Consider the following 288358-nt stretch of genomic DNA (forward strand, 5'->3'; position numbering starts at 1 on the left):
ATAAAGCCCAGAATTTCCCCGTTGCATTTATCATGAATCCACAGCCCTACCTCTTTGGTGACTTTTACATTTTCTTTAAAGATGGTATGACTTTTAAAGGGTTAAATACCAGTTTATTTCAAAATTAAAGAATTCATGTTAAGAATTACTAGCGAAATCTGATGACTATTCTAATAATTGAAAAATGACTATTTTTACTGAAATTGGAGCGGAATATGTATCTAGCATTGTATCATGGGCTGGTCCAATGTTGAAGAGTCTTATACAATGAAAAAAAAATAATTTTTTTTAATTTAATACTTTTTTCTTCTTGTTTTAATACTACAAAGAAATTATACTTTCCCTTGGTGAAATTCATTTATTTCATTTATAGCTAATTTATATAAATTATATTCATCTATAGCTAATTTATATAAAATGAGATATTTCAACTTCTAAGTGCTTCTTTTATTAAAATACTTATGAAAGAATCACCAATGTTTTAAATGCCTGGTCAGTAAAAAATCACTTCACTGAGCTCCTGTAAAATTCATACCACATTACATTATTTGGAAGTTAATCACATATTTAATTTTGCACATGTCCGATGGGGGGGAAAAAACGCCATTGGGATATGAGGCATTGTATTTCAGTACTTGTTTCCAAGCAATCCCCATTTCTTATCTTAAAACTTCGTAAGTAGAATGTGAAATTATTTGTGAGGTAAGAGCACGAGGCAGAAAGGACCTAAAACCAGAAGCTTCCTTCCAGGACAAAAACTCCTTACAGAAAGAGGCTTAGAAGGGCAATTCTAAGAGTATTTACCATTATTAAGTCCCTTCTTTAAGTTCTTCTCTGAGTTCCTCCCTGATCCCTCCCCTTCCTCTCTCATGGCAGGAAGATGAGCGGAGGAGGCTGCATGAGCAGTTAAGCTCTGCTTTCTGGATGGGGTTTGTGGCAGACCACAGAGTCCCCCACAAATTTGCTTCCTTCCATATAATAACCCTTTCATTAAAAAGTCCCTAGAGCCCACCATGTGACAGGAACTTGAAATACAAGTGACAAGCTCACTGAGGCTTGAGCTCTGTTGAGATAAACCATGATGAGGAAAAGGCTCAGGGGCTGGAGGAGGTGTTGGAAATGATCAGCAGTGGGGGAGAATGAAAGCAGCTAAGAACTCTAGAAGCCAGGGAGAACAACACAACTTTTGTTCTAAAACATAGAACTTCAGTGTCAGGTACTTGATTGAAAAAATATGGTAATCTAATTGAGGATCATTTACAGTAAATATTTCACTTGAGGTTGATATAAATTTATACTTATAAAAAAAGTAATGCCATGACTGAAATGGAAGGTAACTTACAGCATTTAAAACATGCCTACCCACCATTCCAATATTCTTGCTATTGCAAGTTGCTACAGAAGGGATACACAGATGGGTGCAGATACAGTTCCTGATTTGAGGAGCTATGTTTCTGGAGGGAGAGACACTTGTAAAAATGTTACAGTGGAACATGATCTGTACTCTGGTAGAGTTATAATCACTGTGGTGTAAGAATCAGATGAAGGGAGCAATAAACTGGCTAGGTAGTAAGGAGATATTTACAAGTTTAGTGATATTCAGAGTGTGTCTGAACATAAATATTTAGCCATCAGTGGAGAGAACTCAAGTTATTGCATCAGAAAAGGGAGAAAAGTCTGGAGTGGAGCAAAGGTAATGTCGATGAAAACAAAGACAGTATCTGGGACAGGATAAAAATTGTAATTAATATGCCCAGAGAGCTATTCCCATCATAAAGTATCAACATGATACTTAATGTTTAATCAGCATTAAAAATGAAGATTTTGAAGATAAATAAATAAGAATTCCTGGGACTCCTGGGTGACTCAGTTGGTTAAGCATCTGCCTTCAGCTCAGGTCATGATCTCAGGGTCCTGGGATGGAGCCCCTGTGTCGGGCTCCCTGTTCAGCGGGGAGTCTGCTTCTCCCTCTGCCTCCTCCCCCTGCTCATGCTCTGTCTCTGTCTCTCTGAAATAAATAAATAAAATCTTAAAAAAAATGAGAATTCTTAGAGATAAAATTATATTTTAGAGGGAATAAGTCAATATAAGCTATAAAAATAAAGTTAAAGAACCTCAGAGAGATATTAAAAAGACACCAAGATTAGAAAAACAGCAAAGTAAATGTAAGAAAGTTAGGGGATTTAGAGTTTCGATTTAAAAAGAAAGGTAATCCTTACTCACCCCCAACACATACCCAAAACAAAAAATGACAAGGTGGAGAGAGGGGAGAGGAGAGAAAGACTGAGAGTTAAAGAATGGGAAGGAGGAAGGGAAGGAAATAATTTAGGGAAATTTATCCAAACTGAACAATATTCGTTTTCATATAAATGAGTCTGCCAAGCGAGTAAAACGATGAAATCAAACATAAACAAACAAAACCTGCCCACATCCTGTCACCTTGTGAAAATTTAATTGATAGCAAAGAATAGATCCCCAAGATTTTAGGGTTAAAAACAAAAACAAAAAAAGGTCGGAAACCAGGAATCAGGAGTGAAGTGGCATCAGGAACTTATTCTCAGAAGCAAAAGTCAGTGCTGGAGAACAAGAGATGTGCCTTTAAGAATCTGGAAGAATCCGATGGATGTAGAAAGTTGAACAAGATTCCCTGAAGGAAACCAACAATACGGAAAAGAAATTCAAAGATACATTAAATGAAAAGAAAATGAAACATTAAGATCTGCACATAAAGATTGAAAGTAATCACTGTGTCCCAAGAAGACTTCATACAGTAGATCAAGGCCAAGATTGGGGAGAATGAGTTTCTGAATTTCAAAGATCAAGAAAAAAATCATGAAATTATCCAGGAAGAAAACACAAGTTAATGCCTACAAGAAGAAACGTTTGGGTCAACGCCAACATTCCACTGCATCAAAGACAGAACTCAGTGAAACACATTCTATAAAATTCTTTGGAATCAAAAATGTGACTCCTAAGTTTTATACCTCCTGCATGCTGTCCTTCCAGTATAAAGACAACTGTACCAGATCAGAGGGAAATAACATCATAAAGAATATCTGATAAGACTCATTTTACAATGAAATCAAGCTAATTAGAGATGAATACAAAGAAGAAATTCAGAAATTTAGAAGCCCTAGCAAGGACCCTAGACTCTGGCTCAGTTTAAATAGAGGTCAAATTCAGTACCAGTCAACTTGTATTGTGAAATTAGCAGTACAAATAGAAACTAAGTATCAAGAGGTGGAGAGAGACAATGTTGGAGGAAATGTGGACGTGAGGATTCATCTCTAATAGCAGAGAGATAAATAATAGCAAGTGAAGTTAAAACAGTTTGAAATTTTTATAAACTTTAACTTAAGTTCAATGTAAAGTCATTTAAATTTAATATATGTTGTAAGAAAGAAATTTTTTTAAAAAGTTTTTTTTTTTTTTTTGTCAAAGAGAGAGAAAGAGAGCACAAGCGGGGGAGGGACAGGCAGAGGGAGAAGCAGACTCTCTGCTGAGCAAGGAGCCCAATGCGGGGCTCCATCCCAGGACCCTGGGATCATGAACTGCGCCCAAGGCAGACGTTTAACCAACTGAGCCACCCAGGCATCCCTAAAAAAGAAAATTTAAGTATGGGTCAAAATTTATTTCAACTCATTCAAATCCGTCTTTCAATAAGTTCAATTGAATTGAACATAATCCTTTTTATAAAAAGAAAAAGAAAATCTATGTTGTCAAATTTTTGTTATCCTACATTTTTCTACATTTTTCCTAATCTAAAAAATTCTTATTTATTTTGACCTTCTTCCCTCCCTCTTTGCCTCCCTTCTTCCTTCTTTCCTAACTTCTATATATATGGAGAAATGACTACAGCAATATTCAACAAATTGTGATGATACTTATATCTGAGAGTGTGTTTGGGTGTTTTTAAATTAAAATGTGTTGTTTTTCAAATAGGTAATAGATTCAGTTTAAAATTCAAAACAGTATGCTAAGATATACAAGTTCCTATTCATGTCACCATTCCTCACCAGCCCCTATAGGTAAATATATATCTCACTGAATGGTAGTACCTTAGTTTATTTATCCAGCTATCTATAAATGGACGCTTGGGTTGTTTCCAATAATTTCCAATTTACAAGAAAGATATAATAATTTGTACATGTAATATTTTGTAACTTTATAGATATTTCTGGATGGTTAATTACGAGATGTGGGGTTTCTAGGTAAAAGTGGAAATTCATCTGTAAATTTGGATAGCTATGGTCACATTGCCTACTGCAGGGTTATTTCTTCGTACTGGTAAAATCATGAGAGTCCTTATTTCCCCACAGCCTTGACAACAGCGTATGGACAAGCTTTTGTATATATATCATTATGAACTGGCTATCTCAATGTAGTTTTTTTTTTAAATGACAATATTTTCTTTACCTATTCAACATATATACATTCTTTATTATGTTATGTTAATCACCATACATTACATCATTAGTTTTTGATGTAGTGTTCCATGATTCATTGTTTGCATATAACACCCAGTGCTCCAGGCGGTACGTGCCCTCTTTAATACCCATCACCATAATTTGCATCTTTCTTCTGAGTGAGTTTGAGCATCTCTTCTTATGTTTAGGGATTTTTGTAGTTCTTGTTTTGTGAACTCTCTAGTCTTTCTTGACTAGTTTTCAATTGGATTTGGAAATTTTTTTTTTTTTACTTTTTATTGGTGCTTTTCTGATGACTAGTTTTTATGTAAGAATATATCAGTTTTATAAAACGATGCTTATTCTAAAAAACAGAAAGACTCATGGATAAAGAATTTGGCCTGATAAAGTGTAGGGAAACCTCCTCTGAGAAAGGAGAGAAAAAGTGAGTATGCTCAGGATAGGAATATATATATATCTATATATATTTTAAAGATTTTATTTATTTATTTGACACACAGAGAGAGAGAGAAAGAGCACAAGCAGGGGGAGTGGCAGGCAGAGGGAGAGGGAGAAGCAGGCTCCCCGAGGAGCAGGGAGCCCCATGTGGGGCTCGATCCCAGGACCCTGGTTTCATGACCTGAGCCGAAGGCAGTTGTTTAAACAACTGAGCCACCCAGGTGCCCAGGAATATATATTTTTAAGTGAATAAGAAGAAATTCAGGTGAGTGGTGTCTTTTTTTTTTTTTCAGGAAAAGAGTCAATGGCATTTGATGAAAGTAGGAGACTTGGGGTTGGTTCAAGCTTGGAAGAACTCCAAGGAAAGCAGTAAAGGAGATCAATTTAGAGAAGAAAATAATCAATTCACCACCCTGTGGTCCTGAATCAAGTTTGAAATCATCCATATTTAATGATACCAGTAGGTAATTTAAGTATTTGTTGTTGTTGTTGTCTTAAATAATAATAGTTTCAAGCAGAGAAGCCGCAGGACTGAAAGTGGGAACAGAGATGGGAGAAATCAGACATGCACACTTAATTGTCAGACAGGGGTGTTTGTGGGCCAAGGTGGTGCATAAGTATTTTAAGTCAGGATACAGAAAGAAAAGAATCAGGGTGGGAAGAAGGATTAGAGTTATCCATGGAGTAACTAGAAATCCCAGACTACACCAAGTTCATTGTTTTTGGTTTTTTGGGTTTTTTGTGTGAAAATTAATACTAAAACATGTCTTGCACTTACAATAATTTCAGCGGCTACATAAAATCACCAAACATAAATCTCAGATGATATTCTCAGAGAGATATCTTATATGTAAAACCCCACTGAATTATGTTAGATAATGAATAACCTACAAAGTGTATCGTCTTGCAGTGCTACATAAAATTAATCTCTCCCTTTCACATTGTGTAAATGTAGGCTTGGTATTATTTCTGAAATTCACATGTTCTCTGAATAATTACAGGGCATTGAGTTGAAATATATTAAAGAAAATCTGTAGAAACTCAGTGGGTTTTAGTAATTTGGCTAAACTTATCATTGAGTTGACTGATTTTGACCTTTTCTAACATCCTGCATTTAAATTGTGAACAAATATTTTGCTACCTCTTGAAAGAACAAATAGAATTTATTTCCTACTGATTCTCATCAAAAAGAAATTTGACTTCCATGATTTAATGTTACTTTAAACAAAAAGAGAACTGCCAAATCATGTTTTATTTACAAAAATAATTTGTTTCATTTAAGAAGTCATTTTACAAAACTAAAACGGACTATGATCCCAGATGAGAAACATTAGACCATCTTAAGGGAAACCCACATACTTGCACACACACACTGAAAAATCCAGACCTAAGTTTACTGCATTTATATCACTGATATATAGTTGCTCACATAATTAACATGACTCTAGCTGTTGAAAAAAATGCTTCTTGTATGTTGAACCAAGTGTGATCCTTAATGGTGTACTCATGTCCTTCAATAGGGATGCAGAGTTACTTAGAATTACCGGATATTCAGATATTATTGGGATCAAAGTCAAGGTGCAGCTTCTAGGAAAAAGATCTCATGCATTATTGAAAACTTGTCACCTAATAAGCATGCATCCCTATGGGAAAAGAATAGTGTGTGGGAGAAGGAAAGCATGCTTTTAAAAGATGATGTCAAAATAATAATTGCTAAAATGTTCTACAGGGTGCTCAACTTTAAATAGCTAACAGCTCTTTGCTATTCTTTATGATCCCAAGATGTGACAAATGACGGAAAATTTATTGGCCAAGGCAATTTATTTTTTAAAATTTTAAAAAGATTTATTTTATTTATTTGAGAGAGAGAGTGAGGTGGGGGAGGGGCAGAGGGAGAGGGAGAGAATCCCAAGCGGACTCCCCATTGAGCATGGAGCCTGACATGGGGCTCAATCCCACGATCCTGAGATTATGACCAGAGCCGAAATGAAGAGTCAGATGCACAACTGACTGAGGCACCCATGTGCCCCTTGGCCAAGGCAATTTAAAGTAACTCAAAACAGATAATAGATGGCCATTAAGTTTACTTTTTTATTTCCATTAATCATGAAAAAAACCCACTTTTATGGTATTAAACCTTCTGCATATTCTTTGTTTACCAACCCTGTCTTTAGGTTAAGTTGTCAATGCAATGAAAGCAAGTAATTAAATATAAATGGGAACTCCTTTATAAAGGGATTTACTACATGTGAATTTCTTATAAATATAATAATTCATTTCTCCCCTTTCTGTTTTATGACTTATAACACATAACAAAAGCCATGTAATGGCTTTTGTAATTTATGAGGGATAATATAGTCAGAGTTAATGACAAAATCTGAATTATTGATTACCAGTAAAAATTCTCAATACACAGTTACCTAAGTATACTGCAAGGAAATCCCTGTTTTGAGTCTGTGTCCACCAGTGGGGTGAGGGGCACAGGTTCTGTGGGTGTCCTGATACTATCCTACTTTCCATTCCATGTATTAACAAGGGGCAGATTGTTTCCCTTCCTAGTGTCGCATCTTGTCCCCACTTCTCAGAGAGTGCCTGAAAAAAGATTGCACAAGCATAAAAATTCAAGACAATACTTTCATTCTTCAATAGTTCATCAGCCTCTACAGATCTGGTTTGCTTCCTATATATGAGGGATATTAATGATCCCAGTAAGTTCTCCTTTCCAGGAAAATTAAATATGTATACCAGAGGTCCCACTTTTACTACACTGAGAAGGTGCATATGAATCAAGAGAGCACTGGTTTCTCTAGAGGGGGAAATGCCTGTGCGATTTTGCATAGAAAGTCCATTTCCAGTTACCTGGTATCCTAAGTCTGGGGACAGCTGAGTCAAAAGAACCAAGCTCCCTTGGACTCACTTACCAGAGAGAGTGAATGAGTCATACTCACCATAAATGTGGTTTGCATTTTACGGTGCCCTGTTAACTTGTTTCAAATACTGATTGATGGGTTCTCTGACAAACATACTGAAATGTGATCCAAACGGTAAGAACTTGTTCTGATTACCAAATTGAGAGACAAGGGAACAGTGACATTTGTGACTTATTGTTGTGTTTTATTTCCTGGCACTCACATTAGTGATGAGGTGATCTTTGTTTATATGTATTATGAGAACAATCCTTCCCCATGGATGTTTAAGAGTGTGTTTATTTTGTATAATAACTTCAATGTTGTGAGTTCAACTAAGCTTACTATGTTGTACAGTGCCGTTGAGAGCGTGTTATACGTGGTTTTGTTTTTGTTTTTGTTTTAATCATGGATAGAGAAAAGACATAAAATAAATTCAGATTATTTTCTCCACTAATTTTTCCAAACATATGATCAACCTTGATACTCAGAGCCAGAAGAACAAAAGGTTATGAACATAGACTACAGTGCCAGTAAGAGCTGGTTCAAATCCTGGCTCTGTCATTTACTAGATGTGTTACAACAGGCTGGCTACCAAGATTTTCTGAGCCTCAGCTCCTTGTCTATAAAGTGGAGATACTAAGAGTCTGTGCTGCATAGAATCTGTCTTGATAAACAAATGCAGGTAAAACAATTAATAAAATACGAGGCATGTATTATGCCTCGTTAAACAATAACTATTACAGTAATTATTACTTTTTTATTTAGAAGTAATGACCCAGAACACACACCCTTTCATTGGGTTAGTAGTGAACAACAACAAAAAAAGTGTTTGCCAAGAAAATGTAAAGAGAAACATAAAGAAGCTTACAAAAGAATGATTACAGAAAATAGAACCTTAGCAATATGAATCTTCACCTGAGATAGGAAATGAAAAAGCTCAATTCTGAATGTGTCTCTTTGAAGAACCTTCAGATTGTTCCAGTTGTAAAATTTGTATAGGAAAATGAAAGCACAGCGATCCTTCTCGTTTGAACAAGTGTTCTTTTCCTCTGAAGCTGTACATTTGAAAGTCTTCATATCAAGAAACATGTTACAATTAAGCAGGAGCAATTACCACCCATTTAATTTGACCTAATATACTGCAATGAGAACATTTTAAAACAAATCTCTGGTGTAAATTAAAAATTAAGATCAGTCCTAGTTAGTTAAAAGAAATAATAAGCTTTGTATTCAGTGTTTTAGGGGGAACAGAGCAAACATAGATGTGAAAATTTCACTGTACATGTATTAGAGTTTTGAGTAAAAGCTTATATTTCTAAATTATCATTTCAAAGACATTCAGCTAATCACTACACACAGTTTTATAATTGCACGGGACTATTACAGTGTATCTCTCTTTTCTGCAAATATTTATTTGTCACTGTAAAAAATTAATGGCTTGGGAGCTGAATTTTAAGAATAGTAAATGTATCTTTTATTTCCAATGAATCCTGGTACCAGAAATAAAATAAACTTTAAAAGAAACGTAACATTGTCTCTTTTTGTCCAATAAATGTACAATGATATCCAGAGCTTTAACCCTAAAATGGACCAGACTTTATTAAATTGGAACTTTTTGTTTAATTTTTCTAACTAGGTCTTGGAATTACTAATGGCAGTGCCAAACTTTAGAAACCTAATCTTTTATATCTCATGATAGATTCTCTAGGAATGCAACCCATAGTCATGGACACGGGTCTGTAATTCACATATTATTTTCTTTTTTAAAATAAAATTCATATACATATAATTCCATGTTCTAATGCAATGGGTCTCACCTTCTGATTAATAGATATTCTCACAGAGTAATGGTCCTTCTGACCCCCTACTCTAGCTCTTCCTTCACAACTTCTCATTTAAAAAAGAAAAAAATAAATTTTCCAACTTGCTTCTTAAACTAACAGAAATTACCATGGCTCTATTTTCTAATCATTTGTTTGTATCTTCTCAAAAGAGAGACTCAAGTGGAAAATACACATTAAAAACACACAACATCCCCATTTGGAAGATGTCATTTGCCCCTGAAACCTCAGAGGGAAACTTTGCTTGTAGCCTATTTAAAATTCAAAACTTTTGCTGTTTGCCTTTTAAAGCAGCTCATAAATAAAAAATAGACTCATGTAACACTATTTTGCCACATACAAAAACTGTAAATTTTAATATTACCTTGTAAATGGCAATTGATCTCATTTCAGTTGGAGAAAACAAGGCATTAAAAATTTGAGTGACTAACAAGAAGTGAAAGCAAGATTTGTTTCTTCATGGTACTCATAATGGATGATTCTAGACCCCCTTTTCTCGTTAATAAGTAAGGAGATAGTATGTAAACGCAATCTAAATTAGAAACTAGTGTTTCATTTTAAAATTCACTTATTTTCATATGTTAACAAGGTACTATCCAATAATGTAAGAATTAGTTGCTAATTTCACGTGTCTAATAAAAGAATTAGAAAGACGAACCCAAGATAAATTGAGTTGAATGGAAAGCAATTGATGATACATAGTTAAGACACTTAAAATCAGTCAGGAGAGTGAAGATTTAGAAAACCAAGCCAACCTAAACGTAGTGTGTGACTAATGTAATAACCTCATGCAGAATTCACCAAAAAGAATGTTCATTACTTTTTGAAAAATACCATTTTTCTTAAATTTTTTATGATCCTAAATCATTATTAGACTATGGCTCTTTTAAAAAGAAAATTGAGACTTGTGACAGGGCACCTGGGTGGTTCAGTCAGTTAAGCGCCCGACTCTTGATTCTGGCCCAGGTCATGATCTTAGGGTCGTGGAATCGAGCCCCACATTGGCCTGCGTGCTCAGCAGGGAGTCTGCTTGAGATTCTCTCTCTCCCTCTCCCTCTGCCCCCCTTCCCTGTGCGTGAGCACACTTTCAAATAATAAAAAAAAATAAATCTTTAAAAAAAATTGAGATCTGTGAAATTGTTCTACAAACGTTCATTGCATTAAGCCTATATTTTAATATGTGCTTATATAATTCATATAGGAACATGTAACACAATATATTATGTATAAGAAAAGATAATGATCGGATTTTATTATGATTATTGATGTCAATTTCTGGTAAAGGCAGTCTAAGAATTTTTTTTTTGAGTTTTGATTTAAATTCCAGGTAGTTAACATACAGTGTAATATTAGTTTCAGGTGTACAGTACAGTGATTCACTTCCGTACATCACCTAGTGCTCATCACAACAAGTGTACTCCTTAATCCCCATCGCTTATTTCACCCATCCCCCACCCACCTCCCTTCTGGTAACCAGCAGTTTGCTCTCTATAGTTAAGAGTCTGTTTCTTGGTTTGTCTCTCTTTCTTCTCTCTTTTTTTCCTTTGCTCATTTGTTTTGTTTCTTAAATTCCACATGTGGCATTTGTCTTTCTCTGACTGACTTATTTCCCTTAGCATAATACTGTCTAGCTCCACCATGTCATTGCAAATGGAAAGATTTCATTCTTTTTTATGGCTGAGTTGTATTCCATTGTGTATATATTCCATAACTTCTTTATCCATTCATCAGTCAATGGACACTTGGGCTTTTTCTATAATTCAGCTATTGTAGTCTAAGCATTTGAGAAATTCAAAGTCAATGCACTTTGGTTGTGATAAATAGAATTGTTGAATCAATATATTGTACACCTAAACTAGTAAACACTGTATATTAACTATACTGGAATTAAAATAAAATAAAATGGATTAAAAAAAGTAAATGCACTTGGGTGAAAGTCAAGGATGAACTTTAACATGGAAAGTATGCATGGGCAATATTATATTTCTCATATCACTGTTGCATTCCATAAAAATAGCTAGATCAGGTTTCAAATGTAAATATTTCACACAAATATGTTTGCATAATTCTATTTTATCCTATGAATATTAATATATATGGCATTTGTTTAAAGATGTTTATTTAAATTCAACTGCAACAAACATAATTCTTGGTCAAAAGTATCAAGAAATGAATTTCACATATTATACAGAGAAAAATAGTCCGTGCTACAAAATTATAAACACCATATGAATATAACAAGATAAGCTTGCTTGAAAATTTTAAATTAGATTAAATGAGCTTGAAAGATATGGACTAAATGCTAACATATGGAATGTAAGATTTCCAAATGTTAATTTAGTTAACTTTCTTGTAGTAACTACGCACACACATACTACTTTTATGTCTATTTCTAGAAATAAAATAGTAAACTATAAGATAAATATGAGTAGAACAAGGAGGACATCTTGAGGTCATTCTAGAATTGTACATTTTATTCTTAGGTCCCACACACAATTTATGATTTAAAAAATGGTCCTTTAAACTAAGTTAATATGTTCAGTATAAAATGTGTTTTTTCTTCAAATAAAAGGGTAAAGTTTCTCAAAAGCATTTAAATTCACTTAAAAGCATCCTCTCTCTCTCTCTCCCTTTCTGTTGCTGTCTGTCTCTCTCACACACACACATGCAAAAACTACAAAGAAGATATTTTTTGCTGAGTGATAGGTAAAAATTTAAAATATGCATAAATCTGTACAAACGTTTTAGCAAAACTGTCTTAAATATGTTTCTACAGTAGTAAAATAAAAGCTGCTCAAAAATTGGTCCAATGTACTTCATTAATCCACTGTGTATCTATTTTGTCCTCCTACTTCTAGAAAAATAGAAATAACACTTAATACAATGTTTTGAGTCCTGTGTATGTTATGTCTTTTCCTATGCACTTTGAGTTAAACCTGGACTCGGAGGACCATTGGCAGAATGTTCTGGCTCTTCAGGGCCACTTGTGACTTTAATACCTTCATCTTCTTTGTTTCCTTCATTGTCCTTATCCAGGGCACCAGGTGAACCAACACAATTAACATCCTGGTTTGCTTTGTCCAATTCATTGTCAAATTCTATTTTATCTTCTTGATGGTTGCTTTTCTTTATTTGTCCATTCTGGGCAGGATAGGTGCTAGCGATGACATCATATAGGAATTGGTATTGTTCCTAGTAAAAGAAAGAAGCAAGAAAGTTTATGTAATTATTATAAAGAAAGTTTACGTAATTATTTTTATGTCAGATGGAAATCAGCAAGAGCTAACATGTACTTGGAAGTCTTGGGTAAAAGAATACTACTCTTTTTTTTTTTTATAAAAAGAACATTTTAAATGGCTTAGTCCCCTTACAGTTCTAAAAGTCTGACTGCAGGGTATTCCTCCAAGTTTATCTCGGAGCAACACCAAACATGTTCATTTCCCTCACAGGCCACGTGGTGTCTCATTTCCATGCCTTGGCCCATGATGCCACTTTCTGGGCTTATCCTCTTGGTTGAATGCCTATGCATCATTCATCTAAGTATCAGAGCAGAAGTCACTTGTTTCAGGAAAGCCTATGCAGATCCCATAGTTAAATTCAGTGCCCTCATTCATGCTCTTCGTATAATCTCTCTGTCATTTCAATCATTATATTGTTTAATAAATATCTGCCTTTTCCTCATACTAAACAGTGAGTCTCTTAATGGCAAGAGCACATAATAGGCACTCAGCACATTTTTTTTTAAAATCAATTATATGCAAGCTCAATGTCCTGCATAATTAAAAGCTTCATAGATCTGAGTGAGTAAGTTTATATGGTGACTAGTTATGAATTTCCAGACTACCCTCTACCGTTGCAGAAGATCCATGTTGGATTGATTACAAAAATGCCACACTTACTATCCTCTGTGTATCCACACTTGTTGGCAAGGTGACTGCTGACCCTTTCAACAAGAGGTGGAGTCAATTTCCCCACTCCTTGAAGCTGAGCTGGCCTTGTGACTTGTTTAGATAAGAAAATGCAGAGGAAGAGAGATTGTGCCAGTTTCCAAGCCTGGGCCTTAAGAGGTCTCACATACTGCTGCCCCACTTCTCAGAATTCTGTTGCCTTTATGTGAATATGCCTGGACTAGTCTTCCAGAGAAGGAGAGACCTGCATTCTACTCACCCTCTGTTGCCAGAGCTAAAGGCCAGCAACTGCCAATCTATTGGTAGTAGGGATCATTTTGGACAAGCCAAACCCCAAGAGGCACATCAGCAGTGGCAAACCAATGAGCGAGCCTGGTCCAGATTGGCTGAAGCTGACATGATTGGCAGAACTATTTCGTTGCTCCAATAGACTATTGAACTATAACAAATGCTTTTTTTTTTTTTTCTGCCACTGATTTTGGGGTGGTTTTTACAGGAGTAAAGATGGGGGAAATTAGGGAATTCATGATCATTTGAAGATACGTTCTTCATGAACCACAATAAATTGCTGGTAAGCTCTAGTTAGTTCTCTTATTTATATTAATAATAATCGAGGGGCGCCTGGGTGGCTCAGTCATTAGGCATCTGCCTTCAGCTCAGGTCATGATCTCAGGGTCCTGGGATTGAGCCCCACGTGGGGCTCCCTGCTCAGCAGGGAGTCTGCTTCTCCCTCTCCCACTGACTGCCACTCCCCCCTGCTTGTGCTCTTTCTCAGATAAATAAAATCTTTTAAAAAAATAAAATACCTTAATAATAATTTAATGTGAATTATCATGTAAAAAAGGAAGTTAGGAAAGGAAAATAGAAAGGTGAATAGAAGAAAAGGAAAGTAGAGGATTGGAGAAGAGGGAGAAGGAAGGAAAAAGAGAAAAGAAACCATCAAAATAAAAATGCAAAACACAGCAAAAGCAGCTGTGAGGTCTACGTACAAACGTGGGAACCATTCCTGGTCTAGCTCTGCGGAGAGATTTTACTACTTGAAAAACATCTATCACTTCTTCTGTTTCTGCACTTTCCAAGAGATTTAACAAAGCACAAAAGAGTCCTGTTTGCTGAGATCCATCTCTGTAAAAGGAAGAAAAGTTTTAAAAAGAAAATAATTCTACATTTTATGGAGAAAGTGATATTAGAGTAAAAACTGAGAGAGATGAAATGTATTCTTCATTTCATGTTTATTGTAATTATCTTATTCCAATCTCTAAAAACAAAACATTTCTGCTAAATGCATTTTTTGGACAAACATTTTCAGTTTGAGAATATATAATCTTATAGTTAAAAAAAATACTATCTCAGGCTTTAGACATATTTTTTTCTTCTGTTTAGTCCCTTATAGATTATAATGCATTTTTGTTTACATCCGAAGTTGTAAGGAAGTTGTTAGGACAAATATTGTAGGACATGGAGATTTAGGGAAGATAAAGACATGCCCAGAAATCAGTAAAACCAGAAATATTGTAGAAATTTTGTATGTTACTAGACCGCATGCTTTCTCTCCTTCTTTCTTCTGCCTCTCTAATGCTTTTTTACAAATGTCCACATTTTTGCATCAGTAGAAAAATGATACCTGGTAGAATTATTCATTAAAAAGAGGACAACTCAATGATTTACTTAACTGTAAAAGCATGTCACATTATAATAAAGATTCAATTTACAGAATATGTTATTAGCAGGATTTTATTTATTGTACATAACTAAGGGACATATAATAGGTATTCAGCCATATCTTAAGAAACACATATAGTTTTAAAACTTAACCTTGCCTTCTTTAGCTTTCTTTCTGCATAAATTTCACCTTTGAAAACTCTAATAAAGACTGGAAAGTCGTGCATCTTTAAGGACTTCATACTAGTGTATGCAATTCTAATAATAATAAGAAAGCTTTCTTGAAAATTCTAAAAGCATCTCACTAAATTTACATTTCTCATTTCCTTTATATTTTTATTTTGCATTTACTTTAGTAAAATATAAAAAATATTTTATATTATGCATCCTTCTTTCAATATCTCTTATTTAAGGTAGATATGTAGGCATTTCTCACAGATGAAAGTCAAGGGTCTACATAACAAATTAATAAAGTCAAAAATTATTATATATATTAAAGTCTTTTCCATTAATATATAACTTAAGATATGTTTACCAAAGGCAAAGCATTCCTTCCTCTGGATTCTCTTAACACCTAACAGGGTGTATCAATGCATATAAGCATAAATAAAATGTGATATCCATCCACCTGTCTGTTCATGCATCCTGCCATTCATTCATTAATGCATCCAGGACATACGACATTCTAGATTCAATGTTAGGCACTGGGAGTCAAAGATGATGTGACACTGGTATTAAGAAACTTATAGACTAAAACTATTGCACTATAATATAATCATTGCTATCATATTTCTATAATAGTTATAGAAATTGCTCTATATGTGGGAGCAAACCTGAGAGAGTGACTGATTCCACAAGAGGCTTTCGCTGTGGTGGTGCATTTTATATATCAGGATAAATAGAATTAGAATTAGAATTAGTAAGAATTAAAAATTAAGGGATGCCTGGGTGGCTCAGTCGTTAAGCATCTGCCTTCGGCTCAGGTCATGAGCCCAGGGTCCTGGGATCGAGTCCCACATCGGGCTCCTTGCTCAGTGAGGAGCCTGCTTCTCCCTCTCCCTCTACTGCTCCCCCTGCTTGTGCTCTCTCTCTTTCTCTCTGACAAATAAATAAATAAAAATCTTAAAAAAATAAAAAAAGAATTAAAAATTAAAATAGAATTTAACAGGAAGTATAAACCATGAAGTCAAGCATTATGATGATTTTTAGAGAATATTTTATCAAATCCCACCCACCTGCAGTGAATGAGAAGAGGCGCATTCTTGTGATGCTTATTCCCTTCAGTGGAATTCTTGGGAAGTTTTTCTTTAAGAGTCTGAATCATAGAGATTAATTCTTTGGGTTCTGCAGGAAGCTCACCCACATTCCAGTTATTATATTGGTACTGATACACAGTCCGAGAATCTTTCCTCTAAAACCAGAAAAGAAGGGAACATTAATTCAAGTAAGGTTCAGTCCATTTAATAGTTTGATAGTCACACTTTCTTCACAATTACTTTCATTTAACTCCTCTTAAAGTTTTATTCTGAAAATATTAATAGATTTTGCTTTACTTTTATAGAGTAATTTATATTAGTTTTTCTACCAGATCAGTTACCAGAACAAAAATACATACTCCTGAAATTATTTACATACCTTGGAATGTCTCAGTTCAAATACACGGAGGGTATAAGCTGAAGATTGTTGGGTGTCTTTCATATCAACTTGTACATCTCCATATGTTTGTTTTTCTTCTTCCCAGTACTGAGCACAGGCTTCCTAGATAAGAAAGAACATGATTCAACAACTTCCACACAAGTGTTCTATTTGTTTTTTAACATATTCAGGACCCTCTTACTGTCTCTATCTTTCTCTTTTCTCTCTCTTACCCACCATTCTATTAAACTGAAATTACTAATTGTGTTCTAAAACGGAAAGCCACCCATAAAACTCCAAAATCTATCTTAAGTATGGTGGACATCCATTCCACAATACCTGGTGTTTCCTTGTGCAAATCAAGGGAACTGAGAAATAACCAAAGTGGCCAGGATACCACAGGAATGGCTCTGTCACCTCTAGTGTAGGTCTTTGAGATTTGTTTCTTCTTTCCATAACCTTATTATCATCACCTCTTCAAAATTTATAGATTGAGCTGATATTGATCATGACCCCTGTAATAACAAGTTTCACTGTCTCTCCAGTGGTCCTTGAGGAAGGAGACTTCATCTTTTGGAGTTTTGTCTCTGTATCTTGATGACCAAAACCATGAGCAGCTCTATGTAAGTTGACTGCATATCTAAGTAAAGGGTCAGATTGAAGAGCAGGTGGATCACAAAAGTGTGTTCTCTCTCTGCACCAACTACAGTTACAATTGCTGACAATGATAGGCATTCGTGCCTAAACTAACATTTCAGTTCCTGGCTTTCACAATTTAGATGAAAGAAAAGATTGCTAGGAATTCCATGCTGAAAATCTGAACATGTTATTTCATTTTTAAAAAAGAAAAAGAAACATAAAACAAAACATGTCCTATGTCCAGGGGTAGGGGACCAAAAAAATGACAGAAAGAGAAGGCATATAGTTGCATGCTTATGAGAATATTCATTAGATAAGCTTTAACATATGCCAGATAATGTGTTAGGTGCTAAAACTAAGTAAAATCTAATACTAGTGAGATTTTGATAACTCAAGGTGTTAAGGAAAAGATCAAATACACGTCACAGGCATTAAGCAGATCAAATTAGATCTTAGGTTCACCTCCAACTATAGAATTTTATAATAATAAATATTACATGAACGTAAAGAAGGCAGGATTTAGATAAATTTTTCAAGAGTTCCATCTAACTAGAAGAAAAGGATCAAAATGGAAATAGAGGACACATTTATATATGAGGAATGCCAGTAAATTAAATCTCAGTGATGAAAATGCAAACGGTGTGTCAAGATTCAGTCAAGAAACCTACTTGTCCAGATTAGAAATTATGATATATGAGGGTCTGGTTATTGAGGGTCTTAAATATCATACTGAGGAGTTTGGTCTATTGCTTGTTGTTTGTAGCAAGCAGTGACCCTGGGATTGCTGTGCATGAGATGATCTGCAGACGGTGTGTAGGACTGGAGAAGGGTAGTGTGAGAGACTGTCAGAACCTGGACATGAGATGCCAAAGGCCAACACTTGGATGGAAGATGGTAAGAATGAACAAAGGCAACTTTGTGACAGAAGCGTCAAAAATCCTAGGGTAGAGTAATCAAGCAAGTAATCCAAGAATGGAGAATGATATTTTATGACAGAAAGACAAAAAAAAATTATTCATTTTTGTTGTTGTTGTTCTTGTTAAGACCTTGGTATATTTTCTTCTCTCTCTCTTTTTTTTTAATTATGTTAAAAGTACAAACCTGGTCTCTATTCTTCAGCTGTGTCAACATAACAATAACTTTGACTTTTCTTTGGAATATCATCTGCCAAAAGTCACCAATGGTCTCTTTTAGTGGTCCCTGAGCAGCAATCATCACTTCAGGTTTCCAGTAACTCTTTAAAAAGAGAGAGAGAGAGAGAGATTCTGTTACTCTCGCTCACTGATGAAAGAACAATGGATTCTTAAAATAACCATTTGGAAATACTGTCACTTAATTTGATATCAATGCTGCTACATAAAAATATTAAGATCCTTAGACCCAAAACAATGTGATATCTATATGTAGAACACTTATTTAATGATAATACTTAGGTAATAGTGTGAAATCAAGTTTAGAACATACTATCTTAACAAAACTAACAAGTTTTTCTTTCCAAAACTAAGAAAAAGTACATGTGGTTGTAAAAAGAAAATACGTAAGCATTTCAGATTATTTTCATCATGTTTCTACTTTAATTGATGTCTACACAGTCTTATGATAACTCAGAAGTAAACTAATATTCTAAGAGTATGTTTTAGAAAAATTTGGAAAATAAATCCAACTTAGTGTATACGCAAAAAGTATTTACTGAATGACTATAGTTCCTTGTTAGAATTCTCCGTTTACTGAAAAAAAAAAAAGTTATGTGACACAGACTCATTTAATCATTCAGATAATCTGAATGAAATTTTTTAGCTATGCAAATATGCAAATTCTTATTTGCCTACAATTTGGGTATCTGAGTAAGTACAAATGTTTTCAAATACTTGTATTTGCTCAAATTGTATTATTTTTCAAATTCATATGAAGAGTCCTACTGGTCATAAATTGTAACTAATAAACATTGTCTCATTTTGTATCAACACATTAGACTTTAATATCTTTGAGTCTTTCAATAAGTTAAAATATAGTATTAAAAATTGAAATTTTGGGTCAATCTATCTATCTATCTATATATATAGTTATGGCCAAGAGCATCATTTCTTTATAAAATCATTTAATGAATGGCCATAAAAATACAGGTTTTTTTTTTTATAATGTCTTCTAAAACACATTTTTTGAAGGGTTAGATCCTGGGCTTTGGAAATGTGAGTACCTACCATTATAAAAGATGCATTGATGTATCTACTTGTTTCCTCTGAGTCACTGTCATCATCAGAAGATTCATCTGAATCATGCTCACTCTCTTTGCTCATCTCCAGTTCATGTTTAAGTGACACTCTGTTAAAGTCATCTATGTAAAACAAATTAGTAGTAAGTCTTTCTTTAAAAAATCAAATCTCCATTTGATTGTCATGTAGAAATTAGAGAAGTGACAGATTGCATTACGTAAATTTACTGATGTACATGAAATGAGACACTACATAAAATTCAGTTCATATTGATCAAAAAATTATAAAAAAGAAATCTAAGAGAAAGAAGCTTTCAAAAAAGTACCAAGAAAAAAATGGTATATAACACCATAGATATACAAATAGATATAATATTCCAAATAATCATTCAATCTTTGACACATATACTTTAGTTTTCCATGGAAAAGCATGATTCTGCTAGAGATGTTTAAAAATACATATGTAAGTGTGAAAAAGTACATAGCTTTGGTAAAAACCTAATTTCTTAATTATATCCTGTTAACATCAACTTAACAATCTTAATTAAATAGGTATCTCAGGTGATTATTATTCAATCAAGAAAATTATTTAGTCCATAATTTCTCACGGTTTCTCAGTTTCTTTAATCTATAATATCCTGATCAAATGATCTGTGATCTGATTAGTTACATCATCCTCAATTCCAGATTTTGAACTAATACTTATAAGGACTTCAGAAATTAACTAGGTCAACCATACATCAATATGATTTATTTGGTTGTCTAGCTAATAGTGTGAAATCAAGTTTAGAACATACAATCTTAACAAAACTAAAAAGTTTTGCAAATGCATAACAACAAATGAATAAAATGAAAGTTGTACCAGACATGTTCCTACAAAATTCTTAAATAACAGTATTCAAGTATTAAAACTACATATGTTGATCTGTTAAGTTTGATGATTAACAGTTTATAGGGTATTTTTTACCTACTGTCAATCTCTCAGATAGGAGGAAGGAATAAAGAGAAAACAGAAAGAAAAAAAGGAAGTAATCGTTGTTATTGGCAATTACCCTGAAGCAAATAAATGAAATAAACTAAAGATGAGAGAAAACTAGTAAAGTGGACCTGGCCTTTTTTCTCCCAGCTTCAGAGGTTATGTGTTTCTGACAGTCATTTCTGACATAATTGGTAGAAAAAAAAGACTGAATACAGTCTATCCTCCAAAGCCCACTGTGAATGTTTGGGGTGCAAAGTATTTGCTATAATTAAATTTAAATAGCCCATTAGCTATTCTCTACCTGTCAACCCAATGTTGAAAACTTGCTTCAAAATCATTTGTGTGTGTGCATCCAAAAAAAAGAGTTTAATTTTATCTGATGCCAAAGAATAACATAAAATGAGCTACATACATGGAATGATGTAAGAATTCCTGTTTTTATTTTTATTTTGTTCTTGATTTCCAGCGTGCTGTGTCCTCCAGCTCCTATACGAGGGAAGTCTCTGAGGGTGAAAAAATAAAATGGAACACTGCTTTTAAAATGCAAGTTGTGATTTTGTTTATTATTGTGGCAAAAGATGTTCCCTAAAGAAAAGTATTACATCAAGTTTTGTGAAATGTGCATACTTTGCCTATAGTTCTTAATTTTTAAGTTTGCCTCGGAATTTTTCCTTTTAATTTTTCAGGCATTTAATATTTTTGACATGGCGAGTTTGAACTCAGGATATACAATTAGATAACAAAATAGGTTTCCTACTTAAAAGTGGCTGGAGAGCAAAATAGCATGGTTTGTTCTTGTATAAGTTGAAGCACTGTATCCATGTTGATGATTATCCATATTGCAACAGGCAGTGGTACATTACTTGAAATGATCAGTAATAAACTCTCCAAATACAGCATTCACAGAAGACTTCACTCGTGCTTTGAACAATTGATACCTCATTTGCTTACACCTTCCCTACTGCTTTCCCTCCCATTCACAGTCGCTGATCAGTCAGCAAGACCTATCATTTCTTCTGGGGAAGCTCTCAAACACTTTTGCATTTCTCTCTTTCTACTTAGTACAGTCCACTTTGATTTCTCACTTGAAAACATCAACAGTTTCTTAACTGTCCTGTTTATCTTCTATCTCACTTGCTCTAATCCTCTTAAAAACACGAAACAGAGTCCCACTGAGGCTCCTCAGCAGTTTGCCATCATTGGGAAGAAGCATCCCACTGTACAAAAAATCTTCAGGGATGCACTCTTGATTGTCTGTCCAGCCTCACCCTTTGATGGTCCCCTTCCACTTCAGCCATCCAACTTCCTCAACTCTGGCAAGGAGCCGAGTTGTCCTTTAACTCTTGTGAGTTTTATGCTTGGACTACCCTTTTCCCTTGTCACTCTGCTAATTTCTACTTGCTTTTTAACTATCAGTTTAAATGTCATTTATTCTGGAAGATCTCTCTGCCTGCAACCCTTTCTTCCCATTGGTCCTTAAATAAATATTTGTCAAGTGGATGAATAATCTAAACCGAAAGAGCTCATCATATACAGTTCGGTAGGATTTTATACACACGCAAATATATGTGCATGGGATGTATGTGTGTATATATATGTATATATTTTAATATGGTGCACTCTTTCAAACTAAATATGGCACCCCGTTTCAAACCCCATGCATTGCTGTGTAACTGAATGAATGGAAACCTCATCATCGAATACTAGGCCACTTGAACTCACCTTAATGAACAGCATGGAGGCTGATGCCTTGGAAAACATCACACTTTTTGCTTGTCAGAATGGTCACCCAGTGTCCCCTGCCCTCTAGCCAATACCCAGTATTACAGATAAAGCTAATGGATTACTCTCATTTAAGACAGGAAGGGTTTTTCACACTTCAGTCCTTGCTACAAGTCTCAGCCTCCCAGTGCATCCATATTGGCTAGAGCTCTATTACTAAATAATTATCTAAATAGTTATCATCAAATACAACTCAGTCTCTTACATCTCACCTATCAATGTCTTCCTCTCTGCTCTCTGGTACTCAGGGTCTGACATCAGTAAACTGCCATCCACCTTAATGCTTTTCTCCCAACAATTCCTTCATTTTTTTGGGAAGGGGGAGGGGGTGGTACACCAGGTGAAACCTGAGGGTCTCTTGAGAACATCACCAAAAACTCAGCAGTAGTTCTTTTTTTAAAAAACTGAATTCCCCACTCATACCCCATATACATCACAGCTTGAAGGAAAGATATGTACTGTCTTCACTACCTGTTTCTGCTTGTAAACTGGTTCTACTCATTTCTCCTTCAAAAAGCCCAGTTACTTTTATTTTCCTGACACCATGTCATATTTCTTTGACCTTTGTTAGAGGCTTCAGGTACTGATTACTGGATCACTCCACCCCGTTTAATTTTAGACTTGCCTAATTTTTCTCCCCAGGTCTGTCATAATTCTTGGTTACTTCAACATTGACAAGGATGATCTATGCAACACTCTAGTCTCTTCTTAACTTCCTTACCTCCTGTGCCCTTTCCCTCTACTCTTCCGCCATCCACTTTCTCCATTCTACCTTTGTAAGTTTCATTTCAAACATTCGTTTAAAAATTACAATTTCAACCATCTCATTATTGAAAATTACCTCTTTTCTTCCTCGTTCTTTATTCTAGTATCTTCAGTCTAGCCATGTGCAATTCTATCAAAACCTTCCACATACCATCCCTACTACTTTCCTTACATGCCGCATGTTCTTCTGTGGCCAATTTGCTCTTTATCATCCACCACTATATCATACATTTGCAAACACCCTCAATTCCTTTTTCTCCAACTTTCAAATAGTCACTTTAAGAAATCCTAGATGAGTTTAACCCAACCATCTGTATACACAGCCCCTATTTTCAATGTTTCTATATAAAACAATAAAACCAACTGACTCTCTTTAAATTCATGACCATAGATTTCAAAGGATCCAACAACAATTTCCAGCAATCTACTATCTTTGCCTAGGGAGATTGCTTTGCTACTTTGGTATAACGGTTTCATCTACTTTCCCCTTCCTCAAGCATAAGTACTTCTTTGCCCTACTCCCTCATGTCCTCCTAAACTCTTTAACTGATGATCTTGCTTCATACCGTCTTTAGAAAGAAAAGGCAATTGACAAGAACTGCCTCAACTTCTTATCACCAAATCCACCAAGTAACCTACATCTTCCCTCTCATTTCTCATTTTCTGTCTTCCTTTATGCTTAAATGGAATAATTTCACTGTTTCTATCAGTTCTAGTCACTACCTGTGACCTGGGTTACTCTCTCTCACCATGTCCACCTGCAAATCACTTTGGCTCCTGTGCCCAAAACTGTACTCGACACCAAGCAAACACCTAATCCTATTTGTTCAGTGACAGAATTTACTCTTTCTTTTAGTGACTTTTACATACAAATGTTTAAATTACATTTATAAGTGTTTTCAAACAGCATATATGTATATGCGGTTTAGCAGGATTGGTGTACTGAAATGTCATTGATTTGTCAGCTAAAAGAGCAAGAAAACAGCAACTAAACATCCTCCTACTCAAGACTACTCTGGTAGCCTGATGGCTCTTCCACTATAATCTTCTGGGGGATTGTGTTACCTGGTAATTACTGTATGCTCCACCCCCCTTCCATCCTCACTTTGAACCAAAACATTAAACAATTCTGCATTTGATTAAAAACATGTTCCTGGTTTTGTGAAACTCTCCAATTTGACCAGTTTGGTAGTTTACAGAAAGTTTCAGTAAACTGGAAAATTGTAAGAGAAAAGTTACAAAACTTTTTTTTTTTTTTTGGACAACTGAGCAATTTGGAGATAGCTTTGAGAATTCTCTGAATGAGTGAACTACATCCTGGGCTGACTTTCAGAGTAATAGCCCAATGAATAGGTTAGGACACATGTATTTATCCTTTAGTTTCTGTCTACCAGCTCCAGCTAGTTAAACTTCCTAAGTAGTCATAAACTCCTCTAATTATTTCCTTTACAAACCAAAACCAGATGTAGTTTTAAAAGGTGAGATGCTACATTGCCTTTGGCAGACCAATTTTGTGGGTATATACTATTATTTTGACACTTTATTTTATACCAGCTTAATGAGAAATGGTTAAAAGTGTGGGCTGTAGACACAATTCTAGTCTCTAGACACATGAAACAAGTCTCCTACATAACAGCTTTGCACTTTCAGGCATTTCTCTTAAATTCTCTGTGTCTTAGTTTCCTCATCTGTGCTCCATGGTTATGGTAAGGCCCAAATTCAAGAACCATGTCAAACATATAGCGCCACACTATAAAATAGCCGTCAATGAAAGTTATCCATAATTATCATTATCACTATTGTTATCACTATTATTACCTGGAATTCAGCCTCTAGTGGAGATGGCTCGCTGGGTGGATCTCTTTTCTTCATGTTAAATAGATATGAGTGTAATTCAGACAAACTCACTTCTGTTTCCCCAAATTGATTGTATTCCACCAAGGCCTGATGGATCAAGATATACTGTGCCTACAGTTCCAAAGAAAAATATGGATAATTAACTGATAACTTACAGTCCTATAAATCACATTTAAATAAATTATGCATCTCCATAATTTTGCTCATATTGGGACAATGTATGCAAAAGAAAACTGATACCTATAACATTTGAGTATTATGGAATTTGGCTCTCACAGTTCTCTGGAATGTGAGAAAATTCCATATCAGATTTCTTTTCCAGGAAAAAATAGCTTGCTAAATAGATTAAATATCTACTATATAGTGCATAACTTCTATTTTATTTTTAAAAATTAGAAAAGCATTGCCTGTTACTTCCTTCAGTGACTATTATTGATCCACCAAGTCATCGCTTCTTGGCCTTTTGGCTAAGATCAAGTGTGATCCACCAAGTCAAATGACTAATACATAAAACTATAATAAATTTCACACTGTATCTAAGAGGAAAAGAATGCAAGTTGATATTCCATAGAACACATTTTTTAAATTTTATTTTATTATGTTATGTTAATCACCATACATTACATCATTAGTTTTTGATGTAGGGTTCCATGATCCATTGTTTGCATATAACACCCAGTGCTCCATTCAAATACGTGCCCTCTTTAATACCCATCACCAGGCTAACCGCCCCCACTCCTCTCCCCTCTAGAACCCTTAGTTTGATTCTCATAGTCCATAGTCTTTCATGGCCATAGAACACATTTTTAAAAAGAGTTTTCTAGAATTTTAAAACAGAGGAATTTTTCAAAAAAACCACACTATGCCAAATCTACATTTAACAACTCCTAACTTTTTATCATATTTGAATCCACTATTTTTAAATAAATGACACATTTCTGATAAAGTTCAAGCCTCTTTAACCACTAACTCCAGTTCCCTGACTTTGACTGTATCCTTTTACCCCATTTACTTTTTCCACAGGAAATAATTTTTCTTTTTCTTTTTCTTGGTTGGCAATCTGTTTTTATACTTCTGCACTAATATTTATGTATCTATAAACATAGTACATTTTTGTATGCTTCTTTAAAATTCTATAAATTGTATCTTATATGTTTCATTCAGTGATTATTCACTCATGGTATTCATCTGAGCATCTGTAGATAGATACAGACCAAGAGTATTCCTTTCAACTGCATAGCATGCATTGCAGGGCTTCCAAATGTCTACATTTTGTTTGCCCTTTCTCCCATAGATATGAATAAAGTATTTCTTTCTTTCTTTCTTTCTTTCTTTCTTTCTTTCTTTCTTTCTTTCTTTCTTTCTTTCTTTCTTTCTTTCTTTCTTTTTTCTTTCTTTCTTCTATCTTTCTTTTTGCACATGTTTCTAGTTGTGCATCATTTGCAAGTGCTTCTCTTGAGTATAAACATACACATAGAATTGCTGGGTCAAGTGCAGAATATTTCAATAATAACCATCACTTACAATTACCGGCTACATACATGTGCCAGGGACTTGCCTACATACTTTCCTTGGATTACCTTTTCATCAAAACTCTGTAGGGTAAATATGTCATTATCTCCATTTTACAGATCACTTAACTGAGGCACAGAAACATTAAAAACTTGTGAAAGGATGCACAGCATTAAGAATTAAAGGCAAGATATGAACTTTGGAAGTCTAGTTCTAAAATCCAGGCTCTTAATCACTATACTATCCTGCCTCCCTGTTTTTAATTTTATGAAATTCTGCCAAATTTGTTTTCAGTGTTTTTATTTATTTATTTTTCCTCTGACACCTGTAAATGGTATTTTATTATTTATTTATGTGTTTGTTTGTTTATATACTTTAGAATCACCCTTCTTCTACAGTACTTTTAGCCACTAATGCAAAATGCTTCTAACTATGATTGGTGCTTATCAATTGATTTAGTTTTCAGGAAATTAAAAGAAAACTATTTTCACCCACTGTTTAAAGTGTGACATCATTAGTCTTTGATGTAGTGTTCCATGGGATTCATTGTTTGCGTATAACACCCAGTGCTCCATTTAATACGTGCCCTCTTTAATACCCATCACCAGGATTTCTTTTAAGGTCACTATTCCCCCACAAAAAGATTTCAGTCTAAAAGCAAAAGGGAGAAGAGGGATTGAAGGTTAGCACATATCTCCATACCTCCACTTGAACCATCAGGCATCTCTGTCGCCTTAGCTTGACAACATAACCATAAACATCTACTTTGTTTTCTGCTTCCAGGCCTTCTAGCATGGCATCAATTCCAATATAAGTGCCTGTGCGTCCAACACCAGCACTGACAAAACAAACAAACAAACAAAGTGAAGGCATGATCGTGGCAGGGAAATGAGTGGAAAAGCTGACAGGATGAAGCAGAGGAAGGAATAGAAGTTTCTCCTCACAGACTGTTTCCCAAAACAGCAATTGCCAAAGGGAAGGATGTCCCTAACAACCTCAAGGCAAGGATTGGAATAGCCCTGGCGCCTGCTGTGGGGCTTCATTTACCTGCAGTGCACCACAATGGGGCCGCTGAAGAAGTTGCTGAAAGCATTCACTCTCCTCCGAAGCTTGAGAAGCAGGTGAGGGTCTTCAGGCACCCCATGGTCTGGCCAGCTGGTGAACTGAATGTGAGTCACCTCTCTTCCGGTGGCTTTCTCTTTTTTCTAGGCAAGAGATAATATTTTCTTTGAGATTTTTTTTTTACAAAGCAAACTACCTGACAAATAAGTGGAAGGGGGGACCAGTACCAAAAACTCCTCATGCAAGTTTTTCAGCCATGATAACATTTTCCTTTCCAATGAATAACCAGTAGTTGAGATGTCATGCAAGGTTGGCATGCACTGACCAGTAAGCAATAACTTACCAGTGAGGTAAGTAAGGTATGGTAAGATAGCTGAGGCTGCTAGGAACTTTCATGCTGCCATGCCAAAAACAAACAACAAATACACACACCAAAAAAATGGGGGTGTTGGTGGGTGGAAAAAGATATAAAGCAAAGGCCATTCTCACAGCTGTTTGAAATACTTCTGCTTGGTAGGCCAGGACATTTTCTTCATGTGAAGAAAGTCTGATAAATTATTCGGTTAATGCTCTATTTCTTAGGCCGTCTTATATTAGAAATGTCAGGGAGGGAGACAACTGGGGAAAGTCAGCCCCAGACTACAGCTCACATTTGTCCCAATTTCAAGGTAACTACTACAAAATGAGTAATTCATACTTCTCTGAGCTGGTATGAAGAAGAAACCCCTACATTTACATAGCAGAAGAAACAACAAAACTTGGTTGGTTGTAATTTTCTGACAGGAAATAATTATATTAAATAAGAATAATAATGAGACCAATCAATATAACCAGATCTACATATGATCCATATATATAGACTGGGGGTCTCATGCTTAAGTCCATCATGTATTTTAGCATCAACTATTGATTGGGACCAATTGTCCCACAGCCCTCTGTGGGCACAGTAGTTAGTAATGCCACGGAAGCCTTAGAAGTCCTTGGAAGAAACACACAATTTTTGGGAGGTATTTTTTGCATCTTTAACCCGTTTTAAGATATATTCACGTACCATAAAATTCATTCTTTTAAATGATGAAATGTTTTATTATATTCCCAGAGTTTTAAATCCTCACCACTATCTAATTACAGGACATTTTCATTACCCCCCAAAAGAAACCCTTACTGATTAGCAGTCATCGGTCCTCCTGCTTCACTTCCCTCAGTTCCAAGCAATCCTAATCAATGTTCTGTCTCCATAAATTTGCCTATTCTGGACTTTTCATAAAAATGGAATACTAGGGGTTACCTGGGTGGCTCAGCCAGTTAAGTGTCTGACTCTTGACCTCAGCTCAGGTCTTGATCTCAGGGTTGTGAGTTCAAGTCCCATATAGGGCTCCATGTCTAGCATGGAGCCTACTTAAAAAAAAATAAATTTTTAAAAAAGTAAATAATAACAAAAAATGGAATCCTATAACATGTGTGAGGACCTCCACTTTAACTATTATCTAAGGCCGCACTGACAGTTTTCTTTTCCAAACTAAACATTTCATCTTTACTACATAATTAGAATTTTGTATTTCTTACAGTACTCTCTAATTGTGCCATTTGTTTTTTGTTTTTGGTTTTGGCAAAAAAGTTATGTTTATTAAAGCATCGGGCAGGACTTGTGGGCAGAAAGAGTGCTCTAATTGTGCAGTTTGTATAAGTATTCTTTCCATAATAGTAACAGGCCCATGGAGAAAAGGGCCAGTTTATCATTCATTCAATAATTCAATCATTTATTCAACACAGTTAGTGACCTCTTTTCTTTATATGTCAAGTCACAGCATTATATATATATATATATATATATATATATATTTTTTTTTTTAAAGAGGGAGACTGGGGTGTGGGGAAGAGGAAGTGAGAATCTTAAGCATGGAGCCCAATGTGGGGCATGATCCCATGACCCTGAGATCATGACCTGAGCCAAAATCAAGAGTTGAACACTTAATCGACTAAGCCACTCAGGTGCCCCTACAGATACTTTTGATATGACTTGGACAGATACTACTTTCACCAGTGATTTAACTTGACCCTGTTGGCTTGTGTTATTGTTCTAAGGTAACCCTTTCTCATGTAGGTTGTTAAAAATATTTTTTCTTAGATATAGTATAATTTCTTACATTTAATTTCATTCCATAATTGTATTTTTAGAAAACTCATATAAAAATAAAAATTAGGTAATAAAACAAACTCACATTTGTGATGTTCAACTTCTGAATGATATAATCTGGACATCTTTTGTGCTCAGTGATCTTTACAATGACATCTCCGAAAGCCCGTGTACCTTCTTCCATTGATGGCCAGTATTCTGCACACTTGTTCTGTATTTCAAAAAATATTAATAATTTTGGTTTTTCATTAAAACAAATTTGTTTTTGGAGATTCTTTAAAAAACAAAACAAGCAAAAATTATTTATCTGAAATTCTCAAAACATTTGTGTATTCTCCTTTAAGCATAAATACACCCTAAGCTGTGATGCTTGAAATGTATTCCATTTCCCATTAACGTGTCCTGAAAGATTTCTTCATACTACCTAGCAGAAGCATGATCTTCCCAGGCTCAGCTGCATATTAAAAGGGGATGTGCTCAGTTGTCAGCAGAAATGATGTGGTTGCATGTGGTTAATTTCAGGCTGGAGGATAGGGAGGCTTTCACGCTTCCTAAAGTCCTATTACATGAATTACCACCTATCTGCCCAAGGACAGCTTTGTTTTAAGTATTCACAAGTACTTGTGAAATCAGCACACTGAAATATGCTAGACTTATAACAATACTGCAAAGAAATGGGAATCAAATGTAAGTCCAGCAATTAAGCAGAAACACTTAAACTTTATTCATATATATATTTAGGTATGTACATATTTTGTTTTTCTACATGTATGAAAAGTTTAAGTGTTATATTGATTAAAATAGAAAACTGTCTGTTTTTGTCATCAAGTACATATAAGTGGGTTTTTTTTTTTGAAATGCGATTCAACACTCTCTTTTCCTAACCTGTCTTCACACTATGACTCTTACCCTGTTTCCTTCTTCACATCGAGTGACCATGACAATGACTGTGGCTTTCTGTTCCCAGATCATCCTCCAGAAATCATCAACAGTTTCATCTCTGGGACCTAGGAGGTAAATAAATGCCAACTGATAAATATCTTCTTAAAAGTGCTATGAAACAATTTTCAAAAAGAATGTTAGACTATCAGATAAATTACCTTGTGCAGCAATGTATTTCCTGGGTTCTTTGAAGCCCTGTTCAAAACACACACAAAGGTATATCATTTATTGAACACTCAATTATTCATTTACATGCAAAATTGTGAGTTAAAGGAAGTTGATTTAGATCCACCACTTCTTGGTTGCAGATTTCTCTGAACATTTTCAAATTTTAAGGGGGATTTTATTAACACGTGGTCACCCACTGAACTGTGCCAAACATATGAGCATTTACAAACAATATCCATGGCTTTCATGTGTCTTTGCTATATACCCAAAACAATTTTAGAAACTAGATTTCATCCTCATCTGGGATGGTGCAGCAATTTACAAAAGTTATCCAGACATTCTTATATTTTATGTCCTGCCAACCTTACAACACCATCTGTGATAATTTAAACTGCCGTACAAGCCATAGAGTTGCTTTTGGGATTTTTCCTCAATTTCTTTCAATAAATCATTCTGAGATGATCTGCACACTTCTACCATTTAACTAGTGCTGGGATAGACTGTGGATTCCCTAGACTCCTTCTCTGCCATTGTAGATAAAAGATACAATAACTTTCATTTCATTACCTACAATGTCTGCTTTTTCCACTCCTATTATCAAAGCAAAGAAGGAGTACAGAGGCAGATAAGATATTGTGCTAATTTCTTCCAAATTATCCCATATTCCTTAAATTTACCTCAGCAATCAGAGAAGCCCTTCAGAGAGATAACTTTTGCCCATTCGATGAAATATAGTTACATGGGCTACAAAAATTCAGGATTAATATCAGTAACTTCTTGAAACTTCTATCTCATGACGTAGTATTATTCATATATTAACTTATTTGACAATTATTTATTGAGGGACTATAATATGTCAAGTGACTATCCAAAAGCTGAAGACATGCTTTTCAGGGGCTCCCAGCTCTGGTGGAGAAAAATAAGTATTAACTCAATACCGTAATTACCATAGATATTTGAATAGAAATTACAAGTTTTTTTCAGAGACTACCTAAATCCTTATAAAATCTGTTCTCAATTTTCTTTGAAAAACAATGTGGAAGAAACACTATGTACTAAAATAAAGTTTATCAGTGCTAATTGTGAAAGCTTACAGAAGTTACCTGCAGAATCAGTTAAAATAGAGGTTAAAATTATGACGCATATACTCGTAATTATCTTTATTTAGACCATGACCTCACATTTGTAAGTGCAGCTTGTCATTATAAACAAGCCTTTTGATGATCATATTAAAAAGGAATAAAGTAAGAAATTGTATTGTGAATATCATGAGCACATGTCAATGGAAGAGATATTTGTTGTTTGGGATAGAACTTGCAGAGACAAAAGTAAGCAAGGATACAAAAAGTGTCAGGTATCAAACAAAGTGGATGGGAGGCAGGACATTTGTACCGGTTAGAGTGCCATCTTTAGGGACAGAATGCTTGAGAAGATAAATCCCAGCTCTGCTTCTACTTGCAAAAAATGGTGAAGATGCATGTTTCATAAACGATCCAAGTAAAAAATATTTTTAAATTCTGCTATAATTTTATGTAATCCATGTGTATAGGATTGAATAGCATTCCTCAAAAACTCATATGCAGTCAGAATGTCAGAATGTGATTTCATTTGTAAATAGGATCTTTGTGGAAGATGAGGCTCTACGGACTGAAGACGGGCCCTCATTCTAACGACTGGTGTCTTTATGAGAGAAGGGGGACATAGTGATGTAGAATCACACAGGAGAGAAGGTCAGATTAGGGTGATACACCTGCAAGCCAGTGAAGGCCAAGGATTGCCAGGAGCCACCAGAAGCTAGAAGAGGCAAGGGAGGGTTTCCCTCAGACCCTACAGAGAGAGCATGGCTCTGTTGACACCTTGATATCAAACTTCTTGTCTCCAGAATTTTGAGAGAATACATTTATGTTGTTCTAGGCCACCCAGTTTTTGGTGCTTTGTTATGTCAGTCCTAGGAAACTAATACATCATGTGAATAAATAAATAAATATGATTTGACCATTTTACTTATTTCACTGAAAGTTTATATATTCACGTAGATCGAAACAAACCTCAATTTCAACTTTTTTCTCTAAGAAAAGTTTGTGAATTACCCTATAAACCAGCATAGACAGTAGCATGATATACACTTTGTCAACTATTTGACTGTCAAGACAATTTTTTGTTCATTACTCTTTCGGTAGTCTGTGGAAATAAGCCTTCTTCATACAATGCTGGTGGAATGTAAATTGGTACAACCCTAGTGGAGGACCATTTGGAAATGTCTTTTAAAATTGCAAATGCATGTTCTCTTTAACTTAGAAACTCTTCTTTTAGGAATTTATCCTAGATATACTAAAACCCAGTGTGAAATAATGAGTCAAGATTATTCATTGAACCATTGTTTGTAAAATCAGAAGATTAGAAACCACATTTAATGTCCATTAATATAGGAACCGATTAACTAAATCACAATTCAGCTACAACATGAATGACTTATAAGATATAAAAAAAGATGTAGAAATGCTCTATGTCCAGGCTCAGCAAGCTACAACCTTGTCTGATTTTGTAAAAAAAAAAAAAAAGGAACATATTCACATTGCGTATTGTCTCTGGAAGTGTGGCCACTAAACTTCAGAGCTAAGTAGGTGTGACAGAAGTGCTATGTCCTGGAAAACCCAAAATATTTGTGCAAGTCCCTTACAGAAAAAATTTTGCTAATCCTTGTTCTTGTAGTGATATTTTACATATATATATTTCACATATGTGTATAAAGCATGGCACAGAAAAATGTGAATATTATGTTAAAATTTTTAGGTAAAGAAGAGGATAAAGAATGTTGGCATATTCTTGTTTCTAAAGAAACTGGCTGGATCAATAAGAAACAACATAGAGGTTACTTCTTCTGGTGAATAGGGAAATGGGGCAAATGGTGGATTGGTGGAAGGAAGATTTTTTTCAGTCTCTGTTTTTATACCACTTAATAAAAGTGGTATAAAAATAAGTTATACAACTTAACTTTTTAAAAAAAAGTGTGGTGTTTTATTTATTTAACAATTATATAATAAATAACATTTTAAAATATTTTGGATACATTAACCATATGCAGCATTTGGTTTTGGGTAAATACAATGAACAAATGATCTGGGTCAATGAAGAACATCTCTGTTGAAATGCAATGTTATATAATTGGAGCACAATAGTTTGGAGTCAGGCAGACATGGGTTTGAATCTCAACTCAGCATTTTACTAATTGAACAAGGGCAAGGATAATTAATTCGCCAGAGCCTCCCAGTCCTCACTTCTCACCTCTACAGTGAGCATGGTACACATGGCCAGGGAAAATGTAGGGGTTCTTAAAAGAAATACATACATATATCATTTTGTCTAATATCCAGCACATAGTAGGCACCAGAGTATTTTAATTATTAGTATCTTTTTTTGGTAGAGAAAAATTCTATAAAATGCCTAGTACCAATAACAAATAATAACATTTCTTGCCGATATTAATGATTTTTTTGTTTATCTCGGTGACCTTAGGGGTTTACTTCAAACTATTTCTTTTTTTATTAATTTTATTTTATTACGTTATGTTAGTAACCACACATTACATCATTAGTTTCGGATGTAGTGTTCCATGATCCATTGTTTGCCTATAACACCCAGTGATCCATGCAGAATGTGCCCTCTTTAATACCCATCACCGGGCTAACCCATCCCCCCAACCCCCTCCCCTCTAGAACCCTCAGTTTGTTTCTCAGGGTCCATAGCCTCTCATGGTTTGCTTCCCCCTCCAATGTCCCCCCCTTCATTTTTCCCTTCCTACTATCTTCTTTTTTATTCTAATAATATTTCTAAAATTTTGCCATGACAAAGAAGGACTGAATGGAATGCATAGGTGCAAGAAAAATGAAAATGATCAATGGCAAAACAAAAAAGATATAAAATAATCTGGCAGTTACGCATTTTTACTCACATCAATATAGCTGGCATTTATATAATTTGACCCTGCATCTCCATTTATATCAGAGAGTTCAACACGGTTATAATCATCTGTTCAAAGAAAAGAAATATACATAAGTGAAATAATGAATAATCAAGTAGCCTAAATATAATATATAGAAATCCAATTCTCAATGAGTACTTACAAGGAAGGATGTCAACGTAACGGTTTTTATTCTGGTTAAAGGGTTTTCGAGCATCCTTGATAGAAAACTTGCTGAACACCCGTGGAATGCTCTGAAAGACATGAAGATCCTTTGGGTCACAGTGGATTCAAGAAAAATAGTTTTCCCCTTGCCACTTATCATTTTGAATAAAGGAGACATCCTATAACATATTTCCTTATGCTGATAAGCATGCTGTTTCTGGTAATTTAAATTAACACTGTTAGAAATTATGCAAAAAACGCTTAAAAAATGAATGATGGGCTACTTTGAGAATAAAACCCATGAGTGAGAGCAAGTTCAGAATTGATTACCACTTTAAAATTCATTTAAAAATACATACTTGGATATTTACTTAGACAACAAGTACAAAACTGGCCAAATAACGTTTTGTGACACAACTTCATAACTGATAATGATACAACGAAGAATTATCTTGAAATATTTACTAGTTCCATGACTATAAGTCTCTCTTCTGTTCTGTAAATAGGTTAATAATGTCTGCTTTAACTATGTTGCAATATTAAGTGGGATAAACTTCAAAGGCAAGTAGTTATGTAATACATTTAAAATGGAATGATCTTGGGCGTGTGGGTGGCTCGATGGTTAAGCGTCTGCCTTCGGCTCAGGTCATGATCCCGGGGTCCTGGCATCGAGTCCCGCATCGGGCTCCCCGCTCCTTGGGAGCCTGCTTCTCCCTCTGCTTCTCTCTCTCTCTCTCTCTCCCTCTCTCTCTCTCCTCCTCTGTCTCTCATGAATAAATAAACAAAAATCTTTAAAATGGAATGATCTTGATAACTGAGTAAATTTCTCATCATATATCAAGAGGAGCACATACCTGAAATTCAGCCAGAAAAAGTCTTCCTTCATCAGCAATCTTCCTCTTATAAGTTTCCAACAAAATATCTGCATGGATTGGCTCCACACTCATCAGTTGTTTTTCATCATCTTTAAACATATTAAGGATTCATGACCAGGGTTATGTCTATCTTTCAAGTGTTCACACAAATTTCATTAAATTTGTAGCTTAGATTAACCCTTCGCTTCCTTCCTCCTCACACATATTCTACCTGGAAAATCTCACTCACCTACAAAGATTCACTTATAAAGCCATGACTTCTAAATATTGTGCTCCAGCCCTCTTCTGGGCTTTATACTGACCTTTCAGACTATCTCCCAGATTTCCCATACAGTTATCCCACATGTACCTCAAAGTCAAAACATTAAAAGTAAAAATTATGTTTCCTAGACTCTAGTATTTCAAATCTCAGTAAACAGGATCACCATTCACAAACTAATTTAAGACTGAAACTTCCACATGATCCAAGATTTCCCTCTCCGTCTCCATATCCAAGTAGGTCACTGGGTGCTTTCAATCCTTTCTGCCACTGGTCAGGGTCAGGCAGTCCTCCTCATCCATGTAACTACATCCTCCAAACTCCTCTCCTTGTCCTAGTTTTTGCTTATGCTGATTTATTTTAAACTGCCCCAAAGTTAGTCTTCTGAAATACAAATGTGAGCATGTAACTCTACTTGTTAAAAAATTATAACACTATTATTAGTGTTCCATTGCCTAAATTTAAAGTTTGAATACTTAATGCAATATAAAAATTACTATGTTTATGTGTCTATATTATAGCTCTTGTATTTTCCTTTTTCCTTTTTTAAGTTATTATGAAATTCTGTAAACATACAAATAAGAGAATATGATTAATACCCTGATACTCAGGACTCAGCTTCATTCGATATTCCCTTTACACTAAGCTATGAACAAGTTGTGCTTATCTGTTATGCTTCCAGGGTATGAAACACATTATATGCTATGTTTTTTTAATAACTTAGTAAGGAGTAAAAACACATATTAACCATAAAGAGCTACAGTTGTATATGGCTCCTGAAAAATAACAGTTTCAGAAGAATAAGAGAATGTAAACTGTCATACATGTAAAAACTAATTTTCTTCTATTCATGTTAATGTTCTCTATCAGGTGAAGAAAAAAAGATGTCTATTAGGGTTGCACATTTTTCTTATTGTCTGTGGAAATTTTCTAACCAAATACTCTTATCAAATTAGCCATGTGCAGTTGCTTCTTTGGGTTGTTGGGAATCTCTGATATTCATTCATTCTAAACCTAGGGCCATCTTTGAGGTTTTATGGAGTCTGGGTAAGTTCTAATGCACGCGAATGGACAATTAGTATCAATTTTGAGATAAAAGTCTTCTTTGACACTTCCTAGTCTGCCTTGACACCTTGAAATTGATTCCCGTTCTCTGCTCAGGAGCTTGTTACTCTTGTGCTCTTCATTCTTCCCTCAGTCTATCAAAACTAATTTTCAGAACATTTTACCTCATTCATGCATGTATTCATTGACATGTTTTGAATTCCATATACTCAGATAGGTACTGGGGATAGAGCAGGGAAATGAGAAAGAAAAATCTCCCTATCTTCATATCCCTATCTTACATTCTAGTTAAGGGAGGAGAGTTAACAAATAAAATATACAATACAATATCAAGCAGTGATAGATTTTGCAATGGAAAATCAAATTGAGGAACTCTAAAGAACCAACCCTAATGCTTTTGCTTACTGATTTGGTACCTGCTCTTACAGAGGGAAACCCTTTGGAGACAAATTAAAATAAGACAGAAGAGTTCTTAAATTTTTGCTGTCTTAAATATGAGAAAACAAATCATTTTCTTTACTGTAAACATAGTTTCAATCTTTATCTCCATCCCCTCTTACTGGATCAAAAATCACATTTAAAAATTTAAAGAAATAATGTAAAAATTGAAAAAGAAGAGAAAAAATAGAATTCCTTTTTCTCTCCTAAGTCAACTTGCAATTTTGTGTCATGCCCATAAATGAGCCTTTAGTGGAAAAGCGGCCATCCCACCCTTGCAGAGACTTGAGCACACTTACTACCTCCTCCTCTATGAGACTTTCCATCTGTTCATCCATCCACCACCCCCTCATCTAATGTCTCCTCACAATCTTAGAAGACCCAGATGCCTGCCTTTCCCACTCATAGTCTTCTATCTTTCCATAGAACCATACACATTCAATCGCCACGGCATTTACCAAATTGCTGTCATATTTGTTGATATTTCTGTCATCCTCTACTAAATTTTAGACCCTTTGAGAGCAGAGTCTGTTGCTTGGTCACTGCCATATTTTCATTGCTGGCACAACATTTGGCATAGAAAATTCATCGTACTTACTGATCTAATAACTAGAATTTATATATACATATATATATAGAGAGAGAGAGAATGAATTTAAGTTTCATCATTGTATCAACAGAGGAGATCCAAATTATATTTTTTAAAAATGTTGAATTCTTATTTAAAATGAATGGATTCAAATGTGAAGGGGATATTCACCAGTAAAAAATATGTATACTTACCCCTTTCAACAAGTATAACCTCTTCTTCCATATTGCTGTGAAAATAAAAAATGTAAGTTTTTTTTTTATTTTTTAAGAAACAGACTAAAGTTGGGATTCAATTTATATTTACTGAATGTATGAAGGAAGGAGGGAGTGGAAGCAGGAAGAATAAAGAGGAAAGGAGAGGAGGAAGAGAGAAGAGGGAAAAGGAAGGGAGGAAGGGGAGGGAAGGGGAAGGGGAGGGGAGGAGGAAGGGGAGGGGAGGGGAGGGAAAGGGAAGGGGAGGGGAGGGGAGGGGAGGGGAGAGGGAGGGAGTATGGCAGGGGAGGGGGAGGGAGAAAAGAATGAAGGAGAGGAGATGGAGGAGAGAGAGAGGAATAAAGGAAAAGTAAGGGAGGAAGAAACCAACCAGGAGCTGTCTTCTAAACTCAGTTAAGACTAAATTTTTTATTTTAAAATTCTTGTTTTTCATAAAATGTAGTTGTTCCTGGCCAAGGGAATATATACAATTCCTTAGATAGTTCTCTCTTTTCTTTTGCCTTTACCATTTCTAGATCCCTCAGACCTACTTTGTACTAAAAGAATAAATATCTATTCTTTTCATTGACTATTATTTTTAAAAATCCATAACATTATTAGTAAATGTAGAAAATATTTGTATTTACTATAAACCAAGAAGTCCACACTAAGTTTTTGATCAAAATTCACTGATGAACTGAACTTCTTGTTACTTCTCATTCTTCACTTAACTGGTTCTAAACTTTCCCCATAGATGGATGCTTTCATCATTATTACTATTATTTTTCATTTTGAAATCAACTCTTACCTGGACCTCTTGTTGCGCAGGTCATAGATTTTATAGAGAACATAGAGCAGGCATAAGAATGTCACAATGATCAGAAATACCAGAAATACAATCAGTGCTCTAGAATTATCTAGAAAGAAAAATAACACATGAAGAAAGCTTATTATGTCAAATATTTTGCTGGGTTTTGAATATCACCTTTAAAGTACTTTCATTTTAATATGTTCATTTCTTTTAAGACATTCACAAAATAAAACTTTTAGAATGAGACCCAATGCAATAATTCTTGATTTTGTGTATTTTGCCTATATTATTCAAAACAAATAAAAACACCTAATATTTTAAGGGAACAATTAGAATATAAAAGAGAAACTCTCTTTTCTTCCACAAAATACTGTTCCTTTATGCAACACTACCATTTAGGCTTAATTCTCTTTCTTTCAGTCATTCCATTTGGAAGGGATAAAAGAGGTAATCTAGTTACTACAAATCTCAGAGAAAAACTCATATAGTTTAACTTTGGTGCAGAAGCAGATAGCCTCCTAAAGGGATCAGAAAGACTTCTGTCCCACAGCAATAAAATTTCCCACCTACTCACTAAGGTATAAAATCAATTAACCAAGGGACAAAAATTGTTTTATTCTACCATTAAGATTACTTATCCTGATGTAAATTTTCACCAAAGTTTAACATGAAATCATGCCCTTCCCAGGAGAAAAGGCAGAGAAAAGAGAATGCTAGAGGAGAACATAGGCAGTAAGCTCTTTGACCTTAGCCATAGCAACTTCTTACTAGACACATCGCCAGAGGCAAGAGTAACAAAAGCAAAATGAATTATTGGGACTTCATCAAAATAAAAAGCTTCTACACAGCGAAGGAAGCAATTAACAAAAATAAAAGGCAGCCTATGGAATGGGAGAAGATATTTGCAAATGACATATCTGATAAAGGGTTAGTATCCAAAATCTATAAAGAACTTCTCAAACTCAACACTCCCTTCCCTCAAAAAAACAATCCAGTGAAGAAATGGGCAGAAGACATAAACAGACATTTTTCCAAAGAAGGCATCCAGATGGCTAACAGACACATGAAAAGATGCTCAGCAACATTCATCATCACGGAAATGCAAGTCAAAACCACAATGAGATAATACCTCACACCTGTCCGAGTAACTATAATATTAACAACACAGGAAACAATAGATATTGGTGAGGATGAGGAGAAAGAGGAACCCTCATACTCTGTCAGTGGGAATGCAAACTGGTGGAGCCACTCTGGAGAACAATATGGAGGTTCCTCAAAAACCTAAGAATAGAACTACCCTACCACCCAGCAATTGCACTACTAGGTATTTACCCAAAGGATACAAAAATACAGATTTGAAGGGGTGCATACAGGCTAATGTTTATAGCAGCATTATCAACAATACCTAAATATGGAAAGAGTCCATGTGTCATCAACTGATGAATGGATAAAGAAGATGTGGTGTGTATATATATATATATATATATATATATATATATGCAATGGAATATTACTCAGCCATCAAAAAGAATGAAATCTTGCAATTTACAACGATGTGGATGGAGCAAGAGTGCTTAGTGAAACAAGTCAGTCAGAGGAAGAAAAATACCATATGATTTCACTCATATGCGGAATTTAAGAAACAAAACAGATGAACATAGGGGAAGGGATGGAAAAATAAGGTAAAAACAGAGAGAGAGGCAAACCGTAAGAGACTCTTAACTATAGAGAACAAACTGAGGGTTGCTGGAGGGGAGGTGAGTGGTGGCATGGGCTAAATGGGTGATGGGTATTAAGGAGGGCACTTGTGATGAGCACTGGATGTTATATGTAAGTGATGAATTAGTAAATTCTACTCCTGAAACCAGTACTATGCTCTATGTTAAACTAACTCGAATTTAAATAAAAACTTGGACAAATTTTTTAAAAGTAAGTAAAAAATAGATGTTATCAAAGTAAATAATAAAGTAAAATTTTATTTAAATAAATGTGGAAAATAATAATAATAATACAAGGAATCTCCTCAGTCAACAGCTCCTCTAAGAATCACAGAACTTCTAATCAACTTTTCCTATTGTCTCACTATGGCTTTGATCAGACTGCTTATAAGAACCAAACTCTCAAGGAAACCCTAACAAGAAAGGGGGATTCCAAAACAATAAACTGATTTACAATTTCCAAAATGTGACTAACAGGAGCTCCAAAAGGACTACAGGGGGAAAAAAAAAGAGCACAGAAAATTTCTCAGAGATGTAAGTCTCCAGGTCACAAAAGCCAAGAGTATGCAGGAAAAGAAATGAAAAAGATCAATGCAAGATCAAGAATAAAGAGGAAACCCTAAAAGTTCCCAAGAGAAGAAAAATATGAGAATATAGAAAAAGAATGAGAAACAGGATGACATTAGAAAGTAATGCTGGATGCAGGAGAACAAAACAGAAATACTTTTTCAATTCTAGATTTTTTAACTTAGAATTCTATGCCAGGTCAAAATATTGATCAAGTGCCAGAGTAGAATCTAGCATTGCATTTTTTATGAACAAGAATTAGAATATTTTCTTCTTACACTACAGAATATACACCAGCAATTTTTTTTTTAAATGAGATTCAGATGTAGCAATTCTAAAAGAGGAAACTAATGAAGGAAAATGTTACCACAGCAGCTGAGTTGTACACCTAAGGAGTCCAAATCAGTACAGGAAGAAAGGGTACCCAGGAGTTCAACTGGGAATGTTGTCAAAATCCAGATGAAGAAATCTTATGCCAGGGAAGCTCAGGAGTACTTTTCTGGTAGGTGTATTCTTGGCAAGTCCCAACCCAAGACCTCCCGTGAAGAAGATGTCACTATTAAAAAGTCATTATAACTATACGTTGGCTAATTGAATTTAAATTTTTCTTTAAAAAAATGTCATATTATTTATCTCTAATGAAAATGCCATTGAGAGCAAAAAGTGAATCAAACTTTTTCTGTATTCTGGAAAAAGGACCATGGGATAACTCTCTAGCTCCATGGACATGGAAATCTGAGAAAAGTGAAATATTAGCTGTGTTACTAGGCAACATTGCTAATGGTGAAAATGATCCCTGATTGTCAAACCGCATCTGGACAGGGAGGTTTATGTACCAACTACATGGTCCTGGCGGAAGCCCTCTACCTACAGGTTTCCCTGAGTGGAAGGCGCATCTCAGTTCTGGCCCCATCCTTGTTGGCACGTCTGGAAGTCATGCCCCTGGAACTATTCTAAGAGATACTGGTTCCTTTCTTAACCTGGGGTTTCTAAGCCAGGGCAGCTCCCATCCCCACACACGCGATCTGATTCTCTCGTGTCTCCCTTGCCTCTGGGAGGGTCGCAGAATGGTTCTCGGACCGCCAGGCACACTGCCAGCCTCCGTCGCTGGCGCCCTGTGTTTCCCGTTCTGTGTCTCTCTGAGTGAAGCGGTCTCACGTCTGGCCTCTTAATTTGTGAGTGTGAAATGTCCAGTTGCATCTATGACCCCCAAGAGTAGGTGCTGCAGCTATAAGCTATCTGCACACTCGGGAAAAAAAAATAATTCAATGAAGCTGTTTTTATTGTAAAGAATTATAAAAGAAAAGTACTTATATGGAAATAAAATCAAAGCGATCTGGCTGAATTTGGTGGGAATTTCATACTGGGAGCTTTTAGTTTAAACCTCTGAGCAGAAAGAACTAAAACTTTACATGGGCCTTAGGAAAGCAGCTTGGAACATGAGCTTTTATATCTTTCCTCTTTTCAAAGACTTCGGAAAATAAGGCATTAGTCATTGTGCAGATGCATATGTGAGGAAGAGAGTAAGACTGAGACACTGCAATGGTAGCAGAAAATGCCTACGGTTGATAACACAACACACAGAGATTTAAATAATTTAATTTAATTTACAAGCCAACAAGCAGAGAAACTTAAAACAAGGAACTAAGTCTTCTTCCTCCATAGGATCAGATCAGTGGGCAAGGTTAATAACTCTAGAAAGAGTAGCAGCTAATATTCTTGACATATATGGAGGGAACTATAAGGAGAACCGAAAATAGAAATGGTGAAAAGTGGTCGTCTTGGGGAGCAGGACAGAGAGTGGGGTGTGCTGACAGGTACCTGTTATTTTCATTATTATGATGACATTAAATTTAAGTGATTTTTTTTCTCTCTGCAACTTTATTTTGATTAAAATATGTAAAATATTAATGATAAAAAATTAAATAGCCATATTGTTATTAAGCATTATCTTAGCTTTAGTTAGATAAATCAGGACAAACCTGTAGCTAATGCCTGCTTCTACCAAGCTTACCTTGGACTGACAGAATAAGATAGAATAAGTAACAATCTCTAAAACAGTACACAAAACAAACATGTTTTGTAAACAAACATGAAAAAGTGCCATAAACCTAATTATAATTTAAGTCTCTACAGATAAATCCTCTTATGAATTATTTTATGACATCAACAATCCTTTAATAATTGAATCTCCTAATTGAGTTTTAAAATACTGTATTTTACAGGGAACAAACTGATGGTTGTCTATGGAAGAGGGGTGAGTGGATGGGAAAATGGGTGAAGGGGAGTGGGAGGCACAAGCTTTCAGTGATGAAATGAATAAATCACTGGAGTAAAAGGCACAGCATAAGGAATATAGTCCATGATATTGTGATAGTGTTGCATGGTGACAGATGGGAGCTACACTTGCGGTGAACATAGCATAAAGTATAGAGTTGTTAAATCACTGTGTTCTACACCTGAAACTAATGTAACATTGTGTGTCAACTATACTCAAATAAAAAATTAAAAATAAAATAAAATATTGTATTTTATTTACCTATACATGTTTTTACAGGCAACTTAAAATATTATGTTTATGGAAAATATATGAACATTTAAAAAAATTAAATGGGAGTATAAATGAGAATAAATCTTTGTAAGTGTTAATATATATTTTGATATAAATAAAATATAATAAGTACCCATGTAATGACTTACAAGATGTTGATTGAGAAACCCTTTCTGCAGCTCCATTAAAGTACCCATTGTTATAGTAGACCTGAATTTCAGTAGTAAAAGAGAAAATAGTTTTCTAATGTAAATTTGTTTATCATAATGTAACACACACATTACTTCTCATAAAATGCTGTTTATTTTAATTTAAAATACACAGGTTAACTTTAAAGATTGAAACCAAGGTTAGGTCAATATTTTGTTATCAAATATTTTTTAAAGAAAATATTTAACAGTGAAAAAGACAAAGAAATCTCAGCCTATTTGCTATAATAATAATAATAATAATAATAATAATGGTTATAATCAGCAAGAATAAGTGAAACTGAAGGAATAACACCCAATACATCAAAATATTCAAATCTTAAAGTTAAAATTCCTTATCTAATATCCTTACATTTTATTTAAAAGGGAAACTCTATCATATACTGTTTATAAGAGTTATAAATAAAATGCACATACAATTTATAAAAATGAATAGAAATAATATAAAAATCACAATATTTATAATAAAGTGGTACTTAGTTCACAAGGGTTAAAATGATAAAGATTGATACCCCCAGGGTACAGATACAGGGTGAAATCTACAGTGTTGACCTAAGTAGCATAACTACCTGTGTCTCATAATATTGAATACAAATAAAACCAACACAATTTAGTGATACAAGGGAAGCTGAAAGGAGCGAGAAAGCAATAAGAGGCTTTGGCAAAAAACAAATTTAAGGAAAAATAAATCTGAATAGTATTATTAAAAGATAAACATGGCAAATTTAAAAAATATATATTGAAGTTTTTATCCTTTGGTAAAATTTAGCAAATATAGTACTCACAGAATATTTATAAACATTCATTATACATTGAGCTATAAAAAATACTTTATAAATTCCAAAAACTAGGAATTGTAAAGACTAATTATCTTTTCTTTTCTTTTTTTTTTTTTTTAGTGGTGGGGTGAAATTTAAATTTTATAAATGAATATTCTTTTTTTTTACAAGTTTTTCTTTTTTTTCTTATTATGTTATGTTAATCACCATACATTACATCATTAGTTTTTGATGTAGTGTTCCATGATTCATTGTTTGCATATAACACCCAGTGCTCCATGCAGCACGTGCCCTCTTTAATACCTATCACCAGGCTAACCCATACCCCTGCTAACCCATCCCCCTCTAGAACCCTCAGTTTGTTTCTCAAAGTCCATAGTCTCTCATGGTTCATCTCCCCCTCCGATTTCCCCCCCTTCATTCTTCTTTTAAAAGCTAATAATTAATAACAGGGTGCCTGGGTGGCTCAGTCGGTTGAGCGACTGCCTTTGGCTCAGGTCATGATCCTGGAGTCCCAGGATCGAGTCCCGCATCGGGCTCCCTGCTCAGCGGGGAGTCTGCTTCTCCCTCTGACCCTCTTCCCTCTCGTGCTCTCTATCTCTCATTCTCTCTCTCTCTCAAATAAATAAATAAAATCTTAAAAAAAATAAAAGCTAATAATTAATAACAATAAAAATCCAAGCACCAGAAATGTAAAAACACTCTCTTTAAAAACAGATAAATTAAAAACTCTTTCCAATTGCAATTATAAATTCTTTGGGAATTATCAATAATAAGAACATTCTACTCTAAAAATCTACTCATTAAATTTTATGTCAGTCATTCAAAAATTAGTAATAAATAACACAGACATGGGATACAGTCAAAATTTTACCAAAGGACAGTTCATAGCTTTAATTCTTTTTGTTGTTGTTGTTTTTAGATAATAAAAAAAGAAAGAAATGGACAAAAAGCACTTTCAAGCCCAAATTACCAGAACATAAAATAAATCTACAAAACAGAAAAGTAATAAATTAACAATGATAAAAACAATTTTATTAATCTATTAACCAGAGATTACAATGATGACTAAAGCTAAAATGATTGGTCCCTCGTGATGGCATAAATGTTGTAGAGGAAACAGAAAAAAACATGAAAATGAATTATGATGGTACATGCAATGAAGAAAATAAGAGACAATCTTTTGGAGGGTGGGGAAAAGAATGGATAACTAAATAATTATATACTAATAAACATTTTAAGAATTTTTGTGATAATTTTTTTTTTCTCTAAGTTACCAAATTACCCTTCCCGTAACAGTATGTGAAGTGACTGCTCTTAAGTCTCACAATACTGGGCATGCCCTTCTTTTTCTTTGATGTTTAGTAGGTGAAATATGGTATTGACATCTCTTTTTGTTTTAATGGGGTTTATTTACTGTTGAAGATAAACATAGTTTTTGTTGTTGCTGTTATTGCTCTTGTGGTAACATACTTTTTACCTCCTTTGCCCAGTTTTATTTGGGGAAGGTTTTGGATATTAATGATATTAAACTCTTTGTCATATGAGTTGCAAATTTTATTTCTAGTTTGCAGTTTGCTTTTTATTTTTATTTATAACACTTTAAGTGATACAGAATTTTTCCTTTGATTTTTTTATTCAGCCAAATTTATCAGTTTTATTTCTGATTTGACGGAGATTTAAACAGTCAATAGTTGACTGTTCAATATAATGTCGGCAACTGGCTTCATATCCTTTATCACTTAAATGTTTATATATATAATAATTCTTAAAATACATGTAAATTCCTTTTGACCCAATACACTTATTTCCAGGAATTTATTTAAACAGAAATTATTGGAGACACATTCAAAGATTTTGCTATTTACCTGTGTGTTTATTTATTGATTGTTGTTTATAACAGAGATGAAAACAAGCACAGTTAATAGAATATGATAAAGCCATATGATAGAATCTTATGCAACCATTAAAAATTGCAAAGTAGCAGAATATTTAACATGGAAAAATGTTCATGATATAGTGATATATGAAAAACTGTGTGTTCAAAATGTTGATAACATATATGCTGAATATATATAAATCTGCATTACATGTTATGGAAGTTGTGAGGTAATGGAAAATATATATAGGTCTTTGCCCGTGGTTCCTATCACAGAACTCCTGAAACCCTTATAATTTCCCTGCTGATAGGAGTGTTTTTCATTCTAACGAGGTGACTGGGTGGGCTCCTGGATGGTTCCTAGATAAGGGCCAGTCATTGGAAAGATAAAGCCATGAGTAGAAGCTTGGAATTTTCAGTCCTGCCTCCCATTCTCTTAAGAAGAGAAGAGGGGCTGAAAATGAAGTTAATCATTGATCACATCTACATGATGAAGCCTCCTTAAAATCTCCAAAGAACAAGGTTTGGGGAGCTATCAGGTTGCTGAACACATCCACATCAGGAGGGTGATGCACCCCAACTTCATGGGGACAGAAGCTGCTGTACTTGGGGCCTTCTCAGACATCACCCTATTATCTCCTCATCTGACTGTTCATCTGTATCCTTTATCACTTCTTTTAATAAACTGGTAAATGTGAATAAGTATTTCCCTGAGTTCTGTGAGCCACACAAACACTCATACCCGAGGAGAGCCTGATTTGTAGCCAAATTGAACAGAAGTTGAGGATAACCTAGGGACCAACTACTTGCAGTTGGCATCTGAAGTGGGGTGGGGAGAGTCTTGTGAGACTAAGCCCATAACCAGTGGAATCTGCCACTGTCTCGAGGTAGATAGTGTCAGATTTGACTTAAATTGTAGGACACCCAACAGGTGCCACGAAGACTTGCTTGATGCGGGGGAAAACCTCCACAGATTTGGTGACCAGAAATGTGGTGTTGCCGGAGACTTACAGAGAAGAACACACAAGAGAAGACTGAACTGAGGTTTTTCCCTACAACCAGGACAAAGACAGTCTTTTCATTTTAGAAGTACATTCCCAAAATATGATCAGTACATAGTAAGCTTATAGATGAGTTTTTTAATTCTCCGTGTTCACTGGTATTTCCTAATATTTATTTCTACTACTTTCTAACCTCAGTGTACCTGTAAAATATTTTGTAATTAAGAAAGTCAATGTAATAAAGATAAAAAGTCAAGGTAAATAAAAAAAATTTGACAAAGTAATAATCGACTACATAAAATGTTGTGCATTTTGACACAGAAGCAATAATTCTGCTATAAATAAATCATATTGAAGGTCAAATATTCCAACAAAGTATTTGCTTGAAACCACTGTTTTTAGAACTAGGGATGCAGTTTGGAGTCAAACATTTAAGACTTTAAATGTGATTTCATTAGACACAGTTTCTCAAGCTCACATGAACACTGGTCTTGGTATGATTTAAGTATGATGTAACAATCATTATAATGCATATCAGTACTATAATGATTATAGAAATTATAATCTTACCTCAAGTTCATATTTTGTTAAATATTGAAGATCTTCTAAAAAGAATTCACAAACTTTTTTTGAATCATTTTTAACATAACTACCTCCAATTTTGACTTCCAGATGGTAGCAGCCATCCCCGCGGCCATTAAAGTTGGTAGGAGGCTGACAAGTCACAATTATACTATTATCTGACTTCAGTAAAGCATGTAATTTCTTGACTTCACTTGGAGCTATCAAAATGAAGAAAGATTTGTTACTTTAATCACTTTGTAAATGCATATTTAAATCACTTGGCAATACATGTGGACAATATAAATTATTTTATGTGTTAATTTGGGAGTTATAGATGACGAGATTATAATAGTACATCCATCAAAACCTTGTAACAAAACATCTAAAAATAAACCACCTAGTCATTCAATGAACATTAGCTTATATGTTGTACTTGAAGTCATGAGAGTTTATGCCATCCCCTAAGGGGAGTATATAGAATTAGAGAATAGAAGGAAAGAGAGGGAGGTGAAGGGGAGGGGAAGAAAGGGCAGGGAGAAAAAAAGAAGATGATATGGGGACCCTGAAGGCCTATATACAGTCCAGCACCTCCATTTTTTTTTAGATTTTATCTTTAAGTAATCTCTACATTCAACATGGGGCTCAAACAATCCCCAAATCAAGAGTTGTACACAGTACCGACTGAGCCAGCCAGATGTCCCCAGCTTCTCTGTTCTTGAGATGCTTCCATCATCATAGTAACCACCTACCTGGCTGCATTCTTCAGGAGCAGGATCAAATTATCTTCGTTTTCCGTGACTTCACAGAAATTTAGAAAAATAACATAAAGTTCAAGGATCTGGACTTTTAAAACCAGAACCTAAATGACCTTAAATTTCACTAAGAAGCATTCTGCGTCCAACCCTGAATGAGACAATTTTTCTTCATGAGCCTGGTGCCAGTTAGGGTCTCTGGAGCTACAGATACTGCCTTACACAGGGGCATTTCTTCCTCCCTGACTTAATGGAATTAACACTCACCTCAGAGACAGATCTATCTTTAGATCTTGGAAACTATGGAGACATCATACAGGTGGCAAGAGGCAAATGCCTTTGAAAGGAAACCTCAAATGGAAAATGTACCATAAAATAAAATAGTAGGTAGTTCAGTGTAACAAAGAGAAGAAAATGCCAATAAAATGTTATGTTTTATAGGATGTTTTGTCAGGTAAGCTGAGGTTAGCAAGTGAACGCTTTGCTTTCAAAGTGAGACATTATTAGGTGTCTGCTTACAGTTAATATTTCTAGATAATATAGAAAACAACAGATAATGTATTTCTATCTAAGTTGATTAGGTACCTAAATTGCCTGAAACCTTAAAAACTGTACCAGTTAATACGCCTTCTGCTTCATTCTTACAATTCTATGATGATATATGTAGTATACAGAGAACCCAGGATAGCGTTTTTAAATTACTGTGTTTTAAATCATTATAAACCCTAGATGTTAACAAATGTGCCACATCAGTGTGTTTCCCAAATGAAACACAAAGACAGATAACAAAGTTCATACTTTGCTCCTTGCCTTTCACAGAAAGAAGCAACAAAGCTTATAACTAACCTTTTGCTTTTGTTTCACAATCACATGTCACAGGATTTCCATCACGTTGCACTCTTCCAAAGGTGTAGGCATTTAATGAGACATGGTATTTAGTATAAGGTGTCAAATTTTGCAGTTCATATCGAGTGCTCTCTTTACTCAGATTATTGCATTTTACATCTTGGGGGAAAACATTTATTAAGTCATTAAAAGTCAGGATTACCACATATTTAATTTGGTCTTTACATTAAATCATTTTGAGCCAACTCCAAACTGAGAGATTGAGAAATACATACATCCTTGGTGCTCAGAAATACTGTGTATACAATTATCAGCAAATGTATTGAACAAATTCATTTATTATAAATAAACTCAAATATTCAAAAATATAATTTCATATAATTGATTTGGGACATAAAATATTTAACAAGTTCAAGTACATTTGTGAAGGTGGTCTTTTTCCTTTCTGAGAAAACACAGTTCACAGTGAATCTTATGAAAGTCTTGAGTTGTATTGTTTTAGAAAGAGCATTTTTTAGTGAGCCTTTTTCTAATATGTAACCTTTAAATTTTGAACATTGGTATTAGCTAGTGTTACGGATTTTAAGCAGAGAATCTGTTCGATGACTAATAACTACATCCACTCTGCCATCTTAATTTAAGCACTAAGTAATTCACGAGGGTTGCCACAGTGAGGGAAAACTGCACACTGGCCGAAGAACCCGAGCTGCATGGACAGAGGAGTGTGACCAAGTCAGTGTAAGGGATTAAAAGAAAGCATTACAAATGAAAGAAGGAGCATTCTGAAGGTAGGGGCACGCCTGACTAGGACAGCAGATTCTGGCCAGGGAAGCATATGGGAGGTAAGACCTTGTTTAAATATGTTTTGACATTCAAGCAGAAGAGTTAGCATTTGTTAAATTGAAAATTCACGAGTCACTATGTTTGAGTAGCCAAGTGACATCAATCAAGGCGTATTAAAGGACAATCAAGATGTAATTAAAGGAAGATTAAAGTTGGCAGCATGATGCTGGGTAGCAGTTACAGTGATAATAGTAATAATAATAATGATGATAAAAATAATGAATAGGTCATTCTATGTGCCAAGCACAATTTTACATGGTGTACATGAATTAATTAGCCATCACCACAACCCCATAGGTTGGCTCTCTTAATTTCATCCAATTTTACAGATGAGAAAACTGAACCATAGAAACATTAAGCAATCAGTCCATGATCTCATGAGAAAGGATGAACAGAGCCAGGATGGGACCCAGGCATTGAGGTTCCAGAGTCTATGCTCTTGCTTTCACCACTGTGCATACTGTCTGGTATGGAAGAAGGGACAAGGGTTTGAAGTGGGGCCAAGTTGTTTTTGATCTTGGATACTTCACTTCTCTGGTCCAGCTTGATGTGCTTATGGACTTGCAGAAACAGTATAAGAAAAAATCTAACATGCTAATTTCTTGTCTCAGTTCCTTATCCATAATATCGAGATTATATATGTAATATATGGTGATTAACATAACAATAAAAAATTTTAAAAAATATCGAGATTATAGTAATATCTCAACCTTACCATGGAATGCTAAATAATGAGTAAGATAAAGTGTCTCTTCTACCCTGATTAAATGTCTATTTTCTCAGAAATCCCCAAAGCTAGAGTTAATTGATTTATACCTGCTAGCTTAGTTCTACTCCGTGCCCAGTGAGAATTCTCTTTGAGGGCAGGAAAGGTGTGAGCTCGAGAGAGGGGCATAACTCTCCCCCACCCCTCATTCAAGGCTTCTGCTCACTCCTTGTATGGTATCTGACTGCCAGAACAATACCAGTTAAAATCCAAGCATCAAGATGCTATTCTCAGGGTCACTCTGGCTTCCATTCAGTGACCTAATTTTGTATGTTTGCATATGTAACCTGACAACCATTCTGTTTCAAAATGATTGATTTATGTAGTTCTGTGAAGCTTTTATCTTAGCTAATTTGACAAAAGTCAAATTGTTAATTTAATTTTGAAGAATGCTTGTTCAAAAGATACTGCTGTTTGGGGATTAAAGTTTTCAGTGCTTAGAAAGGTGGCTCAGAATGTTCATTTCCAATTGCAAAGGGTTTCAAGATTTGGTTGAAATGCCAAAATACTTTATGTGAATATCTCTGCCTCCTCCACGTGTTTGAACACTTTTTCTCAGGACTCTGACAGCAGAAGTACAAACCGTATGGAACACATTTGTCTTTTCTTAGAGCAACAGAGACATACCTAACTTTCAAGTCATGAATGTTGACTGGAAAGGGTTAGAAAGACACTGGTTTCCTCACTTGTCACTTCTTTGTTTAAAAAAAAATACCTCAGAAAATCCATTAACAACTTCCCAGACTACTCTAAAGTACCTAGTTGAACACTATGGTAAATAGTATAAATGTGTTGATCCCCAAAGAATTTTGTGCTGGAAGGAAAAAAAAAAAAAAAAACAGCTTTCTTCTTAAAAAAAAAAAAAGGTAATACACAAAATTTCCAGCAACATCATTGTGGTCTTGAAGGGGGCACACTGGTTTCAGTAACTTTTGGAAAATAGTACTCGGGGGCACCTGGTTCTCAGGGTCCTGAGACTGAGCCCAGCGTTGGGCTCCTCATTGAGCGTGGCGTCTGCTTGAGATTCTCCCTCTCTCTTTTCCCCTCCACGCCTGTTCTCTCTCTCTCTCTATTTTTCTCTCTGTCTCTCAAAAAAACAGTACTTCGGATGCAACAAAGCATAGACATCTCTTCCACATTATTGGGGGAATTTCTTGTCACTTGGCATCCTTAAGTTAATATAAAATACTGCAGTTTCTCAAAGTAGCTCATGCTAAAAACATGAACAACACAGTAGCCAAAAGAGTATAGTTCAAGCTGTTGAATTTGAACATTTATCAGAAGTTCTGTGATCCTCAGTTGCATCATATGAACTATGGATACATTTATGCACCTCTTTTTTCAGAGTTATTATTGAAATGTTTAACAAATCTTAAAATATTATAAAAAGACCAACAAACAGGAAACTAAGTAAATGTAGGAAACTACATTTTCCTTCTCCTTCAGTACTTAGCTTTCAGAGACACTGAAATGGTTAGATTATGAAATAATGAAATCAAATGTAATACCCAATTAAAAAGTAATATAAACTGCAATAGTACTTCGTAGACTTTATTCCTGAGGATTTTTAATAGTAACATTACTTGAAATAATGAGAGAAGTTAAAGGAATCATTTTAACAATGTTAAAATCCTACCAACTCCCTGATAAAATGGAAGAGGATCTCATGGCATATGTTTGAGATGAATAGAAGAGCAGAACAGCCTTCTGATTAGGGCAGTTGATTTGGGGGGAAAGGGGGGAAAATATGAAAGGTAAAATAGAAGGACACATATAACCTGATATCGGCAAACTCACTCCTCTTCTCTCCAATCCTGCTCAAGTGTTACATTTAGATAACCACAAATTTGGGTAGCACTAAATAAAAAGGAACTATACTAGTTGTAAACAAAATAAAACTAAAACAAAACAAAACTTGTCAGACTGCTAATAATTACAACTTCCTTAACCTGATTATTAAAATAGACATTTTTAAAGGCTGTACAGAGTACAAAGGAGCAATAAACACTGCTCATAAATTTTCACCATATACTCTTCCATACAAAATACTTTGTAGTAGAGAGTATAGAAAAGGAAGAATACAGCAAGGAATAGTGAGTAGAAGATTCAGAGAAGAGAAAAGAAAGCCAAACAATGTGTTCATACAGAATCCAAACCAAGGAAGTTTATACAAGAGGTGTCTGATGAAGCAGCAAGTATCTAATTGTCTTGCTGTTTTCTCTGTAATTTCCATTTTTCCTTTCCCTTAGACCTAACTTTTGAAATTACCATAACATCAAATACATGGCATATATTTTTCTCCACAGCCTTTGAATCCTCTTACGCTAATTTGAAAATGCATGTGTATTTAACTTTGCTTTAGTAGTTTCATTATTAAGAGTCAAACAACCAGCAGGAACAACGTTATCAAAATATAAAATAACATGCTGAAAATAAGTGATTTCAGAATTTTAAATTTATGTCTGTTTCTTTCCCATCAAACAAAGAGATGGAATTCTGTGTGATATTCAGCTCAGTCCTACTTTAAGCTACAAGTAAAAGATTGGCAAGTGGGCTCTCTCACATGCTGAGTCAGCTTGGAGAGGATCCAGTAATGCTTACAGTTTTCTACAAGCATTTTGGATACTTTAAGCTATCCAGAAGATGTTTTTTTTCTCTTAAACAGCCTCTCATTTGGAGGGCTCATGGCTGAACTGGTCATAGCACATTTTTTGAACATTTATTTCTGCAAAGTCTAACTAGAACTATGCTCCAAGATTCCATCTGCCATCAAACTGGCTTCCATGGCTAAGTGGGTACATGTTCACTTTTATTCACACAATATTTTGTGTATATCACCTGGAGCAAGCTTTGGAAGGTATTTGTTTCTTTGTGGGCCTGAATAATGAGTTTGAACCATACAACTCACATAATATTTGGAAAATAATAATGAGTATTATCTTCCAGAGATTTTCTTTCTCCAGGACTTGGAGTGTAAAGATTAGAATTAAGACAGATCAAGAAAGACAAGCAAATATTGGGGCTGTTCTAGTTTTTAGTCATATCAGAGGCTGGAGAGCCCAAAGTGAGTAGAAGCTATTCTAAAATCAAGGCATATAGGGTGCCCATCACAGTCACTCTGTGGCTCACTAGCTCAATCCACATTTCCAGTGCTTTCCACTCTTGGGATTTATCTTTCCTGAAATGGAATTAAATCTTATACAAATTACCTGCATCTTTCTTATAGCAAAGAGAATAATTATGAAAAAAATCTTGAGGCGGTTTCCAGGTGAGCACTATGTCATTTGCACTTTTATTACTGCACATAAAATTCTGAGGTGAGCCTGGACCTGTTAAAAGAATAAGAATATAAAATATGAGAAATAAGAAATGGAATAAAAACATTCTTCATATTATAATTATGATTATTAATAACCATATTTTAACTATGAATTAATCATGAAATTAAAAGAAAGACATCTGGTCTTACTCAATTTTCTTTAGAGATCACCTAACAGAGGAAATGTCACTCTAACGTGGCACCGTGGACCTGAGAGAGTCTGCTGACCTGAAGACCTCTGAGAATACCCTCTTCATCTCATATATATTATTGTTCAGCTATCCTGGGATTTCTAGCTTTCACTGTGCTGAAAATCTGTCATTGGTAGTACTGCTAAACTTAACTGTCATTATTTGGAAGCTTCCAGTAACTAGTCATCATAACTTGAGATGAAGAATATAATAAATGCCTAGATCAAATTTTTCAGGTATAATTTACATTAAGACACACTAATTTGAGGTAAAGTGTATGACTTTTGACAAATATATGCATCTACATAACCACCACCACAGTCAAGACCTAGACTATCTCTATCATCCCCACAAAGTTCTTCTGTGCCACGTCCCAGTCAACTCAGCTCCCTTGACCAATCCCAGACAGCCTCTGAACTGCTTTCTTTTACTATAGGTTAAATTCATTTATTCACCCATTTCACATAGATAAAATCAAATAGTAAGTACTTTTTTTTTATGTCTAGCATATGGCGCTCAATATAATGTTCTAGAGGTTCATTCATGTTGTTGCATGGGTCAGTAGTTGGTTCTTTTATTTCATGAGTAGTATTCCATTGTAAGGATATACCACATTTTATCTATTCATTCAACTGTTGTTGGGACATAAGAGTTGTTTCCAGACTTTTGGCTACTATGACTCAATCTGCTATGAATCGTTGTGTAGAAGTCTTTGTGTGACATGTTCTTTCTCTTTGGCAAATAACCTGGAGTAAAATTTCTAAGTTATTACCTTACATTCTCCACCAATAGTATTGTCAGTCTTTTTTAACGTTAGCCATTTTAGCGGGTGTGTAATGTCATCATCCTCTCATAGTTGTTTTAATTTACATTTCCCAGATGACTCATGATATTGGGCATCTTTACGCATGCTTATTGGCCATTTGCATATTTTCTTTTGTGAAGCATATGTTCAAAATGTTTGAGTATTTTTAATTTGGTCAGTTGGTGTCTTATTTTGTATTTGGAAGAGTTCTCTATATATTCTGGAGAAACTTCTTTTTTTGAAAAATTAATTGTGGATATTTTCCTATAATGTATGGATTGATTGCTTTTTATTTCCTTAATGGCTTTATTTGAAGAGCAGAACATTCAATTTTGATGAAGTTTAATTCATAAAGTTTTTCTTTATGATTCTTCCTTTTTGTGTCCTAAGAAATCATTTGCCTGCACCAAAGTAGCAAAGGTGTTTTTTTTTTCCTAATGTCTTTGTCTAGACATTTTATAGTTTTAACTTTAGTGTTTAGGTCTGCAATCCACTTTGAGTTAATTTTTGTGTTTGTTGAGAGGTAAAGACTGATGTTCATTTTTTCTTCTATAGGGATACCTGGATCGTTTGTTGAAAAAAACTACCCTTTCCCATATTTTTTATAAATAAAGTATATTTTTATTTATAAAAAATTTCCTAGGATTTCTATTTTGTTACATTGATTTATAAAGATTGCAATAATTTTAGTACTTAATATTCAAAAAATATCACATTTTTTTAGGTGTGCTGGGGACATAATTTTAATGTAGTTTTATTTTTCTTCTTGTGATTTTGTTTTGGAGAGTAATCAGGAGTCATACTGAGGCAGTTCCCTTAATCCTTAGCTAACCCTTCCAAATAACATTTAGAATCATTCTAGTATGGTCTATCAAAAGTTCTGTGATATTATCCTTAATAAACAAGTTCAGTAATGTGGCTGACTACAAGATCAACACAGAAAGTAAATAGTATGTCTATATACTAGCAATAAACAATCTGAAAATTAAATTAAGAAAATATTACCATATAAGCAAGAATAAATATAAAACTAGAAGTAAATTTAACAAAAGAGGTTCAAAACTTATGTACTGGAAACTACAAAAAAAAGTTTAATACATTAAAGAAGACTTAAATTAATGGGAAGACACCGCACATTCATGGACTGGAAGACTAACATTTTTGAGATGGCATTACTCCCTAAATTGATTTATACAGGTTTAATGCAACCCCTATCAGAATTCTGACTGGCTTATTTATAGAAATTGACAAGTTGATCCTAAACTTCACGTGTAATTTCATGGAAACTTGAATAACCAAAACAATTTTGAAGAACAAAGTTGAAGGAATCACAATTTCTGATTTCAAAATTTATATAAAGCAACAGTAATTAACAGTGATACTAGCATAAGGATAGATATGTAGATCAATGGAATAAAGCTTAGAGTCCAGAAATAAGCCCATCGTTACGGTTAACTTTTGACAAGGGTGGCAAGAATATTCAATGGGGAAAAGATAGTCTTTTCAGCAAATGGTCCTAGGACAAGTGGATAGCCATATCAAAAGTATGAAACTGAACTCTAACCTCACATCATATACAAATATTAACTCAAAGTGGATTAATAGTGTTACATTTAGGAGATAAAACTATAAAACTATTAGAAGAAAACATAGGAATAAATCTGCATGACTTTGGATTTGGCAATGAGTTTTATTTTATTTTTTTTAAGATTTTATTTATTTGACAGAGACACAGCAAGAGAGGGAATACAAGCAGGGGGAGTGGGAGAGTGAGAAGCCGGCTTGCGGCTGAGCAGGGAGCCCAATGCGGGGCTTGATCCCAGGACCCCAGGATCATGACCTGAGCCAATGACTCAGCCAATGACGCTCAATGACTGAGCCACCCAGGTACCCCTGGCAATGAGTTTTAAGGGTGACACCAAACCATAAGCAAAAGAGTAAAAATTGATAACTTGGACTTCATCAAAATTAAAATCTTATAAGTTTCAAAAGTTATCAACAAAGTGAAATGACAACCCACAGAATGGAAAAAGATATTTGCAAATCATACGTCTGACAAGGGACTTGTGTCTAGAACATATAAAGAACTCTTATAACTTAATAAAAATTTTTTTAAATTAGCAAAGGATTTGAATAGATAAAAGATATACAAATGGCCAATAAACACCTGAAGCCATGCTCAAAATCATTAGTCATTAATCCAAATCACAATGAGATACCACTTTATATCCACTGGGATGACTATAATAAAAAAGAGAGACAATAATGAGTGTTGGCGAAGATGTGGATAAATTAGAACCCTCACGCATTGTTCATGGAATGTAAAGTGATACGACCACTTTGGAAAACAGATTGGCAGTTCTTCAAAATTCAGAACATAAGGTTGTCATATGATCCCGAAATCCAACCCTAGGCGTGAACACAAGAGTAATGAAACACAGGTCTATACAAAACTTGTAAATGAATGTTCATAGCAGCATTATTCTAATAACCAAAAAATAGAAACAACCTAATCAACTGATGAATGAACAAACAAAATAAGGCATATTCATATAGTGGATTATCAGGCAATAAAAGAACTGAAGTATTGATACATTTTACAACATGGAAGCACCCTGAAAACATTATGCTAAGTGAAAGAAACCAGTCACAAGAGACAACATATTATACGATTCCATTTATATGAAATATCTGGACTAGGCAAATCCATTGGAGAGGAAGTAGATTGGTAGTTGTGTAGGTGTGGAAAGTAGGAGGGAAATGGGGACCGAATGCTAACAGATATGGGGTTTCTTTTCGGTGTGATAAAAATATTCTAAAGTTCTAAAGTTGATTCTGGAGGTGATTGCACAACTCTTAATATAGACTTAATATATTTTTAAAACACTGAATTATATACTTTAAATGGGTGAATCACAAAGTTGGTGAATTAACAACTGACACATCACAATCTCCAAACCCAAAGTTCATATTAGGGCTCATTCTTGGTGTCATATATTCTGTGGGTTTGAGCAAATGTATCATATGACATGTACCCATTATTACGGTATCATGCAGAGTATGGTATCATGCAGCCACTGATCTTTTTACTGCTTCCATAGTTTTGCTTTTTTCAGAATATCATATAGTTGGAACCATACAATAGGTAGTCTTTCCAGATTGGCTTCTTTCACTTAGTAATATGCATTTAAAGTTCTTTCGTGTCTTCCCGTGGCTTGACAACTCATTTCTCTCTAGTGCTGAATAATATTCCATTGTTTGGTTCTACTATAGTTTACCCATTCACCTACCAAAGGACATCTTGGTTGCCTCCGAGTTTTGGCAATTATGAATAAAGCTGCTATAAACATCCCTGAACAAGTTTTTGTGTGGACATAACTTTTCAACTCCTTTGAGTAAATTCCAAGGAGTGTGGATTGTATGGAAATAGTATGTTTTGTTTTGCAGAAACCACCAAGATGTCTTCCAGAGTGGCTGTACCACTTTGCATTCTTACCAGTAATGAATGATTTCATTTTGGATGGCAACATCATTCCACATGTTGCAAATATTTGATGTTGTGAGTGTTTCAGCTTCTGGACATTCTAATAGACATGTAGTGTATCTCATTCTTGTTTTTGTTTGAATTTCCCTGATGGCATAGGAAGTAGAGCATCTTTTCATATTCTTATTTGCCATTTGTATATCTTTTTTGGTGATTATATATTTTTAATACACTGAAGGATCCACTTTGCTAACACTTAATTTACTATTTAGTATCTGTGTTCACAGGAGAGATTGACCTATAGTTGCCTCAGTTTTACTCAAGTTGCAAATCCACTGAACATTAACCCTAAGCCTATCCTAAACCCTAAGAATAACCAAAATGAGTTGATAGATTTCCATGTCTTCTATCCTGTTGAGTAGTTTGGATAAGATAGAAACTATCCATTCTTTGAACATGTGGCAAATTTGTCTTCATATTTTCTTAAGGACAGGTGGGGGAAGCAGATGGTGAGTGTGAAATGAGTAGAGAGACATTGGACTATAAGTTTAATTCCAATTTTCTAATGCCTCCCAGGTAAATTTTCATAATTCATAATTTCTAAAAAATTATTCATCTTATCTAACTTTTCATATTGGATGCAAAGTTGTTTTATAATTTGTTAAAAGTCTACTTTTAGAATTTTTTAAATCAATGGGGGGTTTCATTTTTTGCTAGAGGTCTATTTTATTATTCTTTTAAACAAAAACAAGCCTTTAAGTTTGTGAATAAATTCTTAGTATAATTTTCTTCCTTCTTTCAATAACTTGGTACTCTAAACTTAGTGATGTTCTCCCTTCTACCATTTTTGCATTTATTGTTTTGGTTCTTACAAGCACTCTCCATTGATTGTCACTCAGCATACAGCAAAATGATAAAATTTCTCCTAAAATATCACTTGGTCTTCCTTCAGACTATGAAATTCCTCCACAATGTGTCTTTGCTCAAATCTGAGTATCTGTGTTTCAAAAGGTAAACTGAGGCCATTTGCATTGATGGCGACTTTTGATGTATTGTGTGACATATTTCTGCTATGTCACCTATTGCTTTCTACTAGTATTTCTTCTCTCCCTTTCTCTTTCCCTCCCTGCCACTTCCTCCTCTTCCATCTTCTCCTTCTCTCTCCCTCTCTCGTTCTCTCTCTCTCTCTCATTCTCTTTCTCTCTCAATCTCTCTCTCTCTTTTCCTCCTCTTCTTCCTCCTCTTTCTTCTCCCTCTGCTTCTTCTTCCACCTTTTCTCCACTACCTTTTCCTCCTCTCCTGTCTTTCTTCGGTGGGTACTCATAAATTGTCATACACATAATCACCATATTTTTTTCCTAGCAGATTCTACATTTCATTGGAATCTCCATACTTCCACCGAATAAGAGTGGAATTCTAGCACTGTTCCCTTCCTTCTTCCCTCCAGCTCCCAAATGCTATTATTTTCCAGAACGGTATTTTCCAACTGTTCTTAGCTATTATAGTCTTTTTATTATTTATATTGCTGGCATTTTAGTCACGCTAACTATTATCTTGCCACCAATATTTAGATTTGCTGCTGTGTTTTAATAGCCTTGTGCTCACTTCTATGAAAGGCACGGTTTGATAGAGGGGCAGGGGGTGCAGTAGCCCACCAAGAAAGGAATGGTGCTCAGGAGAAAACGGGAAATGCGTGAACAAACCGGATCATCCATCTTGGTTTTGTTTGCACCATACGCTCACAAGGGCCTACAATTTGCAGTTGAAAAAAACAAAAACAAAAACAAAAACAAAACAAACACACAAAAACTTGACAAAGGTTTGGATCTTCAGTCATTCATTTTGAAATTCTACTTTACAAACTGATACATATCTAATTTCTGAAACCCTTTCTCCAAATCTACAGCATCATTTTCTGTGATTCTCAAAGAATTGTAAGAACATAAGAAGAAATTTTACATACACATATAAGTAATATACTCACTTCCAATATCTGTTTGAACAGTTTTATTTATGTGCAAAAACATATGGCCACCATAGAATGCTTGTAAACTACAGGAATAACTTTGGTTAGGTGAAAAGTGTTCACAATTAACTTCTTTCTTATTATCTTCAGTACAATTACCTGAAAGACATAAGTATCATATATCAGTATATGAATACACTATATCACATTTAACTTTCTCTTTAGATTTCATATCTATAATCATTTAATATCTAATAGTAAATAATAAGTAAGTGATACTACAAAAAACTACTATCATTGCCATACTCCATTTTAAAGAAAATATTAAAAAGTCTAACTGAATTTAAGAGTGTCTCTAATATAACTGATGGAAGGAGTTCTCTGTTCAGAAACTGAGATTGAACCTGAGTTAGCTTTTGCCTAACAAATATTTTAGATACATCATCGTTTTACCATCAGTTCATCATCAGTTTGTTCTTGCTTTCCTCATACTATTTATATCACAGCCATGAATCTTCTTTATAACATGATGATTACAACCGGTGTCACATTGCATCCTTTGTGTGTGTGTGTGTGTGTGTGTGTGTGTGTGTTTTGCCAAATATGGCTTAGCAGATGGCTTTATACCAAAGAAGGAACTTCCACCTTAATAAATTCAAATAAAAAGAAGTAAAAATTCATTAAGTCATTAATTATTAAAAAGAACCGGTATCTCAATTATTGCCCCCCATATGAACCCAAACTCAAGTGCCTAGCACTTACTGCACTTTTCCCACTTTCATGTAAGTGTTCTTGAGGTTGTCTATGAATTTTGTTGATGGAGGGCTGACCACATAAACTCTTGAGTAATATGATCTTATGTTTGCTTTTATTCTAACAGTATGTGTATCATAATTTTTCTATAACAACCTTCTCTGATAATCCCTTCAACGATATCTTGTGTATAACAATTGCCAAGAAAATTCTTGTAAATTAATTGACTGTTACTGTTTCAAAGATTATTTTTTAAGGAAAGTATTTGTCTATTTTATCAATTTGAGTGGTATAAAGAATACAATGTTTTGACTCCAAATATACCATGGACCAAAAGAGGGGAAGGGGAGGGGAAGGGAGACAGTGGTAGGGAGAGGAGAGGGGGAGAAAGAAGGAAAGAAATAAAGAAGGGAAGGGATAGAAGGGAGGGAAGAAAGGAAGGAAAGAGGGATTAGTTACATCTAGAACAATTTTCTATCATAAAAATACTTTAATCAAAGCTATATTCTTACCACATTGAAATATGTATCTAATTTTATTTTTATCACAAGTAAAGTTTTTTTCTTCTACTTTTAAACAAATAGAAGTATTTGCTTTATCAGCCTCTGTACAATCTTTCAAATTAAAGCCTTCAGGACCTGTCAAAAAGAAGATATAAAAATAGATGATTAATGTTTCATAATGTGTGCCATATGCTCGATTAAAGTGACCGACATTATATTCATGATATAGTCTTTGGAAAGCATTTAGAGTGCTTTTGGCAAAGTCCAATAATTCAGGGTTTTGCATGTCTCAATTATTTAGCTTATTCTTTTTAACTTCACACATTTTGGCAGCATTTTATTTAGAATTTATCCTACCTTTAAAAAATGGGACCCAAGCAAATGTCTAGGTGAAGTTGCATTTTTTGCACATTTTAACACACTCACTTCATTCTTTTTCTTATATCTTCAATTTTTTTATTTACTCTTGATGTTTTTTATTAAATGATTATTACACAAAATATAGGAGGTTCTGTCTTGGAGAATGTGTTTTTTACATTGTCATTTTCTGTTCCTAATTGATAATTTATTTCAGTAATTTTTCAAAAAAATCAATCTTTAACCTATGTATTTTTAAGTTTTTATTTTATTTTATTTTATTTTATTTTATTTTATTTTATTTTATTTAGCAATTCAAAAATTCCCTACAATAACAAGTGCACTCCTTAATCCGCATCACCTTTTTAATCCCCTTCCCCTCTGGTCACCATCAGTTTGTTCTCTATAGTTAAGAGTCTGTTTCTTGGGGCACCTGGGTGGCTCAGTTGTTAAGCGTCTGCCTTCAACTCAGGTCATGATTCCAGGGTCTTGGGATGGAGCCCCGCTCCCTGCTCAGCGGGAAGCCTGCTTCTCCCTCTCCCATTCCCCCTGCTTGTGTTCCCTCTCTTGCTGTGTCTCTCTCTGTCAAATAAATAAATAAAATCCTAAAAAAAAAAGAGTCTGTTTCTTGCTTTCTGTCTCTCTCTCTCCTATTTTTTCCCTTTGTTTGTTTTGTTTCTTAAATTCCATACATGAGTGAAGTCATATAGTATTTGTCTTTAACTATTTCATTTAGCATTATATTCTCTAGCTACATCTATGTTGTTGCAAATGAGAAATCCAATAAAGGGTTCGTATCCAAAATATATAAAGAACTTATACAAATCAACACCCAAAAAACAAATAGTCGGGCAGAAGGCATGAACAGACATTTCTCCAAAGAAGACATGCGGATGGCCAACAGACACATGGAAAGACGCTCATCATCACTGACCATCAGGGAAATGCGAATCAAAACTACATGAGCTATCACATCACACCTGTCAGAATGGCTAAAATCAACAACACAAGAAACAACAGATGTTGGTGAGGATGTGGAGGAAAAAGTCCCCTTGTGCACTGTTGGTGGGGATACAAACTGGTGCAGCCACTGTGGAAAACAGTATGGTGGTTCCTCAAGAAGTTAAAAATAGAACTACCCTATGATCCAGCAATCTCACTGCTAGATATTCACCCAAAGAATACAAGAATATTAATTCAAAAGGATACATGCACCCCTATGTTTAAAGCAGCATTATTTACAATAACCAAGATATGAAAGCAAACTTTAACCTATTGAGATGTTAACAAATCAATGTTCTTGAATTATTATGTGATGTGAGATAGTCAAAATATTTACAGTTCCTGAATCTCTTTGCCAAAATGCATTTTATAAAGATATGCTTTAGTGGAGTGGGCTTGATACCCTGGTCCCTTCTTCCCAGCAGGAGCTTAGCTGGCAAAACCGGCTTGATCACCTTAAAATGATCATAATCTCTTTTTTTATGTGAAAGTATTTTTGTTCCTTCCACAACCATCAAATCCTTGACTTTGTGTTTTCCCCCAATATACTCCAGACACAACTGTATTTAGAAGGATAAATATGTGCACATATATATTTAATGACTTGAATTAAATGGGGGGAAAGAAAGCTTGTGGATAATCGCTCATCCACAGAGGGATAAATAAAACTTAATCTACACAACACACTGTGTAGATGGAGTGTAGGGAGGGGAAAAGAATTAAGACGGTTTATAAGAGTTCCTAAACTCACTGGGTTAGGAGAGCAGAAAGTTCACCCACTTGAGTCCTGCCGACTTCCTTTCCCTCATCCCTGCTCACTTACCTGACAGATTCCTGCAACCCCTAGCACGCAAGACACATAGAATTGTACTGTTTTATAAATATACAAATAGAAACCAATTTATATTTACCTGGTGGCACCTCCAAGTTTAAAATTTTATTTGGAGTATGACATGAATTATGACTTATAGTAACATTAGTATTTGCACATTCTGGTAGGCCGTGGATCTCATTCTTTAGACATGTGTCATTTTCACAATTCACATAAACACTAACATTTAGTTTTGCCTTAAATGACTTAGTTTCATTATCATACTGATATTTCACAGGGAAATGTGCATACTTCTCATCTGAAAGAAAATAAAAGTGAGGATTATCTTTTTAAAAATTTCAGAACAAATAAACCTACATCAAATGCAAGCACCTTAATATAGATTTTCAAAAATATCAAATATTTAACAAAGTATCCCCAGAAACATGAAAAAGAGAGGAAACACATCAGGTGTGTCCATAATTATTTTTCAAAATTCTCTTTATATCCCTGCCTATCAAGGACATCAGCTTTTAAGTTTATACTTGGGTGATTAACAGATTAATGTCTGTCTTCCTGACTGAACTGTATATTCATTCTATGACAGCAAAGTCCAGTTTACTTTGAGCATCAACATAAATCCAAGTTTTTGAGTAAAACCTGTCATTAGTAGGGGCTCAATTGTTTGAATTACTTGTTGAATTGATGCACAAATGAATGAAGCATCTGACAAGTTTCTTCTCCTTGCTTTATCATTTCCTTTTCTTTCTAAAATGCAGTTCTTGATTACCTGTTTCTCCAAATATGTGGAACATTAATTCAGGGACCACAGGCCTCATTACTCCTTTACCTAGGTAAAATTATCAATAATAAACCCTCCTAAGGACCTCCCCTTAGTGACATCTCACATTCTCTCCTTTATTTAAACAAATTCCGTTGACTGGTAAAAATATGTTTTCCACAAATGCTAATTTATTCACTCATTTTTAATCCAATGAACAATTATTAAGCCCTTATTATCTTTAAGACATTGTCCCAAGCCCTAGGAATACAAATGATCAGTTCTGAGAAACGTAGAGTCCTAACATGGAGACAAACATAGACATGAGTTGCAGAAGACATGCAAACACCTAAAACAAGATTATGCACAAAATAATATGGGAGTAGGGTGGGGAGAAATTTATTCAGATTGCAGGCATAGGAGATGGGGTGACTCCAGAGGAGGCGGGTGACTCAGTTTGTGTTTTAAAATATGAGCAGGACATAGGAAAAGAGATGGTGGGAGGGGGTGCGCTGGATGAAGGTGAGGTGGAATTCTAAGCGTAGAGGAAGAAGAGCAGGAGAGAACACAGAGACATTATGTAACCACTATGTGTTTAGAAAACTGTAAGTAATTTCATATTGGTTAAGTGAAGAGTGTACGGAGGCAATAATATAGGAGAAATATGATCATAAAATACCATATTAATTAAGCAAACATATGAAGGCTGATCTTTACATTAAATGTATGGGGAGCTACCGAAGGCAGAGACTTCAGCGATGAGATTCACAAACAATATGGAGGGTGAAGCCCCCGCCACGGAAGACTTCATTGAGAAGAGAGTAGGAAAATGGGAAAAGGGTTGCACAAACTGCTCTCAAGCACCTGCTTTGAGCCAAAACCCTGACAAGACAGAAAGACAGAGAGGCAGAGACAAAAACAGATTCTTTTTCTTCACAAGCCTTGAAGGTGTTCTCCACATTTCACATGTATCATTACACTGAATCCTCACCCTCTGCAACCCCAAAGCAAACTTGCTATTTTCCATTTCATGCACACCCAAACGGAAGTTCAGTGGCTTCACCAAAGTTGTTCAGCTAGTAATTACTAATCCTGATGCTCAAAACTAGGTCTGAATATGACATCAAATCTTCTTGCTCCTGAAGGACACTGGCTCTTAAGATTTGGAACTAATCATTACTGGGAAATGAGAGCCAGTGAGTATAGCTTGCTAGTGGGTCTTGAAGCTTAGAACGAAGAAGGAAATAATTCAAACAATATTCTAAAGTGATATATGCTCCCTCTAGATAAACAAACTTACCACATGATTGCTTAGGTGTAGTAGGAACTATAATAGAAAAAAAAAAGAGTGCAAATTATTAAAATTTCATTTACAATATCTCTGCTATAGTCATTTTGGGAAAAGGTGGTTTTACAATGCTTCAACTTCATAAATTGTGAAGTCTATGAGTTAGGTTTAACAGACAATGCAGGGTTCACAGTGCCTAGTACAATGTTTTAATCTCAAAACTTCAAATGTTATAAACTAATGAGCTAGTTCTATAAAACATTTTCATGAATTTACCCAAAAAACATGATTGTGATAATAATAATATTGGCATTTTTGAGCACCCATTTGATTATGGTGTGGTGACATGGCTAACTCTACACGCAGCCAAAAACATTTAAAAGGTCCTCATCCCCTTGATTAATCTCAAAATAGATTATATAATTATAACCTCGAGAGGGTTCAGTATATATACACCTTTGTTTAAAAACATCAGAAAACAGGCAAAAGCTGCTTCATTCCCTAGTTTAATTTTTGTTAAGTTCTTTGCACATATACTGGATCCAGAGTAATTAATGGCTCTTTCAATGAATTGAAACATATCTTGGGTGAAGCATTAACTGAAGAATGAGTGGAAATGTGCTCTGTGAAAGCGAAGAGATCTCTGCTAATCTGGTCTTTGAGTTGGAAGAATTGGGGAAAGAAGAGTGGGCTTGCAGGCTCTGCCATGGCCGACCCGCTGCCTGACACTGCCAATTGCTCTGTTCATTCCCTAGAGGCCCCTTGCTTTTGCTTCCATGCTCCATGTTGCATGACTGGGGCTCTACAATAAATCCTCTGCTATTCACCACTTGGAATGGAGAATCCCATTGATAGACTAGTTCCTTTTTTATATGAATACCTAAAACCACTCTTAGAGAAAGAAGTCCTAGTATATTTGATTATTTTTCTATGCATTTGCATAAAGTGCAAAATTAGGAGAGCAGGGGGGTGCTATAATGACATGATAGGTTATGACAGTAACATTGTGCCCTGATCTCACCAATTGTTGCCTTGCTAAAATAAGGGTTTTAAGACTAACTGCTATTCCACAGCCCCCATGACTAGAATACTCAGTTGAACTTCTCAAAAAAAGGAGCCCCATGTAGAGCAAATGGAAGACCCTTCTATGAGCACATCCCAGGTACATGGTATGACTTCATGGCTAAAGGTAAGATTGTCACCTATTGCTGTGGGAGCAGTTTTATGGGTAATGTTTGTTGCAGGTGAAGCGGACGTAAGAGTCACATCTGCAAGGAAATGAACAGAGAATAAAAGTTAATGAGTTTGTCATAATAAAGGGCAAAGGAAAAACTCTTCAGCAAAGATACTTTCCCAACCCAATCTTTACTACAGGAGACCTCATTGGAATTAACACTTGCTCATTTTCAAAATAAAAAAGTGAATCAAAGCTTTATCTACAAATGGCCCTTGAAGATAAGCAATAGTTCAAATAATTAGAGCATGACATTAAATAAGTTGAGAGAAACTATTCATTCCTTGGTGTAATTCTTACCTGATGGTCAAACTACTCTTTTCTCCTTCAATTATGGCTTCCTTATTTTAATTACTAATAAAGATACCACTTACTCTTTTTTAGTATTCACTGCCTATCAGCCTTTTTTACACACTCAGTTCTCACATCAATCCTATAAAATGAATATTATAATATCCAGTTTTACAGAAGGGAAAACTGACACACACAAATTATTAGTGGCTTGTGCTAAAGTCAGCCAGAAAGTTAAGGAGGCTGGATTTGATCCGGCTATATGACACTAAAGTCTATTATCTCTCTTCTTTGCCACCAACATTCATACTATGAATAACAAAATAAAGTATGCCCAGAAAAAAAAGCTTACCGGCAAGTTTATTTTGTCTAATTTAGTATCAAGATAATGAAACTTTGTAAAACAGGACACCTGCAAATAATATTTGGTATGAAGTAAAAGAGCTGCATTAAAGTTTCAAGTCTCCATCTCGTTATCCATAACCTACGACACCTAGAGCATCCTGGTAGTTTCAAGTCTCCATCTCGTTATCCATAACCTACGACACCTAGAGCATCCTGGTCAAACCTGAGGCGTTATCATTGGCGGTGGTGTTGGAGATGAGAGAGGGTAAGGCAGCAGAGCTGCTGTGTGCAGGGCTGAGGGTGGCTACTGGTGTGAAAGCTGTGTCTACGCGGAAGATGCTGGGTATAATCCACTCTCCTGGGAAGCCTGCAATCAGAAAGGCCATCATCACTGTCATCCATTTCTGCCACCCAAGGGCAATGGCCAGACAGTCAACATAAACAGATTATTGAAGCTAAGGCCAAGCAACAATCAGGCACTTTGTTCTATGTGTTCTGCAAAACTGAATTAAAAACAGCAAGCTTTGTGGAAGAGGTAAGTTTATCGTCAGACAACTCAAAACCTATGCAGTTCTCTCTTCGGAGCACAAATTTAAAAGTCTTTGGAACTTGAGGAGCCAGCTTGCACAACTCAGGGAAGCCAAACTCCCCAGCTGAGGCATGCCTTGGGTGGTAGTGAGAATGCACCATGGCGATAGAGTGGGGGACTGGCTTGCTGGTGCTGACACCACAGAGACGGGAGTGGAACTCTGGGTGTAAAAGGCTGTGTTAAGGTTGGCAGAAGAGGAAGCCAGGCCTGCTATGTGTGAAAGCCTCGCATGGGGTGCACCTCTCTGGGGAGGGGCGGATTTCTGGGTGCAGGTGCTTAGGTCTACTTTTCTTAAATCAAAGCTGAGTGGGCTTCTCTGCCTGTGCAGTTGCTGAGCTCAGGGCGCTTCCTTTCCAGCTGAAGGTTACAATTCGACTTCCATTGTGTAGACTGCCCTTGCCAGGAAAAAGCACATCTAAGCCAATTGGTATAGAATCAGCTGTCGTTGCTGAAGAAACGGCACAATGTATTTGGTTAGGACCGTTCACTCTCAAGCTTCAAAGCACCTCATGCATGTGACATCTTCTTGCAGATATCACACCAGAATTACAGCACAAGCAATCAATATGTATGCATTGGATGCCTATTACATGACTAGCACTCTGGTAGTTGTCATGGCAAAAACAAAAAGAAATACTAACGAGGCTCTATTTAAGCTTGGTTGGTTATTTCCCTGTCATGATCCCTGGGGTCCTCAGTTCAATGATAGGAGATTAGCCTTGCATTTGCAGTAAGATTCTCAGTATTTGAGCAGAGTAAAACATGTATGCACATGCTGAAAATGGTTTCAAGGCCATCGTGCAGGCATCCTCCAATTACAAACCCAGAACAGTCCATAACTTCACATCCACATCCATTAGAATTGAAAAAGCATCTTCCAAAAATTTGAGTTTGGGTTCTCAGCTTGGTCTACACAACCCATCCTCCCATTTCACTAACCCATAGAGCAGAATGAGTGATATAAACATCAGTTCTTCAGTTCTGGATCCCCATAGAAGGGCTCCAACAGAACAAGGAGAAGAGCAGGAAGGTTTTTTTTTTTTCTTTAAAAAAAAAAGTTTAGGGGCTCCTGGATGGCTCAGTCGTTGAGCGTCTGCTTCGGCTCAGGTCATGGTCCCAGGGTCCTGGGATCGAGCCCCGCATCGGGCTCCCTGCTCCGCGGGAAGCCTGCTTCTCCCTCTCCCACTCCCCCTGCTTGTGTTCCCTCTCTTGCTGTGTCTCTCTCTCTGTCAAATAAATAAATAAAATCTTAAAAAATAAAAAATAAATAAATATATAAATAAAAAATTTTGACACAGAACTGGTCCTCTGCCACGTTTTAAAAATCAACGGGTTTGTCTTTTGCCTCCTTCCATATTCTTCCCTACTTCTCTTTCACGAGCTTGTTCTCTTCACCCCACTCCATGCCCCGGAGTCCCTTGTCCTGCTCTTCTGCGGCCCCCATGATCCCTCCCCGAGTCCCCTCCCTTCCTCCTTCATGTGAAAACTATGACTCCCTTGTGTAGGTAATCTCAGTGCCGGTTTACGGTTTAGGAGTGGCTTTTACCATTTTACTTAAGTTAATTAATCCTAATCAATTTTTCATTAGTGGAATTAGCCACTTGGAGAGGAAGGATTTCTTCATGAGGGCAAATAGGGTGGTTTCTGTGTCTATCAGCCCCTGCAGATCAGTCCCCTTTAGGTCTTTTACGGCTCCTTCTCATCCACAACTTCTGGATCTGTGCATTTACTAAAAGCTCCAAATCTTTTTACTGCGGTTCTCCTGGCAGCTAGGGTGGGTGGAACGAGGCAGGGAGGCGAGGGCAGCTCTTTTTCCAGTTGTTTCAATCTTGTGCATTGCCTGGAATGACTTTTGTGCCTCTGTTTGATAGGGTTGACTTCCATCTTTGATTCATACTTAAAGCAAGGCCACTTTAGTGCCAACTCTGTAGCCCCCCCCCCCCATTGCCATCTTTAACCTTCAGACACTCAGGCCACTCCATTTTTATATGTGTCCATGTGGATTTTTGTTTTTCAGGATAAGAAAGGGGGGGGCACCATGAAGTGACTTAGACGCTGATTTTGGAAAGACAACGAAGGGGATATTTTGCATTGCTTTTACGTGCAGAGATGCTAAGCCAAAAGAATCCTAATGTTTGGGGAATATGAAGTATCTATTTCTTTTTTTCCATTTTTTAAAAAAACAATTAAATTGTGGTTACAATTTCTTGGTGCGCTTCATTGATGATGGAAGTCATCCACTCTTCATGATTTTGTGTATTGGTCGGGGATCTTTAAGCAACAATTCATACATACTATTCTTTATTACCAGCAAAAAGTTCTCACTCTGCAATGATACTTGCCCCAAATACAAAAAAAAAAACCATGTAGATTACCCTAAATAACTGTTTCCTCTGGAACAGGTCTTTCCTTTATTCTTGTAAGTCTCATTCTTTATTATTTCATCTCTATCACAAGGACCTTAGTTATGTGGCCTCACAAACGAACGATAACTATGAAAGTATGAAATTCCAAATTAACCAACTAGCAAGTGCTGCATGTTTAACAAGTGGTTGGATTCCCTCACACTAGTCTTAAACACAGGCAGTTGTCATGCTCTCTTCATATTTGCACAAGTCTAACAGCCCCGCAAACCTGCAGTGTCATTCCCACCCGGAGCAGGGGTGCGTGGGGGAAGGGCAGCAGTGCTGCTGGGTGTCTGCGGGTCAGATCCGTCAGAGGGCGCCTGCGAGTCTGCGTGCGTGGGGTGGAGAGGCGGCTGTGTAACACCTAAGGTAAGAAAGTGAAATCATTTCAGTGTTTCCCCACCATAGATGAAAAATACAAATACTAAGAGGTTATAAGTATATTTGTTTACCAAACCGTGAAATGACTCAGTCTATTAAAATGTGTGTCTGCCTCTATTCAAATTTGCCTGGCAGGAAGGTGGCACCTGTGTTCTTCATTTTCGGATTCCCAGAGGCTCCCTCTGGGCCGTGAAGTCACAGATGACTTAGGTTTCCAGGCGGTTTTTTTTTAACCTCCAAGTCACTATGAGCTTTGTGAAGTCTCCTTCAACTTTACAAACTGAAAGTTGGGATATTTCTTTGTAGGCAGAATCAGTAAAGAATCCCTCAATATACAATACGCAAATCATAAAAAAAAGAAAAATGGACAAGACATGTAACAGACATCTAATATATACAGTGGCCAAAAAGTATATGCAAACATGCTCATCACTATGAAATTTTTTTTCAATGTACAAATGAAATACTTTAACTATCGTACTGTCAGAGTTTTAAAAGTTTAATATCTAGTACTAGAAAAGATGCGGGGAAAGAGCGGCACACAGACGTACACACATTCTCTCACAGAATCCCATGTCTAGAGTCTGGAGGGTGTATCACGGATAAAACAGTATCTTTAAGAATCAGAAATAGTATTTTCATTGTGTATGTGTGTAAATACTTTTATATATATAAATATAATACATAAATTTTAGTATATATAAGTCTAAGTATATACTTTGTATATACTATATTGATGTTTTGCAACATGCATAAAATATTTTCGTAAAAATAATATTACATAATTAAGTTTAATGATTTTTGAACAATTTTGAAAATGTTTGAAAATATTACAGTATTAGAAAAATGGATTAAGTATTTTTTCCCTACATATATTAGCAAGCCTGAAAATTTTATTGTATTCCACAATATAAATCAATTACAAACAAAAATTAAATAACACATACAGATTTTATCCCAGTAGATAACTGAAATATCACCTGATAGCAAGATTATTTTCTAGGGGGAAAAATGTGTTCTTTTATTTGAAAGTGTAAGAAACTTTCCAAGCTAATTTCACCATCAGTATTCTTGTGCCAGAGCAAGTTAGTATTTTAATATTATTCACCCTTATTCCCAATCTATTTCATTTTAAATATTTCTTCGTACATTTTATGTCATATGGAATTTTGTATGCGTGTATTTGTGTACAAGAAGTGAAATGTGGAACCTTGGAAATGGAAAGCTCTGTGTGACATTTACTCAGTAAAAAAGTTTAGCCTGAAATGTTCTACCTAGCCATCAACGTCCTCATCTTCACATTCCTCTTGTTAAAATTTTGGGCAATGAATTCAAATGCTTACAGTGTTTAGATAGGTCTTAGCCACTACTCTGCTAGTGTAGCGGGAAAAAATGGAGGAAAGATTGAATGTACAGTCCTGTAATCAACATAAGGAGGCATTTATCATTTATTTAATTGCTTATTAAAGCCAATAAACTTCATCAGTATGGTACTCAAAGCATTATAATGTACTCCTCCCTGAATTTTTGAGGTAGTGTTATACATGTTTTCCAAACTAAGATTAATGGTCCTGTTAAGCAAATAGCTTAGTCTCTAATCAGAGTATGTCTACAAACCTGTTTGCCTCAGAAAATGGCAATATAGCACATTATTTCAGAAAATGTATGAACAACCTTCATGAGGGTTGATTTATATACCAAATACACTGGCAGACCTAACAATAAATAGGGAACGAGCAAATCACAGACTTATTGGGATTCTGAAGAGCCTCAGTGGTCTTCCCTGGCAAAAATGCTTACCACATCACTCATATTTTGGTATGAACATGGCCACATTACCTTAAATTCCACCATTAGGATCCACAACCTTGATTAAATTTTTTAAATAATGCAGCAAAGCGGGATTATAATCCTCAGTGTAGTTTTTTAAAAAATAAATCCAAATAGCAAAGCGGGATTATAATCCTCAGTGTAGTTTTTTTAAAAAATAAATTGTATATCTCCAGTAATTTTCTGATATTGAGAATCTGGAGTTGAACAAAGAAAGATTCTGCTTTGAAATTACAGCCAGGGAGAATCCTCCTTCCCCACAACATTACTTGTGGGGGCTTCCCACCCCCATCCCTCTCCATCGTCTCCTTAACAGCGAGCATTCATTACTTTGGTCAGTCAATATTTCATGAACACCTAGATGTCCTACACTTAACACACCTGAATAAAATCACATACATAGAAATTGCACACATAATTTAAAGAAAAACTGTTTTGATAATTTTAGATTTCAAAAAGAATGACAAGTTCTCCTAAACTCATTTCAGTTAACATCTCTGTGCCAACCTGTCAAAGTAAGAGTATTAGAATTATCCAAAGGGCTCCGGGTTCTTTCAGTTGAAGTATTGTCTGGATTAAGAGGAGGTGTGGTCTCTGAGGAGTTATTTTCTCTTTCAGAGATGCTTGGGAGTGAGAATGCAGTGGTGCGGGCAGGTAAAGGGTCGCCTGGAGTCAGAGCACTGGGGTTTTCTGTTGAGTTCAGTCCTATTGTATTCATGGGAGGTGGAAGAAGAAAAACAAAATAAATACGTGAATCATATCCTGCAACATATACTCATCTGCATTTACTAACTCCCCAGTCCACTATGGCATGTATATAAATATACCGATATACATATATGTATATATACACGCACAACATAGACATGATATGTGTGTGCATATATATGTATGTGTACACAGAGTGTGTGTATATTAGTAAATACATATACATATATACACGCATATATGTAAATATAGATGCATACAGAGGTATAGATATGTAGACTTAGATATAAAACAAGCTACGGAACAGAGGCTAAAGATACAAATGGGGAAATGAAATTGAAAGCAACTATTCCCTGCCCTCTTCCCTCTAGATTGCTGGATTCCCAACTGTCCAAAGCAATTGGGTTCAGAAGGACTCCGGGAAACAAACTGAGGGTTGCGCAAAGGGAGGTGGTTGGGGGGATGGGGTAACTGGGTGATGGGCACTAAGGAGGGCACGTGATGTGATGAGCACTGGGTATTATATGCAACTAATGAATCATTGGACACTATATCAAAAACTAATGATGTACTATATGTTGGATAATTAAATTTAAATTAAAAAATAAAAGGATAGAGCACACACATAAAGAAAATTGATTAACAGAAATTGTAAAAAAAAAAAAAATGTAAAGGACTTACCAATGAGGAATAGAGAAAGATAAACTCCAAAAGAGATTATTAGGAGGACTAGTGTTCCAGGAGAAAAAAGATGAAAGATAAAATTCTAGGTGCAAAGTGATTATTTTTCCATAAATCAGAGTCAAACAAAGCAAAGATTGGGTAAAAGACAGGGAAACAAAAGTCTCAAACGGATGTACAAATGGCCCAAGTCTACAAAAATGTTTTCAACTTTTTGATAATATAAGAAATACAATTTGAGATGCTGAAATAACACTTTCCATAGTTCCAATTCACCTCAGAAGAAAAAACAATATGACAAGGCTGTGTTGAAATAGGTACAGGCACAGCTGATTTGAGTATTCAATTGGTAAAAGCTTCCTGCAGGGCACACTAGCACCATGTATTAAAGGCCTTTAAATGTTTGGTGTTCTCTTACTCAGCATGTGTATTTCTTTATTAAAGAATTGGCGGGGGGGGGGCGGGTAGGCAGTTGTGGAGAATACACCAAAAATTGTTTAAAAAAAAATACATTGTGATTTCTGGATATGAGGTTATAGTGATATGGCTTTTTTTCTAAATCATCTATGTTTAGCATGTATTCACTTCTATGAATAGCCAAATTTGTGTTTTTCAATAATTAACAAAAAATTGAATTATATCACACAAGTATTTTAACCATTCAGTTCAACAAGAGTGGGTAAGAGAAAATGGCACGAATATGGGAAGAGGAAGAAGGGGAGAAACTGGAAAAGAGTAGAAGTGGTAAGAATTAAGAACCGAAATTAAAAGATTACTGAATAGGGAATTAAGAAAATAGAAGTAGAAAGGACACACAGAAGTCCTTACTTCATTCATTTAATGTCAAAGGCAAAGTGAAATCAGTGTTTACTAAATACAGATAAAAACCATCTAAACCCTATTGAACTTCCCCAAGGCCATGCACATAAAATAATGTGGAACTCTGCTGTGGTTCAGAAATCTAAAGTGATAGTACAGTTGTTACAGTCGTTGTTTTCCAAGGAAAATTTTCAAACTCTAGAATTTTATAACCTAATAACTCACAAATCAACGTATTTAGTAACAAACTTTCACCCATAATACAGGCCAACATATCTAGCTAAGTAATAGGCAAGTAGCTCCTTCCTGGCTTCAGTGTAAAATCATAAGTCTAACTCGATTTATTCTCTCACCTGCTCTTTGTTGAATAAAAGGAAGGGAGGGGGAAGAGGAAAAGACAGCTGGTGGAAAAAGAAGGAGAGGGAACAGGGAAGGGAGAGAGGGAGGAGTTAAAATTCGGTGCACTTTCATCATTACAGACTTGAGCAATTACTCGTTTGTTGTTTTTAGGTTCAACTGTCTTTGGTTTCGGCAGGATTCCAATGATCCGTTCTGCTTTGAAAGAAATGTGGCAACGTTTTCCCTTTATCACCCATTCCCTCTTTTCTTTTAGACTTGAATTTCAAAGAGACTAAAGGGAATATCATTCTAAATACCTTGCATAATAGTGCTATGCTTTGTTGAAGAGTAGCATTCATAAAGATTATATCTCCTTAAGCAAATTCACTCCAAGGTCTATACAAAAAAGGGTGTTCAGAAAACTACCTTCCTACCTAGAAGCCTTAATATTCTTGCACACGTCTTAAGCTCAAGGCACATTCCCTAATTCAGTGAATAAGAATTTAATTCAGGATTAGAAAACACACTCCAATGGCCAATTCTACATTGTCCTTCATCTTCACTTTGGAGATGCTACTGGTTTCCATTGATCATCTTCTTGTTGGCAATATTTGCAAGAGGACATTTGCATTTGCATTTGGGGTCACTATTTTGACTTACCTGATGTCATCATTTGGAGGCTTGTTATAACAGTCAGTGCAGAGACAGTGGAAACTCTCACGATAAAATGATGAGTCATCTACCATTTTAAACATTCACTCCCCATTCTACCCCATTCCCACTCCCCTCCTGCAACAATAACCAGTTTATATGATTGAAATGAACTTAATCATTTGTAAAAGGTGGAAATGCTAACATGCATGAGAGTAGCTGGCATAAACCAATCACATCTACTATACATTAATGACTTTCATGTATCTATAAAAATTCTCTGCCATACTAGACAATGATAAAATCCTAATACTGCATCTTTTAAAAAATAAGAGAGTATACTTCTTATGCAGATACAGGAAATTTTGTTAGTTTCCACTTAGTTCTTTGTTTCCAGAGTTTGAAATGAATTTTCACTTAATTAAAAAAAATAATTCCTTTAATTACCGAATTCTCAGAATATTTTGAATGAACTTAACTAGAACTGTGCATTACAGTTATTAAATCATAATTATCTTAGTGGCTTTACTTACTCTTTTAATGCATACTATCAACCATATGATGAATCAAGAAATCAGTAATATATTTTAAATAGCAGTAACATGTAAGTGATATAACTTATTTTCTCTCTTATTTTGCATGTAGTATGTATTAATTTATTTTTAACATTTTCATTGTTTAACTTTAATTTATCTCAGGATTAGAATACTCATTAAGACTATTAATTTAATTGTAACAATAGAATTTGGAAATGATTATTATAAAATATCTTACTAATCTCAAAGTTTTTCTTTTTTATATATATCCATATATGTATAACATATATATAATATGTTTAGAATTCTAATTTCTCAGATAATTCCTTAACCAATTTTTGAACCATAAAATTTTGTGATCTAACCTGAATTGTTTGTAATGTTAAAATTTAAAAAGAGATTGGAGTCCTGCCATGCAACTTATTGTCAAGTTTAAGAAAAGCTGTAATTTATACACAATAATACATATACAATTACATTCAAGTAGTTATCAAACTTTATATCTTATAAGCAGGAATATTAAGAACAAGAAAACATCAAGAACCATTCATAATTATAACATTTGTCATTATAAAATGATTTTACTAGATAATAATAGAAAATTCTCTCAACATTAAATATATAAACTTTGCAACAACAACAAAAAATAAGTAAAATGCAAATATTAATTCTTACCAAGAGTGGAAGAAGAGGATTCTCCTGAAAAAAGGAAAAAAAAATCTCTTAGAAAATTTCAAATTTCATACATACTTATGTAAATATAAGTTATATATAAAATCATCTCTATATTAGTTAACATTCACAAGGTGGCAATTTTCAGTACCTTTTTCCCCACTGAAACTGCATTCCTTCTCTTAATGTCATGTTTACAAAGCCCAAGTGTGTCAAAATTATGTTATTAGTTTTTGAAATCTCAGGTAAAATAAGAAAAATAATGCAATAAAGGAAAGCTATTAGAATTAATTTTAGGCTTGCAAAAGACCTTGGAAATTTTCCCCCAAATGCATTCATTTATTTAGATAATGATTATTTATTGAATGCCTATTATGTGCTAGACATCATGCCACATTCTAGGGATATAATATAACCAAGATATAGAAATTTCCTGCCCCCAATAAGCTGGGTTCAGTGTGAGATACAGAAAAAAAAAAAGAAAAAAGTCATATGGTGTGATGACAAATGAGACAGAATGTGCTGTAGAATCACATAGGGAGATCACCTAATTTAGCTTTCTGGGGTTGGTGGCCAGCTGGGGGAGGATGCGATAGAGAGGGTTTCTTGGATACATTTAAACTGTGACCTAAAGGATTATGGACAGTTAGCTTAGTGCTAGAGGAATAAGCTGGGATTTGTCTTACAGGTTTTAAATAGTTATAGAAATGGAGAAGCATTTCAATTTTGTATTGACCTTGTTGTAAATGGAAAATAGATTATCAGAAGGCAAAACTGGGGACAAAACATCAGGAGATTAAAAGAAAAGTATATGAGAAAGATGATGTTCTACATGAGGAAAATGGTACCAAAAAAAAAAAAAAGACATGAAAAAATTCTGTGAAACACTTTGAAAGTAGTCATCAAGACTTTGTAAATCTTTGCAAGTAAAGAAAGGCAGAGAATGAGTAAAAAGGAAAACATTCAGGTTGAGAGTTTAACATACTAGGCAATTGCAGTTAGGTAGATTGTGGAAGCTTCCACCAAGCTAAAGAAAGAAAAGCCAAAGAGACGGGAAAATTTGATATGCTTGAGACTTCTATGTAAAAATACTTGGTAATATTTGGAGGTAGAGGTTGGTAGCTCAAGATATACATCTGGGCTAAGGCTATGGATCAGCATATAGATGAATATTGTAACTACGAAGGTGAAGGAGATTTCCCAGGTATAAAAAAAGAGGAGCATCCAGGATAGAATTCTGAAGTTGAATAAATATTAAAGGACAGGGCCAGCAAAGGTGATCTAATTTTCTATGTAGAAGGGCAATTGAAGTCAACAAGAGTCACCAGTAGAGGGTGTTTCAAGAAGGAAATTAATGAGGGGCACCTGGGTGGCTCAGTCGGTTAAGCCTCTGCCTTCAGCTCAGGTCATGATCCCAGAGTTCTGGGATCAAGTCCTGCGTCGGGCCTCTGCTCAACAGGGAGTCTGCTTCTCACTCTGCCTCCACCCTTCCCCCCTGCTCATGCTCTCTCTCTCTCTCTCTCTCGCAAATAAATAAATAAAATCTTAAAAATAAAAGAAGGAAATTAATGAAATCAAATAAAATGACAACTAACATGGATCGACTAGATTTATCAACGAGGGCTCTTGGGAATGTTGGAAAGGTTGGTTTTATTGCCGTGATGGGAACTGGATTCAGTCTGCAGTGAAGTGAGACATGTTTTCATTCCCCCTCTTTGTAAATGACTATTAAAAAGATCATAAAGTTCTTTCCCAAATGATAGCTGATGTGAAAAGGAATCAAGCATCAGATAAAAGAACAGATTGGCTAGTATTTAAGGCACTTTCCTGCCTGGAGATATTATTTTCCAATCTGAAAAAATTTCCTTCCCTCAGAAGCGCCATCAGATGGGTATGACCCAATATTCTTCAATGACATTCCCCGGCTTATTCCTTGATAAAAAAGTATTTGTGTATTAATATATTTTATATATATATAGATCCTATATATATGTTACGTATTATGTATATCATATGTAAATGTGTAATTATTAAAATATATATTATTAAAATGTATATTGTAGCAAATATTTTCTTACTTTCTCATTATAGTTCTCTACTTTTTCTTCATCATTCAAACTTAAGTATTGTTTCTAATTTACATGATTTGGATTTTTGTTCCTCCTCTTTTTAGTCAGCTTTTATTTTTCTAGCTCATATAAAATAATATTTTTATTATTTATTTTATTTTTATTTTCCTGTTGGTAGTCTTCCCTCTTCTCATTTATTTTTATTTCCTTCTAAATTAAGTTCTTAGAATTATGTTGATTTGCAAAAGAAGTAATAAGAAAAATAAAGAAGTATTACTGTAGGAGTGACTAATAGCTCTTGTGTTTTACGAGAAAGAAAAAATACTCCTCATGGTAAATGTGGCTCATTTAGCATATTGCCAGATTCAAAACATTTGAGTTAGTTTGAGTGTATAAACATGTTTCATATGATACATCTCTTCTCTTTAAGAAGTACGTAAGTTTTTAAATATCTAAAACTATTTTGATATGCCCCTTCTCAATATAAACACCTAATTCCTTGGAACTTCGAACAAGTTAATTTGATTCATTTAAATCAAAAAAGTATTTGTTGTTTTGCTGGCATGATATTAGGTGTTAGGTTTGAACATATAAAAGGCATGGTCCTTTGCTCTGGGAAAAAATTACCATCTGTGAGATATCTATATCCATATCGATAGAAATCTCCAAGAGTCTGCAAAGATATTTAGGTCATAGGTGAACCTGATTATGACTAATAATTAAAATTCCTTCCACTGGAGATCAGCAAGAATCACATAACAAGACGAGGGGGAAGAAAAGCAGCCGTAGATATGTAGCTAAGAGCCTTGCATATCATAAGTGGTCGATAAGTAATTGTTGAATGGTTTTGAGCACGAGTAAATGCAAGGGAGAAATCAAAGAGATCTGATGACAACACCTTTGGAGAAGAGCCAGGAACAAGCCTTCTAGGCTATGATAAAGAGATTGAATTTTTTCCTGAGAGTGATGGAAGCCATTGGATCAATACATGTAGAAGAAAAATCAAATAGTAGATTTGATGACAGAGAAAAGAGGAATCTTAATGTTGTCTGTACTGGATCCATCACTAAATCCACGGACCACTATGCTAGATTGTTGTAGTTTATTGGTTTGTTGCCACCAAAACATGCAGCACAAATGATAGAGAACATGTTATAAGAAGGATTTACAATTTGTCACATATTTATTATGGAAATGAAAAAAGGAATGTTGGGTTAATAAGGAAGCTTTTGCTTTAACATAAGAACTATGAATACTAGAGTAAATATGCTAGAAATATTTCTAAACAGTAGACTATTCATCAGGCCACATACATGTTAAATGCCCGAGGGATATTAATTTAATTCTAACTGCTTCAAATGCAAGGAATTTGTTTTTAGAGGCACCTGGGTGGCTCTGTCGGGTAAGTGTCTTACTTTTGATTTCAGCTCAGTTCATGATCTCAGGGCCCTGGGTCGGGCTCCACACTCAGTGTGGAGTCTGTTTGGGATTCTCTCTCTCCCTCTCTCTCTGCCCCTCCTCCCACTCATGCTCTAAATAAATAAATAAATAAATAAAATCTTTAAAAAATAAAAAAGCAGTGAATCTTCTTAAAGGAAATATGTAATGTATAGTGTTTTAATCCAAGTTTTGAAAAGGAGAGCAGGAAAATTACCAAAACGGAGAAGACAGTTTCTACAGGTGTATCTTTTTAAAAGAATAATTCAGAAGTGATATTTTATTATTATTAATTGCTAATATGTATTGAGTGTTCAGGGTATGCTAGGTACTATAGTAAGCATGTTGCTTGTATTTTTTCCCTTAAGGATCACAACACCCTAAGAAGCTTAGAGAAGTCAAGTGTCTTGGCTAAGTTCACAAGGCCAGTATATGCCAGCCCAGGCTTGAACCTGAGCCTGTCTGACTCTGCAGACCATGCTGTCAACCCCCAGGTCTCCTGCTTTCCTCATTAATCTGTCCTTACCACCTTTCCTCTCCACCTGACCTCTCAGCATGGAAATTCTTTTAGCCAGTGTTTTAAGTTATATAGAGATGGGTATTTATTAAAAGCTCATAAGCTAAATAAAAACGCATCTTAATCAGGCTTGGACTACAAAATAAATGACTAATAGTGCTACACATGCTAAAACAAACTTGACCTTAAATATAGACATTTAGGTTAAATTATAGTTTGCTGGATAAATGCTCCATGTATGGTATAGGTAAATGCTAGAGAAAAATCAGAGGTGTGTCAATTTAATTTACTACAGAATATTATTTTGACAGGAAAGTCAACCAAACTACAGTGACATCAAACAAAAGTATTGTTCACTCACAGACCTTGTGTTTATCTGTGAATAGGCTTCCGTAGCTTGGAAACAGAAAAATAGCTTCTCTCCAAATGTATATCTTCATCTATGTATTTCTGGTCTAATCATGGGTCCATTCAACATTTCCCCAAATCCTTTAATCTTCAATGCAACAACATTTAGCATCCATGGCAAACAGCATAATATCTAAAGATGGATCACATTTTCCTTTCCTCTGTGTTCATACTTACTTCCCATAAAGGCTTCTCAAATTGAATATGCGTTTTCCTTTATACCCTTTTATCTCAGAATCTGATTCTAAATTCCTCTGTTGAGTGATTTTTAGGCTATTTTGAAACACCATAGCTTATTTTATATTTTATTTCACTTTCTTTATAGAGTATTACACACACACACACACACACACACACACACACACACACACACACAGTGTTTTATCTTTGAAAGAAAATTCCAAGTCTTCAGCATCAGTTTAGACTCAATATAAGACTAAACTTACTCATTCTTATAGTCACAAAATCCCTATAAACAGATTTTCAGTCTCTGTAACACTTTCAGTCAACATGATAAATCACATGAAAATTACTTAGGCACTCAATAAATCCTACAGAAACACACTAAAATAAAATTCCATAAATAGAAACCACTTCCAAACTTAAGTTAATGTCCTTAAGAAAATATTCAGGAACTATAGCAATGAAACTTGAAATGACATTAATTTCAATAAACCATATCTACTAGATTACATAAATTAAAAAGTTTTTCAATTATTTTAAAAATATCAAAAAACTTAACTACAAATCTCAAAGGAGGAACACATATAAAGACAACCTACATGAAATAGCCTAGTTAAAAATCTAATATCTAAAGAACATATCCCCTCAAAAACCACTCTAATGACTTACATAAATATAAGCAGTCCAGGAAAAAATACTTCCCTGGAGACTGTTTCTACATATCATATAAGGTAGATAGATGAAGTTACTTAAATATTTAGAGAAGACAGTACTACCAAATGTCTGCAGTACTTTGTCAATATCTGCCATCACATTTTGCAATTCTTCCTAAATTATATGAGCAATGACTTCAATAGTCAATTATATTTTATATATGCAGACAGTATTCAGAATGTTACTGAAATCATCCGAAGAAGCAACTGTGCTGAAGCCTCATAGTTAAGCAAGAAGACCTGATCAGACTGGTCACATGAAATATTTAATTGTTTCATGACCTACTCACTCTGCTTCAGTATATGGTGACAGAATGATCTGCTTGGCCAGTGCAAAGCAAGAGAACTGGTATAGTTGCCTCAGTTGTTTGGCATAGGTAGACAGCACTGTACTCCTTATGCCCTAGTTCATGTATGACTTAAAAGCAATCATATACTGTTGGTGGAGTCAAATAGACTTGGAAAAAACAAATAAACATCTGCAGAAAGTACTTAATGACTAGTGCATAATAAATATCTATTTAATATTAGGAGATTATATTAATATAAATAACATTACCATACGTGTAAACATTCTATATGAACAGCACTGGGAGGGTGTGGAAAAAACAGGTAAAGAAAAATATGTGAAATAGTAGTGGGGATTAAGAGGGGGCATGTATATATGTGTGACTATAAAAAGAAGGCATCATGGGCGCCTGGGTGGCTCAGTCGGTTAAGCGGCTGCCTTGGCTCACGTCATGATTCTGGAGTCCCGGGGTCGAGTCCCGCATCGGGCTCCCTGCTTGGCGGGGAGTCTGCTTCGCCCTCTGACCCTCCCCCCTCTCATGTGCGCGCGCGCGCTCTCTCTCTCTCTCATTCTCAGTCTCTCAAAATAAATAAGTAAATCTTTAAAAAAAATAAATAAAATAAAAAGGCATCAGTACTTCTAAAAGTAAGAACTGCGTTGAGAGCTCTTAAATTCTGTAAGTGCAGGAAACAAATGTAATAAAATAGAACATAGTAAGATACTTAGTATTTCTATATATTATCTTTTGACTTCATTCTTTGGGGGACAACATTTTCTACATTTTTTTTAAAAGGTAAAGGTCTATTTTCATTATTTAGACAAGGGAATATTTAGAAATATTCCAGTAGGTGGCACCATAGCTCCAAAAATCTGTAAATCATAGAGCAAGTGCTATTTTCCATTATAATCCTTTTGTGAATCACCAGGAGAATTGACTAAGTACATTAAACAGATGAAAATGTAGATAACAGAGCACTTGATCTTCAAAGCTATGTTATTCTAACAGATGCATTGTTACTGAATTTACCTTTCCCAATATGTTTCCTTTAGGACTCAAAATGTTTAAGTGATCACAAATCAAAGTTACCTTGAAGTCACACCCCCAAGAAATTTCAGTAAAAACTGGGAATCAGTTGAGTGAAAATGACATTTCAAAGGACGTACTTGGGCTTTAAATACCACCCGTTCTCACCATCACCGTTACCCCCACCCCCAACCCCCAAAAAGAAATGGAATGTCATTTCCAAAGGGATTTAAACATGTCTAGTTTGGCAAATCTAAGAAAAGTACAAGGACAGAAGGGTGAAACAGAATAGATGAAATACATACTTATTCTCAGCATCTGCCCTAAAATGAACGGTGGCATGTTTTGAAGGCTGAGAATGCATATCTGACCTCTATAAATATAAAGGTCCTACAAAAGTGAAATAAGCACATCAAGACAAAAAAAAAATAAGGGTCCACTGGTTTTCCTTGTTTAGTAAGGCATGATAATAATAAAGCACATAAATAAAAATAAAAGGATTCTACTTTTACTTACTCTGTAAACCTGGTATGTGGTCCACAGACAGCAAATCCCACAAATCCCACCAAATTATTAAGTATCTATGGAGTAAGCGCTCTGTGCACAGGACAAACCAGGTTTTATCTGGATTTCAGGGAAACATAGGAAATAGTCTTTCCTTCATTAACTTATCAGTAAATACAATAATGACAGCAGCAGTTTATTGAAACGTTATTATGTATCAGCCATTATGCTAACAGCTTTGCATGTTTTTGTATTTAGTCATTCAAGCAAGCCAAGTATTTTTCCTATTTTATAGGGAATGAAACTGAGACTCGGAGTTTAGTAAACTGCTCACAGCCACATACCTGGGAAGTGTTAGATTTGAAGGAGTGTCTGTCTCATCATAATTTTCCCCTTCTTTACTCAGACTTTATGTTAAAACATTGGTTGTGTTGTTATTATGCCTGGAATCTCATGAATAAAACAGCTACTGATTACCACCAGAAAATAATTTCAGAGATTTCTAGTCGTATGGAAACATAGGATGTTAATGTCTATTGACATAGTTCATTTGATAGATAAGGAAACTAAAACTGGGTGAGCTTCAATGCCTTTCTGATTTCATGCAATTTAGTAAGACCCACGATTTCCAAGCTCCACAAATTACCACAGAACTTCAACATACTTTAAGTACAAATGGACATTCAAGAAACACTAGATCAAAGCCTCTAAAAAGAAAGACATAGACCAAGATAAACAGAAGAGAGACTTGGGAGAAATAGAGACAATGCAAGGAGCGGACGAAACGCTGAAACCAACTGTAATTCATATTCTCAGAAACGAGACAACATGGCGTCCATGAACAAAGAGCAAAAAAGCAACATTTCAATATTAAGAAAGGAAGCCAATAGATACTTGATAAAATATTTGAAAAAGAAAAAAAGAAACAGCAGTTCAATAGAAAGCACCATTTAAAATGCCAAAATATCTCAAAGTGTTTATGTTTGCTTCTCTAAAGCAGGAATTGAAGATGGGAAGCAGGAGGGGACAAAGGACCGATCTTATTTACTATAAACCTAATAGTACTATTCAAACTTTCAAACTACACACATACACACACACACACTTGAATAAAAATACAAATAAAGTTATCAGTATGTAAAATTGAGTTGAGGGTAAAGAGGGCAAAAGCATAAGGCCTGGGGTAGAATAAAATCAAGGAATTCATTATTGTTAAATATAGCAATCATATCTAGCTGTCTCCTAAAGAATTTTTATGTGAAAGATCACAGCTATTCTTGTTCGATTGTGAGTACGTATGAGTATGCAAACACACTCATCTCTAAAACCAGAGATGCATTTATATGTCTTTCATATTTGGCTTAAAACATCATATTATCAATTTCAGCCATGTTGATGAAACAAATCATAACAAAAAATTAATAAATGCAAGATGACCATCTATAAAAGATTGGTTACCTTTCCTGAATTTTTATCTTAAAATATTTATCTCTAAGTCATGGGGAAAGAAAAAAAAAAAAACTAGATGCTCCCTTCCTGTGTAATGATGGTCAGCCTGAGGTCTTTGATTTAGATTCACAAGTCTTAAAAAGTCCTGCAGTCAAGTTTTTTCAGAAGTATTTCATGCTACATGTCCCTCAAAGACATTTATAACATGTTAATGTATCAAAGTCAAAGAGAAATTTATGTAGCTTTGTTTGACCCAGAAGTATTTGCAACCAACCCATTTTTTCCCATGGACATAGTATAGACACTGTCATGAAATAAGAGCACTGTGGACCCTCAGTGGAACACAGTTTATGATTCTGGTTTGTATTAGTTACATATAACTTTACATATATATAAAGAGAAAGAGAATGAATAAACAATATTATAATCCCGATAAATACAAAATTAGGATTTGTATTTGCACCAGATTAAAATTTTAGATTAAATCAGATTCAAAATTCAGGGCTCCACCTCTCTAGATTCTGATTCAGTAGATTTGAGGTATGATTTGTGCACTAGTAATTTCTTAAAGCTCTAATGGTGGTTATGGGGGAGGAACAAGGATTAAGAATGATTGGTAAAGATACTTCTCTTATGCATGTACAGTTAACCCTTGAACAACACAGGTTTGAACTGCCCGGGTCACTTACAGGCAGATTTTTTATAGTACAGTACTGTGAATGTATTTTCTTAACAGCATTTTCTTTTCTCTAGCTGACTTTATTGTAATAATACACTATGTAATACATATAAAGATATAAAGTATGTGCTAATAGACTGTTTTTGTTACCAGTAAGTCTTCCAATCAACAGTAGGCCAAAAGTTTTGGGAGAGCCAAAAGTTATACTTGGATTTTCAACTGTGCAGGGCAGTTGGCACCCTTCGTCCCCCTGTCATTCAAGGGTCAACTGTACTCTAAAAACATTTCCCATAATAGATTTATAGAGCATACCTCAGAGATATTGCAGGTTCAGCTCCGGACCACCACAATAAAGCAAATAGCACAATAAGAGAGTCAAATGAATTTTTTGGTTTCCCAGTGCTTATGTTATGTTTACACTATGCTGTAGTTTATTAAGTGTACAATACCGTATGGCTAAAAAAAGTACATACTTTAATTTAAAAATACTTTTATTCCTAAAAAATTCTAATCGCTATCGGGCTTTCAGCAAATCATAGGCACTGATCACAGATCACCATAACAAATATAATAATAATGAAAAAGTTTGAAATGTTGCAAAAATTACCAAAGTGTGACACAGAGACACAAATTGAGCAAATGCTATTAGAAAAACGATGCTGATAGACTTGCTGGAAGCAAGATTGTCACAAATCTCTCATTTGTAAAAAAAAAAACCTGGTGTCTGAGAAGCACAGTGAGCCAAAGTGCAATAAAATGAAGGATGCCTGTATTCTCACATTAAATGTCTTTGTTTCTTAGGAAAACATCTGTTTTTATTTATCTAAATCCAGGGATAAGTACTTAATTTATAAAATATGTCTCAGATAGCAAAAACTTTCTAATTATATTAATCCCTTAGTAAGTGTATGTTTTTGTAGTGGTTGGCTTTTCTTAGGATAGAATAAAATTATAGTCAAAGAAATACAAAGAATCACGAAAGGGTGTTTGTACAAGTGGTGAAATTGTTTTGTTAGTGTCCTTAGTAGCATTCATAATAGTTACTGTTTAATAATCAGCTACTATGTAGATGGCACTACGCTAAATAATTTTATATATTATTTCATGTAATCTTTACAGAAACCTTACAATGTAGACAGCATTATCTTCTTTTTCAGATGAAGCCTCAAAAAATAAATTTGTGCAAGGCTAAAGAGTTTGATTTTAAATGCACATCTGCTTGACACTAAAAGCTTTGTGCTTATTCAACTATACTCTGCTCTAAGGGAAAACTATGTATGCTAAATCCAGTAGTTGTGTGAAAGCCCTAGCAGAGACCCAAACATGAGTAAAACATCGTGGATGAACCATTAAAATGGGATTCAGTGTTAAGTCACACATTAAAATGTATTTTTAAGAAGTGCAAATTGTTGAATTATGACTAAAAAAGAGTAAGAAAAAACATTTCTTCAGGAAAAAAAAGTGGGGGGAGGGTGTGAACAGGCTGTGACAAAGTGAAACCAAGGTAAGGACTTATCCTTCAGTATTTTTACCCAAATCCTCAAGGAAGGAAAAATAAAACATGCTTGAAATGGTTTACTCTTACCATGTCTGTGCTTTAAAACAAAACAAAATAACACAAAAAGCTTGTGCTGATGAAATCTATACCTTGTAGGGGCGCCTGGGTGGCATAGTTGGTTAAGCCTCCGACTCTTGGTTTTGGCTCAGGTCATGATCTCAGGGTGGTGGGATCCAGCCTGCCTGCCTGGAGTCTGCTTGGGAGTCTCTCTCGTTGTCTCCCTCTGCCCCTCCCCCTGCACTCTCTCTCTCTCAAATAAATAAATAAATTTTTAAAAAATGCTCTTTAAAAAAAGAAAGGACCTATCTCTTGTAGAAGAAGTGCAGGAGTGAATGGGTAGGTGAGGCACCGTGTGGGGCAGGAAGCCAGCGAGGAGTGGGGAGCGCAGTGCATTTACTCTAGTTCTGGAGTCAGTGACTTATAGCATCACCCAGAAACTTTTTAAATGAACAAGGACTGAACTTTAAAGGAGAATCAATTTTTTTTTTTTTTGGTGAACTAAATACAAGATAATAAATAAATAGAAAATAAATGCTAGGTTTGAGGGAGTCTGCCTACCAAACTCGCTCTTATCTCACAAACAGAATCACACATCTGCGGAAGCGGCACAAAAGCCTTCTCTCCTGAAGGGAAGGGTAATAAAAGCAAAGGGTGATAAATGCACCACTAACTTCTCATTTCCCCTTAATGAAAACTCTGAACAGAAACCTTTGATTTACTTTCAGAATCATTAAAGGAATCCCAGGCTTAACGGGAAAAGCTACACTTTCAAATAGCAAAGGTTTTCAGTATATTGTTCTCACAAGTGTGCTGTTTGCACAGCTAAAAGCTAACAACAGTGTCTTTACTGCTCTTGTGGTTTCTTCTCTTCGGTGTACTTCTGTTTTTCTGATTCTAAGTCTTTATAGGAAAGGAAGAGGTGCAGCTCCTGCGGTTAAGCACACAAGCAGTCCAAATGGTGAAACGGGTTGCCATGGCACCGGCATAATCAGCTCTATCTCAGGGTTAAACCACAACTTCTGCAGTATGTTGAAACTGTCTGATATACATTTAACTGCTACAAAAAAAAAAAAAGGAAAAGACAGAAAGACAATAAGAAGGAAAGAAGAAAGAAATGCAAGAAAGAAAGAAAAAGAAAGAAAGAAAGAAAGAAAAAGAAAGAAAGAAAGAAAGAAAGAAAGAAAGAAAGAAAGAAAGAAAGAAAGAAAGAAAGAAAGAAAGATGGAAGGAAGGAAGGAAGGAAGGAAGGAAGGAAGGAAGAAAGAAAGAAAGAAAGAAAGAAAGAAAGAAAGAAAGAAAGAAAGAAAGAAAGAAAGAAAGAAAAAGAAAGAAAGAAAGGGAAAGAAAGAAAGAAAAGAAGGAAGGAAGGAAGGAAGAAAGGAAGGAAGAAAGAAAGAAAAAGAAAGAAAACTGAATTTCAGGTTGATTTGTTTTTGTTTCACTGAAAAGGTATTTCAAAGATAAGTTTGATTATTATGGTGGTGATTTGTTTCACTGAGAAAGCACTTAATTTCAAAAACATTTGGCAAATGATATTTTAATGAGAAAAAAAGTTAGATCCAATCTTATCTTTCATAACATAAGAAGTCACCATCTCTTTGGCACCAATTAAATTTGATTAATTAGTCACCTAATGAAACTTGAAGAAAATAGATAACAAAAAACACAAACATGCTTATTTGTAAATAAATTTCATGTTCCTTTTACTTCAAGATGATGAAATGACCAAACAGAGACAAGGCAAGGATATTTCCTATGCGTGCAGAATCCTTCATCATCACATACAAGCATTGCTCTACCACTAGGACATTCTGTGTCACACTCTTTGCAGGCAAATGTAAATGAGTTGAGTGACTTCCTTGATATCACACTTGAAGTCTCATGAAAGGTAATGCCAGAAAACACAGAAATGTATAGGAGCATTTTGCTGCCTTGCCACAGTACCTGGCATGTTTCAGCCCTGGCTGGTAACAATTTTCCAAGCTGAGTACTTCTACCAATCTACCAATCATATTTTGACTAAAAACAATTGTTTCATGATAGAGAAAATATTTAAATAATGTATTAACATCCATTAATCATATATCCTGGAAAAGGTCATGAGACAATTTTTTATTTAGCTTCTTTGGAAAAATTTATATTGGATCAGTTTTTCATGCCCTTTTGATGTCGGATAATTTGTCCTCTATCCTGAGTAAAAAAGAAACAATTTTTGAATACTTCCTATTCTTATAATATCTTTACAAGCTAAGTATTATTACTCTTGTTTTACAAATGAGGAAATGAAGACATTGACAGTTTAAATAAATTGTTCCAAAAGAGAGCAAGTAACAATGGAAAAGCTCAATCCCAGGTCCACAAGATGCCAAAGCTCCTGCATTTTCTACTAACCACATAGTGCCACATGTGGAAGGACAGGATCCAGAGCATTCATTTCATATCATTCTTTTGAACTTCAGTACCTAATCATTGAATATCTAACACCCAGGGTCTGTGCTTCCTTTCTCTTTCCACTGCTTTTACCCTAGCCAAGTACTGGTCATGTTCTATTTCACTGACTTTTTTTTTTTTTTTTTAGTGAACTCTATGTCCAATGTGGGGCTCGAACTCACCACCAGAGATCAAAAGTTGCATGCTTCACTGACTGAGCCAGCCAGGTGCCCCTATTTCACTGACTTTTAGACTGTTTCTAAACTGCGACTTCCTCCCTCCCTTCCCCATGCATGCTAGAGATTGCCACATCAGGCTGCTTTTTTAATGTACTGATATGTTTCCTGTTAAAATATTTTAGGAGGAAATTCCAAAATCTTTACTATTATCATGGAGTTACTATCACTCCATCTCCAATCTGCCTTTCCAATGGCGTTATCAATATGCTTAAATAAAATCACTTTTTTCATTCCCAATTCAGTTCAAAGGCAATTTCTTATAACCCAGCAAGGTTTCAGCACATGTCTTCTCTCTCCCTTTCAGTTTAACATGATCCTAACCCGGAATATCTTGCCTTCTTTTAATGACCTTTAATCATAGCCATTTTCAGGATGTGGTTCAAATCCCAACTTCATGACCATTTTCCTGGTCTCTTCAGGCCACCGACTTCTCCTAATGTTTAGAGCAATAATCACGTGTACTAATCATAGGAATGCATATCAGACATTGACTTAGGTGATTAGCTATCTTTTTACATGAAGTGTTCCAGTTAAGATCATAGACTTTGGAAACAGCACACAAGAGTTTGGATCTCTCTGTTGCAACTCTCTAGTTACGTGGCCTTGGGAAAAATGACTTACTGTCTTTGAACATCTGTTCCTCATCAGTTAATCTATAATATCTACTCATAAGGTTGTTATGACTATTAAATAAGACAGAACAATATGAAGTATCTAGTAAGTAAGTAAGCACTGAGCACCTCCTCACTTGGAACTCAATAACTTGTACTAATCATTGTTATTCATCATCATGATTACCACCTTTAGGCATTTGACTTATTAACTCTATTTGTGTTTCTTAAGGGCACTGGTGAAATCGGCATCCCTTATATCCTAATAAATATTCTTGGTTTTAATCTTAATATTGTTTGGGCCTATGGTCCCATGTTAACAAAACTTTGAGCAATATAATTTTGAAACTCATTGTAAGATGTGTAATTTCTCCTTTCATAAGATGGTATTGCATTTCCTCTTGACATTTTCATATGTTCTCAAATTTTCATATATATCTATATTTATGTCATGCAAGGAAGAACAAAATGCTAAACTGTACCCAGAAAGGGCCTGGCTTTGCATTGTACTCAAACTGACTTGGGTTTGAAACCTAGCCCAGCCAATTAGGGCCTTGCGTGGGTTAAACAATGCTTGTGAGCTTCATTCTCCTTGTATGTAGAGATAGGCTCATCATACCTAGTGGATATATAGGTTGATATGAGGATTAGATGGAGTAATATTTGCAGAGGGCTTTACAAAATGGATAGCAGGCATACAGGTGGTGTTAAACAAATGTTCATTGCAGTTAGTACCTGTCCATCTCTCTGCCCTTTTCACTTGTTGTCCATCAGTGGATAATTTTCAAATAAGATTCAGCAATCCAGTAATAGTTAAAGCTATTTTAAGAACCTATCAGGGCTGAGCCATCTATTTGTATAACTGGCACACAAAATCTCATTTTCTTTTTAATATGAGTTGGGCAAGAATCTCTATGTGGCTATTGTCTCGAATTCTAGATTTGGCATAATTTTTCTATGATTTTGCAGTTTTTGCTCAGCGAGGAATAAAAGAGAGTTACATTATCAGATTATAGTATTTAGTATGTCCCTTAGCTTGAATGTGATTATCACATCCGATGCTGTATTTTATATTTCTTTTGCACTCTCCCTCATCCTTTGGAGGGCTTCGAAGAAATTTTATCAAATTCAAGTCTTATGAGTCACAGTAAAGATCCCAACCCTCAAAAACACGTGATTTTCCAATGACCTATCATCTCTGATTCTATCTTCATGCAAGTAATGGAAATGGCTGCATCGCACAGGTTCTGAATCCAGGGTTCCCCTCACAAAGGTGCTCAGACAATGCTTGTGCCTCGCTGTCTCGAGGGCCAGCTTTCTGGCAACCATCCCCAAAACTACCTCAGAACCCTTTCACTGACTGATAGAGATCTACCATCTGTTTCTTAAGTTTGACATCTCTACACAAAAAGTTTTTCACAGCTGTGTGGAAATGGATGTGGCCCGCTTTCAGCTTTGTATTTAGTTTACTTTTCCTCCTTCTTGATTGGCTGAAGCACTCCCAAAAGTCAAAAGAACACCTTAGGCTTATGTTATGCCTATGCTAAAATAGTCGCCATTTTAAAACCTCAAGACATGCCTCCTGTAGGCTTGGGTCCTCACAGTGTCCAGTGTTAACCTGGGCTTCATACAGCACATCAGTACCCTGTCTGGTTTGACTGAATTAAGTTATTTAAAAGCAGCCACAACAATTACAAGTCCTTCAGCCACATTTGGAGATCTCTGTGGACATGCAATGGCCTGAATAAAATGACCTATGACTGGTCTATTTCTCATTTCAACCATTTATTTTACTTATTTTTATCCTTCAGGTGAAATTTTAAATCTTATATAGCACCCGCAGCCTCAATTTGAAGAATAGTCTTTGATTTTGAGGCAGGAATAGTATGCTGGTCATTGGCACAATTCTAGAATAATGCTTCTAATATTCTCTAGTTATCGTTTTAAATGAAATCAACAGTTAAAATAAAAATTACCCCACTCATTTCAGTTCCAGGAATGTAGCCCCTGGTCAGGTGAAGCTAAACATGAAGGAAAGAGATGCCTGCCTCCCTTTCATAGTAATAAATCCTCCCAAGAGAAAAGGTCCCCAAATTTTGAATTTTCAATTCATTAGCATATTTTCATAACTTATACCTAATTTACAGAGATGGAAAAAATTTTTTAAAGAGTTTATTTATTTTATTTGATGGAGAGAGAGAGACAGCAAGAGAGGGAACACAAGCAGGGGCAATGGGAGAGGGAGAAGCAGGCTTCCTGGGGAATAGGGAGCCCAATTCAGGGCTTGATCCCAGGACCCTGGGATCATGACCTGAGCCTAAGGCAGACACTTAACAACTGAGCCACCCAGGCGCCCCTAGAAAAATATTTTTATGCCTGATATATGACAAGGGAAATCTGGTTCTTGACACAGCATGTCATTTCATGTCATAAAACAAAGAAGTTTAGACTGAAATAATTCTTTTTTGTTTTTTAAAGATTTTATTTATTTATTTATTTGACAGAGAGAGACACAGCGAGAGAAGGAACACAAGCAGGGGGAGTGGGAGAGGGAGAAACAGGCTTCCCACGGAGCAGGGAGCTCGATGTGGGACTCGATCCCAGGACCCTAGGATCATGACCTGAGCTGAAGGCAGATGCTTAATGACTGAGCCACCCAGGCGCCCCAGACTGAAATAACTCTTATGGGAAATCTTATAAAAAGTTCATAGATTTAGGAGTTTTTTTGCGTTATTTTGTCTCTTTATGATAACTTATTCCACTTGATCCTAATAAAGGGGGAGGTGGGGCTAAAATTAAGTAGGTTCTTATTTTTAATGGGATATTATCAATGGCATATACTTTTTAGAAGAATAAAAGCTAAATATTGATAATGAAATAAAGGTAAATTTGAGGCACATTTATTGAGAAAACTTTAGGATTTTTTAATAATAAATACTTTTTTCATAGTCTATCACTTATTTCAACAAAATTACATTTTCTTTAAAATTTAGATGTTTGTTTCTCAAAAAAATTAATTCCATGTCAATAACTATAATTAGGGGACGCCTGGGTGGTTCAGTCAGTTAAGCATCTGACTTAGTTTTGGCCTACGTCATGATCCCAGGGTCAGGAGATCAAGCCCTGCGTTGGGCTCCATGCTCACTGGGGAGTTGGCTTGAGATTCTTTCCCCTTCTTCTTCCTCCTCCTCTGCTCCTCCCCCTGCCTGCACTCTCACATGCAGTGCCCTCTCTCTCTCTCAAATAAATAAATAAATAAATAAATAAAATCTTTAAAAAAAACTACAATTATTATATTCAGAAAATGAATAGAACTGAGAAATATTCAGTTTTCCAAGGATGACTGCAAAATTTGTGAGAGTCTTTCTTTACTTGCAATGCTTGAAGTCAGGCCTTCAGATCAGAAATAGGTGAAATTCGTGTGCTCTATGATATTAATAACTTTTAAAAGGTTATGCAAACTAATGGTGGCAATGATCAGTCTCTGAAAGCGGAGTGTGAATTCTAGTAGAGTAGTTTTGCCATATACAGTATAACTAAATATTTTGGTAAGTTAAAAACAGACACTTGGATGCATGCATGGGAAGGAAGTCTAGAAGCACATGCATCCTTATATTAACTATTAAACACAATTAACTATTAAAATTATTATCCATCTAACTCACATACTTCTGTGTTTAAATTGTTAAAATGAACCTACTATACTTGTAAATAGAAAATTAATATTGGCTGTATGTGTCTAAGAGAAATTTATTTAAAACCATATTTAATCTCTATATTTTCTGCTAATAGGTCTTGATACAATGATTGAAAGAGAATAAAAAAGAAACGTAGATATTTATTAGAAGGTAAGGATGAGGTTTAAATAATATGCTGACACATTTTTAATAAATCAGAACAGTTGCCCCATTGAGTATCTTGGAACACAGAGCAACATACTTTTAAGATGGAGCATATAAAATGGCAGAATTACGAAAATGAGAAAATACTTAAAATCACTTGGAGCTTCTCCCTGGTAGTTGAAATAGTGGCTGTAAAAATAATGACAATAGTTAATATTGAGACCTCACTATGTGCTAATATTACACTGACATGTTTAAATAAGCCTCCCTTCATGTAGCATCATGCCTCTCTCTGCATATTCTTTGACTAGTGTTGATAATTTCCCTCCCTTATTGTTTCTCCAGATATGTCTCAACCCAGTATCTCTTCAAGCTTACTATTTCTTTAATATATGTCCTGGGAGAGGCTAGGCAGTATGCTACAATTACCATGGACTAGAGGACCACATAAAGAGAGTGCATGGTCCCTTGGTCCAAGGTAACCTGGTAAAGGCTCTGCCTCTTACTACTGCTGGAGTAAAGTCCCAGAGTAAGCTTTGCCTTCTTATCTGAAAACTGGGTGGATAATACCTATCTTGCAGTGATGTAAAGATTAAAGATATGTAAAGCATGTCAGATCTATAGAAGGCATTCCAAGTAATAGACAGATGTTTTCATTACCAAGGATGCAAATTTGAAGTAGGAAATGACCAGCTGCAGAAAGGCTATAGCAAATTTCCATTGGAAGTCTCTGTAAGGAAATCTGAATTCACTAATATTTGTGGAAGGGAATCTGATGTATGCTCAAACTGCATGGTTTTCACAGAGGGGAAGTGAATGTAAAGTTGATGAGAAAAAACAGCTCTGCTAATGACAGAGCTGAAGAGGAAGACAAGAGGTAAGGGGTCACAGATCTCTGAGCTTCAGTGTCATTGTGCAAATCAAATAATAAACTGTTAGTGATAACATTGTACTCAGTCCTAAAAAATGTTTTAATAAAATTTTTCTTGAAAATTATTTATGATTAGCATTCATATTCAAGAAACAGCATCACCATTCAATTTGTATGTCAGACGAACCCAAATTCAAGGATGTTCTACAAAATATCTAACCGGTAACTCCTCAGGAGATTCAAGATCATGAAAAATAACGAAAGACTGTAAAACTGTCACAGTTCCAAGGAGATCAAAGAGATGGGAGGAAGAAATGCAAAGTGATGTTCTGGATTAGATACAATAGCATGAAAGTGACATTGGCGGAAAAGTGCTGAAATCTGAATAATTATTTCTTAGTTTTGACAGATGTTTTGTAAAATGTTAACATTGGAGAAAGCTAAGCAAAAAGTAAATGGGAGAGGCACCTGGGTGGCTCAGTCAGTTAAGCGTCTGCCTTCAGCTTAGATCATGATCCTGGGGTCCTGGGATCAAGCCCCACATAGGGCTCCCTGCCCAATGGAGGATCTACTTCCCCCTCTCCCTCTGCCCCTCCCCCTGCCCATTCTCTCTTTTTCACTCACTCTCTCTCTCTCTCAAATAAATAAAATCTTTTTAAAAATAAATGGGAACTTTCTGTGCAACTTTTCTGTAAATCTGAAATTATTCTTAAAGAATTTTTTTAAGACTTTATTTTATTTATTTGACAGAGAGAGAGAGCACAAGCAGGGGGTAGCAGCAGAGGGAGAGGGAGAAGCAGGTCCCCTGCTGAACAGGGAGCCTGATGCGGGACTCGATTCTAGGACCCTGGGATCATGATCTGAGCCCAAGGCAGACCCTTAACTGACTGAGCCACCAGGCGCCCCTAAAGGTTATTTTAAAAAAATATTTCTACAGTTCAGAGAAAGATGAAACAACTTTTCTTTCATTTTTAAAGTGGATATTTTTGACATTGGGCACTTTCTTGCACATCTGATACAGGTTTGCAATCATGGCCCCAGTCATCATACAGTCATAATGTAGATGTTGTAAGTAACAGTCCTAAAAAGGTAATGTTATACATCATGCCATGTTTAAGGAATTAAAATGTTACAACTGAGAGATATACTAAGCCTACCTAACCACCTAGCTAATACATGAAACTGTTTTATAAAATCCCTACAGGGGGCAGGTGGGTAGGGGAATGGGTGAAAAGGCTAAAGGGCATTCAGAGGTACAAACTTCCAGTTATAAAATAAATAAGTCACAGAGATAAAAAGTACAGCAGAGGGAATAAAGTCAATAATATTGCAGTAACGTTGCTTGGTGACTGATGGTGACTACATCTATGGTGGTGAGCGCTGAGTGATGAATATAAGTGTTGAATCGGTATATTGTAACCTGAAACCAATATAACATTGTGTTATACAATATATTCTTCAATATAAGAAAAGGGGAAAAAATCCCTATTCCCTAATTGTGAGTTCATCCTTAAACGTCTTTATTGAAAATTCACTCACAACGTTTTACGGATGTCTATAGTATCTCATTATCTAAAACCGAAATGGCAATGAACATGAGATGTTTCTCCAGTGCACAACAAAAAGGACATGGTCATTAGGCCAAAAAGGCAGGGTCATTTCTACTGCACATAAAGAATACGCAATTGCAGGGAAAGAAAAGTCTTTGGTTTAAGAAGATAAATCTAGATGAAGTTGAAAGTGTTCAAATGCGATTATTTTTTTCAAAAAAAATTTTGATTGCTACTTTGTGGTATACCAAATGACTACACAGAAGCTTACCAATTAATTAAAGAAGCTTGGTTTTAGCGTTTTTGCCCCCCATATGAATATAGGCTTTACCCATAGTATAAAAATCATTGAATTAAGACAATGTTTGGAAGGAAGTATATTGTTGTGGACATCTCGTGACTTCAATATTCTTAAATTTGAGTTTGATCTGTAAAAAGTACCAGCAAGTTAAAAAGAATTATAAATCAAAAGGTTTATTCTACTATCTTCCTGGGGATTTTTTTTTTTTTTTTTACTCTGAGAGTATATTATTCTGTAGTCTTTCATTATATCTTGTTTATTTTCCCAAAAGATGGTTTTCCTTAATATTACTGGAGGAGTGATAAAACTGAACTCTTTCATTTTTGTGAATAACAAATTGAGGATATGGAAGGGGGGTTTTGCCTCTGTCATGGAAACAATCAAAAACAAGGTCTTTTCATTTATTTAAAGTAAACACTTGATTCACTCAATATTTTCAAATCCCTATTATGTATAAGACACCACGTTTGGTGCTATGGACACACAGTCTGACCTCAGCCACCTTACAGCCTAATAGAAACAACGGGTTATGTAGACACAGTCATAATTACAACTGTTGTGTACATGGCACTTACTTCGTATCAAACACTATACCAGGTTACCTATAATATCCATAAATATGTACCATATCTATAAGCTTCCTCAGTCGTTGTAAGCATATGAGGTACAAATAATTACCATCCTGATTTAAGAGATGAGGAAAGCCAATAAGGCACATCAAATAACTTGTCCAAGATCATTTGGCTTGTGAGTGGCAGAGATAGGCTCAAAGTCAATCCTTTCAACCACCTGGCTATAACCACATTTGCAATGTGCTAAGTACTCTGGTGGAGATAAGCACAGCATGCTATGGAAGCAGAGAGAGAAAGAGTGCCTAATCCATCCTTGGGGTGACAATGGAAGACTCCCTGAAAAGAAAAAAAGGAATGTCTAAGTTGAAAAGGAATTAGGCAGGAAGGGAAGATGGTCCTTCAGAGGAGAACAGTATGGTCCAGAGCTGAGAACCTAGTACGTTTCAGAAAGTGAAAGTTCTTTATGGCTAGAAAACAAGATGTAAGGGGCAAAAGGGGCTAGAAATGGTTCTGGAAGGGACCGCGATGCTGCTGATGAAGGCATCCTAATATATACTAAGAAGTTTGAACATTATCCCCAGGTAACAGGAGTTACTGCAGAGCTTGAAGCAGGGAGCAATCCCACTCCTGGTTTGCAGAGTCAAAGTTAGGCATGCAAGATGAAGATATGGGTTAGAAGCCTGTAAAATGTTTTCAAAATGCTGTTAACATACTATCAGCCACAACTAAGAGGGGGAAAAAAAAGGACACCTTAAACAGAATACACACCAAGGAGTTTATTACTTCCCCAAAAAGGATTAATTCCGTGGCTCAATAATGGTACCAGAGTCCAGATTTCTTCCATGTTTTTTTCTGTGACATTCACAGGGTATGGGCCTCACTGCCCTGAAGGTGTCAAAATGACAAGGTGTCACATTTTCATAAAATAACAGCCAGAGACAGGAAAGGGGCCTTGGCTTCCTTTTGCTTCCTTTTAAGATTAAGGATAATTTCTCCCAGCCCCCTTTGTGTTTTACTACTCTAAATTGCATCACTGTCAAAGAGAATGTAGTCACCATGATTCACGTTGACCAATCAAGACCTAAGTTTAGGTCACATGGAAAGAGCAAGCTCGAATTGAACTTCAAGTCACAGAAGAAGGCATAAAGAGTGAAATAATTAAATAAATACAAAATTAAGTTATTAAAAAAACATGAAGTTTCCATTAGCTAGAAAACACAGAGGTGTGGGGGATAACAATCTCAGAGGCTACTTTAGGAAGCAAAGTGATCTGGATCAAGGCACAAAATTCACTGATATAGGGAAAATGAGAGCAAAGCAGGTTAATGGAAGAAGATTTTGAGTTCAGTTTTGGTAACGTCATGTTCGATATGCTAATGGGCTACCAGCTAAAGATGCCTAGCACACCGTTGGACAAATGAGTCTTTAGTACAGAAGAGACAGCAAAGCTAGAGATGTCGATGTGGAAGTTACCACTTAATAGAAGACAAATGAAGCAATGGGAGTGAGTGTTATCAACCAGAAATTTACCAACACCAATGTTTAAGGAGCTATCCCAGAAAGAGGTGTCAGAGGCCTGAGATAAGTAAGAAAGTCCAGAAAAAGTGGTGTTAAGTTTTGGGGAAACCAGGAGAGGAAAGAGTTTCAAAAAGAAGGAAATTGTCAATAATGTCCAATGTGTCTGAGAAGTGAAGTAAAGTAAATGCTTAAGTTTGGTCCATTGGATTTAACTTTTTAGAATCTGGGGGCAGGGAGGGTGTATGCATGCATGTAGTTTTAGTAGCATGCTGGGAAAAAAAGCCAGAAAGCTGGTAGGCGGATAAGTGAATGGGAAGTGAGAGAGTGTAGACTGTGAGGCTGGGGGAAAAAAACAAACAATTTTAAGAAGTCCGTGAATGAGGGGAGTCTGGCTGGCTCAGTTGGTAGAGCATGGGATCTCAGGACCATGATTCAAACCCCACGGTTAGGTGTGGAGCCTACTCTAAAAACAAACAAACAAACAAACAAACAAAAAAACATTAAAAGTCTGTGAAGGAGAAGAAACAGCTAGAGAAGAATAATTAAATAGACACTTAGAGTGAAGAGAAGAAATTATTTATTTGTTAATTGTACTCATTGTCATTCTCTCAAAACTGTGTTTTGATGATTATATTTATAAATGGTTTTGGAGCCTATGGAAGTAAAGCTTTAGATTTAACAAATGTAATGTAAAATTAAAACACATTAAAAAAAACTTTAAAGGAAATCCCCTAATGTTTTTACTATATAATAAATCCATTAGGGAATTTCTTTAAAGTTTTTTTTTGAGTCTTTGTTTTAATTTTAAGTATTGAATGTGTCCAAAATTATCTTGCATCCTGTTTTCTACGTAGTCCTTCAGTAGTGTTTCTTTTTATTGTCAATTTTTAAATCCCAAACTGATCAGGTTTCATATTTAGGGATTTTTATACCTAGTAGTGTCGGATAAGAAAAATAAATCATTATAAAAATGTTGTCATGGAGATTTTGTCTTCCAGTGTCTTTCTTTAAAATGCTAAAGAAAATCAGCAATAGAAACATTCATATTTAGCATTTAAGGCTGATTCTGTCATGTGGACCCTAGCTGAGCTATGCCAGGAGTGTATTTCACTCGTGACCTAATTTATAAAATGTCTATATCACTGTCAAAACTCCTGAGATGAGTATAAAAGTAAATTCAAAGCAGAAGCTAATAATAATACTTGAGTTCCTTTAGCATGAAAAAATAGCATTTGCTCTTACAGCTCTGAATTAAGATGCTCATAACAGAAAAATAAAAGGGGAACATATATTAACTTTACTAAGATCTTTTTAGTGAGGCCAAAGAAATATCTGATTGAAATTTATTCTCTTTACAAATGTAACTTTCAGGATGATAAGAATGTGAAGAAAGGTGGAGAAGAAGGTATAATTTGGAAAAAATGACTTGTTATTCGTTGGACTTTTCAGCTCAAGACTAGGTTTTTAGTTCAGTGAAAATACAACTTGATTTTTTTAAATTTCCCCAATTGTATGTCATTGTCCAAGAAATAGGTTTTTCATTTGCTTGGGGGAGAAAGGGGTTCTGGAGTGATGGGCAGGAGTCCTGGATGAGAAGCTGGCTCTGCTTCTAACAGAATGGGCAAGTCAAGGATTCACCATAGGATCCAGCATCGGGGTGTTTAGCAACAGTTAAAGTTTAAACTTTAAAAATGTGAAGATTTAAAAATGAAGGAAAATATTTTTAAAAATATTTAACTTTTAAATCTAATTATATAATTTCTTTCAAGAGAAGTAAGTTGATTTACGTCTCAGACTTGATGATTTGAAAAAACCTTGATCCAACAACTCCATTATCTCCCACTCCCTACATAAATAAAGCCTATAAGGTAGAGTTTCTAAGTCATCAAATTGTTTCTTAGAGAATCAAAGAAGTTATTTTTTTTCTAAGCATATAACAGCTTCTAGTTATGGTCAAAAACAAATGTGCTATCATTTGCTCCATAAACACATGCATCCCCACAAACAAACATAGTCTTCATCTGCTAAAAAGAACAATCCATTAACAATTGGCTAGAGGTAATAATAGAGACTTATGAAGGTGAAGAATGAAGATACTCAAGGTTTTTTAAAAACTCTAGTTTTATGAGTACACAGCAGATTAGGTAGTAGGGAGGCCCACACGGTGCAAGCAAGGAAGGCAGAAGCATAAAAGGAGGATGTTGGGTGCAGGTGGGTGGGTGTGAGCACCGGAAAAACTGGCAGACAACCAATGTGAGCATGACCAGTCAGAGGTGAACCTTGCATAGGAATTTGGCGCCAGAGGAAACAACACTAAGAATTAGTCATTTTCAAACATACTCTAAAATCTACCACAATTTGAATTCTGAAAATAAGTGTGTTTATTTTTTGTGGTCACTATGCAAACACTTACTTAGCTATTTCTTTGTAAATTTTGCCCAATGTGATAGTTGTGGGTACTATTTCAACCATGTTATTTGCACAGAAGTCATTCCTTTGAAACTATTCCCATTAGACTGAATCATACAAAAGGGTTTCTTTGTAGGTCACTAACAATGACCACATATCAATTCCACATGTTGCAGTCTATATGTCACTTGTGACCCCATGAACATATGAAAATACCTTCTAGCTAAACGTACCATTACCCTCCAGTAGTCTTGTTGCTGCTTGCAATATGTATGGATGGCAGGCTTTAGTTAAATTCTCTTAATCTCCCTCCAAAATATATCTGTTCACCACAGGGCTCCAATTCTTCCATTGGGAGAAATGGATTCCTCAATCCTGAAAGGCTAGAACATTTACCTGTGCCCTGTGGGGCCTGACATCTCTGTGACTCCATGTTTATCTCCTCCTCTAGAACGTGTAGAGTCTTAGTTTTCTCTGCTCCTTTCCTTCTGCTCTTAAACATGTACCCCTCCCACCTAATCTGGAAAAGTCTTTGATTTTTGTTGAAGTACATTTTAGTTGCTGCTATGGTTCTCTCTTCCCTTTTAAAATCACTTTTCCTGCTACAGAATCTACCTAATGGCATCTCACCCAACTGACCTTAACCTTGATCATTTGTCTTTCCTCCAAACCATGCTATTTGGATTATTATCCTCATTTGGTATTTGGTTGCTCAAAGCAAGGGCCCTTTTGTAAGTCTTTAGGTCCCCTTACTTCCTTTTTCTGAATACTGCCCATTCTCAGTAGCCTTCTGGGAGGTGCTTAGCAAAATTAAAGCCCTCAGTTTGTAAGCAGGTCCATACCTCAGATGTCTTAACGACTTCTATTTCTCCTGTGTGTTATGTCTTCCCCTGTCTTCTTCATCTAGCTAATTCCTGTGTGGTCAGTAAAACCCTCAGTTAGATGATACTGTATTATGCTACCATGTCATCCCGTGCATATGTTTATATAAAACTCATCACATTGTGTTTTTACCTTTGATTTGGAATGCTCTTCCCCCAGAGCCATATGCTGACTCTCTGCATTTCTGCCCTTTGTCTGGGGTCTACTGGTCATGTTGACCATGTTACAATTAATATTCCACTGTTTTGAGAGCACCTTTTAATTCTGACTTCCACATCCAGGGTTAGCTGCAGACTAAATCCATGAGTAATTTTCTAACATTTCTTTGTTTACTCTGCAAGCAAATATAGTACCAGTTTGCTCACTCACCCTTGGGTTTGCTTTTATTACCATATTTTCTCATGCTGTTTATTGCCTACAATGCCTGTGACATCTTAGGATTTAAATTCTATCAATTACTTGAATATTTCTCTGAACATTCCGGCCTTCATTGGTATCTTTTTTCTATATTTCCATGGCATGTTGTGAACTGCTGGTTTGCATACATGTGTATGTGCCTCGTCCAACAAATAGAAGAAACGTATTTTCAAGGCAGACACTGTGACTTTTTTCCCTCTGTGCTCTTCCCAGAATTGAGCTCACTGCTTTGCGGTTAGTGAGAATTCAAAAACACAGCTAGAATGACTGAATAAATGGATAAATGGCCCCATTTTCTGTTGTCCATTGGTAATGCAAGCAAGCCAAAATCTTGGCTTTCCAAACTCATTTGGCCGAAGAAGTTGAGACCTTACATCATCACTAATTGTAAGATAGAATTGTTCTCATCTGAGGCAAGCTTACTATTTTTCTTTGACCTTTGTACATTGGGAAGCTTGTCTGATAAAATGGCCTAATATCGATTCAAATACATGCAGTGACTCAGCTGCAGCAACTAACAGACAATGATAAGTACTCAAAAGCTATTCATAACCCCATTCTTTTTTGTCTAACTCTACAACAGAGTCTGGAAAGCTAACATTTTCTTTCTCAGCGCTTCCTTCCCACCCCTTACAGTAATGGATGGCCAAATGATGTATTTCTGGCCAATAAGAGTACACAAAGTCTTTGGGGAAGGTTTTTATCGATGAATAAAAAGGCAGAAGCTCATTAGGAAAAATCTCTTGCCACTTTGTCCTCCTCTTTCTTTCTGCCTGGGATACAGATGAAAGGTGTGGATGCCCAGCAGCCATCAAGAGACATTAGATGGCTAGCGCAAGGACAAAAGCCTAGAGTGTATGATGGAGAAATGAAACATGAAAAGAGGCTGGGTTGCTTAAGTCATCCTGATGCCTCTGTGTCAGTCCCCTGACATTCCTCCAGATCTCTAGTTGTGTAGCTCCTCTTTATTTAACCACTAGTAATTACATTTTATTTTGTTTTGTTTGCTAAATGAATGCAAGGCTGACTGATACAGTAACCTACAGGACTATCGCTGAAGTTTCTTGCAGTCATCTGTTCTCAAGAAAGATTGTATTTAACTTATAAAGACAAATAAAAATGACTATACTATTTTAAAAAGTAGATCCATGGTAGAAGTCTTTATAGTCTACCTTGAAAATAGTGCTATGTTAAGATCACTTCACTGTGCTGTTAACCTCTCTGTCTGGTCTCACTAAGGCTGGGTAAAATCTATTCACTGCCATCTCTGTTACAGACTCCTGCATGTGTAAAACTCGCTCTTACATGGAAGAGATTCACTCGTATGTCTCCATATTCTCATTTTATCCTAAATGTGCCAATCAGATTTTATTTGCCAACACTGCAACACTTTGCCAAACATGCTTCTCAGTCTGTGCCATGGTACTTATTGCTATGCACCGTATGGAACATACTTAAATATTTCTCCTGTGTTTATCAATCAGATGGTAAGGAGCAAAGGAAGGGGGACACATGGTTGTGAGAGTTCTTCTGTTCTTGGAGACACATAAGTGCTTGGAGACACTGGAATGACAATGTCATTACAGTTGCCCCCTTTCCCTCAAGAGGGGAATCCGGCTCACACTGTCATGAGGGGTGGTCCCTGAGCAATGTCTCTGCCTGTACTCTGGGCGCTTGGCTCTTTGCATTGCTTACTGTCTTTGCTTCCACCTGATTCTCACTGCACTCGTCACTAACTTGCCTACTTTGGCCCGTCCTGATTGTCAAAACATGCCCATCAAAGTGATAATAAATAATGGAATGTATTCCCTTATGAAATATATTCAAATGATTTATTAGGCTGCTTTAAAAGGCTGCAGGAATACTCCAAAAGTGTCCCCCTTGTACTGGCCCCAATCCCATTCAAATCTCCAAATTGGGAGACCTGAATTTTTCACCATGGGTCTCCCAGAACATCAGCCTCGAGAGGATAAAGATCATATTTTTTCTGTCTCTTATCATTAACCACTGTTGATATGTGAGTATCACAGGGTCCAAAGGAAAGAGCTGTTCAAGCATCCAGGGTTAGAGCTGTAAGGAACGTGAGCAGGAGGGCCAGGCCAGTGGGAGAGTAAGTTCTTCTCCGGCAATCTGGCCGCCCGCAGGGTCAAGTTAGCTTCAGAAAGATTTTGTGTTCTTTTCCAAACAGCCTGTTCCAGAGCTTCGCACACACAAGCCTGACATAAACGCCTGGGACAAAGATGGAAAACAAACAGCTCATGGCATATGAGAGTTGGAATTTTCGAAACTTTCAAAAATCACTCACTAGATATCTCAGTTGGAATTTCAAAATTTTCAAAAAGTATTACCATTCTATTTGATATTGTCATCAAGTAACATGACTATTAAAAATTATTATTGACAAAGGAAAAAACTAGTTGCTTTCTATAGGGAAACAGTTCCTACATTGGGCCCCAGTGAGGTAGTTATAAGGGTACAAGGAAAAACCATGTTCTCTGAAAACTGTTCTTAGAAATATAGGTAGAGACTTGGTTTTTCAAGACATATAGCAACTTTAAATTTGTTCTTGCCAACCACATAATTTTTTTATGCTGTCAAATACTTTACAGTTACAGCAAACTTTATGTCAAACAGCTGTTTTGAACAAATATGTTCCCATTGTTACACATTTCCCTTTCAAATGTGGGAAGATGGTCTGTTCCTTATTTCTCAGGCCACAGGCACTATCTGAAAGAAACAAACTGAAAACCCACACTCTCACCTCAATTATCCACGGAACAACTTTCTTAAAACATACAAGTCTAGGGCGCCTGGGTGGCTCAGTTGGTTAAGCGACTGCCTTCGGCTCAGGTCATGATCCTGGAGTCCCGGGATCGAGTCCCGCATTGGGATCCCTGCTCTGCAGTGAGTCTGCTTCTCCCTCGAACCCTCCCCCCCTCATGCTCTCTCTATCTCATTCTTTCTCTCAAATAAATAAATAAAATCTTAAAAAAAAAACATACAAGTCTATCTGGATACATAAAAATGATAGTAGACGCTGCCTTAAATGATACTATTCCCTTCCTCTTCACCCTGGTATCATCTTGCTATTTGACATCCCATTCCTTAGATGACCTTAAGGCATGTGAAGGGGGGGGTAGGGAAAGGCATAGTTCCAAAGCACTGAAAGTGTTTATTGCTATTATAAATTTGAAAAGTTATTTTGTTTGTGTTCTCCTATTCTGTTGGTAGACAGGTAACATGCTGTTCTGTAAAAAAGAATAATAATAAAAAGAATAATAGCATAGCAACGATCATAGTAATTACTAACATATATTTAATACTTTCTACGTGCCAGTGACTATTCTTTAGTACCCGTGAGGTAGATACTCAAATTATCACCATTTATTGATGAGGCATAGAGGCTAAGCAACTTTCCCAAAGAAATACGGTGAGGGGCAGAGCTACACTTTAAATCCAGGAAGTCTAGATTTTAAAGTCCACAATCTGAAAAAAATAAAAATAAAGAATGAAAAATAGGGGCACCTGGGAGGCTCAGTCAGTTAAGCGTCTGCCTTGGGCTCAGGTCATGATCCCACGGTCCTGAGATGGAGCCCCACATCGGGCTCCCTGCTCTGTGGGGAGCCTGCTTCTCCCTCTGCCTCTCTCTCTCTCTCTTTCTGTCTCTCATGAAAGAATAAAATATCTTTAAAAATTTAAAATTTAAAAAACTTAAAGGCCAACGTCTTAACCAACCACAAAACTACCTTGGGATTGATATGATTTATCAAGGCCACCAACTCAGCTCTGCATTCACGGGGAGGCCACAGGGCCCCAGTGTTCAGGTGAGGGCATTATCTGTTAGACTAAGTAAGTTTCGAAGCGAAGTTTCCTTTGACTGGTTCCCGAAGCTTGCCAGTCCTTCAAGTCATTCAGACTGAGGATTGTTTCCTTCTACTTCCACAAAACTACCTGTGCCTTCTTACACTTCACAAGAAGTTTAAGCTCATTTAATTAGATAGAAAAACCTTATAGCTAAAAGTGCCCTCAGAATTCTGTTTTTTTAAGGAAAGATAAAAAGTTAAAGACCATTATTATTCAAATTGTTACCACTCCCAGCTTGGGTTGGCTCCCTTAATGGACTGAAAAGAATGACATGCAGCAAGGTAGAGAGGGAAGCAGGTGTACTCAGCAGGGCTCAGGTCTAGGGAATTCAGAATTACATAGAAGAAGCCCTCGTAAATTCAATCCTGCCTGCAGTGCCATTGTGTTGGGAGAATATCTTCATTCAACAATAGAGTGATCACAGACTTGGGAGTCTGGTGCATTTCCTCAGTGCGGAGGCCTGGGAAGTAATAGACACACATGTTCCATCTCTCCCATGGCAAAGGGGTTAGTGCTCTGGCTGGGACCTTGGGAGAGGAACAAGTAGACTCCTTGCTGAGCGAGGAGCCCTATGACCGACTTCAGGGCTACATCTCAGGACCCTGAGATCATGACCTGAGCTGAAATGAGGAGTCGGTCACCTGACTGAGTCAGTCAAGTGCCCCTTATTCAGTAATTCAGCTCCTCTCTCCCACATTTGCACAATGCGCACAGGGCATAGTTACAGCAACTGCACAAAGGGAATGGTTAGTCCAGAACGAAGTCCTCGATGTTAAAGGAGAAACCACAATTTTCATAATTCCTGTGAAAACATCTTGACGAGACACTTACAGACACAGATATGCTTAAAGAACACAAACGTAGCCGTCAAATAGCTAAGAATATTTGTACTATCTGTAAGGCCGTCCTTACAAAGGCGAGAGTGAAACTGGTCAGTGTGGGGAGAGATACTGTGGATTTAAAGCTGAAAAAAAAAAAAGGCAAGAGTATTGAGAATAATGAGAGGATGCTTTTTAGGTTTTTCATTCTTCATAATTCCCTTTTTCTTTCCTCTCTCTCCATTCGCTTCTGTTTCTCTCATTGCTTCCAAATAAACCACTCCTGCACATGACATTCCAGTTTAAAATAAGGGGCACTTGACTAACTCAGTCAGTTAGGTGGCCGACTCCTTATTTCAGCTCAGGTCATGATCTCAGGGTCCTGAGATGTAGCCCCGAAGTCAGTCATAGGGCTCCTCGCTCAGCAAGGAGTCTACTTGTTCCTCTCCCTCTGCCCTTCTCCCTCCTCCTCTGCCCCTCCCCCGCCTGCACTCTCTCACTCTCTAAAATAACAGACAAATAAATTTTTAAAATAGATATTGATATTTATGTTTATACTAATGTAGGCTTATGTTTATATTTTCATATGTTCATCTAAACACACAGCTCCCAGAAAATTCCTACCCGAAATGACTCTGGGATTGAGTGGTTTGGGATCAAATCCTGGCTCTGTTTTCTATTAGTTATGTAATCTTAAACAATTTATCTAATTTCTCTGTATCTCCCATTCTTTATCTGTAAAAGGGGGATAATAAATATATGTACACAGGATTATTGTAAGATTTAGATGAGTGAGCAAATATATGCACTAAGCACAACATCTAGCACTTTTCAAGTACTGACTATTGTTTGTAATTTTAATGATTATTCTTATTGATATTGTTATTAAAAATAACTAATACAGTATGGAGGAAACACGTTACTTGAAGCTGGTGAGGTTTGACTCTGAGATTGTTAGTGTTTAATACAACATAAAAAAGTTGGATAACCAGATGGACACGGTAGCTTCTCAAGAGACAGTTTTTGGAATGTATATGTTTGTTGAGTCAATCCCAGATCCCTGAATTGCTATGTCCAGTCTAGGATATCATACATTAAGAATGGAGTTGAAATCCAGGAGTATTTAGAAGAGGTTAACCTGAGGGCAGGAGGTGGGAAGGGATGCCATATAGTATGCCAAATATAGAAAAGTTATATGAAAATGTAGGATATCTTTTTGTAAGGAGAGGTGTGTGAGAACGCAAGAAATGCATTTGAATACTTAAAATAGTATTATATGGCTGAAGGTATAGTCCTATTCTATGAAGCTGTGAGGGAAAGAGTTTTATCCAGTTGGTTTAAGCCATTCGTTCTCAAAATGTATTCTGGAGACACAAGGAATTCCCCAGAAACCTTTCAAGGTGACTTCAAGGTCAAATTATCTTTACACTAATACTAAGATATTAGTTACCTTTTTTCCCTTACTAGTAGAATATGGATGCTTTCAGAGGCTGCCTGGCATACAATATTGCAACAGATAGAATGTAAAAGCAGATCTGAGAATCCAGATATCCTTCTACTAAGACAGACATTAACAAGATTTGTAAAAATGTATAACAGTGCCACTATTCTTATTAAATCTTTGTTTTGTAACATGTCATTATCTTTTATAAAAATATGCTATTTATATTAACAGGTATTGAGTTTACTATTATTAAATTAATAGTAAATAAGTATTTTTAAATTTCCAGTTTTAATATTCATTATGATAAATATACATGTAACCCAAATCAAGAAAAATTCTACAGGGTCTATAATTATGCTTAAGAATGGAGTTTATTTTCTTTTTAAGGCCATTTAAAGTATATTGAGATTAAAATGTTTGAGAACCACCAGTTTAGCCATAGCATAGGAGATCTGGAAACCACAAATTTCCAAATAATTTGAGCTATCACCATTAAGCTAGGCTTTTCATTTTAAAAAAGTAGTCTTTGGATTTATATTCAAACAGTGAGAGTTTGTGGTAAAAGGGATTGCATGCATTGACCTTCATGGCCTCTAAGATTTCTTTCATTCAGATAGTACAATGCCTCTCCAACAGGAATTGAGAAAGGAGGACTGAGAATATTGTTCTCACAAGGCTGCTGTGAAAGTTGGTAGATAGGCATGTAGTTAGGCATGGAAGTTTTGGGGTGAAGCAAAAAGTGAAAAAGCCCAGTGCAAGATACTATGCACTTTGGATTGCTGTGCTGTTGGTAGGTTCTCTGAAGAAGATAAGGAGGCTCAAGGGCTACTGTCAAAGTCACCCAGAATTCATAAGGGGATCTCTTCCTGGACACTGGTCTCCATCATGGCTTCCTAAGTATACCCTAAACATTCCAGAGACTAATAGTTAAGGGTTTTTCAAAAAGGAAAATTGACAGAAGCACATACGGTTCCTCATCTAGACTATATCACAGCTGACAACCTAGTAACCTCAACTTATGGTCCTGGTTCTAACATTTGTATCAACTCAGAATACATCTATTCCTCTCCTCTTCCATATAACTTGGGATAAAAATTTAAACACAGCTGCACAAATGATAAACATGCAAATCACGTGAATGCAATTCCCAGAAGGGATGCAAATGATGATATGTATATTAAAAAAACAATAGAAGTCAAATTAAATGCAAGATAGAAATTTTCAGAAATACCAGTTGCACTTATAAAATTAACATATGTTTTAAAATGATGAAATTAAACTCTAACAAAGATGTGCAAAAGGAAACTCAGACATTGCTGGGAAGAGCATAGGCAAGAAAAATTTTCTGAAGAGCCACTTATTAATATGCATGAAGAGACTTAAACTGTTCCTGGTCTTTGGCACAGTAATTCCACGTCTAAGACCCTCTCTTAAAGAAATGGTCATATGTCTATGGGGAAGGTTTTCTGTATAATTATATTCATTTTAAGGAGAAATTGCCAAAATATTCTTCTTTGACTGGAAAGTAATGAACTAGTTCCACAGAAAAATTAAGCAAAATATCCTTCAGGCCAAAATTGGTTTGGTCATCAAGCACACATTGTCCATTTCTTCAGATAGTCCCCGCACCCCCCCTACGGTGGCCTGGGAGGAAGCATGGGTCTCTTCCATTTCTCCACAGTGGAACTCCTCCACAGTGTGTGTGGGGGGGGGCGGGGGGCTTGCACCGGAAGTTCCACATAGGGAGGGGCACATGTCTTACACCTGCTTTGTATTCCATTCCCTGGCATCGAGTGATACATATATTGACTATTTGTAGAAAGGATGTCTGTCTTTCCTACAAAATAAGCGAATGATTACTATGACATAGCATGTGCCTGGTGGTGACAAGCAGAAGTCAAAATATGAAGAAGCCGCTACCTCCTTCTTAAAGACTTTTTGGATACTACTTTAAGCCCAGGTGTTATTGGTCCCTCTTAATCAGCCTCTGAGTTTCTAACCTTAATGAAATATAATGTCACATCTCTAAAAGAGTTTGTTTTACTTGAAATAACTTGGTCCTTGATTTTAAGTTCATCATTAAGACTTTTTAAAAATGTTTATTTTGAAACATCTTGTCTGGAAGAAAAAACAATTTTTCATGTACCACCCCAAAGGCAGAATGCTGCTTGCCAGTGTAGGTATCTGCTACACCCTTCTGTAAGGTAGGACCATATCATGTATTCAACTTAACATTCTCCAATGGTTGTAGTAAAAAATACTTTTTCTTCTAAAGACTTCTACTCCAAAAGGAAGGGAGAACTGGGGTTCTTTCCTTATTATTATGAAAAGCAACCAGAAAACTGTGCTAGTCTCTCTAAACTCTTCACTGGGGACCCAAATTATCATAATTTTCCAAAAAGCAGCATAAGAAGAACAGAAAAGCAATTTCATTAAGTCTTGTTAAATATATTCGTGTGTGTGTGTGTGTGTGTGTATGCGTGTCTCTGTGTGTGTGTGTGTGTGTGTGTGTGTGTGTGTGTGTGTGTGATATTTTCCATTTAGTATCCCAAATACCGAAGTGTTAACCACCCTTTTGGGGGTGAGAGGGACAGGAAAGGGTGGAAGAGGCGTAGAAAATGTGTTACCTTCATCTATAAAAGGTCAAGCAAAAAGGTGTCACAACCTGTACCACTTCACATAGAAGAAATACTTTTTTCTTATACCAAAGATTGATAAATCAGGGTGAACATTCTAGGCTATCCATGTCATTCTGTCTCAAGGAAGTGAGGCATGTATGTATTGTGTTTCTTTCATGAATACCATTATGCATATATTCCCTTATTTTATCCCTTCCTTATATAAGAAAGTAACATAATAAAATAATACTCAAGTTCAGTAGTTTGCCATTATTCCAGCAGAATATCAATTATGAGTACCAGTCTATCTACACAAAACAGTCTAAAATATTCCCACAGTACCGAATTATCTCAAAGAGTCATAGGGGTTCATTCATTCATTCATTCATCCATTTCATTATTAATTCAGTACATATATTTTTAAAAACTACTCTCCTCTCCAATGTCAGGCACTGAAGATACAGAAGCAACTAAGGAAAAGTTTCTCCCCCAGTGGAGCTTACAATATTGTATAGAAAAACTAAAAAGTAAGTAAAAAAGGGCATTCCAGTGAGACAGGGATCAGAAAGATGCCCCTCTGGGCACATGGGATGGCTGCAATCTACATGACTTTACACCTCTTCCCTGGAACAGTGAAAAAACAAAACCAAAAAAACTGCTATTCCACAAAGCTAGTTATGTGCATCAGCTCATTTTAACACATTCATTGGGTAACCGTAATTAGACTATTTCTGTATAAATATGGAAAAAGATGCTACCAATGCGTATTTTCATGGGGTACAGAAGTAGCCAATGGCAACAAGAAACCCAAAAGAGTTCTCTCAGGGTGAGGACAGGGATGTTAAAACATGAGCAGCATGTTTCTGAATGGATAGAAGGTAGCTGTGAAGAGATAACCGAAGACAGCAATAGACATGCAACACTGAATTGGGCATTTAGCAAGAATGGACTTTCCTCTCAGACTTCTGGTATTTCCATTTGGGTGGAGATTGAAAAAAAAAAAGATAGAGCAAAAATTTTCTCACAATGTTTTGCAACTTCTGCTTCCGGACTCGGTCAGAACCCAGAAGTAGCAACAGAGATAAAAATGAAAATATTGCTTATTTTTTTTAAATGACAATTGATTTTCATCCACAAAACTGACTATAATTTATCCAGATATGTTTGGGATTTTAGGTGAATATCTATAATGAATCTATTTTTATTTAAAATGAAAAAGTAGTTTATTCATGACATCCTTTATTTTAACTTGGGGAAAAAATTAAATCTCCACTGTTTGGCACCAGTAAAAAGAGAACAATAGTAAGGTTTATAAAAGTTGAATTTATTTAATGGAAAAAAATCTAAAGCACCAGTAATCTGGTGACAGTATTCAGTATCAGAAAAAGATTTTTTTTCATTCATTTTTTTAATCAACTAGTAAAATTGGAAAAATTGCATTTCTGAAATATTAATTATCAATACTGTAATTAGTAAAAAGACCCAGCTAGTTTTCTCTGCTCCAGTAACCAAATATTTTGGACCTCAGTCTGAACTTCGCTTTACTGGAAAAAAGACAAATCGCAATATTTATTTTAGCTATGAATACACATATATACAAAAAGTGAAATATGATCTTAATTCCCTCATGGTGCTAAAATATTCTATAAAATCAATAAAAAGATCTTCCAACTTAAACAAAATTGATTTCCTCTCTCTAATTTAGTCTCCTTGTCTTGTGCACTTTACTATTATTTCCGGATAGAAGTCTGCCTACTTTAACAATTTCTAGTCAGAGGATGTGGCTGCCTCAAGTTTTATCTCCATCTGGCAAAACATAACCAACCTATTTGAGCTCTCAACTCCCACTTTGTAGCAACTAAATTTTCCTTGTGCACCCACCCCCCAAGCCATCTCCATGACGTGTATTTCTCCTAAAACCACAAGCCAGTAAACTTCCTTGGGGAATTTGTAGTAAGGTATGACAAAGTCACCCTGCAGTGTGTAGCCCAGTTCATCAGACTAGCTCTCTGATCAGCTATCGATTGCTAGACACAAATTCCCAATGTCCCTTTGTAGCACCTGTGCATAAACTGTCTCTAGAGGAGGCTCTCATCTTCTATTGGCAGATATCTGGACCCACTTGGGGGAAAATGTGGGTGGAGGAGAGAAAGAAAGGGAAGCAACAGAATCGTTTAATTTAAAACTTTGGATAATAGGAGTCTATTTTTTCCTTGTGCAAAGGATGAAAATATACCTGTGACCCTTTTCACTACAAAATACTTCATATTTGTCCTAGCAAATCTTACCAGAAATAATTGCCCTACACAGTTAAAGTGGTCTTACAAAGAAACATGCATAGACACCTATGATTTGGAGTGAGTCTCTACAATGAGTAAACTGTTTTTGTACCTTTTGGTACAACTGGTAAATATATAGATAAGTCTTACATGAAAAATTATGCAATTATATTGAATAGTTTTAATGTTGTTTTGTTAAGTCTTCTAAACCTTTCTAATATTTAATAGTTCATTGTTACTATAAATTTCTTACTTGTGAATATTTCTGATTTTTTTTTTAAGTAGGCTCCATGCCCAACGTGGAGTCCAAAGCAGATCTTGAACTCACTACCCTGGGATCAAGACCTGAGCTAAGATAAAAAATCAGATGCTTAAACAAGTGAGCCATCCTGGCACCCCTGATCTTTTATTTTGTTTCCAAAAATTTTATGATGCCCCACTTGGTCCCTGTAACAAGTACACAACAAACTTCATGGAATAATGCCTAGTGAGTGCTTTCTAATGAAGCATCCAAGAATTAAACATGTGGTCTAGAATAGCACAGTGTTACTGCTGGGTAAGTACTAAAGAAATGATTCCAAATAAATTAGTGCTTCTAATTTAAGGAAGGTGGTGAGGGCTGGCAATTTTGTCTTCAAGGGACATTGATTGCCTGCAGACATTTTTGTTGGTTGTCATGACTGTTGCGGTGGGAGAGGAGGGAGGTGGGCTACTGCATCTAGTTTGTAAAGGCCAGGGATACTGTGAGACATCCTTCAATGCACAGGACAGCTCATTTATCCAACAACATATCAATCAAGTCGAGGCTGAGAAATTGAACGAAGCAATCATTTCACTGAAAAAGGAACTGAGGTTTAAGTATGTTAAATAATTTATCCAGTACCACATGTCAGAGTCTAAGTCTAGTGAAACGGAATTAGTGATAGACTAAGGATTCAAAATGTGTCCCTGAATGTCCAATCTGATACTATTTCATTATATCAGGCAAACCTGATAAATGGGTAAAACCTCGTGATTAACACTGCAGGAATGCTGGACCAAGTTCCTTCATTTTTGGTAAAACAGGGGACAAATCACTAAATGGTTTTGAGTTTCAGTTTTCTAATTTTTGTAAAATAGATGAGTTAAGCTAGATGACTTCTAGTCTCCTTTTTCTCTAAAACTGTACTATTGTGTAAATACTGATTGTTTATATTATTGTACTCTCCAAATTTCCAGATTCCCTTCCTCTTTCTTCAAAACTTCTTCTCTAGGAATCCAAACCCAAATAAAGGTAGGAAATATTGTTGCTACTTTGAAGGAATCCTGTATCTTGAACAATACTTGACTCTGAGTAAATAGTAAAGAACCTAATAAAATTTAAATGCATTATCTAAAAATAAAAAGACATCTTCATTGTTAATTGTTTTAATGTGAAGACAAGTTCTTCTGGTCCTTTTATATCCTGTGTGTATATTAACTTATTTTGACTATATACCTGCAATACAGAGACTATAAAAATAAAAGAAAATCGGCCATCTAAATAGCAGTGCTGTTAATTAATTCATTGAATGGGTTAATTAATTCATTGAAACCCATTGATATATTTCCTGAGATAAAAGTTCCCCAAAGTATTTTTGGATCTGTAAATTCATTCTTAGCAACTTAAATATTGTAGACAAGAAACATGGATCAGTTTTTAAATTTTTCATTTTAATACTCCTGTATTTAGAGGGAGAGAGGGACCAAAGTTGCTTGTTACATGTTACATTTTACAGACTGAAGAGTTTAGTAGATCAGTTGCTACAATTGTAAAGTAAGACAATAGATATTAAGAGATAATGTATCTTTGTCCTCTCTTCAGGGAAAACAAAACTAGTACTTGTAACCTGTGTGAATAAATTTTGGGAGTGCCATATAACTCTTAAACCCTAATTTCAAATTCCCTTTCATTAGAAAACAAGAGAGTGAAATTTTAAATGTCAGAGTGTCTCGTTCCACTAGCTAGTTTTGTTTCACTTAGGAGAAAATAAGGTATTAAATAAAATGTAAATAATTTTTTTTCACAAAAAGAATTTTAATTTACCCCATGTGCCATCATTATTATTAACCTCTGGACATTTTAACGACATGCTGGTGGATCTTAAATCAATGAATACGATAAAGGAAAACATCTGTGGTTCTAATATTTTTTTAGGCTGGCTCTTAATATCATTTTCATACAAAATTAAAATGTATTTTAAAAACTAGCCAAAGAAAATCCCCTAGTCATGTGTTAAAACATTAGACATGAAAATTATGTCAATTTTACTGACAAACGTGAAGGATGTGTATCTGTTAGAGAAGATTATTAGAAAAGTCAGCGGAAGGAAATGTTTTCTTGGCCATCAAATCCAGATGTTCGGCCCATAAAATGGAGGCCTAGAGTGAAGGACAAGTTATGGTATCTGATATCCTTCAGAAGTGTTAATTCAGAAAAAAATCATGGATAAGGAAAGCCAGAATAAATTTTTAAATGAATCATGCTTTACTTTGGTTTTAAAGGAATTATAGAAATATATTTGAAATATATTCTAAATTAAATAAGGAATAGAATAATGGATGAATTAAAATTAAAAGCACATGATTTTTTTTCCAGAAACACCATGATGTACATATTTTTTGTTTAAAATCTAAAGGTCATAAAGGCCATATTTTAGCAAAGATTCTACAAAATCATGGCGTTGTAGGTTGCACTGATTCTTCTTAGCTCTTTAACAAATAAAAATGTTTGTAGGGTGGCTTAATTACAAAATAAGAATCTACATTGACAGTGGTTTGAACATTCCATTATTTCTGGACTTGGATGTATAGATTAATATGCAAACTCTTTCTTGTTTTTTAAATCAATATTCCAACTCTTAAAGTGAAAAAACCAAAAGAGAAGCTAATTATAACAGTTAATAACAGAACTTCTGCACTCCTTTATAGTTTGGCAGATGCTTGGAGAATGTCACAATTCCTTTATTATTTCATCTCATTCTACTTTATGAAGTGATATCTCATTCATTTCCTCTGGCCACCCTATACTTAGAAATGTAAATATTAAAATTTAGTTGAAGAGAGGCATTCTAGTGAGGAGAACCAAAAAAAAAAAAAAAAAAGACATTGTGGATTCTGAGCTTAATGCATTTTTTTTCTTTTGGAAAATTGACTAATTAAGATAGATGAGAAAAATATGTATAGTTAGGTTGATGTTAACAGAAAATGTCTTTGGTTTTACAGTGCTCTTGAAAAATAAAATGTGACAAAACTGGCACACACTTTACATTTGACAACTAAAGATATTTTTATTATTCTTATTTCCTTGTCTTTGAAGTACTCCCTTATGTTGTATCTGACTCACTCCACTTCCAGAATTTTGAGGTTCTACTTGCCTTTGATCTCCTACTAGCCATCCTCTATAGTTCTTCCATCATGCCTTCTAGTTGCCCTCAACATAAAACCACCTTCTATTCTTAGAACAGGGATAATCTTTGATTTCAAAGGCTTTGGTGATTTTCTGCTTTAGATCATCCTGAAAATATTTTTAATCTTCCTCTGTGTGAGAACCTCTCTTTCTTGAATGTGTAGATGGACTTGTGGGTTCCATTTGTTCTTAAAGTTGCCATGTGGTATCACAGCTCTGCACATTGAAATGATACTGATTCCTCTTTTTTTTTTTAAGATGGAAAGTTATTTCCATTCATTCCAACTTTTATCCTCAAAGTAGGGGGCAGAGAAATAGTGACATTTTCTTGCATAATTGAGCTAACACATCTGAAAATGGATTACTTAGGTTTACTTAGGCTTTTTATTTCCCTCCTTACACACAGCTAGACTTTTCTGCATTACAGTAAATTATGCTTTCTGACTCACTGATGATAGTGCCTGCATGCACAATTATCTATTTTCCACACACTAAAATATTGCTTGCAATAAACTGATTCACTTTCTCTCATTCCCTCCCTCTGCCCCCAATCCTGCTTTTCCTCTCTCTCTCTCTCTGCTATGAAGCAGATGTGTTTAAACTATGGCTTTATATCCTTGTGAAAATGAAGCAGGGCAGGAAGAGAAAGCTACACAACTTTCTCCTGTGCTGAGCCTTTTCAATAAGATTTCATTTTTGAAATCATAGTGAACTACCCAGACATCTGACATGCCCAGTTTTCAACTTGAGCAAAATACCATAATACAACAACAAATATCAATAGTATTTAGATTGCTTATTCTTTTGGTTTAAACATAATTCTGTTTTCCTCTGTTCACACTAGTGACCAAGGTTTATTTGAACATTTATTACTCTGAACAATTAGAAACAAAATATAGAAAGAAAGATAAAGCTGGATAGTACAATGCAGGCAAAGAATCTTAGCACCAGGCAAATGAGAGGAGCTCATTATTACTTTCCTTTCTTCAATCCTTCTTTCTCAATTTTAGTATTTAAAATTAGAATAAGAAAAATTAAATTTAGCTATTCTCTTTTAGAATATGATAATCAGTGAATTTTATGATAAAATATAGGGAAATAAACAACTTTAGTGAATTTAAAGAAAAGTATAAGCTAGACTCCATGATGATTTGTATATGTATACTTAAGTTAAATGAGATCACATTTATAAAGTGTTGAGAATAGAGCCTGGCACATGGTAGCCCTATTTATCTTATTAGCTACATATATATGTATGTATGTATAATATATATATATTCCCAAAAGGACAAATTTCTATTCGTAAGCTGTATAATTATCAAGGCTATTCAGTCCTACCTAATATAAGCCTAAGTAATAACCAGTTATTTTTCAAATTCTTCAAAGAAATGAAAGATTTAAAATTTGATTTAGAAATAAGCCTTTTATGTAACCAATTAATGTTCAAAAAACCTCCTAACCTGTCCATGTATTAGCTTAAATAGTATTTTTAAAGATTTTTATCAATATGCATCAAAACAAAATATACCACACAAAGGATTCAATATAACATTACTTTTCAAGACAGTTTCAATTAAATTACTAATTCATTAGTCTCTCAATATATTTTACATAGATTTTATTAAAATATTATTTTAAGTCATGTTCTTCTTTTTTCTAATAGCTAAGCTAGCAAGGGAGATATATATTATACATGCATATAAACACACATATACATATATATTTAATTCTTATGAATATTGTTACAGATTATTTTCATACTTACTTTTGGCCAGTATTAAAGTTAAATAAGGATATTTGACAATAATAAGTATGTTTACAATCACTGTTCAATCAGCCTTTCAAGAGACATGAATTTGGACTTTTATGTGAAATTAACTGGATTCTCATTATATGCCAGCAAGTGTGCTAAACCCTTTAAGTCATCAGCTCTTTTTCTCAACCTCCAAAGAAAATATTTTTTTTCTTTTCCACTTTGGCTACCTCTTCTCACTTTTTCTTTTCCTAGTCCCTCCTCTCAACCCCTCCAAATATGAAGTGTCCCAGGGCTCAGAATAAGGTCCTCAGTCCCTTGGCTTTAAATTTCATCTATATACAGTGACTTCCAATTGTATGGCTCCAATTTCATCCTAATGAGCCCCACACTCTTAACTCCAATTGATTTCTAGATGTCTCTAGTTGGATGTCTAATGAGAATTCAAACATTAATATGGATAAAACAGAACTCTTGATTGCCTACCCTGACTGGGGTGTTTTTCATTTTAACTGCCCATGAGGAAAAAATGAGTCGTTCTGTATGATTTCCTATTTTTCTTTCACACAGCAACTTCTCTTGATTCTATATACATTTGGCCTTTCTTTCCACCTCTACTGCCAGCACCTAGTCCGGATACCACCCCCTTTCTCCCTTCCACCAATCCAACTGGCTCCTAACCTGTCTCCAGGTTTTAACTCACTTCCAATCTATTTCCACAGCAGCCAGAGTAGTCTCTTTAAAATGGAAATAAGATCAACTCATTCTCTGCTTAAAACTTCCAAATAGCTTCTTCTCTTCACACTTAAGGTAAAAATCCAAAAATCCAAAATCCAAATTCTTTCCATTTCCAACAGGGCCCATTTCGAACAAAGATCTTCCCCTTCTACGTATCTCTCCAGCTTCACCACAAACCACTCAACCTTTACCCACCATACTGCAAGCACCTGACCTCCTTTCCTTGCTTTGAACCCACCAAGTTTTTGCTTTTTTTGAAGAACCTTTGCACCTGCCAGTTCTTCTTTACAAAAATCTTTACACTCTTGTCAGCCAATGTTAGCAACCTAATGAAGCTATTTCTGAGAAGCCTTCTTTGATCACTGTCTAAAGGGCCAGTCACTCCCCAATTTGGTGTGTCTCTATCATGAAACACTGTTTTATTTCACAGCCCTTATCAATATCTGAAACTTTCTCAGTTATTTATTTGGTTTCATTATCTCTTTTACTAGGATGTAAGCTTCATGAAAGTTGGTACCTTTTCTGTTTTATTTACCACTGTGTCAGCACTTAGAATAGTTCCTACCACATAATAGGGGTTCTATTTTAAAAAATGGCTAAGTCAATGAATAAATTATCTCATTTAATATTTATTCCCATTGTACAGATAAGGAAACTGAGGATCTAAAAGGTAATGTTTCTAATTGGAAAGCTCAAAATGGAATCCAGGCAACATTCCAAAAACTGATTTCTTAAGCACATTAAAGGTTAGAGCTTGTTTGAATCCAATATTTCTAGTATTATCTCTTTAAATCATTTTCATCAGCTCCCTGGCCCTTTTCTTTTGCTTATCTATTTCCCACATAACATCACTCCCTCTCACAGTCAGTGCTCTGAACTGATATCTTCTGCCTAATTTATTTTTTCTTAGCTACTATGTATCTTGAACATACCTAAAGCTTCCATCAGTAAATTCAGAAAATAAAAACATGGTCACTAAAAAAATAGAAAGACTTAGGACTTATTAGGCATAAGTTAAAAATCTTAGTTTAGAAACCAAAAAAGGGATTTGGAAACCTGAGTCTAAGAATTCAAAGTAGAATACTTGACCTAAGTTATTTGATTGACAGCCCACATTTATCACAGTAACCAAACAATAAACATATTTTTTATTCTTTCCACTCCCTTTAGTTTTAGCCAACCTGTCCCTGGAGTAGAAAACTGTAAGATAGCTCTACCAGATTCATTTAATATGCTTCTTGGATAACTATAAAAAGCTTATCTGGTGTCTACACTTCCTGGAATAGGATGAGAACCTCATGTGTTTTCCATGATCAAAGTGTTTAACAAAGGTCAAGTTACTTCCCTTACACTTCAAAAACAAAAAAAAAGAATCTAGATATTTTGGTAAATTATTCAATGGCTTTCACTTTATGTAATATCAAAAACAAATTAGGTTGGGGAAAATCCATTCTTTCTGTCATATCACTCATATCACTCACCTCCAGACAGACTCAGAGGTGTACCTTCTTACGCTCCGTTTCAAGATGATGGCAACATTACTTCTGCATTATTAATGCAGCATCAACATTCGTAGTAAATACAAATTAATCAAAAGATATCTTTTGTTTTCTTATAAGAGACAAAATCTTAGGTGACTTAGATCTTGCTAAAGATATGGTAGTGGCTGGGCACCCAATGTTTCACCTATGTAGCTAAATAAGCTGCATGGGGCTGAAATGTATGTTTCACACAAATGACCACTGAGACACTACCAACCACCCTTCAGTCTTGGTGTGATTTGTCTACCATCAAGTAGTCACATCCTCAATTACCTGGTTACTAGGCTAAACACTAAGAAAGCTGAGTAATCCAGTCGAAAAAGAATGGACCGAGAATCAGACTGACCCAGGAAGAAATATCAGCCCTTATTAGCCAATGACCTTGGAAAATTGCTATGAAAGTTCACCAAAAAAATTAAGGATTTGTTTGCATGCTGTGTATGTGTGTATGTTTTAACATATCTCTCCAAATAAAGCTTTTATTTTCAGCTTAAATCACAAAACAAACAAACCAAAGAGAATTGGGACTTTTGGCTAGTTCCTCTTTGCATCTACCAACTTTATTTATTAAATATCTAATAATAACCTACACAACTCAGTGGCAGCTTCAGAACTTCTATAACTGAAAGTCAACAGAAGAAATCTAGTTAAACAGGGGCCTAGATGTTGTCTGGCAAGAACAGAGATTTTACTTAAATAATTATATGCAGATTTTAAAATAATTTTTTAATCTATAATTTATAAAACGTTGATAACACAATTAATTATCTGTTGCAAGGTATATTATTACTTTGAGGAGAAAGCTTATGGAGAATTTGGAAGATTTAAAACCCTGTCTCCAAGCAGCCATTGCCACAATGAGAATATAGACTTCCCGAGGCTAGGCACAGAATATGGCATTCCCAGCTGAAGGTACAGGGAAAGCACTCATAAAATATTTGTTCATGAAACAAATTAATAATGAATAAATAAACAGATTTAGCTAGACTGGTAAGATAAAATATTCAGAAAGTTTTTAGTGATGGGTTTTAAGAATCCATGAGATTTTTATTTTCCTACTTATTCATTTCTGTGTTTCTCAAGTTGCCTAAAATAATCATAGTTTACTTAAGAAAAAAATGGGATGTGCAATTTTACACATAGCACATAAAAGAGCAATAGAAGACAAGAGGGAAAGAAAAAGTGTGATCAAGGATTTTAAGCAATTTTTTCTTCCATTTCTTGAACTTTTCTATCATGTAGAAACTTTACTATAAATAACTCACTGTAATAACAACAACAAAAGGACAGATTTAAAATTGTTTTTATGAGTTGTTAAGTACTTTTCTATGTACAGGGTTAGATTATACTGACAACTATCCATTCATTTAACAAACAAGTTCCAAGGACCTGCAGGCGCTCACTGGTAAGTACACAGAGACCCAATGATGATCTACACGAGCTCACCAGCTACTATGAGAGACAGCCAAATAAAGAGATCTCCAAGAGGGTTATTCATAGGACCATCACAGTAGATGAACACCTGCCCAGGTGTGAAAGGGCTGGAAGAGCAGGGGACATACAGGACAGTTGCCCAGAGGAAGTTGCCCATTAGTTCAGTAAATTTCTTTGAACTAAAGTTTAAAGAGCAATTATAATTTGCCAAGTTTAAAAAAAAATGTGGAGGGAAGAAGAAACAGCCTGGTCAACAGTTTGAAGATAAGAAAACATAGTTTTAGGAAAATGCAAGTTACAACAGGAGTATACAGTTGACCTTTGAACAACACTGGTTTGAACTGTGCGGGTCTACTTCTGATGTGGACTTTTTCTGATAAATACAAACTGAGGGTTCTAGAGTGCAGGGGGTGAGGGGATGGGTTAGCCTGGTGATGGGTATTAAAGAGGGCGCATATTGAATGGAGCACTGGGTGTTATATGCAAACAATGAATCATGGAACATTACATCAAAAACTAATAATGTAATGTATGGTGATTAACATAAAATAATAAAAAAATAAAACTTCCGAACAATTATTTAAAAATACAGTATAGTACTATAGGTGTTTTTTTCTTATTATTTTCTTAACATTTCTTTTCTCAAGTTTACTTTATCATAAAAATACAGTATTTAATACATATGACATACAAAATATGCATTCATCAACTTTTTATGTTATCAGGAAATCTTATAGTCAATAGTAGACTATTAGTAGTTAAATTCTGAGGGAATCAAAGGTTATGCATAGACTTTTGGCTGTGTAGGGCATCAACCTCCCTATCCATTGTTCAAGGGTCAACTGTAAAGTACATGTCACAAAGTTACAGATAAAGCTAGAAAAATCTGGCAGGATTAAATTAAAGCTGTGTATACCAAGCTAATAGCTTTATTTTTCCTAAATGCAGAGACAAAAGTAGGATGATTTGATGCCTTATTTTGATCTCACCCACTGATGTATATTGAAAACATTAAACTTATCATCTTAATTCTTCTCTCTAATTTTTGCTATTCCAATTAGTAAGAAGTTGGCATAAGGTGTATAAGCTAATAAGAAGAATGCCACACAAATGAATGAGAGTTAAAATGCAATTCTAGACTATATAGCAGTCTTGTAAGTATTTCTGAAGTTTCCACTGGTTACTTGAGAAATAATCAAAACCCTTAAAAATCTCAAAATGGATCTTGCTGAAAGAGCTCTCAATCACAAAATGATTGTTAATGATAGATATATCAGCACAATATAAATTTGAAAATGTCTAATACCCAATTTAAAATTCGACAGAAGTAAATAATTACATCAGATCAATTACATTTTGTGTAATATTGAAATGTAAAAAAGGAGAGAGAGAGAGAGAGAGAGAAACAAGCAATGGCGGCTAAAATGGCACAAAAGTAATGTTGTTTCTGGCTAAAAAGAATTAAAACCTTTTTGGGAAATTTAGATCTATATTATTTGACAAAAAAAATTCACTTAGAAATATAATAACTATAAAGGAAAATTCCCAGAGGCATAAGTCTATAGTCAGTAAAATTGGAGGTGGTTAAAAAACTTGATTCATGAATTTAATAGTAACTATAAAAATTGAATGAAAAGTAATGCTATTGAACATTAGTTCAGTAAAATTCTTTTAATGAAAAAATTGGTAATGATTTAATCAGGCTATATAAAAATACTCAGGGAATTAACTTGGCTTAATAGAGTTTTTTTTCTGTGAGAGCTGTTCTCAAGGAAAACTCATAAATGTAGGTGTATTCTAATGTAATGCTTATTTTCTTAAGCATCCTTGGGATCCAAATCATGGGATCAGTATATTCTCTATCCAATAGGGATCCACTGAAGGAAGGATGTACAAAGGTAAGTTTTGCCTTTTACAGAGATTATCCTAGTAGAGGTAAGTAGGAACACACTAGGGATCGAAGGGAGGCAAGACTGCAGTTATTGTTACAATAAGAAATGATAAGAATCTGTAGCAAAGAGTTGGATTTACAAACTATTTAAGAGGTAGAATCCAGAGTAGCCTGAAAAATCCCTAAAACAGGGGATGCAAAGTTAAAAGAATTCAAAGATCTCTAAGGGTTTATTCCTTTATCACATAGCCTTAAACTGTATCTCCTATGAATCTCTCAAAGGAAGAGACGTGATTTGGAATCATGTGTCAATGATAAAGAGCTATGTGCTGTGATTTTATTGTATCACATAAATACAATATATAACTTTGCAGGGTATCTCATAGTTTTCAAAGCATTTTCACAAATATTCTCAATTTCAATGTTTACAGATGAGGACACTGTGTATCAAAAATGGAAAGTGATTTGAATTGAGATCATACAACTCATAGAATTAGATTTTTAAAATGCATCTCGATCCAAATGCCATCTCCAACACAGTATGGCACCTGACTCGTTTCCTATGATGCTTAGTATTTCTTTTATCAGTAAACAAATTACTGTTTTCTTTTTTTTTAAGTGGAGATATTTAAAATATGGTGACCACGCTTTATTGCAATGATACCATCCCTTTGCTATCATCTCTTAACATCATTATTATTTATATAAGATTCTGTAATCTATTTTCATGACTATGAGCACAATTTATTATTACTAATATTTACAATGCAGAGTTTCTTCTTGCGTATCAATGCTTTTTGTTAAGTTTGCCAGAGTAGCTGTTCATTTTCTAATATATATGAGTGTGATGCTGAGTTGCCCTTAGCTCTTGATTTGTGCTCCAATGTTAGCAGATCACCTTTTTGAAGGCCTGATGATTTTCCTGCAGATGTTCACATTTTGGTTGGAAATAGTTTTTAAATATATGAATGGCAATCATTTTCATTGGAATATCATTGCATGTAGTTATAATTTTATCTCACATGCAGTATATATAGGAGAAATTGAAGTTTTAGTAAAATAACTTTTTCATTTCAGGTATTTGTGGTTCATTTTTGGTAGGAAATAAATGTTTAATCTTTAAACACTGTATATATAGTCAAGCACCATGGAAGATGTTAAAGTTGTTTGAGTGGGTCTTCAGTAAAGAATCTAATAAAAGCATTGATAATCTTGTTGATTATCTTTTCAGAGGTCAGTCAGTTAATGATATGAATGCACATGGAAGGTGCTTATGTATTTCAGTAACATTGACTTCAATGGGTATTTATGCCAAAGTTTTGTTTCTTTATCTTTTCTTGTTTTTGTTGTTATTTCTGAACACACAATTCACTGCTTACAGTATCCATTCCCCAGACTCTTGACAGACTGAAACTGAAGTAACACCTTGACATATCAAAATGAATGCATATTAAAAATTTTAGGCAATGATTAGATATTTTCTCATCTAAATATTGGTTATGGCCATGTACACAAAATACATCTATATATTTCAGGATTATGTAGAAATAGATATCACATCATATGGCTAAATGAATAGCTTGCAATATTTCATTTTTTTCTTCATCATTCCCTTAAGAGTATTACCCTTATGTATATAAAAGTCATAGCACTAATCCTTTAGTGATATGCAAATAGTATGGAGTTGGGTATCTAGTACTGACACAGCTATTTAGACTAGACTGAAATTAAATTTAAAGTGAGATTAAGTTCAATTTCCATTCCTATTTTCTCCTGTGTAAATATTCCCACAAATTTATATGATGACTGAAAAAGATCAAAGGTGTTTGGTGATGACAAATTTCTTTCTCTGTACCAAAGTAACTTACATATACATGATCTGAACAGAAAACCTTGTGTGTTTTAACACTGTGCTTTCACCAACAAAACTAATCAACCTGACTATAAATCTCTGCTTTTTACCTACTCAAACTGAAATTCATTATCATGTTGTCTAGTAATAAATGATACCCAGACTCCTTACAAACTTTCTGTGTGCACAGAATGCAATGCATAGAGTGAGCCCTGAAAACAGTCCCACAACCCTACAGGCGCCCATGGCTGTCCTCTCAAGGACTGGACCTGACTCCATGTGTTTTGTCCCTGTGTTAGATGAGTATCTCCTCCCCCGCCTGATTCCTTACTTTTCTTCCTAGAGTCACCTGTCTCTGAAGAACAAAACTAACCCACCAAAGGAAACGCCGTTAGCAAAAGTGTCCAAAGAGTAGGCCAAGAAATACTTAGGAATAACATTCTTGACTATGGATTTTTAAGAATTTAGGAGGGTTTTCCAGATAAGAGGGAAGATGGGGAGATGAAAGAAGGAAATAGCAAAATAATAATAATAATAATAAATTAAATTTTTAAAAATGTAAAACCTATAAAGATCCAAATCCAAACTTATTTTTTTTAATCCTGATGATTTGTCTAACTCTCTCTACCCTTCCACTTTGCCTCTGGCTAATTTTTTTGTCTCATATTTCTCTCTTCCTCTGCCTTCTATTTTTGAATTTATTTGTGTTCTTCTCTTTCTCCTTCATTATTATAATCTTCAGTTTTGTCAAAAAACATCCATTACTTTTTTAGTATCTGGTAAGACATCAGGTACAGATGATACAAAAAAGGCATAAAACATAGTTTGTGAATACACACAGGTTACAATGGAAGAAAATACACTGATTGGTAAATAATAATACTAATACCACCACCAACAACAAATTGAAATAGTATGTGAAAAATGCCACTGAAAGGTGGCCAAATGCCTACAATTTCAGTGGAGATATTTTGTGGCAGGAGTGACAGAAGAAAACATTCAAAACAAAATAGGACTTGCACAGAGCCTTCAAGGTCCTGAGGAAGTGTAGATGAGCCGAGCAGAGTGTTGAAACTGCTTCCTGTGGGTTAATGAATCATACAGGAAAAAAGACAAAACACGCCCTGCCCAGCTCCAGGGCCAGCTCCTAGCTCACTGGTGGACTCAGTTGTTCTGACAAGGAGGTTAACGTGTATACTAAAGGCAATGGGAAGTTATCAGAGGGTTTTTTTCTTCCTTTTATTTTATATTTTTAAGGTGTAGAGTATAGAAGGAAATGGATGAGACTGCAGAGAGATTAAGAAACTATAATAATACTCCAGGTAAAAAATGATAAAGGCATGAATTAAGGCGATGTCAATGGAGATGAAGAAAGGGGAAAAGACTTTAAAGATTATTAAAAAGTAAAATTATAAGACTTGAGGAGCATTTAAATATATTTCAGTTTTTTTTTCTTGCACCTCAGAGAAATGAGTCTGGAGATGGAAAAACAGGATCATCAATATATAGCAGGTAATGGTAAGGAACTCTGAGCAGAGAAAACAAGAATAAAATTGGCCAAGGATTAAAGCCCATAGAACTCCAATATTTAAAAGTAGACAAATATGAAGAACCAGGAGATAGATAAGCAGATACGTGTATGTGTGTATTGTATAATTCACACATAAACACTAGAATATATATGTGTATGTATCAGTACATGTGTATTTATACGAAGTGTCAAAATATCTATATTCTTTTTTTAATATCTATATTCTTACACTAGTTAATTGTCACTGGTGAAAGGATATCAAGTATCCCAGAACAGAGAAAAGACCTCGCCCCCCAAGCTAACCACTCTGCCCCTCTACTTAATTACATAGAACAAGAGAGGAAAAGGAAAGACAGATCCCTAAGTCCACCTTACCTTTTCTCAAATAAAATGCATTTCAAATTCTAACAATGGTAAGGATCACAGGCAAATTTGTATTAGAAAAATACTTGTAAAAGATTCATAAAAAATAATGTCTATACCCACAAATCTCTAAATTGTGGAGAATTTAGAACTTAGTAAGATTGCTTATTAAATTCAATTCATAATTTGTATTGAAAGCCTGAGATGTGCAAGGCATAATACATGTTTGTAACATGAAATATTTCTTTTAATGTTGCTGGGAAAATGGAGACTTATGACCAGGAAATGAATCTAAACTGTTATGACTCATAACTCACATAATCTAACTCATAAACTCTAGCTGGCATGTTATAGACTGATAGATTTGCCTAGTTTTACACCTTTTTAGAGTCAGAGAACACTCATCTCTATCTGCATTCTCAAAATTATCATCGTCCCCTAAAATTATTTAAAAATGTTCAACAAAGGTTTCCAGGTATCATGGTAAAGAGGCACAGAGCAAAGAGATTAGAAAGTTTTGCGTAAAACTCAACCCAGCATTTTTGCCATGGCAAGGTTTAATTTTGCCTTGCCTGTATTTGTACTTACCTAAAGTACAATAAATAACACATCTGAATTGTGCATATATTTATCCATTAATTGATGTCTCTCTACATTTGGCTCTGGTTTTTTATTCCCTTAGAGTACACAATATAAATTTGATGCCCAAAAGCCTAATACTTCCTATGATCACTAAACTCAATTGTAACACGTTAAAATCAAGCCTACAATCAAACTCATTTGTTGCTAATAAAGAAAAATATAATTTAAAACATTAATAACTTCCCAAATCATACATTGAATTACAAAACGTCCCTCAGAACTTAAAAGGATAAGTAAGATTTGCAGACATAGATAATTAGATTTTTATGTTTTTTTTTTCTAAAAATAAGTATAAATTTCAGGAAAACTATCATTGCCTTTAAAAAAGTATTTGCTCTTGATATTTATGTAAGCAATTGAAGAAAAACTTGATCCTTCAAAATAAATCTATGTCTATCTATTTATTTAAATACAAATTGTTCAGCACAATTGATTTAAAGGTTTCTGGATAACTTTATACTCTCTTACTTTGATCATAAATTGAAAGATATTTCTTATGGTAAAAATTCTTAATAGAGTGAGTTAAAATTTTTGTGGTGATTTGCTCTGGGTCCTAGAAAATATTTCAGTGTTCCTTTGTGCTTATTTAGAAATGCTTTGCAACAGTTCTTGGGTGGGAATTTTTAATGAATATTCACTCTGATTTATGATAATATATATATTATCACCCGGTTAAAATCATTATTCATTATAACTTGGTTTTGGTTATGATAAACTATAGGGAAGGTAAATTGATAAACATTTTTTGTATTAAGACAAAATGCTGTATCTCTATAAACAAATTTTAACCCATCTTTGCAGTTAAAAACAAAACAGTATCTTACACTGCTTTCCATTCTTCTTGGTTACACAAAGTATCAACTGACAATGTAACAAGCTCTAGAGGTAGCTACTGCCCTGCCTTTCAGAGGAAAGAAGAGTGGTGGAAAGTCAAGAACAGATTTCAAAGTCAATTACAGTAAGCAAGACTGTTAAAAAATATTTTTTCCCTTTTTTAAAAACTTATTTGGAATTTCTACAAAAATGCCATTTTCAGTGTCCTTTCAATATTGAAGAACAGCTTTTAGATACTACATCATAAGTAGTATCTATTAAATATCGATTTATTAGTTACATTTAACAATCAACCGAAATGCATCCATGACCCAAACTGAAACTGTTCAAGAAATGTCCATTAAATAGATAACAAATATACCAAGATCTTCAACTTAAATGAATATTTGAGATTCCCCATTACATTTTCCTATAGAATATAGTATTTGTGTGACTCTTAAGAGTTTAAATATTTTTATCTCATCAAGGCTCTAATATTTACCCATCACCCAGGAAGGGCGGTGGCCCCGTAAAAATTTCCAAAGCAAATAATCATTAAAACTATTAGGAAGAAACCAAAAACTTGTTTTAAAATATATTCTGTGTTGAGAGTATGCATAAAATTAATATTTTGTTAAATACCCAAATGTATTATTTTAAACTATCATATAGCTAAGTACTCAATAAAAATATTTCGGTACTAATCAAAATTTGAGGAAGCAAACTCCAGTTCAAAAAGAAAGAGTGGCTTACATGCAACCAAAGCCATATTATGACTTTTAAAAAATCATTTTTTGTTAAAAGGATGAAAATTCACTTACTTTGTCATTAAGATTTCTTCAGACTTTCATAAACTTATATTCACGTATTTGAGGGTTAAGTAACAACATTGCTTTTGTAATACCCTTGAACAGTTTGCAAACAAAGATACGGATAGACAACGTTTCTTTTAAATTGTGATTTTTTCCCCAAAACATTTATGCCTTTTTAAACAGTAACAATGTATTCTGTCACATAGCAAGACTTGTGTCTCTGAGCTACAATAGCTTTGACCATTTTATAGTGAGCTTCCTCATTTCCAATCACCAACACTTAACTTATTTTTATGTCTATTTCAAACCCACATCCCTCCACAAGGAAAAAAAAATAACTAAGGATAGATTAATATCCTTGTACTTACCTGTAACAAACACCCCTGTATCCAGAAAGGCAAAGCCACATGCCAAAAGTTTAAGCCACAAATACATGGTCATATCTGGAAATCAGCCGTATTCCTATGAAACAGCATACGTCCTTCTGAAAGGCAAAATAATAGTTATCTCTGCCAAAGGTTTTCTTTGTGAAACTGAGTCAAAAATAAAAGAAATGAATGCATACTCTTTGCTGTTGTCTTATCAGACAGGGAGCAATTTCCTCCTCTGCTACCCTAAGAACAAACCACTTTGCTAGCTACACAAACTGCTAGGTAGTGATGTCAGATTCGGTTTTACTAACTTCTCCAAAAATACTGTCAAGAATCCTCTTTGCAGGAAGTCAAGAAAGTTGTTCAAAGTCAGTGCAAAAGCATCTTACTTCCTTAATTCAAGTAATTAGACCAAGTTAGTAGGCCTTTTAAAAGATTTTTTCCTTCAAGGAAGATTTTTTTTAAGTCTCCAAATAATACTCCCTTACACTATTCATTACAACTTAAAAAAAAGCATATCCTCCCCCCCCCCAAATAATCAAGAATTTTCTTACCTACGAGATGATAAAACAGATCCAGGGTGGATATACCAAAATGGGGGTTGGCAAGATGACACAAGGATTGAATTAGTAGAAAATACCTGTATTTGATTCAAAATGACCAAGCGAACAATTAAACAATTACCTATCTGGTTATTTTTGCAACCAGTGTCATTTACTAGGAAAACATTCAAACCCCAAATCTTTCACAGATATCCCCATGGGGCTAGCCATGGAATCAGAAAGTCCTGTCTACAGCAGCAAATCCTGCTTAAAAAAAAGAATGCTTCTGTGACTTGAGAGGTCTTCAGTGCTGTTGATGAGGGAAAGAAGAGTGATGAAATTGAGAGCTGGGGTTTTTGTTTTTTGGTGTTTTGTTTTGTTTTGTTTTGTTTTTTACAAAAGCTAACTTTTTTCCCCCTCCGCAATACACTCCCAATCTTTTTGATTAAAAGACAGGAAATTAATATACAGCACTCTTCATGATTCTGATAGTGTTCTTGGCAAGTCCATCGGTTAGGAAAATGCATACTGGTAAAAGGCTACTATGAATTCAGTAACACAATTAAATAAATTGGTATCATTATCACAATATCAGATTCATTTAAAATGAATAGTGCACATGTGCACAAGGCACTATGATTTGAGCCATATATGATACTTAAGGGACTTACAGACAAACAGAACCCTTGCAGTAACTCTACAATCCTCAGTTAGAAAACACTACTGAAGGGTTCCTGTGTTTCAGTGAATAGATCTTTCCATATTTACAAACTCATTGTTTTACCTTGTCACTGGCTACTGGGAACTAGAGAGCTAAATTTGCACACCATCCCTTTGAGCAAATGAAAATAATCCCACATCTGAAATTTTGAATAATAATACTATAATGGGATTTTTGGTATGATATTGATTTTATTTTGATTATTACCATAGCTAACTTATTGGACTGTTGCTATGCCCAGGAATATGCTTGGCACTTTAAATGCATAATCTAATTTGTACAACAATGCTTGAGACAAATAGTGTTATTATTCCCCATCTTCCCCATCTAGTTCAGAGGGTTTAGGTGATATGTCCAATTTCTCACAGCTAAGAAGATGACAAGTTATGTTTTGAACCATCTCTAAGTTTCATGTTACTTTCCTTTCTTGCTTTACTAACCCTCTTCATTTTTTCTCATTTCTTTCCCCAGTCTTTTTTACTATGTATTTAAAAAATTTTTCAATTTCTAAAAGATAGAACATTGATTCCATAAAAATGATGTTGTTCTCTTTTTGCAAGTCTCTTCTTAAATAAAATAGCTGCAAATAGAAGCACTATTCTTCAGGAGGTAAGCTTAATAAGAAATATGTGTCAGGAGTCACAAATTCAAGTACTCAACTATCGAACCTATTTTTCCAAATACATTTGCAATGGAAAACTATCCATGGGTTTGCTTTAAATATCTGTAAGCAAATACTTGTGTTCTATTAGCTTGCTATTATGGCAGCATATTTAGCAAAACTAGAGGCCAGGAAGAGAGTACATGACATTCAAGGGACTCAAGTATAAGAAGTATCCTCTATAACAAGCTAAAGATAGGAGGGGTTCAGAAGCCTTAAAGAGAGATTTTTAAAGGGGCTTTGCAGATCATGACTTTGAAGAAACAGTAAGAACTTGGACTAAATTCCATTTTAAATAAGTGGGCAGAAAGATTCTACCCGAGAAATACTGAGACTAATTCACAATACATGAGTTGAATTATCTGTGTTGTTTTCATGTATTAAAATCGAGTCTAGTGTCTAGGAAATATTAGACTTTGGTTAGCCAAACTTGTATACTACAAAGGTATAAAGAAGTAGAGCCTAATGTGGACAGATAGCAATGGATAAATTTGTGTTCCGTTCAGATATTCTCAGATTGGAGGCAATGGTGAGCCCGAGGATTGATAATCCTGAGATAAAAAGTGTCAGGAGGGAGACAAGAAGGAAGACCCTAGCGGTTTGCTGGGGGAGAAAGCACAGCTTCCCTTTGATAGTGGACAGCATGAAACTGGGTTATCTAGGCAGGAGTCTGGTTAGTAGCTAGCCTTTCCACAGGGCATCTGAGGAAATCTGTGCTTTATCATGCATTGGCCTAGTATCCAAGCCCTAGACAGGAGGAGCAGAACACTTCCATAGAAATAGGACTATTTGTGACAAATTGATGTGATCTACTCTCTTGATTCTGAACAACTGAGGCTGGGAAGGGACCAGGAAACAACATCAGAATTTAAATGTAGTAAGGAGTGTGGTACTTCTTGAGTCGTCAAAATAGCATGTATCCAGAATAGTCACGAAGTTTGATCAATAACATTTTAAAATAATCATAGCTGATTAATTTAATAGATTCTAAAAACTGTAATATTAAATAAGTAAGTGGTATTTATTTAAATTAATTATCATTTCCCAAGTATTTCAGTCACATATAATAAAGGTTATGTAAAGAACAGAGGGACATCTGGGTGGCACAGTAAGTTAGCGTCAGACTCTTGGTTTCAGCTCAGGTTGTGATCTCAGTGTGGTGAGATCAAGCCTCGTGTCAGGCTCCAAGCTTAGCATGGAATCCGCTCAAGACTTTCTCTCCTTCTCCCTCTGCCCTTCCCCCCCACACTTCCTCTTCCTTTCTCTCTCTTTCTCTCAAATAATTTTTTTTAAAAAAAGAGAGAAACAGATTACATGAGATTGACTGCAGAAGCAAACATTATCCATCCATTCATTCAACAAATGTATAGTTATCTCCTAGCATATAAGACAGGTATTTTTTCTAATATGAAGAAGGGATGGTGATCAGAACAGACATGCTCCCTCCCTACTCCATTTTAGTGGAAGAGACAATAATTAATTAACTAATCACCATGACAAGTTCAGCACACAGGACGTACTTGATGTTATGATTTAAGCATATAATAGGGTATTTGGTCTAATTGTGAGGTGAAGTTTACCTGAAATAAAAAGCAATGAAGGTCGACCTAAAAAAATAATGGAAGTTTAGTGGGCATGGGGAGAAAAAAAAAGAGCACTCCAGGCAGAAAGAACCATATATATTGAAAGAAAGAGAGTGTGTTCAAGGAACTGAAAGAGACATGTGTTGCAGGCATAAAGAGAAGCAGAGCTTGGAATGTTGCAATATATAAATGTATCAAATCAACACATTATATACCTTAAACTTCCACAATGTTACATATCAATTATATCTCAATTAAAAAAAAGAGAGATAAAAGAAAAAGAAAGAAACAACAACAACAAAACACACGAGCTTTCCCAGGGAGACGATAGCCAAACTCTGCTAGGCTTTGTGGTTCTAAGAGATCTAACTTTATCTTAAAAGATACAGGGAGATACTGAAACTTTTTAAGCATTATTCTTGAATCTTCTTGCCAGTGATATCTATATTGCCAGATCTTACACCATCACTTATTTCTCTGTTCTCATCTTATGTGATTTCTCAGGAGCATTAAATATGGTTAGCCTCTCCCCCAATCCTTATCTTTTGCCAGTTTCCAAAACACCATTGCCTCCTGATTTTTCTTGACCCTCACTGTCTTGTCCTTAGCAGCGGCCATGTTGAGTCCTGTTCTTCTACCTGATTTCTGAGTGTTGTGATACATTGAAGCTCAGTTCTGGGTCTACTTCTCTCTTCCTGGGTGAGCTCTTTCATGCTGGTGACTCACAGATATGTACCTCCAGCCAGCTCTACAGTTTTGGTCTCTGGATTCACATTTGGTACTTCCTTCTTGACATATACACCTCACTGCCTCATGGCCTCACAATGGAATGTGAAAGTCTTCTTTAAACCTGTCCTAACTCCCAATCTTATCCATATCTGCAAATGTACCTATGTATATCAATTAACTTATGCTAGAACCATTAGTGTTATTTTTTATTTCTTCTGTTCTGTCACAATTATATTCAATTTATTCTATCTCCACCATCTTAACTATGCTCCATTTCCAATTATATCACTTGGGACCAAGCCACCATCACGGCTGAAACAGCCCTTTAACTGATCTTCAGGCTTCTATCTTACCTCCCTTCAGTATTTCCTCCATGGAGCAACAGATTGGATCTTTTCTAAATACAAATCAAATTGTGATAGATCCTTAAAACCTCTCAGTGGTTTTCCACTTTACATGTTGAATAAAATCCCGCTTTGGTACACATTTCTCAACTCCTGTAATGCCCCTTTCCACCTTGTTCACATTAAACTCTGGCCCTTCCTATATTCTTTTCTATTTCAAAATCATGTTTGTTTTTTCCAAATCTAGGGACATATTTTATTTTATTCATAACCACCTTCCCCACTAGAACATAAACCTATGTTCTATATTCTAAACCATGAGGTGTAAGGGATGCTTATTACAGTGGTTGCCATAAGTGATATTTGTTGAATGAATAAATGACTGACTGACTGAATGAATGAGTATATGAATGAAAAGACTTACATATGAAGCTGTGGTATGGCCAACATATTGCTAGTTGACAAGAGTAGGGCCAGTAAAATGGTTGGGAAGCTTTGTTGTACTACAGGCAAGGGGTGATGGCAGTAGAAATGTTTACCAGTGAAAGAAATGACCGAATTACTTAACACCAGTAATTTAAAAATTTAGTATATACTGTTATCAATTAACAAAATATTACAAGAGCACAAAGGAAGGAATACTACATTTTTATGATTTGCTCTAAAAATACATTCTTGTATTCTGCCATTTTGCCTTTTGAAAATGTAGGCATTGAGCAAAGGAATCCATGTTACTCGACAAATCTGCCCCCTGTCTTTGTGTGAAATGCAAATCCAGACAAAAATAAGTCTCAGTAGCATCAAGCTGCATAAGGGGGGAGGTGATGCTGCTTTGACAGATGTTCTTACTCTGAGCACCACAACTTTAACTCTCCTAGTGAGTGTAGGTAAACCTGGTCCATGTTTTCCTATACATCGATGCCAACTGATGCACAAAATACAATACTGATGTCTATGTATTTTTTACCAGTGGTTAAGAAACAGAGTTAAACCTGAGTTCTAGCAAGTATTTAATCTCTCTAATATGGAGCTAATCATACTACCTTAGTGTTGCTTTCAGAACCAAATTAATTAATGAAGCAAGAATCCAATTAATACTGTAGAGTAAACACACTGGGTTAGAATTAAAAGCATATACAATAGAATATGTATTCTACACCTCCTTCCAGCCCCAACAAAAAAGAGAAATAGAGACTCAAAGGAGGGAGGGAGAGGAGCTCCCTTAGGACCTGGCCCTACCAGTTCCTTTCTGCAAATCACACAGGCAGAGTTCTGATAGAGGTGAAGGAGTTTAATTGAATATGAAATGGAAGGGTTTGATTTGCTGGAACAAACCTTTGTGTTTTTTTTGTACCCAAAAGTAGCTAGAAAGTTATGAGAACTGCCCTATAATATTGTTAAGACATGAAAAAAGGAAATTCACTATTCTGTTTTCTTTAATTGACTTAAAGGCTCTATCAGTTGCAATATGCATCCTGGTTTCAGTGATGCTAAAATACATTTTATAAAATGTGCATAGAATCAATGGAATGTAGCAGGATAGCTGACCGGTGGCAGAGGAAAAATACAATGATTTTGTTTATAACTAAGTGAGTTCAGACTGTTTAATAAACAGGTAATTATATAAAGAACTATGATATAGGCAATGAATTCTTCTACCAATTTCCAAATCTGCCTCACTCAGAAAGTCTTGTAGCTTTTATCAAACTAAGAGAGTATTCCACTCTGGCCTGATCTTCTGTGGATTCCACATTGTTCTTATTCCAAAAGGACAAAGCTGAGATGTGTATGTTTTACTTCAGGCCCCACATTACTGATTACAAGCCATGCTTAACATTTGTTGATTCTTTTAAAGACTTCAGGAAGGTGAACTCTCTCTCCGCATTTCTTTCTATACTGGCTCCTGGCAATGGATGACTTTCCTTTCTGGACTATTCCAATTGCATAGCTAGATGCATACATATCACATGTAGCAAATATAGCACAGTTGATGTATCAGCTTCCATATATATGATGAAATAAAATGTTGGAAAATAGGACGACAGCATAAGATGGAAGTCATGACCCCATTTATGACCTATTGTGTATGCTTGAATTATAACAGGGTCACTAAGATGTCATGAGAGCATCTGGTAAAATATAGTAATTATTGCATGCTTGCTTAATTAGTTAACTTTGTTTCACAACAGCACTCAGATAGTATTATTACTTTCTCAACAGATAGAAAATAAAAAACAAAAGATGATGCACACTTTGCTGTATCTTAACTGTCACTGATGTCTACCCAGCTGGTGTCCTGCCCACCTGTACGGATGTGTTTGCCCTTTCAAGCAATTTCCTATCACTGAAACAACTCTCTAATTTTTCATCAATTTAATAATAGAAGCAGGGGTAGGTGGTAGCTTCTTTCTTTGTAGCTCTGATTATTTGAAAGTGATGTTAAATAGTAGTCTTTGCATATTTTTTCATATTTTTATAAAACATTTCTAAAAGCCCATCTTTGAATCACACAATGGCTGGAACAGCAAGTGGAACAGCTGCATAACATCAATAAACAATGGTAGACAGTGTCACAAACTAAACAAAGTTGTAAAATAGGCAGTTTTAAGTTACAATTTCTGCATCCAGCTTGAAACTGGTGCAAATATATAATGGACAATAAAAGCAAAATAAAACAGAAATGCTTTTTTTTCAAAAAAGCTAACGGCAGATCCCATATATTTCAAAGAATGTTGGTGTGCAGACGTTCCCAGGTTGTAATACAGAGTGTTAGATGAGTGTAATACAGTGTTAGATGAGCTATGGGTTGGACTCTGCTAAATTAAATCAAATAAAACTAAATTAAGTAAAACAAGGGCCAAACACATGAATGCGCAAATTTGATGTAATGAGTTCCTAGAACTTCAATCTGTTGCAATTTTTAAAAGTCATGTTCTTGACATCTTAAAGCCATTGCAGATCGCTTTGGCCAATCACTGAAATGCATTAAAAAGACTCATTCTCTATTCTGATTTATAGAACGTCTTTAACACATTAGCTCTGGTTAGGCTGGTTTTAGTTAGATGCAATCTTAAATTCTTCCTCAGGTTGACAACATGGGATACAACATGCTATTTGGGGTTGGAAAATCCTGTATTATTTAAAAAAAAAAAAACAATTTGAAAAACATAAATGTCTCATTTTGTTTGCTTCAGTAAGGTCCACCTGTGGAGAGACCTAATGCCACTTCCTCTGAGGAATCCTGGTCACCCAGCCCCTCCCCCCAAAGTCCCTGTGTGCAGTATTAGGACATGTTATGCTTGTGCCCATGCCAAGATGGAGTGCTTCATGACAAATACTCTATGCATTACACCGCCCATGAGGAACAGGACCAATGCCATGGGCATCCAAGTTCCACATACTATATTACAAACCAATAAAAGGAGAGTTCAATAGTTGCAAGACTTTGCCTCACTAGGCATCAGAGCTGCTGCTTCTGAGAATAAAAAGGTGAGAAAACCTGCTACTTGGGCCTCTGAGTTGGGTAAAAGTACTTCTTAGTGTGATTTCTGAGAAGCCAAACTCCTTTGGAGAGTGAGAGGAGGTGTGTGGTGCCTAACTTTGTGAGTCACGTGTGTAAGAGACCTGCACTCAGCTATCCCTTTGGTCTGGTCTTCTGGGATGTTTGTTTCTTACTCTGATTTTGTATGCATTACTCTGGCCACTGGTTAAAGTGAGAGTTCCCCAGGATGTCATGAGAGCACCTGGCAAAATAATTAGAACTCTAACAGTGTACACACTGGGGACACACTGGGGGGGGGGGACCAGTGGGAAAGAGGGGGTGAAAATTAAACTCATCATCTTTCTTCCCCAAATATGATTTTGTTCTAGGGTTCCCTACCTCAGTCTGTGGTACCACTAGCCACCCCACTGTGAAAATAGAAACCTCGGGATCACTCTCAAAACTTAATTCCTCCAATCCATCACTAGCTTTTCTCCACATTACTTCCTAAATATATCTTCAGCTTATCAACTTGTCTCCACGTACACCACCACCATCTTAGTCCAAACTACTAACACTGATTGAATAAACAACTAAAATGGCCTTCTAACACTTTTGCCTGTATCTGCTCTAATATGATTTCTCACTCTCCAATCCATTCTCCACACTTTAGTCAGACAGGTCTTTTCTAAACAAAATTGTATCTTGTGCACCTGACCTTCATCCTGTCAATATTTCTCCACTGAATCTGGATTCAAAGAAAAATGCCCGATGCTCATCTTCCTCTACAAGCCCAGTTTTTACCATCTCCCTCTCCCATTCAGGGGGCACAGGCTCAGACCCTCCTGTTTACTATAGCCTTATCAAGTAAGAGACTTTATTTACAGTGCCCTCTCTACTTTAGTTTAAAAACTCTCCTATCTAGCAATATTCTCTCAGTCCTACAGGTAGGATCTATAGTCCTTGTCTGTATGAAGTCTTCCTTTACTTTTATGATTAGAACAAATAGCCTCCCACTATTTTTTTTTTCATCTCTTTCATGGCACTGGTCACATTGTGTGGGTAATTATTTAATTTCTGTCTGTCTCTCCCACTAAAGCTTATGTTTCATGAGGATGGCCACCCTAGCCCATGGGCAGAGGTATACTGTAATTCATTGTTAAATGCATAAATAACCACAGCATCCTTCTTAACGTGTCTGGGCAGCCCAAGATTTACAGAACTTCTTTGCAACCCTGAGATAGAAATGCAATGTCCTGCCCCTTTCAGTATAAAATTGGCAGATTTTTCTAATTGGCAGTTAGAGCTGGATTGAGTTACAGGAAATAAAGAAATGTGACAAGTTTTGAACACCTGAATTAAGGTCACAAAATTGTATCTGCTATACTTGCTTAGTTGGGCACCTTTATTCTTCCTGTTTACAAAGACAAATTCGTTTTTCTGCACTGTATGCAGAAGGAAACAGAATGAGCATGTAAAACCAAACTCAGCTTCCAAAGATGTAGCTCTGTCTTAATCCAAGTCCCTTTCACTCTCATGAGCCCTGGGTTCGTTAGGGTTAATGCTACCCACTGGAACAAATAGCACCTCACATTGCTAAAAGCTCAAACACAGATGGAGCTTATTTCTCACAAAACAGACCAACTTGCTGTTCCAAGGTTGACTGTTGGTCTTCACATAGTGATTTAGGGACACGGTCCTTTCCACCTTGAGGCTTCACAGTTCCCGGCCTTGCTATTATTTTCGTTTAGTGGCAGAAGGGGAAAGAAAGCATGGATAAGGCACAAACAATTCTTAAAAACCTCGTCTGGAAGTGACACACATCACTTTGCCATCCACTCTCTTGACAATAACTCGTCACATTGTCAGACCCAGATACAGGGGGAAAGGAGTAATGGGAAAATGTAGTCTCCAGCTGGGCATCTACTGGCAAGCTTCCTATGGAAGGGGAGAATAAATATAAGTTTTGGGGGACAGCTAGGCATTTCTACCAAAAATACTCCAACTTTGGATAAGAAAAATTTCCACGAAAACTTAGTAGTAGAAACGAGAGTGCCGAAACATTGTACAGTGCATATAAAAAAATAAGTAGAATATTATGCACACCCTGTAGGAATTCAGTTCATGGAGAAAAATGACAAATGCACCACTAACTCTAGTATAATATAATATGATATTTGTATGAACAAATATATGTGTGTGTTCAATTTTTTGATGAATATAAGACAGTTCAAATCTTCAGGGTATACTTAGGTCTTAAGAATTGCTTATTCTTTCAGGTGATTGTCAAGCATTGGGTTTTTTTGGTACTGAAGGAATATTATCTTTAAAAAGTTACTTGTTTTACAGGAGAAGCATAGTATTTGTGAATCCTTATTACTTGTCAAGTAATCTTGGCATTTTCATTCTTATGGATTGCTGATATATTTAATATGTAAAGTAACAAATTTTCATGGTAAAAAAAAATTGTAGGTTGCTGGAGGGGAGGAGGGTGGGGGGATGGGGTAACTGGGTGATGGACATTAAGGAGAACACACGATGTGATGAGCACTGGGTATTATATAAGACTGATGAATCACTGACCTCTACCTCTGAAACCAATAATACATTATATGTTAACTAATTGAATTTAAATTTTAAAAAAGAAACAAATATTTTAAGCAAAAAAAAAAGTAAACTAAGCACTATAACCAGGACAACAGAGTAGTGAGCAAACCAGAATAAAAATGGAAAAATATCATGTACCTGTACAATTTTATAGGACAAGAATATAATTTAAAATATCAAGGGGGAAGTTTCAGCTCTAATTAGTTATGTTTTTCTCAAATACTGCTACTACTGACCACAGCATCCTGCTTGGATGGAGTAGTGGTGGTAAGGTAGTGGTAGTGTATTCAGTACGTACCATGTGCAGAGCACTGTGCTAAGCACTAATGTGAATTTACCCTCTTGATCATTGCACCTGTATGAGGGAATATTGTGTCTTCATTTTTTCAGGTGAATGAACAGGCCAGGATTAGGAAAGAAACTTTCCTTCGTTCATTTATAAGAGACAGAATTTAAATTTGAACCCAGGTTCTGAGTTTAAGAATCTGAACCCAACCCAACTCCCCAAAATTCTGCATTAAGGAGTTTTCACTTACGAATAAATGTAAACCTATGTAACTCAGATGGGAACAGAAATGACACAGAATCAAGTAACATTTTTAATCAAACCTACCTACCTGTCTCTTAGAAGTATCAACAGTGCTGATCCATGTAATACAAAAAAGCAATTTTTCAGTGGTCTACTACTTAAACTCTTCTACCCAGCTTTGAAATATTGTGGCTCGGAGCCCTAGTCCTCTTCCCCACTTCCTCCTGTGATAACCTTACCGACTGCCCTGAACTGGAAAACCGTAGATTTCCATGGATCCAGAGATCTATTCACACTTTCTATGCTCAGTCCAAACCTTACCTCTGGGTCCCTGCTTCCTATTGCCTGAAATGTCAAGACACGTGCGTGTTCCACGGACAAGCATGTCGAATCTGACTTCGCCACACCCCACACCTGCCCTCCTGGCCCTGCACACTTCGCCGCCTTGATGGAGGGTAAAGCCATCTACCCAGTTACTCTCGAGGCAGATACCGGCAGATCACCTTGCATCCTCACTTCTCCTCATTCTTCATCTTCATGTTGAACTACCAAGCCCAATCCAGACACACATTTTCTCAGTTGAGTGTCTAAGATATGTACCCATGTCATCTCCTTCTTCCCACTTCTGCTACTGCTATGTCTATAGGACACCACTTCTTTCCTAGAGCACTAGTACAGCATCTTAACCTGGCTCTCGGCTTCCACTCTGCCTTCTCCACAAGGCAGCGAGAGAATTTCTTAAAATGTAAATATGCCTCTGTCGTGTCCTTGCATAAAAGCTGTCACTGGGTTCCATTTGCCATTCAAATAAAATCCGAATTCCTTGTCAGAACCCACAAGGCCCTGTAAATTCCAGCCCCAGCCTGGTTCTCACTCTTGACCCTCCAGACTCTCACTCTGTGGTGGTCCAGTGTTTATTTTGGCCACACTTGGGTCGTTACGTATGTTGCTTCCTTGAACAATGCTCTTTTCCTCCGACCTCCCATCATCAAGTCCTCCTCACTTTTATATCATGGCTTAACTCTCGGAAAGGACGTCCCTGACCAGGTTCTAAAGAAGATGTATTCTCTCCTTCATCTCAACCTCTTAATCTTTTCCTTTGTAACATTTTTCAGTAACTGATATTTTATTTGTACATTTATTTACTAGTCTTCCATCTGTTCATTCCACTTGAATGTAAACTCCATAAGGGCAAAGGGCCTACTTGTCTTGCCCACCCTTAAGTCATGGTGCCAGGAACAGTGCCTGTCTTCTAGAAGGTGCCCAGTACATATCTGTTAGTAGAGCAGAGAATAATGGTATAAATGAACAAGTAGCTTCATACACAACTACATGAAAAATGTGCATTTCTTTTTTTTTTTTAAATATTTTATTTATTTATTTGAGAGAGAGAGAATGAGAGATAGAGAGCATGAGAGGGAAGAGGGTCAGAGGGAGAAGCAGACTCCCTGCTGAGCAGGGAGCCCGATGTGGGACTCGATCCCGGGACTCCAGGATCATGACCTGAGCCGAAGGCAGTCGCTCAACCAACTGAGCCACCCAGGCGCCCAAAATGTGCATTTCTTTTTCCCACATGAGGAAACTTTAACATACAAATAACTTTGTTAGATAAAGATTTGGCGTAATACATAGATAGCTTGTACTTTTGAGACAGCTTTCCTTCCTAAAAATTTAAATGTTGCCACTAAGTTTTGAGACCTTATGAAAAGTTATTTTGTTATCTGCATTTACTGGCACCTTTGCTTAGCACAGTTTCCTAAATATAAAATGGTAGTTACTTACATCAAAAACTAATGATGTAATGTATGGTGATTAACATAACAATAAAAATTTAAAGGAAAAAAAAGTAAAATGGTAGTTACTACTTTATAGCATTAGAATGTGAACTAAATGAAATGATGTGCCAAGCATCTAGCACAATGCCTTATACTAACAATAACTGTTAGTTCTTTAGAGAACACAGCTTGGGATCTAGACATTGATCCAGGAACCAGAAGACTTTCTTTCTGTTCTTGAGTTTCCCACTTATTTGCTCTCTGACCACTTAACCATTCTTTTTCTTATTTCCCTATTTATGGGAAATTATTCACCTCTTCCTACCTATAAAATTATCTCTCATATCTTAGCTTCCTCAGCTAATGATTAGACAATCCATTATTGTCTCAATTGGAAAAGTTTAAGATAGTTTGTCAATGGACCTTAATGGTGGCAAAAGGGGCAAAAATTAAAATGCTAACTTTTTCCACATAAGATTCTAGTCAAATTTTCAAAATATCCCAACCCATAATTTGTAACCATCTTTAAACATGAGTTTCAAAAATCTGCAAGTCCATCCTTTCAACTTCTTACTTAACAAGTTAATTATCATATACAAGTTCTTAGAATCACTAATCTGAAGGAACCTGCCAGCATGCATCAGGATAGCACCTGTGTTTTGCTTTCTGAGGTAATCAGTTGGCTCAGATGGACTGTTAGGGGGTTTTGACCTTTGTTTCTAATTGTTTCATTATGTTTTAGGGAAATGGGCAAAGGAAGCTACCCGCCTACTTTCTAGTCAGCACATTGGCCAAGAATCATACTTGGATTTCATTGTTCTGTCTGAGCACATGAAAGGGTTACTAGCTAATAAAATAACATCTCGTTGTGATTGTGCATGAACTAGAAAATCAAGGGAATAGCTATTTAATAATCATTAAATCTATTTAATCTAATTAAATCTAATTAAATCTAAATAAATCTAATTAAAAATCATTAATTCTAAAATCTTCAGTTCTACATTTGATCCTTATTTCCAAATTAAAGGTGAAAGCAAGATAAAACTAGCTTTTGTTTGTTTGTTTGGAAGCAAAGAAATTTTATCAAGACAAAGAGATTTTATCACTTTACTAAAGAATGGTCATTACAAAAATGTTCACTTACTTGGGAAAAAATAATTCAACAAATGCCCTCCGCCGTCCAAATATTTTCTCTTTTGGAAAGAGACTATAGGTCCAGTGTGAGAGTGAAGATGGTCACACACTCTTTTATTTTTTTAGAGAGAGAGAGAGAGAGAGATTGGGAGCATGAGGGGCAGAAGGGCAAAGGGAGAGGGAGACAGAGAATATTAAGCAGGCTGTATGCCTGATGCAGGGTGGGTCTCAATCTCAGGACCCTGAGATCATGACATGAACCAAAATCAAGAGCTGGCCACTCAACCAACTGAGCCACCCAGGTGCCCCAGCTACACATTCTGTGACATTACTTGAACAATAGAAAAGCCTTTAAGAAAATGGCCCTTTCCATTTCCTGTCCTATGAATACTTACTCTTGAAGCCTTAAGCCTAAGGTAGCTACATGTAGAAGTCACTTAAATTAACAGTCAGCAGATTTTTCTGTTAAATGTCAAATAGTAAATATCTTAGGTTTTGTAGGATATATGATTGCAGAGAGTAGACAATATTTAAACAAATACGTGTGGCTGTGTTCCAGTAAAGCCTTATTAGGGGATACAAAAATGCTCCAGACTTCATGGTACATTATTCTTCAGATTTTTTTAACATTAAAAAATTTTTAAATCTTAGCTCATGGGCTATACAATAGGCTGCCGACTGGGTTTGGCAGAGTGAGATCTTGAGAGAAAAAGAGATACTCAGCAGTCTTCAATTGTTCTAGCCCTCAGACATTTGTGTGAACCCAGCTGAGGCCCCATATAGCAGGGCAAGATGAGTCATCTGCACTGTGTCCTATATAAATTCTTGGTCCCCAGAATCATGAGATATGATGATAATAAATTGTTTTAAGCTGTAATTTTTGGCATAATTTGTTAGATAATAATGGACAAACAGCGTGGCTCTTAAAATAAACATGATGATGAAAAGCTATATTTAATTAAAAAAAAAACTGTGACTATTTCACTAGCCTTACCCCTTACAAATGTCTTTTCCCACTGGGCCATATGAATCAACAATTTTGACTGTATTGATCAAAATAATTAGTTTTCTTGGTGCCATCAATACAAGTCCATTATCAAAATGAACAAAGTTTCCACTGAAAAGATCTACAATGAATGGTAAGAGTTACACTAAAATCAAGTAGGAGATGACTTTTCTGATTTTGCCATTAGAAATTGCACAACAAATGAAGCTCCGAGCTTTCCAAATCTTGGTTTAAAGGAACCAAGTATTTCCTTCATTACCCTATAATTGGCCCATTGTTTTTGCCATCATTCTTCCTCCTTCTGGTGGCTCTGTGAGTGTACCCTCCTCTCCACTGTCAGCCACCGTGGCTCTGAAGACGCTGCCTTCTCAGGTGAAGCACATGACTTGGCTCTAAGCCCGTTGGGGTAGAACTCTCTCATGGCCAGAGAAATTGGTTCCACAGTGGGCACATAACCCAATCAGAGTCAGTTTGGCTCAGGTGAATTTAACTGGATTTCTGGGAAAGAACTTTCCCTTAATGTTTTTTTTCCTGCTGGACTGAAAATTGAAAAAATTAAAAAGGCTGGAGCTTGGACCTTCTCTTGCTACCATATCATTTCTAAAGCTAAAGCCAACACAGCCTAAATGCAACCATGGGGAGGAGAACTAAGAGATGTGTGAAAAACATGTTATTTTCATGTGTTAAATCTAGTTATTTCTAACCTAGTCCTAGCCCTAAGTGTTTTATCTTACATTAACTGATAATTAACCTCTTTGCTTAAATTAGATGAAGTCAAATTTTGTGACAGTTGCAACAGAAAGTGTCCTGAGTAACCACATGGGACAAGACTTTCTTAGAGTGGAGTATTCAATTATTTACCCTTCAACAAATACTTTTAGAATTATATCTAGTATATTCCAAGCATTGGTAATAGGATGTAAGAACACAAAAAATAAGTAGGAACAAAGCTTATACCCACCAGCAGCTTACTATCTAGTAGGGAAATAGACTTATAAACAAATATTTAAAATACAGTGTGATAAAAATATAACATTGTGGCATGAAGGAGGAAGTGATCAACTATGCTTGAGTGGTGAGTAGAAGGTGCACAGATGAGATTATTGAGCTGGGGTGGGGGTTGGGGGAACAACAAGTACAAATGTACCACACAGAGGTTTCCAACAAAACGCTTCAATTTCACAGAATCATGGTGTGCAAAGTTGGGAATATGGAGAGGAAGGCCATTCTTGGACCAGGAAAAGCCCTGGTTGTGTTACTCATAGTTTGGATTTCAGCTTGTGGGTGATGAAGAATCATCAAAGCAGTCTAAGTAGGGGAGGAATATAATAAAATTTATTTTTGCTAAATCTTTTTGTCAGTGGCGTAGGGTAGATTTGACTGAGTGGAGCGACCATAATCATGACATCATGATGAGGGCCAGAACCAAAGGAAAAGCCATAGAGCTGATGGCAGGAACCAGAGGCAAAAGGTCTTAAAGATGCCTCATCAATGCATTTCAGACTGTCAATTTCAATGGAATGAAAAACTCCTGAGTACTCACCAGTATTTATACTAGTCAGACTTATAAGGTATGGTAAATGTGGGTAAAAGTAAAGATCTCCCTTTTCTCACACTATCACGTCTTCTCCTGTTTTGTATCTTTTCTCCTCACTGCTACCAACTCATTTTCATTTTCTCTCAAAAAAAGAACGTACAACTTGGTAACATCTCATTTTTAAAATTTTCTTTTCTTTTTTTTTTAAGATTTACTTATTTGTTTGAGAGAGAGAGAGAGAAAGAGAGAGTGGGGGGAGGAGCAGAGGGAGAGAATCCGCAAGCGGACTCCCTGCTGAGCTCAGAGCCCCACACAGGGCTTGATCTCAGGACCCCTGAGATCATGACCTGAACTGAAACCAAGAGCCAGATGCTCAACCGACTGAGCCACCCAGGCGCCCCTAAACTTACGGTTGGTACATTCTCTCTCTCTCTCCCTCCCTGTCTTTCTTTATCTCTCTCTCTCCTTCCTTCTTCCCTCCCTTCCTTCCTCCTTTCCTTCTATCCTTCCTTCCCTCCTTCCTTCCTTCCTTTTCTCCAAGCACTCAAAATGTGTCTAGTGTCGTAAAATTCCAGGAGGAAAAAGGGAGTGGAGCTTATTTGTGAAGAATGTCGTTGGAAAGCAAGTGTGAATAAGGAAAGAATTCTCAAAGCCTTAGCACATTTAGGGCTGGGTCCTCCCACGACATTATGTCCACATGGTTCCCCACTAACACATGGTGTAGGAAGTGGCATCTTGGTCTATAAGATGTAAAGTAACTAATGGAGTGCTCAAATGTAGCTCTCCACAAACTCCTCTGTTGCTTCTGATGTGGGCGGAAATGAGCTCAGCCTGCAACGCTCCACTGGTTTCACTCCTCCCTAGCTGGGTGGTGCAGCTGCAAAGTGTGTGCTATGAACCTTGTGAGCAAACCTCTGAGAGCCACAGATCCATGACTGGTGGCCGTAAATTAGGGACAAACCAAACCAGAGGCATAGTGACCTTAACAATGGGAACATGGCCTTTCATCTCACTACAGAATGAATTCCTCACCCACAGCTCAAAGCCCCTGGGAGCAGAACATTCCCAGTGCTGAGAGCACTTCCTCTGTGATTAACTAAACAGCCTCTACTCTATAGACAGGAACGCATGCTCACAGGAAGTCAGTGGTTCCCTTTTTAACCATACCTGCTCGCCGTTTAGTCTGCAGTCTGCCTTATAAAACTTCTCTGTGTTGGACGGGCTCAAGGGGCTGTCATCTTTGCCCTGCCCTCCCGTGGAACTTCTTTCCAATGGCTGAGTGGAGAGTGGGCTGTGGGGCAGGAAGCAACCACCTGAGTTTCACAGCGCAGGTTTTCTCAAGGGTGAGGCAGAACTCCAAGCTCACAGCTGCAGGAGGAATTCAATGCCCAGGTTAGAGTCCCCCTGTTGTTGCAGAAGTGAGCTGCACGAGCTGCCGATCAGCATTCATATGGCTATCGTGGGCAGCACCTCCTCAACAGGAGAGATCTGCTCCCCTCCCATGGCACACATACGGAGCTCACGCAGTCCCTGCCCCTGGCTAAGAGATAGACCCAACTCAAGACAGGAGCCTTCACTGAAATAACGCATGACTGGAGAACACCCAGGATAGGTGGCAAATGTCTGCTATGCCTTGAAATATATAAATAAGGAAAGACCTCTTTCCTTGTTACCATGTTGTTGATTGTCTCTGCAATGGTAAATGAATGATGGAAAAGAAAAAGGGTGGGGGAGAAGAGGACCGTATCAATGACAAAAGTGACTCTATCTCCTCAAGTATATTATGAAGGATAGTATATATTTTGGTCCTCGTCAGCTGATTCATGACTGCTGAAGGAGCTCCATTCTGGTGGATTTATCCCTGTGATCCCAAAGGATTCAGATGAATAAAATCCCCGGAAGCCAGCTCATATTTGCTGTCTGTTGCTTTAATCTTTGTTTCTTGGTAATATAAGAACCAAGTCCATGTTGTACTGTGTTTGAAGACAGTGACCCGCCGCGTGATGTTCTGTGGTAATAGTTTTAAAGGGATGTAAGTGAATCTAGGTTTTCTGAATAGAAGAGGGGCTAATTGCACAAACATAGTGCTTCCATGTTAAAGGATATAAACAGCTCTTTTAAAGTTTATAAATGTTGACACCCTGTGGATTCTCTATGTATCAAAAAATAAAATGCAAGGTAAATTGTGTGCAAAATTCACACCACCCATTATTCACTTGATAAAATTTCATCATGACATAAAAAAAATCTTACTGTTCTACACATGCACACACTGTTATTATAGTTTTATTTGTATTTATGTTCACCTGGAAATTACATAACATATTTCCAAGATAAAATCACAAATCAGTGGTAAAGTCAGCTTTTAAAAACCTATTTGTATTAAGAGAATTAAGAGAATCAAACTGACCAACTGTAATGAAAAGGAAACTTTTTCTAACTTGTACAAGTTGGCTTTCAAACTAAGTCAACTCTCAATATTAAATAATATTGAAGAATTTGTGGTAATTTTGTTACATATGTGGTAATGGTATGATAATATGAATGTGAATGTAGGAGAATGCTGATAATTTCTTGTTTACTCAGGCTGAAGTCTTTAAGAGCAAAGTGTCATGATGTTTTTTATAATGCTTCAAAAAAATCAAAGAGATTAAACTGAGAGTTTCATAGGCAGGCAGACAAAGAAAATACAGAAAAATGAGAACAATTGGTGAATCGAAGTGCAGGTATGTGGGTGGTCACTGTACAATTCTTTTTCTTTTTGTTTGAAATTTTCATAATACAAATCTTAAAAAAGAGTGAATGTAAGAAGCATGCAAATTTACCTCACAGTTGGGGCTTCCAGCTAATGGTATCTTATCAAAACTATTTGATATTCACCCTCTGAAATATTATCATTCAGTGTTCTATAACGAACTGAATTATCGTGTTCTATAATGAACACTGAATTATCGTTCAGTTAAGAAAGAGGTCACTTTCAAATGCACATTCATGATGAATTTAACCACCTTCCTGTGAAACGGGCAAGTTTATTCATGGATGGGAAAAGTGCATTCTGCAGAACACATTGTGTAAGATTCCATTCATGTAAGAGTGTATGTGTGCGTGCGTGTATGTGCGTGTGTGTGTGCGTGTGCGCGTGTGTGCATGTGTGTGCGTGTGCGTGTGAGAGAGAGAGAGAACACAAATGTGTGCGTGGAGAGATGTCCAGAGGTATGTATCCCAAGAGGGAAACACTGATTATCTGAGCATCAGATTGTTGAGTGATATTCTCTTTTTTGTACATTGTAGTCTCATTCAGTTTTCTGTAACCAGTGTTATATCATTTTAAAACGCACAAGTTTTAAGAGGGTTTACGGCACATAGAGAACACATTGACTTTAATCCTGTCCTATTTGAAAAATACATGAACGTGTTGGCCAGCGACATATTATTCTATGTACAGCGCACATGCATGATACTGACTTTCTCAAGAAAAACAATGACATTAAGCTCTTTTTAAGGTTGTGTGTATTCACCTTTCTTTTCCTTTTTCGCTCGGGATGGCATTTGACTATGTGGTTTTTATTTCAAAGAATTTGAAATTCTAAATAAATACCTTCCTTAACACTGTATTTTCCTCCCTATCTAAGGAAAGAATTATTCATATACTGGAGGCAGTCTTAATCATAAGAGAAGTTAAGTCAAACTGAACTGTTACATTTTCAAGGAAAAATCTCTTTCTACTCGTTTAAGGTATCACTAGCAAAGCAAGCCTAAGCATATCCAGAGAGCTGACATTTGACTTTCACTCCCACCTCATGGCATATCTTACAAATGAATTGCACATGTATTGCTTTCATAGAGGTGTACCTCATTATGAAATAGAACAAACTAAAATCACATTATTGCCTAGTTGATACTTTCCTTCTTCATGTTTATTGAAGTGATGAAATTTAGTCTTAATTTTTAACATCTGTAGCCATATTTATTAGATATTCACCATGGCTAGACTTGGACCCCACTTACAAAGTAGCACACTTACATATTTAAAAAGTTAACAGCATGCAACAAACAGAATAGGATTCCAGTTGTTGCTTGAAAAGGACAGAGATAACTTTCTCTACTTCCTTCCTTAGTGGATTAGAATGTGTTCGATGTTGTTCATGCAAATGTATGCAGCATAGTTCAAGCAAGAAACAGTGAAATGACACCATTACTAGTGCCTTTCTTTCTAGTTTGTTCCATTCATTCTTCTGAGTAAACCCATTCTCAAGAAAGGATCAGAAAAATTCCGTCATAGTGATAGAGTGGATGGAGTCCTCAACTGAAAATCAATGATCTAGAATCTAGTTGTATTTCTGCTATGAATTAGCTACAAATTAGTTAACTTATCTGAGTGGCTGTCAACTTTGTTGATGAGTGCTTTGGACTTGGGGGTTTCTAAGGTTCTTATGTGCTAATGTTCAAAATCCGGAAAACTCTGTTAAAGTGGAAGAGTCAATTTCCCCTGAGTAGAGGAACATAATGCACAAGGACAATTCAGCACAACCAGGTTCTGGAGCTGTATCCAGCCCTGGTGGATAAATCGATGTCTTCTGATGCTGGCAGGTCTCTTCTGTATCAGTTCAAGGCAACTGATATTCACCTCAAGGGTCCCCTTTCTTGTTGTTTGCATCAGATGCAGTAGGTAAGCTGGTTGAAATCACAACATTAGAATATGACCTCTTTGTTTCTGCGGCTCCTATTTTTTTTTTTTTTAACTTGACATCTCCCTCTGACCATTCCCTCTTCCCTGCATAATATCGTATGTTGCTTACTAAGATCTAGCACCAGTTCAACTCCCTTGGATTCTTGTAATGGAAAGAGGACTTCAGCAAATATGCAACTGAAATCTAAAAGTGCTATGGGTACAAGGTGTCAGAGCAATGCTGCAAGCTGCTTCTACAGCAATAGGATATGGTGCTGATAGTTTCTACTGTGATAAGACTTGTTGGCCCTTGGCATAGACATTGACACCCTTAATGGTGTACGTTGGCCACCTTGATGTGTATGTCTGTGGATATCAGCTGCAGCGGCAGGTACCGGTAGCAAACTAAAATCAGCACTTTCAGCAAAGATTGTAGTGAAGGAAACATGTCATCAGAGCTGAAAATAAGGAAGACCAAAGATGGTAAGAGGGGGGGCATAAGTGGTTGAGTCAGTGGTGGCATATATGAGACTACACTCCCCTGCCCCACTGGGGATGCTCAGAACTATCTGAAAAGAATATGAAGAATGCAAGATGGAGTTCACAAATGGCAAAAGGGATATTGTGAACCAATTCTTACCTAGGATGGAGTAGGAAACACATTTTACATGTGTTTTAATGACACCCTTACTTAACCCCAGCTACCTGAAAATCATCTATAACTAGTTTAAATCATCTATAATTACCCTCTAAATTTTCCGTGATCTCCAGAATCCCAACATTAATACAATATTCCATGATATAGTATATGCCATTGAAATAATGTCAACTATGCTGAAACTCTGAGGCATGTAAATATGTCATTATCAATCAATCAATTCACATATATTTAAGCCAGAAATTTGTATTGATTATCTACTCTATGGTAGATGCAATGCTATTATAGCAATGGTGTGGTATATCAGTAAAATGTCCACCAAAATAAAGGATCATGAAGATAAATTTTAAGAGATTATCCATAGCCGCCCTTTATCAATCGCTTGCTATACACCAGACATTTTAATAAACCCCTCCATACATTTCTTCATTTAAATGTTGAAATCAGTATTGTGTAGTGTAGTATTATCCCCTTTTATAAACCTGAGAGACGGATTTCAAAGCAAGCACTATAAACTTGTGGCTATTATTATTATTTTTTGACCCACATTGTTGTTTTTGCGGTTGTTTTGATCTAAATTGGTTGCTAGCATTTGAAAATATTTAACTAATATAACAGTATATATTAGCTATACTGGAATTTTAAAAAAAGAAGGATTTACTTAAAATTCACATTTTTAGTTTTTCTTGGAAAACCAGAAAACTGAGCTATACTAGGGCCTAATTTTTGCATAAGAAATCATATGAGTAACTGACGCCTGCTCTAAATAAGGCATCCAACTGTCCACCAATGTATTTTTTAGAAAAATGCAAAAAAAATTCACAGCTTGATGAATTTTCACAAAGTTAATATTTAGAAAGGCAAGGAAAAGTAAATAGATCATTAGCAACATCTCCAATCCCCCCCCCCTTGTGCTTATTCCTAGTAATCTTCCCCCTCCAAATTTGGGTCCCCACGCCAAAGGTTGCTGATGTCTTAACTCTAGCACAATAGCTTATTTTGCTTGTCTTTAAATTTTACATAAGTAATATACAATTTAGTGTGTGTGTGTGGCTTCTGTCACTCATCATTGTATTTTTTTTTAAAGATTTTATTTTATTTATTTGACAGAGAGAGAGAACAAGCAGGGGCAGAGGGAGAGGGAGAAGCAGGCCTCCCACTGAGCAGGGAGCCCCATGTGGGGCTCGATCCCAGGACCCTGGGATCATGACCCGAGCCGAAGGCAGACGCCTAAAGACTGAGCCACCCAGGCGCCCCATCATCATTGTATTTTTGATATTCATTCATGTTGCACTGTCTTTGTAGCTTGTCCATGCTGGTTGTGTTCTACAATTCCATTCATGAGTATATCAGTTATGTCCCTCCGTGCAACTGTTGATAGACATCGGCTCTTTTCCAGTTTTTGGTTATTGCAAATAATGCTGCTGCAATATTCTGGTGCCTATCTTTTGGTTGAACATACACACAATTTCTTGTGAGAACTGGCCTCAGACGAGAATTTCTAGGTCATATGTTATACATATAATCAGCTTTGTTAGATGTTGTTGAAACTATTTCTAAAGTGATTGTACCAATTTACACTCCCATCAGAAGTGTGTGAGCATTACAACTGCTCCCAATTCTCACTGATACTTGGAGTTGTCTTCCTTTTCTTTTTCCTCTTCCCTTCCTTTCCCTTTTAGTTATTCCAACTAAATGGGAGTTGTAATAGACTCATATTTTTAATCTGCATTCCCCTGATGATGAATAAAATTGAGTACTTTTCATAAGTCTATTGACTATTTGCATATTTTCTTTTGTGGGGTGTGTGTTAAAGTCTTGTACCTATTTTTTGGGGGGTTGTCCCTCCCTTCCTAGTTGATTTGTAGAAATCCTTTATATATTCTAAATTTAAGACTTTGTCAGACATATGTATTGCAAATCATTTTCTCCCACTATATGGCTTGACTTTTTATCACTTAACAGTGTTTTTAATGAACAGAAATTACCCCTTTTAATGTAATCCATTTTGCCATTTTTTATTTCATTCCTTTTTCATTCATTTCATTCATTCATTCATTCATTTCATATATTTTTTATTTTTCCTTCTATGAATTTTTGTGTCCTGCTTACAAAATTGTTGCCTATCTGAACTTCATGGAGATATTCTGCTATATTTTCTTCCTGAATATTTATTACTTAACTTTGACATTCAGATCCATAATTCCTCTGAAATTGACCTTTTTCCATGGTTTTGAGATATGGGTCAGTTTACTTTTTTTCTATATGGATGTACAATTGACCCAGCACCATTTATTGAAAAGAATCACTTCTCCCTCTAGTAAACTGCAGTGACACCTTTGTCATAAATTGTTACACTATTAATGTTTGGGTCTTCTTCTGGACTCTGAACAGAAAGTTCAGAAAGAACTGAACAGTTCTTTGTGGTTTATTCTTATACCAATACTACAGAGTCTTCATTACTATAACTTTATTTGAAAAAAACTGATACATGGAAATATAAGCCTTCCAGTGTTGTTCTATAAGATTGCCTTGACTAATTTTTTTTAAAGATTTTATTTATTTACTTGACAGAGAGAGAGTGAGAGAGAGAGAGCACCAGCAGGGGGAGCGGCAGGCAGAGAGAGAGGGAGAAGCAGGCTTCCTGCTGAACAAGAAGCCTGAGGCGGGACTCAATCCCAGGACCCTGGGATCATGACCTGAGCCGAAGGCAGACGCTTAAACAACTGAGGCACCCAGGTGCCCCTGCTTTGACTAATTTTGGTCATTTGTACTTCCACATAAATTTTAGAAATAGTTTGGCAACTTTCTCAAAATATACTGTGGGATTTTGACTTACATTATATTGCATAGATCAATTTTGAGATAATTTATATCTTTATATGATTTGTCTTCCAAATCATGGATAATATGGTGTATACAACCATTTATTTAGATTTTCTTTAATTTTTCTCAGGAATGTTCTGTTGTTTTAATTGTAGATGCCTTGCACATTTTTATTAGTTGCATTCCTAGAGATTTAATATTATTTGATACTACTGTAAATTGCATTGTGTTTCTACTTTCATTTTCTATTTGTTTGCTCCTGATATATAGAAATGTAACTGGTTTTAGTATAATGACCTCATATTAAGCAATTGTAGTCCCATGTTCTTAAATTCACTTGTGAATTTTAATAGTTTGTGGGTTCATTTGGATTTTCCATATACTTGACTGTATCTCTTGCATTCTTAGCCTCATATCTTTTATTTCTTTTCGTGTCTTATTGTACTAGGTTGGATCTCTAGGACCTTGTTGAAAAACAGTGATGATACTGAGCAAGAGTTTCTCAGCTCCACACAGGAGAAAAGCTTTCATTAATGTACAATTAACTATGGTATCTGCTGTAGATTTTTTATAGACCTTCTATATTTAAATAAGGAAGTGCCTCTCTCTTCATAGTTCACTGAGTTTTTTGTGTTACAGTGTGTTTATTTTTCCTGCATCTGAGGAGATGATTATGGGATCCTTCTTTCTCCTTCTCTCTTAATTATATGGTAAAATATATTGATTGTTGGGGTGCCTGTGTGGCTCAATCATTAAGTGTCTGCCTTCGGCTCAGGTCATGATCCCAGGATCCTGGGATCGAGCCCTACATCGGACTCCCTGCTCCGTGAAAAGCCTGCTTCTCCCTCTCCCTCTGCCTGCTGCTCCCCCTGCTTGTGTTCCCTCCCCTTGCTTGTGTTCCCTCCCCCTGCTTGTGTTCCTTGCCCCTGCTTGTGTTCCCTCTCTCGCTGTGTCTCTCTCTGTCAAATAAATAAATAAATTCTTTAAAAATATATATATACATATATAGATTGTTTTTTGAATGCTAAACTTCTCTTGCATTCTTGGACTCAAGTGTACATGGTTATGATATATATTTTCCTCTTTATATTTCTTTGTGTTTGTGTGCTAATATTTTATTTAGTATTTTTGCATTCTTTTATATTTTTCCTTTCTTATAATGCCAGTGTAAGTTTTTAATAACAAGATTTTGCTTTTCTCTTAAAATAAAATGGAAATTGTTTTCTTTTTTCTATTTCCTTGTAGAATTTGCATGTAAGAGTGGTGCCACTTACGAAAACTACTTTGGCTGGAGGGTATTTGAGGGGAGAGGAGAGCAAAGATTTTAATAATGGAATCAACTTGCTTAAAAAAAAACTTTTAGATTTTCTAATTCTTATAGAAGAAGTTTTGATAAGTTGTGTTTTCAAGAAATTTGTTTATTTGATATAAATTGACAACTTTCTTGATACAAAATTGCACTTAATATTCTTTTACTATCTTTTTAAAATTCATAAACTCTTAACTGGTACAGCCACTGTGAAAAACAGTATGAAGTTTCTTCAAAAAATTTTTAAAAAGCTACTATATAATCCAGCAATTCTACTTTTGGATACATATCTGAAAGAAAAAAAATCACTGTCTCTAAGAGACATTTACATACTCGTGTTTATGACAGCATTATTTACAATAGCCAAGACATGGAAACAACCTAAGTGTCCATCAATGGATGAATGGATAAAAAAAATGTGATGTGTATATATACAATGGAATATTATTCAGCTATAAAAAAAGAAGAAAATCCAACCATTTGCAACAACATGGATGAACCTTGAGGTCATTATGCTAAGTGAAATAAGCCAGACAGAAGAAGACAAATACCAAATGATCTCATTTACATGTGGAATCTAAACACATGCGCATGGACACACACACACACACACACACACACACACACACACACACACACAACCTTGAATTTATAGATACAGAAAAGATATTGGTGGTTGTCAGAGGTGGGAAGGTGAGAGATAGGGAGGTGAAATGGGTGAAGATGATCAAAAGGTACAAACTTCCTATTATAAGGTAGTAAGTTCTAGAGATGTAATGTACAGAATGGTGACTATAGTTAACAATACAGTATTGTATATTTAAAGGTTGTTACCAAGGTAGATCTTAACAGTTGTCATCACCAGAAAACAAAATTATAACTAGGTGAGGTGATGTATGTTAACTAAACTTACTGTGATAATTATTTTGCAACATATTCATATATCAAATCATTATGTTGTACACTTTAAACTAATATGTTATATGTCAATTTACATTTCAGTGAAAGTGGAAAAATTTAAAATTCATAAGATCTGTAGTGATACTCTTTTAAATTGCTGGTGTTAATATTTTATCTTTTCTGCCTTTTTTCTTGATTAGTTTTACTAAATATATACTAATCTTTTCAAAGAACCAGTTTTGGGTGTTTTGTTTATTTTCTCACATATAATTATTTTATATTTAGTTGATGTGGTTTTTGTTCTTATATATATATTATTTTTCCTTTCTTGTACTTTACTTCAATTTGATTTGCTATTCCATTTCTAGTTTCTTGAGATGGAGGCTTAAATGATTGACTTTAAATATCTAATATTGTCTTATACCACCAACTTAATTCATTTATATTACCTCCTTCATCTCTGACAGCATTTGGGCTTACAAATCCTTTAAGTTGTCCTAAACTTGTTGAAGTCAGTGTGACATGTTTACAAGTTAACAAGAAATAACAGAACAAAGATTCAAATCCAGGCTGTCTTACTCCTAAGTCCATGGTCTTCTGTAGTCATATAGGGTTGATCATATAAGCCATTTGGTAGACTGAGGAATAGGTAAGCAAAGGTGAAAGAAAGAACCTTGACTGACACTTACTTATTGCCAAGTAAAAAGCAGCTTCTGTAGGAGATAAAGAAGAGAGGAGAACTGGGAAAGTTGCGTCTAAATACTTTCTAAGTATATGAACTTGGACAAGACTCTCCATCTTCTGTGGCCACTCTTTCCTCATCTCTAACACAAGAAACATGGTCTAATTATTTCCAATGTTCCTCTCCATTTTGACAACAAAGTTTCAAAGAGGAAATGATGATCAATATTTTGAAATGTTATAAAAAGTTTAAAAATATATAGTTTAAGAAAAGGGTGATGTATTTTTTTAATCAAGTAGCCATTATATTACTGAAGGTGGGAGCCAAATTACAACAGTTTTTAGATTAAATGAATTTTATGCTTTTCTCAAGTAGATAGGGAACTCTGTGCAGCGAGACAACATTGTATAGTTGGGGAATGTCATAGCAGGGGTAGGAACTATAAACCTTTGTCAGCCAAATAGTGACACTTGGTGTACTAAGTCCTTTTTTTTTTTTAATAGCTGTAGAATTACAGAACTACGGAGATACAGACATGAGATGGGATCAGTCAAGAAAGATCATTGCACATAGCAAAAAATATATACATTACTTTGGTTTTTAACACCAAAAAATCCTTGGAAAGATTTGGTATAAAAAATAATCCAAGAAGGGGCTCAGCTGGTTGGGTGTCCAACTCTTGATTTCGGCTCAGGTCTTGAAATTGAGCCCTGTGTTTGGCTCCACACTGGGCGTGGGGCCTGCTTAAGATTGTTGCTTTTCCTCTCTGCCCCCCACCCCACTCATGCTCTCTCTTTCTCAAATTAAAAAAAAAAAAAATCTAAGAAAAACAACATCTAGACAAGTTTCAATAGGACAAGTCCTTGCACAAAGATGATTCATGAGACCCTTGTAAAAAAATCCTCTCTCATTGACCTATATTTTTTTGTCTGACATTGTAAGAGCAAATATGAATTAAATATAAAAGGCTTAATCTTTCCTGTTGAAAATAAGGAAAAAGATTTTCTCCCCTCCTTTTTCCTAGAGCATTTACCTTAGAAAACTTGTAATTTTAAGTACTTTCTCCTTAAAATGTATATACATATCCCTTTGAAAACTAGATGGGCCTTTTCTTAGCCTTATGATCCATGACCCTCTTAAGGACCTGGGAGCCATCATTTGGAAATGTAAACATTAAGGGAGACTGTACTCCTATCTTTCAGTTTTTGTGGGAAGGTAGGAACCTAACTGTGATGGGTATCTTGCTCCAAGTTGCAAAACTACCTCCTGTCATAAAGGTAGTAGAAGTTTGTTTCTCCTCTGAATAAAGCCAAATAATTACCATAGATAGTGACTCCAATTATGGTAAAGTTAGGATGAACTATGTGTGATTATCAAAGTTCTCTTACTTGAGAACTAATTATTTTTTTATCTTGAATCTTGAAAACATGTATGTAATGGATTGTATCTGTATGGCTATATCAGGGGATGAGATTTCTTTCTGTCTTCACAATCTCTTAGTGGATTGTTTGTGATACACATCACATTTTGGTTTAATGCTTATTCATTAATAAAAATGGAGTTTGTTGTTTTTTTTTTTTCTACTACATTTGTGGAGAGTGTTACCGGGTTCAAAGATGATTTTGTTTTTACTTATATTTCCCAAACACGTATCAAGGTTGAATCCAGAACTGAATCAGCTGAGACTTGAGTGCATATTCCAAGATAAAGAAAATTCCCACCCAACTAGACTCCTTTGATATCTGTTCTCAACAAAACAAGCAGATCACTTGGCTAGATGTGGATTGTGCTGGGAAGGAAAAGAGAGAAAGGAAGAGTCATATACAGTCTAGACATCAGAAAATGAGTTTCTTTCTTTTCTTTTTTTTAAAGATTTTTATTTATTCATTTGACAGAGAGAGAGAGAGAGAGCACAAGTAGGCAGAGCGGCAGGCAGAGTGAGAGGGAGAAGCAGGCTCCCTGCTGAGCAGAGAGCCCAACCTGATGCAGGGATCATGACCCAAGACCAAGGCAGACACTTGACTGAGCCACCCAGGTGCCCCAGGAAGCGAGTTTCTTGAATCAGAATCCTTTTGTTTATCTCCCAGTAATTTTGTGGAGTCAGGTAAGTACCCTGTACATGAGCATTCTCCCACATGAAAGAAATAAAAGGAAGTATTAAATCCCAGTGTGCATAAGTTCAGGAATAAAGCAGAAATGAAATTACATTGAAACTATTAAAGTGGGTTTCAGGGCTCCTGGCTTATACAGGTCTCTTTCAGGGTCCTAGCAAGGTGTTTACATGGTTGTATACTCTAGTAACATTTGCAGAGGTAAGATCTCTCTGTATTCCTTTTGATAAAGAGGAGCCACCAGATCATAAAAACTTCAGGCTCCTACTATGAAAGGAAAAAGAGAAATAAGAAGGGACCAAGGAAATGTGGGAGGGTCACACTGAATTTATGTATGTTCCAAAGATAGGCTTTTTGTATGAAAGTAGGCACTTTCCAAAAATAGCTACTACAATTTCTTAGGGAAAAAAATAATTTTTTTAAATTGCTGCCAAGTAATAGGATCATCAACTACCCAAATGACCTGAATTCTTGACACCCAACTGAAAAGCCTGTCAGAAAACAGTTCACCAACACATCTGCTTTTCTTCCACATAATTTATTTCACACACTTAAATAGTGCCAGTTAAACATAAAATAGCATGAACGTTACAATAATGCAATCTTTTGAAAATAGAATATTTTAAAAAATGGCAAATTCTAGGAGTTTAAATTATGAGAGTAGAAGTGAATATTCTTTTTTTATTTATATTTTTTTAAAATATTTTATTTATTTGACAGAGAGAAACACGGCGAGAGAGGGAACACAAGCAGGGGGAGTGGGAGAGGGAGAAGCAGGCTTCCCGCCGAGCAGGGAGCCCGATGTGGGACTCGATCCCAGGACCCTGAGATCATGACCTGAGCCGAAGGCAGACGCTTAATGACTGAGCCACCCAGGCGCCCCTATTTTTTTAAGATTTTATTTATTTATTCATGAGAGAGAGAGAGAGAGAGGCAGAGGGAGAAGCAGGCTTCCCGCGGAGCAGGGAGCCGGATGCGGGGCTCTATCCCTGGACCCTGGGACCATGACCTGAGCCAAAGGCAGACGCTTAACGACTGAGCCACCCAGGCGCCCCTCTTTTTGTTTTTATATACTAAAAGTATTCAGCAAAAATGCACAAATCACTATTTACATGCAGTTTGTTCATATTATTATAAATATATTAGCTATGTGCAGAAGGTAATGGCAAGTCTTCCCCAAACATCCTTATTTTTAAAAGACTGAAATAAAAAAAGGACAACATTCATTCATTAAGCACCGTCCCACGTGGGTCCAAATATGGGGGATATAAGAAAGAAGATCCAGCAAAAGAGAATTTACTTGTTTTGTAATGGGCACATATCTCTAATATGAAAAAGAACATCAAGGAAATCCTCTGCTGCTGGAATCATAAAGGACCCTGAGGTTGAGATCTCTTCCTTTGTGCAGACAGAGTTTTACTGACAGTAGAAGAGTGAGTAGACTGCAGACCCAGAGACTGGAAAGGAATAGATCTAGGAGCGCACAGACATGAATGGGGGACCCTGTGACCTGGGCTAGCTTGTCATCACCCCCACCTCACTCCCCCTCTGTGGGCCTTAAGCTTTTCAGATGTATTCTATGAGACCTACAGGGTTGTTGATATTGGCTAGAGCTTTAACCTGTCTTTCCTTCATTCTAAATTCCCTCTGAGATTTCTTTTGCCCTTTACAAAATAAATGTGCTGTAGAAGCTGAAAAAAATCTCTTCCATCCTGTTATTTTTCAGGCTCCAGTTGAGAAGGAGCTTTGGCCTACCCCCCAGACTGCCACCTAGAATTCCAATGAGTGGTGATAACAGAGAGCAGGGCACGCTAGAGGTAGAGGTCGGATCTCCCGGATTATAGACAGCATTTGGACATGGTGGGTGCCTTGACAGTAAGGTGATTCAGGTTAGCTAGTAAGTCTTCTTGGGCACATGTATGGTGGGGGAGAGGTACAAGGAGTTATGAGACAGAGAAAAAGGACTTCAACAAACACTGGGTTTGCTTTTTTATGTCCTTCTGTAAATAAAACGAATCTTAGTGATTAAACACATTTCAGTATTTGCTGCAATAGGAGATTTTCCCAACCAGGCTGAAAGCTCCTAAGAGTCTCTTCCTTTTTTTTGGTTTGGTTTGGTTTTACTTTTATTTTCAGCTCTCTTTTTCTTTATGACAATGCCATACAGTGATTCTCAAATAGCAGTGTTGTGTTTGATAATAACAAGTAATTCATTGTAAATAATATAATAATAGTCATAAGAATTCTACTTCAAAATCACAAGTGGAGAGAAAGTTTCTGCTATATGCAAATTTAATTATTAAGTTATTTCAGGGACCCCAACTTTAAATACCAAAACATAAATAAGTTGCTCACATTTAACGAGTAAAGAAATCAATGCAGTTTTCCTTTATAGAAACGAACACAAATAATGTCCACAACAGTACATATAAAATATTTTCTTGATCTCTTAAAAATATAACAGAGGCCTTAAAATTTCAAGTAGTAACTTAAAATTAAAAACACTAACCATTTTAAGAGCTTTAAGTGTTCAGATTATCTGTTAGACGTTCAACTCTGTGTATAATGACAAGAATGGCAATAGTTCACCAAATTTAAAATAACTCTTCTGAAAACTCAACTGTTTTAAAAGGATAAGATTTTCTAAGGGATATGCTTAATGAGAGGAGTTGACAGTTTCATGCAACTCTTTAATTTTACATGAGAGGCAACTGAGGCCCTGTGATCATGTCCCCATAGGCCAATGGCTAATGGTTAATTATTGTCTGATATGGACATTGAATCACATTTCTAGAGTGCAACTTCCAGGTACTATCTAAAAGAAAGATTTTAGAATTGTCTTTTTCATTTAATCTGACTTAATTGGAGTGGACCTTGTCTCTTTGTGGATGGTAAGAGCACTTGGTGTGGAGATGGTTACAATGTTAACCCTGATCATAGCTCAGAGGCTGCTCCTAAATTCATCTAATAAAACAATGCATCTTGAAAGAGTTTAATGAAAATCTATTAGCAAGAACAATATTAAAAATAGCTCTTCAGTTTCCACAGCAAGTGTTGTCATGTGTCTTACCCGACATGGCATGGGTTGATTTGACAGACATGAAGATTTCAAACATTAAGTCATGTGCTTCTACCTATAGAAATCTGAAAGTTGCTAAGTACATCTCCCATTAGCACAAAGACTTTATTTATACAGTGTAAAACAAGCTGTTATTTGGGAGCTCACTAAATTTGGCAGAAAATGTGCCTCGTTTATTTTAGCACTTCCAAATATAAAAGAAAATATAAACACTTAAAGGCAAGAAAATACCAAGAGCATGATGAATTACATAAGGTACATATTTTGAGCATTGTGTCATGTAACCAATGCTGACCACCTAAGTGACTGCAACAATAGAGCACTTACATAATTCATAATGAATCCAGCCATGGAGCTGAGTTTTATATTTTACTGGATCAAGACCAACAATTTGGCCCAAGAAAACAGCACACGGACCTTAAGTCAAAATGATTTAGAATGAGTATTTTCCGAAATAATTTTCATCTCAGGTCTCTGGCTTTTCTATACTCGATCTTGCAATATGAAAATGCAGGCAGATAATTAAAAAGAAAACAACAAAACATGATATTCCCTTATATTTTTAAGTTAGTATTATTCTTTTGAGTTTGACTTAGGTGCCTTGAAATTATAATAGTCTGGGTCTTCTTGGAGCCTTTGAGACTTTCAATTTTTTTTTTTTTTTAAAGATTTTATTTATTTAATTGACAGAGAGAGACAGAGAGAGAGGGAACACAAGCAGGGGGAGTGGGAGAGGGAGAAGCAGGCTTCCCGCTGAGCAGGGAGCCCTATGCGGGGCTCGATCTCAGGACCCTGGGACCATGACCGGAGCCGAAGGCAGTTGCTTAACCAACTGAGCCACCCAGGCGCCCCGAGACTTTCAATTTTAACGCCACAACTATGACATAAAGGGATTTATTTATTTATTTTTAAAGATTTTATTTATTATTTGACAGAGAGAGAGAGAGAGCACAAGCAGGGGAGCAGCAGAGGGAGAGGGAGAAGCAGGCTCCCCACTGAACAGGGAGCTCGATGCAGGACTTGATCCCAGGACCCTGGGATCATGACCTGAGCTAAAGGCAGACGCTTAACTGACTGAGCCACCCAGGTGCCTGACATAAAGGGATTTAAATGTGGCCTGACTGGCATTATAGGTAAAACTGCCATACCTGGTAACATGAATGAGATAACTCATTCATTTATGAACTCGTGTGATTATTTTATATATCAAGGTTGATATTCTTTGTTTATTACTCATAATTATAATTAAACTAATTTTCTTTTTAGACAGAGAGGTGTTCTTGAACTGGTGTGGCTGAGTAGGTGTGAGTTGGAAATATTTTTCAACTAATTCCATGCTCAAAATCTGTAACATGATTATCTTTGAAAGGTCCAGAAAGTTTGAAGCAAAATCTTTTGACTCCCAGCATTATTATTGAGTTTCCTTAATAAGTAGATGGAATATTTAGCATTGAGTTCCATTTATGTCCTTGACATTGGATGAGATCAGGCTTTCTCAGTCTTGGCCCTATTAATGCTGTGGTCAGATAATTCTTTGTTGAGAGAGTTTGCTCTGAGCATTGCAGCATGTTCAACAGCATTCCTGGCCTCTTCCCACTTGACGCCAGTAAGACCCCTCAATCCCAATAACCAAAAAATATCTCCAAGTAGTGCCAATTGTCCTGGAGTGGGGCAGAGGGGGCAGGGGGGAGGTAAAATCATCCCCCCCACCCCTTGAAACCAATGACTCGCTCTAGGAATTTTTAAAAATAAATAAAATACACTAGAAAGAGAACATTGTCTTTTACTGGCATTGCTTTACAACATTTTCCATTCACATAGGTAAATGATGTCATTCTTTGTCTTCTTTTCCCGTAGCTCTGAAGCCTAGTCGTAAGAGAAATGAAGAAGGATGCCGGGTTATCTGCAATAAGGGGGACGGAGCGCTGTGAAATCACGCCATCTGAACTGTGGGGAGAAAACACGCACAGGAATTGTCACTGGGTAGTTCTGTGGCACAACGACAATCATCTCTTGCACATACGAATGCAGAAATTGGTAGCCTTTCAAGTGAAAAAGAATAGGCTTTGTATAATCCAAAGTGATTTTCAATGAAACAGAACATTTACATTTGTCCTTGCTACTCTCCTGGGGTGTGCCAGGATAGAATCCTCACACGGGGTGAACCTCCCGCCGAGGCCTCATCACACTAGCCCGCCTGTTGTCATTTTTGATGTGGGCTTCCAGAGTCCTGCTCAGAGCGGACTTAGCCCTGGGCTGCTCCTTACAGAAAATGTTAACAAGCGCAGGCATTGAGGAAACGGCTCTCCTGCAGGGATTCTGACCTGAGGCCACAGTTTTCGGTAGTGAGTTTATAGCTTCATAGCATGTTTTTAATTTAGTCACCTCAAAGATTTGTATTCCTCAGACTTGCAAACTGCCCACCCCCTCCCATCCCTTGAGTGCCCCCCTCCCCCCATTCCCAACCCCAGAGGAAGTTTCTCTTAAAAAGAACAGAGAGTCCAGTTAGGTAACTAATGAGCTACATACACTCAGCTTGAGAGACAGTTTTTTTTCCTTCTTCAAAAGGCAGCTCATAGGGGTGCTTTGTGTTTGTGCACTGCCAAAGTCACCACAAATACCCCCTACTCTGTCACCTCCACCAAATTATTCCCTATCTATCAGAGTTGGTCACTCTGAGCAGCTTTCATCCGGATTTCAAAAACTGAAATTTTAAATATCTCTAAAAAAGAAAAGATGTATTCTTAGAATTAACTTTTTCCACAGAAATTTCACATTCTGATGACACTAAAAAAAATGATAGATTTCCTTCAATCCAACAAGGTCTTCTCGTTATTTACATTTTGGTCAGCTATTCTTTGTTGTGGAGTCTTTTCTGGGCATGAAGGATGTTCAGTAGGACCCCTGGCCTCTCCCCACTAGATGCCCATAGCACCTCCCCCCTCACCCCCAAGGGTGACAACCAAAATTCTCTCCAGACATTGCCCAATGCTCCCTGGGGGTAATATTGCCCCTGACTGAGAATCACTACCTAAGGCAGCACAGAGTGAGTACTTATCATTCGATTACGCGCTGGACCTTTAGGATTGTCACGTATTTACTGCTACAAACAATGATAGCCACAACATCAAATTTCTTTTCTTTTTCCTGAAAGGAAAATTCTTATAGGCTTAATTTTTAAATTTTGCCAAATATCCTGATATGAAATGGAGAGAAACCCATTCAGTAGGACACCATAGTTTTTCATTTTTTGTGAGTGATTTAAGCGGTAAGTGGATTTTTTCACAGCCAAAAGAAATAATGACAATTCTCTCTGGTCATTACATACTCTGTATATATGGTCCTCTCATTTTTCCCTGATCAGGTCCAGGACCTCCGTGTTGCAGAGAGCTTCAGGCGAAAGCTGCACCATGAGATGAGGTGAACTTGTTGTCAATCACACATTTGTGATCAGGTAATAATAGGGAACCAAATGACTTAAGATTTAAATAAAAAATACTGCCAAGGCAACAAGTCAATTAATGCCACATAAACATTCTTCCAAGTTAAATTAATGAATATGGTTTTTATATCACTAGTACATATGATACATTAAAAAATATATTTTTGAGTAAAGATTTATTTATTTATTTGAGAGAGAGAGTGGGGGTAGGTGCGGAGGGAGAGAATCTTCAAGCAGACTCCCCAGTGCACGCAGAGCCCTACAAGGGGCTCGATCTCATGACCCATGAAATCATGACCTGAGCTGAAATCAAGATTTAGACACTCAACCAACTGAACCACCCAGACATCCCCCAAAACTATTTTTAACCAAGTGCATTTTGATGTTATAAAATGGTGTAGATATCAATGCAACTGAGTAATTTCTGATCTAATTCAAGTAAAGGATTAAAATAGAGCTTACTTATTGCACTTTACAAGCATTATTCTTGACATATAAACTTTAAATTAGGGCCATTTGCTTTATATAATTCAGAAGGAAAACTACAGTGGAGAGAATCAGGGTTGATATGTAACAAGTAGAATAATTACAAAAATAAAAAAATACAGAATCAAAAGAAATAGTGACGTTTAAAAATACCATATTTTACATTTAATAGCTTTGCATTTTAGAGGACATTTTTGTTATTACACAATAAAGTATAAAAAATTGTAGAGTAAGATCCCAGTGAACAATAAGCAGATAGTTTTTAATTATTGTTACTTTTTCTAGGAGCTAGAGTGGGATATAGTGTATAAATTTCGTCATGCAAAAATAAAGGTGAAATAAAGTAGGATGAGGGGCTTCTGAGTAATATTGGAGAGAATTTTCTGGGTAACATCAGAGACAAATATGTTGGTCTATGTAAAACCTCTTTTACTCTGCAGATTTAAAAAGGAAAGCAGGCTTGCTTATAAGCATTATGTAACTAGCAACTGCCATTGGAAGCATTCTATTGCCTGGATCTGTGAGGTGCCAAACATGAAGAGAAACAGCAGAACTGTAACAGTAGAGTTCAAGGTTAATTAAGACGCTGTACTTTAAATGACTGACTTTGGAGTAAGTGTGGAGAGACAAGGGATCATCTTTAATTAGTGTATGATTTCTGAGGTAAATTACCATCCACGTGAATTGTTTTGGCTTACTATGGGATATAGATCAGAGTAAGGCATGAAAGATGAACAGAGAGATGTCAAAAGAAGAAAATCATCATATATGGCAGGACCAAAAAAAAAATCTTAGATTCTCATTAATAATCTAATGAGAATAAATGGAAACTAATACAGAAAACATTGTGTTAAATTTTTATACTACTTGTAGAGAGTAGATATGTATTTATGGGTAAGTTAAATTGTTCAGTAAACTAGATGTGTTATTTCATAGTAGAGGATTCTTCGCTGCCAGACTAGTTATCTTATTTGCTTTATGTAGTCAAATGTAAAAAGAATAGCTTTCAAGTATCATTTTAAGACAGTAAAATGGTGAATCCAACTATTTTTTAGAGAAAATGTTGACAAAGTAGGAAGATCCTGTAAAATAACAGAATTGAAAATACCCTATTAGATATGTTTTCATATACATTATTTTACTGTTAACATTGTTTAAGTTAGTCAATACTATTTAGTCTCATTTGGCTATATGATCCCATTATCCAAATGGTTGTGTAAAGGGGCCTTTGGAATATCTTTTCCGTAAAAAGGAAGAACATGCTCAAAGAGTTCCTACTATAAATCTTTTGTATACTATGATAGTAGTAACTTACAATTCTAGCATTCATTCTTCCATCTAATATGCATACCTGCATATATAATAGACACTGCCCTGATTGCTAAATGTAGAATATGAACAGGACAGGTACAGTTCCTTTCCTCAAGAAGTTCTCAGTCTATCAGGGTGTGGTCCATACTAAGGACTGTAAAAATTACACAATAGGAAGATCATGAAGAGTTTTAAACAAGGGGTAATATAATCTGATTTACATTTCTAAATCTTCTTTAACTACTCTGGAAAGAATGTCTTATAGGGAATCTAGAACAGAAGTGAGGAAAACAACTTGGATGCTATTGCAGTGGTCAAAATGAGAAATGATGATGCCTAGAAATAAGGATGGTAAGAGTAGAAGGAAATGAACAGGTTGCAAATATAATTTTGATGTAAAATTGACAAGACTTGACAACCACCATTTTGGATATGATGGTGGGAATGGGGTGGGGATGAGATTTGAAGGTAGAAAGTTTCAAAATTGGAAGGCTCTTTGCACTGAAATTAAATGTTAATTTTATGGCACTTTAATGCAGGGATTAAAGTAAATATTAAAACTGGAAGAAATTTTTGGTAAATTGGATGACAATTTTTTTTTGAATTTTTAATTGAAGGTGGTATTGAAACTGGGTAATGGGGTGAATTTCAGGGATGAACAAATAAACTATTTTTGAATCATTTAATACTAGATTGGAGGCATGTGGCAATCATAGTTGGTGAAAGTTTCTAATGTTGGCTTCCTAACTCCTCTCCCTTTTTCACTATGTACAGCAAATTTTCACCCCTTTTCACCTTTTTCACTACATACAACAAATTTTGGAAAAATACCAACCACGACACATCTTGAAAAAGCCATGATTCCTTTGTTAGCCTCCCTTGTAGATAAGGATTGCAATGTGGACTTATTATCATCAATAAGAGATAAGTGAAAGCACGTTCCTACTGCATCAGCTTCTGGAAAGATGTTTCTTACCTGATAGAGGAAAGTCAGAAGAGATCTCTCTTTCCCTCTCCCTGTTCTTTCCCTTGTTTTTCCTTAGATGCCCCCTTTGCTTTCTACCCAGGCCCTTTGATGTTTGAGCTATGAGCCACCATCTTTTTAATGATGTGGTTTAGTTGTCTCTACTCAAGCAATTGTCCTACCACTATCCTTGCTTGGATCAATAAAATGTAAGAGGAAATGATGTATCATTTCTGGGTAGTAGCATTAAGAAATCCTATAGAATGGAAAATATCAACCCAGGATTTTGATGAATCAACATTGATATCACCTACTCCAGACTTATGGAGTTAAGAAAGCGGTAAATATCTTTATGCTTGAAGCTATGTCGGTGGAGTTTTCAGTTATGAATTAATTCTTGCTGATAGAGAGCAGAACATTCAAGTGGAAATCTTGGCAGAAAAATAAGTGGAGAGCAGGTAAGTCATGGATAGAGTTCTAGGAATCCAACTTACCTGAAATTTTAATTGGTAGCATGTGATGAGATAAACTAGATTTTTTAAAGTTAGTTTAGTTTTTTAAAGTTAGTTCTTAGTTTAGAATCTTTTCTCAATAAACAAGGCAGCTTGGTATGATGGAATGGGTTTTGCCAAATAGACAAACTTAATACAAAAATCCACTCCTCTATATTTTAACTTTGAGATTTTGGTAAAGTTACCTAACATTTTTGTGCCTCTGTTTCTTCACCTGTGAATAGTTATCTAGTTACCTAAGGTTGTTGTGAGAATTAAAATAAGATAACCAATTTAAAATACATAATGCACAGGGCCCAGAATATGGTAAGCAGTTGGTAAACAGTCTCTGAACATCAAATTAGTGATAATGTATTCACAGGCTTGATGGGAGAATCAAGTGATATAATGCCTATCAAATGTCTAGCAGAGAGAAAGTTCTCAATAAATATTCATCACTCTCTCTCTAGAATAATAGCTACAGCACCTTTATTATGGTATTGTAATTAGATGATTAGATATAACCATTTTCATATATAATTTCTGGTAGAAATAAAGTATATAGTCAAAATGTCCATTTTTAGAATATGGTGAAAAACTTTGAAAAGTGTCAGAATCTACTTAGTTTGAAGTTCTTTGAAGTCAGGACTTGAACCTAAATATGCAAAGGCTATAAAGAACCAGACATTCTTTGTCCATTGGAATTAACATTTGAATAAATATCAGGAAGAGTTGATGAGCATAGAAAGCTTCTAGATACCCATTCTAGATACTCTAGAGAGATCCTGCTATCTGCCTCTTCAATCTATCTTCTTAGAGCAGAAGTTTGAACTGATCCCAGCTAAGTCTCACTTTTGGTTCTCTCTCTTTAGAATGCTTTCCTGACCTGTGTTCCTGGCCTTGGATCATTAAACTTGTAGCTATTACAGCCCAAGATATTGGCAGCTGTGTTTCTAACCACGGCCTGGTAACCCTGCCATGAACCCGAAGAACCACCATCTAGCTTAACGATGTGGTTTTGTTGTTCTCTACTCAAGCCTGAATAGTTTCACCATCATATTTGCTTGGCCCAATAAAATGTGAGTGCAAGTGACGTGTGACTTCTGGGTGGCAGCATTAAGAGCCATATATGATTCGCTGAGCTACCTATTCCCTGCCATATGATGAATACAGATCCATAGCTGATCTCTAAATGACTACAGCGGTCAGAGAGAGAGAGAGAAATCCCCTGCCAATCCATGTGGTGATGAGCGAGAAACAGAACTTTGCTCTGTCCAATGTCTGAGATGCTGAGGTTGTTGACTTCCACTGTCTAGACAAACCTACCTTATCTAGACAAAAACTCATAAAAGGAAGCTCTTCTTGCCTAATTTAAGAACTCAGACATACAGATCAGGAAGAGCCATCCTTGGAGTGCTCAACAAAATTCCCCTACTTACACATAAGACATGTAATAACAAAATGTGTTTTTTCAGAGGCTGTGTTTTAGCCTCATTATTTTATTTGTTAAGCTCAAGCACAAAATGGAGGGTGTATTAGTCAGGGTTCCCCAGGGAAACAGAACCAATAGGAGATATATATATATATATACACACACACACATATATACATATATATATTTATATACACACACACATACATACATATATACATGTGTGTGTATATATTTATATATTTGCCTATAAGCCGAAGACACAGGAATGTCAGTGATGCAATTCAGTTTGAGTCCAAAGGCCTGAAAACCAGGGAAACCAATGATGTAAATTCCAGTCTGAGGTAAACTGTCCCAGCTCAACAGGGAAGCAAAAAGGGAGGAATTCCCTCCTCCTCTATATTGTTCTTTTTAGTCCCTCAACAGATTGGATGATGCCCACCCACATTGGGGAGGACAACCTACTTTATTGAATCTATTGATTCAAATGATAATCTCAGCCAGAAACATCTTCACAGACACCCAGACATAATGTTCGATCTCAGCACCCTGTGGCCAGTGAATTTGACACATAAAATTAACCATCACAGAGGATGAGATTTAAAAAAATGCTATGAATCAGAGTACTAAAAAAGCAGGGGAGAGGTTCATACTTGACTTATTTCCTTCACTCTTGTATAAAAGAAGCTATGCAGCTTCTGGCTCCTATCACACTTCAGTACCATTTATTTCAAAAATATGAAGTTATATGGCTGAAAGTAATAGATTTTGTCTCCATTTTCTTCTTTTACTTCCTTTCCAGTCAGTTAATTAGAATATTTCCTTTGTGAGGTTGGGAGCAAGAGCTATCAAGTGGGCCTGCTAACTTCTTGCACCTCTATGGAAGAGCTGCTCTCATTGGTAAAGAATGTCACTGGCAGGGCCCTTGTCACTAAGGGCAGAATACACATTTAGACCAAACAGCCGCTTCTACTCTGTTTCTAACCCTTAAAAACTCTCACAGGACATTTTCCCCAAGGCTACCACCATGTCTGATAAAGTGTTTGCTTTGTTTAGAAAATATATTACTTATGGATTATTTAAACCTCCCTTAAATGACATCTAGATGATTAAATAAACAAGAGATGTATTGTACAGAGTAGAGTCAACTCAGATATAAAGAATGTAGTAGATTAAATGAGGCCAGTGCATTTGTAAAGTTAAAATTAAACCAACATGTTGAATCAGGCACATAAAATATTGAGAAAATTAACGAGGTTATTAATAGACATTTCTTTTAAAACTCCTTTTGAGTGTTTAAATAAAAAAACTATCTAAGGTAAAAAACGCAAACAGGATATTAGGTTTTATAGTTAATTATTTTATTTTCAAATTTTGTTCTTATATTTTTAATCACAGATGAGAGTGAAATATTTTTAATGGAATGAAAAGTAAAGCATATTCTTTATCAAACTGTACCTTGGGTTCTTGTGGATCTCAAGTATCTTTGGGGGTACATATATAGTATGATAATATTCAAAAATAAACAGAAACAAACTTTAAATGGAACACTGGCTTCCAGCATTATGTCCTGGTTAAGAGAAGTTAACTCTTCCCTAGGCACAAGGTGACCCCTTCCCCCAAGAGGTTACTGCTCATGCTCTTAGAAGGAGCTCCATTAGGCAGTCATCCCTAAGATGGAAGGGCAATGGATTTCATATTGAGCTTCAACAACCTAGTGAGTGAAAAGTGGAAAACATGGAGTATCTCTTGATTTAAATACCAACAAATAAGAAAAGCAAAATTTTCATCCAAACTCAGGAGTAAAAGAAGTGAGCACATCATGAATCTTAATCTAATTAAGTAAATGGAATGCTTCCAATATTTGAGGCTTTGTGGAATAATAGGTAATGAATACTGAAGACCTGTACATTGAATAATCCAAAGTTAATTCTCAGTTTTTATCTTCTTTGACCTCTCAATAATGTTTGATATGGTTGATTTCTCCCTATTTCTTGAAACACTTTCTGTGCTTGGCTTCCAGGATGCCACACTTTCCTGGTTTTTGTGCCAACTTGCTGGCTGCTCTTTCTTGGTCTCTTGCTGATGCAGCTTCAATTCTCCAGCCATGACATCTTAAAACGCATCAAAACTCAGTCTTTAGGTTTCTTTAAGCCTCACACATCCTAGTGATCCCAATACATCATATGTATGCTGATGACTCTAGAATAAATCTAGTGAATATAGAAAAGTTGAATATCCAACTGCCTCCTTGACATTTCCACTTACATCTCAAACTTAATTCTCCCCTCCAAAACTTTTCTCTTCATTGTTATCTGAGGTAGTAAATGAGACCATTATTTAGGCCAAAAACTTAGTAATACATTTTTATACCTTTTTTTATATCCTATATTCATACCCCTTTCATTTCATACCCCATAATTCATTTCATATTCATCATCTCTTTTAAAATATTCTAGAATTGAATCAGTTTTTATCACATCCAATGTTAGTACCCTTGTCTAAATCAGATTCTACTCTTGACCCCTTATAATCAATTTTCTACATAGCATCTAGTGATACCCTTTAAAATGTTAAATCTCTTTCTTTTAAACATACACCCTTGCTAAAAATCCTACAATAGCTTCTCATGATACTTAGAATGAAATCTAAAGTTCTTCCTTTTTGTGAGTCTCAGATTATTTGAGTGACTCTCTCTCCTCTCATCTTCTCAGTCTGTTGACTGTCTCAAGCCACATTGACCTCCACAGCACTCTTTAGCAAGCTAGTGAGTGATGTTCCCATCACTGTTCTCAAATTTGCTGATCTCTTGGGGCACCTGGGCGGCTCAGATTGTTAAGCGTCTGCCTTCGGCTCAGGTCATGATCTCCAGGTCCTGGGATCCAGCCCCATGTCGGGCTCCCAGCTCAGCGGGGAGTCTGCTTCTCCCTCTCCCCGTGCTTATGCACACACTCTCTCTCTCTCAAATTAATAAATAAAATCTTTAAAAAAATAAAAAATAAAAATTTGCTGATCTCTCTGCCTCAAATATTCTTCTCCAGGATAGCCTCAGGGCTCACTCCTTCAATTCTTTCAGTGTTTCTTCAGATTAATCACTCATAGAGGGTCCTGAGCAGCCTATCCAAATCTACACTCTATTCCACAATGGTCTCTGTTTCTTACTTTACTCTATTATTCTTCATAGTCACCCAAGATGGGACTAAATAAATATATGAAGCAAAGATCTTTAAGACATTGGACCTGAGGCAATGAAGAAAAGTAATCCTTGAAAGATTGGAAACAAACAAGGGAAACTCTACAACTGCCTTGGCTTATCAACTTGAATGAGACTGCTGGTCATGGCCGTGGAGCTGAGAAAATCTCCTGGGTTAAGGAAATAGAACTTAGAGTCTGGGAAAACCAACACAGCTCAAGTTTGTGGGACAGAGTACAGAAAATTAGAAAGCTATGCAGAAAAACTGCAGAAGGTCCTCTTGAGTATTCAGCAGAATACTGATCAGCACATGCATGTGAGGAAACAATACAGGGTCAGAGAAAGAACCACTCAAGAGGATTAGAGGAAACAGTATCTGGCATTCACACATGTTGGGAATAGTGCCTGCTCACATCAATCAGAATGGACAAAATTACAAATCACAGGATATTGATAGGGTACTCAAGAGGGTCTTGCCTCAGTAGTAGAGAATAATTAGCCTTAGACTAAATACTGATCTGGACCAACCTAACAAATCTTAAAAGCAAGATTCAAAAATACAAAATGATTTCTAAGTAACTGTATCCTAGACTAAAACTTAGTAAGCTGTAGAAATACAAAAACATCCAGCACCAACAAGGCAAATTTAAAGTGTCTGGCATTGAACCAAAGTTTACCATATATGCAAAAAAGCAGGAAAATATGACTGATAATGAGAATAAAAAACAATCAATTAAAGCTGATGCAGAACTAGTGCAGATGGCAGAATTAGCAGACAAGAGCATTAAAATAGTTATTAAAACTGCATTCCATTTATTCAAAAAGTTAAGTAGATATATAAATGATATAAAAAAGAAACAAATTAAATGTCTACTGCAGATACCTCTTTGGAATAGTGATTTTGGGCGCCTGGGTGGCTCAGTCGGTTGGGGAATTGCCTTCGGCTCGGGTCATGATCCTGGAGTCCCGGGATCGAGTCCCACATCAGGCTCCCTGCTCAGCAGGGGATCTGCTTCTCCCTCTGACCCTCTTCCCTCTCGTGCTCTCTGTCTCTCATTCTCTCTCTCAAATAAATAAATAAAATCTTAAAAAAAAAAAAGACAGCACTTCATCTTAAAACTGCTGTGCACATGGTGCACATGGAATGCCCGAGATGTGAACATATGGAAAGAGGCCACGGAGAATAAAAAAAAAAAGAGAACGACTGGAATAGTGATTTCATTACCTTTGGATATATAACCAGAAGTGGGATTGTTGGATCATCTGGTAGTTCTGTTTTTAATTTTTAAAGAAATCTCCATACTGTTTTGCATAGTGGCCATACCAATTTACATTCCCATCTACAGTGCATGAGGGTTCCCTTTTCTCCACCTCCTCACCAACAATTACCTCTTAGCTTTTCAATAATAGTCGTTCTAATAGTTGTAAGCTGATATCTCACTGTGATTTTGATTTGCATTTTCCTAATAATTAAAGATGCCAAGCAACTTCTCATGCACTTGTTGGCTATTTGTATGTCTGTTTTGGAAAAATGTCTATTTAAATTCTTTATTCATTTTTTAATCTGATTATTTGTGTTGTTGCTCTTGACTTGTATGAGTTGTTTATAGATTTTGAATATTAACCCCTTATTAGATATATGAATTGCAAATATATTCTTGAAGAACTCCTTTTAGGATTTCTTGTTGGCAGGTCTAGTGATGATAAACTTTCTCAACTTTTATTTGTCTAGCAAAGTCTTTATCTCTCCTTCATTTCTGAAGATCAATTTTACCAAATAAAGTACTTTTGATTGACCAGATTTTTTCTTTCAGCACGTTTAATGTATCATCCCACTCTCCCAGTCATTACAGTTTCTGCTGAGAAATTAGCTGATGGACTTATTAAGTTCCTCTTATAAGGAACAAGCTTCTTTTCTCTTGCTCTTTTCAAGATTTTTTTGTCTTTCATTTTTGAGAGTCTATTATATCTCCGAAAAGAAGTCTTTGAGTTGAACTTCTCTGTGGACCTATGAGCATCATGAAATTGGATTCCAAATATCTCCCTAATTTGGGGAAGTTCTCAGACATTATTTCTTTAAATAAGTTATCTACCCCTTTCTCCCTCCTGGGACTCCAAGAATGTATAGATTGTTTCTTTTAATAACATCATAAAAATTGTAGGCTTTCTTTATTCCTTTTCATTCTTTTTTCTCTTGCTCCACTGACTGGATAATTTCAAAGGATTTGTCTTCAAGTTCCACTGATTCTTTAATCTGCTTGATCCGGTTTGCTGTCAAAACCATCTATTGATTCTTTGGTTCAACCATTGTATTCTTCAGCTCCTTTTTATGTTCCTATCTGTTTTGAACTTCTCATTTTTCTCTTGTATTGTTTTCCTAACTTTGTTAAATTGTTTATCTGTGTTCACTTGTAGCTCTCTGAGCATTTTTAGAACAATTAGTTTGAAACAATTAGTTTGAATTGCCTGACAGAATGCCTCTGTCAGGCAATTCATGTATCTCTATTTTAGTGGGGGCAGTCAGTTTCTAGAGGCATACTGTATTTCTCTGGTGATGTCATGTTTTCTTGATTCTTCACAATCTCTGTAGCCTTCAAGTATTTGCATATTTGAAGAAGCAGTCTTCTTCAGTCTTTATGCACTGACTTCAGTAAGGAAAGGCCTTTGTCTGTGCGTAGGAGTACACTAGAGCATTTTGTATCCTGGGTCTAATGTTGCAAGGTGCTAAGTGCAGGAGCATGTGGTATGTGTGGTGACCCTGGTTTCAACCTGTGTGATGTCTTGATGGCTCAGGCTGCTGGGATCAACAACTGCATGTTCCTTGGCAAACACTGTAGGGTAGGTCTTCAGTGGTTACAAGAACTATTGGAATCCTCAGGAACACCTCCAAGTCCATCAGCTAAGACCAGGCAAGCAGTGGTGTGGCCTGAGTGGTGGTGTGCACACACTTGGCTGCAGGGCTGGTTGCAGATCCCGTGTAATGACAAGGGCTGGTTGCAGACATATATAGCAGTAAGGGCTATGGCCAGAAGCAAGGGCAGTGGTCAACTGCCAGAACACAACAGCTGTGGGCATCCTAGTTGTCAGTGTCCACACCTATAACTGCAGGCTATTGTCATGGCACACGTACAAATGGAAGCCAGGAGCAAGAGTCTGGTCAGGGGCATGCAAGTGCACAGATGGTTGGGCTAGCTGCAGGTGAGCCCAATGGTGCATGTCTGTGACAAGAGACAGGGCTGGATCTGGGCCCACAAATAGCTATGGGAGCCCAGGCTCTTGGTGTGCACTACCATGGTGTCAGGGTTTCTCCAGGGGTACACGCATGATGGTGGAGGCCTGGGATGGGAATCAGGACAGTAGAGTACAGGCACACAGCTGAAGAGGTTAGCCCAGAGTGTGCACACAGCAGTGGCAGTCAGCTGAGAGGGTCTGGACTTGTGTCTTATTGTGCAACTGCTGATGCCAGAGCTGGCTGCCAGTGTGAATCTTGGGCTCCAGCAGGGGATGGGGGTAGTAGGAGGGTCAGGGGAGGTATTCAAGCAGCTGGCACCTATGAATATGAAACCTATGGGGGAAAACATCAACAGTGAAATCTGCAGGGCCCAAAGTGAATGTGCTGGCCTTTGGTTTCTTCAGTGGCAAAAGCTGCTGGGAGAAGGCCCTTAGGAACCATGGCCACTTCAACTATGTGGCTAATACTGGTTGCCCCTGCCCTCTTCCTTGTTCTAGGCTGTCTCTGGGTGATGTGTCTCTAAAGTGAGTCTTCCATGCAGTGCCCCCAAAAGTTTCAGGATGCTGATCACCCACCCCACTATCCCTTCCCTGTCAAGGGAAACTCTTTAGGATTTAGCTAGGGTGTTCCCTCTTGGCACTGAGCAGTTTCAGCCTGGGAGGTTGAATAATACAAGCAAAATGAAATTGTTCTTCCTTCCCTTTTTGTGTGGTTATTCTCAGGTTGGTTTTTGTTTTTTTGTTGTTGTTTTTTTTTTTTTCACCACTGTGTTGCCAAAGTATTTTAAATGAACTCCTGAGCCCTCCCAGAGTTATTTTTGTTCATGGATAGCTGTCTAACTGTTTACTTTTGTGGGGTAATAGAGGCTGGGTTCTTCTACTCTGCATTTTGGTGTTGTCAGTCCCTAACATGCATTTAATTGAAGTCCTCAGGAAGGGATGGATAGAAAAAACATCTGAAAAAAATGGATGAAAAATTTCCAAACTTGATGAAAACCATAAACCCACATGTGTACAAGAAGTTTGATGAAACCTAAGAGGAGGAGAAGAAGAAAGAAGAAAGAAGAAAGAGAAAAAGAAGAAGAAGAAAAAGGAAAAGAAAACTATAGTAAGGCACATCATAATCAAATTGCTCAAGACCAATGATACAGAGAAAATACTGAAAACATCCTGAGAAAAATGGAACTTTGCATTCAGAAGACCAAAGATAATCATGACCACAGATTCCCACTGGAAAAAATACATATGAGAAAATAGCATTATTGAAATGCTGACATTTAAAAAAGAAAACAAACTATTGAGAATGCTATAGAGAAAATACCTTTCAAAAATAAAGGCAAAAAACTTTTTCAAAGCTGAAGAATTCATCACCAGCAGATCTACACTACAAAAAAATAAAGAATATTAGAGAAAGTACTTCAGCAGAAAGAAAATAGTACTGCATAAAAATATTAATGTACATGAAGGCATGAAGATTAGCAGCAATGGTAACTAGAAGGGTAAATGTATACATGTTTTTTCACTGTTATTTAAATGTATCTAGAAGGTAATTAATTGTTAATTATTATTGAACAAAAAACAACAAGGTATGGGGGTTACGACATATGTAACAATAAAATGTATGCAACAATATCACAAAGGACAGGGGAAGATAAATAAAATATACTATTGTGAAGTTATTATGGTACACATAAAGTGATATCATATCATTAAAAGTTGACCAACAAGTTAAATAGGTATACAATCTATCCTAGGCAATCACTACTAAAAGTGATGATAGCTATTAAGTCAACAAAGGTATAATAGAAACAAAAAAAAATACTCAATTAATTAAGAAGAAGACAGGCAAAAGAAGAAAATGTCACAAAGAACAAATGAGACAAATACAAAGCAACTAGCAAAATAATATATTTAAATCTAACTATTAACACCACATCAAATGTAAATAGTCTAAACACACAACTTAAAAGGCAAAGACTGTCATATTGGATATAAAAACAAAACTTAGCTATATACTGTTTATAAGAAATGATGTTTATTTTTTTTAAAGATTTTATTTATTTATTTGACAGAGAGAGTGCGAGAGAGAACACAAGCAGGGGAAGCAGGAGAGGGAGAAGCAGGGTCCCTGTCGAGCAGGGAGCCTAACATGGGGCTTGATCCCAGGACCCTGGGATCATGACCTGAGCCAAAGGCAGATGCTTAACAACTGAGCCACCCAGGCGCCCCAGAAATAATGTTTAAATAGACTCAAAGGGTTTAAAAATAACGGAATGAAAAAAGAAATGCCACAATGATACTAATTAAAAGAAAGCTGGAATGGCTATATTAAGATCAGAAAAATTCAATATGAGAATAAGAAATATTATGAGTAATAAAAGTGATCATTTCATAATGTTGAAGGGATGAATTTCTCAAGAGACCATAACAATCTTAAATATGTATTACTGGGCTTCCAAAATATGGGTAGCAAAACTAATATAATTGCAATAAGAAAGAGACAATCCATAATTATAATTAAAGATTTCAATACTCCTTTGTCAATAATTGACTTAAAAAAAGGTAGACAGATGTCATGAAGTACATAGAATACTTGGACAATACTATCAACTAAATTGACTTAATTGACAATACTATTAACTAAATTGACTTGGACAATACTATCAACTAAACTGACAATACTATCAATTAAATTGACTTAATCGACAGTTATAGTGCACTCCTTTCAACAATAGGAAATTATACTTTTTTTTCGGGTACACATGGGATACTTACTAAGATAAACTATATTCCATGTCATAAAACAAGCCTCAATAAATTTAAAGGAGCCAAGTCTTTTAAAATATGTTTTCTGAGAACATGGAATTAAATTAGAAATCAATAATAGAAATATCCTTGGAATATCCCTATATACTGGAAACTAAATAATACATTTATAAATAATCCATAGTTTGAAGGAGAAATCAAGAGAAAAATTAAAGAGCATTTTGAAATGAGAATGGAATTATGGAGGATTTGAAAAAAAATTAAAACACAGTATATTAAAATTTGGGGGATTCCATGAAAGAAGTGTGTAGAGGAATTTGTAGCACTAAACAGTTATAGTACAAAAAAAAAAAAAAAGTCCTAAACTGATAACATCAGCCTTAAGGAACTTGGAAAAAAAACCAGCAACTGAAACTAGAAGCTGGCAAAAGAAACTAATAAAGATTAGAACAGAAATTACTGAACTCAAATCCAGAAAAACAATAAAGAAAAATCAGTGAAATCAAATGCTCATTCTTTGAGAAAATCAATAAGATTAATAAAGTTCTAACTGGTTAGTTCATGAAAAAAAAGAGAAGTCACAAAATTCCAATATCCAGAATGAAAGAGTTGACATCACTACAAAATTTATAGATATTAAAAGTATAATGCGAAAATATTATGAAAAGCTTAATGCCAATAACATTGGAAAAATTGGTAAAATGGACAAATTCCTTAGAAGTCATAAACAAATTCACTCAAGAAAAAGTAATTAGAATAACCCTATATCTGTTAAATAAATCAAATTTGAAGTTAAAAATCTTCCCAGAAAGAGGCGCTTGGGCAACTCAGTTGGTTAAGTGGCCAACTCTTGATTTTGGCTAGGGTCATCATCTCAGAGTCCTGGGATTTAGCCCCACATTGGGCTCAGCAGTCAGAAGAGAGTCTGCTTGAGGATTTCTCTCCTTCTCCCTCTGCCCCTCCCCACCTCTCTCTCTCTCAAATAAATAAATAAATCTTTTTTAAAAAAGTCTTCCTAGAAAGGAAAATTTTAAGTCCACATGGTTTACTGGTGAATTCCACTAAATATTTAAGGAAGAAATTATACCAATTTTACACAAATTACTTAAGACTGTAAAAGAAGGAATACTTCTCAACATTTTGTATTAGGTTAACAATATCCTGATACTAAGTCTAGGCAAAGATTTTACACAAAAAAGAACTACAGACCTATATTCCTCATAAGCATAGATGGAAAAATACTAAACAAATTTTAGCAAATTGAATTCCAGCAGAGTTTATGCCCAAAACACAAGGTTGGCTTAACATTTTAAAATCAATGTAATTTACCATATTAAAAAAATAAAAAATAAAATCTCTATGATCTTCTCAACTGATACAGAGAACACATTTGACAAAATTTGATATCTATATCTATTTCTGATAGAAATTCTCAGCAACACAAGGAATAGAAGGAAAGTTCTTTAACCCAATAAAGTGCATCTATGAAAATTCTACAGCTAATGTATTCTTAATGTGAAAACTAAATGCTTTCCCCTTAAGATCAGGAATAAGATAGGATGTCCACTTTCACCACTTCTTTTCTTTGTGTGAAAGATTCTGGCCATTAAGGCAAGAGTAGCTAAACAAAAGCCAGCCTGATTATAAGAAAGAAATACAATTTGCCTTTATTTGAAGACAACATGATCATCTTCATAAAAATTCTGATGGACAATATGCTATTAGGAAAAAAGGTGAATTTAGAGATGTTATAGAATAAAAGATCTCTATACAAAAACCAAAATTGTATTTCTATGTTAGCAATGAACAATCAGAAATTCAAATTTTTTAAACTAGTATTTACAGTAGCATAAAAAAAAATGAGGTGAATCTGACTAAAGGTTATTCCATATAAATTGAAAACAGTAAAACATTGCTGAGAGAAATTAAAGAAAATCTAAATAAATGCAGAAATGTTCTTTACTCATGGGTCAGAAAACTAGATTTTTTTATACTGATTCTCCTCAGATTGATCTATATAGATCTATTGATCTTTCAAAAATCCCAGTGGGCTTTTCTGTACAAAGTGATAAGCTGATTCTAACATTTGATTCAAAATTTGCATGAAAATTCAAGAAACATAAAAAATCCAAAACAAATTTGCAAAATAAGAGCAAAAGAGGATTATATGATTTCAAGACTAATTGTAAGGCTGAAGTAATAAAGACTGTGTGGTATTGGTATAAAGACAGACAAATAGATCAATGGAACAAAATGGTCAAGAAACAGGCCCCTACATCAGCTACAGCTGATTTTTGGCAAAGGAGAAAAGGCAATTCTTTTCAGCAAATAGTGCTTGAACAATTAGATAACCATATGCACAATATGAACTTCGATTCACACTCATACCACATATACAAATTAACTACAGAGGGATTCTAGACCAAATGGTAAACTGAAAACTCTAACATTTCTAGAAGAAAATGGGAGAAAAATCTTTGTAATCTTGTATTAGGCAAAGATTTCTTTGATACAACATCAAAAACATATCTATAAAGGAAAAAAAATGATGGGCTGCCTGGGTGGCTCAGGCAGTCAAGCATCTGCTTTTGGCTCAGGTCATGATCTCAGGGTCCTGGGATCAAGCCACATGTCGGGTTCCCTGCTCAGCGAGGAGTCTGCTTCTCCCTCTTCCTCTGTCCCTCCCTTTGCTTGTGTTCTCTCTCTCTCTCTCACTCTCTATCAAATAAATAAATAAAAATCTAAAAAAAAATGATAAATTTGGTTCACCAAATTTAAAACTTCTGTTGTCAAAAATTACTATCAAAATAATGAAAAGTCAAACTGAAAGAAAATATGATAGATATAAGGGATTTGTATTCAGAATATATAAAGAACTCTCAAGACTCAAAATAAGGGGACAAAGTCCAATTTTTTAAATGGAAAAAATATTTGAAGAGCCATTTCAACAAAGAATATATGTGGTGGCAATGAAGGTCATGAATACATGCTCAATTCTATTAGTCGTTAGGAAAATTCAAACTAAAACTCAAGATACTAGCAGACTCCTATTAGAATGGCTAAAATTAAAAATATTGACCACACTAAGTATTGGCAAGGATGTGAAACAATTTAAATTTTCATACATCAAGGATAGAAATGCAAAATGGTGCAGCCACTTTGCAGAATTCTTTGGCACTTAAAAAATAAATAAATATATGTATATTATATGTCCTAGCCACTCCACTCTAAACAAAGACTTGTACAAAAGTATTCATAGAGGCTTTATTTGTAATAGCCCCGAATGGGAAACAACCCAAATGTCCATCACAGGTGAATAAATAAATAAATTTTGATCTATCCACTCAATGGAATACTACTCAGCAATAAAGTAGGAATAAACTGCTGTTACATAAAACACAGGTGAAGTCAGGAAAAAAAAGAGTAAATACTGTGTGATTCTATTAATATAAAACTAGAAGATGCAAACTGCTCTGTAGTCTCAGAAAACAGATCATTAGTTGCCTCTGAGCAAAGTGGGTTGGAAAGGGGCAGGAGGGGGTGATGCAAAGGGCACTCAGGAAACTCTTGGAGGTGGCAGATATGTTTATTGTCTTGAATGCAGTGATGGTTTCACAGATATATACACATGTCAGAACTTATTAACTTGTACACTAAATATGTGCAGTTTATTGTATGGCAATTAATCCTTAATAAAATGTGTTTTAAAAAGATGAGTATATATATAGAATTCAGACTGTAGCTAGGGAAAGAGGTTTTTGTGGCCATCATCTTGATGACGATAGTTCAGGAGTCCCTAAAAGAGATTCAGAAGGCCATGATTCTGCTAACAACGTGTGCAGAATTTGAGTGCCACTGTATATTTATAGTCACTCTGCTTAGGTTTGAAACCTAGCCAAGTTAATGTAGGAGGTGTGAATCTTTGCTATGTTTCTTTATTCAACACAACTCAAATTCCTTACCCAACCTCATGAGATTGTTGTAAGGATTTAATAGATCATATAGTGAGTACTCAAAAAATGTTAGCTTAACAAATGTTATATTCTCATGTCAAAATTTGGGTGAGGGGTTCATAGTTTTGGTCAGCTGCTCAAAGAGTTCTGTGACTCAGAAACTCAACAACTATGATAAGTGAAGCTGTGAAAGACAGGAGGAATTATTCAAAGAGTGTGCAGAAGCAGATGAGAAAAATGAGTACAGAATCTTAGAGGACAATCTGAGCTTAATGGGCAAGAGACAGAGGAAGAACAAGATAAGAAAACTGAGAAGTAATGGAGAGGTAAGAAGAAACCAGGAAATAGCAGGGTCACAGAAGCTAAAAGAAATATTTTCAAGAAAAAAAATACCACATACTTCAGCCATGTGAAAGAAGCTCAAATATAAGAAAGATCACCGGATTTGACAATGATGAGTTCTTGTTAACTTTTTTGTTTACTGAGATATAATTGATATATAACATTATATTAGTTTCAGGTGCACAAATAATGACTTGATGTTTGTATATATTGCAAAATGATCACCACAGTAGGTCTAGTTAACATGTTGACTTTTGAGGGAGCAATTTCACCAGAGAGGTGGGTAAACAAGGCATATGATATAGGGGGATATAAGGGAATGGCTAGGAAGTTAGGCAATTAATTCAGAGAACTTTTCAAGAAATTAAGAAATTAATTGAAAACAAAACAAAACAATAAGGCTCTAGCGGTATGTGGTGTTAGGGCAAAGAGAGTATTTCCCATCATAGGGAGCACCTGAGCATGTTTTCAAGATAATGGGAAGAGGCCAGGGAAAAACTGGTTGTTGGAAACTAAAAAAGACAAAGAACTATTTCAAAACCAGGTTTTGAAAGAAGTAAAAGAGGAAAGGAAATAGGGTACACATGGATGTCTTAGAAATACAAAGACCTTACATTTTATGGAAACTAGAAAGAAGAAGGGAAGAGTGAGGACCAGAGACATTCTGAGCTGAAGAGGAGGAAAATTGAGGTCTCTGGTATTATTCCCGAGGTCATGATAAAAAAAAAAAGAAGAAGGTAATTGACTAACATTGCCAACACAAGCATGGTAAGGATATGCAACTTGAATTATCAAGAACTTGATATTACCACATACATGATGTGCTAGATGTAGATTTGCTGAAGAATTTAAAGAGAGAGAATATTGCAACCTCATACATCTGACAACAGATACTATCACTCACTTAAGGTTTTATTTTGTTTATAATAACAGATTATATGGATGTCAAAAGCCACAAGCAATAAGCCACACTATATACAACCCGGAAATGAAGGACCTGGTAATTAAGTACACTGGTTCGTCTGCTAAGCCCTTGGTTCTACTTCTGATTCTGCCCCATGACCCTGAACAAGAAGCTTTGCTTTGTTGAACATCCGTGTCCAACTATAGTTCGATCCAGGCTGAACATGGTAAAATTAAATATCTTTATTTCAATTCCAGAGATGATATATCATTTTTGGTTTAATGGGACTTGACAAGTTGGTTTTTTTCTTTCAATCCAAAACAAAGTATGTTATTTTCATCAGTAGATGAGAATAAATAAATAAGAAAACCCAAAGTCAACTGTCAACCCTCTGTACCATGGGGATTCAAACTTCGCAAAGTCCTGTAGTCACCCTTAATTTCCAACAGACAAACCAAGAAAAGGCCATTTGTCTGGCTACGTAGGCTTCCTCAATCACAGAGGCAGCCATGGCCCTTCCTGTTTCATGTAGGTCATTCTAAACAAAATGCAGAGTTTTATTTTAGTAATAAAATTCCAAACTATTTATCTTTATGATATTTTCCAGAGAACCTGACCTCACATCAAGGAAAAGCAGTGCTTTATTTCAGAAGGACACAAGTATAGTAATTACATATGCAGTTTCAGGAATGAGAACACCTGAGTTTCAATTCTGGCCCCTCTGCCTGCTAATTATAGCTTAACCCTTCCAAGCCTCCTCTTCTCCACCAGTACGATAGCACTGTTAAAAATTTCAATGAGCACATGCATCACATGTTTAGGATAACACCTGGCACATAGTAAGCAATAAATGTTAGTTATTCTTAATAGAAATGCACTACATTTGGCAGAAAATAGTTTTTTCTCAATGAATATTTCTTCTGTTCATATGATATTCAGTTGGGTAAATTATATTTGCAGCCTGAATATAAATTAGCTTTAATAATCTTGAAAAAAGTGTGGTCCCACAAAAAGCCATTGAATAGAGGGTGGCACTTAGAGTATCTTCTGAAGTAAATCTGATCAACCTTCCACTTCATGTTTCCTCCTTCTTTCTCCCACCCACCCACTTGTCTCCACTTCAAAAGGAACCACAATGGTCCAGATATTGTTATCAGAGAGTCCAAAGAAATAGAAGGGGGCCTATCAATCGGGGTGCCTGGGAGGCTCAGTCGATTAAGCATCTGCCTTTGGCTCAGCCCCGCATCAACCCCCACCCCCTGCATTGGGCTCCCTGCTCAGCGGGGAGCCTACTTCTCCCTCTGCCCCTCCCCTGCTCATGCTTTCTCTCTCTCTCTCAAATAAATAAATAAAATTAAAAAAAATTTCTCTCTGGGACGCCTGGGTAGCTCAGTCGGTTAAGCGTCTGCCTTCAGCTCAGGTCATGATACCAGGATCCTGGGATCGAGTCTTGCATCTGATTCCTTGCTCAGCAGGAGCCTGCTTCTCCCTCTGCCTGCCACTCCCCCTGCTTGTGCTTGCTCTCTCTCGCTCTCTCTCTTTTACAAATAACTAACTAACTAAATAAATAAAATTATTCTCTCTTGTCTTTAAAAAACAAGAAGGGGGCCTATCAAGAACCGGGTATGCCAGTTTGAACAGCGAAGAATTTATATTGTGAACAATAGAGTGCCAATCCAGAGTTAAACAGGGAAATAAAAAGATTAAATATGCATGTTAGAAGATGATTTAGGGATAACTATAAAACATGGACTGGCAAACTTTTTCTGTAAATGGCCACATAGTATTTTAGCTTTTGACAGCCTTAGTTACAACTGCTCAATTTTGCTGCTATAGGACAAAAGCAGGCATAGGGAAGATATAAATTAATGGGTATGGATGTGTTCTAATAAAACTTTATTTACAAAATCAAGCAGCGGTAGCAAGCAGAATTTGACCTTGCTATAGAAGATTAATTGGACAGCGTAAGACTGAACCAGAGTCAGATAATCCAATGAGATAGTTGGCATAACTGACCAAGCCAGACCTGAGGAGACTTGAAGAAAGCCATTAGCAGAGAGACAGGAGGCAATAGAAATCACAGGTCTTAATAACCACTTGGATATAGTAGAAGTGATCATGAAGATCCAAACTTTAGATCTGATTTGGATAATAGTGTGCAGGTGGGACTCCCCACTTGGTGATGGGAAACATGGGCACTGAGCTATTACCGAAGGTAACACAGTACACTGGAAACTCTGCCTTCTGGTCCCAAACCACAGCCCTGACCAAAATTCCCATCTTAATGCAGGACCCGCTACATAATTTCCATGACCCACTATAAAATAAATGAACATGTGGGGACCCTTATTCAAAATGATTAAGGTTTTCAAGACAGTAACAGTAGAGCAATAAACCAAGCATGGGGCCTTTCTAAGCGCTGGGCCTTGTGCACACAAGGATTCATGGGACCAGGAATCTGACCTTGTCCCTATCTCCAGCCTGGCATCCTTCAGGGGTGGGTTAGCTACTGAAATTCCAGAAGCATGCTACATTTACAAAATGGAGCCTCTAGTCATGTTTCTTTTGACTAGTGGATTTCAAGAATATTTTCCCACAGTGTACAGCTTTACTATGCCCATAACTAAGGAACCTTTTTATTGGGGTCATAACTTTTTAACATGCCTCCACAGCCCATTTTTGTTAGTTTCCCAATCTGTCACATAGAGTAAATAGCTGTAGTTCAATGGTGACTTCAAGTTAAAGGAGCTTTTTAATTTTTTCTTCCCTCAACTCACATTAAAAATATGGCAGAATGGCAGTATGCATTCTCCATGACCAACTGAGAGTGCTTTTTTAAGATCAGTTTCTCTCTGTGCATCAAGTTGACAAGTGCATTTGGGGAGCTGCCCCGAAAAGGAATGTAAACTCCAAAGTCCTAGACAGCTAGCCATGTTCCAGAGCAAGCTGTTTCCTTGGGGGGCCTACAGATGTCTTAGAAGGTTAAACCCATTAGAAAGCATGGAGAATATTCTATGGCCAGTGAAGAAAACTTTCTTTGACCAGAAGTCCAAAAACACATCCTGTCTGTCCAACTTAGCCACCATTGTTTTGTACCATTCATCACTTGACATTGTGCAGTACATCTTCCTTAGTGGTGACACATGAGGTGTGGATCTTCAAGACAAAATTCACTTTTTGTATTACCTTTGCTCTTATTCTATAAAGTTTCTGAGGATGTAACACAACAGGATATTAGATAATTTATGATTCATAACAAAGAGAAAGAAAAAACAAAAATGTCATCTTAGCTGATTTTGATGTTTATGTACACACACACTCCGTTTACAATCAATCACTCCCTTATTTACTGAGAAATATTTCTTTCCATTTGGAGAAGGGAAAGCTGGCTACCCATAGGCTAGAATTCCTACAGAGTGGTTACCTATGTAGGGTTGCCAGACAAAATATAGGACACTAAGTATTTACAAATATTTGGGACATAGTTATACATTAAAATGTGTTATTTATTTGGAATTCTAATTTAATTGGATGCCCTGCTTTTTATTGGTAAATCTGGCAACTCTACACCTAAACTATGTGGGAAATCTAACTATATGACTTCTAAAGTCCCATCTAGCCCTGAGATCCTCAATCTAGCATGATTTTACGATTTCCAGTAAACCAAACTAAGACCAAAGAGTAGAAGTTAAGAGAGGGAAGATAGTGATTCAATAGAAGAAGAATCTGTTAATCAAGCAGAATGGTAACCCCAAATGTAATCCACTTAATCCTAACCCTAACCCTAACCTAGCCTAATGGTCTAAAAAGTGGGATGTGCCCACCAACCAGAGACATTCAAGGCAGTCCACTTAAGTGCAGGAGGAAAAAATGAGAACATTCAATTCTTAAATGAGAAAGAAGTTAACAGAAGAATTGAGCCTGGTTCTCTGTCTCTCTCAGGAGATGAAGGTATCATGAAGGATCTGTGACAGTTTCACAACACAGGTGGTCAACAGAGAAATGCATATATTAGTTTTCTGCACTATTAAAATGGACGGATAAAAATGTTTCCAACTTTTGTGCTTTGTTTTACCACAAAGGACATGGCATCTTTAAAAATGTATAAGCATAGTTTTTGCGTAAGCATAATTTTTGAAACTTAAATTTTCCTGTACAATTTCTGCAGAGTTTAAATTATTTTCCAAAAATACAAAACTGCAAATTTTCCAATTACTGTGCAACAATAGCTCATGGACATCAAGGATGGCAGGAATTTGATGGATAAATTTCAACAAAAACTTTTGCTTAATTAGTGGATGAAATTTAGTACCATAATTTAATAATCACAATTAATAATACATTTCTTCTTTTGGCTCTATATGCCAACGTGGCATATATTTTTCAGTTATGACAACCATGATAACCAAGTATCAGAATTGCTTTACCATAAAATTTTGTATAATAATAAAGTATTTCCATATTTTTCATGTATAAAAATATTCTTATACATCTTCTTTGTGAAAACAAAACAGTTTTGATATTTTACTTTACATGTTAAAACATTTCAGGGAAATTAAAATGTGTCGAATCATTCATAAATAAAATGAAATATATTATAAATTATTATATCTTTGATCTTTACCTCATCCACTTATTTTTTTTAAATTTTGAGAATATTTTGTTATATAAGAGTACATTGTAAAATTCACATAATTTTTAAATAAATAATATTCAGGAATCAGAGGTAAATGTTTAAAAATTTCAATTTGAGAGCTATGTAGTAAAATATGGGTTCAGTGATCTGCACAATTACCTATCAGAGATATTCAGGAGACATTTCAAAATGAGTTGGGGATTTACTCTAAACTCTAAGTTTTATTAATTTTTTTCCACTCTGAATTTATTATTTTTGACAGTTCTAGGTCACCCCAGGTAAAACTGCTCTTTATTTTGGAGGGGTGGGCAGTCTCCTGTTTTGGTTAAAAAAAAGAGTTTAATTTAGAGACCCAAGCCAGATCTATTCGTAAACTGCCTTTGCCTCAAAATTTATAGGAACACGGGTAAGTCTTCATTTTTACATATAATACATAGTTCAGCAGTGCTGTATAATAATTTAATCATTTCTTTTACAGATTAAACTTATTTTCTCTTCTTACAACCATCCAAAAAAATTACTTACAACTCTGAACCTGAAGATGATCATTAGGTTCTTTTCTTTAAAAAATGGTTTTGTCATTTTTAATTTGGTAAAAGGGAGTGCAATCCATTCTTTCTCTTTTTTGTAATTTGCCTACTTTAATTTGCCTACTTTAAAAAAAACTCATGCATTTGTAAAGTAATTGAATTAAAAAACAAAAACAATGATTGTATAAAGAGCTAACCAACAAATTCAGAAAATATTAGAACAAAGAATGGATAACAGTGTTCTTTAAAATTGCTATGAATTCTTGGAGAGCTGAAAAGAAATAATAGACTAGACTAGAAACCACATGAAGTTAGATAAGGGTTAGTAACATGAATAAATGTGACTTTTTTTTTTTGTAAGCTCTAAGTACAATGTGGGGCTTGACCTCATGACCCAGAAATCATGCTTTACGAACTGAGCCATCCAGGCACCCCTAAATGTAATTTTTTATTAGTAGCAACTCAATCTCAATAATTTAAAGTTAGAAGTCATCTTTAATTTAGGGAAGATATAGATTAACAGGTTTTGACAAATGAAAATTACTTTTAATATTTTGACTCAGCCATATTTTATAGGCAAACTAAGTGTAATGAAGGAAAATATTTTAGGAGCCTAAATTTATTGTTGGATGTCATTCTTCTATGTAAAAGATATGCAGTAGAAATGATATATATATATATATATATATGCAAAAACAATGCATAGACTGATTTTTTTTCAACCTGGCTAAAGTAATTGAATTTTCTAAAATAATGCTTTGGTGCCTTGTCAAGAAAAGTCCCTAGAAAGTGAAGAAAGGAAAAAACATTTTAAATCACTCACTGGGTTAATCCACACTGAGGGCAGATTACCTAAGTAAAATGGACGGTGGGCCTGAGTGCTCAGATCTTGCGGGGGACATTGTGGCTTCTTAGGGTTTCACTCAACTATGGAACTTTACAATATATGCTATATTTGAAATATGAGTATAGTGATAAAATGTCACCAGCTTTGTGGTTACCAAAACCACCACCCTAAGAAATAAGAAAAAGAAAAGGAGGGAATGAATAAAAAAGTAAAGGCTCAAACGTAAGATTTTAACATAGTAAACATCCTATTTGTCGTGGGGTTTTTTTTGTTTTGTTTTGTTTTGTTTTGTTTTGAGACCATAAACCTTTTTTCCAGGATCATCTAAGTTCTTTCTTTCAGGTTACTTCTATTCAATTTTAAAGGAATATATGGAAATCTAACATCTTAATTTAAGCTCTAGTTCCCAGCACCTCTTCCCTATCCATCTGAAAAACTTATCTTTGAAGGTTCAGCTCATTTGTTGCCTCTTTTGTGAAAACATCATTCTGATGAATTCAGAATATTTTATGCAATATTATTTCACTGATTATCATCAACATTTGTTAAATGCAATCTTCTCTGCTGGAATATGAGCTCTACAAGGCAAGGCACACAACTTATTCATTCCCATATGCCCAATGCTTAGAACAGACCAGCTAAACATTGATAAATGTCTGACAAACTCAAGGATAGAAGGAAGGAAGAAAGGAAGGAAGGAAGGAGGGAAGAAAGAGGGAGGGAGGAAGGGAGGAAGGAAGGAAAAGAAAGAAGGAAGAAAGATTAAATACATGGATAAGTGAATGAAGAAATGGTTTTTGGAGGAGGTACTGGATGTGTCACTAGTTATTAGAGTTATAGGAGTATAGCATATTTCTTATTTAATATCCCTTATTAGGCAAGCATTAGACTCAATCCTGAGCAATGAATGGAGTGAAAGCCCAAGAGTTTGAAGTTAGAGCCAAGTATAGCAGGTAGCAATAAAAAGTTAGTGCTAAATCAAAGGTAGGCAGATCATTAAAATAGAGCTGTCAATTAAAAGTGCCTAAGTAAAAAGTTAGAATTCAAATCAAAAGCAAAGGACTAAAAACTAGATGGAAGAAGAGAAGCAGAACCAAGAGAAATTCCAAAGGCAAAGAGAGTAATTACTACAATTCTTTGTGTGTTAGTAATTACCTTAGCATTCCATAGTGACTAAGAGTCAGATCCTGCATAAGCTGCCTGAACTCAGCAGAACTCTGCTGCTTATCAGATCCCTTACTTTTAGCATGACACTTTCCTCATTTGTAAACCAGGAATGATAATGATACCTATCTCACAGGGTTGGTGTGAGCACTAAATAAAACATGTCTGTAAACCATTTAGCATAGTTCCTAACACATAATCAATAATAAATGTTAGCTATTGTTATTAGCAGGTCCTAATTAGATTTGGACAGATAAGCTAAGGTAAGAGATTAAAAAAAAAAAAAAAGTAGGGGATGGGTCCTGGATAGAGTGACAGTATTTATCAATTTACTTAGACCAATCCTGATTTATGTACTACACTGTCTTGGTATCTTATTTGGTTAGTATGTTCTTTCACTATCATAGAAACTTTAAAAAATGAAATGTGTTAGAATATCTTTAGGATGTCAAGATAGGGAATAATTTTCTGAAACATGAAATAAAAGATACAAATTATATATGTGCTGCCGAAACAAGCAAAAAGATACAAATTATAAATCAGTCAAATCAGACGGTCAAAATTTAAAATTTCTGAAAAAAGACAAAATGAAAAATTGCCCAGGTAATCAAGAAAATGCAGATAAAATACAATGATGACTTGGATTCTATAACAGAGATAGGGGCAGAGCAAACCTCCCACATGGACCAAGAGAAGGTAAGCAAATTGCAAAGGATTTAAATTAGACAGAGTCTGTTCTTTGATTACATTGTCAAACAAGAAAACAATAGCAAAAAGACTAGAAAATACCTGTTTAGAAATTAAACAATGTATTTCTAAATGACCCATTGATCAAATCATTAAATAAAATGTAGTGATATCTATTAATTAAATTAAATCATTAATTAAAATATGGCATATCAAAACGTGGGGAAGTAGCTAAAGGCATGTTTAGAGGAAAATTTATAGCATTGACAAATATATTAGAAAAGAAGAAAGGCTGAAAAGTAATGAATAATTTTCATTGATCTAAGTATTAATTTAAGACACTTGAAAAAAAAGCTCCAATTGGACTAAAGAAAGTAGAAAAAGGAAACATAAAGACAGAAAGAAATAGAAGAAAAGATGTTTTTTAGAACAAATTAACAAATCCAAATGTTGTTTCTTTAAAAAGACGTATAAAGGTGATGAATCCATGTTTACTGACAACTATTTTAAAAGGTAGAGATACCTAATACCAGAAATAAAAAAGAGGTCATCACTACTACATTTATATTCAAAGACCAAAGTAATTTACCGCATTAATGTAATAAAGGGAAAACATGATGTGGTCTTTTCAACAGATAGAGAAAAGACAGAGATAAAATTCAACATCTATTCAAAATTACTTTTACTAAATGAAGAATAAAAGGAATTTCACTAATCTGAAATTAAAGATAAAACCCGCAGCAAACATATAATTCATGGAGAGCTATCCTCTGTGGATCTCAAATGAGACAAGGATGTTTATATCATTTTCCCAAAGCAGAGTAGAAAAATCCGAATCACATTTATGTTAAAAATACATGCAAATCCTATGCATCTGAACTGTTTTCTCCCCAGAAGTCTAGAGGAGGCTGAGGGGAGCCAGATAAAAAAGGCAGAAGACAATTAGATCTCTCAGCCTTTTCTTTCTTTTTCTTTCTTTTCTCTTTCTTTTTTCTTTCTTTCTTTCTTTCTTTCTTTCTTTCTTTCTTTCTTTCTTTCTTTCTTTCTTTCTTTCTTTCTTTCTTTCTTTCTTTCTTTCTTTCTTTCTTTCTTTCTTTCTTTCTTTCTTTCTTTCTTTCTTTCTTTCTTTCTTTCTTTCTTTCTTTCTTTCTTTCTTTCCTTTCTTTCTTTCTTTCCTTTCTTTCTTCTTGTTCTTTTTTTTTTAATGTGAAAAGTCACATAAAAGACAGTAAGTAGTATCAGAGGCTGGTGTTAAAACATAGATGGCGTTGGTGTAAAGGAAAAGAGAACATGCAGAAAGCCAGACTTTTCAGAGATTTACAGAGGCATGGGAGAAAGGCGGGCAAGGGCTTGGGAAATGAAACACTTGGGACACTGAAGGAGTAGGTTTTGAATGCCCTATGTTTTATGTTTTGCTTCTATTTCATCTTTTTATCATGGTGTAATAAGTGTTCTTAAATCCTGATGCAAATTAGATTATTTACTTTGCACTGAGTCTGAAATAGTCATCATCTCTTTTGACTAGGAGGAGGAAAAATGATCAAAACAAAGAAGTAAAATGGCTTAAGGTGATCCCGATTCCTTTCAAAGACCCTACCCCAAAATAAAACCACCTGTCTCTATTATTAGGGTGATAACCCTAACAAAAAGACAGTCAGCCACACCCTGAATTTAATAGAAATATATGAAGACAAACTACAATAACCTAAGGCAGTGGAAAAAGCCTAATACTCAATGACAATTTATAAATTGATATTTTCATTTATCATGAACCATATTACAAGAATCATTATAAACCTGCTCATTCCAACTAAATTTAACACTTAGATTTCAAGTAAGATGAATATTACTCTCTGTTGTAGATCTTACAGGTTAACACAAACAAGTAATTTTCCCCTACTAAACCTGTATTTAAAAAAATCACTCACACAAGCATACTACACAGTGCATATTTCCACATGGACATTTGTGACTATGTTCACTTTCTATTAGTGTTAAAGTGGTTGGGTATCTTTAAAAAGTAACATCAGAATTGTTAGACTAAATAGCCAGTTATACTGTATTTTGCATCTGACCATACTGGCACGTTATAGACATAGCCAGAAATTGTTGGTAAAATCTAGGGTTCTTAGCTATAACAGGGGTTGGTAACATAGGCTATGAAATTCTGGATTCAATCACAAATGGGCCATTAAAAGCTAACTTTATAAAATAAATAAATAAATAAAACTACCAATCTGTTGGCTGAGTTTTGCCAGTACATCTAGAGCTGAACCTCACCAGTCCACTATACTCAAGACTGTAAACTGCCTGTTATTAAATTGTTTTTCCTGCGCTAAGCACACAAAGATACATTGAAGTCAGGCAGGTAACAGCATTAGCTCCCGATTCATTCTCCAGACTTTATGGAGCCAAATTTCGTGTTGCCAATCAATACGGAGCCACACAGTTGTTTTTAAATGTTTTGCCACAGGAATTGGCTCGCATCCACTGTAGCAGGGTGGTGTAGAGGAAGCTGATATTATGGAGGAAGGGAGCGAATGCTTTTTGCCTCCCTGGAGTCTGTTTATTTGTATATTTTGCTATACAATCAGTATTTTAAAAGAAAGCTATAAATTTAGATCCCTCAAGTCAGAACTCTTGGAATATGGTTTTAATCTAGAGAGGACAATTCTGATATGCAACTCTTGCTTGAAATCTTGAATCTCCCCATGTGTCCATCCTAAACCTAACAGGTCAGAGACCCAAGTAACAATTTATTAAATTTTAAACACTTGGTTTACTAGTTTTAATTTTTATTGTATTCTGTAATTTTGGAATTCTGTATGGCCTTGCACCTTCGCAGTATTCAATGTCTCTAGCAGAGAGGGATTCAGTTTTTAGATATCTAAGGGAACAAAAGATAATTAAAAGTAAGATAAATAGCAAAAGGAATTTAAGTATGTAGTTTCTGAAATCTGCCTTTAGAGCTCACTTTCTTGCCATATATATGCATTTTATGTCCTCACAAGAATACAGTATTCCTGCTATTTTACAGTGATTTTTTCAGCAAATAAATCAAAGGTTATTTAAGTTTGTTTAGTGATAGAAGAAAATATTTATCAAAAAGGTCATTATGGTAGCGATAGGAAGTAGAGTATTTATGTATGATTATTGCATTCGGAGATAATTTTCTAAAGCAGAAAGCCAGATTTTTGAGAATTCTCTCCCCCGTAAATAATCTGCCATAAATAATGGATTTCCTGTCTTTTTCTGCTATATAAAATGGAAATCCCTTGGTAATTCAATCAAAATATGCATTGATGTTTCTCATATTACATTTTTTATCCTTTTATTATGACTCAGGCCTCTGAAAGTTTGAGCAGGTGTATCTAGGAGTCAAGTAACATGGAACTTTGTCTTCTCTAGTTACTTTTTCTCATTCTGGACATATAAGCACTTACTATTTTTTTCTCTCTAGGGAACATTATATCCTCCAAATATGTGCAATAAATGTCATAGCTATCCCCAGGAGGTACATTAGTTGTTCAGATGAAGAGGGTGTGGAGTAAGTTTACATATCTGGGAGAATCAGGAAAAGTTTCCTTCAATCTAAGTTGTAAAATGTCTTAAAAGCATGTTCAGATGTTACAGATCTCTGATACTGTTGGAGCTAGGATACTGCTCAGCAAATTTACGATTAAAATGTATGTTGCTTAATTGAGTTGATGTTTCTCATTTCATTTACAAATACTTATACAAATAGCAACACTATCAGGTTCTGCCTTCAACTGACCACTGGGAAAGGCTGTGTGGTACAACATTTTATTTCTCCATTTGGGTTTTTACATACCTTTGCAGACATTGATGGGATGCAAAAAGGCCTGGGAAGTCATGGGATGATATGGGCACTTTCTGGAGTAGCAGTTTTACTTGAGGGAGGAGGAAAGAAAGAGTCAAATAATGTAAAGTAAATTGGTAAGTTATTAAAAAAATAATATTGAGGCAAACATGCAATAGACTAATACACTAAATTTGCACACATCTTTTAAGATATGCAAACTTTGGATACTTAACAGAAATGTAATATTTCAGCAAGATGTGGTTAGCTACAGCATCCCATATCATCCAGGGTTGATTTCCTTTAGAATTTCTCTGTAGTCTGTTCTTAGGACTACGTTGGTGAGGAAGCATGAGAAGTATGATAAAGCAAGAGTAACACTGAGCTTCTGGTTTTCCCCCTGCTGGTGGTGTGAACCTAGTCAAGGCCTGCTCAAAAAATATATATATTGACCAAAATACTATTACCAAATCAAATCATATTACAAAAATTTGATTAAAGGAATTAAATATGGCTGGCTCAGTTAGTAGAGCATGTGACTCTTAATCTCGGAATTATAAATTTGAGTCCCATGTTTGGTGTAGAGATTACTTAAAAATAAAATCTTTAAGAATCAAATATGATACTGTAGTTAAAGATCTTTATGAATTAGAAAACAAGAGAAACAATTTTTTTTATCAATCTGTTCTTTTACTTAGCAGACATTTATTGAAGATTTCCCATATGACAAAACTCCACTAGGTATTGTTCTTCTCCTCAAGAAGCCTACAGGCTAAGAGAAAAGAGACAACTCAGCCACTTCAACACAGTGCGTAGAGGCCAATGATAGATGTTTCCTCTGAGTTTAGTGACATTTGAAGGGAAACCTGATGGTAAGTCACAGAAGACAACTCAGGAATTGGATTTCTGGGCAGAGGAGACACACACAGACCCAGAATTAGGAGCACATTTCATTTGTCAGAAGGACATTATGTTTCATGTTTCTGAAATAGCATTTTGAGGAATCAACTCAGATGTATGTTTTTCTCCAACAGTGTTTCATGTGGAATTGAAAGGTAGTTCAATTTTTTGAAGTTTAAGGCTCTACCATGTGATTACAAAGAAAGGAATTTGAATGTATAAGCAAGGAAGTGATTTTATGGAGGGATCAGGAAATCCAAAGGAGACATGGTAGAAATTACTGAGAAATTACTGAGAGAAAAAATTGTGGTAAGGTGAATGCATGGGTGGGTCTACATGAGGATGGAGAATTGTCCAAGTGATATACTACAGCATACTGAAAAAAGGATATGTCACATAAAAACATATAAAAATCAAGGGGAAAAGTAGGTTACAGAGCAACATATAGAGTATCATCCCAGTTTTGTAAAACTAAATACTTGGGAAAATGCACAACAAAATGTTAATAGTGGTTATTGCAGGATGATAGAATTATGAGCCAGTTTTATTTTATTTTCTTTGTCTTCTATATTTTCCAAATTTCCTTCATTGAATATATATTGCTTTTGCAATTGAGAAAAAATTAAAAACAGATGTGGCAGCCCAGAAATATGGGCATAAAACCACACAGGTAATTAAGGACAATCATTCCCAGACCTGAAGAAATGGAGAGTGACATTGGGCACCATAGAAGCATCGCAAGCTGATTCTGAGATGGACAGTCATGCTACATTTACTGTACTTCCTTCATATTTCTGCCCTGCACCCATCCTCCCCTTCCTCACCCAGAAACACATCAAAACTCACATACACAGTGAGAAACTCACACACTAGCACACACATACTTCTGCACTTCCTTCTTCTTAAGATGACAGGAAGCCCTAAGTACCATTTACATAGGCAACTATACCCAATGCATCTCTGCACATTTCTATAGATAGTTTTTTTTAAGATTTTTTAATTTATTTGATAGAGAGACAGCAAGTGAGAGAGGGAGCACAAGCAGGGGGAGTGGCAGAGGGAGAGGGAAAGGCAGGCTTCCCGCCAAGCAGGGAGCCTGATGCGGGGCTCGATCCCAGGACCCTGGGATCATGACCTGAGCTGAAGGCAGACGCTTAACAGACTGAACCACCCAGGCACCCCTGTCTATGGATAGTTTTGACTGTTTCCTTTGGCATCACACAGTAGGCCTTGGCACAGGGAAAACTAATTTAAGTCAAGACAATTCCCTGTTGAATTATTCAGTTTCCGTCTTCTGCCTCCATCTGTCCACTCTCATCTCCACTTACAGCAAAAAAAAATTACCAGAGATAAATGTATTCCAGGTCCAGTCCTGAAAATGCAGTGTGACAAAAGGATGACAGATGACCCTCAACCAAATTATAGTGATGTTATCAATGCCACTATCCAGGCAACTGGAAATTTCTCTCCAAAAGAGAAATCCATAGACTTTTCCCTTTACACTCCTCTAACAATCCCTGTTAGGATTCTAGTTCCATGTCCACTGCAATACAGCACCTGAGACTAGCTATTTAAAATTGTTTATTTTAAATTCAGTTCAAAGAACTAAGAAAGGTACAAACTAGGTATAGATTACTCAATCTTTTTTATGAAACTTTTTCTTTCAATATCTTTTCCCTCCCTTAATCCTAGCTCTTGGATTTCCATTGCTTTTTGGCTAGTATATTCCACTCCTCCAAGAGTTAAGTTTTTTTCTTTAATCCCATGTTGGTCATTGGAAAGGCAAAATTGTTTTGTTTGAGCGTAGATCTCAACTTCTGTTTCAGTTTGGGCAGGATATATCTTATACTCAACTGGAGAGAATCTCCTAGATTTGCTGCACAAAGTATTTTCTAACAAAACGTTGGATTTGCTTTCCTAAACTCTTCAACTTTAATTCTGTGGAGACTTGCATTAATTATTCTGGAATATGCAATAGATATGAGTTTAAAAAGTACTTGAGACCTTCAGGGAAACCAAGATTTTATGAACAGGGAGTCCTATTAGCTGAGGAGGCATCAGTATAAACAGGAATGATCTTGACCTTGACTCAGATAGACCTGTGTTTAAATTCCTCTAGTGCCATTTTTTAGCTAAATGGTATTTTAAAAATTACTTAACTTATTTGAACACTAATTTCCTTAACTAAAAATGGAGTTATAATCACCTAAGACAGTTGTTTTGAAGTTTTGGAGCTAATGTGCACACCATTTCCAGTATAGTGACTGACAGTAACATGCAGTAGTTGACTTCTTTCCCTCTGTGCCTTGCATTTGGGAGTATCTTTTCATCTGTCAGAGGTCAGCTGTAATATTAGCATATCTTTAACCTAAGGTTAACCCCAAGAACAAAACCTTTTTTTTTTTTAAGACCAAAAACTTTTGGGAGAGAAACATTATCCTGCCTAAGGATTCAGGTGAGAATTGTCAAAGGATGGTCCAACATTCCAATTACACCAAAATTACTTGGGAATAATCTAAGGCCAACTTGAGAGAAGATCCACTTCAAACACCCAGTTGGTCCTAAAATCAACCTGATTTTCTTGGATAAGGAAACTCCTCAAGGTCATTTGCAAACCCAGCCTAGCCAGCACTCCTGGGATCACTCTCTCAGCCTGGAACTGAATCTAAATCTGAATCTGAATCTGAATCTAAATCTGAAGAAGAAGGAGGAGGAGGGGGAGGAAGAGAAGGAGGGGAGGAGAGTGGGGGGGGGAGGAGAAAGAAAAGAAAGAAAGAAAGAAAGAAAGAGAACAAAGAAAGAAAGAAAGAAAAAGAAAGAAAGAAAGAAAGAAAGAAAGAAAGAAAGAGAACAAAGAAAGAAAGAAAGAAAAAGAAAGAAAGAAAGAAAGAAAGAAAGAAAGAAAGAAAGAAAGAAAGAAAGAAAAGAAGAAAGAAAGAAAGAAAGAAAGAAAGAAAGAAAGAAAGAAAGAAAGAAAGAAAAGAAAGAAAGAAAGAAAGAAAGAAAGAAAGAAAGAAAGAAAGAAAGAGAAAGAAAGAAAAGAGAAGAGAAGAGAGGGAGGGAGGGAGGAAGGAAGGAAGGAAGAGGGAGGGAAGAAAAAGAAAAGATAGTTGAATTCTTGGAGGAGAGACCAAAAAAAAAAAAAAATCTGTTAATATTCACCTTCTGGCACCCTGTAATTCTGTATTACACATGCAATGAAACCATTAAATTGTAGAGACACAAATCTCTCTAACAAAATTAATTTTTCTACTCAATTTAGACTTCAATAATCTTTCAAAGTTATCAAAGAAAATTTTCTAATTTAGCTAAAGAATTAGAATTGGTTTTGATATTTTTTTTAGTGTAACCTCTCTCTCTCTTCTCCATGACCATTTTTTTCCTCCAGCTTTTCTTTTTCCTAAATTAAGAGAAAACACTCTCAGAAATAGCCCACCAGAAAGACTTAAATGAATAAGAAATCAAGGAAGGATATAAAAGAAATAAAGAAATAAAGAATATGATGATCTTGCCTTTGGATATGCTACTATTTCTGACTTGCTGGTTTAGAGGACTCCTCGGTTTATTTCAGGACTTAGTTTTTGTATTTGGGCATCCTGAATTTTCCAGATTAAGTGATGAGGAGTATCATGTGCTTCAGTTTGTCTCCTGGTTCCTACTGAGATCACAGTAAAGAGAGGAGAAACACAAAGAAGGTAAAAAGAAATTAAAGTCCATTCTGGCAACACCCAGAAGTTGCAAAGGACCTAGGTGTGTGAAAGTAAAACCGTCTATGCAGAAAACACAATCAAGAAATCTACTTTCCTCCTATTAAATATTTAGCTTTCCTTATTAAATCTGAATTCCAAAAAGCAATAGCAGATTATAGAAAGGGCTAAAGTACATTTTTCTGAATATTTTTCTGCCAAATCTAATGCTATCAAGGCAGAATAGTCTGGAAGCTCTTTGGAGTCAGTTGGGTTTTTGAACACTGAAAGCTCAGGGCCAACAGGGAGAATTCTAAAACATGGACCCAAATCCCTAAATCAGTCCTGAGACCACATTGTCCTCATGAATCCTTCAGATTGCAGATTGGTGGGCAGGATCATCTATGTTCCCAACATTCTACGTTATTCTAGGTATTTACTGGTCCATAGAAGGAGCTCTGGGAATTGGCCTCCTGGTAATATGAGACAGAAAGCATCACTGATAGGCTAGTATTTTACCTAAACTTTTATATCTTATAATATTGATAATGGCCCCGTTTACTGTTATATTCTTAACATCTAGAATAGTGCCTATCCCTGTAGTAATAGATAGTTGTCGAATGAATGAATGTAGTGCTTGCATTGTGACAGACTCTTAGCTTAACTACTTTTTGTACATCACTGCATTTAATTTACAAGTTGACAATCATTCTATAGGGCATTAGGTATTACTGTCCTTATTTTACAAACAAGATGAGCTTCAGAAAGGTTAAGCAATTTGCCCAAGCTAGAAACAGAGCCGTCTGATTCTAAAGTTCCTATAACAATGCACCATCATCCCATCTCATCTTCAGTCTTGAAATCAAAAACAACTGATGAACCATTTGATACTGGCCCTAATGGCAACAAAATAATTACCTTAAATTATTCTAAAATATCCTTTCAAGAAAGTCAAATTTTCCTTTTCTCTCTTTTTTTTTTTTTTTTTTAGAGAAAAGAGCATGCATGGTGGGGGAGGGGCACAGGGAGAAGGAGAGAGAGAATCTCAAGCAGGCTCAGTGCAGAGCCCAAGGCAGAGCTCGATCTTGGGAACCTGAGATCATGACCTGGGCTGAAATCAAGAGTCCGACGCTTAACTGACTGAGCCAGCCAAGCACCCCCGATTTTTCTGTTTATTCATGCATTCAGGCAACAAATATTTATTAAGTACTTACTGCTATATGCCAAAGACATTGCCAGGTTCTAGGATGGTATTGAAAAAGGAGCCTTGAGTCCCTGTCCTTGGAGATCTGAAGAGATGCACACACAAGTTGAAAATGATGATCCAGAGGGCAGAGCACTTTCAAGAGATACAAAGGGTATAGTGGGTATGCAGAAGAAGGAGATCTATATCCCCCTTCCTGAAAAATGTAAAAAAATAAAATAAAATGATGTCAATTAAGACAGCACAGGGCTGAAAAGTGGATTCTTAGGCAGAGATTCAGCTGAGATTATCATATGATAATTACCCTCACTGCCTCAGGCTCATTTGCCATTTCCAATTTTGGTAAATCGACACTCATCCTTCTTCCAGCTTAAAAAATCTGTGTTTTGTTTATTTGTTTGTTTTTAGAGAGAGAGAGAGAGAGAGAGAACAAGAAGGGGGAAGGGGCAGATGGAGAGGGACAGAGAGAATCTTAAGCCAGCTCCACGCCTGGCACAGAGACAACACGGGGCTCCATCTCAGGACATTGAGATTATGACCTGAGCCAAAATCAAGAGTCAAGAGTCGGTTGCTTAACCAAATGAGCCACCCAGGCTCCCCTGTATTGTTTCCTTTAGGGGTTAAAAACTCTGTGTTAAAATTCTCTGGTCTCAGATATTTCATTTTCTAATCTTTTGATCATTTTTACTGTTCTCTCTATATCCATCACATTCATTTTAAATTATGGAGCCAAAAATTAAAATCATTCCCTTAAAAAGCACTGGAACAATGATACATGTCACATAAAAGAGGAGATCTCCTATTATTTTACTCCTGTTTATATACATCCCAAGGTTATGTGGATAGATTTCTATTTGTGCAAGCACTTCTTGAATAACATATATTCTTGATAGCATATCAAGTCCCTTAAATTACACCAAATGCAATTTTTCTATTTCCTCTTTTCTTTTTAATCACACTCCTCCAATTCCACCACAGCTTTTGGATTTTCCCTGTCTTTAGAAGTGTCCACATGTTGTGGGTTTTAGGTTCACTTCTAAGCAAATGAAAAGTAGTTTAAGAGAAGAAACTAGCCAAAGCAAACACACACAAATAAGCTGTAGATTCTAATTAAACAAGTCACTAATTCCAGTGCAATTTCTTCTTATTTACAGTAAACAACCAAAAACATTTGTCTGCTTATACTAAAACACCCGCCCTACCTTCTGGACCCTGCATTGTGTGTTTCCTGTCATGGCAGTCACAAAACAAGGATGCTTTATGGGAGCTCACATTTTTTAAAAGATTGTGAAACTATTTTGAAAAAGAATTAAATTAGCATTGTCCCAACTATCAGCAAAACACTTGAGATGCTTTTCGTAGCCATAACAGTTAGCTAGAAATACCCCATTCAATCCTTCCCTTAAGTAAGTTTCATCCCTGATTTTTAATTGTAGTTCACTGAAACTCTAACAAAAAAAGAAGATGAAGATGAAGAGAAAGAAGAGAAAGAAGAGAAAGGAAAGAAAGAAGAAAGAAAAAGAAAGAAAGAAAGAAAGAAAGAAAGAAAGAAAGAAAGAAAGAAAGAAAGAAAGGAAAGAAAGAAAGAAAGAAAGAAAGAAAGAAAGAAAGAAAGAAAGAAAGAAAGAAAGAAAGAAAAAGAAAGAGAGAGAGAAAGACGGAGGGAGGGAAACACAGAAATAAAACTATGATAAAAGCACTTGGTATTACTTAATGCTTCTGTCACATTCTGTGCTGCACATACAAATACACATGTATTTGATGTAACAAAGTTATAGCAAAGAGATGATAGATAACAGCTAAATTTTCTATATCCCAGATATTCCTCCAAAGACTTTTCATATATCAAATCATTTCATCTTCGTAACTCAATTACTTTACAGTTGAGGAATCGGAGGTACAGAGAAGCTAACTTCCCCAAGCATGCACAGCAAATAAAGGGCAGAATCAGGCTCAAGAGCAGCACTGTCCACTACAAATATATTATGAGCCACATATGTAAATTTAAACTCTCTAGCAGTCACATTCAAAGTAGAATTGGATTAAATTAACTTGCACGCATTTTATTTTACCCAGTACATTCAAAATATTATTTCAACATGCAATTAATTAAAAATGAGATATTAACATTCTTCAATGCATACTAAATTTTCAAAATCCAGTATGCAATTACATTTGTAGCACATCTCATTTTGGAGTAGAGAGTCACAGTTTAAGATCTTAATAGGCAAGTAGCTACCATTTTGCACAAGGCAGCTCTTTGGTCTGGGCATTTTTTTTAATGTGTGATATTGGTCAACCTCAGGCTTTAAAATAATGAACCTTTCATATTGGCTAAGTATATTCAACTTACATCAATATACATCAGTTCTAAATAATAATGCAAGTATTTTATTTCTATTTTGACTTGGAAGGTATATAATAGACACAAACTGAGACTTAAATGTTGCCTATATTTGAAGAGAATGGGAACTTATTTCATGCAGATGAGCTCAGCCACTCACATTTCGTCACATGCCTCAGTTCCACTCTGCAACAGCAGGCCCCTTCTTTTTCCTTTCCCTACCACAAGCCATTTTCTTCTGCTTGAGTGTGAAGTTCCTCCTGTCCCAGACTCTTCTTCCAACTAACTCTTCTTTCTCTGAGTTCCTAACACAGATCTTCTTGAGCTTCCATTGGTTCTTGCTGGCTCCCTAATATCTATGAACACTCTCCTGTACTAATGGTATTCTACATCCGTTGCAGTTAGATGCTTCTTTGTCCAAGGGGAGATAACATCTTTGGAGCCTGAATCTCAGAGCTGAGAGTGTCCCAGAACACAGGAAGAGTGCATGGGGACAAGGTCTGCACTAGGCAACCTTTTCTCTAGATCTGGTTCTCGGCACTTTCTTTTTAATACCTTACTTCCCTTTTGTTGAGGTTTCTGAACATTCTCCAGGATTACTGGTGAGTAGCACAATGGGTGTTTCTTCTTTCCCTCTCCCATATACCTATAAAGGGGAAGCTAGGTTAAAGGAGCATGTGGAGCAGTCCTAGAAGATTAAAATATAAGGCCATGAAAGTGCAGCCCCAGGGGAGGTGAAAGGAAAGAGGAACACCTGCCCCTTCCACGCCTCTCTGACAAGAGTTTTTAGTGAGGGAGGTTATGGGCAGATGGCGTGCAAATCAGTCTCAGTTCTCTATAAGACAAGCTGGGGAAACACCCTCTTCTCTCCAATCCTATGATGTCCTAGGTCTTCCAGAAGCAATTTTTACTCCAGCCAAGAACATGGGGCTGCGAAGGACAGCCTCATCAATACCTTAACAGTGGTTAGGCACAGGGTGTCCCAATCCCATTTTACTTTCAAAGTACTGCCTTGGAGGCTACACATTTTCAGGCTCCATCTCAAGCTTTTACCTGCAGCTTTCTTTATTTTCATGAGGGTGGCAAAAGGTCAGGAAGAAGATAACTACAGTGGCCATTGATGGTGGATGCCTACACAATGTTTGGATACACTTCCCTCCTCCAATCACTTCCTGCCACATGTAAACAACCCAACTTACCTGCAAGAATACTCAGTCTTTTCCATGCAAATCCATGATTTTTTTTTTATTCCTAAATCTCTTAAGAGTAAGATAGAATGTTAAGTAGGAAGAATAGTAAGAGTCAGAGTAAATGTCAAATCCTGGTCCTAACTTGACCTTTTAAGAGCCAAATGAGTTGGACAAATTACCTGATTTCCCCACATCTCAGGTTCTTCATATGTAAAATAGGCAAAATTATGCTGGTCGAGCCTGCCTCATGGTATTATTGTGAGATTCAAATGAGGTTATATATATGAAAGTGCTTAGCAAAGTGTCAAGTGCTAGAAGCACTGTGAAATTTGTGGAGTTAAAAGTCAATTAGTTTAATTTGTATCACAGAAAATTCTGTGGAGGATATATTGATTTTCCATAACCTAGAACTTCTAGGCTGATCTAAAATATCCCAAATAAAAAATGCATTTTTATACCATTTATTTTCCTTTGATATAGAGCTACATCTGAGAGACCAAGGGTGAAGGCTCTACATAAGTCTATTACATTGACATTAAAAAAAAAAAAAAATCAAACTCTAAATGACTTGCTTTTCCATTATCTTGTTTAATCTTCATAAAATGAAAAAAATGCAAGGCGTATGTTATGGTTACAGATTAATAATAAAACAGAGTAAAGCAAACATTCCAGGCCATCAGGAACTCTTCCCAGTTGTCCAACCTCCCATTTACCATGAAGCATCTGAGAGTTGTCTGAAAGCCAGAAAACTGGAATACCCGGTACTTTTTCCTTTTGTTCTTTTCTTCTGTCTATGTCAGTGATACTCAAATTTTAGGATGCATGGAATTACTATACGAAGTTTTGTTTTTTTTAAATAAGCAAATCCGAGTTAACCAAATTTTACAGGGCTTCTAAGGGTTTTCATTCATATCTTGACATGGGCAAACTGTGGACTTTATCAGACACAAGTGAACCCCAGAGGTAAGACTCTTTACTGCTGTCACTGTCCTCTCCTTCATGTGGTGATGCCAACAACTGGCACTAGTACCTACTATTGATAAGGATCCTTCTATATACCAGTCATTACCATAGGCATCTTTTATTTATTATCTCTGATGCTTACAATGAGAGAAAAAGTGGATGCAATTACAATAGTTTACAGTAAAAAGAAACAGAGTCTCAGTCAAGGTAAGCAACACTTTGAAGTTTACATGGCTTGAAGATGGTATAGTCAAAACCTAAGCCCAATATGGGTTCAATGTGTATGGCTCTTTCCACCATGAAATACCACAATAATGATTACCTGAGTAAAATCTTCAAGAAAAACATCTCTTCTGTGGTAAGCAGCCCCAGATGGGTTAAATGGTCTATGTGGTGTTTCTGATTGCTTGTTGCCTGGTGAAAGGGGTGACTGGACCTGAAAGCTTGACAGGACTGTACTTATAATTATACTAACATTGATTAAGGAAGAGGTTAAAGTTTTTAGTGGTGCTCTTCACAAGCTGCTAACAAGAACTGACTAGTCAGTCACATGGTCAGTATGAACAAATGGAGTGTTTAAGAGGAGCAGTCTTCACTGGCTCAGTAAGATTTTTCTTCTGCTTTGCAGAACATAACGTCAAGCAAGCAATTAGACTATATGCCGGAAGAAAGAAGACTGCACACTTCAGAAGGATACTAGACAAAGTCACTGTGATACCTGAGGCTGTGTGAAGGGCAAGAAGGTTAAGAAATACTTGTTGGGGGGCGCCTGGGTGGCTCAGATGGTTAAGCGTCTGCCTTCGGCTCAGGTCATGATCCCGGGGTCCTGGGATCGAGTCCCGCATCGGGCTCCCTGCTCCTTGGGAGCCTGCTTCTCCCTCTGCTTCTCTCTCTCTCTCCCTCTCTCTCCCTCTCTCTCCCTCTCTCTCCCTCTCTCATGAATAAATAAATAAAATCTAAAAAAAAAATTACCCTTAAAAAAAAAAATACTTGTTGGTAAGATCTCTGTTTTATCCAATGGCTAACAATAATAGCCAGCATTTATTGAGCACTTACTATATGACATTTTTCATACTTGATCCAATTTAACGTTTATGAATTCTATGACATTGGTACTGTTTCATCTATAGCATTTTATAGATAAGGTTAAATAACTTCTCCAAATTACCCAACTTATAAGTGATGGGGGTTTGATCCCCATCTCTTGGTCTTCGGGCCCCAGTACTGAGCCACTCTATACTCCCACATTCCAGGGATGAGCTGAAGGATTCAGCCTTTTTGGGAGCAATGGCAAATGAAATACAAATGTCTCATGACCCTTCAGTTTATCTGTTTCAAGGGTAATGACTTCCGGGTGCAAATTTATTAAAAGAAGTCTGAAGCAAAAAGCATAAACCATGTCTTTGAATAAGGGAACCCCACTGATATCTTCACTTTTAATTGGGATGCATTTAAACATTGAGGACTAGAAAATATCCTTAATAAAAACTCCTTACTTTTCTTTCAGACCTTCCCTGGACAGTAGTTCCAGGCACCATTTTAAGAACTTTATAAATATTAACTAATTTAATATTCAGAGCAAACCAGCAAGATAGGTACTGGTTTTATCTCCCATTTTACAGCTGAAGAAATGGGCTCAGCTAGAGGAAAGGCTGAGTCCCGAGTCTATGCTATTAACTAGTTTTACATTGAGTTTATTATTGACAATACATAATCCTAACTGGAAAGTGAGGGCATGGAAATGAAGATATACTCACTTAATGACTTACCCAATAATTTTGGAATATAATGTAGTATTGTTTAAACCTAGTTGAATGTCCTCTCAAATAATAAATTAAACAGAAAAATTTTAAAAGATGCTTTTTCCCCTGGTAGTAGAAACCATCTAGTCTATTTAAAATTATTGCTCTTCCTCTATCTTCTTTTCTTCAATTCCTTCTTTCTTTCCTTCCATCTTTTCTGCCTCATAAAACCTTAGGTATACATTTGATTAAAATGTACAGGAAGGGAAGAAAAGAGGTACCATGGTGATGAATAGACTGTAAGAAACAGGTCTCCACAGACCTCTTACACAGACATTCCCATTTATTACCAAATAGATTAGTTGCAGTGATCATACTCTCCCTGGTAGCTTCATATTCATTTGCTCATGCAACAATATTTGAACACCTACCATGTAGCAGGGATTGTTCCAGATACTGAGCATAAGGGAATGAATTAAACAGGCAAAATCGATGCCTTGCTGGAATATAGTATCCTAGTGGGAAGAGGTGGATAATAAACAAAGGAAATAGTAAAATAAAATGTAATATGGTGCTAATGGCTATGGAGTAAAATAAGCAGAAAAACAAGGTGGTGAGTATCTGAGCAGGAGAGGGAGGAAGAGTCTGGCAAATTTAGATTGGTTGGTCAAAGAAGTCCTTGTTGAATCAGAACATGAGTGTGGGGAGGAAGATACTTACCACGCAGATACTTACAGAGTAGCACTGCAGACAGAAAGAAGAGTAAGTATATGGGTTCTAAGGCAGCAGCACGCAGGAGCAGGGAGGTCAGAGGAACTTGAGTGGAATGAGTGGTGGAAGCTTTTAGATGCCTTGGTAAGGATCTCATCTTTACCCAACTGGTCTGGGCAATCATTATAAGACCTTGAACAGAGGAATGAGATTGTTCTCGCTGTTTTAATAGGATTATTCTGTTATATTGAAAACAGATTTAAATAGGGCAAGAATAGAAATAGAAGAGCAGTTCGTAGACTATGACAAATCACATACTCAAGAGATGTTGTGGCTTTGACCAGAGTATTAATGGAGAGATGAAGAGAAGTCAGATTCTAAATTTATTTTGAAGGAATGGTCAATAGATTTGTTGAAGGATTGGATATGGGGAATGAGAGAAAAGAAGACTTGATTTTGAGCAAATATGTGAATGGAAGTATACCTTTTTTTTTTTTTTTAAGTAGGCTCCATGCCCAGTGTGGAGCCCAACTCAAGATTTGAATGACCCTGAGATCGAGACCTGAGCTGATATCAAGAGTCAGACACTCAATGGACTGAGCCACCCAGATGCCCCTGGACCTACTACTTTTTTTAAATGAGGGAAAAGTATAAGAGGAGCAGACTTGTTGGGTTCAGGATCTCTGATTAGGGCATGTTAAGTCCAAGATAACTTTTAAACATTCAAGTGAAAATGGGGCTGGCATTCATAGGGTAGGTGTAAAGTAGGAATTTAATTTATGAATCATCAGCATAAAGATGACATTTAAACTCATGAGCCAGGATGAGATCACCCAGGAAGTGAATATAGATAAAAAAGAGAAGTGGTCCAAAATTGAATCCTGAGTAACTCCAACATATGCAAAAAAAAAAAAAAAAAGAAGAAGAAGAAAGAAAGAAAGAGAAAAGAAAGAAAAGGAAAAGGCAGAGAAAAGTAAAGAAAGAAAAAGAAAATGAGAAGAAACTAGATAAAGAAAAAGAGACTGAAAGGGAGCAGCTAGAAGTAGAAAGAAAATAAAAAATGTTGGTGTCCTTCAAGGTATGTGACAGAAGCATTTCAAGAGATCCAACTGGGAATAATGGAATGGAGTAAAAGAAACTCCAGAGAGCCCCATGCTTACCTTTCAGAACAACATGGGTACTTTGGACTCTATCTTTCATCTGTTTGAATAAACACCCAGATCCTGTAGTGAAACTTATTGTAGCAGTATATGGTAGACTAGAGAGTAGGAGGGGAGGGGAGACACACAACAATCTCAGAACAACTTCCTCAGACTCAGATTTCCCACAGAATTCATCTCAAAAAGCAACATGAGCTTCACCAGAAATGGGGAAGCCATTTAATACTGCAAAAGAAACACAAAACTAAGACCTAAAGTGACAGCATTCTCTCACATTATAGAAATAATGAAGAAATACTGTCAGTTAAAATTGCATCTCTCTATCACTCACACAGTCTAGTATTTCTTCTACATTTGGAACTATTCTCATAATCCCTATAGTCTACCTTCCATTACAGTTATTTCTATTAGACTTCAAGTGGAAGGCAAGGAGTGGAAGTCTTTCTAGCATAGCATAGGTATTTAAAGCATTTTCATAAATGCATAAATGAAGGTCAGGTTTTGCAGGCATTGAGCAAAAAATAGACAGAGGGAGATGTAATGCACTCTTCAAGAAAACCAGAAAGGGAGATGAAAGGTCTATATAACCTAATTCTGAGAGCACACAATGGTAGAATCTATGTAGGAATCAATTTGCACAATCTTACCATAACTAGGAATATTTTATTTCAGCTCTAAGCAACTACCATATTTAATTAAAATGTTTTCACCTTTATTACTTTTTGTGCTACAATAATTGCTTACTACCAGTTTGTTCCTTTGCTAGAAAAAGTGCCCTGCTTCACAAAATGACAGTTTTGAAATATGGCAGAATACCCGCTTAAATTTCTCACAGTAAATAGAGTTCATTGTTGTACTTCATCTGAAAGAAAATGTTACCACAATTTCCAAAAAAAAGAAAAAAAGTTTGTGCTCACTATGTGCAAAGTGCTGCTCCAGAAACAATCACAAGTAAAATGCCACCTTTATTCTCGCCCAAAGCTTATAGTTTGTGAGTGAAAAAAAGCAAATGAAGCTTGGGGAATGACTTCTGACATTAACGCATAAAGTCCTATAAAGTTCTAGATGAAGAAGGGATCAGTTAGGTCTGAGAGGACCTAGAAAGTTTCATCCTTTAAAGTAGACATTAAAATTGGGCTTTGAATGACTTTTGTTCTAGGGAAATATGAAAAAGTTATTCCAGGAAGAAGAAAGAGTCTGAATGAAAGTGTAGAGAAATGTTTCTGGTGTTGAAGAGACAATAGGTAGCATGGTGAGTAAGCTGGAGGGAGATATGGGAGAAGAGCCAGAGGATGAGAGACAGGAATAAGGAGGCTCATTTCCCTATCTAGTGGTAGAGAGAAGAAAACAGAAGATGATCAGTAGTTCACTTGTATTTGCTTTATATATTACTGCTCAGCTCTAATGAATAGGTGAAGTGAATAATAATATTGTGCTCTGTAGAAGCACCCAGACCAAGTCTTAGAGTTTTGCTTAACGATTGAAGTTGACAGCTTAGAAGCTTCAGGCCTTCAGGAAACCAGGGATTAATCTTTTCACTATTAATCAGATTCAGGGGCTAAACCAACATGGGCAAAAGAAGGAAGGATCACATGATTAGTTGAAATATGCAGAGGTGATGATGGAATGGATAGCAAGAGGAAGTCTGAGTAGAAATGAAACTTCAAACAAGAGAAACCAAATATATATATGTGTGTGTGTGTATATATATATATATAATATATATAAATTTAGCAAGTGTTCAGTATATATATATATATTTGCTAAATTGCTAAATTTATAATTACAGCTATTCAAACATTCGATGTTAAACTTTTTTCAAGTTAAATACAAGTAAAATTAAGAGGCATTTCATTGTAATCCTTAACATTCAACAATTAAAACTTTTCCAAAGAGAACAGATTTTAAGATTTTATCATTTTTTTCTTAAAGATTTTATTTCTTTATTTGAGAGAGAGAGAGAACAAGCAGGCAGAGGGGGAGAGGAAGAGGGAGAAACAGACTCACTGCTGAGCAGGGAGCCCTATCCAAGACTCAATCCCAGAACCTTGGGAACATGACCTGAGCCGAAGGCAGAGGCTTAACCAACTGAGCCACCCAGGTGCCCCAAGATTTTGTCATTTTTAACACTTTTCTTTGCATTTTTCACTAATAAAAACATATGAAAGTATTCAGAAAAGATAATCAAAGAACAGAGACCCAAATATACACTATACTGATTTTTACACTTCCTTTTTACATATTACTATGAGTGATATATCCATTTTTCTACTTCATTTGAAAAGCCAAATTCTGTCTACTTCTTGGAATTTTTATAAAGATATATAGCTAAATATTCAATTTATCATTGAAAATAGTAGTCAATAATAATAAAATAATATTATATAATGTAATAAAGAATATAAATAAGTAATAGTATCAGTAAACTGTGTTATACATTGAAATCATCAATGTTAATATTCCATTAACATAAACACCAAAAATGATTTATAGCAATCAAATTAAAGAAAACTCTATTATTTGGTTTAATTTCTAAGTATAAAAGAAAAAAGTAGAGCAAGATGGCGGAGGAGTAGGAGACCTGGATTTCGTCTCGTCTCAGGAACTCAGCTGAATAGGGATCAAACCATTCTGAACACCTACGAACTCAACAGGAGATTGAAGAAAAGAGTAGCAACAACTCTCTGAACAGAAAAGCGACCACTTACTGGAAGGTAGGACGTGCGGAGAAGTGATTCCGAGGCGATATTCGGGAGGATAGACGGCGGGGGAGGGGGCCTCCATCAGCCTCTTCTGGCAAGTGCTAGAGCCGCGGAGCACAACATTGGAACTTTTAGAAGCCGGCTCCGCTGAGGGACGTCGCTCCAGTGGCTAAGCGGGGGGTGGAACCCTCACGGGACAGTGTGGTCTCAGGACCCTCGGGGTCAAGAAAGACCGGGGGTGCCTGAGTGCGGCAGAGCTCCCAGGTATCGGAGCGGGGAAGCCGGCTGCAGAGACGGAGCCGAGGCGCGAGCTCTCAGCTCGGGGTGGCCATAAACTGTGATCGGCGACACAGTCGGGCCACTGCTCCTCCAGCAGGGACCCAACAAGCGGCAGATCCGGGGAGACTCCCCTTCCTCCCCTGGGAGGAGCGGCGCGGAAGTGCACCGCAGGATTCGGCTGGGCTTGGAGACTCCACACGGGGTCGGGTGCCAGAGATAGAAATGCTCGGTCACAGGCCGGCTGAGCACGGAGTGCGGCCGGAGACCAGGGACATGGGAGTGATTGACTGCTTTCCTCTGGGGGTGCACTGAGGAGGGGGGCCCCAAGTCCTCAGCTCCTCCGGGCGGAGATTGGGAGGCCGCCATTTTCACTCTTATCCTCCAAGGCTGTACGGAAAGCTTGCCGGAAACAAAAGCTCCCGAGAGCAAACCCGAGCGGACTGCTTAGCCCGGACCAGCAAGGGCGGGGCAATTCCGCCTCTGGCAAAGACATTTGGGAACCACGGCAACAGGCCCCTCCCCCAGAAGATCAGCACGAACAGTCAGCCAAGACCAAGTTTACCGATCAATGAGAACAGATGAACTCCAGCACTAGGGGAATACTGCACATAGAATTCATGGCATTTTTACCATGATACATTAGTCTTACAAAGTTAATTTTTTTAACTGTTTTTTTTTTTTAATTTTTCTTTTTCCCTTTTTCAACCATCATCTTATGAATCCATTTTTTTAAAAAAACATTTTTATTTTTCATTTTTGGAGTCATATTCTATCACTTCATAGTAGTTACCCTTATTTTTGGCATATATATATAAGTTGTTCTCTCTTTAAAATTTTGAGTAACAGTTTCTTCTAACAGATCAAAATATACCCTAAATCTCTAGTGTATGGCTTTGTTCTAGTCTCCTGCCTAATCACATTCTCTCCCCCTTTTTTTCTTTCTTTCCTTTTTTTTAATCCTCTTCTTTCTTTTTTCAAACATCTTCTTATAAATTCCTTTTTTAAACTTTTTTATAATTTTCATCTTTACAGTCATATTCCATCCCTTCATCATATCAACCCTTATTTTTTACATATATAAGTCTTTCTTTCTTTAAAATTTTAGGAGGCACTTTCTTTTAACAGACCAAAATACACCCAAAATCTAATGTGTGGCACTGATCTATGCACCAGCCTGATCATATTGGATCATATTCTGTTTTTTTTGTTTTGTTTTGTTCTGTTTTTGTTTGTTTTTATCTTTTTCTTTTTTCTCTCTCTCTTTCTTTTTTCTTTCTTTCCCTTTCTTTTCCCCTGGTTTCAGGTCTTTTCTGATTTGATTAGAGTATATTTTCTGGGGACATTGTTAACCTGTTAGCATTTTGTTCTCTCATTCATCTATTCTCCTCTGGACAAAATGACAAGACAAAAAAAATCACCTCAACAAAAAGAACAAGAGGTAGTACCCTCTGCCAGGGACCTACTTAACACGGACATTAGTGCCATATCGGACCTAGAGTTCAGAATCATGACTTTAAAGATACTAGCTGGGCTTGAAAAAAGCATGGAAGTTATTAGAGAAACCCTTTCTGGAGAAATAAAAGAACTAAAATCTACCAAGTCGAAATCAAAAGGCTATTAAAGAGGTGAAATAAAAAATGGGGGCACTAACTGCTAGGATAAATGAGGCAGAAGAGAGAATCAGCGATATAGAAGACCAAATGATGGAAAATAAAGAAGCCAAGAAAAAGAGAGATAAACAACTACTGGATCACAAGGGCAGAATTTGAGAGATAAGCGATACGATAAGATGAAAAACATTAGAATAATTGGGATCCTGGAAGAAGAAGAAACAGAGTGAGGGGCAGAAGGTATATTGGAGTAAATTATAGCAGAGAACTTCCCTAATGTGGGGAGGAAACAGGCATCAAAATCCAGGAGGCACAGAGAACCCCTCTCAAAGTCAATAAAAATAGGTCAACACCCCGACATCTAATAGTAAAACTTACGAGTCTCAGAGACAAAGAGAAAATCCTGAAAGCAGCTCGAGAGAAGAGAGATGTAACCTACAATGGTAGAAACATTAGATTGGCAACAGACCTATCCACGGAGACCTGGCAGGCCAGAAAGGACTGGCATGATATCTTCAGAGCACTAAGTGAGAAAAATAGGCAGCCAAGAATACTATATCCAGCTAGGCTATCATTGAAAATAGAAGGAGAGATAAAAAGCTTCCAGGACAAACAAAAACTAAAGGAATTTGCAAACACAAAACCAGCCCTCCAGGAAATATTGAAAGGGGTCCTCTAAGCAAAGAGAGAGCCTAAAAGCAACATAGACCAGAAAGGAACACAGACAATATACAGTAACAGTCACCTTACAGGCAATACAGTGGCACTAAATTCGTATCTTTCAATAGTTACCCTGAATGTAAATGGGCTAAATGCCCCAATCAAAAGACACAGGCTATCAGATTGGATTAAAAAACAAGACCCATCGATATGCTGTCTGCAAGAGACTCATTTTAGACCCAAAGACACCCCCAGATTGAAAGTGAGGGGGTGGAAAACCATTTACCATGCTAATGGACACCAAAAGAAAGCTGGGGTGGCAATCCTTATATCAGACAAACTAGATTTTAAAACAAAGACTGTAATAAGAGATGAGGAAGGACACTATATCCTACTTAAAGGGTCTATCCAACAAGAAGATCTAACAATTGTAAATATCTATGCCCCTAACATGGGAGCACCCAGTTATATAAGGCAATTAATAACAAAAGCAGAGAAACACATTGACAACAATACAATAATAGTGGGGGACTTTAACACCCCCCTGACTGAAATGGACAGATCATCTAAGCAAAAGATCAACAAGGAAATAAAGACTTTAAATGACACACTGGACCAAATGGACTTCACAGACATATTCAGAACATTCCATCCCAAAGCAATGGAATACACATTCTTCTCTAGGGCCCATGGAACATTCTCCAGAATGGATCACATCCTAGGCCACAATCAGGTCTCAACCAGTACCAAAAGATTGGGATTATTCCCTGCATATTTTCAGACCACAATGCTTTGAAACTAGAACACAATCACAAGAGGAAAGTCAGAAAGAACTCAAATACACGGAGGCTAAAGAGCATCCTAGTAAAGAATGAATGGGTCAGGAGGAAATTAAAGAAGAATTAAAAACATTCATGGAAACCAATGAAAATGAAAAGACAACTGTTCAAAATCTTTGGGATGCAGCAAAGTCAGTCCTGAGAGGAAAGTATATAGCAATACAAGCCTTTCTCAAGAAACAAGAAAGGTCTCAAATACACAACCTAACCCTACACCTAAAGGAGCTAGAGAAAAACGGCAAATAAAGCCTAAATCCAGCAGGAGAAGAGAAATAATAAAGATCAGAGCAGAAATCAATGAAATAGAAACCAAAAGAACAATAGAACAGATCAACGAAACTAGGAGCTGGTTCTTTGAAAGAATTAACAAGATTGATAAACCCCTGGCCAGACTGATCAAAAAGAAAAGAGAAATGACCCAAATCCACAAAATCATGAATGAAAGAGGAGAGATCACAACCAACACCAAAGAAATACAAACAATTATAAGAACATATGAGCAACTCTATGCCAGCAAATTAGATAACCGGGAAGAAATGGATGCATTCCTAGAGATGTATCAGCTACCAAAATTGAACCAGGAAGAAAAAGAAAACCTGAACAGACCTACAACCACTAAGGAAATTGAAGCAGTCATCAAAAATCTCCCAACAAACAAAAGCCCAGGGCCAGATGGTTTCCCAGGGGAATTCTACCAAACATTTAAAGAAGAATTAATACCTATTGTCCTGAAACTGTTCCAAAAAATAGAAATGGAAGGAAAACTTCCAAATTCATTTTATGAGGTCGCCATTACCTTGATCCCCAAACCAGACAAACACCCCATCAAAAAGGAGAATTACAGACCAATAACCTTGATGAACATGGATGCAAAAATTCTCACCAAAATACTAGCCAGTAGGATCCAACAGTACATTAAAAGGATTATTCACCACGACCAAGTGGGATTTATCCCTGGGCTGCAAGGCTGGTTCAACATCCGCAAATCAATCAATGTGATCAATATATTAACAAAAGAAAGAACAAGAATCATATGATCCTCTCATAGATGCAGAGAAAGTATTTGACAAAGTACAGCATCCTTTCTTGATCAAAACTCTTCGGAGTATAGGGATAGAGGGTACCTATCTCAATATCATAAAGCCATCTATGAAAAACCTACAACAATATCATTCTCAACGGGGAAAAGCTGAGAGCTTCCCTCTAAGGTCAGGAACGCGGCAGGGATGTCCACTATCACCACTGCTATTCAACATAGTATTAGAAGTCCTAGCCACAGCCATCAGACAACAAAAAGAAATCAAAGGCATCCAAATCGGCAAAGAGGAAGTCAAACTCTCACTCTTTGCAGATGATATGATACTTTATGTGGAAAACTAAACTCTACCCCAAAACTGCTAGAACTCATACAGGAAATCAGTAAAGTGGCAGGATATAAAATCAGTGCACAGAAATCAGTGGCATTCCTATACACCAACAAGACAGAAGAGAGACATATCAAGGAGTCGATCCCATTTAAAATTGCACCCAAAACCGTAAGATACCTAGGAATAAATCTAACAAAGAGGCAAAGGATCTGTACTCAGAAAACTATAAAACACTCAGGAAAGAAATTGAAGAAGACACAAAGAAATGGAAAAACGTTCCATGCTCATGGATTGGGAGAACAAACATTGTGAAGATGTCAATGCTACCTAGAGCAATCTACACATCCAATGCAATCCCCATCAAAATACCATCCACTTTTTTCAAAGAAATGGAACAAATAATTCTAATATTTGTATGGAACCAGAAAAGACCCCGAATAGCCAGAGGAATGTTGAAAAAGAAAAGCAAAGCTGGCGGCATCACAATTCCGGACTTCCAGCTCTATTACAAAGCTGTCATCATCAAGACAGTATGGTACTGGCACAAAAAGAGACACAGAGATCAATGGAACAGAATCGAGAGCCCAGAAATGGACCCTCAACTCTATGGTCAACTCATCTTTGACAAAGCAGGAAAGAATGTCCAATGGCAAAAAGACAGTCTCTTCAACAAATGGTGTTGGGAAAATTGGACAGCCACATGCAGAAGAATGAAACTGGACCATTTCCTTACACCACACACAAAAATAGACTCCAAATGGTTGAAAGACCTAGATGTGAGACAGGAGTCCATCAGTATCCTAAAGGAGAACACAGGCAGCAACCTCTTCGACCTCAGCCACAGCAACTTCTTCCTAGAAACATCGCCAAAGGCAAGGGAAGCAAGGGCAAAAATGAGCTATTGGGATTTCATCAAGATAAAAAGCTTTTGCACAGCAAAAGAAACAATCCTCAAAACCAAAAGACAACCGACAGAATGGGAGAAAATATTTGCAAATGACATATCAGATAAAGGGCTAGTATCCAAATTCTATAAAGAACTTATCAAACTCAACACCCAAAGAACAAATGATCCAATCAAGAAATGGGCAGAAGACATGAACAGACATTTTTCCAAAGAAGACATCCAAATGGCCAACAGACACATGAAAAAGTGCTCAACATCGCTCGGCATCAGGGAAATCCAAATCAAAACCTCCATGAGATACCACCTCACACCCGTCAGAATGGCTAAAATTAACAAGTCAGGAAATGACAGATATTGGCAGGGATGCGGAGAAAGGGGAACCCTCCTACACTGTTGGTGGGAATGCAAGCTGGTACAACCACTCTGGAAAACAGTATGGAGGTTCCTCAAACAGTTGAAATTAGAGCTACCATTCGATCCAGCAATTGCACTACTTGGTATTTACCCCAAAGATACAAATGTAGGGACCCGAAGGGTTACGTGCACCCCAATGTTTATAGCAGCAATGTCCACAATAGCCAAACTGTGGAAAGAGCCAAGATGTCCATCGACAGATGAATGGATAAAGAAGAGGTGGTATATATACACAATGGAATATTATGCAGCCATCAAAAGGAATGAGATCTTGCCATTTGCAATGACGTGGATTGAACTGGAGGGTGTTATGCTGAGTGAAATAAGTCAATCAGAGAAAGACATGTATCATATGACCTCACTGATATGAGGAATTCTTAATCTCAGGAAACAAACTGAGGGTTGCTGGAGTGGTGGGGGGTAGGAGGGAGGGGGTGGCTGGGTGATAGACATTGGGGAGGGTATGTACTATGGTGAGCGCTGTGAATTGTGCAATACTATTGAATCATAGATCTGTACCTCTGAAACAAATAATGCAATATATGTTAAGGAAAAAAAAAAAGAAGATAGCAGGAGGGGAAGAATGAAGGGGGGGAAATCGGAGGGGGAGCTGAACCATGAGAGATGACGGACTCTGAAAAACAAACTGAGGGTTCTAGAGGGGAGGGGGGTGGGGGGATGGGTTAGCCTCATGATGGGTATTAAAGAGGGCAAGTTCTGCCTGGAGCACAGGGTATTATGCACAAACAGTGAATCATGGAACACTACATCACAAACTAATGATGTAATGTATGGTAACTAACATAACAATAAAAAATTTAAAGAGAAAAAGAAAGAAAAAAGTAGAATATAATAAACCGTAAGACCAGGGCAAGTAGTTCCAAATGAATAGGATAGGAAGAACTCTAGTTGCTCAACATGATTACTCCTGAGGGGGAATCTTCAACAAACAAGATCTCAGTTAAGCCAAATCTCACTTTGTTTTGATATTTTTATTATCAATTGTTTGAGCATCTGGCATTTTCATTGACCCACATTTTCAATTTTTTTTGATACAGAGGGAAAGGCCAATAGATATTCCTTCTTTTCTGTTTACCTTTTTCATCAAGAAAAAATAAATATTTAAGGACATTTTTCCTAGGAAGAGAAAGCATTGTGCAGCAGGAAGATTACTGACCCTGAGGTCAGGTCGTGACCTTGGGCCTCTCACTCATAGTTTCTGAGCCACGATTTCTTGACCATTAATCTTGTTTATTTGATAGAAGCCCTGTCTCTTTATTCATAAATAAAGATGTGATATGTGATAATGATACCCATGTCCAGTGCTACCGTGAGAATTGAGTGAGTTAATGTATAGACATATGCAGTATAAATAGTTTACAATTAGACCCAGTTTTGAAACACAGTTGGCATTTTATTAGTGAATAGAAAAAGAAATGCTTGTCCACTGATACCTCAATGCTACAAAATATTAAAAGCACAACTCAAAATCTAGGTTATTAGCAGATAAATTTTTTCAAAATATGATTATCCTTAAAGGGTAAATTTTATAAATAAAAAGTCACATCAGGCATTAGCTTTGATTTTTAAAAAAGGAAAAACTCAGTTACAATAAGTTAATATGATATAGTCATAATATAATAATATAGTAAATAAATATAAAAATAATCCATTGCATGTATGATAAGTTCAAATAGCACATCTGGCTCTATCTACCTATACTGTCCACTTCTCCTTGACTTTACCTCCTCATTTGTTTTGCACTTTAGGTCCTAAGCTTCTGTTCAGCATGGTTTTATCTCTATGGAAGACATGGTAATATAACTGCAAACCAATACAAGTATAGACCTATTTTTACTTTTTTTTTTTCCCACCCAGAGCCCAGAATAAGATGAGTAGCTTCCTTGCCATTTTTCTGCTATTAATGGTCTTTTCCATCTCTTCTTTCCACTGGGAGGGTAATCCTTTGTGGGTCAGGAGAAAACAGAATCCATTCTAACTCCCTACTTTGAGTTATGTCCAAAGTCTATCTCCTAAGCAGACATTTCTTCCAGATATTCCACTTTGCATCTTTTTGTCAAGAGAGACTATAAAATGTCCTGTCTATATTTTTGTGCCGAGAAGGCCTTTCCATTAAATAAAAGGAAAAAAAACCCTTCTGCCATAAAATTAAAAATTTTATATTTTGATCTTAAAGAAAATGTGATTAAAATTTTCTGCCATTGATATGTTCACTGAATGTTACAGATATTTAGAAAGGGTCTAACAACACATGAAAAAATGTTCAACATCACTCAGCATCAGAGAAATACAAATCAAAACCACAGTTAGATACCACCTCACACCAGTCAGAATGACTAAGATTAATATCAGGAAATGACAGATGTTGGCGAGGATGCAGAAAAAGGGGAACCCTCTTATACTACTGGTGGGAATGCAAGCTGGTGCAGCCATTCTTTTTTTTTTTTATTTTTGTATTGTTATGTTAATCACCTTATATTACATCATTTGTTTTTGATGTAGTGTTCCATGATTCATTGTTTGTTCATAACACCCAGTGCTCCATGCAGAATGTGCCCTCTTTAATACCCATCACCAGGCTAACCCATCCCCCTAACCTCCTCCCCTCTGGAACCCTCAGTTTGTTTTTCAGAGTCCATCGTCTCTCATGGTTCGTCTCCCCCTCTGACTTACTCCCCTTCATTCTTCCTCTCCTGCTATCTTCTTCTTTTTCTTTTTTCTTAAAATATGTTGCATTATTTGTTTCAGAAGTACAGATCTGTGATTCAACAGTCTTGCACAATTCACAGCGCTCACCGTAGCACATACCCTCCCCAATGTCTATCACCCAGCCACCCCATCCCTCCCACCCCCAACCACTCCAGTAACCCTCAGTTTGTTCCTGAGATTAAGAATTCCTCATATCAGTGAGGTCATATGATACATGTCTTACTCTGATTGACTTATTTCACTAAGCATAACACCCTCCAGTTCCAACCACGTCGTTGCAAATGGCAAGATCTCATTCCTTTTGATGGCTGCATAATATTCCATTGTGTATATATACCACCTCTTCTTTATCCATTCATCTGTCGATGGACATCTTGGCTCTTTCCACAGTTTGGCTATTGTGGACATTGCTGCTATAAACATTGGGGTGCACGTAACCCTTCGGGTCCCTACATTTGTATCTTTGGGGTAAATACCAAGTAGTGCAATTGCTGGATCGAATGGTAGCTCTAATTTCAACTGTTTGAGGAACCTCCATACTGTTTTCCAGAGTGGTTGTACCAGCTTGCATTCCCACCAACAGTGTAGGAGGGTTCCCCTTTCTCCGCATCCCTGCCAATATCTGTCATTTCCTGACTTGTTAATTTTAGCCATTCTGACGGGTGTGAGGTGGTATCTCATGGAGGTTTTGATTTGGATTTCCCTGATGCCGAGCGATGTTGAGCACTTTTTCATGTGTCTGTTGGCCATTTGGATGTCTTCTTTGGAAAAATGTCTGTTCATGTCTTCTGCCCATTTCTTGATTGGATCATTTGTTCTTTGGGTGTTGAGTTTGATAAGTTCTTTATAGAATTTGGATACTAGCCCTTTATCTGATATGTCATTTGCAAATATTTTCTCCCATTCTGTTGGTTGTCTTTTGGTTTTGAGGATTGTTTCTTTTGCTGTGCAAAAGCTTTTTATCTTGATGAAATCCCAATAGTTCATTTTTGCCCTTGCTTCCCGTGCCTTTGGCGATGTTTCTAGGAAGAAGTTGCTGCGGCTGAGGCCGAAGAGGTTGCTATCCGTGTTCTCCTTTAGGATTGTGATGGACTCCTGTCTCACGTTTAGGTCTTTCAACCATTTGGAGTCTATTTTTGTGTGTGGTGTAAGGAAATGGTCCAATTTCATTCTTCTGCATGTGGCTGTCCAATTTTCCCAACACCATTTGTTGAAGAGACTGTCTTTTTGCCATTGGACATTCTTTCCTGCTTTGTCAAAGATGAGTTGACCATAAAGTTGAGGGTCCATTTCTGGGCTCTCGATTCTGTTCCATTGATCTCTGTGTCTGTTTTTGTGCCAGTACCATACTGTCTTGATGATGACAGCTTTGTAATAGAGCTGGAAGTCCGGAATTGTGATGCCACCAGCTTTGCTTTTCTTTTTCAACATTCCTCTGGCTATTCGGGGTCTCTTCTGGTTCCATACAAATTTGAGGATTATTTGTTCCATTTCTTTGAAAAAAGTGGATGGTATTTTGATGGGGATTGCATTGAATGTGTAGATTGCTCTAGGTAGCATTGACATCTTCACAATGTTGGTTCTCCCAATCCAGGAGCATGGAACGTTTTTCCATTTCTTTGTGTCTTCTTCAATTTCTTTCCTGAGTGTTTTATAGTTTTCTGAGTACAGATCCTTTGCCTCTTTGGTTAAATTTATTCCTAGGTATCTTATGGTTTTGGGTGCAATTGTAAATGGGATCGATTCCTTGATTTGTCTCTCTTCTGTCTTGTTGTTGGTGTATAGGAATGCCACTGATTTCTGTGCAGTGATTTTATAGCCTGCTACTTGACTGAATTCCTGTATGAGTTCTAGCAGTTTTGGGGTGGAGTCTTTTGGGTTTTCCACATACAGTATCATATCATCTGCAAAGAGTGAGAGTTTGACTTCCTCTTTGCTGATTTGGATGCCTTTGATTTATATTGTTGTCTGATGGCTGTGGCTAGGACTTCTAAACTATGTTGAATAGCAGTGGTGATAGTGGACATCCCTGCCGCGTTCCTGACCTTAGGGGAAAAGCTCTCAGCTTTTCCCCATTGAGAATGATATTCGATGTAGGTTTTTCATAGATGGCTTATATGATATTGAGGTATGTACCCTCTCTCCCTATACTCTGAAGAGTTTTGATCAAGAAAGGATGCTGTACTTTGTCAAATGCTTTTTCTGCATCTACTGAGAGGATCATATGATTCTTGTTCTTTCTTTTGTTAATGTATTGTATCACGTTGATTGATTTGCAGATGTTGAACCAGCCTTGCAGCCCAGGGATAAATCCCACTTGGTTGTGGTGAATAATCCTTTTAATGTACTATTGGATCCTATTGGCTAGTATTTTGGTGAGAATTTTTGCATCCATGTTCATCAAGGATATTGGTCTGTAATTCTCCTTTTTGATGGGGTCTTTGTCTGGTTTTGGGATCAAGGTAATGATGGCCTCATAAAATGAATTTGGAAGTTTTCCTTCCATTTCTATTTTTTGGAACAGTTTCAGGACAATAGGTATTAATTCTTCTTTAAATGTCTGATAGAATTCCCGTGGGAAGCCATCTGGCCCTGGGCTTTTGTTTGTTGGGAGATTTTTGATGACTGCTTCAATTTCCTTAGTGGTTATAGGTCTGTTCAGGTTACTATTTCTTCCTGGTTCAATTTTGGTAGTTAATACATCTCTAAGAATGCACCCATTTCTTCCAGGTTATCTAATTTGCTGGCATAGAGTTGCTCATAATATGTTCTTATAATTGTTTGTATTTCTTTGGTGTTGGTTGTGATCTCTCCTCTTTCATTCATGATTTTGTGGATTTGGGTCATTTCTCTTTTCTTTTTGATCAGTCTGGCCAGGGGTTTATCAATCTTGTTAATTCTTTCAAAGAACCAGCTCCTAGTTTCGTTGATCTGTTCTACTGTTCTTTTGGTTTCTAGTTCATTGATTTCTGCTCTGATCTTTATTATTTCTCTTCTCCTGCTGGGTTTAGGCTTTATTTGCTGTTCTTTCTCCAGCTCCTTTAGGTGTAGGGTTAGGTTGTGTGAGACCTTTCTTGTTTCTTGAGAAAGGCTTGTATTGCTATATACTTTCCTCTCAGGACTGCCTTTGCTGCATCCCAAAGATTTTGGACAGTTGTGTTTTCATTTTCATTGGTTTCCTTAAATTTTTTAAATTCTTCTTTAATTTCCTGGTTGACCCATTCATTCTTTAGTAGGATGCTCTTTAGCCTCCATGTATTTGAGTTCTTTCTGATTTTCCTCTTGTGATTGTGTTCTAGTTTCAAAGCATTGTGGTCTGAAAATATGCAGGGAATGATCCCAATCTTTTGGTACTGGTTGAGACCTGATTTGTGACCTAGGATGTGATCCATTCTGGAGAATGTTCCATGGGCACTAGAGAAGAATGTGTATTCTGTTGCTTTGGGATGGAATGTTCTGAATATGTCTGTGAAGTCCATTTGGTCCAGTGTGTCATTTAAAGTCTTTATTTCCTTGTTGATCTTTTGCTTAGATGATCTGTCCATTTCAGTCAGGGGGGTGTTAAAGTCCCCCACTATTATTGTACTGTTGTCAGTGTGTTTCTTTGCTTTTGTTATTAATTGCCTTATATAATTGGCTGCTCCTATGTTCGGGGCATAGATATTTACAATTGTTAGATCTTCTTGTTGGATAGACCCTTTAAGTAGGATATAGTGTCCTTCCTCATCTCTTATTACAGTCTTTGTTTTAAAATCTAGTTTGTCTGATGTAAGGATTGCCACCCCAGCTTTCTTTTGGTGTCCATTAGCATGGTAAATGGTTTTCCACCCCCTCACTTTCAATCTGGGGGTGTCTTTGGGTCTAAAATGAGTCTCTTGCAGACAGCATATTGATGGGTCTTATTTTTTAATCCAATCTGATAGCCTGTGTCTTTTGATTGGGGCATTTAGCCCATTTACATTCAGGGTAACTATTGAAATGTATGAATTTAGTGCCATTGTATTGGTGCAGCCATTCTGGAAAACAATATGGAGGTTCCTCAAAAAGTTGAAAATAGAGCTACCCTACAACCCAGCAATTGCACTATTAGGTATTTACCCAAAGGATACAAACATAGTGATCCAAAAGGGCACTTGCACCCCAATGTTATAGCAGCAATATCTATAATAGCCAAACTATGGAAAGAACACAGATGTCCATCAACAAATAAGTGGGTAAAGAAGATATAGTATATATATATATATATATATATACATATATATATATATACACACACACAATGGAATATTACTCAGCCATCAAAATAAATGAAATCTTACCATTTGCAATGACTGTGGATGGAACTAGAGGGTATTATGCTAAGCAAAATAAGTCAGAGAAAGGCAATTATCATATGATTTCACTTATATGTGGAATTTAGGAAACAAAACAAAGCATAGGGGAAGGGAGGGAAAAATTAAATAGTATGAAATGAGAGAAGGAGACAAACCATAAGAGACTCTTAACTATAGGAAACAAACTGAGGGTTGCTGGGGGAGAGGTGTGGGGGGGATGGGGTATTTGGGTGATGGGCATTAAGGACACTTGATGTAATAAGCACTGGGTGTTATATGCAACTGATGAATCACTAACCTCTACCTCTGAAACTAATAATACACTATATGTTAATTAATTGAATTTAAACGAAAATTAAAAATTAATTAAACAAACAAATAAATAAAAGGACTAACAATGCAACTGTATTAGTAGCAACTAACAACGGGTAATTCTTTTGTTCCATTCAATATCTAGGTTATTGAAAATCTGTCATGACTGCTATCCAAAATTACATACAGGATTCTGATAGGAGTATGAGAACTTTGTCAACTAAAATTTAATCAATATGTTGCCGAGTTCCAAGTGTTTGAATTTGCTAATAGTATAGTTAGTCCCAATGTGAATCATTGATGTATATTACCTGATGGTAGTGGCAGGAAGTGATGTTAAGCATTTTATGCATTTCACATAATATATATTTTCTGTTCTAATACTAACTGATACCTAAAACAAGCCTAATCTGACACTAATGAACTACACTCCAGTTTGCCTTCACTTTTGCTCCTACGCGTTGAAGTACCTATTACCAGAGCTATATTTGTTCACATATCTGTTTATTCCAATTACACTAATTATTGTAATTATGCAATAAAAATTAAATTTTCTAAACTGATTAAATATGAATGTGAAAAGAAAGAAAGGTATTCCTGTGAAAAAGAGCTGATCCTTCGAGAGAGATTTGCTAAAGATGACATACACATAACATTGTGCTACAGGCATGGATGATGGGATAACTCTAAACTTAGGGGAAAGTTAATATTAAAACCTTAATAGAATTAGCTCTCAGATTGTTTTACAATTATCTTGAAATCCAGGCATCCTATTGAAAGAAATTCAACCTGGTGTTTATAGTGAGGCAATTGTTGTGTAGTGAATGGAAGAAATAATATGTGAAATCCCAATTTGCAAACCATTTCAGGAAAAAAAAAAAAAAAGCCTTGACCACAAGTCACAAGATTAGCTTTTCATTTCACATAACAATTTTAGATACATATAAAATGGTATTTTATGATTCTGCACTGTGATCAACATTCTCATTGTCCTAATCACTACTGGATTGAATCAAATCAAGCAAGATGGATTTCACTGTACTATCTTAGGACAACACCCTGTATAAGCTCTGAGTAATATAAAATACATGTTTAGATTATTTTAATTTAACCTCAAAACTTGCAGTTATAATTTCTCTTCATGTTGATTTTGTCACCACACTAAGATCTCCCTGGAACTCCAGCATATAGCATTACTAAAAAAGCAACACAATGCCCCAAAGAAATCTTTTCCTTCCTATCACCTGAGGCCTACAGAAAGAAAAGAATAGATTCCTAGCCTATCTTCTGTGCACAAAGTCAGAAAGTCTCCTTCCTAGTGAAAGGTTAATAAAATTTGCCCTAAGCAGATAATTGAATCTCTAGAAACAAATAGAGAATAAAACACTAAAACCAGAACTGCATGGACAAGGGAAAAGAAAGGTCTTGCAACTTGGAAGAAAAATTTAGTAAACAAGTCAATATTTCCTGGAAGAAGAAGGAAGCTAATCTTCCAAAAGTGATCTTACTCATTTTTTATTTATTTCTCTTATTTCGTAGCAAAGACTGAAGTTGGCTGAAAGGACAAGTTTTCAGCTTTCTCATTTTGACTTAACTTGTTTTTCTGGATTCCACCCTTGGGCTCTCCTTGGGGCCCAGCGATCTGGCCCAGTCAGACCATTTTGAAACAAACACCCATGTTTAGAGCTCACCGTTGACACAACAACCTGAGTTATGTGGTGATTTCTAAAAGGATAAATAGATCCACCACTTTCCAGATTTCACAGAAGCCACCTAACTCAAAGCAGGCTGCCATGACCAGCCAGTCTCAGGGGATCCACCAGCTCCTTCAGGCAGAAAAAAGGGCCAAAGACAAGCTAGAGGAAGCCAAGAAGAGTAAGTCTCCATTCTGTCTGACCTATGAGGGATTTGTCACAAAATGGATGAGGGGGATGCATGAAATGAGCATGGACCTCTAGGGGCAGGCAGACTCTGGCTAAAACTCTGGCTCCACCATACTCCCTCAGAAACATTTGGCCAATTCACTGAAACTACCCAGTCATATGTCCCTATGGCCATAGTGGGGACGAAATCCTCTAACTCAGAGCCTTTGGAGAGGTTATGTGCTAAATGAAATGATAATGGACACTGAAGTTACAGGGAGACATGACCTTGAGTCTTGTCTCTGCAACTTCCATAATGTTGCCATGCCTCAGTTTCTCAATATTGTGAAATGTTTAAGAGATAGACAACTTCCAGAATGAATCTACTTACTAGCGAGAGAACTTGAGCAAATTACTTACCCTCCATAAACATCAGTTTCTGTTTCTGTAAAATTGTGATAATTAACATTTAATAGCTCATTCTCATCCTTCTTTTAATGGCTTTTAATTTCTAATATTTTAATAATATTTCCACTTTATTCTCACTTTCTAACTTTCTTTTTATTTAGTCATACATCTGTATATTAGCACAGAATGTTCTCGATAAGGGTCAGCCCCCTTCCTACTACCTTTGATATTCACCACAAAGATATGAATGAAATGTTACTATTATTTCAATTTTATGTATGTAGAAACTGAAGTTCATTATTTGCCAAAGGTCATATTTTAAAAATAGAAAACACCATGCAGGCACCACATTTAATTCTTACCTTATTTACTCCTCACACCAACTCTTACTGCAAAGACAAAAGGTGATGTTTAGATAAATTATACAGCTTGCCCAAGGTCCTACAGAGGGTAAAGGGTATAGACAAGATTTGGACGGAGTCTGATCCCCAAGCAAGGATTATAACTGTACTATACAAAATTTATATAATTTTCATGATGAATAAACTAACATGTTGTAGATCAACAACTGAAATTCAGGTTCTCTGGGCCAAGACCTATGTTTTCTCCACTATCTCATTTCCTATCACATCATTACTTAATCTATAATAATTTGTGCCGTTTACCTTCTTTCTAATTATATGTCTTGCACCTGCAATTTGATTCAAAGTTCAGCAAGATAGGGCCATGTCTTAAAAATGTTGCTTATGTGACTCTTGGGATGAATATAGTGATGGGAATAGAGTAGGTAGTGACAAAAGCTTGTTGAAATGGATCGGATGAGATGTGGGAACAATACATTATAATATAAGAGAGGAAGCCAGGAGTGAGGCAGTACTCAATCTGCTGGGTTTTTGACCGCAGGTAAAATCATTTTTCTTTCCTAAGTTGATTTCCTGAGCTGTCCGCAATGTAGGAACCAGCAACAGCAAAAGGAAGACTCCATGTGGAAAGACCTAGAAGAGAAAAGGAAGGAGAAGAAATTAAGACAAACTTTACCTACTTCTCCATTTCTTTTTCTATAACAAACCATGCAAATGACTGCAAAATGGTATGAATGCAGAGTAATTTGATAGAAAACAAAGCAGTCTGGGACCTGCTGGTTGAAGCAGTGTAGAAAACTTCCTTATCTTTTATTAAAATTTCTTTAGCCACATTTAAAACTTCCAGAACAGATCAACTTATTTTAAGATGTTTTAATTATGTGACCTTTGCCTCCTTATCATGGAAGAAACAAAATGACAATATTGGGCACATTAATCAGTATTATCATATGATCCAGATGATTTTTACCAACTGTGGGTCTTTTCTCAAAGCCAATAGAGAAGAAAGGCTTTGTGAAACGTGCAAGTTGTTTGGAGGAGAGGACCACTCAAAACTACCTAGACTCAGATTTATGTTTCTGTGTATAAGTCATTTAGCATCTCTGAGTTTCACTCTTCTCTTTTTGATAGAAATATAAGATATATATGATATACCTAAATATCATATATATATATAAAATATATATAAGCTATATATATAAAAATATCATATATATATATATAGATATATACACACATACATATATAAACTTGTTTTCCTTTCCACTAATGAGTATGCTGTCCTTGGACAATCTTTCCTCAGAAGTCAATATTGGAAAAAGTGTATTATCTTATTTTTATGCAAAATGTTCATTTTATTTGCCGGTGACTTAAAGTAATTGTGTACTTTCTCCCTTGGTCTTCAGTCATAAATATTCAAGCAAATATTCAACCAGTAATAGTAAACACCCAGGCCTTAAAAACATGTCAGAAAATATTTTTCCAAATGTAATTTCCACAACCAACCTCTACCCTCAATTTTACAGAGAATGTCAGTCTCTCCTCTTTGCCTCAGACAGCACAGGCTTTGAGGACAGTTTTCACTAGACAGAAGCTGTTTTCTTACAGAGGTATCAGCAGCTAACAGTTTGTGGTTACAATTTCAATTATTGTACCCATCATACTTACTTCTTAAGCATTCTGTAGCGAAATAAAATACTACTTTTTTTGCCTGGCATTTGTAACTTCTTTCATTTCGCTAGTTTTATAATTTATTGATTTATTTAATTTAATAAGTATTTATTGAGTGCCTACTCTTCCCAAGCCACTTTGGTATAGACACTAATGAGTAGACCTAGACTCTTCCTTAAAACATTCTAGTGAGATAAATGCATAAATGAGCCCCAAAAGGAGAAAGGAATAATGACATGAGAGGTATAGATAGCCATCATTTTTATAAACCCAAATATTCCACTTTTTTTTCCCATAAAGGGATTCACGTGAAAATCTGACATATGAAGGCAGAAGAGTTTCAGATAAGAGCCAATAAATCACAATAGTGAACACCATCGTGGGAAGTCTACGATCACTTTCTCTTTCTTAAATCCATTCATTTGAAAGCATCTCAGAAATTTGCTCATGGAGTCTCTGCTAGAGAAGAGTCCTGAATATATATCTAAGAGAAAGAAAAAGAAAGAGAGGGAAAGGGAGAGAGGGAAGGATATAGAGGGGGAAAAAAGAAACCAGCAATTCACATATTAATCATTTTAGAAAAATGCAAGTTTAGTAAGATGGTATATTTATATATTATGCTGCAAAAATATTAATATATTCCATTAAAGGGGCTGCTTCAGATCTCAGTGAAGTTGTTACATAATACAATATAGGGTATAAAGGTTTTGCCTTAAGGGATATAGATAAGGGTTTATAGACCTGATATATCAGGAATTCTCCTGAAGGCTGTTAGGTCTGCGGAAATGAAATATATAGGTCCCTACTCTCAAGACACTCACCAGCTACGAGAGAACACTGTGGCTGGGGTGGGGTGGGGGGAGCTTGTGAATAGACTCGAAAAGCTGGGATGTGAGGCAACAGAGTAGAAAAAGCATGGGCTTTTTCTTATGTTTCTGTGTATAAGTCATTTAGAATCTCTGAGTTTCAGTCTTCTTTTTTTTTTTTTTTTGGTCACTCTTCTTTTTTAATAGAAATATGAGATATATATGATAGACATAAATATCAGGGTTATGCATATGGCCATGATGATTTAAGGACCAGAAAACTACCTAAGAGTACAATCAAAAAAATTATTTTTAACCCACATAATATGTATACTTGAATATTACTATAAGTTATAAAAGTAAAGGAATGGAATAAAAGAACAGGACAAACCAGTTTCATTTCTTTTTACAACTGCCTCCACTTCTGGGTCAGCTTTTCCTGTCACGAGGGAGACTTGGACTGCTTCTAGTAGATGGCTGGTAAAGTGCAGATACCTGCCTCTGTTCACTGATTACAGATTAAATTCTATTTGTTAGGTTTTTTTTTTTATTTATTTTTTATTTATTTTTTTTTAAAGATTTTATTTATTTATTTGAGAGAGAGAGAGAGAATGAGAGATAGAAAGCACGAGAGGGAAGAGGGTCAAAGGGAGAAGCAGACTCCCTGCTGAGCAGGGAGCCCGATGCGGGACTCGATCCCGGGACCCCAGGATCATGACCTGAGCCGAAGGCAGTCGCTTAACCAACTGAGCCACCCAGGCGCCCTAGGTTTTTTTTTTTAAGGTTTTGTTTATTTATTTGAGAGAAAGAGAGAGAGAGAGACCAAGCAGGGAGGAGGGGCAGAGGGAGAGAGAGAGAGAGAGAGAGAGAGAGAGAAGCAGACTCCTTGATGAGCAGGGAGTCCGAGTCGGGGCTCCGTGCCAGGACCTGGGATCATGACCTGAGCCAAAGGCAGATGCTTCACGGACTGAGCCACCCAGGCATCCCCAATTGTGTTAATTAGTTAAGACAAAAAAATTTTTTATGTGCAAAATATCCTTGCTGTTTGGTTAAATTTAGATGGAATCACATTAGGTTGGCACTATTTTAAATTACCTGATTCGAAGTTAACACTTTCGCCTTAAAAACTGTTCATTAATCCAAACATAAAAGTGATTGTGTTGGTCCAAGACAAGTTACATTTTTACAGAACATCAGACCTGTCCCAGAGTTCCAGGGGTGGGGAACTGAACAACTCCCATCAGAATTAGATTAGAAATTCAAGATACCATCATCAACAGGAGGAGCAGAGACTTATATTTCTCTGAAATATAAGGCATTTTTACTTGTAGTTATGACTTTTTAATGAGATCAGTATTAATTCCATTTACACCCTTACAAACTTGAAAAACTCTACAGCTCTTTCGAAATGCTCAAATGCACGTGACTCCACATCCCATGAAGAATTATTTTCAAAGGTGAACCGTAGCCTTTCTCACAAATAAACACTCAATCTGTCTACTTTGGCAGCTGCCAAGAACAGTGTTTGTGTTTAACTCAAAATTACAACTTGCATGACGGGATATAGATCAAAAGATGTGATAAACAATGTAAATGTTCAAATCTGAATATGAGAAAAACTGAACAAGCAGGTATATTTAAAATGTTCTAAAAGCAATAGATAATCTTAATAAAAGTGAAGGACATACCCAGAATTTTCTACCAAGATAGAAAATGGTCACTGCTCAATTCCTGGAGCTGCTATGCCTGGTTACAAATCCAGCTTTTGCCTCCTACTAGGGGGGTGAATTGGCCAGGTTACCTTCTAACCTCACTGTGATTTCCTCAGCCTCAAAATGGAGGTAACAGTATCTACCTCACGGAGTTGTCATAATTCCCAGAGTTGATACCTATAAAGGAGTTAAAACACCTCTTGGCACATAGCAAGTGCTCAATAAATGTTAGCTATGGATATTCTTCCACTACTTAATAAAAAGAATTCTGTTGAAAAATACGGCAAAATAACAGAGTCCCATTGATCTCTTAGGCACCGTCTTCTAGGAGGACCTCATTTAATTATACACAAGTGCAAAATATATTCTTTTTTTAAAGATTTTATTTATTTATTTGACAGAGAGACACAGCGAGAGAGGGAACACAAGCAGGGGGAGTGGGAGAGGGAGAAGCAGGCTTTCCGCCGAGCAGGGAGCCCGATGCGGGGCTCGATACCAGGACCCTGGGATCATGACCTGAGCTGAAGGCAGATGCGTAACAACTGAGCCACCCAGGCACCCCCAAAATATATTCTTAAGACAATATTTTAACTATCTACTTTGATAATATGTCAGCTAATACAGTAAAGCAGATTCATTTTTGTGGGCCTATAGGATGCCAGCCATCAATATTTTTTAAATCAGGTAATTGCCTATTTGTTTCCAAATATGCAGGTATTCCAAATTATTTAAACAACCACCTTGATTTAATTTAATAAATTCTTCTCTATGCATGTGAATGCTTTGGTTCATGAAGACATGACTTTTAATAAACTAATAAAATAAAAGTTGCTGTATTCGAATTTCATGGCCCTGTCTTGTGTGTTTTGTAGGCCTGTAAATTTTTTCTTTCTTTACAGTCCACAGACTAATGGGGTATTTGTAAGTATACTGGACTTTCATTTCTTCAAGTGGGTCATATTAAAATAATAGCCACAGAATATTTTCATCTAGTAATAGCATTTGATTATATGCAATCAAGATCTATACAAAATTACATATGATTTTTTTAAATAAGGAAAATACAAGTACAAAGAATAGCAAAGGAAACACGAAGAAAGCGAAGATATGAAATGAGAGATTGAGGGTCAGCAGAGAAGCTCTGTAACTATCACAGGCACCAAAAGAGAGGTTGCTTCATTGTTTTTCTGGTGACATTACTTTTTCCAATGTTTGTAGCAGGTGAGAAAATCATAACATTCTTTGAACCATGTTGGTTTTCTCATAATATTAACAATCCCCAAAAGCCCAGAAAAGCTGCTGTTGTTTCTCTTCTGTATGGTATAACAGAATCAAAACGATTATTAGTCACATATAGAAATCTCCAAACATTCCCAAAGTGCTCTTTGTTTTCCTACCAAGTCAAGGTAACTTCTGTCCTGTTCATGCATATTTTTGTCAGGTGTCTCACTCATTTGAATACCTACTCTTCCAACCACACTCCAGTATCTGGCTTTGTTTCCAATGCTCAACTGATATTGTTGTCTGTTTCTCACTGAGCCTCTGTATTGGTTTCCTAGGGCTTCTGTAACAATTACCACATACAGGATGGCTTAAAACAACAGAAGTGTGTTATCTCACAGTTCTGGAGGCCAGAAGTCCAAACACAAGGTGCCGGTGGGGTTGGTCCCTTGTGGAGGCACGAAAGGGGAATCTGTCCTAGCTTCTGGTGACTGCCAGCAAGTCTTGGCATTCCTTGGTTTGCAGCTGCATCATTCTAATCTTTGCCTCTATAATTACAGACCTTCTTCCTTATGCGTCTTCCGCGTGCCTCTATGTCTCTGTGTCCAAATCTCCCTCTCCTATAAGGACACCAGCTGTAGGCCCCATCTTAAATCAGTGTGACCTCATCTTAACCTGATTACATCTGCGAACACTTTACTGCCAAATAAGGTCACATTCACAGTCCCGGGGGTAAGGATTTAAACATATCCTTTTGAAGGACACAGGTCAACTCACAACATCTTCTAATTGTCAAATCCACTTGACTGTCTTGAGCCCTATCTTCTTTGTTCCCGTTGTTAAGTGAAAACTTCTCACAGAAGTTGCCTGTATTCCTTGTGTTTACATTTTTTATTCCATTTTCTCCTGAACCCACTTTTTTCATTAATTTTTTTTATTTGAGTGTAGTTAACATACAATATAGTGATTCCACTTCTCCATACGTTACGCTGCGCTCACCACAAGCATAGCTGCCATCTGTCACCATAGAACTTATGACAGTATCACTGACTATATTCTTTATGCTGTGCCTTTTATGCTTATGACGTATTCATTCCATACCTGGAAGCCTGTAACTCCCATTCCTCTTCACCCATTCTGCTCATCCACCCACCCCCCTCCCCTCTGGCAACCATCATTTTGTTCTCTGTACTTGCAGGTCTAATTCTACTTTTTGTTTATTTATTCATTTGTGTTTTTTAGATTCTTCATGAGTGAAATCATATGGTGTTTGTTTTTCTCAGTCTGACTGATTTCACTTAGCATAATACCCCCTTTAATCAGACTTTTGTCCCTACAATTCTACCAAAGCTCCCTTTGCCAAGACCACAAACATTGCTAAACCTTTTATTAATTAAATATCTCAGTCACAACTGGATCCCTCTTTTATCTTTGAAACTCTTCCTTTATTTGACTTTGGGACACTACTTTCATGGTTGGCTTTCTGTCATCTTTCCAGTCTCTAAAGCTGGACTCCAGATTTGGACCTGTTTTCTTCTATACCTGGAGATACTTCCTATGTGATCCCATCTAATCCCACAGCTCTAAACACCAGCCGCATGAATGATGATTCCTAAACTTGGTAATTCCAGCCCTCATTGCTTCCTCAATCTCCAAATTCACGTAAACATCAGCCTTCTCACCATTGCAACTAGATGTTTAATAGGCATCTCAGTTAAACTACGTTCTTGACTCTACTCCCAAAATTAAATGTTAGAGTCACCATTGCCTTATCTCTGTCTCTCATGTTTATCCATTGACTCTGCCTTCAAAGTATATATAACTTCCTACCAACTCTTCTGCTACTTTGCTATTTCTAGCAATCATTAACATTTATCTGGGCTATTGCAAACTGGTCTTCCTATGTCTCCCTTGCCCCTACAATCTGTTCTCACCACACCCAGTCAAAGAAATCCTTTTAAATCATATATAGTATTATGCCACACCTTTGCTAAAAACTCTTTGTGAATTTAGCGTCTCAAGAAACAAACACTGTATCATGCCCCAGGAGCTCTATGTGACCTGGTCCCAGTGCTACCTCTCTGATATCATCTCCTAACATTCAATTATCTCATTCGCCTTGCTCCAGCCATGACAGCGTTTTTGCTGTTTCTTGAGCATGTCACGTACCCAGGGTATTTACATCTGCTGTTGCCTCTGCTTGGAATGCCCTTCCCCTTTAGATATTTGCATGGCTCATTGTCTTATTCCCTCAGGTCTCTGCTCATATATCACTTCATCCAAAATACACTACTTACCTAAATTAACACCCACCGTCTCTCTATCCCTTAGGCTCCTCCTTTCTTCTTCTTGGTACTTATCATCTCTATCACATCATACACTACTTGTTTTCTAGCTCCCCTTACTGTGTTCAGAAACAAGCTCCATGAGAAGAGAAAGTTTGTCTGTTTATGGTTTTCACTGCTGTATTTATAGATCTAGAAACAGCGTGGGGCACATAGAGGATATTCGATAACATTGGTTGTTTAAATGTCTCTTTTTTTCCATTCTCTGCAGCATTTGACACTGTGGGCCGCATCCTTCTTGAACGTTCATTTAGTTTCCCCTACTTCTCTGACCGCTAACTCTCAGGCTTCTCCTGAGGGTCCTCCTCCTTTTCTCATCTCTTGAATGTTGGCATCCCCCAGACTGAGACCTTAGCTCTCTTTTCTCTTCATTCTGTACACGCTCCCTTGGTTTCAGTCCAAATCCCATTGCTATGACAAAGCACCTACACAAACACAGATGACCGACGTGCAGATCTTTGTCTCCATTTCAAAGCTTGCTTCTGGATCCAAACTTGTCTGTCCAGATGCCCTCAATACCTCCACTTGGATGTCCTAGGGAAGCCTACGGAGGCCTTTCTAGTGACAGCCTGAGGACTGTTCCTCAAACTCACATTGTATTCATTGTTTTTGTTCCTATAAAAGGTCTCCAGAAATTGGGCTTATTTTCCTAATAATGATTAAAAATAATCAAATAGCTGTTCTTTGTTACTCATTTTATTTATATTTTTCCCTAATACATATAGTGATTCATTGCAGTAGATTATTAAATCTGTTTTGTGATTGAGAAAACTCAGGCTCAGACACACTAACTTGCTCAAGGTTACAAGTCTTCTAATATCTCATGTTAGCTGTGCACTAATCACAAAAAGATTCCAGAACCAATTTAACAATCCAGTCAACAGAATAGGGCTCCCTGTGTCTCAAGGGCTCATTCGCATTTGGTATACTCAATTCACTCGGCATCTCCTAACCACAAAGCCAGGAAGAGTCCATCCTTGAGCATTGACCACCCTCCCCACTCTCACATGGGGTTCAGTTTTAACCTGCCCAAATTGATTTTTTCATTCTTTTCCCACAAATCCCCTGGAAATCAAACATCTTTCCCTCTCTTTCCTTCCCACAAAATTTCCTGTAAAATATCTCAATAAGGGCATGTTGAATAGAAGACATATTTGCATGACAAGTCAGTCGCATGTCTAAAAATGAATGGCATTATTAAGGTGCAGCTGTTTACAAAGAATGTCCAAAAGTATCTTAGAAAGGGTCACTGTGCCTTGTTTTAATCTCCAAAATGGACTATTTGTCCCCATTGCTGTCCTGCCTAAAAAGTCCATTCTGCTCGATCATTCCCTCCTCAGAAGTTCTTCCCTCGGGGCGCCTGGGTGGCTCAGTTGTTAAGCGTCTGCCTTTGGCTTAGGTCATGACCCCAGGGTCCTGGGATCGAGCCCCGCATCGGGCACCCTGCTCAGCGGGAAGCCTGCTTCTCCTTCTCCCACTCCCCCTGCTTGTGTTCCCTCTCTCACTGTGTCTCTCTCTGCCAAATAAATAAATCTTTAAAAAAAGCAAAGTTCTTCCCTGACCTCCCTTGGCAGCCTCCTCTGACCGCCACCCTACATATCTGGGTTCCGTTGTTTTATTTTTGACTTACCTTAATAACATAAGACATAACACGACTATTGGGATGAAAGGCAAGCACAGATTGTCTAGAATTTAGGCATGATGCTAATTTCCATAAATTTGTGGTTTTTAACTGCCATGGAAGAAACAGAACCAAAACATATGTTCCATTGTTTTCATAACTGATTATGTGTATTCTTCACAATTTTATGTATTTCATAGTTTCCTCTTGGAAGCCGGATATCATGTACACATTTCCAAATTACACTGACTTTATGCCAACTGGAGGCAAGGGCCATATCATACGCATTTCTCTACCCTCTGTTTGTAGCAGAATAAATAGTAAGTGTTCAGTATGCATTGAATGAATAATGGATGGACAAATCAAAACAGTCCTTTCCTGCCCCATTCTGGAGCACCTGCTTGAGTAAGATTCAAAATCATGATGCAAAAGATAACCACATTTTTTAAACCAAACATTAGAACATTTGGTCTCATAAGCATATACGACCTTGTAAGAATTTGGGGACCGAACATTTGATTGTCATATTTAAAAAATCTGGGCTGTCGCATATGGTCACCCCTCTGTTTGCTACAGAAAGTATTGAGAAATAAGAACATAAACTTAAACACCGTTACAGTAGCCATATTTTTAATGCTTAAGAAGAAAGAGGTATAATATTAAAATTTGGAAATCTTCATACAGAGACAGAGAAGCAAGCTAGAGGTTAATAGGAGATGATTTGATGCATGCATTTTGCTTCACCTCGAGGGAAACTGCAGGCTTTAGGCTCCAGTTTCTTCCCCTGGATTAAATCAGGTGTAGCCTAGGCAGGCTCTCACGCAGCAGCAGCTGCTGAGTCTGTCCAGAAAACGGCTGTGCCAGCAGCCATTTCCCCACGGCCCTCCTGTTTAACTGAATGAGAACCAGCAGGTGACTGGTGCCATGACGGGGGAATCAGACCCGCTCTGAGCCGGTCACTGTGTGGTGGAGCTAATAGACACCGTTTTAAGTGGTGCACTGGATTCTGCCCTGGGATAGGGCACACAGAGATTTCCTTATTATTATTATTATTATTATTACTATTATTATTTTCATGTCCCAGAGTTGTGACTTTGAAACCAATATTTTTACATATTATGTAATTAACATGGCGAGTAGTGATGTCTCATGTAATTTATTTTATAAAGTGATTATGTATCTTACAACCCATTATTACTAAGAAAATGTTAATACACCTTAAATATATTTTTGTCCTAATGTTAATGACAAGCAGTGATAAGAAAGAGCTGGGAATCAAGGAACAGTTTCCCCTCCCAACATATTGTGTATTTGTTCTATGAATAGTATGTGTTTGGTTCCCACAAAATGGTCAGAAATGTGGAGAATGAAGGCATCTGTATACACAAAATGGTAATGAGCATTCATTAAGTAAGAAAAAGGTAAGCATTGCTGTTAATGTTCCATTAAGCCTCAAGCATCAGAAGAGCACTAAATTTCATCAGATCTTGGATTTTATAGGGAGTAAAGACAAAGCTAACTATCTGTTCTGAATGAGGTTTACTCAGTCCTATTCAAAGACAATAGGCATTAAAAGGACACATGTCAATTTATAACTCAGTGAATCTATATTTATAGAATAAATAGAATATATATATAGGCAACTAGCAAAGCAACTCATGCCTAGCAGGGAGAGAAATTTAGAAACTATTTACACTCAAATGCTGCAAAGATATATAAAAATAAAAGCATATGTTATATGCTTTTATTATTATTATATTATATATAATATATAATATATTATTATATTATATATTATATATATAAATATATAATATATTATTATATTCTATTTAAAAATAAAAACATGTATGTGGATGACAGAAGTTTATGTTAAGATTTTGCTTTATGCTACTTAACGAGAACACATTTTGTTCAAAGTCTACACAATATAACAGTTGACAAAAATTATAAACAAAGGCTTGAGACATTATCAGAGAATGTTAAATAAGCAAAAGAATGAAGGCATTTAACTGAAATTAAAAAACAATAGATTCAGATAAAAAAATTTTAATACAGTTCAGAGTTTCTTCAAAGTTTTAATGATCACAAAGCATTAGGACTTAACCCCCTGAAGGTGGTGGGGGATGGGGGCATAGCAACAATTAATATTAGTCTGTAAGCCCCCAAATTTACTCTGGTTGTCAAAAAAAGTCATGTGCTTAGTTAATGATCCCTACAGCATTGTATTTGTCTGAAACTTTCATCTACATCGCTGTCTGCTGGCTTAAGGCTTACACCTTTGCTCTTAATAAAAGAAAAGAAAGCTATTTAACTAAATCTCCTAACCATTAAAAACAATTGGTTTTATGGCCACTTTCAAGTCCCCCTCAGAGAAAGCTACTACAAAAAAATACCTACTTTGATGTGCTGTGGGGCTTAATCAGACATTCTAGAGTCAACAAATGCTAAGAAAAAAATCCCAATAAAATGCTTTAAAAAATTGTAAGTCAGTTTGATAGAGTCTGAGTTGCATGTTTGTAGTGCTTTTGGAGATCTGCCAGTGTTAAATAGGATCCAGTTGGTGTGGACTGAAGGATTCCTGGCAGCAAATCAGGACAGAAAATCTGACCAAATAATGTCTTTTCGAATAAGTGACAGCTAAAATCTGTTCTCTGGCTGTTACTGCTGTGAGTAAATGGGCAGATATTTTATTTAAACACGTAAGTGTGAAAAAAAGTTGTCATTTCCATGTTCTGAAAAATCCAGTTGAAAAAATAAGGTATTTTTCAATATTGTTTTTTAATGAAGTTTGCCACTTTAGGAAAATTTGTCAAGAAAATAATGTAGACCTCACCTATTTGTTTTGTTTTTTTTTAGAAATCAAGTTTGAAATTCCATGTCTATTTAAAAAAAAAAAATCATTCCTTCTATGCCACTGTTAATATTCAGGAAAAGAAAAGCGATTGAAGCAAGCTAAAGAAGAAGCTATGGCAGAAATTGACCAGTACAGAATGCAGAAAGAGAAGGAGTTTAGACTGACACAATCTAAGGTAAGCAAGAAAGTAAACACAGCGTTTTTTTTATGCAGCATAGATTATAATATATTAATATTCAAAAGGTATAATGCAGAATATCAAGGGAGAAAAATACACTGGATTGAGCAGATGCAGTTCAGCTAAGCCTGAACATCAAACTAAATTTTACACATTCTAGAATTACTGATTTTACATTTTCACTTTCAAGGCTTTTTGATTTGCTATAGGAAGTGTCAATCAATAGTTAATATCTAATATGTGGTACCCATTAAAAATCATATTTTAAAAATATTCAAATTGAAGGGCCTGGTTGAAGTATTATTCCTACCACAGATTATTGACTGACACATTTTATTAAGAAAAACACTTCAGAAAACATATTTTTTGTCTATCAACGTTTACTACTACAATCAATAAAGAACTGTTGCACACCATTACAGAATGAATTTGTTAAGCCACGTCTTCCTTGGTGAATTCAAGATTTACAAATGACCAAAGTAGATACTGTTGCATATTGCTGAAAAGTCTTCTGGTATTTTTTTTTTTAATTTCCTTTTCAACTGTCTTACTTCAACAAATCTTTCATGAAAATATTTTTAAAAGGGTTTTTCCTCCACTAGCATTTTCAAAATATCTACAATTTACAGAAAAAAAAATTAGTACATGAAATTTTCAGAACCAACATCCTCCCTTCTATGTTGCAACATGGACTAAAAAAAAATTATTAAATTCCATGTGTTACAAACTAAAGTTTATATGATATGGTATGGTTTTTCCTCCATAGAAACATAAATAAAGGCTGACACTGCAAGATGAACTACAAGCACTTTGGAAATCCCCTTATTTACAACTTTTTTTTTAGTGGGAGTGGATGTGGGACTTGTGGAGGATCAGGTAAATTCAATCCCATGGTAGGAAATCTTTTCCACTGGGCTCTTTCTTTTTTCTTTTTTCTTAATTTTCTTTTTTTAAACAGATTTTATTTGTTTATTTGACACACACACACACACACACACAGAGCATGAGCTTAGGGAAGGGGCAGAGAGAGAGGGAGAAGCAGACTCCCCGCTGAGCAGGGAGCCCATGTGGGGCTCTATCCCAGGACCCCTGGATCATGACCTGAGCCGAAGGCAGACGCTTAACTGACTGAGCCACCCAGGCACCCCCAGTGGGCTCTTTTTTAACATAAAAAGTCCTTCCTAGAATAAAAATGGACCACTCAGCTAAAATAAATTCTTATCAGTATTTCAACAAAGGCATCATAAAATCCAAAGTCTATATACAGCCCTCCATGATTGGCCCTTGGCTATCTCACTAACCTGTCAGTTCTAAAAATGTCATGCACTTACTTTTTACTGTGAAACGCAGATTTTTTTAAATGCTAGTGTAAGGGAAAGCATTTCTTTATATTCTATGAAAGATTTATTGAAAGAAGCCAGCCAATTGAAAAGGAAATCATAGGGTGCCTGGGTGGCTCAGTTGGTTAAGTGACTGCCTTCGGCTCAGGTCATGATCCTGGAGTCCCGGGATCAAGTCCCACATCGGGCTCCCTGCTCAGCAGGGAGTCTGCTTCTCCCTCTGACCCTCTTCCCTCTTGTGCTCTCTATCTCTCATTCTCTCTCTCTCAAATAAATAAATAAATAAATAAATGAAAAGGAAATCATAAGGAAATAGAACAGTGTTCAGCAATGTGAAACAATATCTACTGTGGTCATTTGTAACATTTTCTATTACTTTTGTCTCTACTTGTTCTATTCTAGCCACATCTGCCTTCCGGTTCTTCCTCAAACAGACTGAACACACCACTGCCAACAGCACCTTTGCACATGTTATATTTGCTCCCTGGAATCATCTTCTTATAGACATTTTCATCTTTCTTTGATCTCTGTTCATTTGTTAGCTCTTCTTTCTGGTCACCTTATTTAAAACTGTGTCTTTCATTAAAAAAAGAAAGTAATAGTCATATCATGTATCATTACTAGATACATTATATATTTACCTTTTTTTACTTTTGTCTATCTGTCCTTCTGAACTATAACACCAAAACGGCAGGTTCTATGTTTTGTTCTGTTACTTTCCCCAGCGATGGAATAGTGTCTGCTCCATAGTAAGCATGCAATAAATATTCACTGAGAGAATGGGTAACTAACGTTTCTTCTGTGCCTTTATCTTTCCTATTGAGTCCTGTCATGATCCATGACATATTGGGACCTGAGAAAATAGTCGTCCTTAATACCAGCCAACATTTATTATTCCAGGCAGAATATTTCTGATGTATTTATTTCTATTTTTAAGTAGTAACATGACTGACTGTAATTTTAGAAAGTAGTTGGGTTAAATCTCTTGAAATGTTGTTTCTCCAGAAGGATCTCATAAGATGTAAATCTGGTTCAGGATATTTGTTCTCTGCTTTGGAAAATAATTAAAACTCCTCATTGCTCTCATAATTAGAGCTCTAAGCCAATTTTCCAGCTAGTTGATCAAAAGCTCACATAGAAAGGTCAACATGTTTAGGCCTCCGCTACTTCAGGCATATTGTAAAACCATTAGCACAAGATATTCTTTCCTTGGCATGACCTCCATATGTCAGACACATTGCTATTCCAGTTAAATCTCATCATCATTAACCCAGGGCAAGTAGGAGGTCTGGGAGGAAACCCAAGAAGCCAGTTTTCTGCCTGCTGTGGGGAAGACACCTCCATGTTACTTTTTCTAGTGGCGTCCCAGCTCTTGTTAATGTATGGGTTGTTTCAATTCCCCTGACGTATCAACAGAAGCAGGTATCTCAATGTGAGTTGTTTATCAACAAATATTGTTTTATTAAAGATTTATTTATCCTTTGCTTGTCATTGCTACCAGATATAATTTCTTCTACAAAAGAAGATATTACATTGCTAAAAGGAAATCTGAACTACAGTAGAAACATGAAATCTATTGTTAATGCATGTAGAAGTTAGACGGACCATGGATCTAAACAGAAGGCATGAAAACGGTTGCCTGGGTCATATTGAAGATTTTTGTATCTTTAGTCTTTCTTCCTGAAAACATCTGTTTTCCTGAAACAACCATAGATTGAGAATGTAAAACTGTGTTTTCCTTACGATAGTGGGGCCTGAAACCGAAACTCTGCTTTCTCTTAAAAAAAAAAATTATTTATTTTATTTGAGAGAGAGAGAGTGTGGGGGGGGGGGTGGGGGAAGGAGAAGGAAGAGGGAGAGAATCTCCAAGCAGACTCCCCCCTGAGTGGAGTCCAGTGCAGAGGCTCAATCCCACAATTCATGAGATCATAACCTAAGCCGAAACCAAGAGTAAGATGCTTAACCAATTGAGCCACCCAGGTGCCCCCTCTCTGCTTTCTCTTAAACAGGAACATTTGAACAATGGGAACATTTGAACAATTTATAAAGAAACGTATTGAATGTTGAAAGATTTCACCAACACCATCAGTCATTTAGCTGTAAATCTATATGCATCCATCTCAATACTGAAGCTTTGAAAATTAACAAGAGGTCCTTAAAGGGTACCCTTTGACGAAATATACCACCCTATGTCACACAATTATTAACTTCTAATGTATATAGTGTCCCAAACATTCAGATAGTAGGCTTCTGCCAACAAGAGCAACAGAATGTGGGTAACAAGTTCTCTGTATTGCCTAGAGTTCTGATCATTCTATTCAGTTCAGCAAATATGCTTTGAGCATCTTCTATGCTTCAGGCAGTGTTTGAGACGTTTATAATACATCAGTGGACAAGATGATTGATCCTTTGTGGAGCTTATGTTCATTCCTTTACTCTCTTGTATGGCTTAAATCAACACTGTCTGCATATATAAAGGTATGGAAGTCTTCCTGAGGAAGGCCATTTAAAATAGTATATGGTACCAGAGAAGAGGTGGGTGGGTGAAGGGTGTTAAGAGTACACTTCTCTTAATGAGCGTCGAGTCATAGAATTGTTGAATCACTGTATTGTACACCTGAAACCAATATAACACTGTATGTTAAGTATGCTGGAATTAAAATAAAAAATAAAGTAAAAAAATAGTAAAACAGTATATGGTTGGTCACTGGCATAACAATGTCTAAGAAACACTGTAGAAATTCAAATTACTGTGCATCAAATAAATTCAAAAATAATATTATATTTAATTATTCAGGATGAGACATGGACTATGGGCTACTTTTTAAGGGTATTCCAATGTTTCTGAAAGTGTAAAATGGATTAAAAAATTAAAAAGCACAAAACACAATCAGTAAAAACTCATAATAATAATCACCAATATTTGCTGATTAGTTGCTCAGGGCTAAGCTCCTTGCTACGTACAGTCTCTACTATAGTCCTTTCAGAAAATCATCATATTGTCTTAGAAAAGCACATGAAGAATACAACTAATGGTAGTAGCTGCCATCTGTGCATTAGACCTGCACAGTCAAAAATGGTGGCCACTTCACATATATAGCTAAGGAACACTCAAAATGTAGCTAGTCCATGAGCGGGGGAGGGAGGGTGTAATTGGGTGATGGGCATTAAGGAGGGCACAGGATGTAAGCACTGGGTGTTATATATGACTGATGAATCACTGAACTCTACCTCTGAAACTAATAATACACTATATTAACTAATTGAATTTAAATAAAATTAAATTAAATTAAAAAAAGAACTGTAGCTAGTCCCCCTTAAGATGTTCTGTAAGTGTAAAGTATATACCGGATTACAAAAACTTAGTATGAAAAACAGCAATGCAATAATTTTTATACTGATTGTACATCAAGTTAATAATATTAAGAATACATTAGGTTAAATAAAATATATTATTAAAATCAATTTTGCCTCTTTCTTTTTACCTTTTTAATGTGACTCTATGAAATTTAAAATTACTTATATGGCTTGTTGGGGCACCTGGGTGGCTCAGTTGGTTAAGTGACTGACTTGATTTCGGTTTAGGTCATGATCTCAGGGTCGTGAGATGGAGCCCCGCGGTGGGCTCCCCGCTCAGCAGGTAGTCTGCTTGAGCTTCTCTCTCTCAAATAAAGAAATAAAATCTTTTTAAAAGATTACTTATACGGCTTGCTCTGTGGGTCATGTTACGTTTCTATTGGACAATGCTGAAATAAAGAACCTAAAGTTGAAATGAATTTTTCCAAGGTCCTACAGGATAGTTGCAGCAATCTAACCTAATAATTGCTATTTTTAACACTGCTCCAAAGAAAAATAGATAATAATTTTAAAATTGTTTGTTTTACAAATTTTTCATCACTAAAGACATTGGATTTAACACTTTTTTTCAGTTTGGTAGAATCTCACCTGTGATAGTAGATTTAGAGGAAAAATAGATTTTGGTAAAATTATTTTGGTAAGTAGTTCTCTTCCATTTTTAAACTTCTTCCTAGCAAGGGAAATTCAATCCATATGTCTCTGCTCCTTGTATTCTCACTTATCAAAATGTTATTTTATAAAAGTTATTTGATGTCTTAGAAGCTAGATTTCCTTAAGTGATTTTCTTTGAACTGGGAAGCCCTTATTGCATGGAGTATAAACAAAAAAGAACTTGAACCTGATGGCCTCAATCACATTTGATTTCAAGTTTAGGACCCAGAAAGATAATGTGAATTCTAGAATTTAGAATAGTCTAAAGACCCTGAAGTAGAAGTCAATCATTAGTGGAGTCTCTTGGATTGAACTAAATGCACACTCACAGAAGAGAAAAACAAAAACAAAAACCAGCTGTGTAGTCTTAACAATACTGTTTAAGAAAGGCTGAGTTTACAAAGGAGATAAATTAGGAGCTAATTGTTTGCTTAGCAAAGGATAACTTTACAAAGGTTTCACTGCAGAATCCCTTTAAATTGGCAACTCCCCTGGTGAAATTATATTTTGGTCAAATCTCTTGGAGATAATAGGAAGTACTGGGAAACCCTGCCTAAGAGAGTGCAACCAGAAAGATATATTAAACTGCATCTAAAAATATAATGTAACTAAATGGACAAGTATATCTTAAGTTGAAAGAAATTTAATTCATATTAAAACTTTCAAAATTATATCTATTACCCAAAAAGAGATACCTATGCATGTCAAAGTATCTTACTAGGCATGTTGTTGCTTATCTTCCTGAAAAACAACAGTCAGTTCAGATAATATATTTTTAAAAATTGGCAAACCAGTTATTTGCTCTTTAAAAACCAACAAAACTGTTTCAATGATGTCTTTCAAATTTATTTTCCAGACTTTTAATTCAGAAAAGTAAGTCATGGGGAAGATACAGAAACTGAATTGAAACTATTATAAATATATGAAGAATGTAATACATGAAAAAACTTCTGAGTATGGTATAATGATTGTGAATGTGCCTTCAGTTCGTACTGCCTCAAAGCAGAAGTAACTGACCATGGCTACTTTTCATTCTTTAGGAATGTTTATCCATCTTACTTACAGTATTGGCGATTGTATCCATTCTCTGAGAAAGTTCTGGAAAAATAATATGTAAGGTGTATGTACACCATAGAACAATCATTAATAAATAAGCCAAAACAAGTTTAACTAGTAAAACAATTACACTTTAAAATGATGTATAGTGTGGTGAATTCTGTCTGTTTTATTTTGTTAGGTAATGGGCTCTCAAAGTAATCTCTCAGAAGAAATAGAAGAGCAAACACAAGGGAAGATAAAAGAACTGAGTGGAAGTTACAACAAGTACGTGGAAAGTGTGTTGAAACAACTTTTGAACATTGTTTGTGATGTGAAGCCAGAAATCCATGTAAACTACAGAGCCACCAACTAAATGTGCTCCCTACTGTTCAATAAATGGTATATGCATGCCACCTGGTTGCTTATGGTTTCAAGTTTATATTAAGAAACTTGAAATGTAAATCTTAAATTTACTAGACATCTACAGATTTCAATGTGACATAATTCACACAAGAACACTGAATTTGAAAGCAAACAAACAAAAAGTTGTTATATCTTTCTTGGTAACTGGCATGACTTGTCATTTAACGTGAAGTAAATCAAACATGCGGAATAACATATTTTTTGACACTTGGCAGAAAAATATGAACCTGGCCACTTTTTAGTGAATATGTGGTTTAAAAAAATGCTTCTTTTTTAGCAATTTAGAAAATTTTTTCCTTGTTGTAGTTGTTAAAAGATCATTTTTAAAGGAAGATTTGTATCTCATACAGGTATAAAATGAACAGATGTCAAAGATTTTATTTGTCATTAATCAATGAGGAAACCAGTAAGATGTTACCACCAGTTCATAGAAGAATAGTAAGAATGTCATACATAGAGAAATGAGAGATATTCGATGAGAGAAAGAAAGAAAGATGGATAAATGATGAGGATAGAGAAAGAAAAATGGGTTGGTTATATAACCATCCTTTCTGCCTAACTTCAACCAACCAGATATTCTTCTCTTTCAACTATTATTCTTTAAAAGAAAAAAGTAAATGATAATTAAATGAGGTGCTCGCATAGATGTTTAGGTTTAAAAACAAATAAAAAATTGTCCCAAGAGATGTTATGTGCTATATGTTATGAATTGAATGTTTGTATCCCCCCAAAGTTTATATGTTGAAATCTAATCCCTAGGGTCATGGTATTTGGAGGTGGGCCTTTTGGTGGGTAATTAAGTCATGAGGGTGGAGCCCTCATGATTGGAATTAGTGCCCCTACAAGAAGAGGCCAGAGAGCTAGTTCACTCACTCTCTATCATGTGAAGATAGAAGTTGGCAGTCTGAAACCTGGAAGAGGGTTCTCACCAGAACCTGACCATTCTGGCACCCTGATCTCAGACTTCCAGCCTGTAGAACTAAGAAAAAAATAAGTTTTCTGTTATTTATAAGCCATCCAGTTTGTGTGGCACTTGGTTATATCAGCCTGCCAAAGTGATACAGACAGTATGCTGTTAGCCCAGCCATCTAAACAGCAATAGCTAAATTCTTGGTAAGTACCAGGCACTTTGGGTAACATATATATTATCCTGATCCCATTGTGATGGGTGTTGACAGCATCCCTGTTTTACAAAATGGGAAATAAAAATTAAGGAACTTGCTTGGAGTTGCTTGTGTAACAGTGACAGGGGACTTCCTGTCTGGCCAATGACTCCAATGTCCCCACCCTTCATTACTTACCATACTATCTCCCTGAAAAGTTTCTATATTTATATCATTAAGAATCCCGAGTACTCTGATTTTACAATAGTATATGCAAACAAATTTTAATTCCAGTCTAAACAAAATTTAATTGGTGAATTTTAAGTATTACCAAACTATTCATATATTCAATTCCAAATATAAACTGAAATTATTCTAATTGGTCATTGTTTTAGATTACCCTAAATTAGATTTAGGTTTCCCTCTCCAGACAAAATTAAAACTTTACCACATACTTTTAAATCTGAGAAATATTCAATTTTATATTGACATTTGGCAAATCAAAGAAAAATTTAATTTCATTTGTTTTTCCCAACTTTTTGAGCAAGGAAAACCAAACAGGTTAGTTTTTTTAATTTCTTGTGATGGATTTTTCTATTTGCCAGGAAGACAACTGATTCCCCAATTAATGACCAGAAGGGTATCAACCTTCCTTTTTATTATTATTATTATTATTATTATGTTATGTTAATCACCATACATCATTAGTTTTTGATGTAGTGTTCCCTGATTCATTGTTTGCATATAACACCCAGTGCTCCATTCAATACATGCCCTCCTTAATACCCATCACCAGGCTAACCCATCCCCCCACCCCCTTCCCCTCTAGAACCCTCAGTTTGTTTTTCAGAGTCCATGATCTCTCATGGTTCGTCTCCCCCTCCAATTCCCCCCCTTCATTCTTCCCCTCCTTCTATCTTCTTCTTCTTCTTTTTCTTTTTAACATATATTGTATTATTTGTTTCAGAGGTACAGATCTGTGATTCAACAGTCTTGCACAATTCACAGCACTCACCATAGCACATAGCCTCCCCAATGTCTATCACCCAGCCACCCCATCCCTCCCATCCCCCACCACTCCAGCAACCCTCAGTTTGTTTCCTGAGATTAAGAATTCCTCACATCAGTGAGGTCATGTGGCCAACAGACACATGAAAAATGCTCAACATCACTCTGCATCAGGGAAATCCAAATCAAAACCTCAATGAGATATCACCTCCCACCAGTCAGAATGGCTAAGATTAACAAGTCAGGAAACAACAGATGTTGCCAGGGATGTGGAGAAAGGGGAACCCTCCTACACTGTTGGTGGGAATGCAAGCTGTTGCAGCCACTCTGGAAAACAGTATGGAGGTTCCTCAAAAAGTTGAAAGTAGAGATACCATATGATCCAGCAATTGCACGACTGGGTATTTAACCCAAAGATACAAATGTAGGGATCTGAAGGGGTACATGCACCCCAATGTTTATAGCAGTAATGTCCACAATAGCCAAACTGGAAAGAACCAAGATGTCCATCGACAGATGAATGGATAAAGAAGATGTGGTATATATATATACAATGGAATATTATGCAGCCATCAACTTTTCTTAAGAACAATGTCCTTTAATTTTTCCTGTGGGGCGGGGGGGAGGTAAGGCATCAAGTAAAATTGCCTCCTGAAAATGAGGACAAAAATACTGATTTGTAGGATACATGCACCCTGATGTTTATAACAGCATTAGCAACAATAGTCATATTATGGAATGAGCCCAAACGTCCATCTACTGATGAATGGTTAAGAAGAGGTGACATATACCCATACAGTGGAATATTGCTCAGTCATCAAAAAGAATTAAATCTTGCCATTTACAATGACATGGACAGAGCTAAAGTGTATTATGCTAAGTGAAATAACTCAATAAGAGAAAGACAAATGCCATATGATTTCACTCACATGTGGAATTTAAGAAACAAAACAGATGAACATAGAGGAAGGGGAAAAAGAGAGAGAGAGGGATGCAAACCATAAGAGACTCTTTACTATAGAGAACAAACTGAGGGTTGATGGAGGGGAGAAGGGTGAGGGACGTATGGGTGATGAGTATTAAGGAGCCACTTGTGTTGAGCACTGGACATTATATGTAAGTGATAAATCACTAAAATCTACTCCTGAAACCAGTATCACACTATATGTTAACTAACTAAAATTTAAATAAAAATTTGAAAAAGAAAAATATAAAGGGGAAATCAAGACAGCCTAAAATGAAGGAAAACTAAAAGAATTTGTTTCCAACCAACTTACACTAAAAGAATGACTATCTTGGTTATTTGGAATTTAACAAAGAAATAACTCATTAAATTAAGTTTGTGGCAATATCGGGGAAAAATAAATGTTTTCTGGTGCACACAGTGAAAAAAATAATGAAATAATGAAATAAAGTAAAATAAAGTAATAAAATAAAATAAGGACAGCCAAGAAGGATATCCACTTCAACACAGATTTGGAGAATTTGATTACTCCTACAGAGGTGAGATATGTAAAACAATCAGCAAACTGCACGTTTGAAAAATTATCATGTGAAAAGATAATTCTAAAAAGCACAGCCTTGTGATTTACCTTAGATACCTTATCTTGTAAAAAATGTCTTGAATATCTTATCTCATGAAAACCATCAACATGTCAACTTCTGGATACGAAAAGCTTGAGTATATATCTGGAACACATTCCTGAGCCTACACAGGAGAGAAGACGATTTTTTAGGCTTAAATGCAATAGAAATACACTAAAATCAGTATGGGATTTTTCTCAGCTTAAAGTGGCTACCAAGGCCAGAAGACAGTGATGAAGACTGGGGGTCAATATCCTGTGTGTCTGGTCCCGGCTGTGCCCCACACTCTCTATGTCCCATTGGCAACTTCTTCAATCTCTCTGAGCCTCAGATTCCCTTTAATGTTTTAATAAACAAGATGGCATTCAAGTAAATGATCTCTATGGGCCCTTTAATATTCATTTCTACATACTACATCAGACCATTTATAAAAATCAGTACTCACGACTTGTATTTTTTTCATACACTTCTGTAGTATTTGTTAATTTTTCTTAATGACCCCACATCTGTTCTAAACTCTTGAAGAATGTCAGAACATCTCCCCAAAGTGTGCTACTTTGGCATGTGGACTATTTTAAGCTGAGGGCAATCAAGATCCAGCAGACTCAAGAAAAACTTTCACCTCTCCCTTAAGCTACCTAAAAGAATTTGGGTAGGGGACCTAGCCCAGAAAGAGCGTTTTACTAAGAGATAACTTCTGTATCTGAATAACCTATCTGTATGGCAGGACAAACACCTAATTACCAAACATCTGCTCTTTTTATTATCCTGTGATTCACTGTCCTTCCTTTTGCAGCCCCAGTTCCTTATCTCATTCCTTAGTTCAAGATGGCATTTAAGGGGCACCAGGGTGGCTCAGTTAGGTAAGTGTCCACTTCTTTTTTTTTTAAAGATTTATTTATTTATTTGAGAGAGCAAGAATGAGAGAGAGAGAGAGAGAGTACATGAGAAGGGGGAGGGTCAGAGGGAGAAGCAGACTCCCTGCTGAGCAGGGAGCCCAATGCGGGACTCGATCCTGGGGCTCCAGGATCATGACCTGAGCCGAAGGCAGTCGCTTAACCAACTGAGCCACCCAGGCGCCCCAGGTGTCCACCTCTTGATCTCACCTCAGGTCTTCTTCATCTTAGGATCATGAACAGTTCAAGCCCTGCGCTGGGCTCCACAAAGTGTGGAGTCCACTTAAAAAAAAAAAAATGCCTTTAAGCTTCAGTTGTCCTGCTGTCCCTGGGTCTCATATTCTTACAGGTCTCCTATATGTGTGTAATCAATCTGTCCTATGTTAATTCGATTATTAGACCAGCCCTGGGAACCAAAAAGGATGGAAAAACTCAACACACTATATTGGCAAGAGTATGTGCTGATCTTCAGCATTCTAGATTCTCTGTAGCTCACATAGTTTTGCATTCAGATATGGTTTCATATCTTTGCCTAACTGAATGAGTCATTTTTCAAGAGCTCTCACACTCTCACAGATGGCTGAGCTGCCAGGTTTTACTTTATTTACATATGAAAAAGGTTTTACATATTTCAGAGACAACTCACTTATCTATGACAGCTTTGTCAGTCACAAAAATATGTTGACTTTTTCTGCACATGTACTTATCCTAAAATAATTTTCCTGTTCATACAGGTCTTCACACAGAAATGGAATAAAGTAAGGATGTGTTTAATCCTCCTTTGTCCTTGTTTTTATCCTTGGCACAATCAGAAAGTGCAAAATGAAAAATGACTCCATTAATTTCTTACTCATTTCCATTGTACCTGAAAACAAAGCCATGCAATTTACAGAAATGTAGAGGTATAAAAAGTCTTCTGATTTTTTTTCTCTATATTAGCACAAAAACACAGATAAGGTCGAGAACTGCCACCAATAATTCAGCACTATTACTTTCTAGATGAGCAGAACTAGTAGAATAGAGTTGGCCAGAGTATGAAAACCTGCTAATTTTGAAATACCCAGATGAGGCCACCTTAGAATCCATCAATCCTCAACATGTTAAGAATCCAGCCTAGATCAACAGAGCCCCATTGTCTGCAGTGGCCCATAAACACGTGAGTGAGAAAAGTGAAGACCGTATAAACCACCCAGAAGACCCATAGACTCCAGAGCAATCATAAATTATTATTTTTTTATTATGTTACATTAGTCACCATACAGTGCATCATTTGTTTTTGATGTAGCGATCCATGATTCATTGTTTGCATATAATACCCAGTGCTCCATGCAGTATGTTCCCTCCTTAATACCCATCACCGGGCTAACCCATCTCCCTACCCTCCTCCCTTCTGAAATCCTCAGTTGTTTCCCAGAGTCCATAGTCTCTCATGGTTCGTCTCCCCCTCTGATTTCCCCCCCTTCATTTCCCTTCCTTCTCCTAATGTCCTCCATGCTATTACTTATGTTCCACAAATAAGTGAAACCATATGATAATTGACTTTCTCTGCTTGACTTATTTCATTTAGCACAATCTCCTCCCATCCATGTTGATGCAAAAGTTGGCTATTCATCCTTTCTGATGGCTGAGTAATATTCCATTGTATATACGGACCACATCTTCCTTATCCATTTGTCTGTTGAAGGGCATCTCGGCTCTTTCCACAGTTTGGCTATTGTGGGCATTACTGTTGTGAACATTGGGGTGCATATGACCCTTCTTTTCACTACATCTGTGTCTTTGGGGTAAATACCCAGTAGTGCAATTGCTGGGTCATAGGGTAGCTCTATTTTTAAATTTTTGAGGAACCTCCACACTGTTTTCCAAAGTGGCTGTACCAACTTGCATTCCCACCAACAGTGTAAGAGGGTTCCCCTTTCTCCACAACCTCTCCAACATTTGTTGTTTCTTGCCTTGTCAATTTTTGCCATTCTAACTGGTGTAAGGTGGTATCTCAATGTGGTTTTGATTTGAATTTCCCTGATGGCTAATGATGATGAACATTTTTTTCATGTGTCTGTTAGCCATTTGTATGTCTTCTTTTGAGAAGTGTCTGTTCATGTCTTCTGCCCATTTTTTTGACTTGATTATTTGTTTTTTGGGTGTTGAGATTGAGAAGTTCTTTATAGATCTTGGAAATCAGCCCTTTGTCTGTAGTGTCATTTGCAAATATCTTCTCCCATTCCGTGGGTTGCTTCTTTGTTTTGTTGACTGTTTCCTTTGCTATGCAGAAGTTTTTATCTTGATGAAGTCCCAAAAGTTCATTTTTGCTTTTGTTTCCCTTGTCTTTGGAGACGTGTCTTGAAAGAAGTTGCTGCGGCAGAAGTCGAAGAGGTTACTGCCTATGTTCTCCTCTAGGATATTGATGGATTCCTGTCTCACATTGAGGTCTTTTATCCATTTTGAGTTTGTATGGAACCAGAAAAGACCCCGAATCATAAATTATTTTAAGCCACGGAGTTTTAGGATGATGTGTTATGAAGCAATAGCTAACTGAGACACCCATTAGCTATTGCTTTAAAAAAGAGAGGGTGACAACTGTCTTGAAGGCTGCTGAGAGTTCAAGTGAAATTAGACAGGTATGTGAATGTTCAACTCAGATCTGTGAAGACAGACTTTGAGGAGGAAATGCATGGAGAGCAAATGAGAGATAGCAGCTACAGGTTAACTATAAAACTATGAAAATGGTCAGAGAGATGAGGCTGCCACTTGAGGGAGATATGTGTCCAACCCATTTTTTTTTTTTTTTTTTTTTTGCTTGGAATAGGAAATGTTAGAGTGTATTCATAGGGCAACTGAAGTTCGATCGGAGAAGAAAATATTTCTATGAAGAATGGAAGAAAACTATTTCAGAAGCAAAGTCCTTGAAAGGGCAAGAAGCATAGGATTCCCATCTCAAGTAAAAGAGAGCCTTAGATAAAAGTAGGGATATTTACATTAACAGGAAGATGGCAGTGGGGTTGACAGACAAATGGGTAGGTAGACTTAGCAGTATGAAGATGAGAAATTTCCTGTGTGATTTACTGGAGTTCTCAAAATAAATGGAATGAGGGAAATGGAAAATAAATAGAACGAGGGAAATGATTGGCTGAGAATGAACAGAAATTTTAGGAGACTTATCAAGACAAGAGAAGGAGTGAATGGTCATTTTAGAAAATGAGAAGATGACTATGCTAAGGAACTGTAATAAGACTGTCAGGCAATGTTGAGTGTCCAAATGAGATATATTGTCACCCTTGTAAAATGAAATAAAGTCATTGTGTGCTTTTCTCCAATGTTGGTGAGCTGCTCAGGTGCACGCATGGGGCAGGAAGATAGTCTGGTTCCACCTCTAAACTCAGTAATGGAGACCTGACATCAGCTCCCTTGTCCTGCTTCTTTCAGCTCTAAAGCTGAACTGGGATAATTCTCCTCAAAATGGATACTGTGTTCCAAACTTTAAAGAGCACAAGATTAATGGAAAGAAAGCATGAAAAAATAATGATAAGAATCTAAGCACAGGGGCCATTAAAAATGTAACGATTCCATTTTATCATCAGGAAGAAATGTAACTGCTACCATTTCTATATGGTTCTCCCATATCCCATTCTCCTACCCCCATTCTCTTGGGATTGCTGGATGTTGGCCCTGCAGGGAGTTGCTAGTGTATTGAGTTTCTTTTCTCACTCCAAAGAGTAGAGAAATGACATAACTGGGAGATTTTACATCCTGCACAATATTAATCATTCATTCACTCTTTCATTTATTCAACTAAGATTGTTGAATCTTTTATATATCACACCTTGAATCTATATCACAGCCATGGGTATTACCATAATCAACAAGTCCCATATTCTTACTCCTACTTGCTCCTACCATCTCCTTTGACTCAAGTTCTCACTTCCAGTTTAAGATTAGGTAAACTTTGAGAATTCAAGTTTCCCTGTGTTTAATTGTTTAAATCAACTAAACCCCCTCTATGTGAATAAAAGCATATTTACTATGACTGCTATAAAAAGAGGTAGTTTATTTAAGGACACAGTCCCTGGGACTAGACTGTCTGGATTCATATTCCAGCACCATCAGTTACTAACTCTGTGAACTTGAACACATTACTAACCTCTCATTTTAATTTCCTTGTCTGTAAAATGGAATCCTAATAGTGTAACCACAGAGTTACTGTAAGTATTAAATAATTAGATATCCATAAAATGCTCCAAATGTTACCTGGCACACCATGAGTGACATACATGTTTATAATAATAATGTCAATTATTATTACTGCAGTTGAAAAAAGAACTGCAGCAAATAAGCTTATTTAAGGATCGAATGAGTGTAGAAGAGGGTGGTGAGATGAGGAATGGCAGAAAACCACCGTAACTTACTTTTGCAGCCAGTTTTAATAGACCATTACCTCATTTTTAAAGTAGAGCAAGTTTAAACCATTTCTATTTGAGTAAGTAGAATTCATGGAACAGAAGTTCAACAAAGCCTGTTTTATCATGCTAGCACTACCATTGAAAAATTATGTACAACTGTTAATTTGTTATCATCTTTATTAATGTGTAATCAATTAATTAGAACATATGTGTTCCACAAACAAACTCCAAAGATATTCAAATAGAGCTTACAGTGAACATGAGAACTTTGCCAATATTATAAAGATCTGTTTCCTAGTGGTATTCACAGTTTCTAGTCACAGTTCGGAAAGATGATTTCCTAAGCAAAAATGTAAATATGTCTAAACACCCCAAATAAACCACCAACACCGAATGTAATACACATTTCAGTCTACACAAGAGGCAAAAAGTTTCCCACAGTGAAAATACAGGAGTCAGCAAGCTTTGAGAGAGCTGTGATTGAAACTTGCATAGACCACCATCTATGAAAGCATTTCCAAAATTGTCTGTGAGCACACAGAAAGAAACAAGGAGCAATAAATATACATCAGGCAATAAATATACATCAACACAATACCACTCCCTACCCTAGCTGTGAAACGAGTAAATGTGTCTAGTAAAAATTACCCAGTGCCACTCTCTGTAATTCAACTTAAGGCCTTGCAAAAATGTTGAGCAAGTCAAAGCAACAGTGTAAGCAGAAGTGTTAGCAAATGAAATAATAATGTTAAGGCTGGCTACTCTAATAATATGGTATTCCCTTTGCCTAGAGTTTCTCTTCTTTCCTTCTCTACCTGCCCAATCCTGCTTGTTTTGTTTTGTTTCTTACGTAGGGTTTAAGATTCGTGTAACTTGTGAAGTCTTACCCAACTTCCCTAGGAAAAGGGGCCATGACCTTCTTGGTGATTTTATGGTTCTACTAGAATACTTTTCCATATTGTAAGATATTTAGTCACATTTGTCCTCCCTGGACTGTGTATTCCTCAAGTGCAGAAGCTATATCTTACTCACCTTTATCTCCTAAGGCCTGACTCAATGCTTGGCCCATTGTCTTAACTAACACATTACTTTTCATAGTAATCAGTATTGTTATGATGTGAGAATAGCTTCTCATGAACACTGACAGGAATCTCACAGAATTAGAACAGTTTTCAGAATCTCCTATTGATCTGCCAAAAACATGAGGTTGATTATGAGCTAGCCTGGTGAATGTGGGGTGGTGCGGGGGGTGGGGACACTACAACTAGAGAGAAGAACATGAGCCAAGGCCCAGAGGTGGAGAAAATATGATGCAGATGTAGAAAGCTAGCATTTAGGGAGAAGAAGACTTAAATTGCATTTGAAGAGGTTAGAGCAGTGGCTTTTGAAGGGTCTTTTAGGCCATGCAAAGTTTGTTTCTTTACCTGAAATGGATGGGGAGCCTTCGAGCAGCTGTGAACAGCAGAGTAACATAACGAGAATTGTACATTTATTGAGCAGAGTGCATCCAGTGGATTGGAAACAGGGACAAGACTGGAGACCAAGGCATCTGTTCAGAGGCTATTGTAGGAATCCAAGGGGTTGATAAGTAGGTCCTTATCTATAGTAGGATGGACATAAGAGGATAAAGAGATAATAAAGAGGTAGGATCGACCTAAGAACTGGCTGGATATGAGAAAAAGAGAGAGAAAGAGGGAGAGAGAACATGACAGAATGCTAAAGACCATAAAATTTCTTTAAATTTAAATAATTAACATATAGTGTATTATAAGTTTCAGAGGTAGGGTTTAGTGATTCATCAGTTGCATATAACACCCAGTGCTCATTACATCCTGTGCCTCCTTAGTGCCCATCACCCAATTACCCCATTCCCCCCACACACCCCCAGTAACCCTGAATTTGTTTCCTATGATTAAGAGTCTCTTTGTCTCCCTCTCAGATTTTGTTTTATTTTTCCCTCCTTTTCCCTATGCTCCTCTGTTTTGTTTCTTAAATTCTACATATGAAGTAGAATGATACCCTCTTAACATAATACCCTCTAGTTCCATCCATGTCATTGCAAATGGTAAGATTTCATTTCTTTTGATGGCTGAGGAGTATTCCATTGTATATATAAACCACATCTTCTTTATCCATTCATCTGTTGATGGACATCTGTGCTCTTTTCATAGTTTGGCTATTGTGGACATTGCTGCTATAAACATTGGGGTGCAAGTGCCCCTTCAGATTACTACCTTTATATTGTTGGGGCAAATACCTAGTAGTGCATTGCTGAGTCATAGGGTAGCTCTATTTTCAACTTTTTGAGGAAACTCCATACTGTTTTCCAGACTGGCTGTAACAATTTACATTCCCACCAACGGTGTGAGAGGGTTCCCCTTTCTCTGCATCCTTGCCAACATCTGTCATTTCCTGACTTCTTAATTTTAGCCATTCTGACTGATGTGAGATGGTATCTCATTGTGGTTTTGATCTAAATTTCCCTGATGCCAAGGGATATGGAGAACTTTTTCATGTGTCTGTTGACCATTTGAATGTATTCTTTGGAGAAATGTCTGTTCATGTCTTCCGCCCATTTCTTGATTGGATTATTTATTCTTTGGGTGTTGAGTTTGATAAGTTCTTTATAGATTTTGGATACTAGCCCTAAAATGTCTATGCCACCTAGAGCAATCTATACATTCAATGCAATCCCTATCAAAACATCATCAACATTTTCCACAGAGCTGGAACAAATAATCCTAAAATTTGTATGGAATAAGAAAAGACCCCCAAATAGCCAAAGGACTGATGAGAAAGAAAACCAAAGCTGGTGACATCACGATTCCAGACTTCAAGCTATATTACAAATCTATAATCATCAAGACAGTATGTTACTGGCACAAAACAGAATAGAGAACCCAGAAATGGACCCTCAACTCTATGGTCAACTCATCTTTGACAAAACAGGAAAGAATATCCAATGGAAAAAAGACAGTCTCTTCAACAAATGGTGTTAGGAAAATTGGACAGCCACATACAGAAGAATGAAACTGGACCATTTGCTTATACCAAACACAAAAAGAGACTCAAAATAGATGAAAGACCTAAATGCGAGACAGGAATCCATCAAAATCCTAGAGGAGAACACAGACAGCAATCTCTTCAACCTCAGCTGCAGCAACTCTAGACTCTCACCCCGTCTTCCCACCAGAATCTTGACTCCCAATTTTTCTCTAGCTCTCCTCATCTCAGTCCTTTTATACCTCCCAGGCCAGGTCAGTGCCTCTTTTTCCAGCCCCCAAACAATATAAAACAGCACAAGTAGTCTGGAGACCCGGGAGGTGGGACATACTTTTGCAAGTATTATACATGCATCATTCCACAGGATGTGCAGCTGCCTTCTCATATATGTGGGTAGACTCTACTTTGACCTGTGATAACCTGGAGGCAACTCACACCATCATCCACTTTCTCAAGAGAGCTCACAGCTCTAAGCATCTTATGGGTTTTATACTTTTCCTAAGTATTGATGGAGTCAAAGAGATCCTTCATGCCCTTACATGCAACATTTCCTTTGAAAAATTCCTTTTTTACCTGCCTTTTCCCTTGGTTCTCTCTGGCTATTCCTTCAAACAGTCATGCTCTGCCATCCTCAATAGCACAAAAACCAGCCACCTAGCTTTCCTTCTGGAATTTCCTTTCTTAAATTGCCTTCCTTTCCCTGCCTCCTGCTCATCCCTCACCCTTGTATATTCCTTGTACAACAAGCATAATTAAATATAGCATCAGCTTCTATCTCCAAAGGTAATATGCCCACATCCATCACTTTGCTCAGCAAAGAATCATCCAGCTACCAGGAACCAATCTCCACTAAGGCAGTGGGGGGATTTTAAATGACAAAACCCCTAACCTTAAATTTGTTACACTATACAAGTTTCCAGAATAATCCATAAAACACTCCTTTTGCAGGATGCAACAAATCTTAAATTCCAGGAAGGAATGGTAACACTGAGTTTTAAATTTGTCTTTTTAAAAATGTGGATTTGGGACCATAGAGATTTAGAGTCAGTAGGTCTGAGGTGAGGTCCATGAATCTGCTTAACAGATACTCTTGGTGATTCTGATGCAGGACTCCTTGCTCTGAGAAATGTTTGTAAGACTCAATAGTTTAATTACCATTTAAGTGAAAAATTTGAGTTCCAACTCTAGATGCTAGGAGCAGTCTGAGGAAATTCAGCCCCCAGGTGTGGCAATGACTTCTTCCCTTTTCTTATGGTGACAGCAGGACTTCTGAGCATCAGAAGGAGGAGGGGAAGAAAGGAAAAAGCTAGAAACATTTCTAATTTCAGTGGGGAAGGTTCAGAGTTAAAAGCATGGGCATTAGAAAGGACCAACAGAAAGGGAATAAACAGCTTCAATCTAAAGGCAGAGGGGAGGTGGTTTCCACGCATAGGATTTCCATATACCAAGCGTTCTTAGTTCAGAGAATACATTTACTGGGATTAATTTTTCTACTTCACCACACTAGAAGTTGTCATTTTAAGAAGATGAATAGAATTCAGGTAAATACAGAGAGCACATGATGGCAGAGTAAGTAATAAAAGGATATCATAAATCAGATGCAGAATCTAATGAAAATGCACTGGAAAAGACATCAAGTTTGTTGAGTTTAAGCTGGAGAAGAAAAATTCTCCATAGTATCTAAATACATGATATCTGTATAAAGGCTTTGTATGACACAGTGCTGAGCATGTAGACTTGACCTGGACAGTCTGAGTTCAACTCCCAGATCCAATACTTACAATCTGTGAAAATGCAATGCTTTGGATTTATTTCTTTATAAAATGAGGCTGATAATAATACATCTTATAAGACTGTTGTGATGAGTTAATACATGTAAAATGCTTAGATAGTGCCTAGAACACAAAAATGCACTTTAACACAATAAGTGAAAGGTATTGCTATTTCTTAAAGATTTGATTTATTTATTTATTTATTTATTTATTTATTTATTTGAGAGAGAGAGAGCACAAGCAGGAGAGGGGCAGAGGGAGAGGGAGAAGCAGACTCCTTGCTGAGCAGGGAGCCTGATGTGGGGCTGGATCCCAGGACCCTGGGATCATGACCTGAGCTGAAGGCATATGCTTAATGGACTGAGCCACCCAGAAGCCCCTGAATAACCACATTTAATGTATTATTTTTAGCCAAAATCCTAATCAAAATGAGAAGCTTTATTTTATGTCTATAGACATCTTCAATGAATTTCACCTTTAAAAAATTCAGTATTTTTTACAAAAGTTGACTGAAAATAAACCAACATATATTTCTCAACACTAACTTGATTCTTTGTTAATTATAAAATGTAGTATTAAAACTTATGTAATAGAATAAAAAGGATGAAATTCCGTATATATTTGTAAGAAAATCATTTGATGCATTTTATTTGTGATCATAATTTTTCTCAAAAAATTATGACTAGCCATTAGAAAAGAAATTTCAAGTTATAGTTAACTATTAAAGAACACTTAGCTTAAAAAAATTTCCTTCATTCTACAACAAAATTACTTAACAGTAAAGTCATAAAGTCAACAAAGTCAACCTTGCAACCTTTTGAATTCAACTTCTAAATTTAAAGCTTAAAGACGCTATTCATTAAAAAAAAAACTGTTTCCAAATATTCTGATAATCATGCTATCCAGTTTCTCTGCAACCCATTCTTGACACCATGTGAAATCTTAAATATGAAATTATGTACATACTAATCTGAAGAGGGATTTTAGATAAAGCTTTAAAGTTTTTTTCTTGATTTTTTAAATTCTAAAGAGTTGAAGTACACTAATCCAAACTTTTTTAATAGTTTTCCTTTTCTTGAAATAAAGTTTTCCTTCAATCATCAAGGTTATTTATAAAATCTCCAGTATTCTTTCTAGCTATATGTAACATTTAACATTGTTCTTGTGCTAATATATATATATATATATAAATGTGGTTTTATATATATATATATATCTTGCTTATATATATATATCTTGCTTTTTCCCAATCCTAGTCTTTAGTACAATTCCTTTTTTTCTTATTTACTTGTCTGTTTTTCTTCAGCATACTACAAATTCTGTGAGGACAAGAACCTCACAGGGTTTGGGTTTGGTTATAATTATGCAGTATAATATGGTCCTGATTATAGTTATAGAGTTGAAGACTATGGGTTATCATGCTTTTGCTTTGGGCTGCAATAAATTCCATTCAAACTGGTTCAAACAATAAAGAAGATTTTTTTTGGCTTAAGATAATTAAAACTTCCAGCAATGGACCTTAACTCAGATGAGGCTTGATCGAATGATGACGTAAGGACCTGGTTTCCAGTCCTGAGATGAAGATCTTCATTTTCCTCTGCTTGATCTGCTGTAGTGAGGGTTTCATCCTAAGGGTGGGTATTGTCTGTTTACAGATGACATGATCTTATATGTAAAGAACCCCAAGGATTACACACAAAATAACTTAGAACTAATAAACGAATTCAGTAAAGTTGCAGGACACAACATCAACTGTATTTCTATCCACTAATAATGAACAATCCAAAAAGGAAATTAAGAAAACAAATCCAAGTACAGTAGCAGCAAAAATAATAAAATAATTGGGAATTAACTAATAAGGTGAAATGTTTGTAGAATGGACACAGGAAAATTTATTAAAGCAATTTAAAAAGACATAAATAAATGAAAATACATCCTGTGTTTATGAATTGGAAGACTGCGTATTTGTTAAAATGTCAATACTAACCAAAGTGATCTGCAAATTTCATGACATGCCTATCCAAATTCGAATGACATTTTTTGAAAATAGAAAAATTCATCCTAAAATTCATAGGAAATCTCAAGGGACCTTGAATAGCCAAAACAAAACTGAAAAAGAAAAATGTTGGTGGACTTACAATTCCTAATTTCAAAACTTATTGATTTCAAAACAAAATAGTAATCAAAACAATGTGGAACTAGCAAAAAGATATACATATACACCAATGGAATATATGGACTCTCTCTATTAAAAAAAAGAAGAAAATAGACAAATTGATTTTCATAAAAATTTTAGAAACTTGTGCATCAAAACACACTAGCCATGAAGTGAAATGGCAACCCACAGAATGGGAGAAAATATTTGTAAATCATATATGTAATAAGAGAGCAATATCCAGGATGTATAGAAAACTTCTAAAACTAAAAAGCAAAAACAAACAAACAAAAAACCCTAACAGTTCAATTTAAAAATGTGCAAAGAACTTGATTAGACATTTCTCCAAAGAAAATATACAAATGGCCAACAGGAATATGGAAAGATGCTCAACATCAGCAATCAGGGAAATGCAAATTAAAACCACAGTGAGTTTTTCACCTCACACCTGTTAGGAAGGCCATTATCAAAAAACAAACAAAAAACAACAGAAGAGGCAATAACAAGTGTTGACAAGGATGTGGAGAAATTAGAACTTTTATGCACTGTTAGTAGAAATGCAAAGTGGTGCCGATAATATGAAAACAGTATGGAGTTTCCTCAAAACATTAAAAATAGAATTACCATATTATCAGCAACCCCATTTCTGGGTATTTATCTTAAGGAATTGAAAACAGGATTTCAAAAAGATATTTGCACTTCCATGTTCATTGCGGCATTATTCAAATAGCCAAGAGGTAGAAACAACTGCAGTGTCCACTGACCGATAAATGGATGAAGAAAGTGTAGTATCTACGTGCAATGAAATATTGTTCAGCCTTTAAAAAGACAGAAATTCTGTCGTATGCTACAACATAGATAAATCTTGAGGAAATTATGCGAAGTGAAATAAGCCAGTCACAGAAAAACAAATACTACATGATCTCACTTATATGAGGTATCTAAAATAGTCAAACTTATAGAAGCAGAGAGTAGAAAGCATTTGCCAGGGGTCAGAGACAGGAGAATGCAGAGTTGCTATTCAGTGGGTACGGGGTTTTAGTCTGTAAGATGAAAAAGTTCTAGAGATCTGGTGTACAACAATATACATATAAGTAACAATACTGTACTGTACACTTAAAATTTATTGAGGGTAGATTGCATCTTCTGTGTATGTTTACCACAATGAGACACTTTTGTGAAGAATAATATTTTTATAAATTTAGAGACAGAAAAAAAAGTGCATGAGATGCAAGCCAAGTGTGAACGTGTTAAATGTGGGACACTGAGAAGAGAAAATTGAATACGAAAGAAATTGAGAAGGCACTGTAGATTTATATTCTGCTGAATTATTAATTATAAAATAAATAGCACATGTTTTATATTTTAGAGCTTGAACTTTTGCTTTAAAAAAAATCCTACCAGGATACTGATTTGTATGAATAAAAGTAATTGGTACAAATAAAACCATCCAACAAAACCAGTAAAATTTTCACAGGGCTTGCCTACTATTTAATTCCTCTTCTTCTTCTACAATAAAATTTTTATCCTTTGGTCTGTTATCCATTTCTGTGTGTGTGTGTGTGTGTGTGTGTGTGTGTGTGTGTGTGTGTGTATGTAACTATTTCTTTATTCTTAATATTCTGTCTTTGTTGCTTTTCTCCCCCTCACATATCCTTTACATTCTTTCTTTGTGATACATTTGCCAGCTATTTTTCTTTTCACCCTCAGTGGTTCCAAAAGCCTTTGCCCTAGATCATTAAAGGGTCCTGGAAGAGAAGTGGGAGGCAAAGCTATGTTCGAGGTGAACATCTCTTAGTTGAAATGCTGGCTCATCAAACCTCACAGGTTCATGCTCAGCAAGTTAGAGCGCCTCTCCAAGAATCAGTTTGTCCATTTTAAAAAGCAGAGCACATAACGCTTAGCTCACAAATTTGCTGTAAACATTAGATAAAGTACAAAGTACATAGAGAGTCCAGTACAGAGCCTGGCACATACTAGCAGCTCAAAAGATGTATTCCTTTTCTTGACTTCACCTTCTGCTGAGAAGACAGCATCTCTCCTACCTCAGAGCTCAGACATTCCCCAAGACATCTTTGCTTTCTCTGATTTCTATTTCCATAAGTCTTTCAAATACCCTCTAAATGTCCTTGTCAAGTTCTATGTACATTTATTTTTAAAGCACAAAGTTCCTTGATCGTTCTTTGTAGCGATCCAGGTTTTCCTTTTCAAGTCGTTGACTTTTATCCTCCACTATGTGTCCCTCTTCACTGGGTCCTTTTCTTGGGTCACCAAGTGCCCCTTTCTTTTCAAAACATCTTTTTTCAACAGAGTGCTCTATTTCTACTGGTCAGATGCCCTAGGAAACGGAATGCAAAATTTGACCCTGGGTTGTTAGAATCCTCTCTTTTCTTAAAGGTGATTCGCATTATATTATGAAGCAATTGTAAATTACACTTAGCATTCCTGCCAGATGTGTCCTCTGACTAAGACGTTCTTATCGCTTTGTAGGACGACCAAAATGTCTCCAGCACCCCTCTCCCATACAGAATGAGCATAGACGCCAGCCGCAAAGAAATGGACGGGAAATTTTGCTTAATTTTTGTTTAAAGAAGAGCAGTCTTTTTATTTTCTATAATGACAAATGAAATTCTTGTTTTCTTTTTTCTTTTTTTCTTTTTTTACTGTAGTCATCTTAACATTGTTTTTAAATCTCTGTTTACAGAAGTAATGTTCTTCCTTTAACTTACTAGCTCCTTTTGCATCTTATTGCTCCTTAATTCAAAGAGTAAAATATCTGATTAAAAGCTTCCATTGATATCTTTAATAGCATAACATTTTCATGTCTTCCCATTTTTGTGCTTTAATAGTGTAATGCCTAACTTTAATAGCCAAGTATTGCTTGAATAATATTTTCACTTTTCATCATTCATTTTAGCTTTATGCTTTTACTAGATTTTCTTTATTCCCCTGAACAGCTTTACATGTTTGCTCCTCATTTCCTATTTTGCTGAAGAAGTGTTATTTTTATTCATGAGATTATTATTCTCTCTACGTCACAGGTGAAAAAAAATAAAGGCTCCGAAAAGTTAAATATCTTGCAGAAGATTACTTAGCTATTCAACTTTTAGAGCTAGAATTTAAACTCATGCCTCCTGGAATGTAGGAGAACTGTGGGTACACTGCTAGAGCAGAGGACAGGTAGAGACACCCCGGCAAGAAAAGAAAGACATTTCAGGGAAGGTCGCATTTGAGCAGCCCTCAAAAATTAAGAAGGAATTTGCTGCTCTAAGTGGGAAATGTACGTCAAACAGAGGGACGGTAGACCTTGTCATTATGTTAACTCTACTTCGTACAAACTTTATAAGCAAGATCCAAAAGAAAATCGAAGAATCAACACTTTGTCACGTCACTGCCATTCAAATTTTCTACTTCCTTTTAAAGGCATCACTGTCTATCACTTGTGCCAATCATTTCACCTTTCCCCCATTTATCTGCCACTGAAAAATGGAACCAGGAAAGCTTTCCCCGTTGGTGCTTAAAAGTGCATAGAACCCAGTGTGATAACTTTGGACCAGAGAACGTCTCATCTCCATCAGTCCTATCATAACCCTGGCATCCTGACCTCTGCCTTCTGTTAATTCACTTACTCCTCCCTGCTTTGATGTAACATTAATCCACATTTTCTCTTCTCTCTGAGTGCTTTTATCTTGCTTTTGAGCAAAGCTCTAAAGAATTTCATTATTCACAGTTTCTCTTTCTAAGCCTGTCCATTTTAATCCCATAGACTGATGGCTCCAAATACTACAGGATGCCTGCAGTCTGTGCCTCTATCCTTGCTTGAACTCTTTACCTCCATATGTCACTTCAACTTTGTCCTACAAGTATTTATCTCATTTTGCTATTTCTGATAACAATCCATGCATTGAGTGTGTATCAACCAGTGCATTCTAGTAATCACTCCAGCAGCTATTCAAGTTCATTTTGCTCATCATAGTCATTAGCTTTTCTTCTTTCTAGAATGTTTTCTATCTTCATTGTTTACAGCCTAGCATTTCCTACCTCTATTCTCTGGTATGAAAATATGAGCAAGACTTCTCATCTCTGGATTATTTATTTTTGATGCCTTCCCCTTTTAACAGTAATGTGCTCACCTTCCATAGAGTTCTGCCATGTTTCCAAGTTTTTGAAACATTAACTTTAGGGAAAGAAGAATATTCCACTATTTTTACTATCTACCTCTGGACTCCTACTCTTATTAGTTACATGGGCTCCTTTACTTTTGGTAAGAAGAATGGGTTTCAGCTTTGCATCATAACCCTCACTGTTAGTATTACTTTCTTTGGGACTCCTGTCATATCAAGTTTTTCTTGACTCAGTGCATTTCACCTTAATGCAATGTTTTATTCAAAATGTTCTGAAATATTGAGTTTCATTTTTGTGCAAGAGCTCAACCTAAACATTCCCTTACTGTCTCTAGCAAATTATCGTGAAACTAGTAACATGGACAGCACTGTGCCTATGTAATGAATCACAGATTTGGCTCCTGGTGTTCAACTGTGACTTCTCTGGTCTGGGATACCTGGACTGTCAGTGCTTATATTATCTTTTATATGTCTTTTTACAGACATAACTAAAAAAGATGAATTAGGGATGATTGGATTCAGAATTAAAAAGCACATTTTGAAAATGTGAAGCTTGTCAGGAAAAATGTTGAGATGAATTTGGTGGAGGCTCCAAGTGTTAAAATGAAATAAATGAATGTTATTAACTCTGATAAGTGGAGGTGTTTAGCTGTTAAAAACCTACATTAATCCTGTAATAACTGTTCACATTTTGTGTTTTAAATTTTTTTAGAGATTTTATTTTTTAAAAAGATTTATTTATTTATTTGAGAGAGAGAGCATGAGCAGGAGAGAGAGAATCTCAAGCAGACTCCCCGCTGACCATGGAGCTTGACGTGGGGCCCGGATCCCAGGACCAGATCATGACCTAAGCGGAAATTAAGAGTTGGATGCCCACCCGACTGAGCCACCCAGGGGCCCCTTAAAGATTTTAAAGTTATCTCTCTAAGCAAATTGGGGCTCAATCTCACAACCCCGAGACCAAGATTTGCATGCTGTACCAACTGAGCCAGCCAGGTGAACTAACTGCTCATATTATAAATAGTAATTGCTTGTCTTCTGCCTTGTCCTTAAAAATTTGGCAGTTTGGGCAAAATTTTGCCCAAATTTGTAGTGTAATTTGTCCAAATTACAATGTAATTTACAATGTAAATTGTATGTACAACATACAACTTATGTTGTATTTTGCAATGTACCCACTAGCGCATGCACACATACACACACACACACTACAGCTCCCAAACAGTTGGCTTGTTTTAATAAACACAAATATTAAATAAGTTGAGTGATTTGGAATAATTATAGCTCCCAACTTTTAACATATGCATGTAAATAAGTAGTGATCAACCCTGGAAACAGTTAAATCCACAGATGACATTGTGACCACTTTGATCACTATTATTATTTCTATCACTTTTCCTGTGCCCAGTTGAACTACCTCCCCATATCATTCAAAAAACTACCCCTTACATTCCAGAGTCTAACATTTTCTCACTTTTAAGTCACATCTATATATGTATTTTCAACCCAGGTCTCCTACTTTGCTGCCCAATTTGGTAGAAAGAACCCTGGAGTAGAATAGAAGTCTGTTCCAGTCCTGGTCTGACTCACAGTTTCAACAACACTCATAAAGCAACAATAGCATCATCCTCATGTCCGCCACTTACCATCTGCCAGTCACAGAACAAATTTCTTCCAATGCACTATTTTTTCAATCTTCATATCAACCTAGGTAGTTGATGTCAAAGTTTGCTGTTTCCAGATAGAGGTCATAGACACAGACGTTGGTCCTTCGGTGTGCAGCCAGCTGCCGCCACTCTTCCTCATGTGCTCTGTGAGTGGATGGAGAGAAGACCTCGGTTGGTCTCGGCTCTGGAGTTTAGTATGAGTCTTTTCAACTGTCATCTGCCGAACGATCAAAAGAAGGTACTGGTAACTGGCCTACAGCCTTCACATTACAGACCAGATCTGTTGTATCGCCTTTCTCCCCCTTTTAGAGATGACAAAACTAAAGCCCAGAGAAGTTAAATAATGTGTGCAAAGTCACAGAGCCAGCAACCCGGTAAAATAGGGACTTAAACCCGAGTGTGTGTAATTCCAAAGAATATCACTGAAATTGCTTCATTAGCTATGTGACCTTGCAATTTCACTTTTCTCACTTGGAAAAGCAGCACCACTAAAGAAGCTTCCCTCCTCCACCCTACAGCTGAGAAGATTCAGTGCTTGAATACGCTAGGAGCTAAGATATCCATTCTACTATTGTTTAAATGCTTTATGTATGCACCTTATTCTGCTGGTAACTTGCCCAGAAGGGGCCTTATATTTTGGGCCACTCAGAAATATTCAATCCAGAACCTAGGGCTAAAATAAATTTTACTCCTTGTATCCAATCTTTTGAATCATATTATATGAAGATCATGTTTTTCTGCTTTCAGAGTTTTGGAGACTGTATTGCTAGTTGCCATATTCTTTTTTTTTTTTTTTTAATGTTATGTTAGTCTCCATTACATCATTAGTTTTTGATGTAGTGTTCCATGATTCATTGTTTGTGTGTACGTGGCTCGTTGCCATATTCTTAAGTATGAGAATATATTTCTACCTTAAGCTGCAGTAGCTCCATATCTGTAAGACTTTAGGTTCAGTTGTCTGAAGGCTCATTTTCTTTCCACTCCTCAAGCATGAAGCTTTGCCTGTGGCTCAGGCTAGATAGCCCTCGCCCTCTCTGTCTTGGGTCTGGGTCCCACCTACAAAAGACCTATTGTTCTCATTTCCTTTGCTTTTCCCAGCATTCAGTTCTGTGATGCTTTCCCTCCTCTTTGCTTTTCACCCCAGGACTCAGACAAGCCCTCTCTCATGAAGTGCTCTCTGTCTTCATGAACCATCTTCTCTCTGCTCCTCTCCTAGAACAACCGCTTATTTACCCTGAGCTATTGGGTCAAGCTCCTTTGTTTTCCCCCCACAGCCAGAATTCTATACTCTTTATTTTTCTCTCTTACTTCAAGAAGCCTCTTCCCATGGGTTCTTCCCCCTGACAGCCCCAGGAACTCCCCCCATTCAGGTGAGTTAATGTGACTTGCTCCAGTGTTTTCTTTCAGACCCTTTCATCCCACAGCCTGAAGAGGGCACAGCTGCTTCTGAATCTATTTTATTATAACATGCTATGGGGAGATTTGTCCTTCTTCACCGTGAAGATTACAAACAGTATCACTGTGACAAGGGACTCTACACTGTCCTCGCTCCCCATACCCAAATCACTTCTTGACAACACAGCAACCCAATGATAATAACCTCACTCACCCTATTTAAGGCAGAGCCCTTCCCTTAACCTAACTGAAAAGTTACTTGCAATTAGCTGCTTGGTGCCTGTACCAATTCCTGCCCCATAGCTCTTGATACTTATTTACCCCTCTCTTTCTGAAGATCTCCTGCTACTTTGATGCTCTCTGTCCCAGGTCTTCAACAAACCAAGTACACAAGGCTGTGGAAATTTTTCTGTATCCTCAGACTTGCACTCTTACTGCAAATTTTTTCCCCACATTCCTAGGTTGTAGCTGTGATCAGCTACATATTAATGGATTTAATCAATCTTATGGCTTAGAAGACTAAAAGAGGAACTGGTTAGCCAAATCATCCAGAATGAGAACTGACAAGAACTGCTTTGCCATCTTCGAGAGATCCCACTTTCCTGTTGGGGCTTCCTATCTCTTTCCATACTCTGCAAGACGGTGATGTTGCACCATCCATAAGCTCCTCTCTTCTGTTTGTCTGCTGTCCCATATTCCTCAGGACCTGGCTGGCACAAGAATTGAGGAATATCTGAACCAAGAGTTATGACTCATCGAATATAGAGTGTCTAGTACCATTCTAATAGAAGGGGGGGGGGAAGGAGGGAAGAAATGAGCGTAGAAATTGAAGGACAGAAGTTGAATTTTTTCTAGTTAAAAAGGATCTTTATTGTTTCTGAGAGAAAATTTCCTTTCTAATAAGCTGGATTTGATACATCATCCCAAATGTTTCCTGATGTTGCAGTGAATCGCAAAGATATAAATGTGACCCCAAAGTACAACATTATACTGTGACAACTGTAAGTGATAATACAGTACTTTTTAATAAACTAATTTATTAAAGAGACCACATATTAGAAAGCAAAACTTGAACACAAAAAGTTTTCTAGTACCTATCATTTCATAAGTCCTTTTGAATCTAGCAGCAATGATGAAGCTTATCTAAAACACAAGAACAGGAATTGAAGACATTAGAACTGCATAAGATTTAAACTATAGCTAATTTGAACCATAATTTTGACAATTATTTTACATGTGCTTTTTGCAGATTTTTTTTAAATACAAAGACTTTATTAAATTTTTAAGATAAGATTCTGGAAAATCATTATTTTGGAACAGTCCTGAGCACAGGATTGTTTCTCAATATGTCAAGTTGTAGTCAACAAAAATTTACAAGTCATGATAATCTCATATGCAACACATCAGTGGGATTATTCTCTGAAAGTAGTCAGTTGGTTTAGCAAATAATTCGTTCTGAAACTCCTGTTGAAGCAAATGTCCTGAAAACATATCTCATTAAGCACTTTGATATGTGAAACATCTCAGTCCTTTAAAGCTCTCCTTGAGTAAATGACACATTTTGATTAAATTTTGTGGCAACATGCAGAGATTAACTGATGGCTTTAACCAATTTTTCAGGCATGCTATAGTTCACACAGCCAGTGTTTATAGAATTCCTACCAGAGTGGAACTTACCTGACATCTTTGCCTTACCATCATCCCTGATTTCTATAGATTTATGTGGTTGATGAAAGACCTTCCCAATGCAACTCTAAGGATGACGAATTTGACACAAGTCAGCCAACCAGTACGTTTAGTGCTTGGTCAATGATATTGGTGCCAGGTGGTCACGTGACCCAATCCTACCCCATCAGAGTGAATCTGAGGATTGTTGAACAGTGCGTGTTGCAGCAGACATAGTGCTTAGAATCACAGCAAGCACTTTGCTGCTATGAGGCAAGTCTGCCTAAGAATGAAGCAAACACACTGTGGAGAGAAAAACCTAGAAACCCTCAGAGAAAGTGAAGGTCACCATAAGGATCACCCTACCTCTGGATTTCCATTTACGTAACCAACAAGTGCCTCTTTTTAAGAACTGGTTTGAGTATGGTTTCACTTATTTACAACCTAAAAATGCTTACCTGAAACATCTCTGATGTACTGCGAACTCTCCTAGGAAGACTATAGGGGCTATACAATTCCACTCTCAGGAAGTTTGATCTTTAAAGTGCTAGGACTTACACATGTGAAATGGTAGCTTATGGTACTGAGATGGTATAGGATTTGCAGCTATCTCAATTAATGATGAAGAAGGCACAAAGATACTCAGAAGAAAAGAGATCAAGAAGGGCTATCTCAGAGTGTCTTCACAGGTCTGGGCATTGAGAGATGGGTGGAATTTGGATACAAAAAGAATCAGGTGAACTGGATAGAATAAAGTGAAAACACTGGGCAGGAATAGGCATTGGGTACCTGTAGGTCAGTGCAGCTATGGTTCAAGCACAGACATCTCTGCCTGAGGTAGAGCCGGACATAAGGTGAACAGGGTCAGATTGTAGAAGACCTTGAAGGACAACCAAGGAGATCCAAATTTTATTATAGAGCATAAAGAGCCACTAGATATGTGTCTTAAATTTATAATATTCCTATTTAAAATTATAAAATGTTTACACACCCACTGTAGAGAAGCGAGGGGGGGAAATAACATAAAAAGGAAATAAAATTATTTGATATTACTGAAGATAACTGCTATTTTCACTTGGACATATTTCATTAACCTTTTTCAATATGAGTGCCTGTATTTAACAAAATTGAGATCATATTGCCTACACAGTATTGTACCCTCTGTTTTTACTTCATATATCCACATATTGTTAATAACTACAAATGGTCCTCTATATAGCTATTAGATCCATCATTTTATCATGTACTATTGTTAGATAAGTAGAATTACAATTTTAGTGGGAAAATATTATGAATGAAAACAGTATTTAAGAAAGAGTTATCTTCAGGAGTCTGAATTGTAAGTAAAGTGTGGGGAAAAATCTTTCATTCTGTTAAATAGTTATCTTAATCTCACTATGAAAGATTGTGAATTGAACTAGACTGAGTATTGAGAGAAAAAAAAAGGAAAGATGCTGAAGAATTTTGAATAATATTGTGTGGCCTTCGTAGGTTATTAGTCATGACAGATAGAAATAAGTTAAAGCCAGCTAAAACAAAACTTGAATAAGAAAAAAATTAATGTAATTATCAGGAAAGGAGAATCTAAAAATAGAGCTTTTGAGGAAGATAGTTGTATTTCACACAACTGAGAGTGAAAACATCTCAAAACAGCCAAGTGGAAATATCTAATAAGCAATTTAAAAACTAAACTCAAAATTAGTTGGAGAGCAAGATGAGAAATAATATTAATAGCTCTTACTTTATTTAGCTCTGACCATGTGGCACTTGCTGCTTATGTACTTTCCAGTAACTATCTATATACTGCACACAAGTGTAACTCAAGAGGGAAAGGTACAACTCACCAGATGCAGTAAAAGGTCAAGAAATGGGGCATCTTGAGGTCCGATGGCAAGAGAAAATGAAGTCACTTGAGGACACCTAAATGAATTGGTACCAATCATTTTGCGTCCATGTGTCATTCATTCAAGCTGAAAAATCAGTAGTTCCCCCCAAGGAAAGTCAAGGTGACGTGAAAAAGTTAGAGGAATGAATGCCAGGCGCAAAAAACAACAGACCTCACTACAGAAGGCAATTGTTCCAATAACCATGACCGCCAAACTTTATTGAGTGCCAGGCATTGTACCAACTGATTTACATCCTCACAACAAATTTCTGATGGAGGTACTCATAGGGGTTTCCTGAGGTTGTGTAACAAATGCCTGCAAGCCAGCTGGCTTCAACACATAGAAATTTACTCTCACAATTCTGGAGTCCAGAAGTCCCAGGTCTAGATTTCAGTACACTGTACTCCCAGCAGGGCTGGAGGCTTGGAGAATCCTCCTTGCTTCTTTCAGCTTCTGCTGGCTGCCACATTCCATGGCTTGCATTGCCCCGTGGCCACCTTACTGCTTCCTCTCCCTCTGTCTTCACTTCACCTTCTCCTTTCCTGTTTGAATCTTCTCTTCTATGATATTGAATATGTTTGAATATGTTTGAAGTACCACCGCTGGCTTCTTCACTCCTCCTAAAGAACAAAGTTTTCTCTATTTAAAAATGCATGCCAAAAAGTCATGTTAGTGGACCTTAGATGTTGCTTCCTCTTCCCCAGTATGCAGCTAGGATCTTTTTCCTGCCAGTTCCTATAGTTATGGATAGTGTTTTTACTCATCTCCTTGTCAGAGAACTGAATGTAGTTCCCTCATTCTCCAAAATTCCCTGGAGAAAGACAGTATGTATTTTCATTTACCTCTGATATCAGTAATGATTCTGTTGAAGGATGATAGATACTAAATGTGCATCATTTCTCATCCCCCCTGCCTTTCAGCCAGAGTGAAGACTTGAGGCAGGTGCTGCTGGAGACATGGAAATAGCCACATCCCTGATCTCCTGAAGCTAACATTCTGTGGGGGGAGGGGGGACAGGAGATAGAGAGAGGCTGAACAAATATACAGGATAATTTTCAGCTAGTAATAAGAACTATAAAGACTATAAAACTGGGGGCTCCTGGGTGGCTCAGTCATTAAGCATCTGCCTTCGGCTCAGGTCATGATTCCAGGTCCTGGGATTGAGCCCTGCATCGGCCTCCCTGCTCAGCAGGAAACCTGCTTCTCCCTCTCCCACTCCCCCTGCTTGTGTTCCCTCTCTCGCTGTGTCTCTCTCTGTCAAGGCTATAAAACTGGGAACAGTATAAGTAGGACGTTGAGAAGAGCTACTTAGCTAGAGTGGTAAGGAAAGGTGAAGAACTGGGAACAACATGCAAGTGCAAAGGTCCTGCAGTCAGGAATAAGAATACTTTGAGTGATTGAAATAAGACTGTTGTGGCTGGGCTGTGGGGGAGACAGAGGGACAGAGAATGAGAGAGATAGAGAGATATACAACAGGGTAGTGAAAGGTAGACTGACACCAGATCTATTTTTTATCCCAAATCCAATAATGTATTACAACCACTTTATTCATGTCTGCATCCTGATCCTTACCACCTGGTCTGGTATTCAATAAATATTTGATAAATGATGAATAAATAAATAAACAAATAATTAAGTGAATGAATGAATAGGTGAGTGAGTGGATTAATGTACAAATAAATGAAAGAAGCATACTGAATAGCCAGGCACTTGCTTTGTTCCCCAGGTAAGACTTAAGTCACCTGGCCACAACTCCTTAGTGCACACACTTAATATCTACCAAAAAGATTTTCCTTTCTGGGGACAGAAGCCAAGTGAATATGGCAATGCTTAGATGAAGATGCTATATGCCCACAACTCTTTACTTTGTTCCTATCAAAGTGTTTAGTTTGTTTGCTTTTCAATACCAAGGTCTGAAGTCACAAAAAGAAATGTAAACATTATACGAAAATAGAAATATGCAACATCTTAATTGTTCATATTTGTATAATTCTTTAAAACTTACATAGTATTTTGCATATAGGTTCTTAAATGATACAGATAACCCTGGGATGTAGTATTTCTATGCTCAGTTTACAGATGGAGTAAACAGATTGCACACAGATCAAAGAGCTGATATGCGAATCAGCGTAATGAGAGCCTGGCTGTCCAGCTCCATCCTCAGAATAGCACACGCCCGGGGAGTGGAGCCACGGTGCAAGGTCACCTGTCTGCAGAGGGAAAAATAGTTTCATAAAAGTTCATCTTCCTAGAAAAGGTGTAACTTCACAGGCCAGCAAATCAAAATAGTGGCACTAAAACTTTGTCCCCCACCTTGAAATAGTTTCCTTCCTCATACTTTTAACTTCCCTCCTTCACAGAGGAGATTATCATTGTCTGATTATACTTTGTATCATTCCGTTGCAAATGGGTAGTATTCTTACACTCATATGCAAAGTCAAGAGAAGGAAGTTCTAGCTGCTGGAAACATACTGAGACTTTTTTCTTAATTTATATTAATGCCCATAAAAAGTATTGAACTGCGCATGAGAAAGAAGCTGTGCATACTAATTGATGGTGTGTCAAGATGTTGGAAAAGCATCAGAGACAAGAGAAAAATAAATAAATATTTGATTTAACCATATACATATGACTCTCATTCATATTAGGTACTACGGGCCTTGCAAAAGCAAGCACCAGCGTTATTAAATGTATCCATAGACCCCCAAGCAAACTTCATTAGGTTTTAACTCTAAATCCTGTTCTAAGTATCTTTCTTCATAGATGAGTCTTCTTAAAATCACATTTAAGGTATTTATTTTGGCTAACATCTAGGGAGCTCTTATCATACACTAGTCACTACGTACACACTTTACACGATATCTAATTTAATCTTCACCACAATCGTACGAAGTAAGAATCACTGATATTATTAGGGATTATTAGGGATTAGATTTTAGGGAACCAAAGCCCCAAAAGTTTATGAAACTTGCCCAAGATTACACAACCTCCACTAAGCCTGCTTACATTTTTTAAATCTTTGGCGAGTTCACTCTATTTGAACCTTGAATGTCCAGAGATAAAGTTCTCTCTAGTGTCAAGGCAGTAGGGGGAAGGACACTCATCAAATTGACTGCATTTCCATCTGTTCCTCAGAAGCCCACAAGAGTTCCTCCTGAGTCACTTCTTGCTTATGCTCCCCCAGGTGGCTCTAGACCATACTCTCCCAGCTGCTCAAATCTCCTACATGAAAGCATGAAAATTGTCTGCTCCTGCATAGCTTAAGGGCCATGGTAAGTCGTTTGGTGCTACCCAAAGCCATTTTTTTGTACACATTTTATTTCACTGATCCTTAACACTCAGGATACAGGGAACTCCATGAGGTGACCGAGGCCCTGGACAAATCCTGGAGCCACTTCCTGTCTAGCGTCTTCCTGTACACAGAGCTCCACCTGGGAACGGAGGCGCCAAACGCCTCTCCAATTAGATCCCTCCAGACCCCTTCCGAGATAGTTTTGCCCTAACCTGGTAAATCAGCCAAAGCTTGTGTGAAGTACAGGGTACTCCCCCTTTCTCAAAGATCCACAGTATCAATGCTTCTCCTTTTCTTTTCTCTTGTTCCCTCCCTGAGGCTCCTTGTCCAGACCTGGTGAGATGCACTGCACTTGTACCATGTATTCTCCCAGAGGCTGTTGTATATTTTGTCTCATGAGTCCCATCAGTTTCTGTCTATGGTCTCTGTTTTGTAAATGCAACAGCCAGCTAAAAATTTCAGTGTTAATTTCTTGCTGTTGCATTACTCTTTCCTTGAGGCAATGAATATCTAGCCATTGATTGATTAAATCATTGGCTACTGAAGATTGATTCCCCCCAAAGCAGGGGATTTCTGAAAGTTCCAATCCTCTAATTACACGGTTGGCTTTTCTGGGGACAATCCCCCCTACCTTTAAGTGACCCAGGCATGGTCCAAAAGTCACCGCGTTAACACAACAAAGGGTATCTTTGTCATTCTTATCACTTAGAAAATTACAAGCATCTTAGGAGCTCTACGCCAGAAATGAAAATGAAGACCAAATATATACTTCTTATTATAAACCACAATATCACAGATACAAAAGAGGAAGGGAGATTGGTAATACCAATCTCTAAAACAATTTATAAAAATGTGACCTCGTGATGTATTATTTTTAAAATACCCACTGCCTACTCCTCATCTAACCCAGAGAGTATTTTAAGGAATAGAATATGATCTTCTTATGTAGAGTTAAGAATTTACCAATGTTCTCCTGCATCTATTTACTTGGTTGCAACTCTTCTTGCCAAGGTAAATTCATCATTTATAAGAATTCCCTAATCCTTCCCTAATCACAATATTCCCTCAACTCTCCTATCAGAGAGTTGATCTACAGCACACAGTTATCCTTTGTTGTGGTAACAGAGGATGACCACCAACATAGTTGACAAACCATACTCTTGTGTTTTGGGTTTTTTTTTTTTTTCCTCTTTCTCCCACAATGAATAATGAATGTGATTCATGTAACTAATTCGGCCCAAGGTCAACAAAATAACCTGGGGGTAGGATGCCTTTCTTGCCTTTGCAAGAAAGAAACTAGCATTTCCTTCAGAATTCCTCTTTATCCAGCACCAGCACAGGAGCACTACATAATTCACTTTCTAATTTAATTTTGAAACCAGATTGTAAGGTAGGTATTATCTTCACTTTACAGACAAGAAAACTGAGGAACCATATCATAGGTTCACAATCAGTAAGGAAAAAGCTAGCATTCAAATTCAGGTACTTTTTAATGTGAGCTCATGTTTCTTTCTCTTCACTGAAAGGCTGAATATCTGTAGAAGAAACAAGGAGAAAGTATTGAAGAGTGGCGCTTGTGTGTTAAGAAGAGATATGTACACAATGAGCAAAAATACAAGGTACTATAAGGGAATGAGAGAAAGGAACTTAAGCATAAATTTGATGTCAGAGGTACCAGAGATCTTCAAACTTTGGGTGATTTGTATTGTACTGTATTGTAACAAATGAAAGACAAGAAGACCTGAGCCCAAGGCAGTACAATGATTGAGAACCAAGAGAAGGAGGAAGATCCAAGAGATGTCAATGATGTAGCTGGATATAGACACTGCATTGCAAAAAAATGGCCCATGCAGAGCCACCAACAGGTACTGGTTAACTGGATTTCCCACTTTAAGTGCAAGAGTTTTCACTTTAGTTTCAGTTGGATCCTACTGGAATGGGTGTCCTTTCTTAACAATACACCTAGACTTTAGTTTTTATTCTTTGTCAAATCTGGAAATTTTATAACAGTTTTCTACAAAACAACTAAATTCATGTTTACTAAAGGTAAGCTTAAGTGTATGTTCATATGCCAACCAAAAGTCATTGTTTTATATTTAACTGTTCAGATATAACTACATGGTAGCACTAGTCTTGGATGCCAATCTTCCCTCAATGAGGTGAGGCACTTAGCTACATGTATTTACAAAAAATATTTTGGTCTTGGTCCTATTCAGGCTCTTTTGTTGCCTCTGTATGTGCATGTGTGTAGGATTACACGCACATTCTGTTCATCTGTGTTTTATGCTAAAGAACTTGTTTCATCTCCACTGGATGCTTTGCTCTATTTGGACGTTCTGTCAGTCTTGTAGTCTGCAATTATCAGCATTCTTCAGCCATGGTATTTCCATAACTTTAGCTTTTTATTTTTGTTTTTCTATATTCTACTGCAGAGATCTATGCAAATGTGGAAACCTGAAACAATGACACACTCTTCCAAACACGCACTGGGAATGATCTCTTCACACACTACTATTCTAAGCAGGATTTTATATGATGCCATGAATTACAATAGGAAGAGAACAACTTCTGGATTAATGTTCTCTCCATAAGCTCCTCAGTACAAAGCAGAAAGAAGAGAAGAAAGAGAGAGAGACAGAGAGAGGAAGAGAGAAAGGAAGGAGGGAAGAGAGGGAGGGAGGGAGAAAGAGAGGGAGAGAGGGAGGGAAGGAGGGCGGGAGGGAGGGAGAAACCATGGTTATTTTTGTACCATTAAAGGTCTCTTCCATGGACTCTGAAAAACAAACTGAGGGTTCTAGAGGGGAGGGGGGATGGGTTAGCCTGGTGATGGGTATTAAAGAGGGCACGTTCTGCGTAGAGCACTGGGTGTTATGCACAAACAATGAATCATGAAACACTACGTCAAAAACTAATGATGTAATGTATGGTGATTAACATAACAATAAAAAATTTAAAGAAAGATCTCTTATGGGTGCCGAAGGCAGTCGCTTAACCAACGGAGCCCCCCAGGCACCCAGTGTATTCATTCTTATATCGGCTCAGGTCATGATCCTGGAGTCCCGGGATCGAGTCCCACATCAGGCTCCCTGCTCAGTAGGGAGTCTGCTTCTCCCTCTGACCTTCTTCCATCTCATGCTCTCTCTCTACCATTCTCTCTCTCTCTCTCTCAATAAATAAATAAAAATCTTTAAAAAAAAAAAGGTCTCTTACACCTGCAGCAGTTATAGTTAAGGCTGTCTGTATTTATTCATTTGAATTTGCTCTTTAACCACTGCATGCCAATTGATTTGTAAGCAACAGAAATACACACAAAGTTAAGTTCCTTGAACATAGCCTTAAACCAATGTTAATTTTTCATTTGTTTTGAAAAAAATTTATTTTATTGTCTACTTTTAGAAATAAAATTTTATTCTATAATAAAATTAACAATAAAGTACTATCTTTTTTAAAAAAAATACAGAGAGTTGGCCATTTCTGATTGTTTATAGAAAAACTAAAACATGATTAAGGAAGAACAGATTGCCAGATAGGTACAGGCATAAAACTTGGTTGGGTGCTCATGAGGATACTTACACAAATCACATACTTACTTATGTTATGCCACTTCTAAAATATATTTGATCAATATATAACATTCACCTTCACTGTTTTCACTTTAATTTAATTTTGAAATGTCTCTTTATATTTGCTAGAGTATTTTGTAAATTCATTCATTCAACAAATAAACCATTCAACAGATACTGCATGCAAGGCTCTGTGCTCACCTCCTTGTGATACAGAGATGAAAGATGCCCAGAATCTTCCCACAAAGGCTAAAATGACATAAATATAATAGAGTTTTATTTATTTATTTTAAACATATTTTTTTAAAGATTGATTTATTTGAGAGAGTGGGAGTGTGCAAGCATGAGTGGTGGAAGGGGACAGAGGGAGAGAATCTTCAAGTAGACTCCCCACTGAGTGGGGAGCCCCACAAGGGGCCCTATCTCACAACGCATGACATCATGGTCCATGAGATCATGACGTGAGCTGAAACCAAGAGTCCCACACTCAACAAACTGCACCACCCAGCGCCCCCATAATAGAGTTTTTTAATGTTCAGTGCCAAGGATGGGTTTTCAAACTGCACTATTAAAGTTTAGATGAAGTGGAATGTTGATATTTTCAGGAAAGCAGGAAAATACAATTTAAAATAACCCATGCTCTTTGTTCCAGAGATATACAAAAATTATTACCATATTACCTCATTTTGAATTGCGAGTTCTTTCTGTCTAACTTTTTGTGGTTGGAACTCACTTGGCGTCAGCTCATTTCTTCTGCCAGCGCAGCCAAGGTATTCCGTGGATTTACTGTGAATGTAAGTTTACACTGCGCCGGTGGCGTGAGGCTCCAAGCAGTAGGGCTGCCCAGTGTGGTGTGGACAGAGCTTGTTTTGTGCCACAAAAACGCAACAGCTAAATCAAATAAAGCCTTTTGGTGGATGATAAAATGTCGATCCAGTCAAACAAATATGTTCTCCTAACTGTGGTGGCAAATATTTTCTTTCTTCTGGCTGCCAGCCCCTTTGAAAGATGATTCCCAAAGGTTTTCTTTCCTTTGTTTAGGTTTTGTGGGGTGCAAATTAATTCATGATTTGTTGTTATAAAAAAACACAAAACAAGGCAAAACAACAACAACAACAACAAATACCTCTTTCTCCAACCTTCCTCCAAATACCCACAGGAGCCCACCCAATAGAATGGCCTGAGACAAAACACTTTTGTTCAAAGCCAGGAAGGCTGGCAGACCTGCAAGTCTGCCCATAGCTACCTGTATCACGGGTGGCCGCGGAGAAATATGCAAACTGGCAAACTGGGTATATTTTACTGTTTTACAACAATATGTTTTATTGGTCTCTCGCTAAGTTCTTTGCCAAGGGCAAGGAGCACTGAAGTAGCTGATGGGAGCCCAGACACAGCTGTCAGCGTGAGTCTTACCACTTCTGGCATTGCTTTCTTAGCCAAGAGGCACTGCGATTGCCTTCCAATAAGTCATGATGAGTTGATAATGCAGGTGGACTAAATCATAAATATTTCAGCATTTCAGCGTGTTTTTCCGTCCTCAATGACATAATACTGCAATGGCAAAGGATCCTCCCCTGAGATGGGCAATTACACTGAAGTGGCAACAACTGTTAAAAAAAACCCATGAAAATAAAACTACTTTTAATTGAGTACATTAAACGGCTGATCTGTAATGGCGAAAACAGAATGTTACTTAAAATTGGGCTTCGTTTGAAAATTGTCTTGTCTATTCTATTTGAACATTTTTTAATTGTAAACATCTTATCAAATATGGATTTGTTGCCCTAGCAATATTAAAACCCAAAAGAAAATTATACGAAATGAATCAGAATAGATAAGAAAAAGAAAAAAAAATGGCTGTATGTGACTAGCCGCAATTGACAGGATGGTACTCGGGCTGTTGGAAGATCTGTCCACTGAATTTTCATTAGCTCTTTACATCACTAATTTTCATTAAGTGTTTGATAATTATGAATATTCTACTTAGGGATATCCCATTAAAATGGATTGTTTACACTATTCATAATTCTTTTTTCCATTCTTTAAAGAATCATACGGGTTACAAAGCTTTGTATAAATTGTTGCATGAAGCTTCCACTGACTCTCTGGCACACAGCTTGAGGCCCCCTCTCTCCCTGTCCAGGGCACTTAATTCTATCCCCCCTTCCCTATTCTTTTTCTTACTGTTTCGCCCAAGCTTTCAAAATGCCACTAAGAGAAAGGAACTAGGACACTTGCAGCCGCGGCAGCGCCGTGGAGTGTGTGAGACAGGTTTTGGATGCCAACACTGCAGCTCACTGTACATGGGGCTAATAATACTTCACAGTGCTGCTTGGAGATGAAATAACACATACAAGGCTTCTGAAATTTTAAAGTGAAGAGAAATATGTATTACTCTATTTCAGTGACAAAGAAAATAATGTAAATATGTCACATTTTGTGCCTTGCTCAGAAATGCTTCCAAATCAACAGCATCTTCATTATGTTTGTTTCCTTCATAAATTTTAAGTCAAGTCCTGAAAATATCAAAACAATATTGTATGGGAAGGGAGGGTAACCAAGGCAAAAATTTTTTGGTAAATAGAGGTTGGTTTGTTTTCTTGAAGTAGAAGCAAAGTAATTTGCTTTTTCTCTTCAGTGAACATTTTCCTCTCTGGATTTTCATTCCAAACAGACTCAGAGAATACACATTTTCAGAAGTATATAGAATAAAATAATATCTGTCTTCAAATCGTTCTATTTTACCACC

At 36.2% G+C, this 288358-nt stretch overlaps 2 protein-coding genes across 9 annotated transcripts; one reads left to right on the top strand and one right to left on the bottom strand.

Annotated features, from left to right (window-relative positions):
- Positions 1–6098: 6098 nt before the first annotated feature.
- PTPRC (protein tyrosine phosphatase receptor type C) lies at positions 6099–133412 on the bottom strand. Of its 7 annotated transcripts, none has more exons than XM_028120304.2 (33): positions 133306–133412; positions 133109–133224; positions 78452–78475; positions 74550–74747; positions 72079–72195; positions 69061–69204; positions 68170–68235; positions 66980–67006; positions 64999–65217; positions 62738–62863; positions 61491–61631; positions 54917–55036; positions 50099–50257; positions 48507–48718; positions 44218–44278; positions 39230–39338; positions 38422–38456; positions 35856–35965; positions 35000–35090; positions 34828–34904; positions 30866–30902; positions 30675–30772; positions 29851–29976; positions 27614–27771; positions 27269–27404; positions 25016–25165; positions 21063–21153; positions 19661–19794; positions 18561–18695; positions 16821–16943; positions 16421–16596; positions 14513–14648; positions 6099–12807 (listed from the first exon to the last, which is right to left on the bottom strand). In XM_028120304.2, the coding sequence occupies exons 2-33, from the start codon at positions 133179–133181 to the stop codon at positions 12532–12534; spliced, it is 3885 nt and encodes a 1294-aa protein (XP_027976105.1). In that variant the 5' UTR covers positions 133182–133224; positions 133306–133412; the 3' UTR covers positions 6099–12531. The 7 variants fall into 7 exon arrangements, with proteins under 7 accessions (XP_027976105.1, XP_027976104.1, XP_027976108.1 ...); XM_028120303.2 differs by having other exon boundaries at positions 72061–72195; XM_028120307.2 differs by lacking the exon at positions 74550–74747 and having other exon boundaries at positions 72061–72195.
- A 98628-nt stretch (positions 133413–232040) lies between these two features.
- Positions 232041–252049, top strand: ATP6V1G3 (ATPase H+ transporting V1 subunit G3). Of its 2 annotated transcripts, XM_028120092.1 has the most exons (4): positions 232041–232122; positions 243104–243121; positions 245187–245287; positions 251876–252049. In XM_028120092.1, the coding sequence occupies exons 1-4, from the start codon at positions 232041–232043 to the stop codon at positions 252047–252049; spliced, it is 375 nt and encodes a 124-aa protein (XP_027975893.1). The 2 variants fall into 2 exon arrangements, with proteins under 2 accessions (XP_027975893.1, XP_027975894.1); XM_028120093.1 differs by lacking the exon at positions 243104–243121.
- Positions 252050–288358: the final 36309 nt, after the last annotated feature.

The sequence above is a fragment of the Eumetopias jubatus genome, unplaced genomic scaffold (assembly GCF_037043125.1).
Source record: "Eumetopias jubatus isolate StellerSeaLion01/CBP00866 unplaced genomic scaffold, mEumJub1_p1.0 scaffold_12, whole genome shotgun sequence".
Classification (NCBI taxonomy): Eukaryota; Metazoa; Chordata; class Mammalia; order Carnivora; family Otariidae; genus Eumetopias; species Eumetopias jubatus.

Bases quoted from the DNA above. Each gene is read 5' to 3' on its own strand.
- ATP6V1G3 (XM_028120092.1), top strand. From the start codon at position 232,041: ATGACCAGCCAGTCTCAGGGGATCCACCAGCTCCTTCAGGCAGAAAAA. The intron at 245,288-251,875 runs GTAAGCAAGAAA...TTATTTTGTTAG, and splicing joins TTAGACTGACACAATCTAAG to GTAATGGGCTCTCAAAGTAA.
- PTPRC (XM_028120303.2), bottom strand. From the start codon at position 133,181: ATGACCATGTATTTGTGGCTTAAACTTTTGGCATGTGGCTTTGCCTTT. The intron at 68,236-69,060 runs GTTTGACCAGGA...ATTTCCTTGCAG, and splicing joins CGCCAATGATAACGCCTCAG to ATGTGACTCTTACGTCCGCT. The intron at 50,258-54,916 runs GTAATTTGTATA...TTTTCCCCCAAG, and splicing joins TTGCTATAAGAAAGATGCAG to ATGTAAAATGCAATAATCTG.